This window comes from Rhipicephalus sanguineus, chromosome 7 (assembly GCF_013339695.2).
Source record: "Rhipicephalus sanguineus isolate Rsan-2018 chromosome 7, BIME_Rsan_1.4, whole genome shotgun sequence".
Taxonomy (NCBI): Eukaryota; Metazoa; Arthropoda; class Arachnida; order Ixodida; family Ixodidae; genus Rhipicephalus; species Rhipicephalus sanguineus.
Window position 1 is genome coordinate 123331314 of NC_051182.1, and position 288358 is coordinate 123619671.

Below are 288358 nucleotides of genomic sequence, written 5' to 3' on the forward strand. Positions count from 1 at the left end.
GTCCTTTTAGTGTCACATCTTGACAGCTATCAATCTAGGCGCGTGAGTTTTGCAAGCGAGTGCGCCTGCTCTTGTAAAGGTCCGTATGAAATGTCTTTGTCGCAGCCGGGGCATACTGTAACTGTCATGCCGACACACTCATTACCAACGATATGAGTAATGCTTTGGATTTCGGACGACCTGCTTTTAAATGCGAAGCATTTCTTAGCGAACCTCTGGCACTTTGAGCGTTTCTATCTACGTATCTATGTATCTATCTATCTATCCTATCTATCTAGCCGCCTACGTCTGGGTGCTCTCATGATCGCCTCCTTAACTTGGTGTAGACCAAAATTTGCATGGAAGGGTAAGAGCATTTGACAAATATGACTGCCGGGTCATGACATGAATAACGTTAAAATCCTTTCGCGTACGTCGTCAAACCCTTTCCACTAGTCACGTGTGGCACATACCCGTTTACCACGGGCCGCGGTCTACGGGTATGCGCCACAGGTGACTGACAGTTTATATCTACCCAGGAACGGCGAGAACAGACATGGGTAACTTAAACCGGCAGCGTTGACTCAACGAATGGAAAGAATGAAAATTAGGATCCCAGCAGGAATCGAACCCAAGAATTCTGCGTGGCAATGAGGTATTCTACCACTGAGCCACGCCAGGTCTATAAACTGGTTTGGAAAAACAGCCTACGCAGGCGTAATATCGGTGCAACGTCAATTGTGGTTGTGGTGCTGGCTATCTAATTTTACAAGAAAGCAATAAACACTACATGATACTCCTACGATGTGTGCTCCTACGATACAGGCGTCATATCAGATTAACGTCTGTAGTTTCAGTGTTAGCTCCGCTTTTATAGCAGTCTAATAAACATTACGTTTGTATTCCTATGATTCAGCAAGCTATATTGAAGCATTGCTCGACCCCGGAAGAATACATTAACGAAAGTTACACATGATGTCCACATCACCGCACCGTAAAGTGCACTTCGTCCACCAGAACGACGCAGGGTCCTCTTCATTTCTTACGAGGCTGAGCGATGGACTTATGCTGATCAAGGACGATGACAGATTGATTGACAGCCGCTTTGTAGACTAGGCTACGTAGGCCACATACGCCCAGGTAATCTACGAATACGACAAACATCGTCCACTGATGTTGGTCTACGTAGCACTATCCAGGCCTACCAGCCTCGACGGCCTATACCTCACCAACGCGAAGGGTGGCTTCAGGTTCCGACATGTCGCCGGCTCTGTCGTCAGACAATTTGTCTACGAAATGACCGAGGCTTCCACGAATTCCAACAGCTCTACTATACCACATACTTCACTACACATGGACCCCTCGTCACCACGATCACGACCAGGTCCTTTAACAAGTCATGACCAGCTGCTGGTTCTCACAGATCACGGTGATGATGCCCTTGTTCAAGAACTGCCAAGAACTTCTTGCACACATGCACACGGGTTTGTGAAACGTGCGTGCGTTCTCGGGACACATATAAGCATATCAGCTTACCGCTTCCGGTGTTGGTAATACCCACGTTGCTATTGGCAGCGTTACCCAACCGTAAACAACTGGTTATATAACACGTATGCGGCTCTTCAACATATATATGGATTCTCTCGGTGGATTTCATGCGCGGTGGTCGCGTCGTCCGCGATGCCGAGTTTTCTCGGCCTCTCGCCGATCGTCGTGCCGCTGCGAACGGTTGCGTCGTCCGCTACGCCCAGCACCTCTCTCGGATTGAGTTTCGACTCTCTGTGATGTCCGTGCCTCTGGCCGATCGTCGTGCCGTGACGGTTCCCACGTCAGCCAAGCCGAGCACCTCTCACCGAGTAAGGCTCGCCTTTCCGTGATGTCCTCGTGCTCCTGCTCATCGTGCCCCGTCCATGAACTTCACTGACAGGATCCCCCCACTCCTACTCTTTCCTTCACTCTTTTAATCCCTCCTTATCCCATCCCCCTGAGAGCTACTGCTGAGGTGTCATCCCCTGAGATAGACGATTGCGGGGCTTTCAATTTTCTTCACTTCCTGTTTTTTTATTACTTCAAGAATCGCTCCCCCCAACATATATATGTGGGCGTATAAAATTTATACAAATCTTTAGCGTCATTTTGTAACGTGTAGCTCAGTTAAAAAAGGTTACGCCACAGTCACCTTCCCACCGCATGCTTCGCATAACATCGACTCCCATGGTACGCGGGATCTGCCGAATTTTTTTTTTTTTTTTTGGATTTCAAGCATTTCGTGTCAGATGTGTGAAATCTGCTTCACTAAGTATACATACCAGGTTTGAAAGAGACCGAAAAAGGAAAAGTAGCCTACACACACAAACACACACACACACACACACACACACACACACACACACACACACACACACACACACACACACACACACACACATATATATATATATATATATATATATATATATATATATATATATATATATATATATAGTGTATTGAAGAGTGATCTCGCTGTAAATCTCACGACGAGTGACATTTGCTTGTTGGCACTGATCTCCCGTATGTGCTTCTTAGAAGGTAGGGTTTTAGAGCCGCGATACAATGCGCCCTTTCAAAGGCGTGAACTTTAAATTCATTCACGAAAGCGAAATAATGAAAATTAAGCCATTCTCAGGAGGTCTTTCGTCACTAAAGGACGGAATCGCATTCAGTGAGACCTAGCATAACGTGGCCAATGATTAGGACAAATGCAAGACACGTGATACCCGGCCGCGTCCTCCATTTCGCAATTGTTTTCGTGCCAGGCACCCTCATCCGCGTACGCGCACCTTTTTCTCCTGTGTTCCTTCTCAGCGTTTCTTCTTGTTTTATCTTCTTTCGTGCCTACATTATCGCTCTTGGAGTGTGCGGCGAGCAAGAGACAGCTTTCATAAGGGCGCATCCGAGAGCCACCATTAATGACTTTTCCGGTGAAACGGCTGCATGTTGTTGCTCCGAAAAAAAAAAAAGCGTTTCAAGGCGTCGCAGCATCGACTAAGCACATACGATACCACACCGAGGGGAAACAGCTATCATGTCGATGCTTAGGGCCTTAAACTTCTTTTTTATCTTATTGCGGCACCGGTTGTATGTATTTATGTTTTAGGTTACTGTGTGCGCTTACCAATCAGAAATCGGCTCCCACGTCGCCAGGAAGCCGCAGCAGAGAAATAAATGTTTTCTTCGTGGAAAAGTCCCCTTGGTTCAATAAGGTTTTTGCGAAACAGCCCATTCATACTTAATTACTGTCCAATCCGTGCAAGAATTGAAACCGTTACAAATATAAAAAAGCAAGACATCCGAGGGAACCTGACTGTTTGTGCACAGAATTTTAGTAAAACAAACAAACACAAACACGTATATGATGCGCAAGCAGTATTTCATATTTTTTGTCCTGGCGCCAACCGAGGGGCGTTTAATGGCTTAAAACCGATAGCGACCGCGTGAAATAGGTTTGAAGAATAACCTTTTATTCAGTAATTCATGGACACTCTCTTTTCTTTTATGTGTGTTTTTTATGCGTTACACTCCGCATGTACTGGTACCATTCGCTTGTTTTGATCCACCGAAGGGTTATTTTTTCTTCATTTATTCTGGAATATCGAAATGAGAGAATGGTAGCAGAGAACACACCAGAGAAAAAAAAAGACCATAAAAAACGCGCATTTTAGATGTGCTGAATCTTGCGCCAACATCCAAACCCAATTTCCATCACGGCTATCTGTTTCAAATAACATGCAATTTTTCCTGTGTACCGTTGCGTCGTGAATATTTATCCTTTCTTTTAGCTCAAATCAAGCTTGCCTTAAAGAGCTAATAAGCCGTGGCATACTAGCACATGTGGCATTGGGAAGACATGTAGGAGGTCGAGCGTTTATATTCCGTGGTCACACACGTGGCATCACGGTGAGGACAAAGCGCAAAAAAAGCATCCCGGCATTTATATTCTGTGTGTGCGTTGTGGATCTAGACGAGTACGACGGAAGGCGAGATGTTCACGATAAATGGACATGTATAAGCATATCCTGTCTCGGTAACACTGTCGCTCCGCAAGCTCTGGTACTCGGCAAAATAGTCATGAACTTCTCCTTGCACGTCCACCCATCAGTGAACTTAGGCTTAACATCTACTGGACTGGAGAAGTAACCACAGAAGAAAAGCACCGTAGCCTCAACGCTTCTTCGACTTCGTATTAGAGGAACTATGGAAGGCACGGCCAGGTGAAGTTGAGGGTGTTCGCAATAAGGAAGATGGCACCACAGCCTAGCCCAACTGTGTATTATTACACGCGTTAGCTAGCCCAAGGAGGTAAACTTAATTCGAAGTCGAACACGGCTCCGTGACCCATTACCATGCCGTGATTTTGGCACATCTGATCCTTTGATTACACAGCTCTACTTCGCTTAAAAGGACACTAAAGTGAAACAAGGAATCGGCTTATATTGTTAAGTTGTACTGAGAATTCTAATACAGTTAATTTCGCCATCATAGGTTTAATAAAAAAGGATAAAATCAAGGTGAATGTTCCATTTTTAAATCTTGCGCCTAAACCTCCCCTCTTGACGTCATGGATTTCAACGTGTATTTTTAGTATTTTGGCGACGTTGGCTCAACGAATTTTCCTGAAAACTCGTTATGTTAAGTCTATGGAGCCCTCAGAGGACAATACACTTCATTTTTGCCGACTAGAAACGACGTAGAACCTAATGGATGCCGTCAAAATCTATGACCTCACGGCGTTTGGTGTGGTAACTTCAAGGTGGCGTCGCCACACGCATTTTATTTTTGCGCGTTTTTCATTTAACAAGCGCCTTCTCGCGGCAAGCGTGGTGATCTTGGAATTGTGAAAGACGAACTTACTAGTATAAAAAAAAAATCGTTTTTCTTCCTCTTTAGTGTCCCTTTAAGACCTCTCGTACCGAAATGCAGCGTGAGTGAAATTTTCCATGAGAGAAAAATATAAGAGAAAAATAAAAGAAAGCAGAAGCACGAAGCAAAGACAGAGGTAACATCTTCATTGACAGCTTCGATGACGCCGTCAATGAAGGCGTCATCGAAGCCATCACTGACGGACATCATTGATTGACCATCAACTGGTGGATGAACTGCTACATCATCGAAATGTCATTTTATTGTCGGTGTTAGGAACCTGCGGGGGTGTGTGGCACGAACGTAGTCGGGGCAGTGACTTCATCAGCTATTGGGCGCTCTATGAGAGAAAAATACGAGAGGAAATTAAAAAGCAAGCACAAACACGAAGCAAAAGCACAGGTAACGTATTCATTGTCAGCTTCAATGACGCCCTCAATAAAGGAGTAAGCGAGCTGGTGAATCAACTGCTACGTCATGGAAACATCATTTTATTGACGTTGTTAGGACTCTGCGGGGGTGTGTGGTACGAACGAAGTCGGGGCAGTGACTTTATCAGCTATTGGGCGTACGATGAATGCCGTAGAAATCTTTTGTTTTGTACTCCACTGCGCATGGTGGCCCTACTCACCTGACTGTCGCAAGCGAACGGTGCTAAGTTTCATGACGCGCAGTACAGAATAAAATACTCCCATCCCAGTTTCATATATTTTAGAAACTATAAATTGTGCGCCATGTTTTTATATACGCGCGTCCACGCACTGACGTCATGACTAGGCTTTGGGAATTTTCGGCCCTTGCTTGATTCGTTCGTGTATTTCATCTTAGCACGATCGAGAAATAAGTTCTCCATTGACGCCGTCGGTAAGGGGCAATGATCTAAGGCTTACGAAAATAGCGGGAAACTAATTTCCGTGGGTGTTTCTTGTTTTTTTTTTTTTAATATCGTGTACTAGCGCGGTACTCGCGTGTGTTCGCTCCCCGAATTATCTGTACATTCGTCCCAATATAGACGAAACCCGAAAAGGCATATCGCCCTTTTTCCCCTTTGACAGAGAAAACATTTTATTAAAAAATATATAAACCAAGCATGTGGGAGGGAGCCCAAGTCCAGGGTCGCTATGATGACCTCGGCGACGAGAACCCCCTCGGAATTGTACTTCCGCTCTGTTATCAATGTCGGGTGAAAAATATGAAATAATGCAGAGCCATTAAAGCGCCGTTGGCTCATAAAACAGGAGATTGTTTTATTTCATATGCTCTCCGATGGAAAGGGACCAATGTCTATGCCTCCGTTGTACTTTAACTGTAAATGTATAGTGGATGCTATTGGTGCTAACTGCGGAGCATGCAGGAAGGAATCAGGAAAAGAAAATTGGCCGCGTATCTGCGTGCTTCGCTGCAAATGTCGTCTAAAGACGATAGAAGAGGCGCTGCGTGAGATATGAACGCCATCTCGCAATACGTCGGGAAACGTGAATGCTGTGTTGCGGGCTGGTAGTCCCGGCGCAGCAGCAGGCGATGACCGGCGGTGACCAACGCGACCGGCGGGGACGCCAGCCAGCCCGAACACGCGGTTTGGCGCGAAGCGCCGAAGCAGAAGAAACGTCCGCACTCGACGAGTACTCTCCACACACTCTTTTATATTCACGTCGCCTGGGTAAAGCAGGAATGCCAGAGCGGCGCACCATGGCATTCGTACAGTGCAATACTGAACCGAAACCGAAACACAACAATGAGCTCGTGCAGAGGGCACGGAGGAAGCCAAGTTTCGGCGCTGTCGCATTTTCAGCGTAGCTTAAGAAACTAGGGTCTCTAGAATTACGTACTTATGTATTTTCTATTAAAGGAACACACCACCTAATATTTATTTAGTGATGTTGCGTCTCAGATATGCGTAATGTTTGCTTTTTGATCAACAATGTACACAAGTATGAACCTAGTCAGCCGTTCACGATGGCTGGCCCTTGGGCAAGTGGTTCAACTTTGGCCGAGTGGCTGAATCGAGGGACGTGCCGACATACAGAAAGATAGACCAAAATTTCTGCGTTTAAGTTCCCCAAGAAAGACTATCGTCTTTAAAATGAAGCGTCCATGAACGATTATCGGAATACAACTAATATGACGGATATACTAAGGCGAAAGTCTGAATCTTCTCACGAGATGGGTCCCTCCGCGAAAAGCCGGCGTCTTGTATCCAGGTCACATAGGGGAGTGTTAGCTGCGATTTCACTTCGTCTTCCCCTCGCCCAGCGCCTTTGCACGGCCTAAAATCGCATGAACACCCGCGCGCCCTGTGGCTCCAGGCGCGCGAGCTGTGCGTTGGCGTCGTCTTTGCGGCGTTCGCGTTACGAAAGGAAACAAAAAAAAAAAGGAAAGTTGCGTTCGCGGGGTATGAAGTCCACGGTAAAACGGCACACCAGATGTCATTCGCCTTCGTGTCGTCTTAGGCAAACGAATGATGGAGCCCTGTGAGTTTTTGGCGTCCTTCGATGGAAGTGACAAGAGTTTCACGCAAGTTGAGTGCGGAGAACGCGTGACGTATAAGAACGCAGCGTCCCGAAAGTTGCGTTCCAGAAAGACACCTTTCAGAAGGTACTGTAATAGATGTTGAAGAAGATCGAACAGACCGTTTCTATTCCACGAAAGGCTTTCAATGTTATACAAGAAACAATTTCTTTGATTATAAGTTACGCGAGCGTCGGGGCAGGGGGAAATTCGTTCATTGCAGCGTATGCGTAATGTAATGTAATGTAATGTAATGTAATGTAATGTAAAGGAACACTGGCAGATTATGTAGGCGTATGACTCCAAGTTGTACCAAATTTGCGGATGTAGCACCCTGAATAAAAATCTCATATCCCATAGTCATCGATAGCGGTTAAAAGCTGTGATAAAAAAAAAGAACATATATGGGCTTCTTCTTCAACGTAACTCATGCCCGCGGCTTCTTGAAAAGTCGCAACAACTAGTACACAATGTCGCAGTGTTCCTTAAAGGAATTTTCTCCTTCATTCCCTCTTTCTCACAAAGCCAGCTCGTTACACAAAACACCAAACGTAGGCGAGTATTGAATTAGCGCTCGCCTACTAATAAAGAATAGTTCAAAAAGATCCTTCAAGGAGCTTCATGAGTAGTGTACATGCGGAGATAGATTCAACATGCCCAGACTGCTGTGACGTTAGCTCGTTGAAACACATGCCCTGGCGATGCCCTGCGTTGCAGGACTACAGTCAAGAAGCCTGGTGGACCGCTGCTATTAACGACCCTAGCTACGACGTCCAGCGCATGGCTGTCCGGAAGGCCCGTGAGAGGGCGGAGAGGCTCGGCCTCCCCGTCCCGACATGGGACTAGCCATGAGTTGGATGTGTAAACATGTCACGCTCTTCCCTCCGGACCAAATAAATGTCTTTTCTCTCTCTCTCTCTCTCTCTCAAAAGAGCAAATGTACCATTTCACTCAACGATTTGATTCTAAATGAAGATATAACATGTCAACCTTTTCGGAGTCACAAGCTATCGTTCTTTGATTGTGCTACTTTAAAATCTCAAATGGATTCGACCTAACATTTATGAATGTATACTGAAATCCTCTTATACAGAAGTCAGCGCCGCGTTCGTAGAACAAGAGAAGCAAATGTCACAAATTAATGCGACGCTCTCACCTCTGGCTCCCAGCTGCAGCGACACTATTTCGAGGATTCTTTAGGCTTCCCGCCAAGCTTAAATCCAGCATTACATCAGCATCCTTTTGCTCACTTCAATATTTCGCGCGAGTCGACATTTCAACACTTCGTCTATACTGGAAACACTTCAACGAATGTTCACCATTCAGTCATCATTCCTAACTATAATAATGAAATCATGATATATTTATATGCCATGGAAATTAGAAAGTTAGCCAACTTAATGCAAAGTAGTAACTCCGAGTGTACCATGACCACTAATTCGTGAAAGTTGTTCCGATGAAGGTTTTTTTTTTACTTGCGTCTCCACCGCGTCAGCTCATGCTGCCGAAAGGCCCAAACATTTCCTAGTATAACCAGGCCACCTAATGTTGATGCAATCATCAAGCCCGCTTCCTATCTCCGGGCATCCATTTTTGAAACACTCTAGGGTCGTCGATTATGCGGATCTGCGAAGTAGCTTCTCGTAAGGGGAATCCATTGCCGACGACGCATTTCAGAGTTATTGCAGCCGCCGACGCGACGCTTAATCCGAGCCATTTCCCGCGTGCCTTCGCTGCGTTGCTACTGTTGCGTCAAAGAAACCGAAGCCTTTCATCCCCGAAACGTTACGCGCGATATTCCAACGGCGCGTTTTCAGGCAGTTTGCAGTGAGCATTACGGGACGTGGCTCATTATTAAAGTATGGCCGACGACCTTGCTTCCCTCAGAGGTGTTGCTGGGTGCCCACAAGCAAAGCCCAAAAACTAGCCCATCAGTCTGTCCCTTTGATTACGAGTATTTGCCGAAGAAGTTCCACAAAAGGGGACGAAAAGAAGTGCATTAACGCGAACTAACGCAACACCTTCGCATTCGCATTCTCATTCACAGGCCGGCTGTGATGCGACCATTGCGCAACCCGACTTTCCTGTTATCTCGCGCTGGCCGTTGATTGGGGGCCGCTGTTCAAGGTCAAGAACTCCAGCGCGACCGGTTGTCGGAAGAGAAGACAGGGAGGGCAAAATAAGATGGCGGCGGATAACACACGGTCCCTTACGCATTTGCCTAAGACGACTGTAACGGCAAAAGCCACCTTCTTTTTCTCAGCACCCAACGTGGTTTTGCACTGGCTCAGGGATCGGAGGCATTTGCAAGCTTCCTGCACCTCACGGGGGGTCTTGCAGTGCCTCCTTGATCGGCCCGCCTTTTGACCAAACGACGACGTCACGTGATGACGTCGTCATGTGACGTGACGTCGTAGTAACGTCACAAATTTTGGGGGAGACTTGCCGTTATGCATATGGAGACTCATCACATGATGATGACTTATTGGGTGATTCGGGCTGACGCCACCGTTGACGACGGTCACTTTTCGCGTTTGGTGAGGCATCTAAGGCTATCGCCTTAATATGATGCCGGTGGATAACGGTAATCGATGCTGTTTTCATGAAAGGCTTGCTGTTTTCCGTTCCTCACGCAACCGACCCCGTAGCCTCACGGTCACATGCAAATAGAGCGACCACCTGCGGAGACTGGACCAAATCAGCAGGGGCCTCTTCGGTTTATGAGCACGGACCTCTTCGCCCAAGAGAAGGATCACCTCCTTTCTGGACTGTTGCACGGGTGTACAAAAGCTGACGTCACAGCCTCGGCAGCGCATTTCTGGAAGGGTGACGCGTATTAACAACAGCCCAGAGACGATCATAGCGGCGCCCAGGGAGCCTCCGTTGACAAGGTGTACAGGGCGCATGTAAGAGTCACGAGATGTTTGCAAGCGGACACCAAGCACGCGTGCGACCCAGTGAAGACGACTGAGTGTTACGAATGTTGGGAGGTAGAAAAACACGTGTTAGGGAAGCGCGCCTCCGAGGGAGAAAGAGCGAGAGAGAATGGAGAGGAGGTTAAGGGAGAAGTGGGAAACGGCGGAGACGAACGGGGAGGGACCGCGGGTCTTCGTTAAGCAACAGGTCGGCTCACGAGGACGGACACGCGAGCGCTCCTGTGTGCCCCGTCGGGAGAGAGTGATGACGTCGGAAAGGCAGAGCCAAAAGGAAGGAGAGGAGGGGAGAATGATGGATAGAGAGAGATGAAAACGGCGGGAAAGAGATCACGCGGGCGCGTGCTTCGATCCCGGCCGCGTCGTATATAAACGGCGCGCTCCGGCTCGCTCCGACCGTCGATTGTTCGGAACGGCGAAGAAACCACATCGTGAGCCGTTGCGGAGCACCGAGCTTGACAGGGATCGCACCTAGTTTCGATTTTCACTCAGCTGTTCGTATATCGCCGGACAGTGTTAACCGTTTCTGAGTCGACAGTAAGGAACATTGGTGCAAGTCTCCGTGGACAAGGGATACGTCTGACTAGAAGGAAGAAAACAAGCCCTGCAAAAAAGCGGCCCTCAACGAGGACCGGACGCTAGATCAACTGGACCAGGTGATCTGATCTCGGCACGGAGTACAAGTGGACGTCATAGAGCCGAATGCGTTACGACAAAAAGAATTGGTAAGTCGTCACTAAGAGCCGTTTCACAATGAAAGATTGGGCTGAAGTTCGCGGGATCGAATCTCGTCTGCATTTGGATGGAGGGAGAAGGCTAGATGCCAGCGTGCTCAGAATTAGGCTCACCTCGAAGAATCCTAGGTGGTCGGAATTAGCAGACCCCTCCAATACTGCGTCTCTCATAATGACGTAGTTGTTTTGGGTCGCAAAACCCCAACAATATTAGATAATGATTGAATGTCACGCTGACACAATGAAAAAATATTGTAATGACGTAAAACACTGTCTCGAAATTTGGGAACTTTGACGGCAATGGCATGGTTGATTGTGAAGTTAGCACTTTCCTAGCTACAGATTGCTAGCAATGTGATACTCGTATGTTGGTGAAAACGACGCGCTTCGAAGCGATTGAAAAGCGACGCGATTCAAAGAGCTGTGCTAGAGGGCATGTAGCTTAGAACACAGTGCGTTCGGTATGGTGCTGCTTACTATGCCGAAAAACGTCACCAAGATTAATATTCCCGGACGGCAGAAAATGTTCGCAATTTAGCAGGCGCCAGACGCACTCCGAAGATATGTACGTATTTGTACGTCGAATATTTCGACCTGTTTATTTGCACGGGCATTCCAAGAAAGCGCCTATGACGCTCTTTCAATGCGACTAAGCCAAAGAAACAGATGCATGTGTTGAACATTAGGCGCACACGTGGGCATTGTTGTTTTGCTTCACGCGTTCTTTGTCTCTGCGTAAGAGAGCATATCTGCGCGCTATTTGCCAATGAGCGACTTCTAAACCGAAATGCGTCGTCGTATCTATGTCACATCCTCGTTCTCATAAATATGATATATCATTGCTGTCTTTCCAGCTGAAAAGAAACAATCAATAGAGCCGGCGCTATTTCCAAACGTGTGAAATACGCAAACGTTGTGTGCACGCTAAAAAATAAGATGTAAAAATTGGCCGCGTTTCTTCGTGCTTCGCTGCAAATGTCGTCGAAAGACGATGGTCTTCTTCCGGCCATTTTTTTTTTTCTGTCGGCCGTTTCTGCGCCGTTTCAGCGCAGCCTAAGAAACACTGCCATGTTTGGCGCAGCCTAAGAGACACTAGGGTCTTTAGAACTACGTATCTATGCATTTTATAGTAAAGGAACACACCACCTAATACCTATGTATTGATGTAGCGCCTCAAATAGGCGTAATATTTGCTTTTTGATCGACAGTGTTCACAAGTACGAACGCGGCTACCAGTTCAAGATGGCTTGGCGTTCAGCGGGTGCTTAAATCTTGGCCTGGTGGCTCAATCGCGTGATAGACCGAGAGAAGGACCGACAGACAGAGAGACAGACCAAGATTTCTGCGTTTAAGTTCCCCAAGAAAGACTATCGTCTTTAAAAGAAATGCGACGTCATATGTTATGTCCTTTCAAGCGAAGCTTGTTGTGAGTTAGATTTCGGTGGCGGCAGAGGCGTCCTACGCGATAACGCCGGCGCCGGCGAGCGTACAGAAATGCGGCTCTTCACGGTGCGCCGTTCACATGTGTATTTGTATGCGCCGTTTTTTCAATAGCCGATGCTCTCTCGATCCTGAGTTCGTTGGCGATCAGCGGTTTCTGATGCGGCAATCTGAACTTTTATCGATGTCACTAGACACTTCGCGTCAGGACATTTCATTGTTGCCTGGATATGACCGCATGACCGTCGTTGCTGCCTGTAGCAACTGAAGCGCTGTGCACGGGGAGGAAGGTCCAATGCCCGGCATGAAGGAAGTAAGAAGTTAGGAGGGAGCATTGCGCGATGCGATAGACAGAAAAAAAAGTAGTAGGTCGGGTTCGCACATGCCAAGCTTCGCTTTTCACCATTGTGCCGATAGGGGAAGGGCCACTGAAGTTTTTTTTTAATGTGAAAATACTTAACACTGAAATACATTACAGTGTATGTGGTCTCTGAAGTCTCGTTAAGCCTTGTTCTCCTACCAACTAGGCACGCTGAAAAGCACGACAAGTTAGCGAACAGTTCTGGTCTTCGGAAGAGGCGCCCTCTTTGTTTTACAGAAAGCTTAAAAAAATGTCATCATAATTTTTCAATGCAGGATAGTGTTACAGAAACGCTGAAATTGAGGTCGCTTACCCACCTGTCACTTGGGAAAAACGGCCGTTGAGCTGGCGGGGATAATAAAACGCCGCAGACGTCATCATCAAATTCCTGCATTCGTTTTTTTTTTGTGTATTGGAGTGTTTCGTGACTCATCCAACTCGTTAATAGGCCACTGGCACATGAGTGCCTGCAACAGGTTGCCGTATCGCGTGTGTCACGTCTGGGCGTACAGTTACGATACATTCGCGGAAGTCGTAGACAAGTTGTACGTTTTGAGTGACGCCGAAAAAACCGAACGCGTCATGCGACACCGATTTCGCGTCGGTTGTCATTTTGTCGCTCGTTATGCTCGTATATCTGAGCTGCCCCAAAAAACTGAATTTAGCATACGCCGTCATTCATTGCTAGAAACTTAATCGGTACAAAACCGATATGCCACTGACGTTGCATCGTCTTTATTAAAATAGGAATAGCCTCTATATATGTTAGGACATACAGTCGTGGACATTTAAAATAAGAACAAGTTAGGGTTAACTAAAAAAGGATGTCTTTGTTCTTTTTTCAGCCAACATGCGCAATGTCTGCGAAGTTTTGTCTTTCAACTTTATTTCGTGCTTAAACGACCGCTGGCAACCACGTAATTAGTGGTCCGAAGTATGTCCCTTGCAAAAATATATTCTACTTTGAAATTTTTCGTTCCCGACAAATGTGTCTAGGACTCAACTTGTGTATCAAAAGTAAGCCTATATGCTAGATTGCATTGATGATCTATGTCACTATACTGGGTGCATTTAATTTTTACAACAGTATCATGGTCTGCATTAAAACTAATATATAATGGTATCGCTGTATACTCAATTGATAAATCATGACATGCATTTTTAAGCGCACCCTTTTCAGTACAAACCATCACCGTTCCCAATGCTATGCACTCAGTTGCCAGTATTCATATCATTCCTCAGAGTTGGTTCTTCAGTACTGGTCAGAAACTGGTTAAGCGTTAGACTCGTAATAGCAGTATGCACAGTTAAGCGTGACGCTTTCGCGTGTCTGAGTTCACTGAGGGGCGCGTGAATGCCATGAATGCACGAATTTGCGTTAGCTTGTGTTTACCGTGCTTTAACTTGAAAAATGGCCGTAGCTGCGCAATTAAAGCTTTGTTTGGACTTGTTTATCGCAGCAAGTCCTACTTCGTCATTTAAAATGTGAATATTCATCTATTGGTCGCCCACCTGAGCGGTAGAGAACAAACGCAGGGGTCAGGAACGAATATTACTGAATTATACGTAACATCGGGTCGTATATTCTCGTATTCCGCGCACACGATAACACGCACAGTCGAACGTAGAAGAAACGAGAACATTCTTAGCGGAAGAGTTTTGAAGATGTTATACCTAGACGAGTCGTTAGTCAAAACAAAAACTACATGTGCAGAAAAGAAAGAAAGAAAGAATAAAGTACACATTGCGGCGTGAAATGCGATCGCGCACTAAGCATTCAAGATGCTAATAACCCACGTGTCTTTAGCAACAACAAACGCCTCGCACGCGCCAGAAACAACAAACAGCCCGCCACTGAGACGAGAGCGAAGCACGTTGCGCAGTCAAAGCACCTGGTTTCACCGGAAAACATTTTAGAGTTTCTATTTTAAATGTGTGTCGACACAAGAAACACCGTGTGGTTGAACAGTCCCCGGCATTTGCGTGACCGCGCTTTTCGTCGATAAAGGAAGAAACGGCGCCGAGCAAACCGAGGACTTCGAGTAAAGAGGAGAGAAGAGGAGAGAAGGCGAGTGAAATGGAGCGGAGGAGAGACACTCAAGAGGGCACCACGGCAGGCGCTCGATCCCGTAGCTTAATACGCAGCAAGCTACACGGAACGGCTAAAACGAAGAGGCCAGATACAGATAGAGAGAGAGAGAGAATGGGAAAAAGAAAGAAGAAAGAAAGAAAGAAAGAAAGAAAGAAAGAGAAGAAAGAAAGAAAGAAAGAAGAAAGAAAGAAAGAAAGAAAGAAAGAAAGAAAGAAAGAAAGAAAGAAAGAAAGAAAGACAAAGAAAACGGCGCCCGATGTTGACGCTCGTGCTCCAGAAAACACAGGTGCGACGGAAGAAAGGGCGCTCCGTGCGATGTCTCACCGACTGTAGAATTAGTCATGCCGCCTGCCGTGTGACGTACGCACAGTACTTGTGTCGGTGATGCTATCAAGAACACGCGCGTGACGGCATCGCATCTTGGAAGCATTAGGTCTCAACAGTGACCGATAGAAAAGTGGCTCTGTTCCCTGGGACAAAGACCAAGAAGGACGTGGCTTTTTTAGGAGAGCAAACGTTGTCGAAGAGCTGGGCGTCACGGATCCTCTGTTCTTCCTCACCACGAATGAGGCCTGCGGGGTGTTCATGGAGCCGACGAATTTCCGGAGATGGTCAGTCTTCGGGTAGGTTTCATAGCAGATGCGAATTACTTCTTTTTGGTTTTTATTTGTTCACTTGTACGCTTGCGTTGCGTGTCTCGCAGCTCGACGCGTGGAACGCCAGCAACGTTAGCATATGTTACCGTAGCTTCTCGCTTTGCTTCACTGCGTAGAAGGACCGAGGTGGGCGTGGTGTAGTATAATGTAAACCAAACCGGATGTGTGCTGTATAAACCCTAATTCGCGTGTTGCTAGAAAGTTCCGCGCGCTCAAGGTGTATTAAAACCCTACTAACACGTTCTTTGCCTTAATTTAGTGACATAAATCGTGACACAGTTAACAAAATGGTCGTTGGTGTGTTTAAAGTGAGTTCGATGAAATCTTGTAGACCAACGTATGACAAAAAGAATCTCTCCACAATCACTTGGAATATGATTACGTCCCAACTACGATAACACTCCTTCCCTACCAGCAGAACAAAGCTCAATGTTACTGTATGCAGAACAATGACGGTCTATTCGTTTCGTCGGAGAAAAAAAAAATGTGTGTGTGTGTGTGTGTGTGTGTGTGTGTGTGTGTGTGTGTGTGTGTGTGTGTGTGTGTGTGTGCGTGTGTGTGTGTAAACAATTAGTGCAGACAAGATAGGCTGCGCAGTTCTCAGTAACTGCAGCACGTGTCTACCAGATATACCAGCGTGAATACCAAGCAGGGACACCTGTCATTTCTAAAGATCCTGAGGCAAAACAGTTCGACGCTTATTGATCTCTCAGCATCGGCATGCACATCGTTAAGGCGTGTCATTAAACGAAGTGTGAGTGAATCATCGCTGTCGATGAGAAGCATTGCTCAGAATCTCAGACATCTGACATTTCATTCTGTGCCCGCGTAGCTATCTCTAGGATAACTTCTAATTATACCACTGTAACGTATGCTGTGACTCATCGCGTCGGTGGGGAGAATCAAGCGTGACTAATCCCTCACAGATGGCACGCGCCTAGTGTCTCGTTGTGCCGCCAGACGGCGACGCTTGTAGAGCTCTGGGCGATTTAGACGCGATGCTCGGAGCGCGTGGCTGTTGGCGGTGAGTGTGATGATGAGGGTGACAGCGTCCGTAGCACATGGTGACTGCATCCGGTAGACGGCCGTTCAGTCTGTGGTTCTCGGTGGCGCCGGCACGAGCGCTGCGATCCTTCGTAACCTAGAGTTACTGTATATGCTACCTTTAGGTAGCAGAGTGGCGCATCTGTTTTCCAAACGCCGCTAGCAACCATGCATTGCTGAGAAGCTGACGCTCGGGCCAATTTTTGTATCTCTCGACGCCGCCGCTGCAGCTCACTCAATTAACACTAGTCATCGACAGCCAATGTTTATCGCCGGCCTTCGACACGCCAAACATGTTTATCGGCGACGCGGTAGGCATGTCGCCTGCAAAAATGGAGTGCGACTTCACCGCATAGCTGTGGTTGCTAGCCGGACCTATGCGCTACTCTGCTACCTAAAGGTAGCATATACAGTGACTCTATCGTAACCCACGGTCACCAGCTCCAGCCGATTCGCGCTGTGCGGCACGCGAGCGCAGCGTTGTGAATAAATGGGATGCAGCGCTCCGCCGGAGCCACCAAGAACCACAGACTGAACGGTTCTCCACGGATGCATTCACCACGTGTCACGAACGCTGTCGCCCTCGCCGTCATCTTCAGTGCCAGAAGCCACGCGCTCTGAGTAGCGCGTTTCAGCAGCCGAGCACTGTATTGCCCGCTTCTAAATGCGTCGCCAGTTGTCTGAAAACTGCTGTGAGTGTGTCCATCATAAGACACCTGTGCAGGATCGTACAGCGTTGTCCAGCGATGAGTCCTACGTATGGTATTGCACGAAATTTCATCGTTTACCTCTTTAACGTATAAGCATTGAATTCTCCTGAAACTGTCGTCTGAAAATAGCGAAATATATATATATAGCAACAACATTTCGGCCGTATTTCTTAGAATTGACTTACTTAACTTAAACCCGCGTCAAAAGACGGATGGTTGGAATGAACTTTCAGCTCCTATTATTCTTCCAAGATTGCACAAAAAGGTAGGTATCCAGTTCTACGGCATTCGCATTCTTACACGGATTATTGCGAACAGTTGTTGGCTGGGCATGCGCAATACTGCGCGCTTCCAGTGGTGTGTTACTCCCGCTCTTGAACACGCAAACAATGGTTTATTTGTCTTTTATTCTTTGTGCGTACAAAAAGGCGTGGTCTCCGTAGTTCTTGTCGATTTTACTGACAATGTAAAACATGCAATAGCTTTCTTGCGCATTCTGATACTCACGTTCTGCTTAAAAACACCCAGTGCCTCTTTAAAGAGGTTGGCATTGTGGCACGTTGTTCTGCTTGATAATACTTTGGTTTGGGAACAAAATACAAAAATTTCAACCTACGCGCAAGTGTAGCCGTTTCGATAAAGCTGTTACTCACGGTACACGCAAAGAAAGCAAAACACAAAAAACCAATTCTTATCTAGATGACAGAGACGCCTGGATGCACGTAGCGGAAGTTAAAATAGAAAACACTTTTGTAGCCACATGACCGTCTATTCTACAGAACCAAGATATACAGCTATAGATAACGTCACAATAAACAGTACTACCGCGGCGACGGATGATGACATAACGTTTGTTTTGTTTCCGCATGATTGCACTGTAACAAAGCCAGCTAAACATGGTCAACCAGATTTCAGTCCCCTGTTCATCGCGTTTGACTCCGGTATCAGTTCGGCTGCTACTCGCGAATTCCCACTTGTTGGCATGATCTCTATAAAGAAAAATCGATATATGATCGCACTGTGTGTGCAGGAGGGCACTCCGAGGGTGAACCGACGAAGATAGCGGCTTGACGGGGGAGGGGGGGATGATTCTTAAAAGGAAGCAGGAAATGGAAATGAAAATTGGGTGTGGAGTGCACGATAACTGTCTCTCAAATGAGGACACCTCAACCGATACACTCAGGCCATCATCCCGCGTGCAGTGGAAGAGAAAGGGATTAGAGAGCGTGCGAGAGGGGAAAAAGTGTCATGTGACCACCCGCCTCCTCCAACCTGTAGTCGATCCTGCCGCGGACACTGCGCCGCTCTCCGGCAGCGTTCACACTATAAAAGCAGCGGGAGCTCGTTCAAGGTATTCGCGTGTTCCTTCTTAAGAAGTAGCAGCTCAAGGAACGCACGGACAAAGCAACAGTAGTCGCTACGTGCACTGAACAAGCCATGCCCGCAGCGTCTACTATGCTTCTTTGAACGAGTGTTCCTTGCGCTGCCACTTCCTAACAAGTTAGACAATGAACCAACTAGCCCACGCCAAGGTACTGGCCGTAGTTATTCCGCCGCCGTGGTCGCACCTACCTACTCTTCGTTGGCAAATAAAGTGAATGCATGATACTTCTCCGCATTTCTGAGCTTTTCATTTCAAACGAAATTCTTGCTGAGGACCTAGAACACGGGGGAGAAATATTTTTTATATCTTGAAGCACTTGCTTTCAGAAGGCGCACCAGCAGGAGCTACGTAAGCGGACAATTCTGTAGCGGCGGTCCTAGTTTCTCTCAGCTGTGCAAAAGTGAGACACTTGCGGCACGCCAACGCACTGCTGCCAGCCCTTCGCCTATTCCCGTCCTCTCGGCACTCTTGATCTAAATCAAGTCCTTGAAGAACGCGTCCTTGTAGAGGCAGCAACGAATAGTTCGTGAGTGGGCCCATGAAAATCACCGCCGAAGCCTTGGCCGCCAATAAGCATTTGCGGTCAGACGTTTACATCACGTGGTGCATATGCTGGTGCAGGCATAGTACAGTTTCCGGTGAAGGGGAAAGGCTTTCCGCTTTCCGTGGCGAAAAAGCAAACCGGTCGTACACCGATCGTGCTCTCCGCCTCGTTTTCCGCTTAGGCGACAAAGCGAGCGGATTTTTAGTCCGTTTTGCCGCTTTCGCCTGCTTCGAGCTCAAGTGTGAACGGGGCCTCAGCGATGATGAGCGCATAAAGCGGCCCACGCTACTCACCTTGTCGATAATTTAAGGCAGGTGCAACGGGCTGCACGATCCAGGATGGCTGGTTGCTTCGCGTGTCTCGCCGCGTTAGTGGTGAGAAACTGAAGAGGAGGACGAGGTAAATGGAAGGACAGGGAGGGAACTGGAATTCGTTCGCAGTGTATACGACCACTACAACTACTAAGACTGTTGCGTCTGGATGTAAGATATGTACCTATCCCTACTATTGTTTCACATATCTGCGGGATCTAGAATTCTTTCCCAGAAAACAAGACGTTAGAAGTGTAATTCACGTGACGTAAAATGCTTAAAACAGCGTAAGACCGGGTAAAATAGAACACACACGTTCAACTGTGAAAGAATTAGGAACTACGCGCAATACCTGTAATAGCTATCACTAGCTTCTACAAACCACTAGAGTCTAACTAATGCTGGTCGTTGCTTTGTTCGCGATAACACTACCCCACGCGTAGTACGTTCTGGGTGCGAGTGAAAGCGTGGAAGGGAAGCCCACAATCGCTCCTCAAGCGGAGAGGAAGCGCGCCGTCGTTCTCCCGAAGCGCGAAATGCGCTTGGAGGATCATGGAGGGATGGGGCTGCCTGGATCCGGCAGGAACTGCGTACACTAACCGAGCGGGCGCGGTCGCGTACGCGCGATCTCGACAAGGATCAGCAAACGGCTCATACCTTTGTACGTGATAGTTCTCCCCACTGAGTTTTACTTAAAGCGATAGACAGCACGTACATCGCTTCGCTCGACTGAGCGGCGCTGTTTCGTTACGTCGACGTTTTGTTGAGTTGCGCCAGGTCGCACGCTGAAGAAGTTAGCTCCTAGCCTTAGTGAGTGTAACATTCTAGCTTTTTGCTATCGCATTCATTGCGTCGCCCTTGAGGGGAAACGTTTAGGATTGAGAACTTGGCGAGCTCGTATTGATACATGGGAAATATAAGCAAACAGCGCAAGAAAAGGAGGAGTTGGGTGAGCAAGGCTGGGCACAAGACGGCGCTCATGTTGTGTCCAGTCCTTCTTAGTCTTCTTTAGACCTCGTGTTTTGGCGCTGTTTGCTTATATTCGCCATGAAGTGGCTACATTTATTATTGCTTTTTGTTGTTCAGAAGAGAATCAATCCAGATAATCTTCAGCACATGAGGACCTGTGACTTTTGGTATATACGTTATCTTGGGTGTGGTAGCGTAAGACGTTGTCAGTGGCTGGCTGCTCAGCCGCAAGGACTATTCTGGGTCCAAATTCAGAAAGCTCTTCCTGCGTAACTGCAAGCTACTTGCTGTTGACCGGCCTGCATTACTAATATTTCTACCAGCGTCAGAACTCTCTTACGCACATCTTGAACGTAAATCGTGTGCGTGAATACGGGCCATTGCTATTAGCTCGGCGAACTTCGCGAAATCTTTCATTGACGCAGTACCAGTTCGTCATTTTCACTAATTTCGGCTATTCACTGCAAAGCTAGTTCGGAGAACTTCGAACGTCATGCATCTGTTGACATTCTGTCATTCACCCTCTCCCCTCCTGCGACCAATAACATGAGACGGATGTTTATTATACGGTGGCCCACGGCCAGAACTGGCCCCGGAGCTCATGACGTCAGCAGACTTTAACGTCGTTGCGCGCAGGAACCTTAGAGGGCAAATTTACACGATAAACTTTCCAGCAAGATTTAGCAGTCGAGTCATCGCATATAAATCTCTTGGTGGCCTGGCCGTAATGAGGAGAGGATCCCTTGTTCTGCGTCAATGAGTTTCGGTGGTAATCACGTTAAGGCACGGCCTTCGTCAGAGGAGCCTGGGCATCGCCCTGCATGAAGTTCACGGGCCGAGAACGTCGTGGTAGATTTCGATGAACATAGTTGATTTGACTACAGTTAATTTTTGATGGACATTGAATTCACCTTCGCGTTGAGGAGTTGATTGACGTTAACGAGGGAGACGCATAGGCAGTACACAAAGGAGGTCGCAATGAAGAACATTGGATTAGTCATGTCCACCTGTGGTCCGCCACGAGCACGGACAGATTAACTGAAGGAAATGTGCAAGGCCAAAGCTGCTGTACCTCGGTGTGACCGCAGGGACACGTAGCCCACAGAGATTACCTCAGAACTGACCAGAGGATGCGTTGGCGCTACGGTCGTTCTGCTATACCAGGAATTATGGGAATAGCAAATGACTCAAGCGCTTCAAACGCTCCTTCAATCGCTTCACACAACGCTAAGCTTACTCTCTTTCTCATTCTTTCTTCCTTACTTTTACGTTTCCTCCTTAGCCCTTGCGCAGTACAGGGTAGCAAACCGGATATTCATCTTCCGGTTAACCTCCATGTCATCCTGCATTACTTTTCTGTCTCTCTACATACGATAGTTAGCCTCCTCCGAATTGTATATCGGGCCAGTGTCATAGGCGCGCTGATTATTTCTTTATTTCTATTCTGGCGGAGCTAGATAGCCTGTTTGTACCGTCTTGAGTAGTCAGACATCATTGTATGCTGTCTTCTAGAAACCGTATGGTTAATCAAAAAACATGCTAGGCTACGTATCTTTCCAGTTAACGTGTTGTCCAATAATAAGGTCGCATAAAAGAAAACGTAATCTCGGCTCTGTTCCAATAGTTACTCACTAAATGCTCCTGAAGGACTTAAGCTGCTTTGGTTTCCTAGCGGCAGAGCACATTATTGCAGGCCCCACACGGCGTAAGTTCATTACTTCACGAGTAGTTGAAGTGTGGAGTTAGTGTTGTCGTTTACTCATACTGCGATGGCAAAACGTTTCTTCTTGTTGTTCATTTATTTATTGTGCAAATTGAACGTTTTTCCTTCGTATGAAAGCCTGCGCAAAACGGCAATCAACACAACCGAAGGAAATCTTGATTACTTCATCTCATAAATTTGGAGTGTCAACATTACAACGCTTTTTTTACGATATCTTTCCCATGATGTCAATATTTTAAAACTTTCCTTCAATGTTTATCCACGATTACCCTAAAAGTCGAATTCGCCTGCCGCAAAAGAAAGAGAGCCGCAAGGTCCCTCCTTGTGATATGTTTTGATGACTTTAGACATTTGGAATTAATTAGCGGAGTGACATCAACAGCTTCTGCTTCCCGAAGGGCGAGTCATCTAACCTTGGCTTTTCTTATAATGTCACTTGATAAAGGTCATGCGTTTTTACGTCTATCCCTGGTGACTCACGCGTGCCAGCGCGTGCATTCTCGAAGGCTATGCTCTGGACGATTCATATTTTGTACATGGGCGAACTAGTCGAAACACGCTCGTGCGGTGCTTCGGGCGTAAACATTATTTTGTTGAAAGGATATTGCCCATCATGTTTGTTATCTCCTTGCTCCCTCTTTATTCTACGAACAAACACCCGCTATTAGATTTGCATCCCACTTCCCATCAGCCGTTTCTTTTTTCTGTTTTGTTTACTTCCGATAAGCCGATGTGTGGTATTTCCTGCTCAAATGCGGAAGCGCGGAAGGCTGCGCCAATGGACACGCTATCCAGACTGACGTCATGAGACGTCAGTCTGGATAGCGTCCGAAGGCAGGTCACTCCGCCTTCGGAGAACATTACCGAGTGCATGAGCGGGACTATTACTTTAGTCACCGAGGCGAGCGGCTGTAGCGCTTTGGCGTATGGGCGGGACATTTCCGAACATCTTAAGTTGCATCTGACTATAAGTCATTCCACAATAATATTCTCGATGCGATCACTCATGCGGCCTATCTCTTCGTTACGCCTATCTCCATTATTAAGGGGCCGCACAACATTTTCGATGCGATCACCCTTCCCGCCTGTCTCCGTTACGCCTCTCTCCATCGTTAAGGGGCCACATGACATTCTCCATGCCATCAACCATCCAGCTTAGCTCACCTTACGCCCTTCTCCATCTTTAAGGGGCCGCATAACATTCTCGATGTGATCGGCCATCCCACCTACCTCTTCGTTACGCATACCCCTATTGTTAAGGGGCCGCATAACATTCTCGATGCGACCGGCCATCCCGCCTATCTCTTCGTTGCGCCTATCTCTATTATCAAGGGGCCACACAACATTCTCGATGTGGTCAGCCATCCCACCTACCTCTTCGTTACGCCTATCTCCATCGTTAAGGGACCGCATAACATTCTCGATGCGATCGGCCCTCCCGCCTATTTCTTTGTTACGACTATCTGCATCGTTAATGGGCCGCATAACATTCTCGATGTGATCACCTATCATTCCTATCACTACGTCAGGCCATTCTCCATCGCTAAGGGGCCGTTCACGAAGCTGACGAACGCTAGAAGGATGACGCATTGTCGATGACTCCGGAAAACAGCATTCGAGCGAAGCGCGCACTTTACAATAAAACTCTACGCCTTTCGGAGTTGTCACTTAGACAACTCCGAAAGGGCATTCGCACCGGTCATATCACCCGTCATACCGCTGGGAATTCGCACCCGTCATACCGCTGGTCAAGCAACCTCATCCAGTGGATGGTGCCGAGGTTTTTTTTTCCCTCTTTTTTATTTTCTAGCCACCAATATGTATTTATTTCCACTGAACAACTTCAAATGGTAATATACTTGATTGTACCTTGTGATAAAAATTATTTGAAAAATAACAAACTATGCAGCAATTAAGAAGCAGATAAATGCTATTTCAACAGATGCTTTCATCAGCGAAAAATGCTCGTGACTCACTTCGAAGCAAATGACTAGAAAAGGTCTCGGTCTTTTCTGAGCCATATAAACCGTCTTTAACGACTTCACTTCAATGTGAACTAGAGAAGTAATTTTCCGAAGTAAAATATAACTTTGGTGCCTTTATTTTTCATTTCCATGAAGTTTTCAATCCATCCATCCATCTGCGTAGAAGAGTGCAGGTGTTGCGTTTGTTCCCCCGCAGCGCTTAAGACTAACTTATATTTTTCTGTAATTTCTCCACCATTTTTTACGAGCAGCACTTGCTAGAAGGGTAAAACTCACAGAGTAAAAATCGTAGTTGAAGTACAACTCTGGTTAAGAGTCTAGCCGGAACCAGAATATACGTCCAACTTTATATCGGTTACCTCATTGCCATGAGCTTGACGAATGTGTCTCAGGTAGGCAGTAAGCAACCTTCGTCTCGGTAGCTGATTGTAGGCTTGTAATGCATCGGCTCACATGTTCCACGTCGATAACAACCGCATTTTGTTTCTTTCTTGTTATAACTTAAATCCCTTTCCCCCAGTGCAGTGTAGCAAACCGGCCGCGCGTCTCGTCGACCTTTTTACCCCACCGACACGCCCGTATGCCATACCAGTAATTCCGTATCTTTTACTATGGAATTCACGCGATAGCGGTAAATAGCTCGTTTCACGTGAATTCCGGTGTCTGCGTCGATGGTTGTCAGCGAGAAGTAAGCGTCGTCCTTAAGCGAAAGTTGGAGATGGAGGAAAATAAACATGGCTGGTCCCTCTGTCATAGGAATCGGTATAACACGAAAGTTAAACCTATCTTATTGAGAGCTTAATGAGAGTAGTAATATATGAGAGCTTGTACAATTTCTATGGGTGTTTTACAGCTATAGTGCCGTTTGACGTGGATGCAGCCACGTTTACGCCTAGTGGCACATCTCCATCGCTACGACTAATGCTCACGATCATGATTTAACGGTTGTGGTAGTTTTAGTCGTTAACATATACCTGGACACAGCCTATCGTGAATCGCGCACAAAGATGACATCAACAAGCACATGATAAACACTGGTACTCGAAATGCACTTCTTCAAATTGTTGTCAATTAAGGTGAGAAAGGGCACGGTGTGCGCTCCCGAGTATTAGGGTAACCTACGCCTCTGCTCATGCGTACACTGCAACACGGGAGGCACAGGTTCGTAGCTTGAGCCGCGGACACCCGCAGGCGTTCCACGTCTCGCTGGCTTCTGTCTCGCTTCACCAAGGCGCTGCATTCGCCAACCGACACTGTTGCCTTTCTGCAGCGCTTATTGCAGCAGGTTTATTTGTTGGTGCTATCGCACTCGAAGCAGTCGGCGACTGAGAAGCACCATTGGCACATGTGGAAGCTGCACTACTTCGACAACGAGCCGTCACACGCTCACACGAACCGAAAGGCAAAGAACGTCACTGCGTCCAGGGCGACTCCCCGATAACAGCGCGGCCAGTGTTCTTCGCTGGTATCGAGACGCTTGAACCATGACCTCAGAGATTGCGAGCAATCTCGGAGGAGATGCTCTAGCTGCATCGTCACCGAATCGTTCCCAGCGGCGCTAGTGTCATGACGCATTACTCCACTTCGCTCACAGACGGCGGCACCACCCCGCCCTGCCCCACCTAGCCCCGCCAACAGAAAGCAGCGAGCGAGAGAGAGAGAGAATATGTGCGAGATACGAGAGGCGTGAGATATATAAGGCGCGTTTGTGGAGTGTCGTGCATGTGCCTCTGCGGCAAGTCGGTAAAGCGCCGGGCGCTTACCGTCGCGCGCCGCAAGGTCGTAAGTTTAATTCCCGGCGCCGGAACTTTTTCTTCTAGTTTTTATCAACTTCATATCCGTGACGGAAATACGTCATTGAATTCTTGACGGGCGCGGCATAAGATACTTTCGTGTTAGTAAAAAAATATCACAGGGTTCCTTGTGCATTCACCTAAGACGACTCGAAGGCGAAAGCCACCTTCTTTTTCTTCTCAGTCGATGTGTTAGGGAGCCTCCATGAACGGCTGGTCATGTAGGTTCGCTATATGTATTTATCCTGCCCCGCCACCCTCCGAAAGCTTTCTGCACCTGCGTGGTTTCGCACTGCCTCCGGGATAGGAGGCATCTCACCTGGTTTTGCACGGCCTCTGTGATCAGAATACCTTTGACCAAGCTACGATGTTATGCGATGGCGGCGTAGGCTTATGCCACAGGAGCAAAGGAACCAGGCGGCTGAACCAGAATCGACGCCAGCAGGGAACACGAGCCGTGGCTTCACGTGCCACTGCACAGCTCCTTCTTTATTTTTCTTTCTTGAATTCGCGCCCACTCCGGTTCTGTTCGCCTCCCGAAGGAGGGCGCTTCAACGGCATTATGTGGCGTTACGTCGCATGATGTCATGCCAGAATTTCTGACGTCATCATGACTTCACAAATTTTTGCTATCCGTTAGGTCATGATGACGTCATTTGGTGACATTATCACGTGATGATGATCTTCTGTACCACCCGTCCCCGACGTCTCCGACGACGTGGGACGCCGACGGTCAAATTTCGTGTTTACTGGGGCATATAAGGTTTTCGCCTTCAAAATAATAAAGATCTTCGGCCCGAGTGAGAACCGAACCGAGGCCTTCTGTGTGGCAAGCAGGTGTTCTACTACCACAGAGCCATTCCAGTACTTGAAATGGCTTCACACACAAAAAAAAGCTCTACGAATGTCATATAATGGGTGGAGTCTCTTGACGCATGTAATGTTGCGTGGTAGAATCCTAGAATCGCACCAGGTGTAAAAACAACTGAATTGCGCAACGTGAGGGTGGTTTGAAACTGCCCACCCATTACAAAGTGTGCAGCTGCGCAGGCGCTCGTGGCACCGTAGGGACGAGTAGTGAGTAGGTCGCCAGTTTCCACAAGGAAGAATAATGGCTTAGTGGGCACTTAGCAACCGTAAGTACATCTAGTAGATATTCTTGGATAGTTTGAAACGGCCAATGTTACGCACGCAAACGTTACTTTCTTGCGACAACGTTCAAGACGATGCACACTTGGCCCGATTACGCTATTGCGTTCTACTCTTGAAGGCGAGGCTCAAGCGTCATCCAAATTTTCCACATACTTCTCTAAGAACCTTACGGAAACGTATGCAATTACTGGAATGGCAGACGGAACGGATCATTAGGGTTGTCTTTTCTTCCTTTCTTCCTGCTTTTTCTCGTAGCCAATTTGTTATTGTGATGATACACGCTGCACATGAATCATGGACTGTAGTATCGCCTGTGAGTCAGGAACTATGAAGATTGATAAGTAGTGATGTCGTTAAAGTTCTCATGCATACTAGATGGTTTGATTTTGTATGTCCTGCGTTTTCAATTTTATTTCACTGCACGTTGCAGATAATATGGATATGATTGACGGTTATGCCAACATAGGGACGCAGAGCGTTGTTCTTTTCTGCCAGTTGACAATAGTTGGATTACGTGCCTCTAAATATGAACAATCTTGTTCTGTTGGCTAATTTACTTTATTGCGAGCCTGTCTACGCTCTTTTTCATGGATAAAATAAGAATAATAATTGCCAACATGAAACATACTGGCATGACACGTTTTGGACAATACGCTATGATGACACAGTTTCATCTAGCAGGTTGACCGTCTGGAGGAGTTATTTATGGTTAAGCAAGTGTTTTATGCCGCGGTCTACCAAGACTTCACTGACATATTTCCGTCACGGATATGACGTTGTAAGATGTACCCTAACAGATGAGAACGAGAAACAAAAGTAGACGAAAAAGCTCCGTCGCTGGGAATCAAACCACGATCCACCGCTCCACAGCGCGCGGCGCTGAGCGACTAGGTCGCAGAACGTACGTTCTTCAACACACTAACGGCGAGCTATTTATACACACCATTTACCGCTGGCGGTACTCAGAGCTCGGTGGCACTTCAGCGTGTTCTCCTTATCACCAGCGAGATGGCTCGAAGTGCGCGAAGAGCGCGCTTTAAAAGTCGTGGTCACCCCGCTCGTTGTGATGCGCGCGCACCTGCTACCTGTATATAAGCACCGGTACTTTGCCCTACAGGTCGTGGTCACCCGTGCGCGCGCGCTTTGCTCGTGATGGGGGCGGTTCGTACATCTTGCACGTTAACCGCCAAGGTTGCGTAAGTTACAGAACACACCTAGATCACTTCACCCGCTGCAGCGGCCGCGTTTGCGAATGGAGCGTGCTGCTTAGACACAAAAATGTATCAACTGTGACAGGTGTTAGTTCGCGCTCGTCCTGAGTATACTTTTGCGTTCGTTTCGTGCGTCCTTGCTTGTGTTTACCGGTGCTATTAGCGAAACACCAATAGACACTGTGCAAGCTCTCATATATCAATGCACAAAAACGGTCAACTACAATTATGAAGGCACGTTTCACTTTTGTGTTATACCTATTCCTATGACCGAGGGGTCGGCCATTTTTTTTTTCTGGCAGTTTATGCATCGTGTAGCCCCGCACAATGCTTAGCTCATGGGATTAACAAGTCAAAATGCCATAGACAAGGTTTGAGATTTAGAGTGAATGACTATAGATACCACGCAAGAAAAATACCACACACTGTGTTATCGAAGCTTTCATCAGAATACACGGGAATACAGCATATAAAAGAGAGCGACAAAAAGAAACGCACGAGAAAATGCTGGGACATCAACCCAAGTACGTGCTCGCTTGGCTACCCTACACGTGGGGAGAAAAAAAAAGAATATTATACCAGATAAAAAAAGAAGTCCAGGAAGAATAACAAATAGCCTGTTGGTGTAAACACACAAAACACGAACACGTGCTCGTATTTCCAAAAGGTTCATGAAGTCCTTTCAACTTCAGGAAGCATAACTTGGCGTTTGTGGCCTTGTGAATGTACGACAGCCTAGGTCAAGGTTCCAGGATGTTTTCTTTCGAAAGTGGTCTCCCATCACGGCGACGGAGTTTAGCTTCCAGAACGCGTCGTTCTCTTTTGAAGGATGGGCGCTGGCACAACTGCGAGCAGTGGTTTAAGGCGAGGAACGCATTCCGTAACTCGCCGATAGCAGTCATAAAGCTGTGACTGCGTACAAAGAGCATAATGTAAGTTGTATCCGACAGCGGTGTGGTTGAGCGATTGCTTTCTGCGATACACGACCTTCCAGATATAATTCAGACACATCAAAGTAGTGACAAAAGCGTTTGTGACTGACGCTGTCATCCAGAGCCCCGTGCCACGTTTCGCCGCACACGATAACGCCACGTATCGGTGACACTGAAAAATGCTGTGGAAAGAGACCTACGTGCTGGTAATCAGATTTCTTACGCCTACCGTGCTCAACCCTGGTTAACCTCCCCGCCTTTCTTTTATTCTTATTCTCTGTCTCTTACGAAGAGGGAATGTGGGGACGCCGACGTGTACGGGCCCTTAGGTGTTCGTTTGGGTTGCGTAGGGCCTGTTTATGATATCGGTAATAATGAAGATGGTGACGACTATGTTTATTGGCACCACCTTCTTACGTGGGGACGTCGACGAGCAGCCCCCTAGCCGTTTATTGCGTAACAATTATATGGACACTCGAGGCGCACTTTTGCCGTCGCCGTCATGTTCTGTATAAAGTCGAAATCGATACCATCACTCCGCGAGTCGTATGTTCTACGTGCGAGTGAAAGCTTGCGAAGGCTGTAGACGGACGCGGCTTAAGCAGAGATGAAATCCGCGGTCGGGTGAAGAAGGCTCTGTCGGGCGAAGGAGCATGAAGGGGTGTCGGTAAGGGGACTGCGTCGCCAGGTTCACAACAGCGAATTTTGATCAAAAGGGCGCGCTCGGGCGCGCTTTCTCGGCAGACACGAGTAGACAGCTGCTACCTTCACACGCGATGTGATCTCGCCGCTTACTTTGCATTGAGACGACAGCAAGAAAAGCGCTTCGCGCAGGAACGGTCGTGTTCTCTTAGGCCAGCGTTTTGAGCAGGTACGCGAGTATGGATCCTGATTCCGTTCGCTGCTAGCCTCACTTCGTATAGCATTCGAGTTTGCTGCTATCGCATTCATTGCTTCGCTTTTGTGGCGAAACTCTGACTTTTTTGACAAAACCGGATGTTATTTTATCCTCTGCTCACTACTACACTGGCTATCTCATTCTGATACTTTGATTTCTTTATACAATGCACTATTTCTCTAACATTTTGTTACTTACGTCGGCAGCGTGTCCGATTCTTTCGAAGTACTATCAACGCACCTATTTTGTCTGGATTGCTGACCATTTGTTTCTACCATGCGCTGAAATGTTTTTGACAGGTCGACGCCTTCTATAGTTCTTGCTGGACAAATATGCTGCCCTTCTGTGTCCTCGGCCATTTTCGGGCTTCGGTACAAGCAGACACACACTTGATGAACTTGCGAAAATGTGCTCCACCCTGGTCTTTTCCTCAATCAGGAAGCCCTAACTTCAGCTAAACTTTCCTGGCGTTACCTAAGTATGCCTAACCATTGTGACACTTGCTATTCGACGTCGTCTTTGATGCCCTACGTAACTCTAAGATTCCGAGCTCGAGTTAGACAAAACTTCGGGGTCGATGGTTCGATAAGCCACTGCAGCTGTGAACCTATGCGAACCAGAGAAATTATGGAAGCGTACCGTTTCACAAAGAAAGGAAGTGATTGTGTCAGTGGCCCTTCCGTGACATTGGGTAACAAAGTAAAGCAATTTTCTACAGGAAAGTTGTTTAGCAAATCGTTCCTTGTGAGTCGATCTAGAAAACTATCATAATCATAAACGGGTATGTGCCACACAAGTTGGGTAAATCCCACTACTCACCACTGGTCCACTAAAAATGAAGAAGGCAACAGTTAGCCCGTGTTGCCCAATGGTGCCCGTAGATCGATGACAGGTGCGAACGCTTCGTTTCAGCACGAGTTTCTGTCTCTGGAGTTTCAACTACCGTGTCGAGCCTCTGGTTTAAGTCGGACCTCGCTGCGCTGAGAATCAACGTAGAAAAAACCTAGCATCACCTAGCTCAAGCCTAGCAACAACCTGGAAGCAACCTAGAACCTGCATCACCTAGTTAAGTCCTAGAAACAACCTAGAAGCAACCAGATTAGTCTTCAGAATCGTCCAGTTTCGCTGTTCAAAGCCTTGCGAGGCTTAGTGGAAGCTTCGCCTTTTTACATTTGATGTTGATAGCTGTATTCGGAGCACATGTCCGCTTTGTGGCTATGATGGGCAGTGCGCTTGCGCATGCTGGCTGTAGAATGTGCATATATAGGAAAGTTTTTCACAATAAAGACAGTTGCAAGTTGGCACTTGTGCAGTGCTCTACGTCTTCTGCTCTGTCCCGTGCAGTCCGTACTTTATTTGCGCTCTGCAGTTTAGAGTTGCGAACCAACTAGCCCAGCAATGACTTTCTTAACATAAAGACGCGCTGCGTGTGAGTCTACTTGCTGCAATCACTTGCTTATAATGACAAAATGGCATTCGCTGGAAAGGCAGTGAGGCGCCGAGGGTGAGATCACGCTCATTGTTGACAAATAAGAACCTCTCTCCGATAAATTCTTGATGTACGCAGCTTACACTGTAAAATCTGGCTTTAGTGAACTTGCCGGAATAGTTCAACCACGGCGAACTCGTCTCCCGTCTAGACTCTCTGGAGCTTGTTTTTGCATGCGTGCGAAAGGTTTCAGTTGAATGAACTGGGGAGTGAGTCAGCATTCGTTTTTTTTTTTTTTTTTTGCGAACGTTTTCAAGACACGACGGTAGCTGCGCCAATCAAGCCAGCGTTATTTATGAAAGTGCCCCGCAGGGCTTTTCGGAAACATCACTTTTAGATGTTTCATATACGCAAGCGTCGAAATGTGTAAATGCAAACATAGGTAGGTAAACACAGCAAAGTAGTAATAATACCTGCGGTTCCGCGTGACAAGACCACGATGTGGTTTATGAGCCACCCCACAGGGGAGGGCCCCGGAAATTTCAGCCATCTGGTGTCCCTTAACGTGCACTGACATCGCACAGTACAGTCGTCAGCACGCTTAACACTAACGCTCCGCAACGAGGCATGGACTAGTTTGACTGATGCCAGCTGCGAAGTGCTGGGCGCAGTCGCCCAGATAATATTTCGGTATGCTTGGATTGTATGTGGGCATGTATTGGTAACATCCTTGGCAACAGAACCCAAAGCTACGTCAAGCTTCGTCAAAGCTACGTCAAGCAAACCTTTTCGGGACATGCTGCGGAGCGTTCGTGTTAAGCGTGCTGACGGCTGTACACGGGCCTATAGCATTTCGCATCTGTCAAAGTTCGACCGCCGCGGCAGGGATCGAAGCAGCGACCTTCGGCTCAGCAGCCCGAGCAGCGTACCCACTGTACCACAGCGGCAGACGGGAGACACAGCAGTGTTCATATTAAAGTTAATTCTGTGAATATTGTGACGTTGTTGGAGCCTACAATTTCGTTCAATTTCTGTGTACACGCTGCTGAAGAACCAAAATTCGTTGAAGAGTCCGCTTAAATTACGACTGAAAAATTGGGCGAAAAAAACTAGTGCGCTCATGCTCCTGTTAACTGATACTTTAACGAATCTTTTTTGTTTCTCAGATTAGAATGGCTTAGGTAAAACTTTACTCTGTTTTGATCTATCAGTTCTAGAAAAACATAATTTCCCGAGACCAATAACAAATCTCTCCGTAATTTGTTCTTTCTTCGCAGTTGAGGAATGAGTCAGTCACATGGACGTGAATCGGGTGATTTTCCACGGTGGCAGCTGCAACTATTTTTGTTGGACTCAACCTTAATTTTCATAAGTACCACGGCAAGGCGCCGACGTAACTAACAAAACAAACTGCTTCAATGATTAGTAAAAAATGCTCGTGAATACGGCGTCATCAGATATTCAAAACCACGTGCTTGCTTCTAACGCGAGATGAAGCGAACCCAGAACCATTCTAACGCTTGTTTTCGTCTAGTGGTGATAGACAAAAATAAAGAGAGAGAGATAGAGAGAGACAATGATATCAGCGAACGAAGGAAGACGCACGATGTGCCTGCGTCATCATGTACCAGCGAGCGTCAATACAAAAAAGAGCTTTCCGATGGACGCAATTACTGTTTCCAGCATTAGCCGGGAGAAATCCTTACAGCGCTTGTTTACAATTTTACATCAATTAGGACGCCTGCGCGTGAGCTTAGAATTGCAAAGCGCTCTTGGTGCGCGCTCTCAATCAAAACGTGCGTCGTGTCTCAAGTGCGTCTTCCCCCTATTGACGTGACAATGGTAGTGCGTCACTTTCTTTTTTTTTTCCCACAGCTTCGACATTTCGTAAACACGGGTAGAAGGCAGCGGATAGATATATAAGCGTGTGCTTGCCGCCACACTTCTAACGTGGAAGTTTTAGGGTGAAGATAAGTTCGGAAGCGAAGCCGCTCATTCTGGATTGTCCCGACTTTAAAGCCTACCAGGCGTCCATCATCACTATGCCCTCCATTGCCAGCTTCTTCCGCTACAGGAGTCTCCTGTGAGTCGTGCTTTCCGCCATCTTAACACTTCTGCTTTTAATTGTCGCCGTAATCATCATCATCTTCTACTTCCTCAATGCCATCTACGTAGATCACATCCGGCGCCCCACGAGAGCCCCGCCCCGCGAACCAGCGATTCTATAATTAACCATGTTTTGTTGCAGTATTCGATCAGATCATATTCCTATTATCATCATCATCAATTAATTACATAAGTTACATCAATTTTCCTACTGTAAGTAGTAGTTTTGAAGCGGGAATAAAGAATCTGAGTAACGATACGGACATGGACAGGACGTCTGTGCTAATTAACATGATCAGCTACTTTAGTAACATATAGGTAGCAAATTGAACGATCTTGTTAGTTCCTCACAATCTTCGAAGTAGGCAATTACTGCATTAATTATAGAACATAGATGGATTCTACCACCCGTATTTTTCCGGGACTCTTGAATATTATGTAATACCTTGCCACGCATCATGTGACTCTTGCTCTTGTGAATAATGAATCTTAGTGCCTACGTGGCATCATTCGGGCTATATGTTGTCTGTACTACTCTTCGTTGTTTAATGTTGCTTTTTTTTTGTTACAGCTCCTACAGCTCTGCGTTTATGCGCAGGTTATACTTATTGCTCAGGCGAAACAGATGCGGGTTATAGTAGGCCTCGATAAATCGCGAATGCGCAATGGGAACTTCCAAACACGTCACTAATTAAGAGAACAAACTGGCATATTCTTTTCAGTGTTGCTTAAAAATATGTCTGTCCTGGCGACGTCATTCAAAAGGATGGTTCTGTACACTTCAACACTGCGCTGTTGAGACTCGCTGCTTGCGCCACCTGGTAGCCACGTCTCATATTTAGCGAACGAACAATCGGTGTTCCCGAGCAATTCTTCGGATCCGTATAGGCGAGAGCATTAACTGCCTCTGAGTGCGGTACGTGAAACGCCTTGTATTGCCGACAACACGAAATGGCAAAGCGAGCGGATGAGGAGACCGTACGCCGATTTGCAGCGACCGCAGCGCCATCTAGTGAATCGGCCACCATGCAAAGCGCAGCCACGTGTACAATCCTTCATCCATGGAGGAAGGAAAAACACTGAGGGGGCGTCACATGACATTTTTTAATACTAGTCAAATATGAACCTTAAGGGAGAAATAGGCCCCAGTCACGTGACGGGCAAGCGCTTCTTTTGGTTGGCTCCCCGTGCTTGGGTCTGCTACGGGGGCCTAATCCTATACCCAAGAGGCACCGCGCACTGGGGTCCTGCAGGGCAGGAGGGGCGGCGTCAGAGCAGATTGTCTTGCCGAGGCCAGTATAGTCACGTGGACTTTTTATTCCTCGGTAATGATATGGTTGAACAATGAGTCAATACACATGAACCAGAGATCTTGATCGTCATAAGCAACTTCGTTTAACGATGCTCTTGATATGCTGCGTTGGATGTAAATGACCCTTTTACAAGCTCTTGACTAGCGTAAACCAGCGTAGCATCGTGTTGGACACACTACAGGGCAATCAACATCAGTGAAGGTACGATTACGTGGATAGCTTCGTTTATTTAAATTCCGCACAAGTATGGCGTAATAATGAGCAATGCTGACGAACTACAGTAAGTGTTCAATAAATTCGACTTACAAAGGGGAAAAAATGCAAGTCATAGCAGTGATCGGTCGAACGTTTAAACGAGAGCATGCAGGCCGAAATAGGTAGCGCTTAGCATTAATGCTTCTTAGCATTAATGTTACTTATCATTATTGCTCCTTATGGGTTGAAGAACTGCTTTTACAAAGATTCACTCTTGCTTGGAAGTTAAAGGTTCGTGTGCAAAATAGGGTCGCATTACTTTGAAGGGACCACGGGTAGAAGATATGCATTTTAGTGCAGAGGTTATTCTGAGAACTGGTTCTCCGTAAAGCCTTTGGCCGAGAGAGCTATAAATCTAGACGCGTATACGGCGTTGTACGCATTAAGCCGGGAACAGTGTAACAGCAACGAGGAATTGAGGAATCTCATATGAGTGCTTATGCTACCTTTGAAATGACATGTTACGTTATTGCTGAAGGCCCTCATTTCTACTAACTCCCACTTTCACAATAGAAAGGGCTTTATTAAAATTTCAGGGTATGTCAGTGAATCGGGAACATTTGCATTAGAGACATCAAATCATTCTTCGTCGCCTATGTATTCAACTATGGCCTGGGGTCCTGTTTGTAAAAAAAAGCGTCTGTTTTATGGCGGTGAGGGTAACGTATGTCATGGATGTGACGTGACTCCATGAAAACCGGACGCTGATTATATCATGATCAAGAGATTTGAGATATCAAGAGAGCAAGATTTGGGGTATCAAGAGATTTGAGAAATGAGAACCTCTCGTGTTTTGTCAGCTCTTCGGCAGCTGGTGTCCGGTAGGCACGTCAATTCCACTCCATATTTCAGTGCTGCAAAACCGGCGCTTTCTGTTTATTACACATCGCCTTGACAGCAACACATTTTGTTCCCAACTGGCTGGACATTCTTCTCTGTAATGGTGCGACGCTTTTTTCGTTGTGATGACAGGACCAGCTGTTTCGGGATAGTAGAGAAGACAGTGACCTCTGGCTTGCGCAAGATACTTCTACCATTCCTCTCTTCTGAGACAATGCCTTTCGGCATCCACAGAGAGGCTTACGCAATCCGGCGGGATTCCGTGAGCGGTGTACAAAAAGCGACTCGATCGCTTCCAACAAAAGATTCTTATATTCCTTTCTGTGTTTTGCGGCAACGTGGACACTTCTCGGAGGAGTTTTCGTACGCGTTCTAAAAAGCCAGTCAAACTGCCTTGCAGTCTTAGAAGAGCTCGCAACGGGGCAACAGCGCGCAGGTGTTGGGCTCCCGAATGAAAGGACCCTCGCAAGACGAGTGCTGTCACATATATTCACCGTTTGACGGCAACAGCTTCCCTCCTTCCAGACCAGCTGCGCGCCGGCGCCCGCCCGTGTCACGACTGTGGCGTCACCCTCACCGAACAGCTTCACGCAGCCCCGGGCGCACGAACGGTATTGAGCAGCGCACAGGCTTAACTTGAAGCGATAGCCGAGATTCTGGCTCGCCTATAACGCGGTTGAAGTCGGGAATACTGACGAGAGATGGAAGGAGATTTCGAAAAGTGGTGAGTCAATTGAAAAGTTATCTGCAGTGCGAGAGAAAGAGAGACGCCAGCTTTCTCGTTCGGTTGCCATAGGCGAATAGGCGAACAGCTGTAATTGATGACCTAGTAGACGTTGGAAAGAACAAAGATAGTCGCACTTTCCTTCTCTATAGCAGACCACAGGTTAGCCACCGTACACGGACTGCGTGATAATCGCAAATCTTGCTTCATAACCTTCATTCCAAGTATTTTATTAACGCGGCTGTTGGCTATCTTACTGGCTAATTCACCTTTCCGTCTCCTCACACAACATATATTTTTTCCCTGGCCACTGCTACGCAGTTCATAGTTGTGCTTGCCGTGTATTCTTCGAGTTTTACCGCCAGAGTTTATTATCGGTCACGAGATATTGTTGCACTGCTCTCGTCGCAGTGTTATTGCAGCAACATCGCTAAGCTGCGCCTCGTGACCTCGCAGAACCTTCCATACGGGCCCTAATTACGACTGTTCGAGAGCCGCAAAGCGGATACTCATCCAAGTCATCTCCCTCCATAAGTTTTCTATACTTTCGTTCGCATTGCCTAAGTTAACCTACGGCAACGTTTCTAACCATGCATCTTTTCTTGGCTGTGCAGGTACTCTCAGCTATCGGGGGAGTCCCTCGAGGATAGAAGAGATTCCGCCGCGCATCTCTCCAAGAGCGAGCGCCCAAAGCGGGGTGGAAAGAAGAAGCACCAGCAGCCCGACAGCGAACACACGCACGAGATGCCGACCCTGAGCGGACTGCACCTGCCTTCGTCGAGCCCCACTGGTAACGGTGGAGTCGCTGCCCCCGGAACGTGCCACCCGTCGACGACAGTCCGCATCACCGTGATGGGAGCGGCCCGCGTCGGCAAGTCCTCGCTCATCCAACAATTCTTCTACGGCCGGGTGCCGAAGCAGCACAACGCCACCGTGGAGGAGCTGCACAGGCGAGACTACGGCGCCGCCAATGGAGGGCGCCATAGGCTCACCCTGGAGCTTCTGGATACCAGCGGGAGTTACCAGTTCCCGGCCATGAGGCAGCTGGCCATCACGACGGCGCAAGCTTTCATACTGGTCTACGCCATCGACGACATGGAGTCCTTCGAAGAGGTGTGTGATCAACTTGCATCGGATTAATTACAAAAGTACAGACTGATAGGCTAGTTGGTATTACTAATAGGTAGGTCTTTAGTAGCGCAAAGATTCACATGGGCCGGACGCACCGCTGTGTCCGGTCTTGCTTTTTCGCCGTCCAACGGATCCTGCAATGCGTTACCATGGCATCCAAACAAAATTCCTACAATGTTGGTTTAATCCGATGGTAACATGCTACAAATAAGCCGTAATGAGATACCGTGGGTTTCACGCAGAGTATGTGCTATACCGGGAGCTTCCCTATTAGATAGGCGCTGTATACATTTGCTAAACTCAACAGTTGTTTAGCCTATTGATAAGCAACATATAGCGAAGTAACCTCAGTCGCTTCACAGCAAGGAAGTTCGTTAAATAACCAGCTCTTTTTGAGAGACTCCTTCGTGAACATTTGTATAATCTGAATTGGTAACTATGTGCATTAAGCTGAATTCCGCAAGATCCGCGATATGCTCTCAGTAAATGCAATTTAGCGTACTGCAAATTCCAGTGTATTTTCGTGTATATGTATATAATTATACAGCAACCATCACGAGTGACTTTGTGCGTTCGTATTTGACCGTAAGAAATATTTCATCGAACTCTAACAGAAGACAGCTCAATAGGCAAATTACTTCCACGCACGAGAGTTCACTGCCCATATGTCGCGAGCGTCATACGAGGCGCGATTGTAATACAAGCACTTGTGTGCGTCACCGTTCCGCTAACGTTCAGCTTCTTAATTATTCCTTTCACGAACTGCACCGATAAAACGCCACACCGCGACGCAACGGCTTCTGAGGTTTATTTCGGACTCGCGTTATTAAATTACCTAAATTTCTAGAGTATTCATTCTTTTTTGCATTTTGTGCTAAACGGCAGCAGCACCGAACTAAGACGCCGTTGTTATTTTGCTACACGCAGGTTCGTCGCCTTCGAAGCGAAATCCAAGAGGCCCGTGCCGAACTCGGCAAGGGGATGCCCCCGGTGGTCATCGTGGGCAACAAGGCAGATCTGGCGCACAGACGCACCGTGGGCTACGAAGTGGCCGAGACCGTCGCCACGATCGACTGGGAGCACGGCTACGTGGAGTGCTCGGCCCTCGAGGGTCTCAACGTGACGGAAGTCTTTCACGAAGTGCTCATGCAAAGCAAGCTTCCCGAGGTCCTATCGAACTCGAACCGGCGGCGACAGTCGTGCCCGGCGCAGGTACACTCGCACAAGAGGTTGTACAGCAACGGAACCAAGAGGCACAGCTGCATCATCTCGTGAACTACCTCGTGGACTTGTGCGTTAAGCGATTCTCACAAAAAAATGTTTCGTGTGTGTCCTAGCAGTGTCACGGTGTCCAAAGCAAATCTTCGTAATACGTTGACCAAACGCCTTCAGTGGGAAAGCGAAAGCTTCGCTTTTGCGAGGGATAAGCCCAAACATGGTCCCGCTCTCTCGTCATATCTAGGAGCTGGCGCCTGGTCAGACTGGGTGTCTTAGTATATTTTTCCTCCTCCGTGTAAAAGTGTGGTACTCTGACTTGTTGATGAAAGTGTTGGCTAAGCCATTTTGCAGGCCGAGAAACGTAACCCTTGCTTCTGTTTGAGCACGCAAACTTTACGATCTTCGCCAGGCTACGATAGATCGAGGGATCGAAACTTTCACCAAGATGGCGTGTTGACAAATAAACTAATCCAGCCAAAACTGTCCGGCATGTTCGAGTGAACCTTTTACTCCTCGCAACGCTGAGGAAGAGGAAAGTACAAAAATAGTCAGTCCGAACGCCCCCAACGACACCTTAGTGGGCCCCACATTACAGGGTACCCTGAGTTAAAGTACAGGCACTTGAGAGACGCACGGTCAGCGCTGTTTCACACCCTACACTTTTAACGCACAGCATTGTAGCTCTACCTGAATGTCATGCACCTGGACATACATGTATGGCATGATGATGAAGGCGGTAGATGTGAACAGTGGGGTGATATGTACAAAAAGAGCGAGATGCCTTATTTATTTAGAAGACACGTTACGTGAGCGACCAACGCGCCTAGTGTTTTCGTTGCGCAGAAATAGAAACATCTGGATGCCAGCAGTGAATCTGTTGATAAGGTGACTGTGACCTTCAGGATACGTTGGCAACGTTTGCGAATGTACTGATGCAGAACAATCAATGTCAGTTTGTCTTTGTACAGCGTGAAATGCACTGTCAGTTGTTTCTCACTCTTTCTCCTAGAGTCTATTTGAGGAACTCCGTCTGACGATGCTTTCGGATTCATTGTCGGTGAACATCAACTGCGTCGTTTCGCTTCGCATCTATGTATATGCACGCTCGAGGAATCACAATGATATTCAAGGGATCGCTGTACAGTAGGTATCACGCGGAAGGTTCCTTCGACAATGTATCGGTACAAATGCATGCCTCTGCTAAATGTCCCCGCCGACATTTCCAGTTTGATAGGCAGCGAGAGAATGCGTATACGCTGGTTTTTCATTGACGTATTTGCTTTTCAATCACAGTTCTGCGACAAAATGTCACAGTAAATGCCATTGGACGCGAGCATGTTACCGTTCTCCGTAGATCAAACACAAATAGCAAGCACGTACCTACCTTTCGTAAGACAAAAAGAAGTTCAGGGGGAAGATCCGCGCTTGGAGAGATGAAGCATCCTTCTATAGGGGGACGTCTCTGGAGCCGACGTTTCGGCAAGCGGTCTCGTCTTGGAGGCAGCAACTGTTGCTACCTTGAAGAATATCGGACCACTTATCGAAACGCTTACTCCACCTACACCCCCTGTTCAAGAATTTTTCATCCTATTTTGCGTAAAAGGTTGTCGCGCCAACGTCAGACTAGCAATTAGAACCAAACCGGAAATGTTATCTTAAGAGACAGAAGAAATTCGGTTGTGAATTAGCACGAAGTTAGTATGCTGCGCCAGCTTCCGTCTGTGAAACTTTGTGTCAGCATAATTACAGGAGCTTAAGCGACAGACACGTTTTCAATCTCGCCACGTAAGCGTAGATGTTTGTGTCCTTGTGTTTTTTTCTTGTCGTGATTGTACTGCATTTGTTGCACTGTGTTTGTGCGAGCATGGCTTCTCGCATCTGCATACGAGATCAAAACGTTTCTGTTGTGCACATCAAAGTAAGACACACATGTAAATACACAGGGTCACTCCATAACACTGAAGCTGCATTTACATGCCTGTGTGTACATACACCCTGGAAGCCGCCCTTCTACTATTTAAACCACGTGTATTTTTGTATAATGTTACACTTGTCCTGTCATTGTAATATACGGTCCAGTCCAGTATTTATTCCGCAAAAAGTAATATCTGCTTTCGATCTGTATTTTCTTTGTGCGCACTCAACGAGTCTTCTAATAAAGAAATTCTGAAAAAGATATCCGCTTACATTGTCTACATTTTTTTCGAAGGTGTAAGAAGACACTACGATAAGTAAGGTTAGAGTCAAGGTAGTTACAGCTGACGCCATTGTTTCGTAATGGATTCGAAAGAATGTTTTTATATTGCTCTCACATGGACGCAAACCTGAGCGTCTCAGGATGCCCAAAAGTTTTAGATTTGCAATACTGTCGAAGTATGTGGTCAGTTTCTGAGAAATAAAGTCAATTCAATTCAACAGTACGGTTCGATAATAATAGAAATTACCCAGGGGAAATAAAATTTGTCCGTACATATAAAACAAAGTTTTTCAAGGTTAAGGAGAAAAGTTTTGTATAAGAATGTCTCACAACCATGCGGCTTCTTCTAGGACTTCAAGTAATGTCGATTCAATAGTTTCAAAAATATTCATGTCATATGCCGCTTTTGTAATTTCGTTTTAGCAGAGAATTCTTCGTGAAAAAAATAATTGTTGCAGTTGCAATGCGGCACTTAAGAGAAAATTCTCAAATTAATTATGATCGGCTATGACAACATTTCAGCGAACACTTATGTTCCGTGTGGCCATTTCAATTGCCTGGATATTTGTGTATTTCCAACTTTTGTGTTGCGTGGACAAAATTTTATATTGAAGAACTTGGACTGAATGCGCGAGTGTTGTACTGTGTGCCTTTGTACAGCGTTGCGGAGTAGCTGGCGCCATGCATTGGCCCCAGCTCTCCTTATATGCAATAAAAAAAATAGAGAAGTCAATTTGAAATTTTATTTCATAAGCCTGACTGATTTGGTACGTGCACTTCCCGGTTAAATAATCTACAAAAACAAATGCCGCAGCCGAACGCGGTTAAACCAAGCCTGCCGAGCGATGGCAGCCACTACCGCGGAAAGTATTTCCCGTAGGTAGGCGCCCCCGCGCGGCAAGCAGTGGCGCGCTGCTCACATTTAACTACGTAGGCAAGCGTGAGAGTCACGTGACAGGAACTGAGGTCTCAAGGTGCGCGCACACGCAGCTCGCGGCTCTCGCCGACCTACGGAGAGAGGTGCGCGGGAGAGGAGACCAAACCGACACTGCGCATGTCCGTTGCTATGGCTACGCAAGTGCGAGGAAGAGGAGGAAAACGGCATTGGCTCAGCTTCAAGGTCAAGCGCCTGCACAAGATCGTTTTCTTGGTTTGTACCGGGAGGAGTAGAGGTGTCGCTCTAAAATATCTTTGGGGCCTGAGATTTCAAGATGACGTCGTCTTGTTCAGTTGGAGTGGATTTACTCGAAACAATTGATTCAAACCCTAGCTCTCTAAATGCTAAGCTCCCCTTAGATGAGGGCGGAAGGCTAAAAGACGCGTGCTCTTGGATTTCAGTGCACGCGTTGAAGGACCCCAGGTGGTCAAAATCAATCCGTAGTGCTCCGCTACGCCGTGCCTCAGGGTACGCGTTGTCGTTGTGGCACCTAAATCTACTGACTTTTTTGTCACCGCGAACAAGCAAAAAACAAAGAAAAAATAACATTCGTATTATAACCTCAAACTTATCTTTCGGAAATAGATGCCGCTAATAGCATGGCAACCAAAATAGTTGTAAATGAAGGGCAGTTGTTTTGACGAGCAGCCCTTTCGCACAGTCTGGATATCTAAGCGCTAAGGATATAACGTGAGCAGCTGGCTGTGATAATGCTGACAAAGGATCACTTCGAAAAAAAAAGAAATCGAAAGAATCGCAGGATGCCAACTGAAAAGTTTTATTCACGCAAGGTAGCTTTTGTACTTGCAAATGAAAAAAGGAAAACTAAGAAACGTAAGCAAACACAAAGATCATCTAAATTAGTTTTCACCGCTGCCACTTATGTATAAACAAGCTAGGTGCCAACATGGCACCAACTGAGTGTCATATACCAATCAACGCACCTTGTCAGACAATGCATTCTGGTATCAGAAAAGGTAATATGCCGTTTCGGAGCGGGTAGTACAGCGTTCGCATAGCTGAACATACCTGTTGCCAACGATGGCGTGACAGTGAACGCATATAGAAATGTGAGTGGTCTGCGATATGGGCCAGTCAGATACGGGCACAAGGCCGCTTTGGATGTAGACACAGCCCGCGGTGGCGAAGCCATTCAATAACAGCAAGGCATTACTGTTGCGATAGCCGTAGTGGGGAACTCTGAATAATCTAGACCACCTAGGGTTCTTTTTTTTTATTTCAAAAGCCTGCCCTTAGACATAGTAACTCGCGGTATCAAACATACACATGCGAATATGTTTCGTGTACGAAGTCTCAGAGTGAATGGTGGTCCATGAATCCAGCGGTCGAGGTTGCCCCTGAGGCCTGTCGCGTGGAGGTGGTGAAGACGGCTTAGTTTTAGGCCACAAGAAGCGTGCCGCAGTGACATCGCGGATTGGGGTGTCACAAAGCGGGCATGACGCACAATATCGGCCGCAGTAACGTTGCGTCTAGAGAGTGGGCGCAGATGGGGTAAGTGTAACTCCGACACGAAGACTCCGCAACGTGACCTCCTCTCGGCGTGTTTAGCCGCTAGAGAGGCCTGACTCACACGAAGGCATAATAGCTCGTGTGGTACCTAGGAGGCTTTCTTTTACCCGGAGCATCTGACGAGCGTCTTCAGGAAGATGGGATGTAGGAGGTGCGGTGTAACTTGTGGGTAGGTTGTCCAATCCGCTTTGACAAGGTCCGGCAAAGCGACCCGAGGCACCCGCTGAAGACGTGTCCGTACAGTTGCGGAGGCAGCAAGATGGTCAACGCTATGCAAGAGTGATGTAGAGCGATACACTGCGTATATCATGCATAGCTAGCGTCGAGTAAGTGCGAATGATCAGCTGGGATTATCTATCGGCTTGACGACAAGGAAGCAGCGTGGCCAATCCGTCCCGTTCGGCAGCATGCTCGGCAAGATGTGCCGGGTATGCGTGCTCCACAACATACGAGCAGGTCTGACCAACCTCTGGTATTAATGGGCTCATAAGAGCGGTATGAATTGTGGTGCCACTAATACTGGGACCAGTATACGCTACGACAGTGGCATCGTCTTGGTCATCGGGCTTCAATAACAAGAACTTAAATGCAACTACTTGCTGCTGCTTGCATTTTGCTTCGATCCGCTATTAGTCGAAGAACTTTTTACATAAGGATGGATGTATGAATAAACTTTATTGCGGCTCATTAGGTCGTGCTATTTTCCTGGCCCTAAGTGCGCCGCTCCCACATTAGTTCCGAAAGGCCTAGCACTTAGGCCACTTCGCGGGCCCATAGGACTGCCCATAGCTGTTCTTCTAATATGAGACTGCGTATATCTGCGTCCCACCGCTCTTTAGTGTTGTCCTTGTCGCTGCGTAAGGCTGAGCAACGCTAGAGCATATCATTAAGATCTATGGTGCCATTAAATCAATCAAATTTCATAGAAGAACATAATTCCAGATAGATCATGTTGATTAACAGTGGGTTCGGATAGGTTCTTGTTGGTAAGAACTTTGGCGTAATGGCCTCAGCTTAGGGCAAGACTCTGCCAATGCTTGGTTAGCTCGTAGTACGAGAGAAAGTGGTCCCTGCAATCTGGAGCCTCAGCATCATTTTGCCGTATAGATTTACAGCTGGCGAGTCCTCGTGCAGCATTGCGGGCAGATTGGTTGCCGACGAAGCGCATAAGGTCCCCACGATTCATTTCATCAGCTTCTCAAAATTATTTCCCTCTCTCTCTTTCTCACGTTAACATATGTTATATAGCGTGGTGGGAGAGTGAAATAAAGACCGGATGTCTCACAATGCCAATTGCGCAACTAGTGGGTCGCTTAAAGCTTCAAACTCATTACAAAGGGCTCAGCCATAATTTTTCATCGTCATCAGCCGCCGCATCAAAAAAGTGCACATAATGCCTAACAGATGTGTAACGGGTACGTCGCACCTCCGCAAAATGAAGAATAGTGGCGTACTCGATGCTTCCCAACTTCACAAAAAATTATGATTTATAGCGCGGCAGGTACCTTGCTTGTGTACTTGTGTTGGTATCCCCAAGAGAGCTTACAACGGGCTCTAGAAATGTCACTCTTCCAGCTTTCGCTGTGACTGTGCTACGTTTTCCGCGCATGCCTGGCGTTTTTTTTTTAAACACCGGATGGGTTATTTACGCTTGTAATTCGATTTCATCATAGCCTACAGAAGGAAAGAAACGCGGTTGTCCATGATCAAGTCACGTCAGACAAGAGCGCAAGTATTTATGCTGCTTGGTGTAGCCGACATTCAATTGAGAAATGACATGACATTTGATTCTTTGAGCAAGCTTTTGGCAATGCATTCGAAGAGGGAAGTTGCTGACGCACAGCGAAAACACATCTGAGGGCCGTGTCGCATATGAAGAATTCGTCAGCGTTCCATGGAAGAGGTGGGAAGAATGATAGCCTTAATAGCTATGATAAAGAGATGCCTCGCACTGGATTAGCTGACGGCAATGACATGATAGCGCTCTTCTCGGGAATCGCTGTACTAAGACAGTCTTAAAATTGATACAGGCTCCTGAGGGCACCATGACGGCTTGGATAATTAAATACTCACAGGCTGAATGCACTTATGCTGAATACACTTATGCAATAGCTGAATGCACTTATGCATTCAGCTAAGACGACTCGAAGGCGAAAGCCATCTTCGGGTTCTTCTAGCTCAATGTACTAATGCTCCCTCCCTCCTCCCTCCGAAAGCCTTGCGCACCTAGCATAGTTTCGCGCTTCCTCCGGGATCTGCCCACCGTTGACTAAGCGACAACGTCATGTGATGACGTCATTATGACGTCATAGTGACATCGCAAGTGTTGGTGGTCTGTGGCGGCCTGATGACGAGATGTGGTGATGCCATCGTGCGGTGAATTTTTTTCCATCACTCGAGTGGACGCCGCCGCCGACGGTCAATTTTCGCGTTTGATGTGACATCTGAGGCTTTCGCCCTAATATTAATAATAATACCCTGTTTCTTTGAATCAACGATGAAGTAGCCATGCCGCGTGATTTCTGCTCTTCATACATAATCTAGACAGCAAGAGAAAAACAGTGGAAAACACGTGCGAGGTGTACATGTACACAATGCACGTGTTCAACTTCAAACGCGCACACATTGCTAAACATAACTTAGTGTCTACTCTAAACTTGCCATTACTTACAATCTGCTCTGAATAAGTGTGTCAAAGCCAGATTATTTTTAAGGCTGGGTAATGCAGACTCTTGAACAAAAGCAAATATGGCACGAATGTATCGCAGTCTCTACTGAGCCATTGCAGTGAAATTACATTTGCACGAATGCTACGGTTTCTAATGTCATAAATTATCATACCGAAATAAGCAGCCGTTGGCCCAGACCACACCCGCAAGCTAACTTTTTTCTCCAGACCCCCAGAAGGGAAAAGAGAAATAGAAACGGACGTTTGCGCTGCTGATGGGAGGCTGTACACAGAAAGAATGTTTCAGGGGCAGTATTTCTTAAAGTTACCACGAGCGTGAAACTCGCAAGTATGAAGTGAACTGAACTGCTGAACTGAACCGCTGAACCAACTAAACAATGCTGTCAAAATTACTGTGTCCACAAACGTAGGCACTATGAGTTAAGGTGCTATACGTTGGGCGAGGCTGCAAGTTCGATTGTTTTCATTTTCTTAGGAGACTTGGTCTCACACCCTCGGTATCCGTCAACATTTGCTTCTTCGAAGTCACAACTAAGACAGCTGTATCCGATGATGAATATTTTTTTTTGCGACATCCCATTGTCAGTTTTCTCGCTTCACTGCATGTGCTGCAGTTCACAACGCAGCAGTTTGTTGCGCGAAAATCGGCCCAGACTCCGCAACGCATGGCATATGACCGTAGGTCGGTCTGCACAGCCTAGCCCACATTCATTTGCGTTTTAGGGTGAATAGCTCTCTAATCTTCTCATTGAATCGAAGGTTGTTACAACTCACAGACATCGCTGGCGGCGTAGTTCGCGGGAAACCCGGCGCCGGCGAGCGCACAGAAATGCGGCCCTTGGCTGGGCGCCGGTCGCACGCGTATTTGTGCGCGTCGTTTTGCACCAACTGATCATCTCTGGATCTGGCTTGTCGGCGATCAACCGTTACCTGATGTGGCAGTTTGGTATTTTGCAGAGGTGACTTGTGATTTCACGCTGAAACGTTTCATTGTTGCCGGGATACGAACGCGTGACGGGCGTTGTTGCTAGTAGGAACTGAAATTCCGCGCTGCAAAGCCCGCGGTTGCAGTTCCGTTTCCCAGCACGGAGGAATGAAGCAGGTAAAAGGAAGCATTGCGTATTGCGATGGAAAGAGGCAAATGTTTTATGTCAAGCACGCAAGCGATGAGGTTCGCTTGCCCCCATTTTTTTAGATAAGGCAAAGGCTCATTATTATATATTTTTCCTCATGCGGTGAAGTGCGAGCGTTTTTCGTTGCTTTCAAACCCGCAATAAGATGAGGGGAACGAGCATTTGGCGCCTAAATCTCCTTTCACCACGTTTGAACGAGGTCGTCGAAGATGGCATGCCGACCGCTAAGTGACGAAGACAGAGAAATACGTACAAAATGACGCAGCTCTTTACCCGAGTTCGTCACTTAGCGATGAAAATGTCATGCAGTAAACACCAACCAAGCCCAATAACCCCAGCGCGCTTCCGCGAACAGATAAATGTCGCAACTCCTAGACGAACCAAAATAAGCAACAGTGATCGGTGAGCAAAGGGGCGATCGTATTATGTTTGCGTGGCAACAGCATTAGCGGCTTTGTCAGAGGCAACCTTCAATGCAAATGCGTTCCGTTTCCCTGTATGGTATAGCGTTGCTATTTTCTGTTCCTGCGGCACTACTGCATTTATTATCCCGCCCGATTACTTGTTCGCCATGTTGTTGTTTCCTGTCTTTCGAGCCAGGATTTCCTTATAATTAACCTTTACAGCGAAGCTATATTTGGCTAGCTTCTAACGGATCGTGTCCGCGGACAAAAGGACGCGCAGAAAAACAACTTTCGGCGCCCCTCTCACATCGCCCCTCGCCTCCTCGCCACAGGCGCCTCTCACCACCGCCGATCCCGCTTTCGCAAGTGTCCCGATACTAGGCGGCGGCACTTCACACCGATCGTTGTGCCACTTCGTCTTGTGACGTAGAGATCGCGCTAGCTCTGTCATCAGCCTTTGCCCTTCGGACTCGCTATGGGATGGACGCGTGTCGTTGGGTCGGATGAAGAGGAGCGAGAAATAAAGGAGCTCGAATACGCACAGAAGCGCGAATGTGCGCGAAAACGACGCGAGGCCGCTGCCGCAGAACGTGCAGCCGCTGGCTTCGCTGGCTTGCCTCTGCACATTAGTAGAAGGGCCCCCTCTAAATGTTCCTGCTGGAAATCCTTCTTCAAAAGAAAAGAAGAGGCCCGAGTTCGACTTCTTTTGTTAACAGTCGTCGGCCTGTTTACTCCCTTATATTTTCATTCTGAATTGTATATCAATTATGAGAGCAAATATGCAAGTTGATAATGTATGCAGCAACACTATTTGCAAGCATGACTGAGGTGTTGCGCTGCTAAGTTGGAGGTCGCGGGTTTCAGTCCCGGCCATGGCGGCGGCAATTTGATGGGTGCGGAGGGCGAGGACACCCGGGTACTTAGATGTAGGTGTATATTTTTAAAGGACACTTCGTGGTCAAATTAGTACGGAGCCCCCCACTATAACATTGCCTGGCAATCAGTTTTGGCACGTAAAAATTTTGAAATTCTTATTCCCTTGCCTGTATCATTGTTCACAATCGAAAATCTTTGGGGCATACGCGGGGCTTTTGAATGTATGCCTTAAAAAAACCTCTATTGCTGTGAATATACGGCACGAAAGTGGGATATAAAAAAAAGTATATATGCGAATATATTGTTCAACACCACAGCTGCATCAAAAGTGCATTGTATCGTATTTAACGAGGCCGCTATGTTTCTTAGGCTCGAAATAGGCACAGTATACTGAATCTTGAATTGAGAGATTACATTGTGGAGCAATTCAAACGAGGTATTTCTGCAGCAAAACTTCACCATTATGAGAAAAAAAAATGTTCTTACATTCTAAAATTTTGGTCTACACGTCTTTTACACTGTTATCATCGAAAGAACGTGTACTTACGCAATTGTAGGCGCACTTACAATTATCATTGTTGGTGTTTTACGTCCAAAAAACACTACATGAGGGACGCCGTAGTGGAAGGGTCCGGAAATTTCGACCATCTGGTGTTCTGTAACGTGCACCTTAATCTAAGCACACTGGCTCCAAGCAGACCAGCCCCATCGAAATGCGACCGCCACGGCCGGAATTCGATCCCGTGACCTTCGGGTCAGCAGTCCCGTACTGTAACTACTAAACCATCCTGGCTGGTTGTTGGCGCACTTGGTAGTCGTATACATAGGCGTGCGCAGGGTTCCCCTTCAGAAGGGGCGAAGGTTCGTCGCAGCGGCCCCCTTCCCAATTATGTCAATGTATGGCGCTGGCACTGCGCCCCCCCCCACCCGAATCGCAGCGCCCCCTTCCCTATTATGTCAATGTGTGGGGCTGATATTGCGCCCCCCCCCCTCTTAGGTCCCCCCGTGCGCACGCCTATGATCATATATGCATTATGCAGGTGCAGGTATTGATCACATTTGCAGCAGCCACTGGTACGCCCACGTCTATGTCAACATAAATCGGCCACAATTCAACAATTTAAAAGTTTGTTCAATATCAAACACGTTCAGAACAGAGGGTTAAACATTGCTGTGTTTGCGTAATAGGGCGTTAACGCGTGCCGTCTTATGAGCAGACGAAATAAGCAAGCGTCAGTATGAGAAATCGCAACACACGTGAAAGAATTTGCGTGGCAGAGCTTGCAAATGGAAAATAGATATGTGAGAAAAGCAACTCCCTCCACCCCCTCTGCAAAAAAATAAAAATTAAATAGGGGCCCATCCTCTATCGGGAAAATGTGGGCAAGCGAACCTTGGCGTGAGAGTGCCTAGTCAACTATTTTTCTTTCTTTCTATCGCATTCTTTCTAGCGCTGAAGACAACCAAGGGCGAAACATGGCAAAAAAGACGAACGCTGAGCTTCCAACAACAATAATTTGGAATTTGCAAATATACGTATGCTCTCCGGTACAGCCCGTCATCCAATGTGCTTGCGCAAAAAAATCCAGCTCTTTGCCGCAAAAGATTACAGAGGCATTTGTCACGTTGCCTAACAATGTGAACAATGCACCCGAAGGAAAAGACTTTGAAGGGTTTCTATCTAGCCATTGTCTAAAGTGTCAGGATTGCTAGCTCAGCCTGGAATGTATTTCCGTAATGAACAAAAACTGAATGCGCGTGACGCGAGAAATACTTGAAGCTGAGTGCATTTCCAATTTCGTAGAGGGTTGCGTAAGCGTTGCTTTCGTAACGCTTTCCGATAGACAGCTGGCGTTTTTATTCGTGCGCAGAGGATGACGTACTGTACCGGTCAGCATAGGTATGAGTGGAAATTAGAAATAAGTGCTCGTCCTCGTCGTCTTGTGTTGTCCTTCTCTCTTTTTAGATCCTGCCGTAATTTGAAAAGTTGACTTCCAACAAGAGCCGTTTTACAATACTATTGGTTGCTATTTTGCGAGAGTAATCCGAATGGCTTTAAAATTCCTCCTCGCACTCTCAACAATACAGTGATCCGACTCACCTATAAATAAGTTAAAACATTCCACATCAGACCCGTGTAATCGACGCTATGGTGGCTCAGTGATTGTGGTACTCTGCTGCTGACCACGAAAGACGCGGGTTCGATTCCACTCGCAGTGGTCGCTTTCCGACGAAGGCGAAATGCTAGAGTCCCGAGTACTGTGCGATGTCAGTGCACGTTAAAGAACTCCAGGTGACCGAAATCCGTCTTTTTCACGACGCCCCGGCACGTGCGCTCTCCCCTAGCGGAAGAATCGTGAAACGTCTATTCACCTCGGAGGCTTTGCTTCTGGCAATACCGGTTGTCCCGGCCCCTACCAAACCCCACCAAAACGGCAGAAGGCAGGACAGCGAGATCAAAGAGGCGGGTTGTCTACGGTGTCTCTGAGAGTCGATTTGGGACGTTAATCACCATAGGCCAAACTAAACCACACTTGCGTATTGAGGCAAGTGAACAGCGTTTATGGACCGTCTCTAGCCAGTACGCCCGGCCGAAAGAGTGTCCTTCTTGATTAACATTCCTTAGGCGTCCACTTACAGCGCGTTATGTACTGGGTTCGATTACCAGTGCCACCAGGCATCGAGTGGTTTTCCCAATGAACTGGTGAGTGCCCCCCCGCACACAGTTTAAATGTAGATCCTTTTAGTGCCCCAACGAACGCTGGTTGTGGTCCGAAGACCCAGATAGAGCCAAGAGTTGATAACAGAAACAAAATGTATTTTCAGTTGAGGCTGTACACGCATCACACAAACTTGCACACTCGGCAGGTATCAATTACAACTCACGACATCACTTAGGTGGTATTTAAAACAACGGGCACAAACTTACCGTGCTACAAATGCACTCTCATCCATTAGAAACTATCCAAGAACAGTTAAAGGCCTTGGATATTCACCAAACGTGTGCAGCCCACAACTCTTCGAACGTTTCTCGTATATTTCTCATCCAGGAAACACTCAAACGACCTACAGCTCTGATCACCGTCGTTCGGCGACACTCTTCAAAACAGTGCTCCCACGGCGTCGTCACTCGATTCTCCAAGATCGACTGACCGCACTACACGACTCACTCGAACAATAAAACTCTTCGCCGACTGCGTACCCTCTTCACCATCTCTTCACCATCCTCTTAAAACTCTTCACCATCCTGCATACCCTCCGTCGTCTCTCGTTTGGACCATTCCCGTTTTCGCGAACATTCCAAGTGATTGTTCGGCACGTAGCACGTAGCACAGTGACAGCTATGGGAAAGGGATTCGTCTCGCCGGTTCGTCTGCGGAAGCGGTCGGTTCCACTTTGATTTCTTGAATTCTCCCGATCTGCGCGGGCGTTAGGCTGTCGCGACGGCGTCTTCGGTGGAGAGGGTGAGGGCACGCCCTGGGCACCTTTTGATGCTTGTTTTTTTTTCCCCATTGCGCGCCCTTTGGAGGGAACAATCGGGCGGTGACTTGATGCTGTCGTCAGGATGCGGAAGCGCGCGCCTGTTTTAGCGCTCGTTTGTGACAAAAAGAAGTGCTCTGTTACGAAGATTACGCTTCCCGACACTGTAGATCGCATGGGAATACGTGGTACTTCACAGTAGCGTCTTTTCACGCGTTCGAGTTGCACAGCGGCATACAACAGCTTCGCGGCGTCACAGCTAGAAAAAACCGTCTCCCACACACGCGCGCACCAAAAAACCGTACTCAGGCGCAGGAAACATGAAGCAAGCTGCCCACACGCACGGTCACACACAAAAAATACACCAAAAAGCACACGAAAAAGCACACGGACTCGCATAAATCCTGAGGCGACCACATAGCAACACGAACCGGCATCTGCCTTCAGTACCGTACTAGTGGCGCCCTCAACCAAAACAGCTGCCGCAACTGTCAACTCAGCTGGTCCGCGCTCGCCCGTTGACGGCGACGCGACGCAGCAGGCCGCATCTGTCTTTTTATGTAGCGGCCGTGCCTGTACTTTCTTAAGAGGAACGCAAGTAACTATACCACAAATCCAATGTTTTTTTATGATTACATTAACTTCAAATTTTTGCATACAAATAAAAACAGTCACGAATCGTTACCAAACGTTTTTTTTTTTTTTTCGTTCAAGAGAAGAAGAGAAACAGAGCAGAACTTTTTGCGGTGAAACGAAACTAAAACCGAAACGAAGAACATTTCCTTGCGACACCCTTCTTTGTGTTGCTCGTTTCTACAGAAAAGCTTCACGTCGTGAAAACATTTTCAACGCAAATCACGCCATCAATCCTGGTTGAATGCATTATTTCCATTTGCAGCAGCCATGTTTTACTTCATAATCACCTTCGCGGTTTACATTAAGATAGCAAACTCATTTCCTCTGCTAGCCATCACCTAACCAGGCTCTATTCCCGAGGTAATGGAGGGGGCAAGTATTGGCTACACCAGGGTTCTCAAACACGCGGCCCTCGGCTTCACAATTATCTTCTCGCCAACAGCGATTATTAACGTTTCTTTTCGTTTCGGGTAAGCTACAGAAATGGGATCGCTATCAAGCAATTTTCTTTTTGCTGAAGCACCGCATGCGGTCACTGTATGTGTTTAAACATAAACGTTGAACGGATATGCTATTTCAGAATGGTAGTCATTTTGGAAATCAGTATCGACACCCTCCCGACTTTCTTCGCTGTTCCCGCCTTAGTTGGACTAAATTACGTGACTGCGGCCCGCTAGCTGAGATGAGTTTGAGACCCCTGGGCTACACAGTGGTTGTTAAAAGAGGGCGCGCGAACTTCAGCAGCAGCGAAATTCCTGCGTGCAATATTCATCATGACTTCTCAGCAGTTCCTGTCTGCAGTCATCATGCCATGATGACCAGAAACGTACGGCGAACAGCAAGGAGACGAACACAATTCTAAGCCAAGCTCTCAGCCCTGGCTCACTGCATCCTGCACTAAGGACACCGCCCACCTCGAATGACCATGCCGTCGGCTTTTTCCCTTCAGTAAGTCTTTTCTTTTTTTAATCTGCTGTGCAGTACAAGGGACCGTCCTGCCGTCACCTCATGTCTCGCGCTGTTGTCACGCAGTCACATGTCTCGAGTTGGCGTCACGCAGGCCCCACGTTTGGAACGCCAGCGTTTTCTTGCCTGTGGACGGCGGCGTCGCCGAAGGGATAATTTGTCTGTGCGAGTCAGGAAAACGACAGAAAAATGCCAGCGCCGGGAGTTAAACGCAGCGCGTTCGGAAGAGCAAAGAGTGCAAAAACAGTAGAAATGCTACCATAGAACAGAAAATAAATAATCGCAAAACTGGTCAGATAATTGTGAGAACAACACAGAAAATGATATGAACTACCACATAATCCCAAGAAAAGAACGGAAAAGCGTAGATAAACAGACGCGAAACAAAGGCGAATCAATGTTTCGTAGTTCGGACAGCTTGTACTTGGGGTTGAACTGTCTTTGATTTTTTTTTTCTTTTTCAATAAGTTTGTATTTCTTCCTTGAAAAAGTTTTTTCTTTCTCTCTTTTTTTCTTTCTTTCTTCCTCTTTTTTTCCATCATGGCTTCCTTGGGTGAAACCGACTGCGCCTTTCTAAATGATCACCCTACGCCATCCCTTTCACCCCCACACCCCCACCAATATTACCAGAAGAAGCGGACACGAGCACACCCATGAACAGCAGCAGCGTCGATCGTGCCTATTAAGGCACGATCCTTATATGCCTCGTGAGTAAAAAAATCCTGTGTTGACAACACGAACGGTACCACATTACTTCACACAATGTCACCAATCCCCTCTTGTCATGACGTCATCTTATGGCGCGTAATGATATCATGACTTGGTCTAAGGTAGGACGATCCTAAAGAGAGTGCAACACTGGGCGAAATGCAGAAAGCTTTAGAATGGGGAGGACAATGCAGTCTACTGCGAACTCGTGGGAGCATAACTTCAGGGGCCAGCTGAGGCTTGAGAGAGATGAAAGAAAAAAACATAATGAAGCTTGCACTAAGTCGCGCAGGGCTGGATCACAGCAGTGCTGCTGGTCACCTAGCTGGTCCTGGCTTGCACTGGCTTTTACCCCTCACCTGTCTCTAACCCACCCCTTGTCATACTATACTTTAGCAATGTGCCACAGCATTTGGGCAAATCCCAGTACTCACCACACTGGTCCACTGAAAATTATGGGAACTCACGGGCGGCAAACACCGATTAGGGGCAGAACGCTTCAGCTTCTTTTGTTAACTATCTGCGCCTAGTGCTTGAGCGGGGAATGAGCTAGTGCCAGTTCATGATGATGATATTTTCAATATACGACACACGGCAGACCACGACCATGACAGCTCTGCTGTAAGATCTTTGAAAAGGGGTTGTCGCTGGAGCCAACATTTCGATGAGTGCCCTCGTCTTCTTCATAGGAGCAACATGAAGACAATACCAATTGTCGAAACGTTCGCTCCGGCGACAACATCGCGTCAAGGATTTTTCATCTTGTGTGAGTAGGGAGCAGAGGGATATTTTAATATTACTTTAGAGTAATGGTAGTAATAATCGCTTTGTGGTGTCTCTGGTACACCGTGATTGGTTCCGCGACCATTTTTAGCAAGATGAATTTGTTCCTATTGTCGAGCATTGTATTCACGCTGTTCTTCTGTTGTCTTTAATTCCGTGGTCTACCCATGGCAGTCTTAGAAAGAACTGAATGAGTTGCTAGACGGGTATTCCTTTTATATATGAATGCGGGAAACACAGGCGGGGAAAAGGAAGGGCCGTTTGACGTCCTTCAAAGCCCTCATGTGAAGTGTAAAGCAGCTGCAACCTAATCTTCACCGGGAACGCGTAGGTGGGTGTTCCCATTTTTCACAGGTGCTTTATCATTCACCCTGGGGTTTTGATGCTTCTTTTGTGGTTTTAATTATTGAAACCCATGCTGAGCTCTATGCTGTTTGCCTGATTACAGAGAGAGATATGCCATTTGAATTCAATTGTTAAAAGGCGCTTAAACCACCCAGAGGTTGAAATTTATTAGCGGCGTTGTAATTGTGCACGAGTCTACAGCGAACGCTAGCGGAATTACATGCGTTTGCTCGTTTCGTTTTTTCCTTCGCTACACTTCGTTCGTCGGCTCGTCTGTCCACCTCTCCGGATAGCCTTCCTCAGCGTCCGAGATGAAAACGCAAGGAGCGCGTGCATCAGGTAGCAGAGGTGCACGCGAGCGTATGTGATCAGTAGTGGGATTGCCCAATTTCGTTGGCACATACGGTCATAGGAGTTTTGTGATCACGCCCATAAATTTTCACCCGAATGATAGGTATACAGCCTTGCTGTAAAAGTGACACAACATATGAGTGTAATCAGTAATAGGAATGTCGCAACGATGTCACTAGCAGTCTTACTGGTATACTGGTCATTACGCAAATGTCGCTAATGCATGCATTTTTGTCACGACTGACGCAAGAGCCGCTTTCAGCAGGGAACATTCAGGTGGCGTTGTTTGAGAATAAAAGGTTAGCGCTGTACAATGCAGTTATGTATTTCAGGCAACAGCATCCTTTGGTCACAATGTCTACATGTTGCAATTGTTGAATATATATAGTATAGCATTGCTACATTGCCTTCGAGTCTTGTTCAAAACTTTTGAACTTTGACTGGTAGTCAAGTACGTGGTTATGTGTTTAAATACTATCCTCTCTGGCGACAAAGTGTTATGAAGTCTTTCGAATTATTCATTTGCACAATGGATAACTGTCGCGTTAGGACGTTTTGCAGTATTTCCGTTTTTACATCTTACTAATTACCATAGTTTGCAATATTTGTTTAAAGTAATGCTAACACGATGCTTTAGTTATTGCGATGTTTAAAGTTCAAAATCAACGACATCAAAACCCCTTCGACTGAGCGATATGCCAGACATTCGCATGTTCAACTTGGAACATGGCGCTGAAGGAGTTCTTAATGCCGTTAAAAGCTTTCTTAACATACACACCACGTTTACAGGTAACAAAAAGTAACCACCATTCCCGCATTGCGTATACGATGATGACTATTAAACTGCAGCTTCCATCTGGTTAGAAAAATTTTAAATTTGCAGTTTCAAGATGACAGAGCTTATAGTGAAGATACCCATGTAGTAAATGATCTTTAATAAATACGTTCAATCAAGGAATATTATTGCATCCTAGAGACAAGTGTAACTAAACAACAACAAGAAAAGTAAGTATGCTATTTTTGTGTGGTTTTGTCTGGTCTGCACGTTGACACGAGAATAGGCGCTTCAACTTATCTGTCAACTTACGTGAAATAGATGGTTTCCACAGTAAACTCCGCCGTTTCTGCATCGCGAATGCACGTATTCATACTTTTGCGAGAAACAGAAATATATTCATGACGCGGTACTCGTATGAACACCGAAAACTTGCGAGCCCACAGCTCAACATTAGCGGCCTCCAGCGTCAGATGCGTGCATTTTAGAAGCAGTAGCTGTAACGCACATAGGCGCCAGGTGGCGCGACATGCTCACAGAAGAAGCTCTCGAATGGAAGAGCGTAGCAATCAATGGCAACTCCAGTTCTTTCGTTGGCTCACGAGATGGCGCCAGGTTTCTCAAGCTTAGCAACAAAAGACTCTATCCATACCACATAGAACCGCCATTAAATTAGTGAGTGTAGGGACAAAGGTACAATACGAACATTTCTGTGTGCTCAGTTCACTATAGTTTTCCCATGTCTTGGTGAAAGGGGGGGGGGGGGAATTGGCGAGATGAGATTTTGAGTGCTGCTTAAGTTAGAATATACGTTTTGCTAACTCCCGCAAGTGGTGACTGTAACCCATAGCAAAACCTTTCACATTATCCTTGGTTTTGTACATTTGAGAAATACATTCTAGAAACATAACTTCGTCAAAGGCGCTCTCGGTGAGGGACATACGAATACGACACAACACAAACAACAAACACAGTCATTATGTTTTGAAGTTCTTTAATGTTTTCGCATTCGCGCGACTCGTTTGGGATTTTTTTTTGCATTTTATCCGCAATACAGCTTCAAAGAGTCACTTGCATTGTTGAAGTTTTTGAGTTGAAGCTGGAAAGAAATTCACGATAACAGGGGTAATATTCGTGAGATATTTGAATATGTAAACTGAGTTCAAGCATCGGAAGGAAAATTATGGTGAACAATGTAAGGTCTATTATGCGTTCATTATCTACAGTGTAATACCGAATTTCCGATATCGAAGGTGTACTCTTAAAAGACGCAGCGAATTTACTTTCTATGCGATAAGCACCCTCATGGACATTGTGCGCTCAAGCGAAAAGGATGAAAGGTTTGGGCGACTTTCGCGCTAAGCAATCTTCGTAACTATGTGAGTTCCGAGACAGCTGTCGTTTTTGCTCATGCTAATTCGGGACGCCTATAAGACGTCGTCTACATGCGGCGGCATGGTTCCGAGAATCGAACCCAGCAACTCGAATTGAGTGGCAAAGCACCACAGCAACTGTGCCAATGATGCGAGCTAGATAGCAATCACAGGAACATTATATTGTGCCTTTAATTTTGTATTGTTCTCAAATCACAAAACGCTGGCGATATGTTATGTTTTGCAGAAGGAAAATGAGACAAATGCCGTAAAAACTCTATGGGATGAATATTAATTAAATACATCATGCGGAACGTTATGGTACCTCAAGGCTACTGCATCTTTTCACAAGGTGGCATCCCAGTCACTAAACAAACATTGTATGTAGAATATTTATTTTACAGGAACGGCCCTGGCAATATGAACACGAACTTCAACTTAGAGCGTTTGAGAAGACATGGTGATGATTACCAGCCGATAAATTAGCGTAAACTCCGTGACATTGCCACTTAACAAATTGATCGTTTAAACGCCATTCAGCGCTATAAATACAGAAATTGGCAATGATATTCAGTGAGATTAGAGACCTGCTCTCTCCCTTTGTTTAAAACAAAACTATGATGGAGTGGAATTTTGTATGAAAAAGAAAATCAAAACGGAAGTGGCAAAAGAAAGGTCGGAATCCACAATGCTGAGCAATGGACACATCAATGTACATTAAACCCGTCGTTGCTGCCACTGTAGATCGTTGATCGCTCTGCAAAAATATTTATGTAACTTTAATGTAGAACATCGGTAACCGCAAGGCTACTATTGAAAATTTGAGGCGCTTGGTCAAACCAACTGTGCATAAACCTGAGGTGTTGCCTGGAGCCCCGTTAAATCGTCGACTTCACAAACAGTTCTTTAGAAGCGCATCAACTTTTTCACGATAGATAGATAGATAGATAGATAGATAGATAGATAGATAGATAGATAGATAGATAGATAGATAGATAGATAGATAGATAGATAGATAGATAGATAGATAGATAGATAGATAGATAGATAGATAGATAGATAGATAGATAGATAGATAGATAGATAGATAGATAGATAGATAGATAGATAGATAGATAGATAGATAGATAGATAGATAGATAGATAGATAGATAGATAGATAGATAGATAGATAGATAGATAGATAGATAGATAGGATAGATCACAATGTGCCCGACCTCCGAAACGAGCCATCATTGCCGACGCGCGCTAGGCTGCGGAGAGCACGGCAGTTTGCGCGGCCGATCGTTTCCTTACCTGTTGCCCGCGGGTAAGGGCTGCGTGACGGTGCTCTCACGCTGACCGCTGCGTGCGTATCGATCTTGGCGCGTCGCAACCCTTTATTTTCTTCGTTTGCTCTCTCTCTTTTAGAGCAGTCGCTAGGTTCTAAAGCACGCAAGCAGTAATGAATAGGTTGAGTGGCGTGCAGCGGGCCCGCTTAAAGGCGTCGTTGTCCTTAATTATTTTTCGGCTTATAGGCAGAGTGATTATCCGGCAAATTCGGTAGTTGATGTCTCATATGGATTGGGCAACAACTCTATAGACTGTCAATGACGAAATACGATACTTTCCTTTAGCGATCCGCGCACAGAACTCTTGCGACAATCCGTACAACATTTACAGTGGGCTCGCAAATTTAACGTGCTATACAAGTGCCGCCTTCCTATACATACTGTCATTCCTCGCTCTGCGGTAAAGGAGGAGCCACATTTCTCTATTTCTTCATTCAAGTTCCTTTCTCCGAAGCCAGCAATCAAAAGCCAGGCTTGGCGCAAGTATTTCTTTTGTTTGCTTTCAATTCTGATCCCTTGGCCTCCCCTTCTACATACAGTTCTTATATATTTTATCGCTCATACTAATCTCAACCATTCCTGTCTCTCTCTCTCTCTCTCTCTCGCTATATATATATATATATATATGTGTGTGTGTGTGTGTGTGTGTGTGTGTGTGTGTGTGTGTGTGTGTGTGTGTGTGTGTGTGTGTGTGTGTGTGTGTGTGTGTGTGTGTGTGTGCGTGTGTGTGTGTGTGTGCGTGTGTGTGTCCGGACCTTATATGCTGTCGCTCGACCTCCTGCAATACCTGCCCCTTGAAAGTGCTCGGTTCATTAGGCTTAAGTATGCAAACAAAATTAGAAGAATCGAGGAGGAAGCTAAAATCACAAGAAAATTATCCGTCGAGAAGCCCTCTTTTCAAAGACCCGTCAGGTCAACGATAAGAGCGCAGTAGCGTGCGTTGTTTCGGCTCAGATATCAGGATGAAAAAAAAAAAAACCAGTGTACCCGTTGGACCACTCTTCGTAATAACCTCCACGATCTGGTCGTGCATATGCGAAGATCAAGTCTTTCCCCTGCTCGCTGAACGCTACAACAGGACGCACCAAATTATAATTACGATCATTATTCATGCGGATGAGTGACTCTGAAGTGAGGATCAGGCGGGCGGTCGGAAAAAAAATGTGGGTGCGAGTTTTTTTTTTTCTCCCTTTCTTGTAGTGCAGCGCATTATTCATTACGCAATCGATGGTCCGCGGGTCATAATACCGAATTTCAGCAACGCAATATTGGTATCTAGCATTGCGTCATGAGCAGGATAATTTGTGGTGCTCGTAAATGTGCAAATCGTAACACTGTCAAGAAGCTGTGCGAGTGAGAGAATAAGATTTCTAACAGAACGAGAAATTTCGTCTTTATCATTATCACCATTATCATTATTCATTAACCGCGAAGCTCCTTAGCAAATCGTTCCTTGTCCGACGAACCAAAAAGCTCTCATCATCATAAATGGGTATGTGCCACAGAAAATCGGTAAATCCCACTACTCACCACTGGCCCACTAAATATGAAGAAGGCAGCCCAACAAGAAATGGCTGCGAGGCGACATCGGCGAGCCGAAGACCCCGAGTACGTACAACGAGAGAATACTAGTGAACAGGAAAGTCAACGGCGGCTGCGAGTAGACCCCGAAGCGATGGAAGCCCTGCGCCAACGACGACGTGCCCGGAGATCCATGAGAGGTGCGAATGCTTGGCTTCAGCGCGAGTTTCTGTCTCTGGAGTGTGGACATCTGTGTTGTGTCTGTGACTGTCTGCGGTTTGACTCGAACCTCTCTGCACTGAGAATCAACGTAGGAACAACCTAGCATCACCTAGCTAAAGCCTAGCAACGACCTAGAAGCAACCTAAAACCAAGTTGCACCAACAAGCTAAGGCCTAGAAACAACCTAGAAGCAACCACATTACTCTTCAGAATCGTCCAGTTTCGCACTCTCAAGCCTTGCGCGGCTTAGTGCAAGATTAGTTAATTTTTAATTCATGTGCTGTAAAATGCAATTAGTGGTACGTTACATAAGAAAGAAAGTCATATAAGCAGTGAATAAAAATGTTTTATTGCGATAGCAATTATATGGACAGTCTCGGCTGATTTTTGCCGTCGCCGTCGCCATGCTGCGTATATGTATAAGCACGACCTACTATACTCCTGACCTGCCCAGATGTGCCCTCTCCAGCGCCCACGTTCTAGTTCATACCTACTGCCGCTAGGGATGTAACCTACGAGCGTTGTGGCGCTAGTCAGCACCTGTCCGCTGACGTCAATTTACCGCTCGTGATGATGTTTCTCCGGCGCAGAGCGCTCATATCATGTAATTATTATTCACAAATGCAAAATACTTTGGAAATAAAAAACGGAAAGTGAATTAGAACTTTTTTTGCGTTTAAAAGGACACAGCTGTTCTACACTATGCAAGTCTACGGCTTCTCACGTTAGTCAACCAGTGCGCAGTAAATACTTAGCCGCACAGAATAGCTTACTTGACCCTCGGTCTAAGTTTGCAGAAACAGTCACATAACGCCGGCAGTTCGTCACGTAATACAGGCGTTCTTACTCCAGCGCCGTCCAAACGGTCGCAGAGTAGCAGACGAACAGGTTATAGGGAACCCAAGCTCAAGTTTGCGGCACGACGACAGCGCCGCGCCAGCCGCGCTGCGGCTCTGTCGGAAAACTCTGAACCGTCGCGCGGCCGACTCAGCCCCTTTCACGGTAGCGGTAGCGCACGTGCGCTCGCGTTCTTCTCTCGGTGCGGGTAACTCTGGGGCCGTCAGCTCGGCACGTTAAACCGAGAGGCTTGCTGTGCGAAGCTGCGCATTTCCACGATGGCAGAAGCGACCCCGCGGAAGCGCAAGCGTTGTCCGAAGTATTGCGGTTTAGTGGCCAGCCACAACAGTGCAGACAAGGCACACGATTCACGTGTTAAACTGTATCGGTTCCCGGGCGTGTCGCACGAGAAATAAAGGCGGCAAGCGTGGATAGCTGACAGCGCTGTCTCGCCTTCTATTTTGGCTGTCTGAGTTCATCGCTTTCGTTCGTTCCGACTACCTGAATCGGCAAGTAACGGGGCGCATGCACGCAGCGACTACAGTAATGATTACTCGCGGTCTTCTCGCATTGTTAAAGTCAAGTTACGGTTGTAGGTGAAGCAACTTTGTGTTTTGATTCCCCGTGCTCGTGAGACCTACCCGTCGTTGTTGAACGTTCACATTCGCGTTATACCGTTAGCGTTGCGCGATTGGTTGAATTCAACTGAACTCCGCACATTGTCAGAAGTTCGGCGCCTGCATTTCACGCGTCGGGAAGGCTGCTTTATCACGCCGGAACGGACGTCTGTGCATTTTCAGCAAGCTTTGACATCGTTCTGCAGGTTTGCTACGTTTTTGTCACTTTATTGGGGTGATATATATTTAAGCCGCTAAATATAACTGGCACTTCATACATGCTTTGCAATTGCAACCTTGAATTAACCACCTTCTGACTTTGTGCGATTTTCTAGCCGCGTTAACGCAACAGGTTTTATACGCCTGTCAAGTCGGTATCATAAAAAGAGACTGCAAGCATGACGCGAGAGCCGAAAAAACGAGGCGAGCAGTTCATCTTGCTTCACAGTGGTTGAAGCTCAGCTAGCTGCCTCGCGTCTTAATCGGCGGGTGATTCTCCAGCGGCACGGAGGACTTGACTGTAACATTCTCAGGAAGCAGTGCCATGGCCGTATAAAATCTTTTTTTTTCGCACGCCGCAAACGTTTGTTCACGAAAGTACATGGCTGCTACTGTAAGCATGCCATATCAAAACAACAATCATATGATTCGTAGTCCACGCCGCAGAACATCGATAGCGTGTACGGCTTCATTTCGGAGTGCATGTGGACCATTATTCATCTTTAACGTGACAGAATGAGACTTACCTCCGCGCGACTTGGGAAATGCATTTCGCTTTGAGTCGGGCGTGGTTGTCGTCGATCGTCTGCTCTTCACCGTTAACGTGATTGACGAGCCTTCCTCATTTTATCAAGTTCGCTTTGCGGAAGTGCCAGTCAAGCTTGAAGATCCTTTTGAAGCCGCACTGCACGCGGTACATTGTGAGACGCCGCAAGTGCACCGCGAGAGCTCTGCACGTGCACGGAAGCGAGCGGCAACGTGGTGGCGAGAAGGGAAAGCGCTCGCTGATCACGCCCCAGTTTCTCTTTTTCTGCCAGAGATGGCGCTGCCTGTCAAGAGCAGCAGCGCCGCTAAGCGTTGCTTGGGAAGCCTATAGGAAGCGCCACCTACGGCAAGCGGTTGAACGAGAGCGGGGACACGCGCTTCCATAGGACCCCCGATATCTGGGCAGGTCAGGAGTATAGTAGGTCGTGTGTATAAGTATGTATATATACATCAATATCCCAAAGAAAAATAAGTCAGAAAAATGCTTCCGAAGCGCGGAATCGAACCAGCGACCTCTCAATTCGCAGCGCGGTGCGCTAAGCACTACTCCACAAAGCGTACATCCCTCAGGTAGATAACGGCGAGCGTTATATACACACCCTTTACCGTTTGCAGTCCTCCGAGACGGAGGCGCTTATAAGCGTTTCTTCATTACCAGCGAGATGGCGCTAGGAGCGCGACGGGCGCACTTAAAGACGTCGGCCAGCTCTCGCTTCTTCGGGAAAACCTTGCCCTTCCGCTGTCTGCTCGCGAGGGCGCTCGAACAAGCTACCGCAGTGTTCATGATTCTCAGCAGATGGAGCTACGTGGTAGCTCTCACCGCGCGTCGCGTACGTCTAGCTAAAAGCGTTTCAGATGTCGTGCACGTAACGTATGTCTACTTTTCACGTTTCTACGTACGTCAAATTAAAACTTTCTAGTAGCTGCCGGGTAGCGATGGACGCACGGTAGTCGCACCGCGTCCATCACGGGCCGCTTTTCTTGCTATCGCATTCATTGCTTCGCCCTTGCGGCGAAACTGTGACTTTTTATACAAATAAAATATACCGTCAAGGCAAAAATTCGAGACGATCCCACTACTTGAGTGGGTGTCTGGTAGTCGCACTCGCACGTCGGCGTTCGTGTGTATTCTTGTATTCCTTGGATTAACATAGTCTTTCGCGCGCTGCCGAAGTGAATCTCAGAGGCCACGTACAAAGAAGCGTCTGGTTGAGACCTGCTCCGCCAAGTACAGCGTTTTCGGCTACAAGCTTTCAATGAACTCAATCAATTAGTTTTCATTAATTGTCATGGCAGTCAATCGGTCCCTATATCAAGTCAAGTAATGCTCCGATATCATATATATCCAATATTAACTTTTAACTTGAGCCAGGACTATTGACTTCTATTTCTTAAAAGGTTTTTATGAATACATATTCGAACAACCGGAAGTGAGTGCTCCACCGGAAATGCTTGGAAAAGAAACAAGAGAGTCAGGAGGTGCTCGTTCCGCTAAAATATATTAGAAGGAGTAACATGTGAAATAAAAAGAATGAAGGAATGCATATCACTACCGTATGGAGCAATAAAATATGGAAAAGAATTCAGGGGTGGGGCCCTCACTTGAAGGCCCCTTTGGCCTGGGCTACTCCGTCCTTTAACTGATACTATCAGCCAATTATACTTCCCGGGACAATTTAAGGGCTGTAACAAATGGCCCTACCACATAGTTATCGAAGGAGACGCCACAGAACACTTATACTACCATTTACAGAGGGGAAGCTGTACCTTTGACAGTGCAACGGAAATAAGGGTAGCGGTGGCGTTGTGAACTAAAGTATCCGACCAAGAGATGGCGCTGCGAAAACTATCATCATCATTGCGCCGGGGCAATATGGCTGCCGCATTGCTGGCGGGTGCGGGCGGTCGCGGTGCGCGCCCGCTGGTTCTGGGCGTTTATTCACTGCTGTCCGGGGGTTGTATTCGCGCGCGCGGCAGCCTATCGTTACTACAAATATTTTCGTTACGTCGCCAGGTGACCGAACGGCCTCAACTGGCAGAAAACACGCCAAGCAAGTAAGCTTACATTGTTTATTGGCAATCGTGAATGTAGCAGTATACATGTAAACAAGCAGCACTGTCAGTTAGAGTTGAACAATACATACAAGAAACAGAAATATCCATTTGCTTAATAAAATTGACAGCTGAAACTGAGCAGCACTATGTCTCTTGGCTCGTTCAGCATAACTCTTATAGTACGCAGAACGAAGCGTCAGACGATACTATTTACGATGGGCGACCCTTGCACAGTACTTGCGTACAGTGCTGCCCGTCCTCTTTCGCACTTACACATGTGCGTTTGACGATTTGAGCGGTAATAAAAAAACAGCATCAAAGCTCGCAAAAGATGCAGTGTCAGTAAGATTAGCTTCAGCCCGACGTACTATTTTGACAACACATAGGCGAGAGCCACTCGGCGCTGAAAAAAAAAGTGAAACCACACTGTTGTGCTAGCTATTCCTGTACATAACGTGTTCTCGTTATTGTGCTCAATATCCTTGTGTTCGTGCCTGCGCGCCAATCTTTTTACGATGAATTCCGACCATTTAGCTCAACTTTCAGTTCAGCTAAGCTCGTGTGTTCTGGGAAAACACCATTTACGGTATCACGTTGAAAAGGAAACTTGGTTCATGTTTCAAAAGAGGTTGCAGTGACAAACACTTCAGTTGAGTAACTGTTGGCGAATAAGGAAAGCCTTAGCCTGAATCCAACATTTCAGCAAGTGAACATTCCTGTAAAGGTTGTCACGGAAGACAAGTTTCGAGAAGTGAGCTACCCTTGCTCGCCCACTGTTTATCAACTGACGTATGTGATAGCGGATGCCTGCGCGTGTTTCTGAAAGCACTCATTTATAAATAAAAAAGAATGTTGTACCAGTGGACAGCACCGACAATAGACTGCGCATGATGTGTGCGCGCACAATAGACATTTGGAACAGTAGTATACTATACAGCTAGGAGGTGCTGGAAGTAATAGTAGCAATGTTGGGAAAATAGGCAGTGAGTAATCATTTCTGTCAAATGTATATAATTAGCTTTTTTGTTTAATTGCTATGTTTCGCACTGAAAAATAAATAAATTAGTCCATTTTTTCTGGTGCCAATGGTGCATAGTCGTGAAAGACACTGCTTAAACGATGGACGATTGCAGAAGCTGAATTTACATTTTCATTCTTCACTACCTCCTAATTGTCTGCCTCACTCTTAACACGGGTGTCACACAAAACTAATAAGGCGGCAATAGGGGCTAGATGGCACGTCTTCATGCTTGTGATGCACTGCAGGTAGACACGGACCAGAAAAAACGAGAACAGCACAAGGTGTTGTGCATCACCCTGGGTTGTTCTCATTTTTTCTAGTCCGTGTCTACCTGCAGCGCATCACAAGCATGAACACAAAACTAGCCTTTTTTGGATATATAGCTCACGCCAATATCAAAGAAATAGCAGTTATTACACATTCAAATCTTTAACATGCAGAAACACTCGCCAACTCTATTGAACTCTGATTGTATCTATTGAGTGCACTCATTTATTTTTCTGTTAAAAATAAACATACTTTTAAAAACTCCGTGTCATGTGTCAGGTCTGTTATCTAGAACAAATATTATTTGCTACTTGTCTGTGGTTCCACTTCACATACAAAACAAATTGCTTGCACAAATGCAAAGGTGCTGTACCCTCTTTTCTGGATGTGTCTGTTTACATATCATCCCATTAATGTATTGGCGAAGTTCACTGAATAAAACTAAAGACTAAATTTTCAAATGCTTTACAAATTCAACAGCCTGTTTCATAGAACACTGCCCAAAATGTCCTTATGCACATGCTTCTATTCTACTCCTATCATCAAACGTTATTTATTCCAGAGTAGCGACCCGGAAACTATTCTCCAGGTGACCACTTCACGAAATGCCTTGTTTAATGAAGGCATGAGTGTTTGCACACAGTTTTCTATTTTAGAACCTTCACAATGTCCCTCCCTACAAGCAATCGGTACACATAACTCTTTTCAGCACTACTGTAGCTTTCCCTGCCATTGCTTTGCAACAGCCTCCACAATTGCAGCAAACTATATACACTGGGAAAAACAAGTGCTGCTAAATATGCACTACTACTGGCCCACTTGCTACCAAGTTACATGTGATACTCTGTGCAAAGTTTCACACGTAGATTAAAGTACAGTATGTGCACCCCATCACATACACTATCCAAGAAATTTGAAGCCAGCACATTTCCTCTAAACTGAGTAATTCATGAAGCAAGAAGCAATAATTAGTGGACCCAATTTTGTACTGCTTCAACATACCGTACACTATCACTGCTTTTCAGTATAAGGCTTCCATTTGTCCGCCTCGTAAACTTTGGTGGTGGATAGGCGACTCTTGAGCTTCTTACGACTTGGTGTCGGTAGCTTGGAAACCAATGATCTCTCTTTTGTCCAGTTTTCTGAGAAGAAAAAAAATTGAGTCATGAGAAAAAGCAAGAAATGATGAAAGAAAAAAAATTGGTTCAATAAGTATAGTGTCCACAACCATACCTTGTGAGGATTTGGGACGACGAATTTTTTTTCAGTATTGGAAAATCCTCTGCTGACTTGAGGTAGGTTCAGAGATAAAGCATCCGAGCGTGTGCTGATATGAGCAGTTTCTTGGACGCTGTGGTTGGGTTGGAAGAGGAAAAAATAATGATTACTATGGTAGAAGCGTGAGTGGATTGCGATTCATATCTGAGAAGAATGTATATGAGAGCACTGCATGAGAAAAATAGTGTGCACATAACATTGCTTTGTTTGTGAATTTGTTTTAGTGGTGACCTTCAGGGGCGTAGCCAGAAATTTTTTTCGGGGGGGGGGGGGTTCAACCATACTTTATGTATGTTCATGCGTGCGTTTGTATGTGTGCATGCCTATATACGCAAGCAAAACTGAAAAATTTCGGGGGGGGTTTGAACCCCCCCAACCCTCCCCTTGGCTACGCCCCTAGTGACCTTCAGTGGACCGTGTCTGACCAAGCCTCAATTAGAGGATACTAAGTTAGTTAATTTCCCAACTCTATAAACTACGTGGTATGTGCAAATGTAATATGTATGATTGCAAACTTACGAAAATGTATAAATGCATATACATACTATAAGTTCACTTGGCTCTACCATGCATTGGACTTATGAGCATTTATCTCAGAAGACTAATTTGTGCAGAAATAGGTAAAACTTACGCTGCGATCTGTGTTACAAAGTTTAGCAGTAAAGATATTTTTTTGCAAAAGTGAGAGCGAAGTAAATAATCTTAGAAAATGTCATTGTAATCCACAAGCGGTGCATCCGATCAGCTGGACGAGTCGTAAAACCTTTTGCAATGACAAAAACCGTAGCGCATGCAAAAAAAAAGCTATGTTCAAATGCAAAGCAGTGCGTTTTCACTCACCGGTGCGCACACCCACATCGTGCATGGTTATTCCGTTTTCGTAGGTAGTCTCCGAGCTCCTTGCTGGCATTGAATTTTCACGCTGGCAGCCGGTGAAGCGCCGCAGCTGACGTGATTCACAGGCTTTAGACACGTTCGCTTTGTGGCAGCGGCATGTAAAATTTGGTGCACAAACTCGCATTGCTATATCAAAACTTATTTAAAACGGAGCTGCGTAACGCCGATCAAAGCAAACGACCGCGGTACAATTTGAATGAAATAACCGGCCGAAGCGCAATCGATACCAATGGGCTGCTGCTTTTCGAGCGTCAATGTAATCTCAATACTTGTCCTCAAACAATCGAGCTCTTGTATTAACTCTAGAAGTAACATAAAAACTAGTCCCTACTAGCTATATGCAAAATGACACGGTAACTAAGCTTTCAACAATCTTCTGATACATTCTGAAATAAATTTTTTGGCCGCGTTGAGCGCCCCTAACACGAAAAATGCGAACTAACTTATCCGACCGCTAAAAGAGGAGTCAGTAGCTCCACTCTCCGCGCATATCGATGGAACTCGCCGCGGTTGATTTTTTCGCCCTCTGCGGCGATCGCTGGAACTTGAGACTTTCCGGGGCCTGGAGACGCCTAGTTGTGAACGCTTCTAGATGTCTCACTGATGTTATTGCAACGTTTGCATTGAAGGTAATGTTTACATGGTCAAGCGTGTTTCGTTTGAGACGTGCTCAGCAACACTCGGATATAACCGTAAGTGTATATTTGTTCCTGATATTAATTTCCGTACATTCACGTACCAAAAGCACGAGATGATTATGAGGCGCGACATCGTTCGGTACTTCGGAGTAGTTTTGCTCACCACACACTCTTACACGTACACCCTAATCTGAATGTAAGGGCGGTATTGCATTTCGACCGCAACGAAATGAGCCCGTTGTTGACGGGAATCAAACCCACGACCTCGACCTTAGGAGACCAACACTTCTGCCTGCTAAGCTAGCAAAAAAAATGGTATCTATCTTGTATTAATCTCCATCTTTTGTGATGCACTGCAAGAATGGCTGGCCCGGGAAAATATTTAGTACAATAATGATAATTAATTTGACGGCACTCTACAGAAAGAAAGTGAGATCTGTTTGGGTATACCTTTTAGTGGTACTTCGATGTTGGTTCGAGATAGCATTATATGAACAAAAAAAAACATTATCACATGCCCATTTAAGTACTAAACAATCTGATCATGTCAACTTTCGTATTTTTATCTGCCCAACTAAGAATGCCGCAAGCACCATACCATGTTTTCACTAATCAACGCTATACCACTTATTATATTGTTTATTCTGGCATGTGTGACTAAGAAAGAATGCTACACACCACCGAGCAAAAGGAAATAGGGCAAACAGTTTCCTGACTACGCCTACATCCCAATTCGTGAAAAACGGGATACCAGTGAGGTAAGCAAGAAAATCAGTCAAAAACAGCTCAGTTGAAATGCATATCTGTAAATTAATCATGAAGGACATGTACCACTTCCATACAAACTTTCGCAGTAAAGTTTAGGTTTCTTAACGTGACACGCATCCTTTTCTTTTTCCTTTTTTTTTATGTGACGCGAGACGCATTCGCGAGCTTTGCCCGACTGTAAACTTCCCAGAGCGACGAGTTCGCAAGAGAAAGATTTTAAATAACCAATTTCGCGTTCGAACCGGAGCAAACCAGTTGCTACCTCCACGAGACTACGAGGTTCGAAGGAGGAAACGACTGGTCTGCGGTGCTAAATATAGCCTCAATTTTTATGCCACATCGTGAAAACGAAATCCAGCGTGGGCGGCGGCTGTAGAGCAGTGATTGCTTTCTCCTTGGGTCGCGAGTTCGCCTACGCAAGACATCGTGGTCGGTGTCAGTTTTAGTTTGCAGCACATTTGGAGCACAGGAATCAACGTTCGCGTAGTCAGTGCGACTGAACGTTTGTGGAATTTAATGCCTACTTATTGAGCCTAATATGTCAGGCTGTTCGTGCAACTGCGTAGTACTTTTCCTTCCACCGCCAAAATCCTTTGTTTCGGGGACAGCTGCGCTCAGCTCGCCCATAGTAGTGTAGGACAGAGTAGTCTACATAGTTTACATTTTGTTCTAAACTAACGGCGACGGAAAACAATGAACACCAGAACAAGAAATGCGTATGAGAGTGGGAGCATAAGTTGTATACATGTGTGTAACACCAGCTGTAGCCGTTATATCGTGCTTACGCTCCGCAATGGTACACATACGACGCTGCGCTATTCTCAACCTACAATAAGAACATTCCTACATATAACTCATTACTTTGTACTGTAGGAATATTTGGCAGCTACTGCACTGTATAATGCGATGTAAGTATATATAAAGCAAAGGTTGTGATCCTGTCGGCGCCAGACTTACTTAGTCAGTGTACTTCAGACTCGCTTAGCGAGTGGGTTACCACATTACTGCTAGTAAATGTAGGAGTAAAGCAGTCTCTTCGTACTTTAATTCTGATTAATGTTTCGCTCATAGAGTTGACGGCATATTAGTATTACAAGAGTATGAACTTTTATTAAGTATCTTGGTGTGCGGAGAAAATATACGACCTGTAATGAGACGCCCAAGAGAACTTCGTCATTAGCCAAATGTTGAATGCTGCCGACTGTCGCTAAATGCTTAAAAACCTCAGCTTGCTATTGTGTAGGCTATACAGAACCCTTCCCTATAGGCAACATCCTCGATGTCATCGAGTGAATTTGTTGTATAATAGCTCCCTTTAAAATTCCGCTCTACATATCTACATATATGAATATGTGTGTTAGTTTTTCTTACCTGAATTCACGCACAAAGCTTGGTGATTCAAGTAGTGTTCGATAGTGCTCTGTTATACATGTGATGTAACACTACGTGCCATTTTTTTAACATATGCCTTTTTTTATCTTTTGTTTGCTAGGCTACAAAAGGTAGCTGGTGCCGCCTTAAAGGAGCTGACATTTCTCATACATTACTTCAATTGGGGACATGGTTCGCTCAAGTGATGCGCACCAGTATTCATCGCCGTCTCGCTTTAAACAAGCTGGCCCATTAGACACATCTACATCATATAACCTGTCAATGATATCCATCGTAGCCGTGTGTTTGGTAAACTTTGATATCTTTGAGGACAGTCTGAAGTGCTATATTAGTAACATGCAATAGGACTCGATGATTTAGTTTCCCCCTCTACTGCATCTTAGCTCGCCCCTGTTCCATCACTCGGAAGAAAAAAAAAAAGAAGTATTACAAAAAGGTTCCATAGTTACAATGAAAGTAATCACAGTGTCTGCGTTACATCGCTCAACTGGTGTTCTTGGCTCTTAGAGACAAGCGCAGCCAGCGTGTGTCGACACGTCAGCACAGCAGAATGACTCGAGACTGCATGCCTGTGCCACGACGATAACGCACCGTTCCAGGAATATTTCATTCCCTTGTCACGCAGGTTATTAAGTACCACTAACGCTGAACACGTCGAAACGTGACTTCGTCGTGAATCATCAGAATGTTGCAGGCGGCTGTCTGACAACGTAAGCGACGGGAGCGTTCTGGGCATAAGAGATGCCGTGCGCTTTGCCTTGAATTGCGTGCCATTGGTCAGTATACGTCAGACGGCGTTGGTTCTGGCCTTCGATGATAGTCGCGGGCGTAAACGATAAACAAGTGGCTCACAACGACAGTGACAGCAAGGAAAGTCGATAGAACATGCGTAGCTTTTTCTCCCTGGATACCAAATTAACAAAAAACAAAAATAAACAGTAAGAAAGAACATCCCGAATTGCATCCGGTGGGAGATTGCTTCCTGTTTGAGGCACTCGGAGCACACCGAGCCGAATAGAAATCACTAAACGGGAATTTAGAATGAACGGGGCGCTTGGCTAACTAAACGAAAATGAACAACCGCATATCAAGCGCATCCTGTTGGGGTGTACAAGCACAGAAGATGGATTCACCTTTTATTCAACGCACCAACGCGCACGACGCGACGTGTTTCCCTGCAGGCCGCTTCTATCCACTTCCGTTCACGCGGATGCCCATGATGTAGACATTGTTGTAATTCTGCGCTTGTGTGTCCCATATATGCTTCTGTGTTCATTATTTCTTGCGCTAAAATGTTCGGCGTTGGGCTTAACTACGCCCACCACGTAACTCTCACAGCTGAGCATCGTCTTTCGTAAAAGTCTGCTCACTTTAACTTACTCGCACATGAACATCGCGGATCTTCTAGAGCTTCAGTATAGCAGTGCTTGAGGTATAGGCCGGGCGGTATTCGTGGTGAGTTCATACGTATATCCCTGCGTTGTTCTTCCTCATGACTCCCTCATTTAATGACGATACCGGTGGTGCATGGTGTACGAGAGCTTGCAGTAGGACAAAGTGAGCGCGACAAAGACAAGCGCCTCATCACCTGCGTATCGCAGTAAGTATAGCTCATCAGTTGAAATAATAATAATAATAGTAATAATAATAATAATAATAATAATAATAATAATAATATAATAATAATAATAATAATAATAATAATAATATCTGGGGTTTAACTCCCCAAAACCACGATATGATTATGAGGGACGCCGTAGTGGAGGGCTCCGGAAATTTGAACTACCTGGGGTTCTTTAACGTGCGCATAAATCTAAGTACATGGGCCTCAGACACTTTCGCCTTCATCGAAAATGCAGCCGCCGCGGCCGGGATCATCAGTCAAAAAGGGCAACTGAAGGCTTGGTAAGGGCCCCTTTCTATTCACTTGCCCCAGCCCTCCGAAGGCTAGTCTGTCCATTTGGGTACGTAGCGATGACTGAAGTTCCATAGAAAAGAGGGGGCTACACTCGCATTATCGACAAGGCAGCGCCAAGAAGCCATCTCTACTCTTATGAGTTCTTTTACGGCACTCTTGAGGACGTTCGCTGGGATGCGTTTCTGTTTCCCCAAGCATGCATGACCTCATGAAAGAGGAATGCTATTCACTACGTTCCCAATCCACTCAACGAATGGGTTCCTATGCTTAGTATTGTAGCCTCCTTCATTGCAGGCCAGAAGTTCAGGAGAATAGTGAGGTTTTAAGAGATTGAAAATTCTTGAAAAAGGGTGTCGCTGGAAACAAGAGCGCTTGTAGAAACGACTCCAGCGATACCCCCTGTTCAAGTATTTCACATTTATTCAAGCGTTTTTATTTGTTATTTACCCGACATGTCAGCTTTCATGCTAGAACCCCTATCATTGGGATCAGCAGTGTGTAAACTAATAAAATTATAACAATAATAACCTACTGAGCTCATGGGACTCGGGTTAGACAACATTGAGCTTTGGTATCGGGCCAATCTTCATTAAACGATGCGAAACACAGGCGAACATAAGTGATCACCGCTTCTTTTCGCATTGGTGATTCCCGTACACCTGACGGGTCTCGACGCGCATCCTGAACCACCTTCATTTTAGTAAGCAGGTCTTAAAATGCAACAACTTGAAGCTTTTTTTTAACTTGAAACTTATATTTTAATTCCAACATTCGGGATGCTAAGGGCCATGGTCAAAAAGTCTCTAATGGGCTTGACTGGGATGATGATGATCAAAACTTTATTTCTCCCAAAAGAGGGGATCGACCCAGAGATCGGTTACGCTGCTTGGAGGAGGTCAGCGGGAATGCCTTGGGACGCCGCGGCCTCTAATGCGCGTGAGATTACCCGGCGTTGCTGGACCACGGCCCCTTACAAATGGGCGGCGTAGGCAACATGTTTATTACGATGAAAATGTACAAACTGAGCGAACAATCTTAGTGGCAGTTTCTACAAAAGTAATAAATAAAGCATAAAGAATGAAAATATTAAATTCAAGATATCACACTGAAAAAAAATGAAAATGATCTTAATTAATCCCTTATACGAAATCATTGAGAGTATGTAACGATGCGAGAAATACAAGATTAGCACCAAAGTCAGATTGGGCATTTGACCATACGCTTACTACACTTGCAACCAAAATACGCGCAGCCAAATGCGAAAGGAAAGAAAATGCTTGGGAAACAAAGAAAAGAACAAGGATTCTTGCTCGCCGTTATCTTGAAAAAGCTGCGAGGCCAAAACACTGTCCTTTAAGCAATGACGAGAGAGGTCAGACTGAGAAAATGTACGTGGCAGACTTGGCGTCTCCATTACGTGATTAGGGAGAGCTGCCGTCCCCTTCTCCTCCCTGCACCCCTTGGCGCCGCACACATCTACGCCATATCTAACATTTAGGGGAGTTTTATAGCACCGTCAAGCCATTTATGCAGGTTCCGACATCGCTCCGCGAACTCTGCTGAACATTGCATTTCTGAACGCCTTGCTCCAAGCTGCCACGACCCTTGCAAGACACCGCGCGACAAGCGGTGGAAAGCTAACCAATCGGAAAAGTAGGCGCAACACTTATGCCGAGCTTTACGATCTCACGTTTACAGCGCAGTGGAAAACAAGGAGCACAAAAAAAATCACAAAGACAACTGAATGTTCACCACTGAGCCGAATCGACCTCGCGGTTTAGTTCGGGAAAGCTCAGCCTAACATAAACCTCCTCTTCTGCGCGCTTATCGAAGTTATCTCTTTCAGCCGAGTAGATAATAAATCGTGCCAGAGCAGGCAATGCCCTTTGCTATCCGGCAAATAAAAAGGGCTTTCCAAATAAACAGGAAGAAGATTTCATTGGGCTCGTCAGAAACTGCTTCGTCTTCCAACTTGTGCTTGCGCTCTAGTGCACGTAATCCTGGTTTCATTCAGAACGGACCAGAGTCAGGACGGGAATGTTGCACGGACACGTTATTAAAAGTGAAAGCCTTGGACGCTTGATGAGACGCGAAAAGTGACCGTCGGTGGCGTCAACGCGAACGGTCCAAAAAGTCGCGTGTTCACATATGACATCATCTGTGACGTAGTCATGACGTCACACATCTCCAAAATTAGTGACTTCGTCATGATGACACTCTGACGTCCCACAACGTGTCGCCATACGATGACGTCATTACACGGCATCTTCGCTTGGCCAAAGGTGGCCCGATTCCGGAAGCACTGCAACACCACGTGACTGCAGAGGGTTTCAGGGGTGAAGATGATCAATACAAAAGACTGAGAAGCACAAGAAGAAGATGGATATGACTTCTAGTCGCCTTAGGCGAATGCACAAAGGATCGTGTGAATTATTCCGCTCCGGGTTGACAAGTGCGCCCGCCGGGTGCCATGTTGTGGATGTATTAATTCGCTAATGTGACCAGGGACAGGATTCGAACCTCCCGTGTCCGAGCATGCCGACCACGAGGCAGTGGCGTAGGCAGAAATTTTTTTTATGGAGGGGGGTGTGGGGCACCTGCATGTTCCGATATGAGGTCTCGGCAGATAAATGTGGTCGAGTGTCATTTTGTACTCCGTATTCTACCAAACAAAACATTTCGGGGGGGGGGGGGGGCACGGGCCCGGTGTGCCGCCCCCTGGCTACGCCACTGCCACGACATGTCTCCTGCGCTCAGTTGCGATTTTCAGTATTGTTTTTGTTAGTAGGTTTGTTTCTTTTTTCAGGAGAAAATGCCAACAATTCGGGCAAGGAAGGAGTTAGGCACAACTGAATATGGGCAAACGCTGGATCACATGTCACTCACCCGTTCTAAACGGTATACGCTCACAGCACATCGTCTGGCGATGATATGGCACGCGACGGAACCCGGCATCTCGAAATAGGCGACAGCTGCCGGAACCAGCCAGCAGCCCCCTCCAGGCACTCCCGTTGCCCTTTCGCGCGACGGAGACGGTCGGCACGTTTCCTCTGCGCTTGAGCCGCGAGCATCGGCGGCCCTCGCATGCATTCACTCGCCATTAGAACATACGACGCGCAGGGCTATGTTATCGCTCTTGGACTTTACGCGGAAACTCACGGCAACCCCGACGACTACAGCAATGACAAAAATTCGTTTGGAGTGTCCATGCAACTGCTATCGCAATAATAGATATAAGGCGAAATATTCATAGCTGAGTCATTAATACAACGCGAAGCACGAAACTGGGGTGTACTAGAACAGCTGAGTGCTGGGAACGAGCATCGAAAAGTGAAGCCCAAACAGGGTCAATCCGCTTGCAGCGCTGCGATCGGTAGTCTGCAATGTGTCGTCGTTTAAGAGTTGCGCGCGGCTCCGCCGAAGTGGTGCAGAGGTAGAATGCCGGCTTCCCACTCAAAAGGCCCAGGTTCGAATCGCAGCTGTAAATGGTGGGTTTTTATTCTTAGTGTCACCTTTTATAGCTATATTGGTTTTCATTTGTTTCTTAAAACTAGCTTCAGTTGCTACGTGTTGGTTCAAAAAGTAACGCAAAATGTGAACTAAAAATAGAAGAAATTTGACAGTAAGCGCAGTTATTTGTAGCGCCACCGCCCGGGATTGTAAAAAAAAACGTAAAGTATGGCCTCCGAGATTTCCGCGAATACGAGACTCGAAACGAGATTTCACATTTTACGTTACTTTCTGTAGCAATACGTAGCAACGGAAGCTAGTTTTAAGAAACAAAGGACAAACCAACACAGCTATAAAGCGACACTAAAAACCCACAATTTACAGCTGCGATTCGAACCCGGACCTTTTGAGAGGAAAGCGGGCATTCTACCCCTGCTCCACTTTGGTGGAGCCACGCGCAACTCCTAAATGACGACACATTGCAGACTAGTGATCGCAGCGCCGCACGTGGATTGACCCTGTCTGGGCTTCACTTTCTGTACATTAGTGCTGCGGCCGTTCCGAGCACTCCCCTGCTCTAGAACACTCCAACAAAAGTAAACGGCTTGTGTCCTTGAAAAAACAATGCCTGGGAGCTTCGTGAACAGCACGACGCATTGAATTTCCATTGACACTGTGTACACGTCAGCTGTATGTAACGAATGTGACATCATCAGTTCAGGCTTAAGTACAGCCGTTGTGTGCTGGCCAGCAATAAACTTTGCCACATGATCGAATCTACCAGCGATCCGGTTTGGCTGCGTCCTGCGATGTCAAAATATAAGTAGGAGCATGTGCAGTATCCTACAACAGAGGGGTCTTTTAAAGCGTCTAGAATTTCACTATCACTACCGCTGGAGTGCTTCGAACTATCATTTAGTTTCTGTTTTCGATTATTGCTACAATTTATCACTGAAACCCAAATGAAAAACTGATCAGCAATGTTCTGTCTGTGTTGTCGCCTTGTGCACGCGAATGACAAAGCAATGTGTACACTCTTAATCATTTCCTGCCTAAAGGGGCAGTCTATAGCCCGGAAACGAGACGAAAAATCTAACGCCTATAGACTGTCTGTTTAGTCGGCACAACCTGTAGGCGGTGCCACCCGTAGCCGTCCCTCAGCGTAGTAGCTTTCTCAGCGGCTCATCTCATAGGCGGGACTCAATATAGGCCGGAGATTTTTCGTCTCGAATCCCGGCTAGTTGAAGGCCGGCTATAGACATCTCCTCGTTCCACGTGACCAGCTGTCCTGGCTACGGAGAGTCCTACCCACGGTGCGTCCCAGCTGCGGCGCGTCCTAGCTATAGGCCGTGTACGAAGCGGCGAAAAAAAAATTTGATTTTAGGTCACCTTTTAAGCTCTATTCTGGGATTTGGAGGCTTAGACACACATTTTATGACATACATAATCCATATACACATATTACATTCAGAAGTAAAATACAGAAAAATTCACAGTAAACACACGCGGATTCGAACTCGCGAACACTCGATCATCAAGCGCGTACGCTAACCACTACACCACATCACGTCGCGGTCTCTGGGGTAAAAGAACGGGGGTCTATATGCACCAATGAGTCGCTACGTGCTCTGGCGTATTAGTGCAATGGAGGTCGTATTAAAATGTAGCGTTCACTGATACGTAAAGAGGCATTTTTTAAATGACATTCGTGAAAATATATACGGGGTCATTCAAGCTATTGCTGGGAGCATGCTTGAAGCGAATTTGCGGCCTTTCGTGGATTGAACGAGTTTTCAACGTCAAGATTCGCTTGCCGTGGAACGTGTGCTCGGAATCCATCCGCGCCAACCGCACAGTGGCGTAGCCGATTACCGACGGAGAATCGCCGCGTTCTCAGTAACGTCGCTGGCCGTTTCACCGCCGACGGTTACCGGGCCGGTAGCCGATATCGTCACTAAGCCTATTCAGTTTATTTCGAAGCCGTAGTCGACCGTGCTTCAGAACAAACCGCTCAAGCTCATATGCCAGGATGTTTTACCTGTTACCGTCGTTGGCTCGACCCTATCCCCGTAATAATTACACACTGAGATGAACATGCACTGATAATCGTGGTATTGTCAGCCGTATATACAATATGCGAACACGCCCGAGCAGGTGCGGTACGCCGTGCACGCACTGCAGATGAACTTCACTTGTAAAGGAACTCATCTTGGCTCTAAACGTTGGATATTGCACGTCGCTACCCCTCAAATGAATGACACTATTCCAGTAGACATTATTTTAGCTTCAATAAAAAATGTTGGCGACGTTTGCGTCGACCATGGAAGCGAGGAGCTGGCGCTGATTGCATGCAGCTTCGCAGTCGCTCGGCGGACTGCGCCCCGGAAGAAATGCCGTTTATGTTGGACGCCACTCGCGCGACATACGTGACTCGTGAATTGGGCTGTGCACGCTGGAGACGCGGCTCGCGGTTCACCGTTCTCAGGCACGCAGTGCGCAGGCAGGAATTTGATGCTAACATGGACTGGATCTTATATCCGGCAGCACTTATCGCAGAAATATTAGTGGCGTTCTGTTAGGACTATCAGTGGCCATATTTTTTAGAACGTCTGGGTTCACGCTGGTATAGCGGTCCCGCCGCGCTATTTAAATCAATTCACACTCATCTCAAAGTTGCTATATTTTTCACATAAGTTTACTGAAACATTTTCTGGAAGCGCGAGTCCATGCAATGTACTAAGTATACTATTGGTGCGAAAGGCACTTTCATGGGTATGCAGTGCCTTGTACAAGCTTCACCTTTTGAGAAATTTTTGACAAATCTCGTCGTGATCAATACGGCGGAACACGCAAACATTTACGAGCTACATCCACACAGCTGGATTTGCATGCACACGCGACTGGGCAATGTTTGTTGTGATAGAGTGCATGGGAGAGCCTTCTGGAGTTTTTTGCGTATACACGCACCTAATTTTTTATGCGCGGATTACTGAGGCGCGTTGCGTACAGCAGAAGTCCGGAACGTAGTATAGTGCTGCATTAACACAAAATTAATTTGCCACCATCGAGTAATAGGTTCTAGTGTTGCAGAGCTATGCGCAGATACTAAAAGACAAGGTATGGTCTACGAAGGATGCAACTTTTGGTGCAAGCTGGATTTTTTTTTTATTATTGCGCGCATGCAAAGCGGTTGCGCCTCAGTGTGGCAGTCGTCAGGAGGAACTTAAAATGCTAAATTATGACATATCGCAAGAAAGTTAACGTAGACTGGCCATTTGTCGAACATGGAGTGTTTAACGATTTCTGAACCTTTTAAGCGAATGCAGCGATGTTATACGAGGTACACCCACCGGCGTGCGCGCTTCGCGCTGGCACATATGTACGTTCCAGAGGACGGTCATTTAATTATGCAAATATTGTTTGCCGGACTTAGGCATTGCTTACCGCGGATTTAGGAGAAAATGGTGAACGGTTTTGCGAAATCTAGAACACCTCGTGGAAGCTCTACTGCCTGCACTTGATTTCGACAGCATGCCGTTACTAATAGTAGAACGTTAAATTAGATATGTACATTTCACGGCAAACGATTCGGGCATTTGTCCAAGGAAGCATTTTGTTTTTTATCACTACCAACCAACTTATGTCCACATGAGGACGAAGGTCTCTTCCCTAATCCTCCATTGATCCTATCCAGCGTCTTCATTACTATTTTTGTGTGTTTGTGGCATGCACAAGAAGGAAGAAAGCAGTCAGGTTGCGGTATCCCTAATGCGGACTCCCTTGACGTCAAGTGGCAGGCCGTGTAGTGGTTGATTGTTGGCTAACAGAGTTTTAGAATTGCGTACGCACACGTTGCTTGGCTGGGCACGTACGCTATATTGTATTCGGAAAGTAACGTGCGTATACCAATGTTTAGTCTTTGACGGATGCGCAGTGGCAACAAACACAAGAAATTGTGCACACGAAGCTCTGGTTACCGTATGCTAATACTACCTCATTTTAACCACGTGGGATTATTTAACGTGAACCGATTACATCACATAGGAGCGTTCTCGCGCTCAGTTCCCGCTTGATGGGTACCTAGATTAATCATTAACAGTGAGCTTGTAAACTGTAAGCATGCTGTGTGTTTAGAGATGCGTATAAAAATTCGCATCGTTTTATTTAGTAGCGGCGTTTAAAGCATGGACGCACCACGTTCCCCATAAATGTACCGTTCAGCGGAATCATTTCGGTTGAGAATGACTTCACGGACCATACCAACTTCACAGTTCAAGAGTACCCGCTGTGTCTAGCGTGTATAATAAGCATGCGAGAAACAGGTACTGCTCAGGTGTAAAAATAATTATTTATTGTAAAAAAATGCAAACAGCGCTAAAAGCAATGCTCAGCGCTGAAGGAAACAAACGTGCCAACCGATGTCTTTTTTTTTTTTGGACAAATATATTCTGGTGCTTAACGAATACCTTTGATCTTTTCAATGGGTCTTCAGCAGCTTCCCGCCGGCAAAACACCTGGGAAACAACTGGGTTTATAATACTCGGCACAAGACGAAGTATTGAGCATACCCAATTGGGTATGTGAGGTCCTTAATATAGTGCATCGTCAAGCACCAAATAAGGGCTTTCTCTATAAGTGTGCCAACCGAAGGTTTCACTTTCTCTTGCACTTGATCGCAGTAGAACGCCTTGTTGTCGTACTCCCTCCAAATTCAGCGGTCAGGTGATGGGCGGGCTGCTGGCATGTCATCCTAACAGAAAAAAAAAGAAAAACAGAGCACACATGCGACGTTATGTTCTTAGACCACCTGGTGTTCTCGCCCATCACACAAAAACTTCTACCTGGTAACAGATTGGACGTTTCCAATCTGTTATGCACCTTGTCGAATTTTGTGTAGACAGCGTCACAGAAGTTACAAATATGAAAGTGTTTTCAGAAGTTGCCAATGAAGCTTTCTAATAGCGTTTTAACCATAAACTTACTACAGTTATGAAAGAAAGCGTAGCATGATTTCCTCAGATATACTCATCGATCTCCACGAAATACATGCGGGCATTGCACATCTGACCGAGTATTACTCTGACCTTGTCGAACTTCTCCATGAAACTTCCAGTTTTTCTTAAAAGTGAAGCTCTGTTTCGAATGTCGGCTGCAAGTCAAAACCACAGCACAGCCTCAATTTGATGAGAATCACGTACAAGGAAAGCAGTTTAACAATAGACCCACGATTCATTCGTTAAGTAAATAAAGTGGCAGGTAAACTTGGCTTGAAATTTGGTTGCACACTATTGCACAATATTGCAAACGAATTTTCTTAATACCAGGGGAATGCCAGTAACGGCGAATATTTGAATGGTGGGAGCCAATGCATGATTAAAAATTAATTCGCTGCGGCGGGTCACTGCTCGGCTGCGATATTTAGATGGGAGTTAAACACACACACAAAAAAAGAAAATGAATAAAAAACACAAAGAAAGATCGTATGCTCAGTTACGGCATTGTAAACAACACCACGGCCGGTGTTGCTGCTGTCGCTGCTGCTGGAGACCCTGCAAGGTGCACATGTGAGCTCCTGGCCAGTTGCTCGATAAAATTGCGCCTGGCTCTTGTGCCAGAAGGTTTTGTCACCTGGAAACGTATTCAAATTCTGTGTATACTAACACGATGATGAACGAGAATTATATCCCTTATTACGACTGCTGTACGCACTTCACTTCTCTGTAATAACATTTAGAATGAGCAATCCAACATAAATAATAAGCTGCCAACGAGAACAACAGTACTTTTATACAACCACGGTTATATATCGCTGTTGCATCGCATGAAATGATAGATGAGAGAACAAAAATGCCATCAACTAGCTAACGCCTAAATTACATATGACGCATTACTTTACCTTCATCGAGATCTGCAGTTTGCACAGGCACCACAGCCGGTGCATGATGCACTGATGTACTTGCCCACACTTGACTTGGCACTGCATAAGACCAATGGGAAAATGTGATCGAAAACCACGGAAATAACTGAAGGGGCACAGTAAATGCACATGTATTCATGAACATGAATGAGGCTGGCTATAAAACATGTTATAAATTGGGCAGCAAAACGCGTTTTAAAGACTGTCGCTATTCAGAAAGTCAAATTGCCGATTTTGCCTCCTAAAAACAAGACATGCCGCGAGTCTTATCTATGAGCGCCTGATCCCATGAAACGGTACTAACGTCTTCGGCACTCGTAAGTGCAGTTTTATTTTTGATTGTGGAAAAGTTTTTCCGCTTCCCAAAGGTAAAAAAAAAAGAAATATAAATGCGAAGTATAACGACCTACCATGAAAGCAGATCCTAAGATCATTCAACTGCTAGCAAAAATATGCTTGCTTTTATTGCCGTGTTGTATCATTGACTATAAATGCAGAGAACAGTTGCTAGCCGAGGGATAAGAAGCCACGCGAGAGCTAAAATTACACAGCTTGTCAAGCAAGACGAAGTGATTATCTCAGTGACACCTGTCAAGATCGACGAAAGCGTCTGAACGGTATGAGAGTTCACAATAAATGCGACCAGCACGACAACACGTGCGCGACTATAGAGACGGATGACGATTACAACAAAGATAAGTACTTGTATACTCGTATAGTTACTCGTGCGCGTACTCGTATAGTTATTTCAAAAGCAGTCGAAAGAATATTCTGGCAGTTCAATGCCGTCATTCGTATACATAAGCGCAAGCATGCAACAATGTGAACGCTAACAGCACGAACATATATGTGAAGAAAGAACAGCACTCACCCAGGCAGGTATGATGCGCCGGGCTGTGTCCGCAGTGTGCGCACCAGCTAGACAGAAATGGCGCGAAAGCGTCGGGTAATACTGCGTCAACAGCTTGCGTGCAGCCATTGCACGCGCAAGGGGATATCGCTATGTCCTCGCAACACCCCCTTAATATTGAGATAAGAGAACTTTTCCATGGTGGCCGGGTACCGGCTCACGCGGCACGCTCAACAAACCACACCAACCTATCAAACATTCGCCGCTGTCGTGGAATCCGCTAGAACTAACCCATATCGCGCCAAAAACGCAACCCCCTTCCCGTCGCACAATGTCTTCGAACTCTCGTTTTTACCTCCTTCCTTCTTTTCTCTGCGCAAAAACAGCAGAAGCGGAGTGCAACGGAGAGCGTAGCAGCCCCTATTCTCTCTCACGCACGCAAGAGAGAGCGCGTATAGTTAGCTCCATGCGTATACCTCCTCGCAGCATAGCTCGCCTTTGCGGCTGACGCTGTCGGCGCATGCGTATACACCGACGCTTGCGCCGACAAGTTATAACACGCGGAAGCATACGCTGAGCTGTAGCCAGGATTCCCACTTACGCGGCCCACACCGACGCGCCACTAATACTGCAGGCCGTCTATAAGGCGGCGGTGAAGGGTGCACGTTTTTTATATACACTTGTCACGGCTAAATCCTTTCCGAAGGCCTACTATAGCCGGGAGTTTTCCTGAGTTTTGAAGCGTCCCGCCTACAGGGCATGCGTTAGCCAGGATTTGATTAAGAGTGTAATAAACGCATTATACAAGGGGCGTGCGAAAAACGTATCGTATTCCATGTTACATTCAATTTTCTAGTAGGTTTTCATGCTATATATAGAAAAAGTCACAGTTTCGCCTCAAGCGCGACGCAATGAATGCGATAGCAAGAAATTGGAATGTCACAGGAAGTACGGCAAGCAGCCAGAAACTTGGCTCTAGTTGGTACATATTCCTTAGCCTGAAATTACAGCGCGAACGCACTTCTTTGTCCGTCTCACTTCTTGTTTACTTCTTTGTCCCTGCACCCATCTGAATAGAATTTCATGTCTTCGCTTATCTAATACACTATCATCCTTGCTACACGTTTTGGTCTAGAGCGATTGTTGCGCGTGCAAGTGCGGTAAGGTTGCCTTGGGTTTATATATGCATTGGCATATGAGAGAATAAAGCAGTTTTTAGTCAGCGCTTGTGTCGGTGCGTTTGTGTTCTTCGTCTGTGTCTTGTGCATTTGCGCTGTAATTTTAGCCTCAGGATTCTGGTCGTGGTGTAAGACATATACTGCAATTCTGGTTCAGCCGTCTCGTTTTTTCCCCCCCGTGGCATAAGCTTACAAGAGCCAAAGCGTTCCCATAGCTCGCGCCACCACGAGCCACGGGAGGCTCTTCTTTTTCCATGGGTGAGTGGCGCGGTGCTACAACCCCCAATATGGAAAACTAGCGTGGGTCGCCAGCAAAACGAGGCGAACGCAGCGCGGGCCACGATGCAGCATGGCCCGCGTCTCGCATACTTTTAATTTCGCCACGTGTGGCGTCCCGCGTGTTACACCCAACGCCGCCTGCCTTTGTATTCTGCCGTTAGTATCCTGGAGAACGAATGAGGAATGGCGCAATTGTCTAAGGGAGCGAGCTGCGGAGCGTGGGGTCGCAGGCTCGAAACCCCGGTCGAGCGCTTCGGAATTTCTATCTTCTTAACTATTTTTCTTTGTGGCTTTATTTATTTATTAACTATTTTTATTTATTTTATCCAAGACATGACGGCGACGGTGACGTCAAAAACACGCTGAGAGTGCCCATAAAATTTCTCATCGCAAAAAAGGAACGGTTACTCGTTCGTGAGATAAGGCTTGTATTGCTGCTGCTGCTGCTGCTGAAACTGTTTCGCCAACTACTATACATTAGTTGTAATTAGCAGTGAATTCAGTGATAGTTTTAAACGTCTAGTTTTGCGCAGCTAGATGCTGCTACAATCGCATAAACGATTAACATGCATACCACGCCCGACGCGTCACACGATGCAACTACGACAAACGCGTCAACCCATTCATCCAACTGCGTAAAAAGTCCTGGTTAGAATTATTCTATAAGCGCTTTGCTGCAACAAAAGTCGCCGAAGAGTTTGTGGGTAGAGACATCGGATTTTTAAATAGCTGCAGCGTGGACGGAATACCTTGGCAACATCTCCCCGTACAAGCGATGTGCTGCGCTGTCGCAAGCGAAAGACCTTCAATGGCGTAAACAACCTATGGCCTAAGCCTACTCCTAATTTACCGGCAACATCAACGCGCCTGCTTGGGATATTCAGTAACGATGCCACGATAGTTCGTCGACCCGAACGACGAGCAATTACGTTGCGAGGAGGTTTGTGGAGTTCTACTAAGCCCGTGTTGTGGCGTTGTTTACGAATAACTTGTTGGCTTGCAGCATTTCAGCTAACGGCCGAAAGGTGCTTGTCCCCTGTTCTTTCACTCACCATGTTTACTCGCTGGGAAGTTGGCGATAGGAAAATATTGTCGCGAGAGGAAACGATAAGCAGGGAACTCGAAGCGAACGACTGTTTACTTTTTGGCCCTGGCAGCCGCACTAAATTCTTCGCTCTCTTCTTCCGCCACCACTAGAGCGCGTCGTTACCCCACTCCCCACAAAAGAGAGGCATCGTATTGATGCCGACGCTCTGAATAACACTGAAAGCTTAGCCAAAACAATGTTTGTTTCTGTCGAACAGCAGAAGGGCGAGATAAAAGAAAGGAAAAAGAAATGTTATTCGACAATGTGTTATTACGCTCATAGGGCCCCGTGCGTAATTCCACGGATGTTGGATTCAGACTGAAGCCCGTTTACGCTAGAACAGAATTGGAAGCGCAAGTCTTAAGCACTTTGTCAAATTTTTTATTGCTGGCTCTAGCTGGAAGTCGAACTTTGATTTAGAGTTGCTTTAACGAAAGACCTATACAGGTTTTTTTTTACTCGTGTTACAAACCTCAACCTGGTACAGCTTAGTTCTTAGCGACCTGTGGGGCGTCCGGGTGAAGGAACAAAGAAAATTTCATTTAATGTTTTGTTAGCGTGTGTGTATGTTTACTTCCGCGTGTGTGTGGGGGGGGGGGGGCAAAAAAGAAGAAAGAAAGAAGGAAATAGAACACGAGTGCTCATTGCCAGAAACCCTCTCGTAGGAATGAGGTCCTGGAAGCGTACGCACTGAAGCCCAGTGCTAGCGACTCGATAAACCGCCAGAAGGCTTAAGCGGTGACGGGTTCTTCGCAAAGTGAGGCAAATGCGAAGCATGGGCAGCATATGTTCACTGCGAAGGAATACCTGAATGAAATGAAGAAAATACTGGACGAGCAGAGCATTCTGCACATGGAAGCAAGCCAAACATAAAACAAGAGAAAAGGCGTTGAATGTTACAAATAAAGCCCGATCTCAAAGGCACAAGAAAGCGCCTTAAACTTGCGCTTAAAAAAGAAGTTTTACTTTCGGCGTTCTCCTGCGGCAGAGGTCTGTACGTGATCTTTATTTCAAGGTATGCGTTTAACAATGATGAATGGCGTATCAAGGCCCTGCCACGGTGGTCTAGCGGTTGTGGCGCTCGACTGCTGACCCGAAGGTCGCGGGATCGAATCCCCGGTCGCGGCGGCTGCATTTTCGATGGAGGCGAAAATGCTTGAGGCCCATGTACTTAGATTTATGTGCACGTTAAAAAACCCCAGGTGGTCGCAATTTCCGGAACCCTCCACTACGGTGTCCCTCATAATTATATCGTGGTTTTGGGACGTAAGACCCCAGAAGAAAAAAAAAATTCGTATCAAGCTTCACCGCATTGCAGAAATTTATTACGAAAAAAAAAAAAACAACAACAACGTTTTCCACTATCTAAGTGGTGCAGAGAAGAGTCACTTGATCAAAATACACCTCTCCTTGAAGAACGCCGCAAGCAACATTGAAGGAACATTGGTTCATGAGTCTACTTTGTGTATACGTATTTTCTGGATCCGTAAGAACTTTAACACTCCTTTTTTCTTGCGACTGATACAACTTGTCGGCATAACCACAGTGTTGTGGGCTCAGCATGCAATCAACACCATCAGATAGCGATGCCAAAACTACAGCTAATGTTTACATTTTCAATTTTTAATATTGATGTAGTCCTAGCGATACGCGCATACGTGACACCTATTATGATTTCTTGTCGTTTTTTTATACACTGCAGACAATGCGGATTTTTAAACTATTTCGATATTGGTCATAATTGTAATTTTTTGTGAATCTTGATATAAGAATATTACTACTACTACTACTACTACTACTACTAATAATAATAATAATAATAATAACAATAATAATAATAATAATAATAATAATAATAATATAATAATAACATTAAAATTAATATTAACTCCTTCATTTTCAGCAAGGATAGACTATACTGCGTGTAAAAGTCGCTTGAGATGCGAGCGACTTGACAGAGGCCAGCAGCTACCTCTACACTGCAGGCAGTGATAGCACATATGCATATTCAGAAAAAAAAAGAGACATAATGCACGTTCAGAATGCAAAATATTAAAACCAATGCACATTAATACTACACAGTCACACAAGCAAGAAAAATTGAAAAAGAGCAAGTAATACCCTTATTTTTCATTTAGTATGGGTTGATGAAATGTTCGCGCAGTGCTCATGCGGAAGTTATATATCCTTCTATATTAGATGTGAAGCATCTTATAGCGGAGTTCAATCCGGTGGTGGTGGTGGTGGTGGTGGCGTGCGGCGTGACCACTTTTACTGCGCATGCGCAAGCCCTCTCCCCACATCTCCTCTCCCTCTCCACTCCCCCTTCTCCTCCCCCTCTCTGCTTCCCATTTCCCCTCCCCTTTCCCCTCACCCTCTCCACCTCTCCAATTTTCCTCTCTCCCATCCTCTCTCCCCTTTGCCTCTCTCCCCTCTCTCTCTACTCCCCCTCTGAAACGCGGGCTCTACATGCCGAAACGCTGCTTCGCATCGCCTCGTGGTCCCCTTTAGCGGGAGATGGTGTGATTTTTTGTAGACAGCTGAATTTTTATTTCCATCTCTTCATCTGTGTTGAATCTCATCTGTATCAATATACCAAGCCTACGCCTTAGTAAATATATCCGTTCTCTAAAAGTCATTATATTTCTTCTTCCTTCCATAAAACTATGCTTAACTACATCAATCTGGTCAACTAACTGTTTTATGTGTATGAGAAGGGCCAATAAGAAGCACTGTTTACAATATTTCATCGCGACCTATGCAGGAAGGTTCCTTCGCTTTCCCCACGTTTAGGGTAACCAACGGAACACGTTCTAAGTTAACCTCCCTGGCATTCCCCTTCGTTTCTGTCTCTCTCATTCACTTAGCAGTCGCTTTGACGCGCGTTCCTCGCTCACCCGCTGTCTATCGCGGATGATGCCACTTAATCAAAACTCTTAACATCACACTTTCGTTATCACCGAAACGTTTCACTTCCTGCACCCATTTCAGACTCTTTCACATTCGTTCTCTTCTCGCACTCTTTGTCGGAGCCAATCCCTCGCGCTGTCACTCACCCAGTCCTTTAATTGCCGACTACGCACAGGAGAGCAGCGTATTTACCCCGGTGTACCCACGACTCGAAAACGCCCCATCACTTCCGTCTGTCGTATATTTTTTTTTGCTCTTTCCACTCAACGTGGACATTGATCCGAATAACAATAACAAAAGTCCCACCTCATTCCTTATTAAGTTTGCCGAATAACAATAACAAAAGTCCCACCTCATTCCTTATTAAGTTTGCTTCCCCGCACCGCTGAGCGTCAACAGTTCCGGCCATCTCCGCCGGACAGCCACTTCGCCGCTTCCATTCCATAACCAAAGCCACGCGACGATCGGCGCCGCATTTACACAGCGCGCCCACAAATTGGCCGCCATCCCACTTCAGGGGGCCACCGTCCACTCGCTCACTTCACCGCGTGGGTCGTTCATGTCTGATGACCCCTATCAACCCACGTGCTCGTGCAGTTAGTAAAAAAAAATAATAAAGCGTAACCAAAGAACACAAACGAACGACAGTAATTATAGAAGGGATAACACGCCCACAGGTTCGGGAGCGGCCGCACTTGGCCGCCAGCGCCGGTCTCCTTTGAAGCGGCACCTGAGCGTACTCCTCTTCGTTCAGGAAAAAGGCCCATACCCTCCCCATCCTCCCCTCCACTATTCTCTCTCTCATTTTCCTGGAAGCTCATTCCCGAAATAGCATCCACTCAATGAGGTCGCGCTCCTCTCCCCCTCGCCCTCTTTAAGAGAGCGGTGGTCACAACAGCTTCGTCGTCGCGGCGATCGTGGATGAAGCAAACTTACCGGGGCCGTTAATTAAAGGAAGCGATACAAGCTGACAGACGCAAGCCGAAAAGTGAGAAAGAGAGAAGCGAATAGCGATAGAGAATAGAGTTCAGTGGGAGAAGGAGGGGGGCGACGTCGCGATGCTTTTTCTTTTTCCGGATTGAATGCGTTGTTGAGGAGACATCGTTCCGGTGGCTGCGAACCGTGGGTGATTAAAGCGCCGTGTATGAGGAAGCGAAGAGTTGAAAAAAAAAGAATAAAAAGAAGGTAGATCAGCGGGGATGCGGGGACTGGCTTTGCCGAGATGGGACGCGCTTTATTCAGAACCGGTCTAGTACACTTCTATCTCGTCTAAGGCTACAGCGTGACCAACTCGCTTCAAGTAGGCTTCGTACATGGCGCGTGGGAGCTGCCTGTGTACACAATGGCACTCGGTTGCTTCTTACGGAGAAACCTGTTTGGCTTCGCTCGCTCGAGGAACTTTATAAGGTCGAAGTCGGTAGCCTAAGAAAGGTAATAACGTTACCCGCTTGCTTAGAAGTCACGTCAGGCTGCCTGTGTTCGGTTTGTTTTGTGCTTAGAAAAATTGTTTGAGCTCAGCGCGAAGTGTGCGTCTGTTTCGTGTTTCCACATGCGCTGTGTTTGGTGTAGTACAGAATCCTACACATATTTGTTGGGGTTTAACCTCCTAAAACCACGACATGATTATGAGACAGGCCGTAGCGGAAGGGTCCGGAAATTTCGACCGCGTGTGGTTTCTTAGCCCACACCTAAATTTAAGTACATGACGAAATCCTACAGAATCCATTCAATATCATTCCGTTTTACCACATTCATCCCACCACATTCACTACCATCCTATTCCATTCATCTTTTACCATTCCCCTGCATTCAACCCACCCTATCTATCTATCTATCTATCTATCTATCTATCTATCTATCTATCTATCTATCTATCTATCTATCTATCTATCTATCTATCTATCTATCTATCTATCTATCTATCTATCTATCTATCTATCTATCTATCTATCTATCTATCTATCTATCTATCTATCTATCTATCTATCTATCTATCTATCTAACGAATTCTTGAACGAAGTAGAGCACTTCCCTGAAGAAATCTTTGTACGACTCGATGACACTTAAGTTATGCATTTTGGCTGAAAGGAGACTGACCCTAGGTCGACCCAATTTCGCTTAATATTTTAACGTATACGTTAAGGTTTAGGTGCGGAGCACTCTTGGGGCCTGGGCTGTCGTATGCTGTCGTCGTCTCATACAGCTTGGCGTAATGCAGGCAAAGCCACGTATAGCATAGCCAACTGTAGCATGTTGAGCGTGCGCTCGCGCCAAGAAGTCTTGTTCCTCTTGTTCTTCGAGCGCCTTGATGATGATATCCAGTGCGGAGCACTTCAAGGGCCCGGGCTGTCGTACGCTGTCGTCGCTTGCCGCGACGCAGGCGAAACCGCGTATAAAAATAGCAAGAAAGAGGAAGCAAGCCAGAAGTAGAAAGAGAGAGAAAGAAAGAAAATAGAAATAAATAGAAATAAATGGAGAAAAAAACGAAAAAAGAAAGAAAGAAAGGACAAAAAGAAAGAGAAAACCAAAGAGAATTAAACAAAGAAGGCTGCCCATCTCCGCACTTTCTTCAGGCTTGGCACCACGGGTGCGAAGCTGCCTTGAATTTTTTTTTACTGAACTTCGTTTTTAACACGAAAGTGTTTTATGCCGGGATCCACCAAGACTTCAGTGACGTATTTCCGTCACGGAAATGACGTGAAAAAAATATACACGATCAGATGGCAAAGAAGAACGTTCCGTCAACGGGGAACGAACCCACGGCCGCTCGGTCCGCAACAACAGATGCCGGGCACGCTATCCACTGCGCCACGGCCACATACTCTGGAGGCTTTACAAACGCGCCTTTTATATCTACCACTCTCCCGGTCGGTGGGGTGGTGTCGCCCTCTGGGAGCGGTAAAGTAATGTAATTCGTCATTAGTGTGGCTTCCGTGATTAACACCTGCAACGCGTTAAGGGCGAGACAGACGGTGCGATTTTCCATGCGATGCGACGTCCGACACGGCGGTGGGGCAACCGGAACGGTGACCTTTCATAGCATCGGACCGCCACCATTCCCTCTTCCCCACCGCCGCGTCGGCCGGCACATCGCATGGAAAATCGCACCGTCTGTCTCGCCCTTTACACGTCCGTCCCGTTCGACGCGTTTTCAATAGAAGTTCAATTTTGTCAATGCCTTAACACACCGCGAGGTGGCGATCTTAGCCCAAGCGTCGTAAAAGCGTCGGCCTCGCTCATAGCATCACGCTAATCCAAACCAAAAGTAGCTCTGCGACGCGCGCCTGCCTCACCTGGCTGTTAAACCGCGTTCCCCGCTCACGCGCTCGTCCCGAGAAAGATCGCGGCCGGGGAAGGTGGGGCTTTGCGACGCGCTTTCCGTTTCTCTGTAGTCCTGCCGTGGTGTTCAATCACATTTTAACATGCCGCGGGATAGCGACCAAGTTCTGCGTCCAATATGCGACGCTCTTCTCGCTATCACACCTCGTTCTCTGATTGTGTGGAGCGCACCAAGAATTCACTGTAGTTGCTGTTGCTGTTACTCGTCTCGAACTCTTGCTGGAGCACGCCACGCGGGTTCATTGCGCGTCTGCAGAATCTCGTTCCCCGACGCCATCACATGATTGCCGAGAGAGTGTAAGGGGGAGAGGCCACAGCGTCTTACCCAGCCCCTTACAGAGGCCCGAACGCGCTAGCGCGTGCCAGCATACATGGTTTTGTCTGCGTTACGCCAAGCTAGGACAGCATACGGCAGCCCGGGCCCCTAAAGTGCTCTGCACGTATCATCATCAAGGCAGTCGAAGAACATGAGGAAGAAGACTTCTCCTTGGCGCGAGCGCGCGCTCAGATGGCTATGCTAGGTGGGACGGTCGCCAATGGAACTACTGACACAGCCCAGCGCAAAAGCTGCTTAGTATCTAAAAATTGGCCGCGTATCTGCGTGCTTGGCTGCAAATGTCGTCCAAAGACGATAGTTTTCTGCCGGCCGTTTCTGCGCCGTTACAGCGCAGCCTAAGAAACACTAGCATTTTCGGCGCAGCCTAAGAAACTTTAGGTTCTTTAGAATTACATATCTATGTATTTTCTAGTAAAGGAACACACCACCTAATACTTATGCATTGATGATGCGCGTCAGATATGCGCAATATTTGCTTTTTGATCGACAGTGTTCACAAATATGAACGCCGCTACCTATTCAGGATGGCTGGGCGCTCAACAAGTGCTTAAAAACTTTGGCCGGCTGGCTGAAATTGAATCGTGTGATAGACAGACAAACACAAAGGCAGACCAAAATTTCTGCGTTTAAGTTCCCCAAGAAAGACTATCGTCTTTAAAATTCAGCATCTACTACAGTGAGGGAATAAACACCCTAAGCTCCGCGAGGTTTAGTACATCGGGATGCTACAGTACTGAAGCCAATGAATGACCCCTTACGAACGCTCTTCGCCACAGCCAGAGTCATTATGCAATAAAGAAGGCTTTACAGGGGCAAAATAACGCCATGGGGTACGATTTCGAGCGGGCCGCGAAAACAAAGAAAAATTGTTGGGATTACGACTTCGTTTTCGTGAAGTGACAAATTTTTAATTTTTGTAGTTCACAAAACACAGGTAATGTGGTATGATTTGCGAAGCGGTCAATCTGACTGAAGGGCGCGTTTAACAATGAAAATTTATGTGGGAGGTACTGAGGCATTCTTGTTTATAAGGGTTATTTTCCCCAGTAAGAATCATTGAATATTACGTTGTTTTGTGTGTGTGTGTGTTTAACGCCCCTAATTTAGTGTGGCTTTTACCACCAGGAATCGAAGCCTCAGGTTTAAGCTCTGTAGAAGTGTGCCACAAACAACGAACCAACGCTGGAGGAGTAATGCAAAATTTTTAACTTTGTTACAAATTTTTTAACAGTGCCGTCATTATTTTCATTCTTTAGTGCTACAAATTTAGGAGAAAGAAAGCAGCGAAACGCCCTCAGTGATTGCTTATTATCGCATTGCATAGAAGAGAATATTCACGCATTACATGTGCTATTTATTTTAACCGTATATGTGTTCGTTTTTTCCCCCAGTTTTTTTTTAGGGCAAAGGCGAGGCATTCAATCAGGAGCACGTGCAATGATGCGCTCAGTTTCAATAAGAAAGTCTTGAAGCGTTCAAGAAATATAAACAAGAGAAACATCAATTTCATGTTCAAGAGTGGTCATTCTCATCCCCGGCGAATATGACATGGAACTTTTTTTTTGCAAAAAAAAAAAATTATCGGCCAGGCATTGCATACAGAGGAACTAAAACATGCAGCCCCTGTGCTTATCACTGGGTTAACGCTGACGGTTCATTGGTCTTTCTCAATTATTGATTACGTATGTGCGGAACTCTCAGTTTGCTTTTACCGCCCATGAGTTGTCTCTTCCATTTTTAGTGGACCAGTGGTCAGTGATGGGACTTGCCCGATTTCATGTGGCATATATGCGCGAACAGATTTCGCATACATAGGACGGAAGGATTTTGCTTCGCCTTGCGAGATACAGCTCTGTTGCAAAAAAAAAAAATGATGGAGTGATAAAAAAAATGATGAAACAACTCGAAGTACCTTGCTAGACTCCGCCGTTTATATATCAAGGTTAGCCTGCGAAATAGTAAGACAGTATATATAAGTGTTTTCACAAGCTCTTGCAACCAGATTTACGCAATTACGGTTTTGTTTCTACACGCGGTGTTTTTTGAAACACCGGGTCTAGAGCGAGGAAAATCACCTTTTTTAAACGTCTAGTTTGTTTTTTTTTTTTCGGTGAAGTACAGTTAATTTAAGGCCGCGTTGCCAAAACGCAAACAAACATGCAGACATTGCAAGTGTCACTACGTGCGAAGGAAAGCTGCCACAAATAGGACAATTTTTTCCATATTTTAAGTTTTTTTATATTTTAGACAAAAATCAATTTTGAAAAGTGCGCAGAAAAATGTGCTTTGCGCTGCTGAATTCTCGACATACCAGCAGGCCTCAAAACATGAATGCACCGCAAAATAAAATACTCACCAACAAAAATTGTCGCTTACTCAACGATAATCTGCTTCTCGAAAACATAATAAAAAAAAGTTCTAAGCTAGTATGTAAAAGACACGGTGTTCAAGGAATTTCGCAAACACTAAAAGTGCGGAGAAGACCCACTCAAGATATATGAGAACATAACACCATGTTTACACCCATGCTAAAAAAAGAAAAAGAAAAAGAAGCTGTCTAAAATCTTTTGCGGTGCACTCTCATTACTTGCCTCCGGCATGTCCAAATAAAAATGAAAGGTTCACGAAAAATCCTCTCAAATTTTTTCTGCGTTTTCCTTTTATCACGGTTTACATTACGACACATTTTCGCAATAAACACCAGAAGGCATTAAACAGGGTAAAACAGCAAGAACTGCCTAAATCACTTTCAACCTCATCTCACGATAGCTGTTTTGAATTTTTTTACAAAGGCGCTGGTGCTTACTTGAAAGGCGACACACGCTACTAAACAAACAAGAATAAAAAATGAAACGCTTACATAAAACGCGGCACGCTACAAGAAACAAGAAAATAATAGAAGAGCGGACAATTTATGGCCGGCTTCGACAAGAGAGATCGGGTTGCGAGCGCCTCACCACGGTGGCGCCCTTAAGCGTGGCCACGATTGCGACGGTAACTCCAGTGACTCCAGCGCCGAGACCGGATCGAAGGCTTCAGTGGCCAACGAGCGGCGCTTTACAAAGAACCGCCCGGGCGCATTTGTACCGAAGAAGAGTGCGTCCGAGAGAAGGAGTGGAGAGGACTGTTGTGCGTCGTTCCCGGGAAAAACTACTAAGGATCTTCGGTTGTGCGTTCGCCGAACAAGACGACAACTTTGTTGCGCCTCTTCCTCTCCTGATTGGTGTGGCCCGTATTAATTTCACGCGTTCTTACGAAACTTTTTGGCGCTTGCATCGACTGACCGCAACTTCCATTCGCCTGCCAAACAAAGCGTAAAAAAAAAGCGCAAATAGGACTGTCTAAACTTCGTCCCCACTGTGTCATTGGTTGCTGCTTCGCTAAGAACGTAATCGTCTTCTTCGACCGTGGGAAAAAAGTCACCTGCTTCTCTGTTTGTTTGTTTGTTTGTTTGTTTGTTTGTTTGTTTGTTTGGCCAAGTAACATCGTGCAAAACACTTGAGTTCTGCTTTGTCCGAGGCGCTTTTGTATTGTACTACGCGAGAGTCCGCAAGTCCGAGAAAGAGCTGCGCCAGCTCTATTTTGTTGGCAAAGCGTTGGGTGTCGATCTCGAAAGTTCACCCGTGTGTGTCTTCTCCAAGAATCAGGAGGAGCTTTCAATTCCACTGCACAGTCAGTTAATCTTCCCCAATATCTTACAGGTCACTGCCTGAATATCTTCGTCCGGGTAGTGGGGTTCTTAGAGTGGAGTGTTTGCTTCTGCGGAACCATCGATTACAACGAGAGCAATATCACCGTTTTTTTTTTTTGTTTGGCGTATCGCGAGGCGAGGCGACTGGGGCCGATTATCCGAAAGACCAATTAGTGACAGGCAGCGTGGACTCGTCGTTAGAGTGATTGCGTGGCTGGAGTTCTTATGAGACAAATCACGCGGAACAGGCCGGTTGCACGTGCCCGGGAGGTTTGCTTGAATATCAAACAATGGTCCTAAGCAGAAGAGGATAGTGTTCAACGATTGCTTCAGGCAAGAGAAGGAAGTCAACCGGGCAAAGTAAGGTGCTGCGTTCCATTTACTAACTAAGTCTACCCTAACAATTCTACCGACCGGCACTTCCCAACGCACTGCAATTCTTCGAGTACATGCTCTGATTACGGCCCCGAATCATACTCTTACGTGCCCGCCAGTGAGTACATTTCCACTTGTGACACAATAAATCTCGTTTTTCTATTGAAGGGTTACTTTCCGAAGGGTTCTGAACTTTGGCCATGTACGCTATTCGCACAATTGTACCGTGTAAAAGGGACAATTCTCACCCGAAAGAAACGGCTGATCGCATCTCTGAAAAGCTTTTGTCGGCTTTCCTCATTCGCGAATCTATTGAAGGTCTCCGCTGAAATGTGAAGCGGCGTAAATTATCTTGTAAGAAAGAGAAGTCCGGAATCTGCTAACCAAACTTAACTGCATTTTCGGACGTCTATTTCATGGCTTCACCTTATTCGACTCGTTCAGTCAAGGTAAGCCATTTCATAGCCCAGGCAAGACACTGTTGAAAGAACTATTGAAAGTGTCGTTGAAAGGGCTGTTGAATGAACAATTCGATTCTTCTGGAAATCACGTTAGCGTCGTTCACTCAAAGGACCACCTGAGACCTATCCAGGGAAGGTCTCAATAAAAGGAGCTACTGGAACGGATATTCGAAGTGTACACTCTTCAGTATAAACAAGGAGTGGTTGCTTACAAAGTACGTGGTGCATTTCATAGGAACTTCGAGTATTTTGCGAATTCATTAAGCTGAACGTTTTCGTGACGTTTCCATGATTGTGGGCGTGACAATGGCGTCCGTGGAACTGCACGGCAGAAGACGTAGCTGCATTGCGTCTCTGACCGCAAATCCGGGGGAGTCTCCGACCGCCAAGGCATCGGCATCGGCACCCGCACGAATCGTACCCGACGTCCGGACCGCGGGCGTACTCTTCAACGACAGCACGCGAAGTAGCCCAGGTCGCCCCAAGATCGAAACCCACGCCCCTACGGGTCTCCCCTACGAAGACCCCCAGCTGGCGACTCTACAAACGACAAATAGCGATTCGCCGTCGCACTATTCGTCGAGTGCCAGTAGCGCGCCGAGCAAGACGGTCGAACCCACGACCTCGACTGCTGGTTCTGGTGCGGAGAGCAGAACGACGACCACGTCGCCTTGGACGACAAACAGAGGACATGCGAGAGCGTCGGCGGCTATGGCTGCCCTGAACCTGGTGACGTGTCCCGTTCAGCCGGTGCTGAACGGCAAAGCAGAAGCGGTGAGTCCACAGAGAAAAGCCTTCTTTCCACGACTAACAATAACATTCTTTCATGTGCATCTCCAAGTACTCCCGTGTCGAAGAAGGTTGAAATTAGAGTAGATAGAATGATTCCTGCGTTAATTTGTGAACTATTTCACTTCGAACTTCCTAATACGCGTCGGGTTAGGTGCTTTTTTGTTGCAGAAAAAATTTTGTTGCAGAGAAAATTTCAAGTTATATGAACGGGTTTCGCGTGAATTTGATGATCTGGTGATCTACCTGTTCAAATCATAAACCGTCAGAAGATCCCACTGGTGATCAGTTCACTATTTCATGTGCCTTAACCTATATACTTATAGGCTAGGCTATAGTTTGATGTTACAAGGACAATGTTTTATTAATAAACCTCCTGCTGGTAATTCCCGCGCTTGCTTAAAAGCCACCCTTGTTACCTATGAAGATAATAATGCTACAGCTGCCTATACTAGATTTATGTAGAAGAAAAGTGCATGACCTTTTTTTTTGTTACGTAACGCCCTGACAACTACCTTCTGTTCAGGTATGCACGCAGTGTTTTGACAGCTCTACCCACGAGATTCAAACAATGCCTACATTTCCAGCAATACTGCTTCACGTGCAATCGAACTAAAAACATCTCACGGAAAATTTAATTTTTTTTTTTTGCTTTCTTGTACGAAACACAACAAAAAAAAAAAACCGCGGCACCGTTCTTTCATAAAATTGGGCCGCTAAAACCTGAATGAGACGGCACAATTAAACTTGCATTGTCCATTTCTTTGCACAAAGTTTCTGATGAACAGTATTCCGCTAACCTAAGTTATCTGCCATCCATTTGTTTGCTATTGTGTCTATGAAGTACCTCTACAAATTCACTCTTTACGCGACACTTGCCAGTTGCGCTTATAGTAGGCGGATTTGGGCTTCTTTTTGTTTTTTCGTCGAGTCGCTCGTAGAATTTTCAGCCGCTCTTCGCGTTTTCGGAGCTTAATCGCATTTGTCCTGCACATATAGAGATAAAAGCGAAGGAAAGGCAGGGAGGTTAACCAGGTTGCACCCGGTTTGCTACCCTACACGGGGGAGGGGGAAGGGGAGAAAAAAGAATAGATAGAGCAAGGAGGAAAGAAGGAACAAGTAATACGCGCACAGTGTTCACCGCGTACACACAGACAGTCACAACCGAGAAATATTTGACATCGCTTCCTCTGCGGTTGTCTAGAAGTAGGCGTTAACAAAGGCTTGCAAGGACTGGCTCCAAGGAATCCAGAACTTGCAGAGCACATTGAGCTGACGGAGTTGTCATTCCGTTGAGGAGAGTGCGCATCGTGGTCATGAGAGACCTCAACACAGCGAGGACTTGTAGGTTTTTGTCGTGGCAATCATCTGTGGACGATGATGTACATTGCGGGCCATTCTGCATCGGCTCTTTATGACTGCGCAGGGGTGGCAGTGAGGGCCACGCGACATCCGCCGCCGCTTTCAAAGCCTCTGCGTCTTTTCGGCTCTCCGACTGTGATGCAGTGGGCGGTGGTGGTGGCGGCAGTGGTGGTAGCTGTCGCTTCGGAGAAGTGTGACGGTCTGTCGGAGTAGGAGATCGCGTTGTCCGTCCAGATCGCACCGCAGTAGCCTTAGACGGTCGTCGCCGACGCGAGCGTCGTTGTCTATTTCTCACCACATCAGCGGCCTCTTTGTGCGTTGAGCCGTCCCGCACCATCTGTCTCATGACGCTCCATTCTTTTTTCACCAATGGACAGTCCCTTGATGAGGCTTCGTGTGATCCATGGCAGTTGGTACATTTCAGGACAGTTGCTCGGCAGGATTCCGCATTGTGTGGCTCTGCACAGCGGGGGCAAATCGCCACGTTCCTGCAAACTCCGCTCACATGACCCATTTTTTGACATTTACGGCACTGGAGTGGTCGTGGTGTAAATGGACGGACCACGTGACGAAAGTGTCCGACCTTCACGTGGGATGGCAATATGTCGCCTTTGAAGACAATCTTTACGCAACGCGAGTTGCCCAGACGTGAGACTAGGACTATGTTGCTATGATCACTAACTTCCTTGATGAGCATTGGAAGGTCGCCACAAGGAATGGAGATGTCGACATCGTATATGACGCCTACCACCATGTCCTTGTTAAGTGGAAGGTGAGCTCGAACCTTTATACCGTCGAACTCTGTGACCCTGGTCAGAGCAAGCAGAGATGCCTGGTGTATAACATCGATGGCCAAGACATTCTTGCGGGGGTTGACTCGAACATCCTTGATTTCGTTTGGAGCCAGAGACTCGAGTTTCCTCGAGATGGTCTGCCGATTCAGGTGTCTCAGATTGTCCGATGGCGTAACAGGCACAAATAAGACGGTGTAGTTCGTTGAAGCCACCTTCGGCTTCACAGTAGATGCGGTTGAAGCTGATGAAGCACCCATAGATCTTCGTTTTGGTTTACGACTGTAAACAGGCGTGAATCCATCGTCGGAATCGTCACTGCTCGCCGAATACAGTTCGGTGGACTCACTGTCGGCGTCGCTGAGTTCGCTGTTCCGTTTCCTCGAGGGGCCCGCCGACGGCGGAGGCATGCCTGGAGGGTGTGGAAGCCAGTCTACTTCCAGTGTAGCCAAGTAAAATAGCGATGACTACGCGAGGAACATGAAAAATCACCAAAAACTGTCACCCGGTAAACAAAGCGCTGTGCAAGAGGCACACTTCGTCGTCGTCGTCGTCGTCGTCAGGTTCCCTAATAGAGCATTTGTCATTGAATTTGTGTAGTTGTAAGTCGATATCATGTATATGTTGGGGCACTCAACAGATCAGGTTATTTGTACACTGGAAAATGTTCATTGCACAGAGTGGAAACTATTCTGGAGAATATGTTTAAGAGTAATTATATGTTTTCTCACATACTGCCGCCACCTTCCAATGTATTTTCGCTGTACAATATAATTAAGGACATTTTTTACGTTCCCTTCATACGATTTGAGCGAATATTTCTTTGTCAAAATTGAAAAAAGACATTTTCAAGAGTAAGAAAATGTGTCAAACTGCCGTTTTTTGGGCTCCTTCGCGAAAGTTGTGCCGCTTTTTTATGGGCTTCTTTTGGGTTGATTATTTGCTTGTTATCTCAGCAGCACTTGGCAACTCTGTAAACAGCATAAATCAGATCCCTTCAACATGTGTTCGTGTTCGAATGCAGTTAAAACCTTCAGAACATAATATCAAAGACGTTTGTTTGTTTCTTTCATTTGCGTAATAATTCTGTTGCATTATTTAAAGTATGAAACAGCAATCAAAGCTATTTCTGTAAAAAAAAGTGGTTGCAGCTTTTTGACTTGCCATCACCCGTAAAAAACACGCTGCGCACTGTGTAAAGGAGCAAATATAATTTGGGGACCTTCCATTGGTTCATAGCCGAATGACGGTTATAACACATCCCCGCAGAGATAATGACGCAATCAACATTGTCCCCATTTATGTGGCAAACCATTAGGATGAATAGCCATTTTCACAAAAAGTATCAATATTTATCAGCTTAGATAGATATACAAATAGCAAGTTCTCTTTAACTCCAATTAGCAACGTCCACCTGACTTCAGTCGAAAAGGTCGTCGAATTTCATGACATAATTCAACACGAAACTCGCTATTGTAAATACAATATAGCGTATACCAACCTGATCCATTCACGACTCCCTTCCTTTTTCATTCCTTGCAATGAATTTCAAAGCGCGGACGGCAAAACGGCCATGAAAGTGGTGCGTAAAAATTCGCTTCCTTTGAAATCTGAACAATATTTACGGCGCCAAAGGCTGCGCGCTGGTCAGTTTTGCAACGCCAGAAGGTCGTTAAACACAGTAGCTTTCGGTGATACAGAGAGTCACTTGCGAAACAAGATGCCGCCTGGGAATGTGCGTCCTCCAATAGAGGAAAAAAGAAATATACTGCAGCCGCGAAGGTTCCAATACACTTAGTAAACATAGAAGGCAGGAAAAGCGCTGTATACATATTAAATGTATAGGCAAACTCTTGTCTCCGCATGTTTTACGACGTCAGTCGTTTTTGTACACCTATACGCGTTCGTTCTGGGCAAGGCATAACGACGCAATCAATGACAGAATGGCAGGACGAGGGATGACACACATAGTAGATTTACTGCGCTATATACTAAGCTCGCGTTTGTATTACTACAGATTTAAGCATAGGTTAGATACGAATGACTATCCTGCTAAATGTTGACATAACCGTACTCCTAAATTAATCAAGTATTCCACTTATTTTTCTCCATAATAAATGAGCACTATTCATCTTAAATAATGCGAATTATGTCATGCGCTCTTCTATGCCGAAAGTACCAGCCAATGAATGCGCAATGTAATTAATGGCAGAATGTCACGGAGCATCACGGCAACAATAAGAAAAAGTAACCATAAGAAAACCCATAAGAATGCGTGCCAACACACATATTTTTTTTCATATTTGTCACGGAGCTAAACCAACACAAACCGCACAGTGGTGCGACACCAGCATATTGCGTTACCGATAATAGCACCGGTTCCGTATGGCACCGCGCTGTGGCACGGTATTCGGAGGAGTATATCGCAGCGGTACGTACGTACTGTTCGGACAAGTAGTACGGTACCATTGTGTGGCGTTCGCCATGACACCGGTGGTTGCATGTTGTACCACCCTGTGGAGTGGCGACAAGTGAGGTATGCTGTGATATCTACCCAATTAGGTCTCGGCGCTTTTTGTAACACATTGCGCCTTTGGTCGACGAACGAAAGGATTTAATTTGAAACTCTAAACCTGAAGCCACAGACGCTGCCCAGCGTTCCAAGCTTGGCCTCATAGTCAGCCTCGTACCGGCAGACTTCGGGATACGTGTAAGGCACCGTTAATAGGCTACCTTCGTAAATCACCCATAGTTGAGCGTATTCTCGCGGGCTTCATACATGCGCTCCCCTTCCTTTCGGTTGAAGGGCTTCAGGCGGACAAATACATATACGATTACCCAATGACACCCCTTCGGAAGCATACGGGATAACTGGACAGAAAACGTTGACGAGTTTAAATAAATTTTTGGAACCTATTTCCTCTTCCTCTGATAAATGCGGGACGATACTATGAGGTAACATTGCATCAAGGAAATATATCCAGCCAAAAACGGGCGAACACAGGAAACGGTGAAGGAAACAGGAAAGCGGATGTACCAACTAGCTCAACAATAAGCTCTGCTAGGTAGCATTAACTTTTTGGTTATGAAAACTGAGGGTCTGTCATGGGGTCATCAAGACGTAACATTATCGGAAAAGGTAGCGCCGCACCCGAATATTGGTGCCGTTGTCAAATTTCCTTTGCGTAATACGTATTGCGAAGCACTACATTTCTTGTTGTGGTGTCAGATGGCGCTGCAAATTGTATGCCACACTGATTAAACATGCAATCCTATAGAAAAAAAAATTATTGGTTTTCAAAGAAACAAGGTGAATGAACAAGTAATCTTTTTTCAGTTGAACATGGTGAATGAGAAATGTGCGATCAGTTTTTTTTTTTGCACAAACATTGAATGTAAGATACACAAAATATTATTTTTATGTGTGCTTGGAAAGATTTCTGGCAACAATACTGAAAGCCGGTACAAGCAAAAAAATTACCGCCGCTCTATGCACGCGAAATGCGTCTTAAGAATTCATCGCTCCGACGAGGTACTTATCCTTTCTTTAACGCCCCATATGTAACTCTAGCTCATCAACTTGGCGCTTTACTTTCACGAACCTCCGAGAGGCCCAGCTCACTAAAATTATGAACTCGCTCGGAAATGCGTAAGGGAATGGCTCAGTTACTCAATACATATATTTTTCAAATGCGCTTCTATATTTCAGGCTTCTTTTTATTATTTTTTTTCTTCATTTAACGCTCCTCTCATTTGCTCAGGGGCTGCAGTAAAGGCTGGAAGAAACAGTCGCTATTTTGTATGAGCTTGCATCACCTCTATTCAACATCATTTACTTCCCAAGGAAAGCAATGAAATTGAAGGTAGTGTCGAAATCACCTTTCATTGCTATCTTCATCTTCTTCCGCCTAGTCTGCTTTCACTTGCGCTGCAACAAGGATGGAGTTGGGGGGACGGGTGTTAGGAAATTCCTATGAGAAAGGCGATGCAAGATGATACACGGTTGAAAAGGTCAAACAAATGAACATTCTATTCACTACGCTTGGCAAATATGTGATTAAAACGAGCGAGCATTTAGTGAACTTTTCTTGTCGACACACTAAAACAATAATGATAATGGTGATGGCGGCGTCTATTTGCGCAAGGGCCTAATGTGGCTGAAGAGCGCGGACACGACGAGCGTTTACGTATAGATGACTAACGAAAAAAAATTACAGCATATCCACGGGTGAATGATGAAGAGCTTGGGCGCAGCTCCTGAAGCAATCCTGGTCTCGGGATTCGCTTCTCGTTGAACCCGTTTCGCAAACGGCGTCCTTGGCGCGCACCGTCACGGGATCCGCCTGGCTGCCGCCAAGCGAGCGCCCGCCGCTGCGCATCGTCCATGTTCCGCCAACGATCCGACACGTACGGCGACGATCCAGGAGAATGAGAGAGGCGCTCGCTCCCCGCGCATCCCCGCGCAGCAGCCAATCGGAGAGCAGCGGCACTTCTAGCGCCATCTAGTGTTGATTCACACAAGCGCCATATTGCCCACAATTCTATTGGACCAACGCCATCTAGGAAATGAGACGAGAAATGGTGATGACGACACAGATTGTGTACAGCGCCATCTAGAATATCGTCCCTGAACTGCAGTTTGTATGTACTTCTATGAGACAGCGCCATCTATTGCATCATACGGGAGATTCGTTTACGCCGGACAACGGAGACGTGACAAGGTTAGACTAAGAGGAGCTACGCCCCTAAAAAAAGTATAATCAAGCGTGTAACACACCTGAAGAAAGCCGTAAAATCAATCAAGTACAAGAGTGTTGAATGTATGACTAAAAGCACACTCTAAAAAAAAAAGAGCACGTGTAACTCTTTTCGATAAACCCTGGCCTGCCACGATGATGACTCTCTTCAAAAGAGACACTTTAACTCCCTTTTCTGTCGCACAACTCTCCAAAGAGAGTATAATGATCGCCAAGGAGAGTTCACGTGTCCCTTTAAAGAGAGTTATATGCGTGTCAAGTCAGTGCTCACAAAAAAGAGTCAAATCACACTTTTTTGTTTAGGGTGTAGCCATAAAATTGCTAGAAGCGGGAAAATTGTTTAATGACTAAAAGTAGCGTTAACATCTAAGTCAAGGGAAAATCTTAACTAATAAACGAAAGAAGCTTCCAGTGAAAAGGGGTTAACATGCATTTCGTGCGTTAAGATGCGCACCTGATAAATGGAATTACTTAACGACAATTTTTTTTCTCCTCTGCAAAGTGTTCAAATGTGCTCGTTAGGATTTCGGAACGTCAGTGGATGCCGAGGAATGTGGACGCACGGGAGTGAGAGAGTGAGGGAATAGCGTGAGAAGGCAGGGGCGAATATGAGACTACAGTCGACGACAGATTAAACGAGAACTAGGAAAATGCAAACCCTAAGAGCATCAGCTAGTGGTGACTCGGGAAAGCGCTGTCTCGTGTCGCTGTAATTACGTGTTGCGAAAGATTTTTCGGTCCTCGCATTATCAGCGCGCAAGCCGAAGTCGGGCTGAAAATTACTAGTACTGGCGAAAACATCAACGAATAACCGCGTTTAAGCTAGTCCTAGCTTGACCGTATTTCAATTGTCCAACAATGTACCAGGGTTATTCCGCTAAGGTTGTGCAAGCTCTGGCTATCTTTTTTTTTTTTTTGGCCGATTCGCTGCAGGGATTGCATTTATTGGTTTAATTTCGTTGGTTCATGGGGTTTGACGTCCCAAGGCGACTGAAGCTATCACAGACGCCTTAATGCGGGGATTTCGGATAATTTCTACCAGCCGGGAGTCTTTGCCATGCACTGCAGTAGACCGTTCACGGTTCCTCTACCATGCGGCCTCCTTCGAAATGCGACCGCCGCGGCCGGGATCGAACCCACGTCTCTCGGGTCAGTAGCCGAGCATCATCACCGCTAGGTAACCGCGGAGGCCCCTTCAGTGATCGTGTGACGTATCCGTTTAGGTAAACAAAGACAACAACGGCAACAATGTGGAGCATTTTGTCCCAGCTCTTCGGTCACTCCCCCTCCCCCCTGGAAAGCATCCTCTCGATGGAGGTTTCCTAAGCGTCCACCACTTCAGTTTATATTATATATATATATATATATATATATATATATATATATATATATATATATATATATATATATATATATATATATATATATATATATATGTGTGTGTGTGTGTGTGTGTGTGTGTGTGTGTGTGTGTGTGTGTGTGTGTGTGTGTGTGTGTTTAATATGTCAAAATAAGCCGTTGTTTTTATGTTGGCGCATCTACGTTTATACACACAACCTCGCCGCAACCCAAGTTACTCTTTCGCATTTGAGCCTCTCTCTCTCTCTATATATATATATATATATATATACACACACAGACGTCGCGAATGGAATTCCAGCGAATAGTTTCTTGGAGATTTCTTCTCGAAAGCACTTTCGGGGCCTTGTTGTCGGAAGCTCCGATTCCCTTTAAGGATAACACGACGAGTCATGTCAAGAAAAGAAGATGTGTCGTGAAAATGTCAGGAAAACGTATCACCACAGTGCACACACGCCGAGAGCACAAAATACTTTATATTTATTATTTGATACGAAAGGCACACTTACTAAAACACAACGAGTGATACAGGATGGACGAAACAGTCTGGCGATTGCCGCCGAGAGGGGTATAGAGCGACTGCCTACTTTTAAGACGAGCTGACGATAGCTAGGAGGTAAAATTGAGGAGGAGAAAAGAATACAGTGACAGGCCGCCAGGGCCTGAAGAAACTATGATAGTAATGCTCGGAAGACGAAAAGCTAAGTCGGTATCTTCTATATAAGTAAGCAAGGCAGGACGAAATAGCAGTCGCGTCGAGCAGCATGAACAGCTCAGATACGACAGGAAACACAGACATTTATAAACACACATACACCGTGCAAACGTGAAATGACACACTTGCGCCAGTATACGTAATATAAGGCCCTATAAGCGTGCGCAGGAATTCTCGTAACATTACGCCGCGCGGTCCCGCTTTCACCGCACGACACGCAATATATTTTGTCCGGAAGAGGGAGTTATGTGACATTGTGCTGACAACTTAATGGCGTCTTACGCAGAGAAAAAAAAAAGAAATGTCTCACTGCTCGTTTTTCAATGCCGCGAAGCATCTCGTACAGCGAGTAAGTATAAATCTGTGCAGCGCGCTAAACTACTAGAACCGGGATTGGCATCCCGAACGCTGAGCATTCATATATACAGTTATATATACAGTCAAATCAAGCGCGGACAAGGAAGTAGAAAGTAGAGGAACTTCCAGTTATGAAAGTCGCGCAGTCCCTAATGCATTCCCCTAAGACGACAGTCATCCTATTCTTTTAACTGCGAAGCTGTTTAGAAAATCGTTCCTTGTGAGTCGATTCAGAAAACTATCATCCTAAAGAAGTATGTGTCACAGAAATTGGGTAAATCTCACTACTCACCACTGGTCCACTAAAAAACAAAAGGGCAAAAGTTAGCCTAACAATTGGCTGCGAAGCGACGCAGGCGTGCCGAAGACCCCGAGTACGTGCAACGAGAGAATACTAGGGAACGTGAAAGGCAACGGTGGCTGCGAGAAGACACTGAAGCGATGAAAAACCTACGCCAACGACGACGTGCCCGTGGATCTATGAGACGAGCGAACGACTGGTTGCATCGCGAGTTTCTCTCTCTGGAGTTTGGACAACCGTGCCGGGGCATGGCACTGTGGCACAACAGCTGACTGCCACGCAGAATGCTAGGGTACGATTACGGCTCGGACTCCTCATTTTAACATGAAAGTGTTTTATGCCGGAGTCCCACCAAGATTTTCATGACGTATTTCCGTCACGTAAATACGTCAGCAAAATGAACGCCATCAAATGGCAAAGAAAAAACTAAGAAAAAGTTCCGTCGACAGGAGTCGAACCTATGACCTCTCGGTCCGCGACGATGTCTGGCGGGCGTTTTGCCCACTGAGCTACCGCCAGACACATGAGGAGGAGGAGGAGGAGGAGGAGGAGGAGGAGAGGTTGAGGAAAGGAAAAGGCGCAACTTCTGCAACCCTAATTGGGAGCACGGCTCAGCGCCAAAGACACATGACAGGTGCTACATGAACGCGCCTTTTATCTTTCACACTTTCCTCTCCCAGTGCTATTGGATGGATGAATGGATTGATGGATGCTATGAGCGTCCCCTTTTTAACGGTGTGGTGACACGTGTGCCACCAGGCTCAAAAACAAAAAAAAAAAAACGCATTCGGCGCGTTTCCAATAGAAGTGTAATTTCGTTTAACACACCGCGAGGTGCTGTCTTCAGCCCAAACCTCGATCATAGCATCCATCCATATAAAAAAATAGCTCTCCGACGCTCGCCTGGCTGTCGCACCGCGCATAGAGTTTCCGGAAATTAACTAGAGGAGACGCTCGCGCTGCGATCGTTCAGCCACCATGGGAATGATGGGTATTACACGGATTTGCCTAATCTTCGTGCTTACGGCTTCGAACGCATTTGTGGCTTTGTTTATTGCTGTGTTTTGGCGTTCGTTTCAGATAAGAATAGACCGTTGTGAACTTCGTGACCACATTTCAATTGGTGAGCCTAAAAATCACAGCATATCCACGGAGTGAATGATGATGAGTGGGCGAAGCTGCGGAGGTTCATTCTAAAAAGACAGGGCGTGCAAACACGGACACAAGAAAGAAGTCAGGACACCACAAACGCCGACTAACAACTGTCGTTGTTAGTCGGCGTTTGTGGTGTCCTGACTTCTTTCTTGTGTCCGTGTTTGCACGCCCTGTCTTTTTACAATGAATACTTACCAACTAGCTCAGCTCTCTGTTATTCTATGCGGAGGTTCATCGGTAAACCGTGAATCTTCCGTGAATTCTGCCCAGCACATCATCACCGACGTGAGATCGGGCGCGTTTATACTAAAGGTTCGATGAGTTATGACGACTTGCAGCGCACTTTAATTTTACATGTACGCTGTGAATTTTCATTGTTTAGAAAACCATTGCTTAAAAACATCTGGCGTCTTTCGTTAAGCAGCTGGCGTCTTTTCGTTTTGCTTTAGAAACATCTGGCGTTCTTTCGTTTTGCTTTTACAAAACATCTGGCGTCTTTTGTTGGTTTATTTCATCAATCAACGGCGTTTTGAACAAAATTTTTATTGTTTAATCACGCACAGGAGAAATCTCACCAAGCACTACCTTGGAGGTAAAGAATGGCTGCTAACGGGAGTGAGAGACAGAAGAAGTCGGCTTTTAGCTAACGCTGCGAATTTTTTATTGTTCAACAACGCACAGGAAAAATCTCCCACCGGCACCACCTTGCAGGTCAAAGCGTAAGACTGGTTACATACTACGCTACGAGGGACGAACGGGTGCCGCTATAAGGAGCTTCGCCCCTAAAAAGTTAAAGTGGTGAAGTGGAACTGCTGGCTTTTGCTGAACTTCGTTTTGCGACAAAGCAGATGCAGCAGACGCGGAGCCAAACGGAGCCGCAAGAACGAAGTTTAGACAAATCCGTGTACTACCCGTCGTTCTCATGCTGGCTGAAGCGCCATGCGTTCCAGCTCCCATAGACACTAGCGCCAGTGTTCCCTCTAGTAAGCATTGTAGGAAACTCTATGGCACCGCGTTCCCCGCTCGCCCTGTGAGAAATAACTGCCAGGCTAGAGGGAAGAAACAACGCGCGTAGCGTTTCTCTTCGCGCTTCACGACGCTTTGGAGGAGTGCATATCGAGTATCTGTGTTGCGCTTGTTGATGCCATATTCGAACCGGATTCACCATATCTGGTGTCCACGATATGTTAAGAACTTCAGCTGCCGCAAGGGTTAAATCATGATCATGGGCGTTAGTCGTAGGTATGGAGATGTGCCACTAGGCGCCAACGTGAGTGCGTCCACGTCAGGCGGTGCTACATCTGTCCAACAACAATAGACATCATACAAGCTCTGATGCACCAATGCACTAAAGAAATCAGCTACTTCTGCGTCGACACGTTTCACTTTCGTGCTATACCGGTTCCTATGACAGCAGGATCAACCACCTTTTTATTCTGCGCATCTATCAGTATTTTTCGCTCACGGACAACGCCACAGACGCCGACCCCGTAATTTCTGCCACAGAGGTTGTTTAAGGCTATTACGTTAAATCTTGAGAGCTCAAGAAATTGATCGGGCGCCATGCCAGTTAGGTGCGCAAGGCGCTATCCTTGCAACATTCAGCGCACCGGAGTAAACAAGAATGAAAGAACGCATTTTACTAACTTTCAACTCGTTCGGATTTCGTTTGTGCATGGTTGCTGCGACCCGCTCTCTAGAAACCACAGCAGGTGTGCGACAAGCACCGCCACAAAGTGGCTGATGTAGTCAATTTCCAGTTAATATCACATCCAAACTATCATCTTCATAAACGACGAAGTGAAGGATTGAAATGATTTGTATGTACCGCTCTTACAGCTTCAGATAACTCTCGAGCCTTCATGGCATTCCGCACAATAGTATCGCCACAGCTGAAGCTCCTAAAATTATTGTGGGTTCCAGGTCACTGTGGATTACAATTGCATAGCGCCCATTGCATAGCGCGAGCATGACTGCATGGCCCAATTATGTCGGTCCTTCCACTATTGGGGTATCCAACAGCGATCAGATACAGAAAATTAGCAATTCGTACGATATAATGGAAACAATACCGAAATGGACGTACTATCAGCATTTAAAATTTCCATGGAAACCTCAGTGGAGTCAGTCTAGACGATCGGAAGGTATGATAACCCAATTTCGATGCCATGTCCCCCTATTAAACTTATATTTACACAGGATTGGTCTGGCGATATTGCCTCTGTGTCATTTCTGTCAAGAAATAGAAACTGTTCAACACTATTTTTTGTTATGTCGCAGGTATTCACTACTCAGAAAACGACTTCTAGTTATTTCATTTTCGAAAATAGATTTAAGTTTATCGGCAGAAATAGTACTAAGCTTCGGTACCTCCGTTTTGGGACATTGCAGCAGGGATGCATTCGATGCGGTGAGTAATTTTGTTCAAGCTACAAAACGTATCCCATATTAATCTCTACTTCAATAAATATTCTTACAGCAATTAAAAATGTGTTGAAATCTAACAGTCTAAAGTGAAATCAATTCCAAATTGTTCGGGTCAGAGGAATACAGCAGTGTGGTCTGCTCGAAATTGCACACTTTCTTTATTACATTAGCTGTCATTTCCATTTTATTTTTAAAATATTTTTCTTTAATTTAGGTTTGAATAAGACAATATTATTATTATTAATACGCATTGTAGATGTTATCAGAGAGAAGTTACGATACGCAGTCTTCGCCAATCCCCCATAGTGGGTAAGTGCCATAATTTTTGAGGAAACAAACAAACAAATGTTTTGTTATCTCAGATATAGCATCTCAATTTTTTTTCTAAACTTTGTGCTGTGCATGAAGAGTTCGAGCGTCAGAGAGGACTGGTTCCACTAATAGTGCATCACCGCCTTAACATGACGCATCCATAGCTGAGCTCGCTTCAGTTCGTCCGAGCCTCTTATCGGTCGCCTAAATCATAATTCGCAGCCAGAATTACGCATGAAGTTCATTACAACTTGATTTCTCGAACGAAGGCCTTTGCCGTAATTAGTCATTCGCTACACGGTGCCACGTTGGTCCGTTCTATATCAACCTAACATTTACATGGTACAGTCGTGAACATTGGAAGCGCACTAACTTTGGGCAACACTCGACTCTCATGGCGTAGTAATTTCCTCGTTAGCCGCCCTCCTTTGCTTGTCTTTGTGCCTCCTTGTGTAGATGCCCGCTTAATCAGAGCCCGCATGGAGCAATACAGGCGAAACAAAAACCATAATACACAGTGTAAGAAATGCGCAACTATGCAGAATCATGTTTGTGTTTTCTTCAGTTCCCGGTTCGATAGGGATCGTGGTTCGCGTTGTATTTTCGTTTTTTTTTTTTTTCTGCTGCAACCGGCGAGTGGAGGGCATTTCCTCAGAAAATGAAGCGTTCTGTGCTTACGCAAGACATGGATCATGGTGTATTACGTTAAGCTCGGCCTGATATTTCGAGAAGTGTCGCGTTGTCAACGACGACTGTTTTGCAGCATGTGGCCTACATCTTCCCGTAGTATGCGGTTACGTTCGCTGTCCTCGGTATCTCCTGTAAAAATAAAAAAGCCCAGCAAACTGTATCACGAATATATGGGACTAAGGAATATGCAGGAAATCTAGCAAGCTTTGACGAGTGTAGAACACACGTTTTCGCCAGCTGGCAATAAAACAGTGTGCAACACTCGCCGTCATGGCTAGGAGCGGCGCTGGCTGGCTAACACTCCCAGTTATGCGTGCACATAAATAGCCAATAAAGTGGACGGCAGGATGACCGCCGCCACAGCTCGATTGGTAGAGCATCGGACGCGTTATCACCACTAGTACGAAGCTGCCTTAATTTTTTACGTTTATATCGAATTACTACAGTATAGTTAAAGATGGCGAACAATGTCCCCTATACCTTTCTTGGCTTCCTCATCTGTTGGGGAGGAACGACGTCGAAATGTGCCTCTTGCACAGCGCTTTGTTTAGCGGGTGACAGTTCTCGCTGATTTTTCATGGTCCTCGCGTAGCCATCGGTATTTTATTTGGCTACACTGGAAGTAGACTCGCTTGCGTGCCTTCCAGGCATGCCACCGCCGTCGCCGGGCCCCTCGAGGAAATGAAACAGCGAACTCAGCGACGCCGACATTGAGTCCATCGAACCGTATTCGGCGAGCAGTGACGATTCCGACGATGACTTCACGCCTGTTTACAGTGGTAAACCAAAACGAAGACCTATGGCTCCTTTACAACCGTCAACTGCACCTACTGTGAAATCCAAGGTGGTTTCAACGAACTACACCGTCTTACTTTTGCTTGTTACGCCATCGGAAAATCTGAGACACCTGAATCGGCAGACCATCTCGAGAAAACTCGAGTCTCTGACGCCAAACGAAATCACGGATGATCGAGTCAACCCCAGCAAGAATGTCTTGGCAATCGACGTTATACACCAGGTGTCTCTGCTTGCTTTGACCAGGGTCACAGACTTCGACGGTATCAGGGTCCAAGCTCACATTCCACTTAACAAGGACATGGTGGTAGGTTTAATATATGATGTCGACATGTCCATTCCCTGTGGTGACCTTCTAAAGTCCATCAAGGAAATTAGTGACCATAACAACATCGTCCAAGTCTGACGTCTGGGCAGCTCGCGTAGCCTAAGGACTGTCTTCAAAGGCGACGTATTGCTATCCCACGTGAACGTGGGACACTTCCGTCACGTGGTCCGTTCATTTACACCAAGACCACTCCAGTGCCATAAATGTCAATTAATGGGTCATGTGAGCGGCGTTTGAAGTAACGTGGTGATTTGCCCTCGCTGTGTTGAGCCACAGAATGCGGAACCCTGCCGAGCAACTGCCCTGAAATGTACCAAGGGCCATGGATCACACGAAGCCTCATCAAGGGACTGTACATTAGTAAAAAAAAAAGAATACAGTGTCATGAAATAGATGGTACGGGACGGCTGAACGCACAAAGAGGCTGCTGATATATATGAAGGCCGGTCCCCGGCTGAAACGTCGGATTAATAAAAAGTTTTCGTGTTGCACGTCCTCTACTTCGCAAAGCATATATATATTATCGAATGATATGAGGTTTCTTTTGGAGAATTCGAAGTCGCTTAGCGAAAAAGGCCCAGCGTTGTGTAATACATGCAGAGTTTACTTCGCGAACTGCAAACTGGACTTTCCATTTAAACTTTATTCTGATAGAAATTCACCATTCTTTCTGGAATAGCATTCACGTCTATTTATACATAATTGCCGCGCCCATATAACAAACGAGACTAAAGCAAACATGTAAATGTCGTCTAAATTATAAAAAAAAAAAAAACGAACAAAGATAGCTCGGCTCGTGAATCCGGTAGGTGAATATGCACCGATCGTGTTTCCAAGCTGCGGAGGTTATGCCTTTCCTCTTTTCTGTCAGCTACCTGATGCCATCTCTCGCAAGAGGCCTCGCATCCGCGCATCAGTGAAGCGATGTCTCAACCTCTACTTTCTAAGCGAGTCTGGCTTTTCAAGCGCATATGCATAACTGTCTCAGCTCGTGCAGAAAAGCTTGCAGCTACGCGTTCCCTATGTAATGGCGAGGACTGCCTCGTTGAAAGCAGTCACGTGCGTCGGATTACATCGCAGCGATGTGTGGCGAAACGGACTAGAAAAAAACCTGAGACGTTCTTGCGACAGGCAAGAGAGAAAGGAAATACGTGTATCCTTAGACACTTATCGTAGCGCAGAGTGATGCTCGCGTTGTTATTCGTCCGCTTCGTCGGCGTTATCAGCACACGTGCTGAGAGCAGCGTTAGTCAAGAATAAGGGTGCTTTTTCGAAGGAGAAACGTTAGCGTGCCATGCAGTGGAGACGAATGGTAGAAATCGAGAATTCAGTGTAAAAAAAAAAAATAATTTTATCTTAATTCGATGATCTTGCTTATTGCGTCAGACACTGGGCGCCAAGTGAAGTGTGTTGTAGTCAAAGGTAAAGCGGACGCTGACAAAGTAAATTAAAAAATAAAATAAAAAATGCGAGTTTTCTGATGTTCTAAGTCAGCATCCGTTTTACCGTTCCTTATGAGCAATGGCATCGAGACGAAGTTCCGTCGAAGTCTTGATTAGATGAAGCACGCAATAAACGGAGAAATGTGTGGTGGGACTTGCGGGAATTAACTAGCCAAATTTTCTAATTCAGATCGTAGCAAAGACTGATCTACTGCTCCCTTTGGACCACCTATGACCAAGCGGCGATGACTTCACGTGATGACGTCAGGTCATGGCTCAATAATGACGTCGCCATGACGTCATATGATGACGGCATCATATGATGATTTTTTTTTTTGCATCACTCATGTTGACACCGACGCGTCCACTTTTAAAACATCCTTGGGTGCCCAAACTACCTGCGCTGTTTCGAAGTGTGTGCAAGTGTTTCGTATTTTACTTTCAAAGATTGAGCGCAGCAAGATGCCGGGCCTGTAATGGGAAAGTGCAGTTAAACGTAATCGCAAACACGCGTCTACAAGAGATTCATATAGGGCACATATCTTGTTTTGGTTGCATCGTAAATTTCGTATCGACCTATGCTCCATGTACGTAGACTGCATACTTCAGCTACGTTTATAGATTCTCGGGGAAAAGAATTTGAAGCTCTAAGTCATATGCTAATGCGACGAAAGGGGCTAGTTGGTTCATGTTGGTTTCGTTCATTTGTTCTTTGTAGTGTTACCCTACCATAAGCGCATCGCCACGCCAAGTCATATGGATTGCAGTGATAACGCAGAAACGGCGCCCGAGATGCAGGAGTGAATTGAACGCCCAAAAGATGAAGCCCGGCCCCCGGTATTTCGGCATTCTATTTGGAAAGTGCGAACGATATTCACAAGAAAGTAATAGAATAAACTAAAAAAAAAAGACAGAAGCATAAACAGCGCCAGACATTTTTCCCGGGTTATATAAGAGGGAGCTGCAGCTTTGCACCTCTCATAATTCCGCACAAAAGGGCGTGAACGCACCGAACGGTTTCGACCGGTTCAACAAACGCGGTAGACAGACGCGCACCTGCTACAGCCAACACCCAGCGCACCCGATTTGGCACAACGCGCGGCGTTCGCCAAATGCCCGCCTCTATATGCTATCGCATTTCGCGTGACCAATATACTGCATCGTCCGCCCCAGTTCAATTTATAGCGGAACGAATAAAACCGCCCAGGAGAATAAAACACTCAGAATCAGAAATATCGGACACTGGATCTTCTTTTATTGTTTAACTTACCTTTTTTTATTTTACTGCGAAGGTGTACATGGCTAGGAAGTCCGCGAGTGCGCAGAAACTATAATACAGAAGAAGTGCCAGCATGTGCTATCTCCAAGGGACCCTGCGCTTGCATTACTAGTGTCCCTTTAGATTTTGTCAGCATATATAACTAGGGATGATACCCGCCGCAGGATGAATCGCTACCCACAAAATACTTCAGGTGTTCTCACTATCCTAACGTCGCGTAACGCGAGAGTTTGTAGCACGCATCTCTCAAACGTGGTGATAAATAAACCAAAAGTCACAGCAGAAAACACTTCCGTAAGTACCAGCTCGTGATAAACCGAGGGAGCGCACGTTTAAGCCTCGCCGGTTAACCATACGTACGAAGCGCTTGGACGATCAATTCTTTTCGCTTTATTTAGTTTTATGCGGTTTGATCTTTTACTGAGTGTCCCTGTCTCTCCCTTTTTCTAGCTAGGTGTGACTTTCTCCCTCCCTGATTTTAATCTCGGTCCTCGTATTTTTCTCTCAATCTTCTTTACTCTACATTTTGCTCCCTCATCTATCTCTCATTCTCATAATATGTGTAACTCCCTCTTTATCTTCGTACGTTTTTTATCTTCCGACCAATGTTTGAAGACCTCGATTATTTCCGTTATCTCTAGCGTTATCTGTCATTGTAGCACTCTTCCTTTTTCTCCGATCTTATCATTCTCTCTTCGGACCTTACCCCGTTTTCTCTTTCGTATCTTCTTCTTTAATTTACCTGTCTCCAACTCTGTCTATCTTCATCAAATTTCTCCCTATCCCTATCAGGCTTCTCATCACTCTTTTTTAGCACTCTCTCTCTCTCTCTCGCTCTACTTTATCCGCTTATTCTCTTTCGTGGCTACATCTTGAATAAGTGTACGCCTTTAGCGAAATATGTTCCCCGTCTTTCTGGCTTTATTGCCCGTAACAAATATTCGGGATATAGGCACAGAAGATCGTTGCGTCAATCTCGTTCGACGATTTAGAGCACGGTGATTGCCCATAGGCTGCGCCTTTAAGCGCAGTTCCGAGCACACCCGTTTGCAGAACAGTGAAAAGCCGTCCCACATTTCTTCTTGTTCTTTCGAGGCACTAAGGCAAGCGAGAAAGCGAGAAAGCGAGAAAGTGGCAAGCAGGCTTATAGGGGAAGCTGAGCGGCACCAGATCAGTCTTGCTAAATTCTTATAGCGTTGCGAAATGTTTTAGGCGCAAAAAAAAACGGCGCAAAAAAAAAAGACAGAAAGAACCACAGATACAGGGCTGTATATGCGCGTATTTTTTCTACTCTGTTTTTATCTGTGCGTATTTCTCTCTACTTTGTTTTTATCTGTGCGTGTTTCTCTCTACTCAGTTTTTATTTGTACGTCTTTCTCTCTACTCAGTTTTTATCTGTGTGTCTTTCTGTGCGTTCGGTCTTTTATGCGCTGTTTTATCTTTCCTAAGTATAAACCTACTCACCCAAGCATCCGTTTTAGCTAAGTTTATTTGTCAGAAGTGGCTAGTAGGGGAAAGAAGTATCGTATGGCCTGTCGACGATGTCCCTGTGTATATAAGGCTTGATTTCGAAAGTGAGGTCCTTTAAAAAAAAAGAAAAGATGGCGCCATTGGGGTTCGTATTGTTGGCATATTTTACGACGAAGGCGCACTTTATTGGGCTTATGTGTTTGTGTCAGTGAATGCTTCGGACAGGGGCATTGTGTTCACAACAACGTAGCTTCGAAATCGCATTTGAAAACGCGTTTTTAAAGGAATATGCTTTATACACTCCACTTTCGCGGCGTATTTTCGTAAACAAGAGAACATAGAGAAGCCTTCGGCTTCTTATTGCACAGGGAACTCCTAGCAACGTCACACTAGTTGACGAAGAAAGCTCGCCTATGTTTGAACGCTCGCCCACAAGTGTGGGCATGGTTACCCATTAAGGGGAGCCAAGTTTCGCCGCAGCGCCTCCCCCCCCCCCTTGCCCCTGTTTTGGTCTAGTCCGAAAGCCGCTGAGTTTTGCAATAGATTCAAAAATGAAAATTATGGGCTGCCATGCTTATAAAGGTCGGCCTTTGGTCAGCGGCATTCCGGGGGTAACGGGTATGATGTAAACAGTTTTTTGTATGCATAATGAGGCGTCATCGGCTGTCATTATCGTCAAAAATAAAACTGTGTGGAAATAACCAAGCACTTTAAAGAATGTCTGGATATGTCTGACTGAGTAAAGGCGCTGGGCAGATTTGGTGCCCCCCTTAGATGGTTAGGGGGGCGAGGGGGGTAGCTTAGCTCAGATAGGCTATATGGTAACCAGCCCCCCTAACGGCGAGTCTTCAGAAAAGAGCGCTTGCTGCCTTCAAGAAGTTTCTTGAAGAATCTAATATTTTATGGAAATATTGACCTACTGTACACGATGTCGACTTCCCCTTCATACTAAAGGGAATGTGTAATGTTGTAATTTTATGTGTAATCATTTGTGTCAGTGTGTTTTTCCGTGTATATCAAGCAATACAGAATATTTGAGTTTAAACGTCTACATGTAAACTGACTTTTCCTATTTGAACTTGTAATACAACACTTAATATTGTGTACATATGAACCCATTAGACGTATCTGAACTGCCATGTGATGTTTGGCCGTGCATATTTTTCCATCGTGTGTTCTACTATAATGCATTTTGTGCCCTTGTTATTTTTCTTACTGTATATTTTGTCGGCTAAGCGAGAAGGATTAGCCGGTGCCACCATACCGGCACCAAGCTTTCCTATTTCATCATTTCAATAGAAAAAAAAGTAACCTACTCGAAAAATGAAAAATGGAAGAGAAGCGGTCTTCAGTTATTCAACGTGTTGGTTTTGTTTTGTTAAAGGGGCCCTGCAACATTTTTTCAGCATGGTCTGAAAACGCTGCCGATCGGTAGTCGACGCGTCCGAGAACACGCGAGCCATACATTATAGCGCGGCATGCCGCCTGGAATTCACAATTATTTGTTAAATTCAGCCAGAAATCGTTGCCCCTTCTCTCTACAAACGGTGCCGTATGTCCCCTATGATTGCGCCATATACCCAAACTTCACGCCATTGGCTGAATTGAGCATCGTGAGCTGCAGAGTTACCGAGGCCGCCGCGGGACGCCGCCACATGCCCGCGCGCGCGCTCGCGATCACACTGAAAGTAAGCCACACGTTCGAAGCAAAAAAAAAAAAAAAGAAGAAAAAGTGCTCAAGGTTACGATGCGTGCGTGACGTAACTCCTTTCCTTGCCACCACTCGCTGCTTAGTTTGCAGCGTGGTCGCCCGGATGGAAGGAGAGCGAAAGCAGTTACAGCGTGCGACAAATCTCTGTAACTTCGCTCGTACTTGACGGATTCTAAACATTTTTTGCGGCGGTCGATTCTTGAGGCAATAACTTCTTTAATGGAGCCATTAGATGGTTACTTGGAAAAGTGTTGCAGCGCCGCGTTAAAGTTAGTGTAGTTTCCAACAAATTTCAATAGAATGTCGCAACGGAAACGAAGTGGAAAAAATACGTGCGACTCCGGCATGTAGTAGAAATCTCTTTTTATTGAAATAAAAATGAATGAAGAAGCTCTCGCCATTTCTGTGCGACGGCTACCCATTTTCACTTGGTTGTGAAGATAAAAATAAGAAATAAATAAATGAATAAAATTAAGAAAGAAAGTTGGAATCAGAAGCTCGTTTAAAGAAACCGGTCAGCGCTGTTCAGAATAATAATGCAGAGTGACAAGCTAAACTGAAACAGAGCGAGGACTTGGGCTAGCCGGTACAAATGCTTAACAAGGCAAGCTAAACTTTTGTATTGCTCCGAGAGTCAGTGTTCCTACGGCAAAATATTTTTTTCACCAAGCTTCAACCAAACTGCTAACTGATTCATGACGGCAGTGTTCATCCAACGGTAGCAAAGCAGTACAATGACACATGGGAGAAAATCCCAAACGCACAAAAAGCCATTCGCTTCGACTTCCTAGATAAGACGATAAGTCGCTCTAATGAAGTTATGAGTGAACGCACCTTTGATCAACCGTGGCAACTACGGCTTCGACTTGCATAATGAATGCTAACGACTTCGCAATTTCGCTATCGACTTCCAAAATCGTTTAGCAAGCTGGGGATTGCCGCCGCAAGCTACCCCGTCTACTTCCAGTAATACAGGCCTGCGTTGCTTGTGTAGGTCACGCTACAGTGCTGCGCGGTAGGCTACCGTAGTGCGGAGCGGAGGCGCTGGCGCCCTGTCGTGATATGCGGAGAAGTGTATGCAACGAAAAAAAAAAAAAGAAAAAAGCAGCGCCACCTTGAGGCGTACTCTGGAAATCGGTGTCAAAGAAGGGTAACCTAGCTTAGGTGGGGTAATACATTCATTAGCATTTTGAGACTTCATTACCAAGCGAACCTGGTTCAATCGCTGTGAATGGTGCTCGCTGGATTGACTGTCGCAGGAGCGGTAACTTCAACTACTGAAAAATAAAGACAGCTTATTAAACTCGAAATAAGAAGTCTTTACGTTGTACTTGGCATCACGAGCGCTGTGCAACTTAAGTTCATTTTCATGTGTGGGAGAATGCGGGTAATCAATTTATTTCGCTTGTCTACGAAAATTCCTAACTTCTGTAGTGATTTTATCCCTGCGAAATACGTCATTTTTCGCATTTTTTGTGTAATTTGTTCGTACATTGACCTCATAGTAAAAAACATGCCCGTGTTTACATTCTGCATCCCTTAAAACAAGACTACAATATGAACATGACACCCAGTACATCTGTTCCTGTGGAACAGAAGGTAAAATGAATAATGTAAAGGATAGTAAAAGAAAGAAAGCACATTTTAAGGGCTCGTTTTTCATTGCTAGTCGCAATATTAATGAGAAATAACAGACAAGAAAGCCAAGGAAAGTATAGGGGGTGTTATTTGTAGCAATTATGATGTAAATGTGAAGAAGGTAAAGTGGGCGTAAAGATAACTTACCGCCGGCAGGGACCGAACCTGCAACCTTCGAATAACGCTTTCGATGCTCTACGACTGAGCTACGGCGGCGGTCATCCTCCAGTCCACTTTATGGGGTATATATGCGCATATAAACCTAGGAGTGTTAGTCAGCGCCGCTAGTAAACGTGATGGCGAATGTGGAACGCTCTTTTTCTGTCTGCTGGCGTGACGTGCTTCGTGACGTCTTTCCGTTGGCAGACAGTGCCCGTCCTCGTGTCATCTTCCTTCGTGCTGTCTTCGCAATGTTTTTTTCAACTCCTGATATCGAATACGGATATAACGAATTATCAATTTGAAAAAAGTATACAAAGAATACCCCTGCTATTAACACACTGTCGCAAGCGTTCGTTTAGAACAAATTTTCGCATATAACGAGACCATTTTCTGTCAAATGCGACTTCGTTATAGTGAAACTTGACTGAAGTAGAAATCTTATGGATTAATGCTGGTCATATGTGGTGATTTTGCTTGCACATAAATAGCTAAACAAACTCTTTTTTTTTTAGTTTCCACTAAATCTGACCGTGACTTCAGCTGCTGGGACTCTGACCGATAACACCTTATGCGCCTACAGAACATACGGGTGCGCGTAGGCTGTAGCCCACCGAAGGACCAGACATTACGGACAAGATTCTAGCTCCTGCCTGTAAATAGGGCATGGGTATGGTGAAAACCATTGCGTGAATTATATGTTAGCAAGATGAAGACTTGAATTGATTAGGATGGTCCTCGCGGTAGCTGGAAGTAGCATCATCGTTACTGAGATTTGTAGATTTAATACAGACTTTCCTTCAACCCACCCGGTTCAATCGCTCATATCTATTCACTGGACACCTAGGGCTTAACATGGAAAAATTAACTTTTACTCCTGCGAATTCTGCAGCCAGTGACGTCAAGTATAGGGCGGCGCAAATACTCACAACCCTGCAGTCTTTGTAGATAACTTTCAACGTAAGTAGCGGCAGGAATTTTTTTTCATATATCATAAATTGTGCGTACTAAGCAGTTACCGTATTTACAGCTTTCTAGATGCGGGGACAAATAGCAAAGCGCCGATTTTACTATGCAGCAGACATAAATGTCGCATACAAAAACCACACAAATTATGTAGGAAAAAAGGTGTTCTAACTATACCAAAAAGAGGCGCGACTGCAAAGGTCGTATTTTACGAGGACAGAGTCGCCGTGCATCGCGAGTTGGGAGATAAGAGCCTGATCGACCCTAACCGGGACAGCCAAAAAAAAAAAGAGAACTATTGTTCTTGAAAGTTTTTGAAATAGTGACAGAAATAAAAGAAAAAACACTTAACTTTCTCAGACGTCGTCACCGTGATTACTTCGAGGCGTATACGACATCCTTCCTGTCTGCCACGACGGGACTGCGTCCTTGAAACGAGCTTTGACCTGTAAAAAAAGCGTTCTACCGCCTAGGTCGCCTTCGGCACGAAGACGCCATACTACGCCTCAAGTTTGAAACCGTTTACGTTATCTGCCTTATGCGTCGTCCCGTGCACTTCCGTATATAATTCTACGGCAAGTGTTCAGAGCGTCTAATATCTAGCAAAGGAAGGCATTACGCTGCCGCGTTGATGCAGACAGATTTGACAATAGCCGATGACGTTTTTTGTATGATGTTATTGTTCTAGCACATTCCTGTCGCTTTTTCTTTTTGCAAACCGTAATATTGTAAATATTTCAATTTTCCTTGATTACGCAAGTCGGTGAAAAAAAAAACAGTTGGGACTAATCCTTTATTATATGTTTTGCCTCTACTTGCTTTCCTTTAATTTTGACAATGATGAACAAGTTCAATGGCTGACCTTTATCGGAGGAAAGAATTCTACCCGATCGACAAGACTCAACGTCGCAGAAGAAGGCCGAGAAAGCGCTACTGCGCTTCTTGCGATCGACTGGCCTTTCTGAACGACTCTAACCAGAACGCCCTTCCAGTATGTGTTGTTTTTCTTATCCTGCGTGTGTGTATGTGAGTTTCTTTTTTTTTTTTCTCTCTCCATCTACACCCCCTTTCTTGACCATATTTCCTCACCCTAGTGCTGGGTAGCAAACCAGATGCTAATATCTGGTTAACCTCCCGGCCTTCCCTTTTTCATCTCTCTCTCTCTCTCTCTTAACAATGCTGCATGCACTAATTAGATTTTTAGGTCCTACAGTTTACCTTATGTGACACGGCGTATACTGCTGGTGTTTATGTGTATGGTCTCTTCAAAGTAGAACGGATAGTCACGTTTTGTGTTGCCCCCCCCCCCCCCAAACACAATGCCTCATGCGAGGTCATCAAGGTATTTAAAAGAACAAATAAATAATGAGGATAAGCATATTCCTCAAAAGCTTATAAATGTGAGAGTATGACCGTTTGTTGAAGAACAGTACTTGTCTGTACAGCACTGTACAATACTGCATTGCGATTTAATTAGCGTTTGCACCAGTACAGCAATACTAAGTGGATTCGTGTATTTGGACTAGATGGGCCTCTTGCGACGCATTAGTTGTCTGAATACAAGTGGATTATTAGGTGTTCTAATTAAGCAGGGTTCTCGAAATCTTCAACGCGATAATCAATGCCTAATTGATATGATAGTCGTTGCTTCGTTGAACTGTGATAGGGGGTTTCGTTTATTAAACAAAGGCGAAAAAAAGCGACGTGGGAGCAACAGCGCACACCTATCAAATCATGCTCTCAATATTAGTACAGACGGAAATCAGCCTCATCCTACAAAAACCGAATGCACACACACACACACACACACACACACACATTATATATATATATATATATATATATATATATATATATATATATATATATATATATATATATATATATTCCAGAATCATTCTTCCAGAATCTTGGAAGAATGCCAACATTATCTTGATCCATAAGAAAGGGGACGTCAAGGACCTGAAAAATTACAGGCCCATAAGCTTACTGTCCGTTGCCTACAAGCTATTTACAAAAGTAATTGCTAACAGAATTAATACGACATTAGAGTTCAATCAACCAAGGGACCAGGCAGGATTTCGTACAGGCTTCTCAACAATAGACCATATTCATACTATCAATCAGGTGATAGAGAAATGCGCGGAATACAACCAACCCCTATACATAGCCTTCATAGATTACGAGTAGGCATTTGACTCGGTGGAGACATCAGCAGTCATGCAGGCACTGCGGAATCAGGGCATCGACGAAGCCTACACAAAAATAATGGAAGAAATCTACAGCGGCTCCACGGCCACTATAGTCCTTCATAAAGAAAGCGAGAGAATCCCAATAAAGAAGGGCGTACGGCAGGGAGACACGATCTCTGCAATGTTATTCACCGCGTGTTTACAGGAGGTTTTCAGGGCCCTAGATTGGGAAGAATTAGGGATAAGAGTTAATGGAGAGTATCTCAGTAACCTGCGATTCGCTGATGACATTGCATTGATGAGTAACGCGGGAGACGAATTACAGCTCATGATTACTGAACTGGATACGGAAAGTAGAAGAGTAGGTCTGAAAATTAATATGCATAAAACTAAAGTAATGTGGAACAATCTTGGCAGAGAACAGCGCTTTGCGATAGGTGGCGAGACACCGGAAGTTGTAAAGGAGTACGTCTACTTAGGACAGGTAGTAACCGCGGAGCCGAACCATGAGAGTGAAATAACTAGAAGAATAAGGATGGGATGGGGCTCATTCGGCAAGCATTCTCAAATCATGAATGGTAATCTACCACTATCCCTCAAGAGAAAGGTATATAACAGCTGCATCTTACCGGTGCTTACCTACGGAGCAGAAACCTGGAGACTTACAAAGAGGGTTCAACTTAAATTGAGGACGACGCAGCGAGCGATGGAAAGGAAAATGATAGGTGTAACCTTAAGAGACAGGAAGAGAGCAGAGTGGGTCAGGGAACAAACGGTGGTTAAGGACATCATAGTTGAAATCAAGAAGAAGAAATGAATATGGGCCGGGCACGTAGCACGTCGGCAGGATAACCGGTGGTCGTTAAGGGTAACTGACTGGATTCCAAGAGATGGTAAACGCGTGAGGGGGAGACAGAAAATTAGGTGGGTAGATGAGGTTAAGAAGTTTGCAGGTATAACGTGGCAGCAGAAAGCACAGGACCGGGTTGATTGGCGGAACATGGGAGAGGCCTTTGACCTGCAGTGGGCGTAGACAGGCTGATGAATATATATATATATATATATATATATATATATGTTGGCGGTCGGAAATGCGATTTTATCAGGCTCGCTCTTACATAGGACTTTTAAGGTGAAAACCTCGGATGCCTCATCAAACGCGAAATTTGTCAGTCGGTATCGGCGGCGTCAGCACAAGTGATGCGAAAAATCATCATCACGTGATGACGTCCCCATACGACGTCATCGCGACGTCACAGATCACTAAAATATGTGAGCTCATCATGACACAACTATGACGTCAGGTAACGTGACGTCACACGATGCGTCATTACATTACATTGTCGCTTGGTTAGAGGTGGCTTAATCACGGAGGCAGCGCAAAAACAGGTATTCACAGATATTTTTTTTTATCAGCACCTTTTGTCTCGGTATGTCAAGCTTAGTCTAGACCACCAGTGACGTCTGGGGACAGGATGTATTCAACAGACATTTGGTATGAACACCTTTTGCCCCAGTATACTACATAGCCTATTCTTGACCAACAAGAACATCTAGTCTTAGGAGTTCTTTCATAGGCATTTCATATGAACACATTTAGGCACGGTATATCGTTTGTTCTCGGCAACAACTTATATGACGGCGCCGGAGCTTCTTCATAGACATTTCTTTATCAGTACATTTTATCATGATAAATGAGGTTCATTCTCGACCTGCGACGACACGTGGCCACCGGAGCTATTTTATAGATATTTCGTGTAAACCTCCTTTTCCATGCTACATGAAATTCATTCTGAACCACAAAGAACCTCTGATTACAGGAGGTACAGCATAGCCGTGATATATCAACGCATCTTGCCATGGTATATCACATTCTTGATCACCAACAACACCTGGCCGCAGGAGTCATTCCGTAGAAATTCACATGAACACATTTTGCCACGGTATATCAAATGTATTCTCGAAAGCCACAAGCATGAATACTTGGTAGTTGCGTCTAAACCATATAGAAACAGGAACGAAAAGCGAATATTTGCTTTTCTTGTTGGAGCACTTTTACGACACCCAGAAGATCGGCTACCACCAGGCCAAACCGCTGTTCCATTACACCGTCTCATTTCTCGAACTAGTCGCATCTATACCAATTCTCCCGGCTTTTCGCGTGCAGTTTTGATGAAGCAAGGTAACGCGTTCACCATCTCCACTCCTACCGCGAAATATTCTCGAATATTCGGGACACCGATGGACACATTCACAGTGCACGCCTTGTTTATGATCTCGCGTTGTTTACGGCTCGTCGTAGACGAATATTACTGGAGGTATCTGACTCTAGTTATTCTAACTAGGCTAAACTAATCCTGGCGTTCTATGTCTCTCCTAGACCAGTGTGAAACTCTACCACAACAACCATATTTTCTATTATTTTTTCTTCCTTGCCAACGACGTAACCATTAACATCTCTTATGCTCTGGAAGCACTTCCAAATGTCTGCCATCTCCTGAATAATTTAGCTTGGGCTGTGCCAGCAAAAATGCAGGCCACTCCCTACTAAATTCAGAGGATGCCATGTTGGGGCTGTCGCCACGCCGATAAGGTCACGTGCAGCGCACATTTTCTTTTTCTCTGCCTCCGGTAATTGACACTATTACGGTGAGATGAGTTCACTTTTCGGGGCGGAATGTAAAAACGCAATGCTCACCTTGCATACACTATTTCTCATCCGTACAGCTGCTCAAGCTGCACATAAGTTCTGATGCTTTTCGTTGATGTGTCTGAAACTCCTCTGAAAATGGCTTTACTGTTGCTACTGCTACTCCTTTGCTAAATAAGCTCAGGCTGCCACCGGCCAAGCCTCCAATGGCTATAGGGATTGTGAGACATCACAAAGAGTCATTATGTCGCTTCCAGTCACACAAGTGACTTCCTACTGTGCACTCCTAGTGTTGCGCTCAGTTCCGCCTTCCATTTCCGGTTGCATCGAGTGGTCAAACTGAATCCAATGTCTCCCCCACTATTGTGTGTCTCATATTCATATCAGAGTTCTGGCACATAACCATAATCTAATTTATAATTCATTTCCGGTTTCGTAATTGACTTCCGGGATGTGCTTCCGGTCTCGTAGTTCACTTACGGGAATACACTAAATGAGCAATAACTCTGACAGCTTTTCAGTCAGAAAAAAATTGGAGGCGAACTTAACAGGGGATGACGCGCTAAAAACACGCTTTTAAAAAAAAACATGCATTTTCCAATTTCAGTTGGTTTGAATGGATAGTTCATTAAACAACATGCTCACCAAGTTTGGTTGTCATCTGTACAGCAGAAAAGATTTTTAAAAAATCTTTTTACAAGAGGGTAGCGCGAATTTGCTGGGGAGAGCGTCTGTGAAACTCTTTTCAAGATGCGGTTGCAAAGTTGGCAAGAAGCCAAACGCGAAGTGAATGACCGTGTTAGATTGTTTGTTTTTCGCGCTTTTCTGTCACAGAAGGCCTTCTTTCGACAATACATCAGAGGACAAAGAAATAGATTAAAAAGGCACATTTTGTGCCGCGCGCCGACAGCAGAGTCGTTAGAAAACGGGAACTGAAGCTCAAATTGGCGGAAACGTGTCACGTGACCGTCCACCGATGATTTCGCGCCATTTCTGAGTTCTTGCTGTGTTCGTGTGCCAGTCAGTTTACATGTTCATTTTCCTCGGATTTCATTTTGATCAGCGCGTGACCCCTTTTGTGACCAACACATGTTGTGAGCAATATTCACAGCTCGAAAGCTCCAAAAACTTGAAGACGAACGCAATAAATTGTCACAGAACAGTGTCATATGCTGATGAGGAAGGCCGCATATATGCAGGAGGTCACTTTGATAAATTTTCTTGCCCATCGAAATAAACAGCATGTTGTGAAATCTATAAACTCAGTTTTCTCAGTTCGCATACTTGGGGGGAACGAGCCTCTTAGGAAAACTATCATTTGCAAACTGATTCGCTAGAAGCTGCTTACAAGGTTCTTTCTAGACTGAAATTTTGTCAGCAGCAAGATAAAGTACTTTACTGATACCCAAGTAGTTTTTAACACACACAAAAAAATGGCTAGTCTGACATGCAGTGACAAGGAAAAAAAAATAATTTTCACTTTTAGAGTGATGGCATTTTTACACAAATGTCATAAAAAATACGCGACGGGCCTTGTCCTGCACTAAGAACCTTCCAGAGGGCTTAAAATGATAAATAACTCGTACATTTTCATTATTTTTTCAAATAGCAGTTTTCCTAAGTTAGCCTACATGATTGATCATTATAAGAGCTGTAGGTTTTTTTTGCGTTCATGCTATGGTGCTGAAAAATAGAATATATCTTAATATGAAGAGGATGAGCCATCGCTGAAAATTTCATCAAAATTAGTGTGGCGGTTCGAAAGTACACATTTAGCCCCGCATCCCCCTTTAATACTAAGGTGTGTGGTAGCGGCACTCGCACGTCGACGTTTGTGTGTCCTGGAGTATTCCTTGGGTTAACTCCGTGCTTCGCATCCCAGAGGCCACGTATCCGAATCGCATCTCAGAGGCCAGGCCGAAGCAAGTGCGAGGCTGGGACCTGCTTCGCCAGGTGCCGCAACGATCCCCGCTCCTCAAAAGAAAACCGCCTGCTATTTCAATGAACTCATTCAATTGATTTTCGTTAACTATCGTTACAGTTGGTTCGTGCTTATCTTAAGTAAATTGATGCTCCGACGTCATATGTATCCAGTATAACCTTTAACTTGATCCAGAATCACCGATTTTGTACCATATCTTATCTTTTAAAACGCATTGTCTGAAGATTCAGAAAACCGGTAGAGAGTGCTCTACCGGAAGTGCTTGACAGAGAAAGGAGTGTCACTCGGTTCTGGTGGCACTAATAATTGACAGCATTGTGGAAGTCGTACGCAGTTGTGGACATTCGGTGCAACAGGCTCAAGGAAGACACGTCGCGTCGCGCGCATCAGGGTATTGGATGTATTAAGAAAACGAGAAGGAACTTCTCTGTATGTGTCTTCGAACAGGGCGCGTTGAATTTGCTGCACTTTTTTGGTCAACACATCCTTGCAGAAATGGCATTCGTCTTTCCGCACTCCTAGAAACAGAGACGTAAGAGTTATTTCTTTTTTCTTCCGGCAGCCACACCGTTCCACCGTGACCTGTTATTTCGGTTTCATGTTTGACTGCGGAGTCGTTTGCTTCGTTATGCCCCGGCTCCACTCTAATTTTTGATGTCTGTAGCCGACATGGTTCCTCGTTAAGCGCAATGTTGTTTCCCGTTTCGATCTAGCCCTGCACATGTTCCTGTTAGACGGGCTCGGCGTCTCGAACTTGTTTCCCAATTCCAGCTCCGCTTGACACGGCACCGAGCGTTTTCTGCGTTCAAGGCATACGTAGCGGCACGGAATCCCCGTCTCTAGAAGTTGCGTGCAGTATGTGAATAGCTGAATGGTGATGGTTGTGGATCAGAAGTGGCAAATTTACTCCTACGGTGTAGCTGAATTATACCTGTAATTAATTTTCTATATATTTCACAGACTAAATTAGGTTAAATTACCAATTAGACATGGTGAAAATAATGACATTACATTACCATTATTTTTAAAGTCATAAAGTTACTTCGAAATTACTTTAACAAAAGTTCATTAGTTATGCACTAAATCATCTGGACGTTATATACAGCACGTTTACATTGAATCTCCCATATCTTTGTGCAGCTTCCCACATTTGAGGCTTGGCACTCAGATTGCCTTGTCTATGTTGATTTTCTGTCCTTTTTCGGTCATTTTTTTATTTCATAAGGTAAACAGACGTGGTTATGGTTGAGACAAAAGTGATTTGGAAAGTAATGAGTAATTTTGTGCAAATTAATCACTTGAACCATTACATTACTAAGTTACCAGCCCACAAAAGTAATTCATTTCGTCACTCATTACAGCAAAAAGTAAGTTAATTACTGTACTATAATTAATGCAATTACACTACTGCCAAGTCATGTTGCGATGGTGGTGTGTTGATTGATGGGGTGTCAGTGGCGGTGCTGGTGTTGGTGGATGTGATGATGGTAGGGGATGTGGTGGTGGATTTGGTGGAAGTGGTTTCGTTATTAGTGTATGTGGTGGTGGGTAGTTTGTGGTGTTAGTGATGATCCTGCTAATGGCGGGCGTTAGCTTGAGAGGCCTGGCCGGCATTTTCTCTGCATGCTTGAGGCGCGAAAGGAAAGGCAGGGATGTTAAACGGTTTAGAATAACTCGTATGCTACCGTGCACAGGGGAAAGGGATGGGGGAGTTTTAAATGTAGAGAAGGAGAGAAAGAAATAGAGAGGGAGAGCACTTCCGCAAAAAAGTCACAAGAATGCGAGGCATGTACTTTATTTGCAAATTGTCCGTGGTCCGGGCGGCGAAACTATTTGTTGTGACAAGCACACAACTTAGGTTTTGTAAAATTGTTGAAAGCATTTTTTTAACCCTCCGTTTTCCTTACGTGACACCCTCAACTGCGATTCCTTAAGCGTGCTATGAATAAAGAGAAAATTTTACGAAGTGCGTTTCTTTGCTAGGCCCAACCATTTATTTCGATAAGAGCATTTCGCTTTCCCAAGATGTACCAAAAGTCCAATACAATCGACTAAGAAAAAAAAAAGAAGAAAATGAAGAAGAAGAACAACGCTGTCGTCTTTGATTTGCCTTTCGTGAATGCGTAAGGTTGCGTACGCCTTTCGTTGCTATCATCTTATTTTCGCGGTTCAGAGCTTTGACGTACCCTAAGCCATGGCTCAAATCAGTCACTTCCACTTTGGTGCATGCAATTGAGAGGACTGAAGAAGGTCATCACGATTCTCGAAACAAAGCGTGCAGAATCCTCAATTCCCCGATGAGATCCCATTTCACGCACAGCCATGATAGTTGCGTGTCCTCATTTTTAGTTGGTGTCGACAAAAAGAAGAACGAAAGCGGTGAAGCAAGGGCCATAAAGGAATAACAGAACGCTGAGCTAGTTGGCTAGAGAGCTGGCTCGTGTGCTGGCTTGACTTCTTTCTTGTATCGGTTTTCCACGTCCAGTCTCTTAACATTAATCAAGTAAGGACATATAATAAACAGGCCTTAAGCAAAACCGAAAACAAAGCCCCGTGTACTGACTTTTTCTAGCAGATAACTGCGTGGTATTGCGATGAAAAAGGCGGCCTTTTTTCGTAGCCTTTCATGTGCACTACGCTTATATTCGCTTTTGAATGAGATGAACCACGTACGCCGGCCTTTTTGCGATGGTTCACTGTTACCTTCGTTCGTTGTACGCGGCACTACACAGGATTTCCAGCACAAGAGTCTAAGCAAGAGAGCTCATTCATTTAGACATAATTTATTTCCTAAGGCGTAAGCGTTTGCACACACAGTAACGAAAGAAAAAATAAGTGAACATCTCATCTTTCTTTCACGATATGAATCTAGGTGCGGCGTGTGCAGTACCGGCTTTCATTTACCACATGCATATTAATTACTACAGTAGAGATGCTTATTTAAATATTTATTTATTTATTTATTTATTTATTTTTGAACAAACAGACGTACTGTATACACCGTATACCTCAATCTCCTTTCAGCAACCAATGTATGACTTAATTTGTCACCCCTGAAACAACAAAAAAACAAATATAAATAATCTGGGGGTAAGTAACGCCACTCGAAGGTATAACGTGTGCATGAGTGTAAATAACTAATATATGAGATTAGAGAGGAGGTGTAGGAGTACCCAAAAGAACGAAATATATGTTAGAAGTACGCATGCTTAGACTCGTCGATCAGCACTTAGAGACCAGGTAATAATAAAAAAGAAGGAACAATGCTGTCGGCGGTAGCTGTAGCTAAATCGCTATTTGAAAACCGTCGGTGCAGCTTCCACTATTTCCAACAGCCGATGGTGCTGATACAGTCCGCATCATGAGTTGATCCCCAGTCTTGCGCTAACCTCATTGTTCCAGCTTGCGCACTCAGGGCACGTGCGGGCTCTTCCATCGCGTTTAAAACCGAAAAATCGCAACACCGAAAAAAAAGAAAAAAAAAAGATTTATTTTTCTTCAAATGTGAAGCTTTGTTCCGGATAAACCAGACGGCTTTTTCCTCTCGGGTAGCTTCGCGAAACCTAACTGGACGCGACATTTCTTTGCCTTCCTTTTTATCCTCACGTAACACAAAGCGGCTCATGTTTCAGGCTCAATAGGCCAGTGCACTGCTCTACGTAACTCGTTGCAGTGTACAGGAGCCCTCCAAAAGCCCACGTGGGCAGTTTTGTAACCGGAAACCAAATGACCCAGGCAATGGAAGCATTCAAAAGCAACTATAAAGGGAGGCAATACAATGGATTGCACGGACAAGAAGGAAGGATTACTCGCTGTTACCTAGCTTCGGCGAGGCCTGAGCTTACGGTGAGCGCAAAAAAAGAAACAAAAAAAGTGCTTCGTCATCGGCACAGTGTAGTGTCGCTAAGTAGGCAGTGACGCGTGGGCTGCGTCGGCCAATAGAGAACACAACCAGGAAATAATCATCCTTTGAAAGCGCTAGGATTAGGGCGTCGAAAACGAAACACACAAAACAGAAATAAACGTAAAAACAGAGCAAGGTGTGTGGTGCAACGTCGGATGTCCGCAGCTTAGTAAGCTTAGTCTTGTCACGGGAGAAAAAAAAAACATAGGCCGAACCCCCCGATTACGCGCAGCTCATTGCGCTAAACGGGAGAATCGCGCCCTGGCGTCTACTGCGGGAATGGCATGCCCCTCGAGTGAAGAGATTAAGGTGAACGTCGCAACGGACTATCACGTCACTTCATTTTGAACACAAAGGGCCAGAGATGGACTTAAGGAGTTAGCTCACGATAAGAAATGATGAAGCAAACAACGTGCTGCGAGTACAAATTTTGGTGTTTATGCTTCCACGCAGTCTCTCTCTTGCCCATACTATATATATATATATATATATGAAGGAAAGGAGATGATTCTTAAGGGCTCGTTTATCTTTGTTAAACACAATATTAATGAGAACTAACAGACAATAACGACAAGGACAGAGAGAAGCAAAAGGTTCCTGGATGTTCGGTTAAGGATATACATTTATTATAAAGAAGTACACGTGCAATCGGACGAGCAATTCCAAGGTTGTAGGTTCGGGCCAGAGAGGAAAGTTTTCTTGCCTGCTTTAATTAATGCCAATTATTTTATATTTACTACGCTACACAGTGCCCTTCAAACAAAGCTGTATCTGAAATGGTACGTTTAGGTAAGACCGTATCCGTATATGATTGCATTTGCCTAAAAGGCGCTGATAAAACTTCACAAGCCGAATCGTCATACGTCGAAACATCTATGGTGGCGCAGCAGACGAGTATTACCTAAACACGTTGCAGTGTTTGTGTGTTTATATACTAAACAAGTAGGAGCCGTATAAATACTACTCGCCGAAAAAAAACAGGCACGAGGTCAGCGGGTACTTGACCGTACCGTTAATTTTTTATTTGTTTTTTTTTGCTACCACAACATAGATATATGATCGGTTTGTGTTTGTCTCAGCAAGAGTTTTGAAGACCTTCATATAGGGCAACGCCGAATTTCCCCACAGCTAACAGCTGAATATTTGCTCTCCGCTGTTTTGAAAGAGCATTTTTAGCATTGAGTTTGCCAATTCAGCACAAATACAGCCTCTATAGCTTACGCTACGGAAAACAAAGGCGAAAGCTGATGCTATCACAATACACTCACTAAACTGAATTTTATCCACCATACTCATTTTAACAATTCATTCACTGTTAATTTTCCTGCCATATCTAATTCACTTTTAATACACAGTTCATTCACTGTAACTCATTTTAACATTCGATTTACCCTAAATAAAATACCCTCATGTTATTCACCTTAAGCTACCATAACTTACTAATGATTCTTTTTAGCAGCGAAGCAGTTCAAGGCAGCCGTAATTTGTGTGGCCTATCAAGTATGTGCCATAGACATTTGCCACAGAAATTGGATAAATCCCGCTACTCACCACTGGTCTGCTGAAAATGAAGAATACAACAGTTAGCCCAACAAACGGGTATATTCCACAGAAATTTGTGCCGAATATCAGAAAACTATTACCATCATAAACGGGTATGTGCAACAGAAATTGGGTAAATGCCACTACTCACAACTGGTCCAATAAAAAGGAAGAAGACAACATTTAGCCCAACACTAGGAAACGGGAAAGGTAACGGCGGCAGTGAGAATACCCCGAAGCGATGGAAGGCCTACGCCAACGACGACTTGCCCGTAGATCTATGAGAGGTGCGAACGCTACGTTTCAGCGCGAGTTTCTGTCTCTGGAGTTCGAACATCCGTGTCGTGTCTGTGACTCTTTGAAAGGTGCAAACTCTTGGCTTCAGCGCTAATTTCTGTCTCATGAGTTTGGACAATCGTGTCGTGTCTGTGGCTGTCTGTGGTTTAACTCGAACCTCTTTGCGCTTAGAATCAACGTAGAAACAACCTAGCATCACCTAGCTAAAGCTTAGTAACTACCTAAAATCAACCTGCATCACCTAGCTTAGGCCTAGGAATAACCACATTGGTCTTCAGAATCGTTCAGTTTCGCTGTTTGAAGGCGTGCGCGGCTGAGTGCAAGCTCTGCCAATTTTTTTATTCCCCTTATTTCACATTTTATTCACCTAATAAGCGGAAGAGGGTTTAGTACAGCAGGGGCTATAAAGTACAGGCTTACAATGATGATTTACTAACTAGTAACTATTGATTCTAATCCCCTTTATCTACTCTGAATACGTGTTGTACCATACATGAAGATGGTGAAATACACAAGTCTTAAAGTCCAATAAGGGCTCTTTCGGCTACGAAGCCTTTCGATAAGTTTTTATCGCACAAATCTTTCCAGCAAATATGTACCAGCACCTGTTACGTCAAGGCGTAGCGGAGAAGGGGAGTGGGAGTAGCGGAACCAATTGCTCCGCATACAAATACGAAAATGGAAAGGTCGCTTGTATTCAGGGTGTAAGTAGCGAGAGAGGCCCATTGTCCGACTGGACCCCGTTCAAGTCAAGCAGACAAGACTTATTTAGAGCACTCAAGTTTAAAGAACGCCTACCAATGAGATTTTCAGTATTCATGAAAAAAAAATGTTCACGCCTTGCCCAATCGCAGAAAGGTGGACCAAAATAGAATGAAGTCTTCGACTCGTAAAGCTAGCCCGAAACATTTTTGGTCCTCAGGCGACTACGTTAGAGCGTGGGCTTAAAGTTTTATGAAGGAAGAAGATACGACAAAAGGAGGCCAATTCTCCAAACTGATTACCTAACTTAGACCGGGAGATTCGGAGCGATATAACTGGAGCACTCCAACTTACTCAGGTGGGCCGCTTTAACACGTCCGGTACGGACGAATACTTAGATTGTGAAACTGACGTTAAGTAAATCCTACTAGCCGTGCGTAGGATGGTCGCCGAGTTCTAGGAAGCGCAGCTTCCGTGTGTCGTACGTAACTCATAATAATAATAATAATAATAATAATAATAATAATAATAATAATAATAATAATAATAATAATAATAATAATAATAATAATAATAATACCGGGGTCTTACATGCCAAAACCACGATATGATTATGAGGTGCACCGCAGTGGAGGATTGGAAGTTTTGACTGTGTGCTTTTCTTTAACGTGCACTTACATCACACTGTACAAGTCTCGCGTTGACGTACACAGTACACAGTTGGAATTGAGAAAATATTACATGCCTGCCAAATGTGCGGTAATGTGTGTCATTCTTTGTTTTCGTTTTGTCATTTAAATACACTCGCATGCTGTACGATGGTGCTGCGTTTCACCGAGAACTAGCCGACAAAATATTTATTTAGCGAAACACCAGCCACCGAAATTTCACGTTTCTTCGGGCAGACTGAATTGTTCTGATGAGTTTAACATCTTAGAGTTATAAAGAACCTAAAATGCTTTAAAAGGTGGCTAATCACAGTAATGTGCGTATTATTATTATTATTCCTTGCTTCGTTTCATACAGCAGTAATGGTCAACTACACTGAGTATTGTTTATTAATCTAAACAACCGTCTTACGTAAACAGAGGGACCGACAGACACAGGTGAAGTTTTAACAATTGTTGGGGTTTTATGTCTCAAAACACGATTATTAGTGACGCCGTATTCTAGGTCCGGAAATTTTAGACCATCTGGTGCTCTAACATGGACCTAAACGCACGGGCCTCTAGCATCTCACCTGCAGCGAAATTCGGCCACCGAGGCCGGCATTCGATCCCGCGACCTTCGGGTCAGCAGTCGGGCAAATTAACCACTTGACCACCATGGCGGGTAAATTAAATTGCTAGCTTGTCCGTTATGGGAACGGTAATTCTACGCCATTCTGTGACTTGCTTCATAGAAAACCGTAGCTTCCTTTTATTTCTTGGTTGCTTGCAAGTTTAAGATATAATCATGAAATGACAAAATTACCGGCTTGTTTTCGTTTATCCGGACAAGAAGTTACTGACACTCAGAAGGAAACTGTCCGTGTGTACCACGGCGGGTACACGTGGACAGTGCTTTCGCTGTGCTCGCTTCGTTACTTATCCACTACCAAGATTAAGTTATTCATCTAAAAAAAGGGTACAATCAGTGGCAAAAAAATATAGCAACCTAAAGAAGAATATTGCCGTTACCTGACGAGATGGACCATCCCGCTTCATTTAGAAGCAAATGTATTCGTGGCGTTCTTTACGCGTTTATAAATGCCTTCAAGCTGTGCTTTTCGCTCCAGTGAACATGATGAAAAGAAAAAAAGTACACGGCAAGCGGAAAGCTCGATTTATGGTGAATAGGCAGAAAGCAAATAAGAGTATTCACCGCCAAGGGCAACCCTAAGCTTCTCACCGAGGGTAATTGAAATTCACGGATAGAATATTACACCACCCAGCGGGGAGATAGGTTTACCGGTGCCGCAATAGATTTTTTTCATTCCGTTTCCATTAGAACCTACGATGACACAAAGCGTCTCGTTTTTGCATATTCTCCCCCATCCACACACAAAAAAAAGGTCACGAGTTCATCCTCCTCGTCCCGAGATCCCTATCGCTGTGTCCCCCCCGGTGGTTGAGTTTCCCTGGCAGTCGGTTTTTCCATCCTGGCTCATATGCGTGCAGAGCAGGGCTGGGCAGTATCGCGATACAAGAGTATCGCGATAGTATTTCAGAGATACTTTTGAGTATCTGTATTTCTGTATCGAGATACATTTGAAAAATGTATTTGTATCTCAGTAGTGAAATACATTTACGATGTATCGCCTGTATCGCGATACTGTGCTGGACACGGGTATCTCGTTACATTGTTTTTTTGTCAGAAATGATTTGAGGCATGTTTCCAATGGGGGAATGGCGTTTTTTTTTTTCTTTTTTGTGCAAAGACAACAAAGACGCGCCACCGGTCGCCGACAGATAGGGCGGCGATGGTTTCCGCTCATGCACAGAATGGTCCATGTGGTAAAGCACGCGACGCCGCAGACGGCAGAATCGCGGGGGCAGTGTTGTCGGCATCTGCCGACGAAAGTCGCTCTCTCAAGGTCAGTGCAGCACGCCTAATTTTTTTCGGGTGGCAGACCATTACTTCGCGACCCCCCGCGCGGATACCGCCTTGGAACAGGCTTTGCAATGCTTCGCGTGCGTTCAGTTCTCAAAGCGGCGGCACTTCCAAAAGCAGTTCTAGTAGTCGCGGCGGAAGTGACTAGAAGATGGCTATCTTTGACGCGCTTTCAGCCACCTCTCCAATGTCAGGGTGCGTTCCTAATTGATTACATGCGTGAAACGGTCTTTTGTGGTAGCAGGCTCCCCCACCGCCGGAGCCGACTTCGCCTGTTGCGGCTTTCTGAAATAGGTGCTGGTAGCGTCGGTGGTGGTGGTGAAAGCTTCATTGAAGCCGACAGGGACAGACGGCTGAGGATTCCGAAAATAGGGACAGACTTCGGATTCTCAGCGGTCAGAACAACCCAAGTGAGGGCGGAAGTGTTTCGGTATCTAGATGACCCGAGAAGAGATATCGCCACGCTGCAGGGCAATCCGGCTATGAAGGCGATATTTATTCACTGTAACACGAATTTGTGCTCGCCTTCAGAGGTAGACAGACTTTTTTTCTTTCGTGAGTCTTGTGCTGAGGCTGAACCAACGCTGTTAGAAGACAGCCTATTTGAGATGCTCACACAGCAACCTTCTCAGTAAAGCAGATCTTATGTGCGAAGTAAATGCATACTTTTTCTCAATTCACTGGTTTTCATTAGTGATTCGTGTGATTTGCTTAAAGTGTGCTATTTCTAGCAAAGCTTAGTTTGTTCGCTAAGTATGTCGATTTCGGTGTCCAATCCTTGTTACTGTTGCTGTGAAATAGTGTAGTTTTATTGCAATTGATACTTGTAATTATGTCCTTTATTGCTAATTATGTACTTAGTCCACCCCCTCCCCTGCGATGTCTTAATGGCGCTGAGGGTACTGTAACAAATGAATAAATGAACTGAACGTTTCGATGCGCTGTAACTTTAATTACAACATTATGCTGCACTAATAAGTGTCTTTGCGTAGTACAAGCATCCTTCAAATAAAAAAAGTATTCCAGTACCTGTATCGCTGTAACTGTATTCCGGAATACTTTTTTCGTCTTATTGCAAAAGTATCTTTGAAATATCCCGTTACGTTAAAAGCAAATGTATTTCAGTATCTGTATTTTAGGCTTCCAGTTCATGTATTTCGATATCTGTATTCCGGAATACTTTTCTGAGTATCTCTGCCCAGCCCTGGTGCAGAGTCTTGCAGAAGGAGTCATTAGCAATTCGCGTTACACGGGCCAAAGAACAAAGTAAAACAAAAGGGTGATCATTGCTTTAGGAAGGACGCCCCACTTGGGAACAGAAAGAAGTGTTTCCTTCCCCCACGCTCGCTTTTTCCCTACCTACGCTCCCCGGGTCATGCGCAAAGTTTGGCGACACGGCCTTAATGTCGTCATTAGGAAAGACAGCAATCTGTGCCGCTCGCAGAGATAGGGCCCGGTCCCGTTGTTTCCAGAGCGCATTGTTTCATTCGCAAAACAATGGGACAAAGAGAAAACACGCCCTCCGGAGTAGAACGCTGGAACGTGTTTCAAAAGAGCCTGTGCTGTTGAGAAAACACACAAACGCTTTTTGAAGTTACTTTACGGGGAAAATGTTGCCGTGGCGTGGAAAAACGCTTGGCAAGTTCTCTTGAACCGGTCCTACATAGTTTTGTCCCGCAGAGTTATAATAAAACTGTGTTGCGCGTTTGCTAAATGGATAACGGTGTGAGGTAGGAGGCTACAAGCGAGGTTGTTTCGGCAAATGTGCAACTTGGCAGTATGGCTTCACGAAGCTCTGCGTCAATTATGTTTTTTTTTTTGTCTCTGCATATTTGAAGTTTTCTTCGTTGAGAAGTTATAGGAATCAAGGAATAAAGGGAATCAGCAGAAAGACGGGAACGCTAGCCCGTTTTTAGAGCGGTTTGCTACCACGTGCACGGGAATGGGTAAACAAAGATAATGGAAAACATCACGTAGTTTTGCAGAACGTTCGTTTTGCTTGACTTTTGGTTTGGAGTATCTGCTTCCATATCTTCTTATCTTTATGGAAAATATTAGCTTAAGGCATTCGCATAAAACTGTTTAATTTTTATTAGTTTACTGCGAAAGTTTGCACGAAAACTGCATACGTCTTTCACGATTTATTTATAGTAATTTATTTGAATGTACCCCCTTTTTATTGTTTTCGTTGCTTACCTCGCTGCTGTCCTTTTTCCCGAACAGAATGAAGACCTTGTCGGTCGCGAAAAAATTTCGCTCTTTGATTTTGCCTTATCTCGGTTGCATGGAACATTGTTATGTGTAGTAGGATTGATAGGCGGGCGAGTTGGAACTTATCCATCTTTACGCAGCGCACAAAATTGACAAGGCACACAAGAGAAGAGGACGGGACAAGCGCTGATCTTCAACTGAAAGATTTTCTTTGAAAAATAAAATCAGTTGAAAATCAGCGCTTGTCCCGTCCTCTTGTGTTCCTCGTCAATTTTGTGCGCTGCGTAAGGATTGATTGTTATGTGCACATGCCAGAATGAGCAGTATTACATTTAAACAGTATTACAAAACAAAGTCTGGAAGAGCAGCGTTGCGCAATAAGCTCACAAGGCACTCAACGAAATTTGGCATTTTAAAATGAATACGAAAGTAGGATTCAGTGCAAAGACAGCTGAGGCATTGCGAGCTTCAGGCAGCTATTCACAAAGCAAGCAGTGTGTTTCTGTTTAGATCAAGCATAAAAAATTCAGCTCCTGTATACCCGCGCTTAGAGTGCGCGTTAGATCATATTTAGGCACACGGACAGAGCGAGGCGGACAAGGACAGTGTTGTTTTTCTACCTGTACGAATCGTGCATGTGCTTCAATCAATGCCATGACGCAATTTCGACGTGACTTCATGAAAACAACCGCTTGTTTTTGCCGTCTCGGTCGCGGCAGGTCCCTCTGAATATGCATGGCCAACATATTTGCGTCGATCGTGGATCCCGATAACGAAATGACCTTCTTCGAGTCGCGGGAGCAGCAAGATAATTACATACGTACCTACCTACCTATAACTAACTACCTACCTACCTACAACTAACTACCTACCTACATACCTACAACTAACTACCTACCTACCTACCTACATACATACATACATACACACACGTATGTATGTATGTATGTATGTATGTATGTATGTATGTATGTATGTATGTATGTATGTATGTATGTATGTATGTATGTATGTATGTATGTATGTATGTATGTGCGTGTGTGTGGGGGGGTGTGTGTTGTTTTTAGCAACGCCTGTTACAGCATCCCCAGCGTGCCGAACCAACGTGTAGGCCGTTTTGATTGCGGTAGTCTCTACGTCCAAAAAGGGAAAAAAGTTTGCAGAAAAGTTTGGACCACACTTAGTGGACCTCCGTCAGAATCAGCGCGACGGCACGCGCCGCTGGTCCTTTCTCTCCTAGCGTGCTTCTTGTCATCAGCTGCGAACCCAAAATGGAACTGGCAGTGTTGACTGTGTGAGGCAAGACGGATCAAGTAGATCTGACATAAAAGCCAGCGGCGATATGATCTAAGAAGCGTTTGCCGAGTAATGTTCCTGAATGCGCTTAAGGCAAATCATAAATAGACTGCGAGTGACCGTCATTTGGTTTTAAAGGGCCCCTAAACCACCAACAGACGCTCGCCTGCTCGTCCCCGTGCCTTTGCTCTGTCGACAACAGCCACCGTGACGTCACTTGTATGATTGAGTGACGTCGCGAGCAAGAGACGCTGTCAGTGGGCGTACAAGAGCCTGTTTTCTGCTAGCAAATGCGCGTGCTTCTTGCGTTTCCACCTCGGACGCTGAGGAAGGGCACTCGGAGAGGGGAATAAACAAGCCGACGAACTCAGCCTAGCGAAGGAAAGAGCGAAACGAGAAAGCGCGTGCAACTCTGCCAGCGTTCGCTGTAGACTCGTGCACAACTGCAACGCCACAACTAAATTTCGACCTCTGGTTGGTTTAGGGGCCCTTTAATGCACTGTCTGAGACCAGCTGCGTGCTCACCGGAGAAGTGATAGCTGTCCAAGAACGTACAGTGTAACGACAAAGCAGAATCTCGAGTTAGAAACAAAATAGCTCGTCGTCGGAGGTCGTTATAAAGAAGGTAGGTACTTATTTTACAGCAAGATTAGACGCATGCGCGGGAAATGTAGGTTACCTGCGCGTTCATCTAGAACTACCACGGCAGTTGTAGGAAAACGAACAAACACCTTCCTTAACAACACGAGTGATGCGGCAGGAAGCACACTTGTTTCTCCTAGAATTGATTGATTGATTGATTGATTGATTGATTGATTGATTGATTGATTGATTGATTGATTGATTGATTGATTGATTGATTGATTGATTGATTGATTGATTGATTGATTGATTGATCGCCCTTGTCACTTTCGCTTCTGCAAATTGCGAATCGTCCAGTTGACTATGTCTCATGGCATCGCATTAACTTTCTGCACAACCATTTAACGGACAAGCATTGGCGTTACCGCGTTGTTTCTCTTGCGGTCGCAAAGCCCTGCTAAGTCAACAATTCACATATTCTGAATAGTCACTAGCCACTCTAGCGCAGCTGGCGCAGCTTGGTTATTCAAGGCTTAACCTGAAATCACGAAGAATCTGTTGATGCCGAACAAGTAACATTTGTACCTCCTTTAAAGCGTGCTTTTCTGTAAGGCAGAAATGCACAGCAAAGGAGCATCTGCAACACTGTTTGAATCACATCACTGCTGTGCGTTTACTATAACTGCAGTCCTCAGTAAATTGTTTCTCTATAAGCATCAACTCAATTTGCTGTACAAACGAATTGTTATTTCGTGTGGATGCAACCGCCTTGACCAGATTGTAAGAAACATGGCAGGATACAAATGTGGCGAGGGTAGACAAGCGCAGAATGCGCTTCTTTCCGTCTGTTTCTTCATTCATTTTTGTCTTCTGCGCAGTGTACAAAACCTTTACCTCCGGTAAAAGATACTTTGCTGTTAGGCAGCGCTTCATGTAAAAAAAGCACCACCAACTTTGTATGCGTCCCAACGCGAGGGCGTGTTAATTCTAAGAGAGAGAAGGGTAAAGACCGAGAAATCTTTTTGTCTTTTTACGTATTCAGGAGCATTATTTCTCCATATTTTTTCTTGCTCATTCTTTCTATTGCTTTTATTTTCTTTCTCTGTATCTCTGTGAGTGTGTGTTTTTCTCTCTTTTTATATTCTTATCCTTTATTACCTTTATTTCTCTTGATTTTTCTCTTTCTCTTTCTATCGCTCTCTTTCTCTCTCCCTCCTTCTCTCTTTCTATCTCTATTTTCTATCTCTTGCTATCTACCTCTTTCTCTCTCTCTCTCTCTCTCTCTCTCTATTTCGCGTGTTCGTTTTCGTTTGACACTCGCACTCCGTGCGCACGGCATTGGGGTTCGCCCAATTCCTGTGGTGCATACCCATTGTCGAGTTTTGCTCGACGGAGTACAGGTTACCGATATCTTAAAGGGGTCATGATTGAAAAAACACATCCTGCGGAAAGCTGACACGGCTATGAACTGCTCTGCCAAATATTACAGTCGTGCGCGCCGCGTAATGGCCACAAGCGGAGCGCGAAGTTGCCGTTTCCCCAGGCACCCTCTTTTCAAACAGAGGCCGGTTCTCACTCTCGTCGGTGGGCGGGGCGTCTGTCCGCTGTACGTCGCAAGAGACATAGCATGCTTATTGGCCGATAGCCGACGTAAATCGAGAGCGGCGTTCGGATCAGATGCGCTTCTTGCCGCGGGGTGCCGCCACTTGCCGGCGCCGCACTCCTCAGTACACGGTAGCCGCACTCGCGCAAGCGAATCACAGCGGGAGAGCGATCGCGTTTCATGACGCGCGCTGGCGTAACTTCTTTCCCCCATGCCATCCCTCCCTGTCTAGCTTCCAGTGCGCTCGCCGGCACGAGAAAAGAGAGAAAGCGCTGGGAGCGTGCGCCAAACCCCCGTAACTCCGCTCATTCTTGACGGATTCGAGAAATTTTTGCGGCAATCGATTCGGGAGGCAGTACACTCCGATACTGAGGCCATTAGATCATTACTTGGAAAAGTGGTTCATGACCCCTTTAAACAGGCGCACCGTAAACAGAATGAAGGGAGAAGATGCCGGTTCATGACGATGATAAAATTTTACGACGGAGCACAAGTTACAAAGAGCTGAAATAGACAGAGGGAGAGAAAGCTGTTTAGTAAAAAACAGAGAATTCTGGCGGCGTATATAAAGGCGGCTACATGCAACTCTGTATAGGGGAGGAGGTTGAGGACAGAAATGCCCTAGGAGGAGGAGGGCAGGAAAGCAGAAGGAAAAAAAAGAAGATAATATGATCGTAGTATGTACATGTCGCAACGTAATGATGCTGATGTAAGTTAAGCTACAGTTTATCAATTCGGTGAATGTCCTCGAGGAATCTGAACAGAAATTTTAAAATCTGACGTTGCTGTGAAGGAGAAGACAGATTCGCTGTTAAAAATGAAGAAGGGTACACACGGTCGGCAAACACCAAATTAGGATTTCTGGACAGACGGGGCCAATAATTGAGAAAGCCTCTAATGAACCGTCGCCATTAACCGAGGAATAAACAACGGGTCCGCATATTTTAGTTTCGCTGGTTAAATATCGGTAACGAGCGCTTTTTTACAAGCTGTACTGAAAACAACATTGTCCAAATATTACATTGCGACACGCTGAGGTTGTATTTCAGGATGTTCACGGACGAAGGTTAAATTGATTCTTTTCATACATGACTTCCGTAACCTATTCCAAGGTCATAGTATGTGTGTGCAGAAGGTTACACTGGTAAACGTGGTCTTCATTGCATATTCCAGATGACGAGGAACAGCATATAGCAATCCTCTACAAAAAACAAAATTGTAGTAACGAAGAAACGGCACAAAAAATGCCAGCTCCGCCCACAGCCACCGCTGTCCCTCCCACAGAGAATTCGCCTAAATGTTTCATCCAATAGCCCTTACTCATTTTCGTGACGTCAGTCACTTCTCGAGTGCTTGAGCTAGTTGTCTTTTCCGTAGAGACACAAGTTTGCGTCTCTGGTTTTATGTCGGAATCTTGAACGTTCTGTTAAATGTTGTCCGGGACTCTAACATAGTTGCTCATGGAAACGTAATGCATTAGGTAATAACGACGAACCTTTAACTCTTATTATGGGTAGCATTTACATTACCCGAGAAAAAGTACTTACGGTGTGAGCGGAAACCAGCCAGCGTGACCGCCCTTCACAGGCAAAGAGCAGGCGCGCCGCGGTTTTTCGGGCGGAGCTAACATTGTTTCATAGCTTGTAATCGAGTATAGATATTTGCCTCTAGTAAGAACCTCGGACAGGGCAACTGCGTTTCGTTACTGCTACTAGCGAGAGCAGACCGTGCATGACGCACAGCGTTAATAAATGTTACAGGCTTTATAGAAGATAGCCAACAGAACAAATACCGATGTTCTCGGTGACACTACGCGGGTGCCTTATACTTGTCACACGCTTCAGCGTACAAAACGAAAAGCAGCAGACTATTCTGACGACTAGTTGCGAAAGTGTCCTCGCAAAGGTCAGTGCAGGGTTGTCGTCTGCGTGCGAGGTGCGCTAGTGACAGCTAAAAGCGCGCAGTGCGATGACCAGGACGGGGGTAGAAGAAAAATGATTGCAGCGTACTGCTCCGTACTCGTCAAATTATGTTCGCTGATTTGTTTTACCTGTTATTGCGGATTTGATTAACGCGCGCTGACGTATATCGCGCGGCGAAATGGAGGATCAGAAAATCTAGGAAGACGGGGTTTCAGAGAGTCAGGCAACAAAAAATTCTTCAGCCTGCTACCGGCGTTTTGACAATGGTGACCGTCCGGATTTCTTATGTAGTTAGGGGTCATCGATTACAATTCTTAAGGAGGAATGACTGACACGTGGGCAATAGCACAGTGAAAATAGCCGCACTTATGTCAAGTAAATAATTGCCTCTATAATGAAGAATGTTAACCAGAGGCGGCCCCGAGGGGAGGGGGGGGGGGCAGGCTGCACGGCTAGGCTCTTACCTGCCTACCCCCCTTTCCTCCCCCCAAGAATGCCTTAGGTTCTTGCCTGCCCATCCCCCTTTCCTCCCCCCTTTCCGGGAGTAATCATTTGTAATGGGTGCTCCAGCAGCAAAGCAATCCTGGCGTCACATTTGATGTTAGTGTTAGTGGACAGCATCGTCCAGAGTTAAAGGGAACGGATGAATGTAGAGAACGATTTTAAAAACCTGGCAAATGCGTTCAACCACCTAAACTCACAGCAGGTGACGAGGTTTCTGGCACTGGCAACTTTTTACCGTACGAAACTTGCTACGACACGCCTAAGGATGCGTGACAACAATTCGATAACAAAAGTCAACCTAATGGAGAGACTTTGAACACAACGGCAGTGGATGGTAAGTGAAATGTGCAGTACTGCAGAAGATGTCCAGCTTACTGAATTATGCAGCATTTAAGAACATTATTTCATCGTCACCACTAGTGTCCAATAAATCCTTTCCGGTATGCTTGCCCCAATGGCTGCAAAGCTTATGTCTAGTGCAACCAAAACAAACACGCCTCCCTCTTGAAAATATACAACAGAATACAACGATTGAAAATTCTCATGTCTTGTATTTTGCGACATGGCATGCTGTTGTTGCCCTACCGTATGACGCGAGGCTCGGCTGGTGGTCGGCTGTGTCAGCAGGTTTCTGCAGTGCAACAACATATATTTATGGCTATCTCAGAAACACTTCCGTTACGACAATTTGGTCCAAGTTGCGACAACACATGTTGCTGCTGTACTACGTATTTTTGCTGTAGTACTTCAGCTTTGTGTCGTAACATTACACGCGCGACAGAATTCTCTTCCGTTGTCACGATAGGGAGCGTTCGTTACACAACAGAAGTGTCTTGCGCCGCATTACGATTCTGTAGTAACTACAGAGAAACCTTGTTGCGAAAACGACAATGTCTGTTGTCCAGATGGCAAGTGTTGTTGTCATATTCAACTGGGCTAAGCTGCAAAGCAATTTCGATTCCTAAGCTTCGTCAGACGAAGAGCTTTGCCAAATGTACGGCGTTCATTTCGTTCCTTGGTGTTCTAGACAACAACGAACAGCGTTCTCGCCAGCGTTGTTCGTACTTCATTGGATGGCATGAGGAATGAAAATGAAAGAAAGCGCTGGCCGTTTTATCACCCACTCAGCACAGTGGGCGTCTATTTATTATTTCATTACGTTCGAACCCTTCTCTGTGACATCCACATTTCTTCGACGCCTCGATGGCTTCACTTGTCAAGTGATTCAATTTTAGTTTTGAGAAATGGAAAACCGAAGAAAACAGTATTGATTCCTCGAGACCTAGCGCCCTGCTTTTTAGCGAAAAAGGTTACGGCCGAGTGATTTTCCGGAAATGTCGGGGTGTATTTTCATCTTCGGCAACGCCAACCACGCTTTCTATTTTTCACGGTCAGATGAACACATACCTTCATCGAGGAAAATCGAAGCTTCTCGAGTACAAAGCTGAAATGAAGCGGAACATTTTATGAAATGCCTCGGCTTCGAGTGTTCCACGTGACTCCTTCAAGTGAAGATAAATTCGATGTGGAACGTGACTGCCTCAACTTGGGATGCATCAGTGTAGAACAAAATTTAAAACCAAAGTAACGGTAGAAAAACGAAGGTGAACGCTGCCAGTTCTCCTTCCATTCAGCTGAACACAATATATTGGAACGTTTCAATGTTCTTAGAAAATCGGTACCTCCATTCACTTAGGAGAAGATGTATTGCGCTGAATGGCACTGCATAGCCCGGGAATTTCTAAAACACCTGCATTGCTTGTCATGGGATCAGCCAAGCGCGCGCACGCACACATCTACACACACACACACACATTATATATATATATATATATATATATATATATATATATATATATATATATATATATATATATATATATATATATATATATATATATATATACATATATATATATACACACATAAAATTAAACAATAGACATGCGTGCGAAGGAATGTATTGACGTTTCGCTTGAGGTCCGAGCTTCATCAGAATGTCGAACGTGTGTGTGTGTGTGTGTGTGTGTGTTTTATCACTGCACAGTGTCTTGGTTTTAGCAAAGCCGGTTGCAGCATCTCCAGCGTGCCGAGCCCAAGTGTAGGCTGTTTTGACTGTGGTATTCTCGACGTCCACAAAGGGAAAAATTTGCTTCTTATTCACACGTGTACCTGCTTGTTTTCATATATATATATATATATATATATATATATATATATATATATATATATATATATATATATATATATATATACCGGGTGTCCCAGCTATCTTTAGGCAACGATTTAAAAATATAATATTATAGGCAGGCGAGTGAAATCACTTGCAAATTACTGACAGTCACCTTGAGCATTACAGACAATTTTTGTTTGGTAATTAACTAACTTGTTAATTATGATTACTTAATTAAATCGCTACATATTGACTGTTGGCAAAAAAATGCGCCTTCCAAAGTTCGCGAGCGTCTTCAGAAGCCCCAATTCCATTATTTGCGATAAAGAAAGTTTGACGTATACCATTTTTTCCAAGCTGCAGAGAAAGCCCGCGAAATACAAAAAGAACCACGTGACTAGCGCGTTCGCGCGCCGCGAGAATGCTGCCCTCAGCCGTGGTTCGAGCGAACGAAATCAGCTGCGGCCACGACTCGGCGGCTTCGTTGCAGCGATAGGCCGATAAGTTGACGGTGGTTTCTTGGTCCGCGCTCGCTACAACTTGCACCGTCACGCGCGCCAACTGTCTGTCACGGGCCAAAAAAAAACCACCGTCGACACCGTCGAGTTTGAAGTTGGCGCTTGTCCTGTGCACTTATTATTCTTCGCTTGTGTCCGTGTCTCTTTGCGCTACCTGCCTTAACATGAGTTCCCACAAACTAGCCCAGTTATCCGTTCTCGGATGGTAGGGGGTCGCAAACGGGATCCACACAAGCGAAGTAGCTCCTCTACGACATCCGCTGTGAATTGTCGTCCACGGTCGCTGACGATCACGCGAGGTGAGCCATGTAGGAGGATGACGTGTTGTAGCAGGAACAATGAGACGTCACTGGCAGTTGCGGAGGCCACGGCCGCCGTGTCGCAGTAGCGTGTGAGGTAGTCGACGCAAACAATTATCCATCGGTTACTCTTAGCTGATTTTAAAAAGGGGCCCAGGAAGTCAATACCCACTTGTTGGAAAGGTATGCTTGCAGTTGGCATCGGCTGCAGAAGGCCACCTGGAGCAGTAGATGGACGCTTGCGGCGCTGACACTGCATTCAGCTGGACACATACATCTCAACGTACTTTTGCATACCAGGCCAACAAAAGCGTCCCTTAGCCCGGTGAAGTGTCCGCGCAGAACCTAAATGTCCAGAAGTAGGGTCTTCCTGCATAGCACTCATAATAGCTGTGCGAAGGCTCCCTGGCACCACCAGAAGAAAACGTGCGCCACTGCTTGAAAAGGTTCATCTTGTACAAGAGTCCATCATGCACACAGAAACAGCGTGCAGCAGTAGAGGCGGATGCATAGGTGAAGAGCGGTGCTAGTTTGGCGTCATTTCGCTGTTCTACTACGAAGCTGTGGAATTCTGGAAAATTAGCTGACACAGAAGCTCAAGGGGGTCAATGTCGTCAGCGTCACAGTCGGTTGTGCTGAGTGGCACACGTGAAAGGCAGTCCACATCGACATATCGTCGACCACTCTTATAAGAGACGGTAAAGCTGTATTCCTGCAGCCGAAGCGCCCAGCGTGCAAGGCGGCAACAAGGGTCACGAAGGTTGACAAGCCAACGCAATGAGTGGTGGTCAGTGACACTTGTAAAGGCGCGTCCATACAGGTAAGAACGGATCCGCTGAATCGCAAACATCACCGCCAGGCATTCGTGTTCCGTGACAGTGCAACTCTGTTCAGGAGTTCTTAGTCGGCGGCTTGCGTATGCAATGACGTGTTCGCGGTCACCGTAGCGTTGGACTAGGATGGCACAAATATGTATGACACTGGCATCCGTGTGAAGTTATGTCGGAGCAGTAGTGCTGAAGGACAGGTCGTGACGTCAGTAGAAACTTAAATTAACGAAACAAAAACTCCCACTCCAATGTTCACACAAAGAGAATGCCCTTCCGTAGCAGGCATATGAGCGGATACGCGACGTCGGCAAATTTCGAAATAAAACGGCGGAAGTACGAGCAAAGACCCAGAAAACTGCCGAGCTCCTGGACAGAGCGCGAGGCACTGAACGCCTCAACGACTGCAGTCTTCTGTGGATCAGGGCGGATGCCATCCTTATCGACGAGGTGCCCAAGCACAATGGTTTGGCAGTCTCGTGGAGGCTACGGTAGGTCGTGGGTTCGTTTGCCACCGCCGCCTTGCAGCCACCGGTTCCTAAATTGGGCACAAGCGTACCCACGGCCCGGTGCTCGGCTTTCATTCCCGAGTATTCCGTTTGGGAAAGGAGGTTGCGTCTTCAAAATTCCCGTCGACAAAATCTTCGTGAGCCACCGTGCCCGGAGTGGCAAGTACGTTCACTGGTATTCGTTGTCCTCGTCCTCCCATATATATATATATATATATATATATATATATATATATATATATATATATATATATATATATATATATATATATATATATATATATATATATATATATGAAGGAAAGGAGATGACTCTTAAGGGCCCGTTTTCCTTTGTTAGACAGAATATTAATGGGAACTAACAGACAATAACACCAAGGAAAGTATAGGGGGTGTTATCTGTAGTATTTAGAATATAAATGTGAAGAAAGTAAAGTGGACGAAAAGATAACTTGCCGCCGACAGGAACCGAACCTGCGACCTTCGAATAACGCGTCCGATGCTCTACCACTGAGCTACGGCGGCGGTCATCCTCCCGTCCTTGCAGCCATGGCGGCGAGTGTTCCACACTCGCGGCCATGGCTGCGATTGGGGCTGACTAACACTCCTAGGTTTAAATCACATATATACCCCATAAAGTGGACATCATTCATAGCGAGGGTCTCGTTCTGGCAGACTTGATGCCTTCAGGTAGTATGCGAGGGATTATTGGTCAGCTGCCAACTCGTAAAAAGATCACGTGCTACGTGACGCCAACAGGCTGACAAAAGAGTGTTCCACACTCGCCGCCATGGCTGCGATCGGCGCTGACTAACACTCCTAGGTTTAAATACACATATGTACTCCATAAAGGGGACGGGAGGATGACCGCCGCTGTAGCTCATTGGTAGAGCACCGGAGGCGTTATTCAAAGGTCGCAGGTTCGTTCCCTGACGGCGGCAAGTTATCTTTTCGTCGATTTTTCTTTCTTCACATTTATATTCTAAATACTACAGATAACACCCCTATGCTTTCCTTGGTGTTATTGTCTGTACATTCCCATTATATATATATATATATATATATATATATATATATATATATATATATATATATATATATATTTAAAAACGCAGAACGCCGTTAATTATTAGGGGCGAAGACCATGATGTGTTTACGAGGTAATTCCGAAATAAATTTGACCAACTCGGGCACTGGCGTTCTTTGACGTTCGCCTGAATCTAAATACACGGGCGTTCTTTTCGTTTTTTTTTCTTTCGTTTCCATCAAAATGCGAAGCCGTGGCCCCCTGAAATTAAGCTCGTGCCTTTGTGCTTAGAGCGCAACAACGCACCTAAGTTATCAGAAGTAAGCGTGTGAAGTGCGAGTACAATTTCCTCGGTTCAAGTCTTCCTTCCTTGCTTTTTTACACATGGCCACAGAATGGTTGAGGATCTTTAAGCGGTAGCGTGTGAGCGAATTTTGACTAGCTGATAATTATACAGCGAACATTTTTCGTCGTACGCAATGGTAGACATGATGGACAAAGCCTGTCTAATGATCCGCTTATGTAATACATTAGCAAATACCTGCCTCAGTATTCTTCCACGAAGATTCGCATAATGGTTGTTGAAATAATCCAGTACGAAGATGTCACCAGCTTTACCTGAAATATTGGAAAATTATAATTGTGAGGAGCTACTGGTGTCCCAAGACATGGCTGCGAAGCGACGGCGGCGTGCCGAAGACCCCGAGTACGTACAACGAGAGGGAACAGGAAAGGCAACGGCGGCTACGAGAAGACCCAGAAGCGATGGAAGGCCTACGCCAACCACGACGTAACCGTAGATCTATGAGAGGTGCGAACGCTTGGTTTCAGCGCGAGTTTCTGTCTATGAGGTGTGGACAACCGTGGCGTGGCTGTGACTGTCTGTGTTTTAGCTCGAACCTCTCTGTGCTGGGAATCAACGTAAAAACAACCTAGCATCACTTAGCTAAAGCCTAGTAACAACATAGAAGCAACCTAAAGCCTGCATCCCCTAGCTGAGGCCCAGATACAACCTAGAAGCAGCCAGGTTAGTCTTCAGAATCATCCAGTTTCGCTGTTTCAAGCCATGCGCGGCTTAGTGCAAGTTCACCTTTTTTTGTTTTGTTACCAATGGCAATATCTGATTGCGTCAAGAGAAGGCATGTCTACACGGTGTTCGTAGCGCCAACTACCTTGTCTCTACTCTATTACAAAGTGACCAAACAAAATACCTGTGAATAGATCACGTACTACTGAAATGGTTTAGCCTTACATATAAACAGCAAGCAGTCGTACGAGTGGCTGCGAAAATTAACACCATCATTATATAATTACAGCCCCTCTTACATTTTTTGATTATCTGATTGACTGAATAATTGGGCCCCATGCACAGGAGCAACGAAGGGCTCATATGATGTAACGCTTAGTTGAAAACTCTGGGATCAGGTATAATCTTTTGCACTTGACAAAAAAAAAAAATCTTACTCTAAAAATTTCTTAATCGTGGTGGTTCAGTGGTTACGGTACTTGGCTGACCGCGGCAGTCGCATTTCAGTGGAGGCGGAATTCCAAAGGCCCGTGTTCTGTGCGATGTCAATGCATATTAATGGACTTCAGGTGGTCGAAATAATGCGGAGCCCCGCAGTGCGGCCCTTCTAACTGTTTGAGTCGCTTTGAGACGTTAAACCCTATAAAACAACCAAACTTTCATGATATGCACCCAAAATATGGCAAGTGGTCTTTTATTTTATGTGTTGTGATCTCTATCGGAATAGATCGAAACGTCGCAGCTGGCATTCGAGCACGCGATTTTGTGCACGGCCTCGAAATAGCTTAGCCACTGAGCCACCGTAAATGGTTGAAGAGACCGATTACAAAGCAACGACGAGATTGGTCAGGCGGGAAGTCCATTTATCAGCCGCTGTGAGGGAGAAAGAAGCGCAGTGAAAAAAAAATGAATGTAGGAAAATGGAAAAGGGGGTGGGGGACGTCATAAAGTATGAGCCGAAGCAACTAGTCCATGCTTCGAAGCAGAGAATTCTGGTAACAAGAAAGCAAAAAATTGAATAGTACGCACACACACCCATACAGAACTGAAATTACCGTGTTTTCGACGTTACTCATTCAGGCTAAACGCAGAAATGGTGGCAATTTTTGAACTTGGAACAGAAAAAAGAACAGGCCGAAAACGAAAGGAGAAAAGAGATTTGAGAATTAGATTAGTCTGAACAGAATTGGAGCGGCCGTAAAGAGCGAAGACATACAGGAGGAAAACAAAAAATCGTCTCCGGTTTCTAAATATAGCCATCTCTCCACGCTGCCGGATGTGAGTGAACCGACAGGCGCAAAATTGGGGCACGTACGACGCTGCCCCCTTTGGCGCGCTTCTCCAACTTTTGGCGCGAGAGGCCATCAAGTGCGCGCTCATTTTTTTATGCTCCTGTTTCTTGTTTCTTGCTTTTCGTTTTGCTTTTGCTTTGTTTTGCGCTTTTCGTTTTCAGAGATTTCGACTGACCTTCGATTCGCGCGGACCTGAACGAGCAAAAAAAAAAAGTAGACAGAACAATAAAAATAAATGGAAACAACTGTGAATGGAACTCTACAAAGGCCTGCAAGGCATACGGGTTGAAGTATAGCGCGCGCGCGCGCACACACACACACACACACACACACACACACACACACACACACACACACACACACACACACACACACACACACACACACACACACACACACACACACACACACACACACACACACACACACACACACACACACACACACACACACACACACACACACACACACACACACTGCAGAACTGAAATTCCCGTGTTTTCGACATTACTCATTCAGGCTATACACAGAAATGGATGCAATTTGCGCACTTGGAGCAGAAAAAAAAGAACAGGCCGAAATCGAAAGGAGAAAAGAGATTTGAGAATGAGGGTTAGCATTCACAAAACATTCTTACGCCGAAATCTTTCGTAAGAGAACATTTTTATTTATTTATGATGTTGTGCATATCATCAGCAAAGCTGAGGGCCAATACGAAAGAACACATTCGAAGGAACAGCTTTGTGAATACGACCACAGGGTTTGCGCTCTCAGAGTGTTCTTCGGCTAAATCACATAGCAGGAGCCGATAGTACTCATTTAGAGCATGCAACTAATGAATATGGCATGCCAACAGCAAACATAACTGATCACTGATAATAAAATATAACATTGATTCGGTGGCAGGGCTCGTTTTCAGAAGTAAATTTTTCACGCTGAGACCGCTTATGTAAAGTCGATGCCAGCCAGTTGCAGCTCTACACTTGGGATTGGCGAAGTTGACAGGCCAACTTCCAATATACTCTTGAACGAACGCGTACTTTGAACACGGGACTAGTCATTCGGCTGCATTTCAATACGTGGGCTACTAGTCAGCTTACCTTCGTAATGATGTGGTAGGTCGACGAAGATTTCGGGTTTTCTTTTTTTTTTTTTGCTAGGGCTTTTTGCCTTTCGCTGTTGCGAAACTTAGACGTGTTGGCACTTCGCATAACTGAATAAATAAGATAAACCAATTAGTACAACCCCCATTAACAAGCACACAACCACACTGATATCCACAAATTGCCGGAATGACTTATGAGATACTCGCGTCTACAAAGATAGGAATGCTTCGTAATCACGAATCGAACCCACAACCTTCGACAGACGACGAGTTTTCTCTCACCCCCGTATCGGCTACGCTACGACAGCGTCTGATCCTGGCCCTAGGTAAGCGGTGTCCGCACCGCTTTCGATCTGTTTCCCAGGTGCCCGGAGGAGCTAGGCGTTGAGATGTAGATCGATCAATGAGCAAGAGTGTTCGAACAAGGGGAGGGGGGCAGAGAAAAGGTAGGAACAAGGTGAGAAAGGAACGGAGAACAGCAGTCAGGAAGACCAATCAAGGAACATGAGTCAGCCTTTCGGAAAGATTAGAGAACAAAGTACTCTATAGAAAAGAGTGGGAAAGGCATGACAAAGAAAATGTCGTTTTTGTTCCTCTTAACTACTGATCCTCCTTTTTTTTTTCTCGCGAACACACACACGATAGGAACGTTTAGTAATTGTGGACAGGATTGAAAAAGAAAGAGAGAAGCGAGAGAGAAAGAGGGAGAGTTTTATGGCAAGGAAGGAATGGCATTTATCTATATAGGCATTAGGAGAGGGAGAGGACACTGCCGTAGAATGGAGTCACAGTTGGTTGATCTTGCGCCTGCGCCGTTCGCCACACCCGCACCATGTCTCTCGGCGAGGCGGGAAAGGTGAAAAGAAAGGGAGATAGATATAAAGAAAGAGAACGAGGGAGGGAGTGGCGTTAGAACACCGTGTTACTTATGGGGCTGCGACATCGAGTACCGTGTTCTGCAAGTACTTTCACTGCACGTTCTGTCTCAGGAATGCAGCGAATGCTTTGTGCGTAAAGTTCGGAATGGTGCCTACGGCACATAAGCAGCCCTTTGACCAGGAATACGCCAGTAGAGTTTTTTTCTCGTTTAGAAACATTAGGATAGTGTTCGCCGAGTTAGGTCTCGGTGCGCATGAGCCGATTCGGCGGAGGGAACATTTTATTTATTGTATATCTATGATACAAGTCGTCATATACTATAGGTGCTTATATCGTAAGGCTATGGCACTTTTCACATCTCACTGTTCTTTTTTTCTCCGTTCTTAAAAGTGAAAACTCAGTATAACACCAGAACCACGTGCATTTTATGCCGATTTATGCACGAATAAATGATAGAACCCTAGAAGGTGGCTGTAACGAGGGTGCCTCTTGATTATGCGAGAACAAAGAAAAAGTCACAGCTTCGCCGCAAGGGCGAAGCAATGAATGCGATAGCAAGAAACTAATGCTATACGAAGTGAGGCTCGCCAATGGATACTCTCAGTTTGAACAGCGCTCCTGTTGCAAAGGCGGCCAAAGCAGCGAAGGAAACTAGAGTGCTTCAAGTGTCGAGCTGTGACACCTGATAGTTCGCGCTCATCTTCTGTTTGTTCATTTAGCGGCGTCCCTTGAGCTCGAGTGACTTTCGTACGCTCCGTAACATGAGCGCGGACATCACGGTGAAAGTGTGAAACATCCCTCTTCCCTTCAGCACGAGAAAACCGCGCGAGCAGACAGCGGAAGGGCAAGGTTCTCCCTGCGCAAATATAAGAAGAAGCGAGCGAGCTCGCCGACGACTTTTAAATCCGCCCGTCGCGATCTGCTAGCGCCATCTCGCTGGTAATGAAGAAACGCTTATAAGCGCCTAGCGTCTCTGAGTCCGTCCAGCGGTAAAGGGTGTGTATATAACGCTCGTCGTTGGCTACGTGGAGGCTCTGCGTTTTGTGGCGTAGTGGCAGCAAGTCCCTGGTTCGATTCCGCACTTCGGAAGCATTTTTCTGAATTATTTTTCTTTGGGGCTTTTCTTTATATATATACATACTTCTACATATACGGTGCATGACGGCGGCGACGGCGAAATTCAGCTGGGACTGTCCATATAATCGCTATCGCAATAAAAAACAAAAAAAACCACCTGCGGTTCCCGTGGATGGTACTTCGGTATATCGGACTCGGATTCATAAGCATGCTTCGTCTAATAACTGAATGAAATCAAGACAGACAGATAGATAGATAGTATTCAAAACTTTTTCCATCCGTATTTACCAAAATTTTGCATTGAAGTACTTCAAGAAATTATGTTTAAAGGCAACAATAACGCACTTCTGTCTTTGAGAACGTCTTTCCCATCGCCCCATCATCGGTTACAATTCATCTTCACGCCTACATTCCGAAACCTAGCTACCAAAAAGCGTGTTGGAATTTTGATGGAGGTGTGATTAACGACGACAGCTATCACAAAGGGAAGATGATTGATATAGAGCTGTTATCAGCTTTCTGACTCTTCTAAATCAACAGTGAGTAAGTACCTTCTTTTAACTATAACTACCCGCGAAACGGAGCCAGGCAAAGAATGAATGAAACCAGGTAAAACAATTTTAGAACCGCTGTTCGGAGAAGAAAAAGGAAAAGGGGATGAAATCTCGGATTATTTTCACTTTAAGAAAGAAAGAAAGAAACGAAAGTTAGAGAGCTCCAATTTTTGAAAAAAGAAAGAAGCTTCCGTTTCCGAACACTTTTATTTTTACTCAAAACTCGCGAAGATGATGGAGTGGTTATAGTTGGCAGGCAGCTCTCAAGCTGATGATAAAAGATCCCAGGGGGTTATTCCCATTAACTTTTTACGGAGCAATGGCTCTTCTTCAGAAACCTGTGCAACGTACAGCGTAGACCCTTGAAGCCACCGCTGCTTCCGAAACAATTCATCACTCAACAATGAAGGGCCACGAAGTCTTGTGAGCCCCTTTTGGGAGAGCGGTAATTTTGAAACGTTTATTTTGAAGATGTTTTTTTTTTTTGTCGCAAGAACAACCTGCGGGAGACGGTCTGTTCGTCCCACGGACTAATTTGCTGGCGTTTAACCTTTGACAAGCGACGTTAATTAGATGTTAACTATATCTTAATTATCACAAAATCATCTATCTATGCATTTCATGTATTGGGCCTGTAGTTATGTGTATTATTTTTGCTAAGCATACCGTATTAAACCAGTCCATGTGTAAGTGTGGTACTTACCTACGGAGCAGAAACTTGGAGACTTACAAAGAGGGTTCAACTTAAATTGAGGACGACGCAGCGAGCGATGGAAAGGAAAATGATAGGTGTAACCTTAAGAGACAGGAAGAGAGCAGAGTGGGTCAGGGAACAAACGGCGGTTAAGGACATCATAGTTGAAATCAAGAAGAAGAAATGGATATGGGCCGGGCACGTAGCTCGTCGGCAGGATAACCGGTGGTCATTAAGGGTAACTGACTGGATTCCAAGAGATGGCAAACGCGTGAGGGGGAGACAAAAAATTAGGTGGGTAGATGAGATTAAGAAGTTTGTAGGTATAACGTGGCAGCAGAAAGCACAGGACCGGGTTGATTGGCGGAACATGGGAGAGGCCTTTGCCCTGCAGTGGGCGTAGACAGGCTGATGATGATGATGATGATGATGATGTGTAAGTGTGATATCCGTGTAGATGTACATGTATATGTAAATATGTGTATTTTATGCAGTTGTCTACTGTACTCGTGGTGCGAGGAGCCCATTCAGGCGTGTATAGACACGCCTTTTGCTCCGTAACCCTGGCAATCGTGACTGTAGTAGACTTCAAACTGTAAATAGGCTTCAAACTCCGATTCATGTTATCATCCTGTGGCATTCGATTTAAGTCACGATGGCTCTGTCAACCACCTGTTGACGGAGTCGCTTTCTTGTAGCTTTCAACAAAGAATTCCATATTCTTTGAACGAGCCTTGCCACTTAACGTTGTAACTTGGTGCTGCACGTTACCTGAAGCGCGAAATACATGCTCCTATTTTACAGAGACACCATTCCCATCAGTGTTGGCGGAGCTCGCAGCTATAAGGGACGGCTTAGCGTTCATGATACCTAAGGTGGATTGCTGGTCCCTCAATATGTTGTTTGCCTATACGGACTCCACGCAGGCAGTTAGGGAGTTGCGAAAAGTGACCAGCTCCCTCGATATCGCTTCCGATGTGCACCGACTAATTCACTCGTGCGCCTGCCCTGTCCGGGTATTGTGGACTCGTCGGTCTAGACCGGCTCAAATGGTCGCAGATGCCGCTTGCCATCCAGCGGAAGTTCAACACCCGCTGCCTGTACTTCGTTTGTCCCCATAGGACTGCTTGCTCCTGTAAAAAAAAAAAAAAACATTTCGGCGCTCCACGCGTGCACTCACTCCTCCGCGGGGATCGGACCTCCTCGGCGGCTTGGCTCGCCGAGAGTAGGTTGCGCTCAGGAGGATTCGCGTGGGCACCGCGTTGACTCATGCCATCCGGGCTGCATGGACATCCGGTTCCCAGCCTCCCCCAACCATAGAGTTTCCTACAATACTTACTAGGGGGAGCTCTGGCACTAGAGTCTACGGGAGCTGCAACGCATGACGCTTCAGCCAGCATGGGAATGATGGGTAGTACACAAATTTGTCTAAACTTCGTTCTTTCGGCTCCGTTTGGCTGCGCGTCGCCTGCATTCGCTTTTTTGCAATATGAAGTTCAGCAAAAGTCAGCAGTTCCACTTCACCACTTTAACTTTTTTAGGCTCGCCAAATCAAACCTGGTCACGAAGTTCACAAAAGTCTATTCTTTTATCCGAAACGAACGCTAAAACACAGCAATAAAGCCACAAGTAGGTTTGAAGCCGCAAGCACGAAGACTAGGCAAATTTGTGTACTACCCATCATTGCCATGGTAGCTGAATGATCGCAGCGCCAGAGTCCCCTCTAGTTAATATTAGGAAACTCTATGCCGCCAACGACATGCCCCTTCTGCGTTGCCCCAGCCACAGAGGCAACGATCGATCACCTCCTTGGGGCCTGTCCGGGCCTTCACAAGGCTCGCACCCGCCACCTACGAGGCCTTGACTACCGCCCCGGTCGACCACCCGACTTAACGCGCTGGACGCACGGGCCCTTGCATCGACCACTCCTGGCCTTTATCCGCGATGCTGAACTCTTTCTTTTTATTTAACTTATACCGTAGAGAATACTGGCGCCAATAAAAAAAATAAAACTTGGTTAAATCATAGTGATGAGCATTCACGACTTTCCTGACTGCTTCCTGGCTGCGTTATTCAGTGGCCGTTTCTGATTGCATGTTGTAGTTGAGACTGTTGTTTTACGTGGTGTACTTGATTGATTTAACACGGAATTTTATTGCCTGTCCATCAATGTTGGCTTGCTTTTTGGTAAATAATCTAGCAACGTAATCTTGGGTCCCATCAGTGGATATTAGCATATATTTGTATGAAAAGATAGGCTAATCGATTCTGTATGCTATATCTATGAAAACTGAAGCATTACACGACAGAAAAGAGACAGTAAGAAAGCAAAGGGCGTGCGGCCTTGACATCAAAGAGAAATCTTTCGCGAATTTCGGTAAATATAATAAATCGAAGGACTAAATCTAGTTTGGAGCATACGATGATCAAGGGGGATAATATGTTATCAATTGTTATTAGAGCTGAGCATGCCAAAATCAATGCTTGTTACAACCACAAGTAGGCGCATCGACTCTTTCCACGCCTACTTGCGGATGCATGCTCCGATGCCCCCACGCTCTCTCCCATTATACTCCCTCCCTTATTACCATTTCCATACCTTAAATATTAAATAAAGTTTTTTTTTTCACTTTTCGGTGGACACACTCTGCAAATTCGCTCTGCAAACGTTCCTCAGAGTGCCAAAAACAAACAAACAAGCACGAGAACATTTAAATCGCAACTTTTCTTTGTCGGAAAATAAAATAAAAAAAGCCTCACTTGGCAATTATGTAATGAATTGAGCGCAAAAAAAAATGATCATTTTTGTTCGCGTGTGTGTTTTTTTGTATGTATGAGAAACTCCATAAGATAATTCGATAGCATCCAAAGGAAAACGTCGCATCATAGTCTCATTTCCATATCGGCTACGCGTTCGGAGCAAGGTGTCATCGGTCGTTGCTATGGTTACCCTCTTCCATCCCAGCGGCAACGTACAGCTATGGGTATGTGTCCTCGCGATTTAGCTTGCGCGCCCAACCGTCGCTTTCATATATCTATCATTCTAGGACCTCCCCCTTCTCCCCCCTCTCACCCCGTTTCATCCCCACCATTCTCTTCTTTTTTCGCTTGAGCTGCTGTTGGTTGACGGAACGCGACGCCGCCATCCCTGCTTTTTTTTGTCGTTTTGTTGGTAATGTTTTGCACTTTTAAAACTGCACAGATACGCTGAATGCGCAGGGATCAACGAACGGTTAATAGATCGGTGACGCAACCGGACGCGAGGTGCTGCTGGCACTTTCCCATTTTCCACACCTTACGTGGTGTCATCACTAGTTGGTATTAAGCGCAGCGGTTTTCGTTTTCTTTAATTCCTTCCCTATTTGTGCAACAATAGGCGATTACACGAATTCGACCTTAGAAGCTCAGTATAGGCCATTGCAAGGCTGAGCACAAAGTCGGGGGTTTGGCTTCCCTCGACGTTAGGCGCCCATTTCGGAAGGCCAATAAGATCGGAGTGCTTCGCACGCTTGATTTAAGGAGCGTCCTTAAATAAAAACTAAAGAAACTTTGCGCTAGTGGTGACAAGCCTGAAGGAAGTGCGGAGCTAGACAGCCTTGCTTGTTTCTCTTCGATTTTCTCTTTCTTTCCTCCTCCCTTTCTTTATTTCTTTTTGTCTTTCTTTCTGTCTTCATTTTTATGTATTTCTATTTTACTTCCTATTTTTCACCCTTTTCCTTCTAGTTCTCTTTCTCACTTGCTTCCTCATTTTTTTTTTTATTATTTTTGTACGTGGCTTTGCCTCCGTTACGACAAACAACGACAGCATACGACAGCCCGGGCCCCTAAAGTGCTCGCACTTGAAAGTCAGGCGGTAATACAGCATGAAGAGCTCCTCACAAAGAAAAAGATCGCCAGGACTGCGCGGAAAGCGCAGCACATGTCACAGCGAAAGCTCGAAGAGCGACATTTGTAGAGCCATTTTTAAACCCTCTTGGGGCCAATAATACAAATACACTAGCAAGGTATCCACCACGCCATAAATGATAGTTTTTGCGAAGCTGGGAAGCCATTCATCGCCATTATTCACAACAAGACGAATGCAGTTCATTCATTAACTATAGTGACAGTTAACTGGTCCTTATCTTAAGTAAAATTATGCTCCCGTATCACGTGTATCCAATATAAATTTTAACTTCAACCAGAACGATCGATTTCGTACCAGTTTTATATTTTACGAGATTTATTTATTCATATTACCCACAGTGCCTAGTGGCGTTACGGTGGGGGTTACATACACATAATTACAAACATGGAAGCAGGATACAAGAAATGTTTGAGCATGGCATGTAAGGGGGCAGTATTAGTTTTCAATTAATTTTTTCTGAATATTCGGAAAATTGGAAGCAACTGCTCGACCGTGACTGCTTGGAAGAAAGAGAAGAGCGCCACTCTGTGCACGGGCCAGTAATAACTGAGACGGAGCTACTGCTGCATGTCAAGTGTTTGCATGCTGATACACAAACAAGGGCGGTTGCTTTATTGATACAGCATTGCGCAACATTTAGTCATTAGATAACGAGCATTACGGCAAGATGTCTCACGTTTATGCCTAATCGGTAACTTGGATTATGCACATTCGAATTCCCGCAGCAAAGAATGTTCTTTGTCCTTTTATTTCTCATTGCTCGAGTGCTTTGTAAGTTTAGTCTATAAGAAGATGTCCTTTTTGGTGCTTGTCTCAGAGTCCCTTCGTTTATCCTCGGTGCACCCCAACGACCGCTACAAGCTTAAGACGAGATCACAGAAGTACCGCGACGTTCGACGTGGGAAGATGGCGTGGGCTCCTTATATCGCCTTATACACGCCTCACCAGATTTTCGCTTGCAACAAAAAAAAAAAAAAAATCACACGCCGTTTGCCTAGCCACAAAGCCTGCTGAGTCCGTGTGTACAGCGGATTCTTCCGCGGAGTCGCACTCCTTTCTTTCTGTCCTGTTATCTTTTCTTCACCCTTTACTTCCTGCGAGTATTTCTTCCTTCGTTCGCCTGTTTTGATTTGTCTGTATTTCTTCTTTCCATTCTTCCTATTTTTCATCTCTTAGTGCATTTCTTTTCCTTTACTTCTCGACTTATTCCTCACCGTACATATGTTTCTTCATTGTGTTTATACAATATTTGTGTCTCTCTTTTTCCAATCCTCATTTTTCTCCCTGTTCTTCCTTTATTCCCTCTTGTTTCCTTCATTCTTTTCTTCTTCCCTGCCTCTCTTCTTTTATTACGGGTCATTTGTGTTTCGTTATTTTATCCTATGTTTTTGTACGTGGACGGAGAGCAGCGCAGCAAGCTGCGGTCTTCTAGTCGCTCCTTCTTTACAACCCAGAGCTCTCGCTATGTGTTATCTCACCGGGAACTTCCGGTTCGAAGTATCCCGGAATTACCGGAGTTAGGTTAACCACGCAAAAAAGTAAGCTGTTGTCAGGAAGCACAGTCAAAAAGAGGAACTGTAAAAAACAAATGCGGTCTAATAAAGCGCCTATACTAAGCGCATCTTCCTGTATAGACGTCGAGCACTGGTTGAACAACTCGTGCGACGTTCTTAACGCGTCCTTTCTTCCGGCGGGAATTTCTGCACACTCTCCCATTTACTTTCTTTTTAACATCCTCCCGCTTCCTACCGGAAGTGCGGAGAGCGTTATAGAAGAAGAGGGGTAGCTCTTTAACGCGTGCGTCGTGCCACCAGCTAAGTGAGTGTTCGCTAATGGTTACGCGTGGGATGTACTTACGGAGAGATGATGAGTGATTCGTCATCTCGCGTTATTATAAGTCCTACGGTGCTTTTACTGTTCCCTTTGTTCCCGCGGTAATAGCTGAACAAAGGCGGATGCACTGGTAATTGATTGCATATTAACTCCAAGTGAGGTGACTCCTGAAGCCAAGCCAAAGTAACCCTTTTTCCTGATTGGTTTCTTTCGGGAACGGATTTTTCGTCTTCATGTCAACTGCGCCATTCATTCGAAGTGAAATTGTCTTTTCACTTCCTTTTTCCTTGTGGTTATATTAAGTGGGTAATAAGATGACGCAATAGTAGCATGCCCTCTTCCTGACGCTTCATTTAGACGTACATACATTAAAGCGCTGTCACATTCGCTGCCTTCATCATGATCATAGAGTTTCCTAAAATTAACTAGAGGGGACTCTGGCGCTGCGATCGTTCAGCTACCATGGGAATGATGGGTAGTACACAAATTTGCCTAGTCTTCGTGCTTGCGGCTTCAAACGTACTTGTGGCTTTGTTTATTGCTGTGTTTTGGCTTTCTTTCGGATAAAAGAATGGATCGTTGTGAACTTCGTGACCAGATTTGAGTCGTTTAGCCTAAAGAAGTTAAAGTGGCGAAGTGAAACTGCTGACTTTTGCTGAACTTTGTTTTGCAACAAAGCGGACGCAGCCGACGCGGAGCCAAACGGAGCCGAAAGTACGAAGTTTAGACAAATTTGTGTACTACCCATCATTCCCATGCTGGCTGAAGCGTCATGCGTTGCAGCTCCCATAGACACTATCGCCAGAGTTCCCTCTAGTAAGTATTGTAGGAGACTCTATGATCATGATTACCAGATACGCCTAATATAGAGGAATGCAGCACATTTACGGAGCGGTTAACCAAATTTTATGTTTTAGAGGTTGTTAACTCCAGTATACCATATACGTGTGTGACGTCGCAAGCTTTTTTATGCTATGTTCGAATAATTAAACTGCGCACACCTGTATTTTTTTTTAATCTCGAAGCAGCTTCGCCAATGGAAAAGAACACGCTGTCATAGAGCCATAAGTGGTCATATTTGATAAATTAAAGCGCTTTCAGCGACGCTATGAATCGATTTTCACTATTTACCTGACCCTCATGAACACTAAAAATGACACGGATGGTTTCTTGCAGGATTACTGATTTAAGATTGATTATCTGGCGTTTTCATTTGACCATCTTGATAAACTATTTATGGTTAATCTACGGCTACCTTTTGTTTCTTAGTCAGCCATTTACAAAAAAAAAAGGGTCCTTTGACTCTTTTTCGAGAGTTCTGGCTTCCCACGTATATGACCCCCTTTAAATAGTCACGTTAACTCTCTTTGGAGATCATTATACTCTCTTCGGAGAGTCGTGTGACCCACAAGAGAGTTAACGTGTGTCTTTAAAGAGAGTCATATGCATGGCAAGTCAGGACTCGCACATACACCTTTTTTTTTTCTTTCTTAGAGTGTAGTCATCTACTTGCGCTACCCTTACCTCCGTGGAATAGCTCAAACAACCCCGCCTTGTGCTATATTCTTGACGCCCTACCTAAAACAAAACTTTTAAATTCCGTTTGCTTTCATATCAACCGCGTATGTGACACTTCTTTAACTTTAATATAACATCTCACGTTGTGATTGATGGCAATTTTTACTGTGGAGCTTCAAAGGGCACACATCCTTGATTTTTTGGCGTCCGTCCTCATACAAAAACTACAAGTTGAACCTCTGGCGCCCTCTGCGAAGTGGCGAGAGAAACTAACGCATTAGCGTAAAAAAAATCCCGTCGTTACGCTAGTAATACGTTCTGGCAGACTAGTTGGTTCATCGCGATAAACTTTCTTAAGCTGCTCGAGAAGACAAAGACACAAGTGGTGTTCTGAATGTTCTTCTTACGTGTGCCTTTGTCTTCTCGCGCAGTTTAAGAACGTTTATCGTCGTTACGCGTTTAGTACGTCCATTTCGCCTTTGCGGCATTCGCGCGAGTAAAAAAAGAAACAAAAAAAAAAAGAGCACGCGTGAGTGTGCCAGCTGCGCATCTACTTCGTCCACTTCCGTCTTTGCGGCGTCGTGTTTCAATACGTCAGTCTCGTCTAAACGCAGCGTGGGCAGGGTCCTCTGACACAGGTATGGGGCTTCCGCGCATTGTGAGAACGCCCGAGGAGCAGCTCGTTTATGATGAACGGCGACGACAGCAGAGACGGGAGTGTGGCCGTCAGCTACGTTGGTCAGCAACCTTGACAGAGTGGAATGATTTCAGTCTCTTTTTTTTTTTAGCTTGAAACTTCGAAACTCAAGAAGCATCTCCGCCACATCAATTTCTTATCACGCTTCCGGCGTCCTTTTCTTATCTTTAAAGTCCCCGTGCCTACCTATTCATTATAGCGGCACTCCAAAGGAAATAGGAAACTCCTCCTGGGCACCGATGGACTTGAGATTCACGCGCTAACCCCACGCTTTTCAAAATAGCGATTCCCGTAGTAAAGAAAGATAAAGCTGCATCTGTAAAAACAGCAGCCCTTTTTTACCTGGCAACCTAAGGGTGGCGCCAATCCATTAGGGTGCCTTTTCTTTTCAAATCTCCGCGCTGCTGGATCAGAGACCGTACTCATCTATCAATCCCACGCACTTCTTTCCAAAGGAATCTGCACCGGGAACGCAGCGGTTGTCTGGGATGAAATATTATCGCAGCGAGCGGTGGCGCTCCCTTTTACCCTTCAGGTGAGGAATAATGGCGTCGTATTCTTCCTGCTCCCTTCCGCCCGTGTCGTCTGCTAGCGCGAAACCCGAGTTTGTGGATATAGTTAGGATGACAGCGTGTCGGTAACGCCTTACGAGACGCTTCTGAAAGCGTGGCCCCTTGAAGAAAATCACAAGAAATTGGGGGAATGCGGTGTGTCTCTCCTTACAGCGGCCGCTTCCTCCGTTATCCGGTTTCAGGGATTCCTGGTTTTGTTGTTTGGTTGGTCAGGGCCTCCGTTACTGGATGCCTGCGGCATCGCTAGTTTTTCTCAAAATGAGGCGGAGGTTACTCGTAAATTAGCGTAGTATCCGTGAGACTGCGTTCGCTGCCAACGTGGTCGTGACGATGACGAAAGCAAGCCGGTAGTGATGAAACTCTTTACCGGGCGAACTTGTGCCCAGAAAAAGAATGACACTCAGATGGCAACGCAACGCTATCGGCGGAAACAGTCGTCGGCCGTTAATAAAATTGATCGTCGACGGAACGCGCCATCTTTTATGCACGAATGACCGAAAATTCTAGGTTATCGCTGGGGCTCGCATTTTAGCTTCAGAATAAACCCGAACACTCGTGTCGTGCGGGTTACCTTATCCTGATAGTCTAAAAGAATCGAGAAGTTTCCCAAATATGGCGGCGTGGCCTACGCCGAGTGGTGGTAAAAGTTTCCGTAGGTAAAACCCGATAAAATAAAAATGAAGAAGTAAGCTCGCGTGGCACCATTCTAACTTATATTTGCTTTAAGGAGCAAGCGATCAAAACCACGAGAAAGAAGACGGCACAAAGTGCAGATGAGACGCTTAAGGCACTTTTCTGAGCTCACGATTAGGAATGTTTAGTCCATTCTGATTACTTTCCGTGATGTAAGTTTTGGCTAGACAACTGATGCAACTGATGGACATTTTCTTGCTTGGCCGTTACGGCGATCGGTGCCTCCGAGGCAGTAAGAAACACGCCTTTAATCTCGGAGGCTAGGGCTAGCGATTTAGGCCGCGTCTCCTGCGCGCGGGTGGCAGGAGACGGTAGGTGGGGTAAAGCGTTCGGTTCACCCATATAGCCGCTTAAAACCGGCTTGACTTGGCTTGAAGTGTATAAGTAGGTGGCGGCAGAGTAGCGTTCAGGCCGCCGTTTATTTTTGCGTGGTGTGGTGGGTGTTGGCAGAGACGGCACTACTGGTGTTGGTTTTGAGCGTGAACTGTGTGCGCGAGAACCGCCTCTGGCCGTGGTGTAACCGTGGGGACGTGGTCCCGTTGTGTAGAGTGTTGTAGAAGGTTATTCATGTGCAAGTCGTTGCCGCTTTTGTTTCTGCGATGTCCCCGTGTTCAGTGGACCGCCGCCAAATCTATAAGCAACGATAACGAGCGTGAGATAAAGGCCATGTGTTATGTGATTTGTGAATGTCTGTAATAATTGGTTCTTGATGGAAAGGAAGAACGGAGTGTCTAGCGTTACGTCTAGACGTAACTATAGGAGCCGTTGCAGTTACGTCTGGAAGTAAGAATAACAAGTCTTAAAGTTACGTCCAGCGTGAGATTAGACGCACTGAACCGATCGGCTCTAGTGGCGCAGCGGGCTAGTACGTGTCGTGCTCGGATCTGCGAGGACGTTGGTTCGAACCTCGCTGTTGTCCTTCTCTCTCTTTTTTTATTAAGTGCTCCACGGACACCGTAATATTTTTTGTTTAAGGAAATCGCCTTGGTGGCAGCGGTGGACGCCCCAGTCCACGTCGCGCTCCGTACTCTTGCTGTAGTGACACCAGCCACTCGAGCAAAATAGTGGAGCGACGACGGCGCACCGCGAAGCGGCAGCGTCCCAGTGACACGAGCCAACCACTGAGACTGGCAAGATAATTATTAAACTTTAGTGCGCATTGCGAATCACACGGTGGACGTAACTTTATCAGCTGATTATGGCTCCCTGCGTCGTCTGCTAGCCACACCGTGTTCGCTAGTGTGCGAACGTCCTGCGCGCGTCCTCAGAGGGCAGCCGTTGTGTTAGCACAGCATCAAATGCTTGTACGTATGTCTGCACGATATAAACAAGCATTTCAATTTCCAAGGCTTGTATGCAGACTAATAAGTGAGCAAGACACGCAAATTGGGCGAGTTGGTGAGGTTCTATGGTAAAAATATAAAGCCGCGCTTTTTTAAACACAAGACGAAGGAATGGAGGGACACATGCGTCTCTTCTTTTCTTCGTCTTGTTTTTCGTCTTCGTCTTGTGTTTAAAAAAGCGCTGTTTTATATTTTTAATAAGTGAGTGCATGCACGTGTCGGTATGGAGGTGTGAATGCAGAATTTTTGAGACACAATTATTATTTGATTTTATTTATTTAGTACTCATAGCGCCCATACAGGCATTACAGTGGGGGGGGGGGGGGGTTGTACAGAAGAAGAACAAGCATGAAAGTTGCAGGTGCAAATGAAAATGTAGATTATTCTACGCCGACACAAACGTACACAGCTGCGTCGAACAGCTACATCAAAAATGTCGTATACATTGGGAAAACAATCTAAAATAAACAGAAAGCACAGTGATAATAGTTAACGGCAATGCGAACAGTAATTACAACAAAGCGCGGCAGTGGTAAATATATAGTACAGCACAAGATGCAAAGGAAGCACTAAAAGAAAGCAACACAGTTTACAAATGGGATACAGTATAGATTATGGTGATTACCAGGCGTACGCATGATTTCTTTTAAGGCTCAGTGGTCAAAAGATTCAATAATTTTTATTGCAGAAAAGAATGCGTCATTAGACGAAATTCCTACAATTGTGGAAGGAAGTCGATTCCACTGACTGATAGTTCTGGGAAAAAAAGAGTTGCTGAAGGACGATGTATTGCATTTATATTCTCTTATCTTAATTGTGTTCGTGATCTTTGCGTGTTGATGTGTAGTGAGGCCGGTTAATGTATACGTCACGGGGAATTCGAGTACGAAAATAATATATGCTGTGTAATAGCTTCAGTCGAAATGACGCTCTTCGCATGCTGCAGAGACTTCCATTTTAATATCGCCTTAGATTCCGTTGCACTAAACTGTCTGTCATACATGGGTATATTAAGCACATATCTTGCCGCCATGGACTGAACTTTTTCTAATCTTTCTTTGTTTGATGCTGTTGAAGGGTCCCACACGCAGCACGCGTATTCACTGATCTTACGTATGTTTTATATAATAACTCCCGGGTTTACTGTGGAAATGCACGTGTATTTCGTCGCCAAAATCCCAAACTCCGACAAGCTTTGCCTACGGTATAATCCACATGCCGACTCCATGATAAAGGGGGGCAAAAGTAAACGCCTAGGTATTTGTATTCGCACACCATTTTTACCGGTGAGCAGTTTATTGTGTATTCGAATTCACCTGGACTTTTTTTTTTCTGGTGAACCTCATGCACGCCGTTTTCTTAAGCTTCAGTTTCATTTCCCATCGCTCACACCATGCGTGTATCGCACATAAGTCGTTTTGGATCACAGATCAGTCAGTTTCAGAGGTAATTTTGCGGTATAATATGCAGTCATCTGCAAATAGCCTAATATGATATTGTACGTTTTCGTTAATCTCATTGATATAAAGTAAGAAAAGAAGGGGTCCCAGTACTGATCCCTGAGGCACCCCTGACGTTACATCAGTTATTGCAGACTGTTCGCCGTTTACAACTACGCATTGTCGCCTCTCACGTAAATATTCAGCAACCCATGCAATAACTTGGGGATTAATGTCAAAGCTGGACAGTTGTTTTCAGTAATAAGTAGTGCGAAACGGTGTCGAACGCTTTCTGAAAGTCGAGGAAAATACAATCAACCGAAGAGTTATCGTCCAGTGCTGCTGCTAAAACATGTGTGAACTCTACCAGTTGAGTGACGCACGATAGTTCATGTCTAAATCCGTGCTGGTTTGAGTTCAGTAAAGAATTACTATCTATATGCTTAACAATGGCGATATATAAAACGTGTTCAAGAATTTTGCAGCACACAGAAGTGAGTGAAATGGGGCGGTAGTTATTGATAACGTTGCGCGGGCCAGATTGAGCAATTTATTTATTTATTTGATTTGTATACATACAAGCACAAGGACACAGAGAAAAGAGGGAGAGAGCAAGCTGGCAACTGCCACCAGAAGGGGCACAACGCCTGCCTGCTCTTTCGGGAGGAGGGAAGAGACAGAGGAAAGCAACCGATGCCATTTTCCAATCAGTCGGGAGAGAACTGTGTTTTAAGGACTTTTCGTAAATGACTGTTCGCAATCTCGTGAAGTGTTGGCGATTTAGAAATCCTTGTGATACCAAGCATGAACTATAGTCTGCAAAGGCCAGTTAGCAGTAAAAAAGACCTCAAGTCACGCACTTCTAGAGAGGTACACGGATTCATGCAAACAGAAAAGCAGAGTGCACGGAGTTCCACTTCCACTATAATTACACAGAAATACAGGCTTTTTTTTTGTAGCCGCTACAGCAAGAAGTATATTGGTTCAGTCGCACAACACCATTTATATTGTAGTATGGGCAGAACACAACCTATAGCACGTACAAATAAAGCAAGAAAAAAAAAAACATCGAGCACAGTCGAAAACACGACTGTCGCCGAAGGCCAGTACCCCATTGATTGGCGGATTGCACTTCTCATACACGTAATAGGAACGTTAGGACAGCTTCGTGCATTAATGTGGCAACGGAGGGCGTATATACCACCATTGGGCTGTAGTCAACGCGCTTTCTTGGATATGTGCAACACTTAATTGGATATGTGCCGCCGACCGCCCATCCATACTACACTGCTAACGCCGCGACGGTGAGCCCAATCTCGCAACAATGTGTTGCGAGTAGGCCAAGTAGGCTGCACCAACATAACCGGGCGGAAGGAGGCTTTCTAAAGACGACATTTATGTGTACACACGCGGGGCAGCTGTACCGATTGTTATTGTATGGACGTAACCCTAGTGGACGTGTGATACAACAACACGGGCACGCAAACCGTACTTACATCAAGTTCGATGGAGACCTGCAGTTATTTCACTAACCGTGATTGCCCCAAACTGAGGTTGACAGCCTCAACGAACCTAAGGAAAAGGCAGCACCCGAGACGATGGCTGAAGGCAGCGTGGCTCCGGCGGAGGCCGAAATTGACGTCTTCCTAAAGTGCGTCAGCTGGCCTGTCTCGACAACAGAGCTGCTGATACACGTAACAGTCCGGCAAAACAAACCACGCACGCCTCAATACATAAGTGATGCTGGTAAATCGGTGATACGACAGTGATACTGAATGTATGGCCGCTTAATTCAGCGAGCGGCCGTGCTGAATGTTACATTTACAGTGGATAGGTGTAAACGTCTAACCTTTCACACCGACCACAAGGTGACCACCCCTAACTTAAGGCCCGAACACACGTACGCGTTGCAGCACGTCAACGCGTGACTTTTTGACGCGGCGTCGCGCCCTCCCCCTATGGGGAGAGAGGGCGCGCGGCTACGCGAAGCTGCGCGCCCTCCCTCTCCATAGGGAGAGGCGCGACGCCGCGTCAAAAAGTCACGCGTTGACGCGCTGCAACGCGTACGTGTGTTCGGGCCTTTACGTCAAATATTCTCAGGGACAGTAGATTGCAAACAGCAAGAAGTTGTTTTAGTCTGCGCATAGGACGCGTAACCACGGAGGAAGAATTGCACCGTGGACCCCGTGGACGTAACGCTAGCGGTGGCTATAGTTACGTCTGGGCGTAACGATAGCGACGGCTACAGTTACGCCTGGACGTAACCCTAGCCGCACCGTTAAATAAAAGTGATGGTTCAAGTACACTTCGCCCAAATGACTTTTCAACTGTAAGCGATCGATCCACGCAAAGCACGCACTTACCACACATACACGTCCGCCACAGTACAAGCTGTGCGTCAGACAGACATTCACAAATCACGTAATTCATGGCCTTTATCTCATGCTCGTACAGCTCGTTATCATATCTTATAGATTTGGCAATGGTCCACTGAACAAGGGGACATCGCAGGAACGAAAGCGGCAACGACTTGCTACGACTTCTACAACATACACAACGCGATCACGTCCCTACGGTCAGAGGCGGTTCTCGTTAATGCGCACAGTTCACGCTCAATATCAACACCAGTACAGTAGTGCGTAGTGCCGTGCCTCCCCTGCCAGCACCCACCACGCAAGCCACACAAACGGGCCACGCAGAGCACGCACTTACCACATACACGTACGCCACAGTACAAGCTGTGCGTCAAACAGACACATTTCACAAATCACGTAACACACGGCCTTTATCTCATGCTCGTAGAGCTCGTTATCATTGCTTATAGATTTGGCAGTGGTTCACTGAACAGGGGGACATCGCAGGAACGAAAGCGGCAACGACTTGCTACGACTTCTACCACATACACAACGCGATCACGTCCCTACGGTCAGAGGCGGTTCTCGTTAATGCACACAGTTCACGCTCAATATCAACACCAGTACAGTAGTGCGTAGTGCCGTGCCTCCCCTGCCAGCACCCACCACGCAAGCCACACAAACGGGCCACGCAGAGCACGCACTTACCACACATACACGTACGCCACAGTACAAGCTGTGCGTCAAACAGACACATTTCACAAATCACGTAACACATGGCCTTTATCTCATGCTCGTAGAGCTCGTTATCATTGCTTATAGATTTGGCAGTGGTCCACTGAACCGGAGGACATCGCAACAAAAGCGGCAACGATTCGCTACGACTTCTACAATAATGCGCACAGTTCACGCTCATTATCAACATCAGTACAGTAGTATGCCTCCTCTGCCAACACTCACCACGCAAGCCACACAAACGGGCCTGAACGCTACTCTGCCGCCACCTACTTATACACTTCAAGCCAAGTCAAGCCGGTTTTAAGCGGCTATATGGGTGAACCGAACGCTTTGCCCACCTAACGTCTCCTGCCACCCGGTGGAAGGAGACACTGCCAGCGATTTATTATTATTATTATTTTATTAGTATTATATTTTACAATCAGGGCTTTACAGCATTGTAGAGGGGAGGGACAAAAAGCAGAACACAGGTGTAAAAAAAGATGATTGATCCCTCCGTCATAGGAATCGGAATAACGCGAAAGTAAAGCGTGCCCTTACAAAAGTAACTTAATGTTTACTGTACATTGATATAAGAGAGTTTGCACAATGTATATTGATGTCTGGCAGTTATAGCGCTGTTTAACGTGGATGCACCCACTTTGGTGATTGGTGGTACATCTCCATCCCGACGACTAACGTCCATGTTAAATGATTAAACAAACCTTTGTGGTAGCTGTAGTAGTTAACGGTGAAAGCGTAATCAGGGAACGAGGTGTGATAGCCAGAACAGCTTCGCATATTGGACGCAAAACTTGGTCGCCATCCCACGGCATGTTAAAATGTGACTGAACACCACCGCCGGACTAGAAGGAAACGCAAAGCGCGTCGTGCCGCCCACTGACCTCCATTAAAAAGGCTGGAGGGCGCATCCCCGCTCTGCGAGGCGGGCGCTTGTGAAGCCACCGGAAGGCCCCCTGTTTGTCCCGGAAGCTGGCGTCTTCTGTCCGTCTCAGTCTTGCAATTTAAATATTCCCGGGTGGCAGCTGTTATTATGATCGTTTATCTTTTTTATTTTTTCAAACTCTGCGATTACACCTCACTTTAGACGCCGACGAACGCTACACGAAAGATGACAGACGCTGTGCCGACACCATCCGAATACGGCGGAGTGCTGCAACGTACAAAATTCGTAAAGAAGTAATGAAACTTTGAGGTACTTACGCGTGAAATGTCTTCCCTGACGACTTTTCCCATCGATTCGTACAGTTTACTGCGCTAAAGGCGGGTATTTCTTTAAAAAAAGTAGAGAAAAGTTCTCTTCCGGGACAAAAACGGCGGCTTCCGATGGCTTCACGCCCGCGTTCTCGATGCGGCATCCAGCTCCTCCTAGTGGAGATCAGTGGTGCCGCCTTGGTAGCCCGGCCGCAACTATTCTCGGGGCGAGCGCGTGAGCGGGGAACGCGGTGTTACAGCCAGGTGGGGCAGGCGCGCGTCGCAGAGCTATTTTGGTTTGCATTAGAGTGATGCTATGAGAGAGGCCGACGCTTTTACGTCGCTTGGGCTAAGATCGCCACCTCGCGGTGTGTTAAGGGACTGACAAAATTGAACTTCTATTGAAAACGCGCCGAATGGGACGGACGGGTAACGCGTTGCAGCTGCTAATCGCGGAGGCCGCAGTAATGAAGAATTACTTTATTTTACCGCTCCCAGAGGGCAACAACCCGCCGACCGGGAGAGTGGTAGATATAAAAGGTGCTCTTGTAATGGCGCCAGAGTCTGTGACCGTGGCGCAGTAGATTGCGTGCCCGGCATCTGTTGTTGCGGACCGAGCGGTCGTGGGTTCGATGCCCGTTGACGGAACTTTTTTTCTTTGCCATCTGATCGAGTAACTTTTCTACGTCATTTCCGTAACGGAAATACGTCAATGAAGTCTTGGTGGACCCCGGCATAAAACACTTTCGTGTTAAAAAACTAGCCAAAGTACAGAAAGAACGAAAGATTCAATAATAAAAACGAGAGAAAAACGCGTTATGAAGTACAAGTCATGAAAACAATGAAGCGCTATCGCATGAGCGGCGTTCAATGCATAATATATGGAAGATGTTAATGCCTGAGGGAACGCATCCGGCTTAGTTATACTGGCGATTGATGCTGATAGAAGATTCCAGCCACGACATGTGTTCGGAAGAAAAGATTGGGAAAAGGTGAATGTGTTACTTCGAGGGATATGCACTTTGTTGGGGTGATCTATGCGGAGGGATATGATATTTACGTTTGGAGCGGCCGCCGCAACGAACATTCGAAGCCGACACTACACTGTTGGAGCGGAGCAGGAGAGAATAGCAGAAGGCGTTGAACCAGACCCTTGGCTCACGCTTCAGGCATATAGTATATAGGATGCTTCACTAGGGTAGTAATTCGGGCCAGTCGTTCGTTAACGACCGTCAAAACAAAGCGTAAACAACGGACAAACACAAAATAGCGTACGAGCGCTAAATGAAACTTCTGAAAAATAGAAGTGAGCGCTTGTTTGCAATTTTGTGTTTTCCCGTAGTTTACGAGCTGTTTAGACGATTATACAGGAAGCCTTTATTTAATGTGAAAAAAGAGTACTCGCTATCCAGCAAGCCAGCGAGGCGGCGAGGAGGCAAGACCTCGACATCCCCACGTGGGAGGCCTATAGGCCCAGCCAGCTTAAGTGCTGGTTTCAATAGAAGTCTATATCACCTCCTTCTCCTCCTCGAACTCTTTTTTCACATAACAAAACATGACAATGGGCTAGTTGATTAAACATGATCAACTTTCTTTGCGCAAGCAACAAGAGGCACTAGACATTGCGAAGAAAGACACATAGAAAACAATGCGCTGATGCGTTCTTTATGTGACCTTCTTCACAGGGTGCAGTACTTTTTGTATTTTGCGCAGAGAAACTTTGATCGTTTTCCGCCATTTTCTACTTTCGCGTTTCTGTGACAGTGTCATAAGCCTGTACAAGTGGCGAAAAAAGCCTAAGGGAATGACTTGTTGTTCTCGAACGAATTGCAACGAAATGCAACGCTTCAACAGCGACAGCCATCGCATTCGGTTGAATTTCATTACTTCGTAATTATTACTAGAGGCCGCTTTTTCGAAATCTCAATGTTCGGATGGGTTTCTGGCACGAAGAACTTCAATTCCCCAATTTGACACAGTCACCTAACTCCACTAATTTAAAAGTTAATTCAACTTTCTTAATTACTGTCTCAAGTCATGTCTCTAACCATCTTAAGATGCCTAGCGCTACAGAAAAAGTCATTCACTCATTTTGGACGTCTCAAAAGAATATGGCACTTGCGTTCTTCCATGTTTCTGTTTAGGTTTCGTCTTTGAATTTGGTTGAATTTCATTGCTTCGTAAATATTACTAGATGCCACTTTTTCGAAATCTTAAAGTTGGGTTGGGTTTATTGCATGAAGAACTTCAATTCTCCCATTTGACACAACCACCTAACTCCACTAATTAAAAGGTTAATTAATTTAACTTTTTTAATTACAGTGCCAAAGAATTTCTCTAACAATGTCAGACTCCCTGCCACAACAGAAAAACCAATTCTGAAGGCAGCAATCAGATATCGTATTTTCCTGATTTCTTGAGAAGGTTGGGCACATTTCTTGAAACACCCTGCATATAGCGCACTATATAGAGCCTCATATGCGCGGCTGGCGGACCTCTCGCTAGCGGCCCTCCAACCGCACATGACTGTTTTCATCCCATTTTTTTTCTTTATAAGTATGTTCTTGAGATGCAGAGGCATGACAGATCGAAAGCATATTTTTCGTGAGGTACCCTCTGCGGTTACCGTGTGTTGATACATAACCGTGAAACAAAAGCTATATTTCAGAATCGGCGTCCAGATTTTAGTCATTATGGGTGATACGAAATGACTGGTTCCCCAGACGTGAAAGAGAGACGTCCGTTTAATCGCAATACTAAAGGCGAACTGCTGCGCCGGTCACGTGCACGTGCCCTCGGTGCCCCTCGGTTTCCTCTTCTTCGATAGAGTCTGGGGCACTCCGAGTTGCTCCGTTCCGCACTATTTTGCAACAATTTGTATCGATATGTTGTTGGAATCCCCTTCAGAAATGATCCCGTACATGAGATATGGGAAAGGTCTCCTGCGAAATGACGGTAGTTTTTAAACCTGTTCCCCCCTGCCACGCTCCTATACCTTCGTCATTGCCCTAGCCCTTGTGGGAGTAAATTTTCGTGAATGCGCCCCGTTAGCTGAGGTGAGTTTGAGACTACTGATATGGCAGAACAAGACGAAAGCTCAGACGTTAACAATGTGGGCACACAAAGCAGGCTGTGCATGTCCATCTCGCGCCACATGACCACTGGGAGCCGTCACATAGTCACAGAAAAAGAATGTGCCTTTATAGGGATTCTATGTATCAAGACTCCGTGCAGTTTTCGTTTCAGAGGGGGGCTCTAACTTTCATCAACGTTTCCCCGCGTTGGAGCTCTGTGATCGCTCTTGCGATGACATCTCATAGGTATAATTTTATTATATTACATTTATTACTGCGATTACAGAGCAACGTTTGGGATATAAAATAATAACGAAAGCAAACAAAGCACGGAATAGCGAGATGTCACATATAAGCACCTGGTCTATTTACGTCTAGCTCACCCGTTTAAGATAAATCAAGTAGCTCGTATGCAAGAAGCAAAAGAAGTTCACTACCTATCCCTCATAAAACTTCTCCAAATACCTTGCCCCACATAAAAAAGGCGTTTTTTCAAGATAAAATGCGGAACAAGGCACATTAAAGAGAAAGCGTATGCGGAACAAGGCACATTAAAGAGAAAAATGATTTCTCTATTATCAGTAAATTACTCTTTTACCATTCCAAAAGCACGGCGCTCGCCGCGACAAGACTCTTGGTAAGACAGAAAACTCGCAGGGAAATGCAGGTAACGACGCCAACTTGAAATTTACGCAGAAAACACCGTGACGTCATAGATTCTGACGGTATCTACTGGGCCCTACGTGGTTTCTAGTGGGTAAAAATGAAGTACATTGACCTCTCATAGACTTCACATACCAAGGTTCTGGAAATTTCGTTGAGCCAATGTCCCGAAAATACGACTAATACAGTTTGAAATCAGTGACGTCACGTGCGGAGATTTCAGCGCGAAATTTCAAAATGGAACTTTGACCTTGATTTTCTCCTTTAATAATAAACTCATTCATGGTGCAATTATTAACTTTCGGGTTCTCAGAGTACACTTTATCGGTCTAAACCGATTCAGTGTTTCACTTTAGTGACCCCTTAAGAACGGAGCAAAGTCCAAGCCCGGCCCGACCCCGGCCCGCCACCTCAAACCCGGACCCGGCCCTAAGCCCGGAGCTTCAGGCCCGAGCCCGGCCCGGGCCCGCCGTGAAAACTACTTTACCCGGCCCGGCTCGGCCCGTGGGCCGGGCCGGGCCGTGTAAAGTAGTTTTCGGGTAGGGGTTTCGGGTTTTCGGCCCTAGCCCGTGCAGTGCTCTAACCTGCGGTTCTTTAACGTGCACCTCAATCTAAGTACACAGGCCTCAAATATTTTCGCCTCCATCAAAAATGCACCCGCCGCGGCCTTGATTCGATCCAGCGACCTCCGGGGCAGCAGTCGAGCGCCATAACCACTAGACCACCGTGGCGGGGCAAGCGATGAATCGTTCTGAAGTTCTAATGCATCACAGTTGATCTGTGAGGAACAAAATGCAATCGATTCAGAATCACAAGGCAGATTAATGCGTGTCTAATTTGCTGCCTAACTTTCTGTTTTTGCTCCACCAACACAGTAAACGACTCTCGCCCGCCTCACCCTCCTATTACTCAGTTATTCCATTCACTTCGACCTTGACTCTTACACGGGATAAACAGAACGACACCTGGTAACCGAAAACCACAAGCGGAGCACCGCGAAACAAGAACCCCATGCGAGCGGAAAATAAATTAGCGTAATGCCGACAGTGCCTAGCAGAATGTACAGGGCCAATCATAAAGAGCATCACTTTATACCATGCCTCCATAACGACACCAGCAGGAGTCAAATGACCGCATCTCAGAAACGTAAGCCGAGAGAATTAATAGCCACCACCAACCGCAGTGGGAGAGGGGCAGCACTGACGTGTTGCCTGCACCTCCATCATACTTTACGCCGCAGACTGGCCTTGCCTACGTATAGGATCGCAACGAAGGCAAGAGGCAAATGGGATGATGCCCTGCCGTGGCATCGGAGATAACGCGGTGGAAGCCGTTGAGTTATGGCATAGGGTGGTGACCGTGTGCAGCGTTCGCCGGAGGCCCGAAAAGGCGTCTTACCTCACTTAACCCTCCCCCATCAGCCTTCCTTCTCTCCTGTTGCGTAACAGCGGTGACCTGAAGGAACGTAGCAGCAACTATAGGAAAGAAGAAAGATGAGAGGGTCAGGCAGTCCGTGACAAGAGATGAATTGCCCGTGCGAGATAAATGAGAGTACGAGTAATTGAGACGCATTCGCATGTATTTACACGTCTAGCTGGCTCACCCCGAGAACGCCGGGTTGTTTATGGTGATGCACCTTCGGAAAGGGTAAGAATCGGGTGACGGCGCCAAGGTCAGTCAATTTTCACGGCAAACTTACCGCAGGGGCAGTGCCATGCTCTCTAGGTTACCCGCAATTGTAAGTAAATTTTACCCTAATTCACCGGAGGAGCGCCTTTCTGTTGAAGTGCGCAAATTTTGACGTCAGCCCCCTCCACTCCTTGAAAACCCTTTCCGCTGAGTCCCTTATGATCACTATGCAGGGCAAATATGCGGTAATAAAGGGGGGAAGGGGGTGACAACCTCACCCGCTGTGCCCATGCACGCCTATGTTATAAGCCGCTATGCGCGAGTCTTGCTCGTGGTAAGTGTACGGCTGTTTGGCCTACTTGGTTAGATACGTTGGAAGAGGTCACAGCGCTCTAAGAGATGGACAAGAGAGACCAACAGTACGAGTGCTATGGGAGCAACAAGGTTGAGAGTGACTTCTCCCTCAAGCAAACAGGAGAGGAGTAGGGTGAAGTCAACAACCACCCCCAGAACGATACCGCTACCGCTCGACGACGTCCAACGCGCAGCCCAGTTGCCGAATAAATACAAGCAGGGTTTCAACCGTGGATCGGCGACGGCCTTTCGGGTCAACCTATGATCGAGCACTGGCGCAGGCTGCTTAGGGATGAAGGAAAAGATCAATATATGCGGCGTCGGCTGGGTCGATCATGCAGGCCGCAAAGCGACATCGACGACGTTTTGCCGACGGTGTCTGTCTGTCACGGTGACCCGAGGCGGAGACGGTTGCCGGCGATCGATGAGGAAGGCGTAGTAGTCGCTCACACAATGGGATGATCACAATCGTCCTGGTGGTCGACTTGAAAAGGACGTTAGAAGACGAAGTGGTTTTGGAAGCACGCGAGGTCACTGTTCTGGTTGAAACAACTCGGGACGAATGGCCTCCACTGAGTGGGGTAAAGAGATAGATGGCTGGCGCGGCAGTAGGAAACGAAAAAGAACAACAAAAGAAAAACACAGCCATGGCAGTAAGAGTCATAGGAAACTAAAGCGACCCCAGTGCAAGACATAAAGGTAATAGAGTGGCACTCGCTCTGACTGGGTTGGTCAACTTGTGATTAACTGTGAGCCACCTTTCCCTTCACATTCCATGCAATGACTGACTCACCCACAGCCACACACCACGGCAATGTTTGTGCTTACGTTTGTGCCTGCGCGTGCGGGGTGTTCCACTCCCGTATAGCCCATGCTACAAAAACCACAGCACAATCACATACCCGTTTTCATCATCATCATCATCATTGGCAGTAGCAACATCATCATCCTCACAGACGCGTCGCAGATTCAGACCAAGTATAGAAGCAACAATATTTAGGCCACGAATGCCGTACTCGCGTATCATGAACCAGACCAGAGGGCCCAACATAGAGCTTGCAGATGACGTATACTTCACCAGAGAGTGTGTGAAGCCTTGAAATGAAAGCTGAGGTGTTAGAATTACAAGCTCCCCACTTCGCAATAACCGCCGGAGGCTAAACCGAAATGCGCCTGACCTTGTGAGGAACACAGTTCATGTCGCGACTGAGAAGAGAGCAGGAATATAATGATCTCGTAATTCGTCTTCACCGCACGAAATAGACTTTGCTATGAATCGATATCAACAACTTCAGAGCATCGCATATTGACATAGAACTATTGTGAGAAAAAGAACGAAAGCAAAAAAAAAATTGGGGGAGGGGCGAAGCACCTAGGAAACGGTGTTTCAGCTCAGCTAAGGTGAAACCTCTGGAGGGGCGAAGCATGCAGTGTGCGCTGGTGCATCCCACAGCAATACCACTCATAATGGGCAATGAGAGACAGAAGATTAGACAGAGAGACCCGCAGTCCGCTTTTAGTTAACGTGCACGCTGCGAATCTTTATTGTTCAACTACGCACAACAGAAATATTTCAGCCGCACTAAATTGCAGGTCAAGATCCGGTGCCTATATATACGGTGTGGCCGGTGAACGGTTGTGCAGCGCGAGCGGTCGGTTTTTTCAATCAAGAAACTCGCTAGCAGACGCTACCTGCGTCGGCGTTGTCTCTCGCGGGCAAGGGCGCGTTGTCGTTCCTTGCGAGCTGGTAGTTCAGCGTTCATCACAGAAAGAACGTTTCCATAGTCAACGCGCGCCGTTCGCTCTCTCTCGCCACACGGCGAGCGCCGCGGCGGTGGCGCCCTCTCTTGCGCTCAAGCAAATGAACCGTCCCGACAGCAGACGACGATGCACGATGCACGCCGACACGCCGAGACCCTCAGGTACTTCGCCCCTAAAACAAAGTGCGTAGACGAACGTGACAATCAAAAACGTCTGTTGCATCAGCGGCTCCTCGAAAGCCTTGAAGCACCGCCGCGTCTTTAGGACACGCACTTCCAAGAAAGTGACGCAAACTTAACTCAGTGTAAATGCTAGGCCAGTTATGTCACCTCGCGGGGCCACTGCAGAAAAACCCCGAGGGGGGTTGAAAGCTAGGGGTGTGGCGAAGGCTTTCAGTTTTAGTTTTTTGCGTAACCGTGGTCCGCCGCTGCTGACCCCGCGTCCGAGAAACAGTCATACGAGATTTCGCCATCCGTCGTTTAAAGCTCCCCGAAGAGAAAGGACATTTCCCAATAAATATGAGACGGGAAAGACGGTCGGGTGCTTGCGTGTGTTTGTGAATTTACTCATGGACGCGTAAACGTCTGTATTCGCTTCACGTTCTCGCCCTGTCAGACACACACCTGTCAGACACAGACCTGTCAGACACAGCCTGTCAGACACACGCGACTCATACAGTGAGACAAGTGCTTTCTGTAAAACTTCTTCGCGGGCTTGTGGGTGTTGTATCCCAGACGTAATTTTTTTAGCGCGAACAAGAAGAAAAAGAACGAACTGGCTGAGAAGATAATAATAATGTCTGGGGTTTAACGTCCCAAAACCACGATATGATTATGAGAGACGCCGTAGTGGAGGGCTCCGGAAATTTCGACCAGCTGGGGTTCTTTAACGTGCACCTAAATCTAAGTACACGGGCCTCAAACATTTTCGCCTCCATCGAAAATGCAGCCGCCGCGGCCGGGATTCGATCCCGCGACCTTCGGGTCAGCAGTCGAGCGCCATAACCACTAGACCACCGTGGCGGGGCGAACTGGCTGAGAAGAGGAGAGGCAGAGAAGAAGGCAGTGCACAGGGCAAGCGCTAATTAGCGCTTGCCCTGTGCACTGTCTCCTTCTCTGCCTCTCCTCTTCTCAGCCAGTTCGTTCTTTTTCTTCCTGTTTGCGCTGAAAATATGCCGTCTGAGAAGTGCTTTCTGTTCGGGAATTCCTGTCAGCCGCAGACAGGGGAGGCTGAGTCGAGGATCGGGACGGGTCGGTAGAAGGAATCGAGCAAGATTTGAAGGCAGAAGGGAGTGGCATTTCATCGCCAACAGGGCGATTGCGCGCGAGAACCTTCCGCGTTGGGCACGCCGGTATTGAGTACCAGCTTTAAAAAAATTTTAATAAAAAAATACACCGTTTCTTTCGAAGAATACGTAACCCGAAATAGCAAGTTGGAACTGCATATAGTGTATTTGGTTTCTCTCAATAGGGAGCTTTAGTATAGCGGTAAACAGCAAACGCAAGGATTTAGTGTTAGCGTCAGCGTTGCGTGCTCCAGACTGCGCATGTGCAGTCAGCGTATGGGTATAGAAACTCATTAGGAATGCCATCGGGCCCAGGGCTTTTCTTTATGTTCAAATTGAGCAAGAGGTTGAGGACGCCCTTAAGAGTATACGTTGTTGGGCTAGTTGGTTCATAATCTTCAAAATTGGCTAGCGCGAAAATGGACAAGGACTGAGAAGGAACACAGATGTACAGGACAGGCGCTACTCGCAACTAAACTTTAGTTGCGAGTAGCGCCTGTCCTGTACATTTGTGTTCCTTCTCAGTCCTTGTCCATTTTCGCGCTAGCCAATTTTGAAGATTGAGGACGCCCTGTTCAGAAATTTCGACGTCGGCCACAGGTGGCCTGTCTAATGGTGATTCAATGATTGGCAAAATTCCGTTGTCATCTGTAAACACTTATACAAAGTATTCATTAAAACTCCCAGCGGTAGGACCCTCCGTTGACTGAGTCAATGAGCGAGATTTCATTGATGGATTAACATATCTCCAAAACTTATCCGGGGCCTCCCTTAAAAATTTTGGGACTGTGAACGGTGAAGGTTCAATTGTCAGCATGGAGAAAGGAAAAAGTTAGGAGGAAGCATTGTGCAATGCGATAGAAAGAAAGAAGGAATGAAAGGAATAATCAAAGAAAAGAAGAAAAAAAAAAGAAACAAAGGAAGAAGGAAACAAAGAAAGAAGGAATGAAAGGAAGAAGGAAAGGAAGAAAGAAAAAAAAGATAGAAGGCAAGAAGGAAAGGTAGAAAGAAGGCAGGAAAAAAAAGAAAGAAAGAAAGAAAGAAAGAAAGAAAGAAAGAAAGAAAGAAAGAAAGAAAGAAAGAAAGAAAGAAAGAAAGAAAGAAAGAAAGAAAGAAAGAAAGAAAGAAAGAAAGAAAGAAAGAAAGGTAGTACGTCAGGCACGCACACAACAAGCTTCGTTTGCCCAAATTTCACGGAAAGGGGAAGTGCTCCTGAATTTCTTTTATCGTGGCGAAAGCGTTATGTGGCTTTGTCCGCGCTCCCATTCGCGCGACTTGCGCGACACTGTGCGAGACTTTGCGAGATACTGCGTTTTATTTATTTATTTAAAATACATCGCAGAGCTTCCGAAGAACCTTTGAGTGAGGGGGTATAGAGCAATGAGTAACAAAAGAAAACTAAGCAAAGGCAATCTATACAAAACGACAATACAGGTCAAAAGCAGTAAGGCAGTGTCCAAATGAAAATCGTTACACAATATTAAAATGTCTAGCTAGCCCACCAGTAAATTTCAAGCAAGTGTATTAAGGTGCCTGTTTAGTTGCTCACGAAAATGATTACGGTCACTGATTATAACAATTGCTTCGGGAAGATCATTCCATAGTGCAATGCGTAGCTTCGCGAGACCTTTGCGAGCCCCGCCTAAAAACCCACGTAACCTTCTCCGAGCGACCGGTGACGTCACATGATAACGTCCTTACATACAGTCACATGATGGCGTTAATTGACGTCGTTGACCGGTCAAAAGTGGGGCGATCCCGGAGGCAATACAATACCACGCGAGGCACTGGAAGCTCCAGTGGAAGTGTGACGAATGTTTGAATCGACTGACAACGTCAGAGTAATTTAATGCGTGTCTCTCACACTGCGACTCGCTCTGTCTTCCAGGAAATCATGCCCCCGATTGCAAAACTTAAGGCATTACCAAGTGTCAAGTGGGCCAGTTTCTTCAAGTGTTACGGAAAATATAACCTGCTGTCAATTATTTCCTTCTGTTTATCGTTAAACCTTAAGGCGAGCGGTAGCGCAGTTGCTCTCAAATCACAAGGTGATACATTTCACCGAAAAAAAAGACGTTCTTTTCGAGGAAATTCAAATAATGGCTAACACTCATCAACAAAGCGTGAATTAAAGAAAAACTATCACTTTCGAACGGCCTAGCGCATTCATCTTCGTCAAGCGGAGAGTGATAGGACGAGCGGAAAGAAGCTACCCTTCAGACGACTCAGTCGCGATACAGCGTTTAAAGTACGAAAAAACAATACGCAGATGTCCTCTATTTTCCTCAAGGTTATTCCTGACGAGGTAATCTTCCTATTTTCCATGTCTGAGCGACGTTGCATCTGCATAGACGTAGGTGCACTCCTAAGAATTTCCGCCTACATAAGGCAATTTTGAAGGAAAATGAAGGAAAATGAAGGATACTCTGACGAGGAACGGAGCGGAAAGTTCGGCACTTTGCTCGGAAAGGAAACTTTAACTGCGCAGTTCATACTCGTTATGCGCTTGGATTTACGACAGTGGAGGTTCGCTCTAAGGAAAAAAAAAATAGCATTTCTTACTCTTTTCAGTCAGTCTTGACTTGCCCCGTATATCACTCTCTTTAAGGAGAGACGCTAACTCCCTTTTCGGTCCCACGAATCTCCTAAGCGGGTATAATTACATCCAAAGAAAGTTCACGTGTCTCTTTAAAAAGGATCGTATACGCGGCATGCGAGGGCTCCCAAATGAGAGTCAAAAGACTCCTTTTCTTTCTTAGTGATGGAGGTGTATTACAGAAATCGTCCTCTAAGGCTCCATAGACACACGATAAAACAATAAAATATAACTCGTCACCCGCCACTGCTCGTTTTCTCCTCATGTATAACGATCTCGCGTATATTGTTAAAAAATTGAGAAAAAGAAGTTCTCAGCTAACGGAACTTTTCTTTAAGTCTTTCTTCTCACGCCCACTTAGCCCATCGTGCGCCCGTGTGGCTGGAAAGGACCGCTTTAACGAGCGCACCGAGTATTTTGAGACAAACGCCCCCTCAAAACAATGAAAGCAGCGCATACCGTTAGTCTAAATTGCGTCTGTTTCGTAAACGAGCAACGACTGTAGCTCGCGCCAAGATTAAAAAGAATAAGTTATAAAGTAAGGAATAAGAATAAGGTCAGGAATATGGCTCTACGTTTTCTTGGCACGTGCGGTACTAAGCATTAGGAAAAGTAATTTCGTGTTCCTGATTCCTTATACGGCGCAGTTTACTTAGAGAGTACAGACACCGAAGTGTATGTAGGTTCGGATCGGATCTTCTCGGCACACTTTCATGAAGTGCTGTCCAAGTCGTCCGTAAAGATAAAAAAGAAGAAAAAAAAAAGATGAAATAAACATGTCTGAAAAAGCACAGAGATAGCTGAAGCAATGCATAACTTAAGTAAATGCATTGGCGTCGTTACCGAGGGAAGAAGCAACTTTCGCGCACGGCATACGATATTTTGTGATTCGCGTGACGTCGTTAAATAAAAAAAGAATCTCTCAATTTACGTCGAGGCTCGTCGTCTGTTAGCCCGGATGACGCTTCTGATTATAGAAACCGCTTATTCGTAGTCCTGGTCTGTTTTTGCGGGCAACGTACGTGAAAAAGAGCGGGCGAGAGAAGATGAAAGAAGGAAATCAAGAAGCCATTAGATGAGATAAACGGAAAGATAAATAAAAAAACTGAGAAGAGGTGGCGAAAAAATAAAGGGGAGACGTGGGCCACGGCCGCTGGATAAAAAGCGCACGGTACGGCCTGCCGCGTCGGGCGCCTTTCTATGGGAGAGCGCGTGTTGGCCCTAGTTGCAGTTGCGGCCGCTGCGGCGCGACGGGGCGGGGAAGGGGAAACGGGTGCCGGCGGCTCCGTTGGGGCAGCAGCCGCAGCAAATTAGTTGGTGATGGTCGCAACAGCGATCTCACTCAGCTATTCCAAGCGGTTTTTCTCCATCTCATCTATCGCAGTCACGACATATCATGCATTCAGTTGAGTCCGTTCGCGTAATCTGGGTAAATAGCCACTTAAGTTTCCGTGTACGTGCCGAGCTCCTGGCACGTTTTTTTTTCAGGACTAACTTTTTGCTTTGTGTCTGAAAGAATATTCCACAATGCACGTAGCAACATTATATGGCGCTGAATGTGTGAAAAAGTGGTTGTTATATTTATGTGCGTGTAATGAATGCATCGTTTGTTATTTTAACGTATTGATTTCCGTGACATTTCTTCAGCACCTTTCTGAAAATGCTTGACAGGTATTTATTTGAAACATCTGGTAATACACGTTCATGTTCTTTATACACAGGAAGTGCATGTAAAAACATACTTTGAGTCTGTTTCATGATGTCTGATACATGGTACTGTGCCGAAAAGTAATTCAGCTTCGGATGCTTGATACTAACGGATTCTACAAATATAGTGACGCACTCCTCGTAACTTTGTTGAAAAGGCTGCGGAATTATATATTCATTAGAAGTGACGACCACATGACGGAGACTGCCAGAAGACAATCACGTTCGTGTGCAACGAAGATTCGCCAGTGCCTGTACAGCGGCTAACGTCAAAGGACCAAGACGAAAGGTTTTATGGTCTGCACAGACTGGAAGTAGACATGGGAAGCCAAAATTTGGGCTCACAAGCAGGCGGCATAACAAAACAATAATAAAAAATAAGAAGAAAACAGAGACGAGTATAAGGAAAGCGTTTACCTCCGCCCCCCCCCCCCCCATTTTTTTTGTTTTTTTACTGTATAGCTGTCAAAAGCGACCTACCTTAACTTTGTCCCTGTGAGTCGCTCGCAATGTGTGTGTTGGCTGCCACGTATATTTCTTTGAAATTAAATCTTGTCGTCGCCCACCAGCCGCTTTTATGCACTATTTTGTCTCCGCATGTTTTGCTGAGGTAAGTTTGAGTCTGTGGCCCGTACCGCTAATGACCACAGATAACCCAACTCTCTGAATAAAAGGAGTACACGTGCTTTTCACGGCAACCAACATCAGTGCCACATGGCATTGCGGGGCAACGCACGCCACCGCAACGCGACAGCGTTCGGAAACAACCGGAACCGATGACAAAGGTGCTGCGGGCTGAAAGGTGGGAACTAAAAAAAAAAAAAAAAAGAGAGAGATAAGAGAAAACGGGAAGGTGGTGTCACGGCCGCTGGATTTCAACGACGTTTGCAAAGCCGCCGTTTGCAGCTGGCAGGGATGAGCCCTGAATTCATAATCAATAAAATAACTTCTCACATTTTGTCCAGATTTTATGTTCCTACGAAAAAACTGCGCGAAATAAACAGGGACAAGTGAGACACACGCACAAGCGCAGACTAGCAACTGGAAGTTTATTGAAGGAAACACAAAAATATAAGTAACAAGAAAAACCACGTGAACGATTAGAGGTTGGCGGTTAGATAATCTATCTCTAGTTTATGTAACGTAAGCGAAGGCCTTGCAACACACATGCTGCCATACTTGTGGATGTAGAATGCCTCAGCCACTTCTCGCGCTGTCCTATCTTTATGCCTTGACAACACCTTTGTTTCATGCAACAACGGGTGACATTTGCAAACTTTGCAATGCAAGCACAGATTTGATGAAGGCTGCGCTTTCAGCGAAGCCCTGTGATCCATTAGACGATTGTTCACACACCTCCCGGTCTGCCCGATGTAGCATTTTCCGCAAGACAAGGGGATGTGATAGACAACACCCTTGCCGCATGCAACTAACGCCTCCCGATGTTTAACTTCACATTCATTCCACTTTTTTCCTTTGCCTTCGACTTTCCTATCCACTGCTGCGCAGACTCGGCCCAACTTGTTCCTAGAAGAAAAAACCACCTTAACACCATACCGGCTTCCCACCTTTTTCATACGGTGGGAGAAAGCATGAAGATACGGAATGCAGGCGATGGGCATATCTTTATCAGTGGCCACCCTGTCGCCACCACCCTTTCCTTCCTGTTTGAATTTATTCAATAATCTTTCACTTATACAGGCTAAGTTTCCTTCAGGAAAGTTTGATAACTTAAGTCTTTTTATCTGGTTATCGAAAGCCACCGACATTTGATGCGGGCACGACTTGCGCAATGCAGATTCTAAGCACGAAGCGGCTATACCGTTCTTTACTAACTTGGAGTGGGAAGAACGGAAATCGAGAATGCGCTTAACCGACCGAGGCGAATACAACCAACATGTGTGCTCCTGCCCAATCTTGATTTTCAAGTCCAAAAATTGAATACAATCGTCTTTTGGGACCTCAAAAGTAAATTTCAAACCCCGCCCCTTCTCCTTGAACATTTTGAGCACATTGATTCTAGCATTCACGCAGTTGTTCTTTTCAACAAAAACAAGAAAATCATCGACGTAACGCATAGTCTTAAGTGCTACACATCCCAAGGCCACTTCGAGGTCACAATCAATCCTACCTAGGTACACTTCACTCAGTACCAACTCGCCCAACACTCAGTCCTTTTAAATTTTATGTTCACTGTTGAATTCGTTACACGATCATGAAAACGGCGTAACGGGAAGAAACAGAACTACTGAAAAGCGCAGGAATGCAAGCAGTTGTGTTCGTGTGTTTTTCAGTCTTTTCATCACTCTTTCCGTCTGACCGTTTTGATATTATTTAACCGTATTAGCTCGCCCAACTGTCAGTATTGAAGATGTAGTCACTGAAATTTCAAAGTGACTCGAATCTCCTTCTATGAGAAGGTCGCACATATGATAAGCATTATTTCAAGGCAGTTGCATGCGATACCGTACCGCATGTGTACTATAAACATGTTTGGAAGAAGGAAGAAGTTTATCTTATTTCGTGTCAAATAAACAGTGGCCGCTGCAGTTTCTGAGATCACTTTTTCGAAGTAAAATGATTAATTCTGAATCAACATACTCAGAGCCAAAATAAAGAATTTCGATGCATTAGGAAAGGTGCAGCGCCTCCAGGTTGGTTAGTTGTGGTCTTCTAGGATACCAGAAAAATATGCCCACGCGATTACTTCCGCAAAAAGCGATCGGTGCGCGATGTTGCTTCTTTGGCAAGGCAAGAACAAAAATTCCCAAGCGCTGCAAGAATGAACAAGAAATATCGGTAATTAACTGATTCGTACACGCTAGATAAATTTTAGAAGAGGATTTCGGGCGTCACATGAAGACGCACGCGCCCAAGCATAACTGCCGCAAGCGCGCCGCGCATGTGATCCCGCGGGCGTCCGCGAAACCCGTCCCCGCCCGGTGGCGCCGCGGCGGTGCTCCGGGAAACTAGGCCCGTCACGCCGGTTTCGGAGCACGCGGCAGGCCGTACCCGTGCGCTTTTTATCCAGCGGCCGTGCGTGGGCTTACAGCCGGGCCATCCGTATTGTGTGCTGCTGACAATGGAAAGAAAAGACAATACATGACAAAACAAAACGGCAGAGAAGCCACCGGACAGCAGAGATAGTAAAGATAAGAAAGGGGAAGCGGAACCAAAGAAAAGGTGGTACATTGGTGGCAAATCGTGAGCCAACCTTCAAGAAGGCGGCGCTGGAAGTATTAAGCGAGACGAAGTTTTTCTAGCGCACACGAATTTATATTCGGATAAAGAAATCTATAAGAACTTGCGTGTTCGACTTCCTTGAAGTCGTCACTAATAGCTTTGCGTGTTCGCTAACAGTCCAGTCCTGTTGTTCTCGATATCAATACGAAAACAACCCATCACGGTCTGTGGCTTAGGCAGAAATTTATTGTATGGGGGAGGCACGCCCTTAATCCGACGTCGAGTCCGGGCAAGTAAGTGTGTTCGAGTGCCAGTTAGCGCTTTTCATCCCATGGCAGCAAAAAAATTTCGGTGGGCCACCCCCTAGCTACGCAGCTCGCCACGGTGGTCTAGGGGTTATGGGGCTCGACTGCTGACCCGAAGGTCGCGGGATCGAATCCCGGCCGCGCCGGCCACATTTCCGATGGAGGCGAAAATGCCTGCGACCCGTGTACTTAGATTTGGGTGCACGTTAAAGAACCCCAGGTAGTCGAAATTTCCGGAGCCCTCCACTAAGGCGTCCCTCATAATTATATCGTGGTTTCGGGACGCTGAACCCCGAAAATTATTATTATGAATATGAAAACAAGCTCACAGTTGAGCCGCAAGGGCGACGCATAGAATGCGATTACAAAAAGTAGAAATGTTATACGAAGTAAGGCTAGCAGCTCACTCCTTTAATAGGGGCTTTTAGCTTGCACGCATATTTTTTCACGTTACCGTGTTAGCGGAATACCGGATTACGTTCACCGTGTTACCGGAGCGAATGTTCTATAAAAGTTTTAGCTTCTCATGCGTAAACGTTTACGTACGTACGTAAATGTACAGCTTTACGTTAGCGCCAACCACTAAATGAGGATAATAACTGCGTTCAAGCTATATTTAATTAAGATCACATTCAATCACCGCTGCGGCAAAATCGCAATATAGGTTTTTAGCATGTATGGCATCCCGGTATACGCAACGTGATATAGGAATACCGGGTTACCGAACGACGGTGCCGACACCTTATGACACTTCGTGCAACCACAATCATGGACACGTTTGTTTTCACCTGGTGTTCTTGGGGGAAAGACTGATTAAAGAGGCAACTCCTTCGTAATTACACCGCTACAAGGCATTTACACCAGAGTAGAATGCACCTTGTTTATACAAGAACAATTTTTTGCTTGCCTGGTACATCTCGGCCCCGCTAGATGGCACCAGCTCTGCGCCCTCTCAGCGGCTTTAGGCCTCTCGCGTTTACGCCTTCGGTATACTCTATATCATTCTAGCTTCGGTAATCCGGATCAAACAACAGGGTTGTAATTGGCGCTCCCACGTCGGCCTACGCTGACTCGGCATCTGGAGTCTCCGAAAAGCGGATATTGCGAGCATCCACGAACGGATGTGAATTCGCGAGCTATGGCCACAAAAGTAAAACGTGAAAGCATGTCTACGTACTGTAAAGGCCCGCGCATGCGCAGATTCCATCCGGTATCCGGTAACACGATAACGTAAAAATGTATACGTACAAGCTATAAGCCCCTAGTGTCCAATCTCGCGTAGCTCTAAAAAACACTGGCGTAAGGGGATACGGCCACTCCAGGGAGTGGAGCTGTTCTGTTCTGTTCTGTTCTAACTGTTTTGCTGTGGAGAGGTTGAGGTCCATATTGCCTCGGCTACTCCATATCACGAAGTTATGCAGCGAAAAAAAAAAGAATAATACTGAACGGTACCTAAACATGAACAATCCGCACACTGAAACCACATCAAATATCCTACCAATACACAATTTGCTTGCAGCAGTTCACACTGTCATAAACTGTTCACCCGCACACCTTCCTCTTCTACTATCAGTATATGCACTAACACCTTTCATATAAATCAATCCCTGGCTGTCTATCACAGGCGCTTATCCAGTCCGGTCTCCACTAAAAAATCTGTCAGGAAGATGTTCGCCTTTTTCTGAAGATGCATCTCAGGCCATGGTCCAAGTAATTTCTTTAATGTGAGGGGCCGTCTGCTGTTTTCATGCTATCTGTCGCCTCAACGTGAAGTAAGCGCTGAGAGCACAGCACGTAGATGAATTGGAGCAGTCTACTGACATCTGTCCAGATAGCGTGTGTGTCAACTCACACGCGCTATCTCGACCGAGGTTCGCAGTTGCTGCCTAAGCGACGCAACCCACCACCTTCCACCCAACGGAGCCGGCGCCGCGCCTGGCTGCATCTTCCGCAAGCTTTCGTTCGCACATAGAAGATATGACGCACGGCGCGATGTTATCGATTTGGATTTTGTACAGAACATGACGGCGACGGCGATGGTAAGAATGCGCCTCGAGTGTCCACAAAGTTGCTGTCACAAAAACAGTGAATAATTAAGGAAATAAAGAAAACTCACAGGGTCCCTCCGCACACACCTAAGACGACTGGAAGGCGAAAGCCATCTTTTTCTTGTCAGTCGATGTATCGTCTCTGCACCACCACCCTTCCAATACTTTCTGCACTTAATGTCGTTGTGCACTATGTTCAAGATCAGAGGCACCTCACCTCGTTTTGCACTGCCTCCATGAACGGCCCACTGTTGGCCAATCTAAGATGCATGCATTGGCGTCATCGTGTTACGGCGGTCTGTGACGCCATCACGTGATATTTTTTTTTGCATCACTGGTGTGGAATCCGACGGGAGACGCCGACGCGGGACGCCTGTCAATTTTCGTGTTTGATTTTTTACCAGAATGTATCCTTCTATTTTCTATTTTCCTCTTTGCCATTTTGATATTTGCTATTTTTGTATTTTTTTGCCTATCATAATCTGTTGTTTAATCAGGAACATTGTATTGCCTCTTTGTACTTACAAACTTGTTCGTTATTATTTTTACCACTCCCCTCTGTAATGTCTGTTGACCCTGAGGGTAAAATAAATTAAATAAATAAATAAAAAATAGGCTCTTCGTGTTAAAAAATAAACGAAAAAATCACAGCACATCCACAAAATGAATGATGATAAAGGAGGAGCTTGCTCCTGAGGTTAAATCCAGTAAACCGTGAATCCACTGTACATCTTCTCAATCATCATAAGTGTGACGAGAGTTGTTGTGGTGTGATTGTATATACACGTTATATACACAATGTTTATCATTCATATATCGATGCACTATATACGCAAATTTACATATTGATGCAATTTATACATTTTGTTCAAGAGCTTATTTACGGATCACATAAGCTCGGGGGAACGTTTTCTTTTCAGTATAATGTCTTCATCTGCTCGCGGGCTCTCACCTCGGAGTTCGCTTGTGTTTGCGCCCGCTTCGCTGCGGCCTCGCGGGCCCGTGCTGCCTCCGGGTCCGCTTGTCGACGAGCCCGTTTAGCTTCGGCATCGCGAGCCCTCACTGCCGCCGCTGCCTCGGTGCTGGTAGTAGCTTGTGCTTGCTGTCGGCGTTGGCGTCTCTCTTCGGCCTCGCGAGCTCTCACCGCATGGTCTTGGCGGCGAGCCCGCGCTGCTGCTGCATTGCGAGCCCTCCGCGCTGCTGCCTTGGCTTTTCTTTTTTTTTTTTCAAGTTTTTTCTCAAGTGCACGATTCAAGGGGGCGTGCTCTGCTCTCGGAGGAGCAATGAGAACTAGCGTACACGGCAGGAGGGACAAGAGACAACCCCCAGCCAAAGGACCAAGGTCCTAAAAGTAAGCGTACTGCACTTCTCGCGCAAACAAATTTGGGTGGAAGTGCTTCAAGGGAGCCTACGCTGAATTTCATCCAAATTATGTGCTTTTCGGCATCATTCATCAAAATTTATGTGTCGCCTCTGTGCAGTGTACTGCACAGCTTCTCCGATCATCCACGTATACAGAGTGCAATGGCCCACGAATTCCTTCATTTACAAAGTCACAGTTTCGCCGCAAGGGCGAAGCAATGAATGCGATAGCAAGAAACCGAAATGTCACACGAAGAACGAGAAGAAGCTCCATACTTGCAGCGCCTGTCACAGTTGTTACGTCTTTGTGCTTCAGCAACGAGCTGCAAGTGTCGACAATGGAAAATCAGATGCTCTTAGATATTTCCTTTTCTTTTAAACTGCGGCGCGTGGAGTGACCCCCTGCGTCTCTTGCCACACGGAGCCGTCTGATGCAAGGTGTGCCCGGTGTTCTTTGTTTTTTTTTTCTTCTTCCACATTAGGAGTGGGTACAGAAGAGAGCCACTTTGTCGCGCGCGTCTAAAGGGCATTTTTCAAATTGGAAGAAAATTAGGAGCGTTTCGTGACAGAAAACACGCTCAAGCTCCTCCGAGATTTGCTTACCACCAGCGGTAAATGGTGTATATAAATAACTCACCGTTATTTCGCCGGCGCATGCATTGGGCATGGTTGAGTTGTCTAATGCAGCGCAACGGCGACGGCAAAAATCAGCCGAGAGTGTCCATATAATTGCTGTCGCAATAAAACAAAGATACACAACAAACACATCCATACATCCATCCATTATATAATTGCATGCAATACAACGCGATATCGACCAACCGACATTGACATCGAAGACAACCGTAACATGGGAAGGTTAGACAAACAGAGCATTGCTTTCTGGGAAATCCTGTAGTTCTTGTTCTATTTTCTATTTATATGGAATATATATATATATATATATATATATATATATATATATATATATATATATATATATATATATATATATATATATATATATATATAGTAGTGGGAAAAGAATCACGCGGACCCCGATAGAATAAGGAATGAAGAAAGAAACTACGACTTTCGTTGGTTTGGCACTGTATATTTTCACTAACGTTTCGTCTGGTGAACCAGACTTTGTCAAAGTCTGGTCCACCAGACGAAACGTTAGTGAAAATATACAGTGCCAAACCAACGAAAGTCGTAGTTTCTTTCTTCATTCCCTATATATATATATATATATATATATATATATATATATATATATATGTGTGTGTGTGTGTGTGTGTGTGTGTGTGTGTGTGTGTGTGTGTGTGTGTGTGTGTGTGTGTGTGTTCAGCAAGAAATATACGAACAGCGCGCGAAAACTACGTGGAAATGTTGAATTCTCGAGGCAGCCTACATTAAGTGTCGCGGTATACTAAGCAGCATATTTATGACTCTATTTTGTTAATGCAATATACAGCATTCGCACTCTGCTTTGTGTAAAGCAGTATTATGCAACAACAAACGAAAAGCGCTGCGGCTGACAGATAGAATCTCCACCTCGCGCTGACAATTGTAACATACCAAGAGCAAACAGCCTCCATTGCAGAGTCGATGAAGTTGACCTTTACAACTGTTTCTATATATACGCGACCCTTCAGAGAGCTTGTGCAAGCGACACATGCCGCATCAAACAGGCGACGCGGTGAGGCGAAAAAAGAGTCAATATTTGCTTCTCACGTTCTGGAAAAGCATTGAAAAGAATGCACGGGAGGTCGGTCGGTGTCACTCTCTAGTATGCCACGAAAACCGAGAAAGAAGAAAAAAAAACACAGCTTGAACTTAACTGAGAGCTTTATGGCAATATGTATAAATGTTTCCGAAGCAATATCTTCCTTTGCGAACTTCGTGTTTTTCTCTTTTAATGCAAGGTGTTGGCGACGTCTTGTTTTTCGAAGCGGGCTCAACAACCTCTCAACGCACGACCTCACGACTCGGTCTGCAATGCAAAAAAAAGAGAGACGAAAAAACTGCTAGGCGCTGCATATTGGTTCACGTCGTAACTCGCGCATGGCAAAGCCACGCCTATGGAACGTCGGTACGACCCTCTGAAACTTGCGTTGTTGGAATTGTGAACTATAGGCACTTCTTCACAGAAAAGGAGCCAGTGGGCATATCTGAGATTTTGAACAAGGCGTGCGTTTGCCTGCGTCCGCTTTTCAGCAAGTTACACAGACTGATGCTATGACGTCAGCGATATTGCCTGACGCTTGCCGTAAGTATGACTGTGACGTGAGAAGGTCAGTCAACTCGGGTCCGCGCTTTGTCTATTGAGTGGCAACGCTACGTATTTTGAAATTCTGACAGTCGGTACTCTGACTGACGTCACGCGCCATCAAATCCGTCAACGCCTTGTCGAGTTTGTAAATGTAGAAGCTGGTAAAAACTGAAGGGTTTCAAACTTCAGCTTGTTGCGCGCGCAAACCAAAGCCGTCACTTAGGATATCAAGTTTGCCCTTTTAACGGCCTTTAACGTACGCTCAGTTTATGCCGAAAAGTCAATACCATTTCACGCCGAAGCGTACTCAATTTCAGTGATGCAGCACGCCTGCCTAAGTATGCAGGACTTTCAATCAGTGTTTTCCTGCTTTCCTTGCAAATCGTGCTTGCACGTATAGACAGACTTTACGCAACGTGTAACTTTTGTTGAAGCTTTCCAGGCTAATATAGAAGGTAGTACGGTAGAAGCAGTTGATATTACACGGCATGCCTTTTCGAATAAGAAATAGAGAAAGGCGAAGGTGAGAACAAAGGTTTCAGAAAAAAGTAAACGGTACCTTGGGCTGGGATTAAAAATGGTTGTCAATGTATGTCTTAAAGGCAGGGGCTGTGTATGAAGTCACACAGAGCATAAAAACAGGGACGCAAAAAAGATTAGACGTGAACATGACACTGTACTTCAGTTTCTTTCTATAACTATCGCTACGTTTTTAATAAAAAAAGCATTCTTTGACCAGAGTAACATTTCACTGTGTCACACAATGTATGCGTGTAAATGATAGAGAAATGACAGCCCAGGTCATACAGAGTGTGAACACCATCCACTTGCTGGAGGCGGGTGACCAGCGGAGCGGAAAGGCGCAAATTCTGCTTGGGCAGTTTTCTAAAACTTGCGCAAGCATAAAGTTTTATTGTAAACTGCGGCCTTCCATAGCGCGATGTATTCGGGTGGCATCGGCATTGCGTCTTCTTTATAGCGTTCGTCATTATCGTGGGCGGACTCTTAAAAGGTCCGTATGGCGAAATGCATGTGTTTGGCACGAAATGCCTACTTCGAAGGTATTTCGTGCATGAAACCACTTCGAAGGCTTCACGCAGCACAATCACTCGTGCGTGAGGAGCTTGGGCTGTGTAAAACATTCGCCGCGTATCATGTTTTGTGCACTCTAGGTTCTTGAATGAGGAGACAGTTTTTCTTTAAAGAAGAATACGTTTTAGTTTCTCTTTTTTTAGAGAAGTATCGCTTAACAACAGCGTTACCAAGAAGGTTTCAATATACTTTCAATGGGACTGCCCCCACTGTCTTTGAGTATAGTACTGACGACAAGGGTGGCGACATAGAGGATGTTGGTCAACCCTCGTCTGACCCAAAGGTAGTGCCTCGCTAGCTCTGCACATTATATTCAACCGTTGTGCTCACGCGAGCTATAGTTGAGTGTCAGGTCACCGCTCTGACGTAACGCGATAGACCCCTATCTTCTTACGTCACCGCTCATGCCGTAACGATCATCCATTATGAAAGGTCCCGCGCTATTTACTTAAACAATAACGACTTCGTGGCCTCGTACTAAGTGACAGGTCGCACGCTAACGCATCATTTCGTGAATGCCGACACCGAAAATGTCGGCACGCCGTAGCGTAGCGGGACCGAAGTGACAGGCTAAGGAAGCATATACCGTCGAGTGTTGGTAAAAATACACGAGTTACTCAACCTATATAGCGGCTCATCGTCAGAGGTCTTTTTTTTCTGTGATTAATGACTGGGTCGCATCGAGTAGCTTACAAAGCTTGTTGCGCAGGGCTGCCGTATCGATTGTCTGCTTCAGGACTTTGCGAATACAGCATTTCCAGTACACTGCATGTAACTTAATTATGGCATAGTGAAGAGAAACAATGCCGGAGGTTACAACAAAATTGAGTGACGCGCGAGAATACACGAGTGGTTATTAGAGATTGTCTGGAGGGAGGCCCTTGTCGCGTAGGGGAGTTATAGAAAGAATATCATGGGGATAGTGATAACTGTTAGATATATTTCGCCGTTGTGTGATGTTAAATGTCATTAACTTTCAGGCACTACAAGTCATGAAATACATCGACAGCGTTTCGCAAATACCGTATATCTCGCAAAGTGCCTGCACCTTTAAAAAAAAATCCCAGCCAAATATTTCACATCGCACGAATGTGGCGAACGAATATTACCGCACATATTATGCGTTCAGAGATTTCACGGCTGTTTAGCGCAGAGACCGACCAAATAGCGAAGAAAACACTGGAACAACGGTGCCAGCTGGATGTTCAGGTACTATACAATAATTGAAGGAAAATAGAGCCCGCATATCAAAAATCTTACGCTCATCCATAACTTCGTTTTTGCGCCAAAGTCGGCAAGGACACAGGAGGGTGAAACGTTCGCAAGCGCGAACTTCCAACTGAGCTTTATTCGAACCGATGTGAATGATGAATGCAAATGGACAATTATATAAAAAAAGGAAACAAATACGAGCACAGTACACACAATACAAGATACAATTTTTTTTAATATAGATATATGAATCTCCGTCCGCATTTATTAGTCACGCGCATTCGACTAAATCTCAGTTCAAAGTTTTCGCTTGGGCAATTTTCACCTTTCTGTGTACTAGTCCACTATGGCGCAAAAACGAGGTTATCGATCACCGACACAAACTAGCCCAAACCTATATCCTACTTCAAGCGCTAGAGTTCTAGTTAGGAGAGGGTTTCAGCCAATCCTGATGCTGGACGTAAATATTAGCGAGGCAACCTGGTCAATGTTAAAAATCGCTTACAAGCAAAATGTTCCGCGAATTTTGGCACAGATGCATTGAACATCGGCGCTGTAACCTAACGCGTGTAGCCGAAGGAAAAAAAAAAGATCATGTTTGATCCCTCCGTCATAGGAATCTGTATAACACGAAAGCGAAACGTGTCTTCACAAACGTAATTCAATGTTAATTGTACATTGATAAATGACAGCTTGCACAATGTCTACTGGTGTTTGGCGGCTATAGCACTGTTTGATGTGGACGCCTCTGTGTGGACGCTCGATGCCTGGTGACATATCTCCATCCCGACGAATAACGTCGATGATCAAGATTAAACTTTTGTTGTAGCTGAAGTAGTTAACATAAACCCGGACACATCATACGTGAATTCCGCTCAAAGATGGCATCAACAAGCACATCATCACCATAGTGCTCGATATGCGCTCATGGAAAGCTTCGTCATTTAAGGAAAGAAACGGCAAGCTAGGTGTGCGCTCTCCAGCAATCAGGTAACCTACACTGCTGTTCATGCACACACTACCATAGAGTTTCCTACAATACTTACTAGAGGGAACTCTGGCGCTAGTGTCTATGGGAGCTGCAACGCATGACGCTTCAGCCAGCATGGGAATGATGGGTAGTACACAAATTTGTCTAAACTTCGTTCTTTCGGCTCCGTTTGGCTGCGCGTCGGCTGCATTTGCTTTGTCGCAAAACAAAGTTCAGCAAGAGTCAGCAGTTCCACTTCACCACTTTAACTTTTTTTAGGCTCACCGAATCAAACCTGGTCACGAAGTTCACAACGGTCTATTCTTTTATCCGAAACGAACGCCAAAACACAGCAATAAACAAAGCCACAAGTACGTTTGAAGCCGCAAGCACGAAGACTAGGCAAATTTGTGTACTACGCATCATTCCCATGGTAGCTGAACGATCGCAGCGCCAGACTTCCCTCTAGTTAATTTTAGGAAATTCTATGCACTTTACCACACAGCGCTTCAGGAACGCAAGGGGTAGAGCTCGTAGCTTGAGCCGTGAACGCGCTAAGGCGTCCCGCTGCCCGCGGGCATGTCTCACTGCAAAAAGCACTCGCTAAAACCGTATGGAACGAAATGGAGTGGAAATCCGGGAGTCGGCCTCCGTTGCGCTGAGACCACCGAAACGCGTCCCGTCGGCGCTCGTTAGTGTCACGATACAGTACTTCACTTCACTTCTCCAAAATGGCGACGCGGCCCGACGCCAACCAGGGTCACCGTGAAAGGAAAATGTGAAAGATTTTTTTAACGTATCATGCATGAGCGTCGGTGGCGCATTGGTTAAGGCGCCTGACTCCTATCGTCGTGGACCGAGAGGTCGTGGGTTCGACTCTCACGTCATCCGAATCGACTAAATGTTTCCTGCTCATTTTTGTTTTTCATCTGTTCGTGTGCATTTTACCGACGTCAGATCCATCAGGGAAATGATGGCAGTGAAGTCTTGGTGGAACCCAGCATAAAACACTTTCGTGTTAAAGTTATTTGTGTCGCATATCCCACGAAATAAGTGGCAAGGCTGCCAGTATGTTTCGAAAAACAAACAACCCTTATTTATTTTTCAACGTCCTGCGGGCTATAGGTCCCCTTAGAGCCCAGAGCTTTGGGAGCTCCTTTATACTTATTCTAAGGCGAAAGCCTCACGTACCTCTGTCTAACGCGAGCTTGAGGAAAGGTCGGCGTTGACTCGAAATCGTACAAAAAAGTCACATGACCAACCGCGTGCCTCGAGCCACGCAAGCTGCCGATTTACTTCATCGTTGCGATGTTCGCGCGACAAAACACAAAAGAAGCGGCATTCGCGGGGTATAAAGTGCATGGTAAAAAAGCTACACAATGTCTTTCGCCTTCGAGTCGTCTTAGGCGATTCATAATTTCACAAGGCTGAGCAGTGAATCCTCGCGTCCCTCCATTTAGACTTCTCCTTTCGCAGAATCATGTAATATACATAACAACCAGTACTGACGCTATTAGACAAAAAATTCGTGACGACCGGAAACAGCCCACGAATGCAAACAGAAAAGAGTGGGACGGAATGTACGTCGAAACTTCTCATGCAAATACCTGCAACCACATCCCAGTCTACATATCTCATGCAAATGCCAACTCAATTCCGCATTCCTGTCTACTTACACAAGGCTGATATTTACACGAGTGTGAACATAATTACTAGGACAGAAATGCATGAATATCATAGCGCGTGCAGTCACCTGCTTCGCGCCCAAAAGTCAGGATTCCGGGTCACCGTCTTTCCATTTCGTATCCGCATTTTCATGCTTTCCACTATTCCACATGATCGCGTGGTTCCCGACGTGCCTGAGAGCTTGACTCGGAAAGAAGCAACACGAAGGAGCCAGAATATAGAATAAAAGTTAAAAGGAAACAGCTACAGTGCAACAACAACAAACAAAAAAAAAGAACGACGACGATAGAATTACCAAAGAAACGCATCCCTCCCCGTGCGCCGCATTTATCAATGTGGCACGGGCTTGATGATGTACGTCTCGCTTCGCTCGCATTTTCCCGTATTCTGTTTCTTCTTCGGTTTCTTTATTATGTCATTTAGGGAAAGCAAAACACACGTGAGGGGCCTCTATATATAGAGGAAGTCGAATCATAAATGAAAGAAGCGTGTATCGAGTGAGTGGGCGCCAGGCAAAAAGAAAAAAAAAAGATGACGTATTTGAGGTAAGACAGTCCGCCACTCGGAATGTAAACAGAGAAAATATTTTTGGAAACTGCGGAACGAGACGAGCATAACGTAGTGAGACGCAAGAGATACACTTCCGAGTCGACGTACGTCCAGCTCATTCATCAGATGTCTGGTGATAATATTTCTTTTTTCTTCCTTCTTCCTTTGCATTCCAAGCTTGCTTAGCGTATTTGAAGGTGACACCGTTAGGACACGAGAACATCTTTGTATACATTTCACTAGAATAATTGTGGTTTTTTCAAAAAAAACAGCCAATTAGAGACCGTGAAAACAGTACAATGTGCGTAGCTGAGCTGAAGATTCGCCTGCCTCTGTTGACGCTTGGCTTATGCTTGCGTCGAATAGACCATCTGGTATTCTTTAAAGTGGACTGGTGCGTTCAATGTAACGTCCTAGAAGACCTGAAACACGTTCTCTGTGAATGCAGGCGATACGCAACAGAAAGACAACCTCTGACGGCTGCCTTGCACCTTCAACGGGACTCTTGTTTAGAACTGCGGTACATTCTGGGCCCATGCCAAAGCAGCACCTGTGCGCTACGCGCCACGAAAGCACTGCTGACTTTCTTGCGGGCCACAAGCCTGACCGAAACTTTGTAAACGGTGTAGTCTATGTATGTGTGCGTGGTTATCAGTGTACATATCATAATCATCACCCACCACCTGGAGTAGCATGTCAGGCGAGTAGCCAGCCAAACATCTCCAGCTTTTCACTTTTCATTACAACATTTCTCTCTCTTCTCTCTCTGACATCGCACAGTACCAGGGCCTCTGGTACATAGTATCCTGAACGTCTATGTGGGCCTATGTGTGTGCATATATATATATATATATATATATATATATATATATATATTATTATTAGAGAGAGAGAGGTTTATTGGGCGAGTCAAACAACAGGAAAAGTACGCAGGCAGAACAAAGTAAAGTGGTAGTGTTCGGACGCCGATCTTGTGCCTTGCTCTCGTCATTGTGATCGTCGAGCGCATGATGTCAATGTTTTTCTTTCTGCATTATAATAAGTACAATATTTGTCCTTGCCCCTGAGGTTGCCCTTATTGCTATATTTGCCAAATATGTGCGGTTTGCCATATTTACCACTGAATGTCACGCCCTTTTCAGCAAACAAGCGTGAAAAAAAAAAAACAGAGGAAACGCGGATGGCAGTGAAGACTGCCGTATCGTGAGATACCGCCGTGTTCCTACAAGCAAGTTGAAGTATGCGCAGCTTACATCAAGAGATAAATATTATATCTGCTTAGAGCTTAGAACGCTCGGTATTCGGAACATTACACGAGCTGCCGGGCGATGAATATCACCTCCAGTTATGTTCTAATACACATACAAAAATAAAGAGGTCGACGCTTTTAGACATAAATATTGGAGGTTACCAGCGTACTTTCTAAATTAATATGGAACGATCGCCCCATCTCCTTTCTAGAGGTATGTTTCCCGGCGCTGAATATGTCACCGATAACAACGTTCTAGGTTCGAGGTAGACGACGTTTGATGCGCGCCGGCGGTAATGCGATTACCCAGAAGAGCGTTGCACCTGTATCTCACAGTGCGCGACAATTTTTCTGTTTTTTTACGCATACTTCACAGAAATAACGACGCGTCAAACAAAGCGGCGCGCTTTCGGCGTTGTCGACGTGTTTGCCTCGGGGTTTTAACAACTATGCTCCCTACGCGGCAGTCTTCATACAGCGAATGGAAAACGGTTTGCTTCTTGCGACGCAGAGGTCAACCCCTGAGACGTTCCGAAAAAAAAAGATGTCCTCACCAATACTTGAGGAATAGACTCAGTCAGAGGATGACTCTTGGGCATGTCATCGCAAATGAAGATATAGATTAAGCGGGAATAAAAGATTCGGGATCTCTTCCCCTACCTCGCGAATGAGGGCAAGCGAAGCTGGACGTGTGCGTGCCCGACTTATGCTACTTTTCTTGATTTCTTTCTATCGCGTCGCGCAATGCTCCCTCCTAACTGCTCCCTTCCTCCATGCCGGTAACGGGACCTTCACCAACGCGCTTAGCATCGCGACACTTCAGTTTTTACAGAAAACAACGACGGTCGTGCGTTCATGTCCAGGCAACAATGAAAAGGGGCAACGCGGAATGACAAGTGGTCTCCATAAAAGATCAGATTGTCACATCAGGAACTGCTAACCGCCTACAAGCCCGTGATCGAGACAGCATCAGTTATTTCAAAAAGACGCATACAAACACGCATGTCACCGGCGAACCTTCGAGGGCCTCATTTCTGTATACTCGCCGGGGCCGGGTTCCTCGCGTACGACGCCGCCACCACCGCCGTCACCGATATCTAGTTCACAACAAGCCTCGCTTGAAGAACAGCGACGTCACTGCAGTCACTCGCTGTTAGTCCAACCTTCCGTGATTGAAAATTCAGAACTCATCGCTCGACGGTGACATGTATTGACAACGAACTCCCCATGACGCCTAACAGGGATAATAAAATCGCAGGATGAGCTCACGTTTATTTGCCGATTGATCGTCAGGCCTGACGTTCAGGCGGATTAACATCTTGATTTGATGAGGAGTAGGTGCGTACAAGTTGGAGCTAGAAGGGTGCCGACTATTGCTAATATCTGCAAACTGAAAGCATTAGCACAAACGCCACCAAGAAGGCACCACCGCATAATGCTATCGACCCTTTGGATAATCCGCAAGTGCGCTTCCCTGCGCTGCATGTTCTCCAAACTAATGGCAGCACCTGTCGTGCTTCATGTGGAGACGAGGTCATGGTGGGGTTTGTCTATTAAGCGTGTTTATATCAAGAGTTATAATATAAGACGGTGGCGCAAAAAGGGACAAGGACGAAACAGGAACAAGAGATGCATACAAAAAGTTCCTGTTTCGTCCTTGTCCCTTTTACAGCGAAAGCTGTTATGAGATCATTTCACCGGCCGTTTTTGGCGCCGTAGTTGTCCGCCGCCGCCGCCGCCGCCGCCGCCGCCGGTGTCCGTAACCAGTATCGCTCGAAATAAGAAAAAAAAACGAAATAAGGAAAAATTCCAGGATGGAACGAGGTTCGAACCTGGGCCCTCTGCGTGGGAGCCCAGTATTCAACCTCTGAGCCATTACGGTGCTTGAAACTGCTATGCAAAAAGGTCCTATACAGGCTTCATGTCGGGAAGGAACCACATTAGCAAATGCAATATAGCGTGGTAGAAGAGTAAAATAAGCACCAAGCGTCGCACAACGCGAATTCTGTAACCAGGCGTCACACAATGCGAATTGCGCAACGAGTAGGTTGTTGAATGCTTCCAACCCGTTACAAAGGGCTCTGCCATAATTCTTCATCGTCATCAGGCACAGCATCAATAAAGTGCGCATAATGCCTTACATGCGTTTAGCAGGTACCAACGCTCTCCGTAGAATGACGAAAAATGGCACAGTGCCTGCTGCCCTACTTCTCAAAAATTACAATGATTTATAGCGTAGTGGGTTCCTCGCAAGTGCACTTGTATTGGTTGCTAAGGCAGCCCATAAGCGCATGATCCATTTCCTCGGGGTCTCAGTAAAGTTCTTCACCCCCTCCCCGTCTCTCTCCCACGTCAACGTATGTTATACAGCATGACGGGAGAGGGAAATAGCGATTGGGCGTCACCCAATGCAAATTACATAACTGGTGGGCCGTTTAAAGCTTCCAACCCATTACAAAGAGCTGAGCCATAATTCTTCATCGTCATTAGTCGTCGCGTCAACAAAGTTCACATAATGCCTTATAGACGTGTAGCTGGTGCCTCGCTTCTCCGCAGAATGACAAATAATGGCTTAGAAGGTGCTTCCCACTTTCACAAAAATTGTGATTTATGGCGTAGTGGGTACCTTTCTAGTGTACTTGTATGGTAGCCCCAAGAGAGCTTACAACGGGCTCTAGAAACGCCGCTCTTCCAGCTTTCGCTGTGACTGTGCTGCGGTTTCAGCGCAGGCCTGGCGTTTTTTTTTGCGCCACCGTCTTATATTTTAACTATGCACCAACTAGCCCAGTAACAAATTTTATTGTTATATCAAGATACCTGTGTCTACATTTCCCGCATTATAGCGCATGCAAACTGCGCTTGAACGCGCTGTTTGCGGAAGTTACAATCTCCCATCCCATTGGTTGGGCTAATTGCATCGCAGGAAAGCTAGCTTTGCAATTAGGGAAGAGGTAAATTCTTGCATCAAAATGCGTCCTATGGTAACGAGGTACATATTCCTATAGGCATGGGGCACGAAATCGATATCGCTGTTGTCGACACAAATACGGCGTGTCGGCGAGTACATCATTTTAAAATGTTTGGGTTAAATTTTGTCCCTTTTACAGAATGGATGCGTGAAAATTTAAATGTACACAAGAATTAAGGCAATCATTATAGAAAGTTCCCAAATAACGTCGAATTTTGACTTCAATAAATACTAAAAATACAAAATTGGAATTTCAATAAAACACTGTTTCTTTTAATGCTGTCTTGATATAGCTTAACAATATAGCTTAATCGGTACGGAGTTATTTCATACGTTCTCGTATAAGTTTATACGTGTGATGAGGGCATCCATGGTCACTGGATAACTGGAGCATTCTTAGCAGGCAAGAAGACTGTGCCAGTTATAAAACTTACGACGTTAATGTGTCAGTGCTTGCGTGATTTTCATCACTGATTGTGATAACATCCAATCAAACGAAATACCATTGAAACATTGGGAAGGCACTAAAAAGATAGATTTATTTATTTGTTTATGTATTTATTTACTTATTAGAATACCTACATCGCCCAAAGGCACTGTTGAAAGGGCGATATAAAGTGAAAAAAAAATTAAAAAACATACGAACATCGGGCATCACAATCAACTGCACTCTGGAAGCGTTTTCGTAATACGAAATAATCAGGACAGATTGCAGTCAAAAATAGACATGTATCTTGACAGAGAAAAGTTGCAATGACGAGGCAAGGCATCAAAAATATCTCCGCAGGATATTCATTTATTGTTCGCTTATTGTTTTCTTGAAGGATCCTTTCGGAGTTTTCAGGCATTTTTCAGTTACTTTTTTTGAATATTCTTAAAAAGAACTGCGCGCAAGGCTGAGTCAGAGCAGAGCTGCAGACTCTCTGACCTGTCTCTTTCCCACCCATTGCTATATATACTATACTACACTACACTACACTACACTACACTACACTACACTACACTACACTATACTATACTATACTATACTATACTATACTATACTATACTATACTATACATGAATATGCTTGCTCTCTCATACAACCTGTATGTGCCACAAATATTGAGCACATCCCACAACGCACACCACTGGCCCACTAAAAATTAAAAAAATCGCCAGGTCTGCGCGCAACACGCAGCACAGTCACAGCGAAAGCTGGAAGAGCGGCCTTTCTAGAGCTCGTTGTTGACTCTCTCGAGAAAACTAATACAAGTGCACTTGCAAGGTACCCACTATGTCATAAATCATCATTTTTTTGTGTGAATTAGGGAAGCACCCACTATGAGATTTTTCGTCATTCTGTGGAGAGCGAGGTAGCAGCTGCACATCTGCAAGGTATTTTGTGCATTTGGTTGAGCTGTGGCTGATGACGATCAAAAATTATGGCTGAGCACTTTGTAGTGGGTGGGAAACTTTTAAACCAGACACTCCTTGCACAATTCACATTGTGCGACGCCTGGTCATCTATTTCACACTTCTACAACGCTATTTTACATTTGTTAACGTGATTCCTTGCCCGACACAACGCCTGTGTATCGTTTTTCCCCAAAAGAGTTGCAAGCACCGGCGTGGCTTTTTTCAGCCGCTCTTGTGATCTCATAACAGCTGTCGCTATAACAAAGATGGTAGCGACTGCGTACCGAAACGCCTCCAGAAAAAACCCAGCGAGCACCGGGTGCTTTCGTTATGTATCCGGCAAATATAACGATGGCCACCTCATCATGCTTGTCCTCTGAAGAAATCGCGATTCAGCAAGAGCTTCGAATAAAACAAAGCCCGTGCTTCCATGGAGCCAATACAACGTGAAAGTGGATCACGGGAGAAATCGAGCGAGCTGGCGTAATGGCGCATTAGGCAGGCGTTTTTTTTCCTTATATCCATAAGCTGCAAGTAAAGAAAAAATGACTACCAGAACGCTATTCGTTAGGGACAGCTTATGGCCAGTATTGGATACCATATAGTTTTCTTTTTCCCATAGCGCACAGCATCGTGAAAGGGAAAAGGGCACTTCCAGTGAGGGCACTCGTATTGCGGCGCACTGGAAGAACAAAATACGAATACGACGGTGAAGGGCTTCAGAAGCCATTTCGCGGCTTGTCGAATGCTCGAAGCTTATTATGCGAGGAAATGAATCGTAATCAGCGAAACCCTACGACCCTGGACAGGCCTGGATGGCTTGTGCCCTCAAGAACACGATAAAGTACCGGTAGGACAGGCCGTAAGGAAAAGAAGCAGGGAATAGGTGCGGGCTGTTAGGTATAGTAATACGGGTAAATCCATAAAGAGAAAGAAGGAAACTGAATACGTGTAGCTAATATAATGTCTGCGGATTTGTACGGGGAAAGGAAAGGCTTCGAAATAACAGGATTCTTTTGGTCCCATAAAGAGGTTTAGTAGCGTAGATGTGTCGAATCGGCTCCCCCCCCCCCCTGAGAAGATTAACGGTGAGCAAGAGAACGCTGACGCTGTGTAGCTGCTTCAGGAAAGATTGAACACGTTAGCGATACGGTTAACGCTAAGCGACAAGGATTTGGGCATTAGACGAATAGTCAGATATGTGGGGCAGGTTCAACAGTTGCAACCTGTGAACGTTGGCGGGTACCTTGCCAGTGCACTCGTATTGCTTACCCCAAGAGAGTTTACAAAGGACTCTAGCAAGGCCTTTCTTCCCGCTTTCGCTCTGACTGTGCGGCGTGTTCCTCGCAGGTATGGCGTTTTAAGAGCCAAGCTGTTTAAAGGGGCCATCAAAACTATGCAGCGTACAGTGTGTACAAATGCTGTCATCATCATGAACGTCATCATCGTGTCATCATCATGAAGAAATTCGGCAAATCGCACTACTCACCACTGGACCACTCAACATAGAGAAGGCAACAGACGGGCGGCAAACACAGATTAAGGTTTCTTGACAGACGTAACCAGTAATTGAGAAGAGCTGTAATAAACACTCGGGGTTAACCCCGTGATAAACACCGTTGCCACACGTTTCAGCTTCGCTGAATCGTCTGTACGGAGTACTTCAGCAGTACGTACGACGAGAGAGTATTAGGGAATGGGAAAGGCAATGGGGGCTGCGAGAAGACCCCGAGGCGATGGAAGCCCCACACGAATGACGACGTACCCGTAGATTTATTGAAGGTGCGATCGCTCGGTTTCAACGCGGGTTCCTGTCTCCGGAGTTTGGACATCTGTGTCGTGTCTTTGATGGTCTGGGGTTTCACTCGAATCACTCTGCCCTGAGAAGCCACCTAGGAACAACCTAGCATCACCTAACTAAAGCCTAGCAACAACCTAGAAGCCACCAGATTACTCTTCAGAATCGTCCACCTTCGCTGTTTAAGCCTTGTTTAAGCATTTAAGCCTTGCGCGACTTAGTGCAAGCTTCGTCATTTTTTTTTTACTTGACCACTCTTCTGCTGAGTGCGTTGCTTTAGAAAGGTAGAACTACTTACGACGCCAGAAAAATGAAATACAACTACAAGACAAAGCGAGACGCCCCGTTAGCTTTGGTTCCTTCTCAATGCAAACGCGACGGCGCCTTGACTATACGCCGTCCGAAGCCGAAATTTCCAAGAGCGTGACGAGCCATCCGACGCGCTTCTTGAATAAATCATTCATAGATTCACGGCTGCTGACGCGCTATTCAGACAATAATTTGCATATTCTGAAGTCTCCGCACGTGCGCTCCTCGTCGCTATGTGTAATTTTCTTTTTGTCGTGTTCCCTATTTTCTTTTCCAGAGCAGCAGACAAGGGACATTTACTTCGGCCCGTCCTTCAGTGTTTTTCCCAATTAAAAAAAATCACCACCCAAGCACACCATAGAAACGGCTACACCAGCGAAGCTGAGAACATGTACCCCCGTTGCTTATCACTGAGTTAAGCATTATCATTATCAAGTTATCATTAAGGTATTTCCCAATTATTGCTTACGTCTGTCCAGAAATCTTAATTGGTGTTTGCCGCCCGTGTGTTCTCTTCTTCATTTTTAGCAGACCAGTGGTAAGTAGCGGGGCTTGCCGAGCTTCTGCGGCGCATAAGCTCTAGGAGTTTTCGGGTGCATAGGACGGACGAAATTTAGTTTCGCCTAGTCAAATACAGCTTCGCTAATATATTGCTGGGACTGTGGCCCCATATTTCTGAGCCTGAGGTGGTATAGTGCGGAAGCTGTAAAAGTTAATGACTTTTGGAAGATGCACCAACGCGCAGCGGTCCCACGCGATATGCTTTACAGTCCGGAACTTAGATTTGGATATCTCTATCCCTCGAGCTGCCTTGCCGGCTTAGCGGCTAAGTAGCTGCGCTCCTAACCTCGAAGACGCGGGTTCGGTAACCTGCCACCGCGACAGCGTTTCGATCGGGGCGAAATGTAACCCTACTCGTGTGCCTCGATCTTCGATCACGTTACAGAACACCAGGTGGCACAAAATTAATTCTGACTACTGAACTTAATTTTTGGGTTTACCGATCTTTGTTTTCTTGTTTTTGCACAGCTAGAAGGTCATATGGTTTAGAGAACATAGAGGTTGAAAGACAAATTCTAACATTGCTTTTCAAGGAGCCTACACGCCACCACAAGAATAAACGTGCTTTGCAGCAGAACAAAAAGCCAAGTGCCTACAGATTAAACCTACCACGAAAGAAATAAAACAATCAGAGCGTAAAAGAAAAGTCCCTTGACGCGACGAAAAGCACCTGAAATCCCGCAATTCAGGAGCGAGTTTCGGGAACACAAGTTGATCCGCAGGCAAGACGGAAACGGTAGTGGGTACTTAACGAAGGGGCTAAGGAAATCTGCGAGACTTACCGGTACGTGCTCGAGGACGTACTGAGAAAAAAAATGAGAATGACTTTTCAACGTCGAGCGAAACTTCGCAGTTTAACTCCAAAACAAAAAGGAAAGCAAACGGGGAAGGTAACGCGTTGAAAGGATCTACCGCTTCAACTTTGCCACTTCACGAGTTTCGGGGAAAAAATGCATAAGCTACAGTCAATGCGGAACAGGAAGACAAACCTTAAGGCAGATAAAAATCTACACTTCAAGCACCGCGGAACGGGAACGTAACACTCAAGGCAGGCACATAACTAACCTGAAGGATTACGGCCCGTGGAGATAACACTTAACGCAAATGAGAATTCGCACTAAGCTCTAGCGCGTTTTTCTGACTCCTGGAAGAGATGACAATATAGCAGCAATAGGATAGAAAAAGGAGCATGCTGGTATCTTGAAACTGAAGTCCAGGAGAGCGTGGATTAAGTGAGGGCTGTTCTTTCCCCCTTAATTTGCATGAACGCTCAAAACGAACGGTAATATTCCATGCTTTTATTGCGACGGCAATTATGTATGCACACTCTTGGCGGGTTCTTGCCGTCGCCGTCGCCGTAATGCTTCGTGTAAAGTAAAAAAGTCACAGTTTCGCCGCAACGGCGAAGCAATTAATGCGATAGCAACAAATTGGAATGTAACGAGAAGAACGGAAAGCAGCTCGAAATTGTCAGCGCGTCGCTCGAGCCCAAAGGACGCACAAAAAGAACGCACACAGGACGAGCGCGAACTATCATGCGTCACAGCTCGATACTTGAAGCGCACTGCTGAAACATAAAGCAGGACGCACGAAACGAACGAACATGTAACACAGGACGAGCGCGAACTTAACGTCGCAGTTACTTATTTCTGTTTGAACAGCGCGCTGCTTTCGCAAACGCGGCCGCTGTTGCGAGTGAAGTGACGGTCGTACGCTCTGTGACTTCAGCGCGGACATCACGGGGAAAGCACAAGACATACAACCCCCCGCTCCACCCGGCGCCCGCCCCCCTTCTTTCCTTGAGATAAGCGCACGAAGGCGACCACGCCCTGTAGGGCAACGAGCATCGGTGTGCTCCTCGCCCAGCGCGCTCCTCACGCCATCTCGCTGGTAATGAAGAAACGCTTATAGGCGCCTGCCGTCTCTGAGTCCGGCCAGCGGTAAAGGGTGTGTATATAACACTCGCCGTTAGCTACGTGGACGATCTGCGTTCCGTGGTGTAGTGGCGAGCGCTACGCGCTGCCGAGCGGGAGGTCCCTGGTTCGATTCCGCGCTTCGGAAGCATTCTTCTGAATTATTTTTCTTTGGGGCGTTTATATATATATATATATATATATATATATATATATATATATATATACTGTACATGACGGCGGGGACGGACAAAAACCAGCCGAGACTGTCCATATAATTGCTATCGCAATAAAATCGATAACATCACCCCGCGTATCTTATGTTCTACGTGTGAGTACAAGCATGCAAGCGCTGGGGAAGAACGCGGCTGAAGCAGAGTTGAAACGAGCCGGCCATCTCCGTCGCACGAAAGGTGCATGCGACAACACGTGTTGCTTCTCTTGTGAGTCCCCGTGTAGAATATCGCACCGTTACTATTTCACAATGCATCAGCAACTAGCCCAAAGCCTCACTTTACTAAGAAAATTGTAAGTCATTCCGCTCTGTGAAGGTGGACGACCAGCGAAGTTGTTTAGCACATGAGACAAAGGTGAAATGGGCGCATCCAGTTCTGCACCAAAGGCCTCGCTGTGAACCTGTATATCAACGTTCAATCCCCTGTGCAGGGTGTAACGAGACACTTCGCTGACAACATCGTCAACTAGGTGCGCAATAAGCCACGTTGACTAGCCGAGCCCACCTAGAAGACCGCACTTTTCCTTTCGCGAAATGCATCAGCCTGTCTGGCTTGCAGCATGCGCTTGGCGTTTCTTGATATAAGTAGGCTTCACTTCAGTACAGTCTGTGGGAAAACCAGCTTACAAAAACCACGCTTACACCAAACTTCCTAATGTCTGCTTCACATCTAAACGCAAATGCATCGCTCAGAAGACATTTTCCCAGGGGCAATATCAGCCATCTTTAATCGGAATATGAAAGCCCTAGTACCTTATATCTCCTTATTTAATAAATTGTTGGTTGTTGCTCTCAGGCGTTCTCTCGTGTCTGTCACGTTCGCGGTAAATACGCTGAGAAATAGGCGTTACATTACGCTGGGGAAGGCTCAACACAATCGATTTAGAAGAAAAAGAAGGCAGCTGTCGCCATCGAGTCACCTTAGGCGAATGCAGAAGGGGCCATGTGACATTTCTGCGGGCGAGGCATTATTGAAGGTGTTTCATTCCGCCTTGCAAGGCATACCCCTATGCTGTAGTCAAACCAACACGGTTTGGTATGACGGAGGTCCTGGGTTCAAATCCCACCATCGGTACGTTTAATTTACGTTCATGTATTGAATTAGTAAAAAAAAACACCACGGCGCCATCACCACCCCCTCCGCCAAGCCCTAATTCGGGGCCGCACGCTAGCTGCTCATTAGAGCTTGTGCGCAGCCGATTTTCACGAGCTCACGGTCTTGTTGCTCACGCAACAAATACCACTTCAAGAAAAACTCAGCCGCGTAAGCCCCTCGAAGTTATGTACCAAGCAGCCTAGAAACAAGTTCTCTTAAGCAACAAATACACTCGGCAGCTTTAGTGCAGACGAGGTGGAGAAAAAGAAAACATTCCTGCAAAAGCATCTTTCCTGTCTCCATTTCGCCGCATGCCACCACTACATGGCGCCTCGTAATAAGATTCCGGTTCTATTTACGAACAAAGAACCCCTAGATATGTTCCGTTTTATTTACGCAGTAACTATGAACAGAGATAACAAGATTTCATGCTCGTACCGAAGAGCGTTGAATACTGCCGTCCTTCCTGTCCCTAATTCACTGTAATCATCGTTTATAGCATAGAGTACCACGCCAAAGAGGTAGAAGAGGTAGCTGGCTGGCCGATCGTCGCTTTCCTTGCTACTATCGATTTCTGCCACCCACTATGAGCAATTCGTGAAGCTAACACCGTTCACAGAAATTACTGGGTCTGTCGGCACAGAGCTTGGAAAAGCCGCCGTAAAAGGAAGAAAAAACAAGAAAAAGAAGCAGGACTTGAAGAAGACGGTATTGCTTTTATCTTGAGCGATTCCCCTTGGCTGGGGAACAGTTTATATTGAAGCGTTCTCGTTGAACTCCTGCAAGAGGGAGTTGATAAAAAGGCTAGGAATGGAGACAGGTGCTTTGAGAAGTCAGAAAAATGGGAAAGCGCGAGTGGAAACTCGATGCACGAAACAAAAGCGCGAAAAAAAAAAAATAGGGATATGAAGTGTGCAGAGCGCTCCCTGCGCTCGATCGAACGAGAAGTCATGCAAACAAACAAAGAAACACACGCACACAAGACAAACAGAACAATCAAACAAACAAGCAATCAAACGAGATAGTAAGCTGGGCGAGTTAGTTGTATCTAGCCGCGACTCAGATTGTGATTGCCGGCAACATACATCTTTTAATTTTATTTGATTCTTTTTTACCACGTATCACCTACCACGTGTTACTATGGTGCATATAACTGTTCCTCCAAAAATTGGCCGCGTATCTGCGTGCTTCGCTGCAAATGTCGTGTAAAGACGATAGAAGAGGCGCTGTGTGAGATATGGACGCCATCTGGCAATACGTCGGGAAACATGAGTGCTGTGTTGCGTGCTGGTAGTCCCGGCGCAGCAGCAGGCGAAGACCTTTGCAGAGAAACGTCCGCACTCAACGAGTACTCTACACACACTCTTTTATTTACACGTCGCCTGGGTAAAACAGGAACGCCAGAGCGGCGCCCACAACCGGCAGCCTGAAGGCCGCCCACAACGCTGCTTTTTCATTTTTTAAATATTTTTTTCACCTTCTTGGCCTTCTCAAAACTAAAGTTTTTCAACACCAACCCAAGGCATTCGTACACTGCAATACAGAACCGAAACCGAAACACAACAATGAGCTCGTGCGAAGGGCACGGAGGAAGGCAAATTTCAGCGCAGTCGCATTTTCATCTTTGTTGAAACAGCGCTCACTAGACGACGAAGTAAAAGAAGGCACAGGACAGGCAGCGCCTGTCCTGTGCCTTCTTTTACTTCGTCGTCGTCTAGTGAGCGCTGTTTTAACAAAGATGAACGCATACCAACTCGCTCAAGCTTCCATTCTTATGCATTTTCAGCGCAGCTTAAGAAACTAGGGTCCTTAAAATTACGTATGTATGCATTTTCTATTAAAGGAACACGCCACCTAATACTTACCTAGTGATGTTGCACCTCAGATATGCATGATATTTACTTTTTGATCGACAACGTTCACAAATATGAACAGCCGTACCAGTTCAAGACGGCTGGCCCTTGGGCAAGTGGTTCAACTTTGGCCGAGTGGCTGAATCGAGGGACGTGCCGACAAACAGAAAGACAGACAGAAAGACAGACCAAAATTTCTGCGTTTAAGTTCCCCAAGAAAGACTATCGTCATTAATAAACTTCAGGTGTGAGTTCAGCGTATGTCCTGCGCACTCCTCTCCTTCTCTTGCAACGCTCAGTTTCAAAGAAATGATCAACCAAACAAGTAAAGCAAGACAATAAAAAAAAAGTCAGTTTTGCCGCGAGCGCGAAACACTGAATGATATAGCAACAAATTAGAATATCGTACGAAGTAAGGCTAGCAGTTAACTCTTCTGGATCCGATTTCGCCTAACTTTACAAAACGCTGCTGTAAGCGAATTCGGCCGCTCCAGGGAGCGAGTTGGTTTTCATGCTGTCTATGGTCTCAACACGAAGAAAGCGTTGAGAGCACGGCACGTACAAGGGTATACGAGCCTTTACTGATGTCTCTCTAGATAGCGCTCGCGAGCGCCCCCTTTTGATGAAAGTAGCTGCTTACCGAAATAAGTAAAAGAAAGAAGCGCCACAACAAAAAGTAATAGAGACATAATATGCTTAATCCGGTCAGCATGCTTGATCGCTCAGTTCAGCAAGAAAGGAGCGCGAACGATATAAACAAAACAGGTTTGTTCATGGAGAACGGATGGCTGCGCGTCTCGCTCAAGAGGCTCGGTAATGAGGACGCATTCTCAGCGTCTTTGTAGCTCTTGCTTGCAAACGTTTGCCAATGGAGAGATATACAGAGAGGCACTGTCTCTTTTTAGCGTTAGCCTTAGTAAAAAAGCCGCCAGATCCCACGCATTGTGGGAATCGATGTAATGCGAAGCAGCCAGCAATGAGCTGCATACATCGTCTTGTCTGTCATTGAGCAAAATACGTGCCACTCATGTTATTTATGTTCGTTACACAGTAAAGTCGCGCAATACCAATTTCGGAGTTGACCAAGCTAGCGAAACGGCCGCCAGCGCACCATGAGCGTGGCACGTAAGTCATGCTGTACATGACCTGCGTGTCATGATTTTCATATTAGCTAGTGTTATTTATGTTCGTTACGCAGTGACGTCGCAAAATACCAATTTTGGTGTATATCAAGCTAGCGAAACGGCCGCCAGCGCACCATGACCGCGGCACGTAAGTCATGCTGTACATGACATGCTCCACATGATTATCATGTTAAGTCGTGTTATTTATGTTCGTCATACAGTCACGTCGCGCAATACCAATTCCGGGGTAGATCAAGCTAGCGAAACGGCCGCCAGCGCACCATGAGCGTGGCACGTAAGTCGCGCTGTATATGACATGCATGTCATGATTATCATGTTAAGTCGTGTTATTTATGTTCGTCACACAGTAACGTCACGCAATACCAATTTCGGGGTAGATTAAGCCAGCAAAACGGCCGCCAGCACACCATGAGCGTGGCACATAAGCCATGCTGTACATGACATGCGTGTCATGGTTTTCATGTTAACTCGCGCTATTTATGTTGGTCATACAGTCATGTCGCAAGATACCAATTTTGGTATATATCAAGCTAGCGAAACAGCCGCCAGCTCACCATAAGCGTGGCACGTAAGTCATGTTTTACATGACATGCGTGTCATGATTTCCATGTTAACTCATGTTATTTATGTTCGTTACACATTAACGTCGCGCAGTACCAATGTTGGTATATATCAAGCTAGCGAAACGGCCGCGAGCGCACCATGAGCGTGGCATGTGTATCATGCTGTACATGACACGCGTGTCATGATTTGTATGTTAGGACCTGTCAGTTATGTTCGTCATACACTCTTGTCACGCCGTATCAACTTTGGTATATATCAAGTTAACGAAACGGCTGTAAGAGCACCAAGATGATTTTCATGTTATGACTCGTCATTCCAGTTTTTTGTCATACAGTCATGTTACGCCATGCCAATTTTGGTGTACATTCGATTAACAAAACGAGCAGGAGAGCACAAAGTCGTAGGCGGATAGATAGATAGATAGATAGATAGATAGATAGATAGATAGATAGATAGATAGATAGATAGATAGATAGATAGATAGATAGATAGATAGATAGATAGATAGATAGATAGATAGATAGATACGCTCAAAGACGCAGAAGTTCGCTAAGAAATGCGTCGCATTTAATATAATAATATCTGGGGTTTAACGTCCCAAAACCAAGATATGATTATGAGAGACGCCATAGTGGAGGGCTCCGGAAATTTCGACCACCTGGGGTTCTTTAACGTGCACCTAAATCTCTTTACACGGGCCTCAGACATTTTCGCCTCCATCGAAAATGCAGCCGCCGCGATTCGATCCCGCGACCTTCGGATCAGCAGTCGAGTGCCATAACCACTAGACCACCGTGGCGAGGCAATGCGTCGCATTTAATAGCCGCACAACGTACATTTATTACTCGCGGCCATGGCGCCTGCAAGTAGTACTCCCGCGTTCGCGCAGATAGTGGAATCCAGAGGACAGAAAGAAAAGCTGGACGTCCGTTCGACAAGTAGTTCTCCACATAACGATGTAGCCCCCTGTGTTGCCCAGCGTACTACAGAAAGAAAACGCTGTGTTACCTTTGAGTCGTGTGTAGACTTTCGTCGTATTACAAGACAAAATCTTTTTGCCGGAATTTAAACTAGCTGTGACACATATAGTCGGATGGAACTTTACAAGTCCGCGACATTTCCTCCTCAAAGGAGGATGCACACAAGCCCGCCCCGAAGGGCGCACACTGTACACTGACGTCATGAGCCGGACGGCTGGTAACCACACCTTCCCAGAACGTGGCCGAGCGCATGAGAGCGGCACTATTTCTTTAGTTTTCGAGGCACTCGGGACCGCTTCGGACAGGGCGGGACCGCCCACTCCGCCCGAATCTGGGCGGGACTGCACCGGACTTCTTAAGCTGTATCCAACTACTTTATCGCTGTTGATCTAGTGCAAATGTCTCCCAATGCTTTGTGATCTGTTGCGACTTACCGATATCCCGAGTGTCATAGGAAAGTGTTCCTTTCCTTTTCTTCAGTCTTCATCACACGGAACATGGTTGCAGTAGTGTTTAATATAAACAAGTGAAATGTGCTTGCAACGAGCAACTGCCTTCATTAGCCCCGTGCTATGCAAGGCAGTGGAAGCCTTGAATACAAGACCACTTGTCGAGACGTTCCTTCCTGTGACATTTCCTGTTTAGGAATCTTTCATCAATTGAATATTATATCAGGACACTTTGACGCTAACATGTATGTAAAGTCCCTCGGTCTCGACATCAATACGTCAAGTGTGCTCCATTTCATGTGTGGTCAACTTCACTCTCATAGTTGCTAATCAGAACAATACTGCATCCAAGCAGCATTGTATCAAACCAATACTAAGAATGAATCACTTACCTTCCACCGTGTACCAGGAGACTCCTGCATCTCCTTAGTGCTGTGGTGCAAAAGTTGTCATTCATTCATTCATTCATTCATTCATTCATTCATTCATTCATTCATTCATTCATTCATTCATTCATTCATTCTGTCGTTTTCTTCTGCCCTCCTGCATCTAGGTCCCTTATCCCTCCTTATCATACAGATAAGGACGCAGGCAAATACAGTACACCGGCAAACTTCCTTGCTAACCGAAATACAAAAAAGACGCGTACCATGAAGGAAAGACTAAGACAAAACAGAAAAGAGAACAGAACAGAACAGAAAAGCTCTGTCTGTACTTTCTTGATGGTACGCGTCTTTTTTGTATTTCAGTAAGCATGTACCGACTAGCCAAAATAGAAGTATTACTATACTTCCTTGTATTTATTAACGGCTCTTCCTTTCTAAATCTCAATCTTTACTTAGATAATCATGACAATGCCATGATATTTATTCAGATAAATGCCGTGGCTCTCGAATACTTAGTGGTTGCAAGATACTTCGACTCAGGTCTCAATAGGTAAAGCATTCGAAGGAACGTATGCATGCGCCTATTTGTTATTCATTGGAAAACGTAGACTCCTCGAATGAGGGCCCGGAAGCCGGCTTTGTGATCTAAGGAGGTTCCGGAATCAAGCTCTCGAGCTCTTTGTCCGGCAGGCTCGCGGATCAGCCGCCAGCACCTCATCCCGGAAAACAGGGCTGCCAATCCGCCACCGTTAATTACAGGTGAGCGGGCCAGTAGCCGATGTCGGCGCTCGCCCGTTCTCCGATTGAGTGCGCAGTACAAACAAGTTTGCGAAAGACGACGGAGGTTGCAGCGTTCAAAAGCATGTTCGTTAAATATTCTTCCCGCATTCCGGCGGTGACGACAGGTGTGTGTTCTGGCTGTGCAGCCGGCTTTACTGTGGAGATTGAGGCACGCATTTTGGAAGTTCGCATCCACCGGTTTTGTGGAAGTGGGGAAACTTTATTTCCCAAAAAGGGGTCCTGAAGGACACCCGGCTAAAAGCTCGGGGTAGAGGGCACCTCCCACGTTGAAGCAGAGAGCCCTAAGCTCTCTTCCTTGTCGCGTTCATCAAATAAATGTATTTTCGTCTTGCCATTCATAATCTTGAAAGGATCTCAGATCTGTTAGCGAAATCACACAATGAAAGCTTTGCAACCAGACCTCAGAGATGAACAGCGTGTGCAGTCCGTGATTTCGAACCGGCCGAAACAATCTCGGAGTCTCTTGCAAAAGCGGTGCTTTGGTCCACTCGATAGACGGCAAGTCCCTCCTGCCTGGGTCGAATCGTCAGTGGTCAATTACTAGGTATTACAGATGAAAGAAGAGAAACAAAATGTAGCCCTTCTTTTTCTAGTGACAAAATGCTTCCTTCTTTAATGTGGTTGGCCATCTAGCAGAATGTGAAAGAGCTAAAGGCCGAGTGCCGTTGTTTAACCGCGCGAAACGTTACACTTCTCGAAGATCCGTTAGGCTTGAGAAACCTGCATTGAGAAACTATGCCATTAAGGTCTTGGTAACTCACAGAGATGTGCCTCTATAATCTCGCGGGCCATCTACATCTTCATTCGGGCTCACAAGGCTTTAGCATGTGGACAATGTTAAGGCATTGTTTTTTTTTTCGCTCGCTTCGTTCGACGAGAAGGACGCTACACGAAGCTGTCTTTATATACATCAATGCACAGCGCCATCTTGAAAGATATTCCACGGCAGTAGCGCCTCATACGAGACAAGTCTGCGTAAACTTGTGGAACAGTGAAGATAAAGAGACCAATAGCAGACTGAATTTCTCTTTCCTGGTGAACATTGCATCTGAATCAGGAAGGATGGTGATAAATATTGTGGGGTTTTACGTGCGAAAACCACAATATCATTATGGGGCACGCCGTGGCGGAGGGCTCCGAAGTTTTGACCATGTGGTGTTCATTAACGCGCACTCTAGCAGTTCGCATCCATCGAGATGGGAGCACCGCGGCTGGGATTGAACCCTCGACTTTCACGTCAGAAGCCGAGCAGCAAGGATGCTAAACATTGGCGAGATGCGAGAAGTGAAAAAAAAACGGCAAACTGCAATTTTCTTTTATCGTCAGGAATCTTTTGTTGTTGAGTGGTGTTGTTGAGTGGCTTGCTTACTCCAAGTTCGCAGTGCGTATCTTTATAGGTTTTTCGTCGCATCGTTCTAAAACTATATTCTTAACACATTTTAGAAGTTCACCATATCTTTTTCTTTTTGTTGTGTATAGCCCGAAAGCTACCTTAAACTCAGGAAACATTGAACGCCAAAAATTACGTCACCGAGGCTTCTATTTCAACATAGATTAGTTATCTGTTTTGTTCACCTTTGCCCAATTTCGTCTGACACTTTGTAGAGAGCATCGAAATGTAATTTTGTTTCTCCAGCTCCAATTATTGTCATATACTACTCCATTCAGCTCCTACCAAAATCGTACCAATGTTCTACAATATAACGGACCCGCTTTATTGCACTTATAGCCTAATTTACGCGTGACTTTAAACGTAACTTGCAAAGCGCTTCATTTTCTCGATGCATTTTAAAGCTTTTTTTGCTTATTTACTTTGCCGACTGCACTTTAAATTGGGAAAGCACTTTGCGTTAGTAAAAAAAGAAAACAACGTGGAAAAATTGCAGCGGAAAAAGAATGAAATCATTCCAGCGTTCTATTACAATAATTTCGCTCAACGAACAATAGGAGAGACATACTTAACAGCATATCAAGCTTTCACGACTATAAATACTAGTGATTTCCCTAATGAAAGCCGCGAATTTCATCTACACGGAACCCCGCAGGCTCTGCGTTTGTTTCACTTCCAGATGTTAATTAACCAGCCTTCGCCTGACGTGTTACCGTTGAAAGAACTAGAAACAATGAAATCCCAAGAGGAGTATTCTATGTGGCCGCGCTCGCCGTTCCTTCTTTTTATCTTTTGCGAGGCAATAAATCTGTAACCGAATATTACATCGTAGTAACGCGAGGCCAATCCAAATTGCCGGCTAGTATAACTGTCGGAACGCCCACGGTGTTGTCTTTATGTTCGATTACAACAGGTCAAGGTTTCAATCTTGGAAAAGACTGCGCGCTTTTTACTCATTACTTCTCTGTCTGTAAATTACCATTTACACAGACTTCTTTACCTATGTTCTTGTTTTTAATGAGCATGTCTTTTCGCTTGCTGTTAGAACTGAATCGTCCAGCCGTTATAATTGCAAGAGCCTTCATGTCGTCTACGTAGAAGACGAATTTTGAAATCACAAGAAAGATATAAACAACAGTTTTTTTCTTTCGGCACTATAGCGGTTCCCTCTGGACATGCAATGCGGTGAAAAATTTTTGTCGTAGTCGTATTTAGCTAATTACAACAGGCAGTAATTGTATGCGCGGAGAGCAAGTTATATTTTTTATGTTCCCGTGGCTGATTGTGGTCAAGAAAATGGAGGCATGCCCTATGAATATTCACAAGTACAAAATAAAGCTCGAACGCTCAAAGATATGATATTAAGAAGATGAAAGAAGCAATGTGCGCGACGAGAGCTTCACACGTCAGTTCTTCAAGTAAACTCCAGGGACGTTCCGAAAAGAAACGTCATTGCAATTCGGCAATAATTACACACCGGGTTGGGCACAAATGATTCGGGACGAACGTTTCTTGTCACTGAATTTGCTTAGCGGACCATAGTCGTCATTCTGCAGTGGGGATGCTGTAGAGAGGAATTGCAGTAGAGCTTTTATTGTTATAGAAGTTATATGTACCCTCGAAGCTTATATTTTGTGTCGCCGACGCCGTCATGTTCCATATAAAGTCCAAATCGATAACATCACCCCGCGCGTAGTTCGCCCTATGTGCGAGCGAAAGCTTGCGAATGCTGCAGACGGGCGCGGTCCAAGCAGAAATCAAATGGCTAGTTCGCTCTGCATATTTGTTAAACTGCACTTGAGTTACAAGGTACACAAAGTTACATAGGACACACGGTAAGAAGAAAACAACGTGTGTCCTCCCTAACATTGTGTACCCTGCAACTTAAGCTCAGTTTAACAACTACGCTTATCCAAAAGAATTCTCGCCAAATACGGTCAATGATATTCTGTCGGCAAAGAACAATAACCCGTTACCCTTTTCTTTCGAGAGATGAAAGTGGCGTATGTTTGCTTCCTGAAGGTGAATGGCGAGCACCCGTGAAGAAGCTCCGTGGTTGAACGAAGGAGAGCCGAAGGCAATGTAAACAAACAGGAACGCAAGCCTTGTTAGGCTTATATCAGCGCGTGTGCGTGCATTCCTGCGCGCTCGTGTGGACCCACGCGCGTGTTTGCGTGTTGTGCTTAGGGGCTTATTCACGTACGAGCTTTGTGTAGGCGAGAATACAGGCCTACGTAGGCTGGTCCTTTGAGTGTTATCTTGTCGTTTGCGTTCACATGCATTCGCGCCTGTCTGAAGTACTCGGAAGGGTTTTCAGGGCTTTGCTCGTTCCACCATACACTTATCCCTCGCTTGGAATATGAGGCCGACTTTCGGGCATGACGGTTGCCCTACAATATGCATTTAGACATCAAGGAATATCACTATCTATCTATCTATCTATCTATCTATCTATCTATCTATCTATCTATCTATCTATCTATCTATCTATCTATCTATCTATCTATCTATCTATCTATCTATCTATCTATCTATCTATCTATCTATCTATCTATCTATCTATCTATCTATCTATCTATCTATCTGTCTGTCTGTCTGTCTGTCTGTCTGTCTGTCTGTCTGTCTGTCTGTCTGTCTGTGTCTGTCTGTCTGTCTGTCTGTGTCTGTCTAACTGTCTATCTATCTATCTATCTATCTATCTATCTGTCTGTCTGTCTGTCTGTCTGTCTGTCTGTCTGTCTGTCTGTCTGTCTGTCTGTCTGTCTGTCTGTCTGTCTGTCTGTCTGTCTGTCTGTCTGTCTGTGTCTGTGTCTGTGTCTGTGTGTCTGTCTGTCTGTCTGTCTGTGTCTGTGTCTGTGTCTGTCTGTCTGTCTGTCTGTACGAGAATGATGTCTGATCCTTCGACAGTCCACACCTAAGCGCTCGAACAGCGGACAAGAAATGGGCACATCATACACAAAAGAGGAGAGGCGTTGCCATATGCTTAGAGTAAGTGTTCGACACAAAACGACAAAGGGTATTTATATGCTCTCTCAAATCACGTCAGTGTTAGAGTTAAGCGGTGTTTGTTGGGGTACCATTATTCTACGCAGATTTGAATAGTAGACCCCGTAAAGAAAGTAGCATAACATTTGGCGGCTCCTTTTAAAACATCTCGGCTATACGTTGCGATTCAGGTGGCCTATGCAACTCCCACTGGGTTGACATCATACGAAGGATTGAATCAGAAACTGAGATGGTAAATGTTGCACCAGTTCCATAATGCACAGGGGAAACAGAAAGGTGATCTGCACACCTAAGCTAAATCTCGTACCTGCGTGCGCTGTCCTTTATATAGAAACGATGTGTGCAAGATAATAATAATAAACACCGTGGCAAACTTTCCCAATTTAGCGAGCAAACAATTAAAACTAAATTTATGCGACTTGGGCAACACGTTCCATGGTTCGCGTATGAGGAGGGACCCCTTGGCATTGCAAAATCTAATTTAACGGAGGCCCTACGTTAATGCAACTATACGAAAGGTGCAGCCAATATATAACAGCGCAATGGGAGCCGCTGGAAAGCCGTTTGCGCTGTAATGCACTTGGAGCCCCGGCGAAGCATGCTTCACTGTTAGACACGTTCGTGTAGCGGTATAATGTGACGACGTAGCGCGAAGCCGTAGCCAACAACGTGGGTATGTTCGTGCTCGTTTTTTTTTTTTTGACAGTTTTCGCCCACGAAATGACTCGCTTACTATTACAGGAACCGGAGTCGTTCGAAGAGTAAGCACTGCCAAAGTTCCAACGCGTCTCATGACGTAGCTACGAAGATTTACGATTACAAAGCTATTTGTTCGTAAGGGTTGTAAGAGGCAGAGAGAGAGAGAGATGAAAACATTATGCGCCGCTTCAATTGACCTAACGACGCGAAGGCTGAATAAACTCCGCAGCTGGTGGCAGCAGTTTTAGCTTGGCCATTGCCGAACATTCGAGAGCGAATGCGACGCGATGCGAGGCGAACATTTCAGAACGAATGCGAGATCCCCAGCTATTCAACAATGGTTATCGGCTGGTCCTCTTCTCCACACCACCCGCTTCTCTCCCGGCATAGCCTCTGCTTTGCTCTCTTTTTCTCTACCCAGCTTGGCCCTCAACCATCGCTACCCCTTCTCTACCGGGCTGAACTCGCTAGACTAAGATTCCCTCACCCACTCACAGCTGGGATAGAAAGTGCGGACGACAGATCCCTGAGGATTTACATCGGCCTGAAACAGCTCTGCTATTACAAACAGGAAGGAGCTTAACGGGAAAAAGGAACTGCTGGTTTGTTACCCTACGTAAATTAGAAGGAAAAGGGGGGAAGCACAGACGATTAGAAGAACAGGTAGAAAACGCAGGCGCGCGAAGAAAAATACAGAAGCTGAGAAACAGGAAAATTATAGCACCTCTAATAAGCAACTGCCAGGTAAACCCATCAATAATGCATTGGCCGATGGTATAAGTCGGCATTGCGACCGAATGGTTAGGTCGACTGTTTAGGTGGGCATTCCGGACCTGTGTGCTCCGTAAGAAGCCTGTCGTCAAAGTGGTCTAGCGCGAACGCTAGCGACAGCGTGCACACGCTTCCGCGAGGACAAATACCTTATAAGCGGACATAATTCCAGTTCTGGCCAACGTCCATTGCGCCAGGTCCTCTTATACAAAATGAAATACTAACAATTTGGTGTTTGAACTGTCCGAACCGGAGTATGTTTGTGAGGGACACTGCAATGGAAGATTGCCGAGTGATGTTGAGCACCAGGCATTCTTTGGCATGCACCTACATGTAAGTGCACTGGCTTTCTGGGAATTCGTCGAAATCCGTCCGCCAGGGCCGGGAATCATACCCGCAACCCCATGTTTCGCCGCGCATCACATTGCTGCTAATAAACCACCATAGGTTTGCTGGTATACAGTTCACTCCGGATCCAATACTATCTAATTCAAATAAACAGGTTAAGATATCAAGCTGAAATCTGTACTCATCCAGACAAATTCGATTTACCTCCAGACAATTAAACATTGTTACCAAGTTCTAGTGTAACACATAAAAATCCTATCCTTGGAAGAATGATTGGCGTGCGATAAGGCACGTTGATGACACGCGTAAGCGGAATGGCGAATCGCGTTATGCCAAGCGTTACCTAAAACACATTCGTTCCGCTTAACGGCGGTACTGCGGTTGACGCTAAATACGCCATCAATCACCAGGGATGCAAAGGCGGCCGAGCTTTCACCTTGACACTGTAGTAGCAGCGGATTTCTATTGTTGTGGCATCAATCATTTTCGTTCGCAAGCCAATCGATGCTGGTCAAAACACAAGTATTAATATGAGTCACTATGTGGTGATGTATCCCAAGAGATAGCATAGGAATCGACTGAGTCGACGAATTCTCTCTTTCACAGACATGGTTAATCTGTGCTCACCCGTTCAGCTCATGCTGCTGCTGATAACGCGAGTTACTTCAGGTTACCCACTTGCGATCTCACTTACCGTCACCTAATTAACTACCGGTATTTACTTCCCGTTTCTTTACATCGCAAATTCTATTTCCGTTCTCTTCATTGATATCCGATTTCAACTTCACATCTGAAATTACACTTCACATCTCGACGAATATTCCCCTTCTTTCGTTCACTAACAGCGAGAGCCTCACCACGGCAGACTTACTGCCTTATGTTAGCATGCGAAGTCTTATGTTAGCATGCGTGGCGCCCTCTAGTTAAGAGAATGTTCCACACTCGCCGCCTTGGCTACACTCTTAATCAGGTCCTGCTTAAAGAGCTAGATATAGCCAGTAAACCATAGATTTTTCGCCTGGTTTCCTGGATATAGCCAGCATTTAAACAGGATCTCATTAAGAGTGTGCGACTGGCGCTGGCGAACACTTTCAGTGATTACACGCACAGAGAGAGAGAGAGAGAAATGTTTTAATGAAAAGCTGGAGATGTTTGCCTGGCTATTCGCCTGACATGCTACTCCAGGTGCTCCAGGGTGATGATTATGATATATCACACGCACAGAAATATCCAATGAAGCCTACGGGGAATAAGGACCTTCCGTTGTAGCATACTTGGTAGAGTATCGGACGCGTAATACGAAGGTTTTGGGTTCGCATCCCACTGTAGGAAAGGGTGATTATTCATGCACTTTCATTCAGTTCAATTCGCTTCATAATTACCGCACTACAGATAAAAAACAACAAATTATGCCTTAATGCTTTTCGTGGCTTAATTTTCTGTTGTATTCTTTTGCATGTGTCAACAAAGAAAATAATTTTTATCGTTTCTCTATAGAGACAGTTACATATAGTAGTGAGAGAAAATAAATGAATGTATAAATAATAGGACAGAGCAGGAGAAGGATGCAAAGAAAGAAGACAAACTGGTACAAAGAAAGAGAAGGAAGATTCGTGCACTAATCGTGACTCTTTAATTTTTTTGTTTTAATGCGGCCGACGGCTCGTAGTTCTTCAACCGTACACCGCTTATAATGCGTGTAACGCGAAAGACTTCAGACGAAGAGACGGAGAAGGCGTCTGGCTTGACTATACCGCGCTGCTCGGAAAAATAAAAAAAAAAGAGCACGCGTCCACCATTAGTGGGCCCAGCAAGTGGTCGTCGACTGCGGCGCGGCCCCTCCGGGATATGTTCTGTTGTATTATGAAGAGATGTCAAAGCGCACGGAAAACATGAAGGAAAAATGATGCACACATATACATATACACAGGCACCTGTGTGTGTGTGTGTGTGTGTGTGTGTGTGTGTGTGTGTGTGTGTGTGTGTGTGTGTGTGTGTGTGTGTGTGTGTGTGTGTGTGTGTGTGTGTGTGTGTTTGTGTGTGTGTGTGTGTGTGTGTGTGTGTGTGTGTGTGTGTGTGTGTGTGTGTGTGTGTGTGTGTGTGTGTGTGTGTGTGTGTGTGTGTGTGTGTGTGTGTGTGTGTGTGTGTGTGTGTGTGTGTGTGTGTGTCTTTCTTCCTTTATGTTTTTCGTGCGCTTTTAGTTATCTTCATATTGCATTACTAACGTGCCAAAGTGAATATTGGTGAACTGTTGTATTACTTATAGCTGCCTGCGTCGTAGTAGTAACGACACTTGTTAACTGCTTCTTCTACTGCTACGACCAATGTAAAGGCTTTAGTCTGGAATATCGCGCACTACTTTTTCCCTTACCTCACGAGAAACACTTGTGTTTGTTTTTCCCAACAATTTATTCTGAGAAGTTAGTAAATAAAACAACAATATGACAAACCCGACTACGTAGTTCGTTCAGTCTTTTTAGATGAAGATCTAGGTGTCCCTAGCATGAATGAAAAGATATTGAAAGGGAACAAGAGTAGGAATAATAATATTATCTCGGGTTTCACGTGAAAAAAAAAAACAATATCAATATGAGGCTCACTCTAGTGGAGGACTCCATAAATTTCGATCATCTGGTGTTCTTGAACGTGCACTGACATCGCACAGTACACAGGCCGCCCCCCAACTTTACACCACCATAGAAATTCGACCGCGGCGGCTGGGATCGAACCCCCTCCTTCGGGTTAGCAGCCGAGCACCGTAATCTGTACCACTGAGCCTCAAGGGAAAAAAATGGGGGGAAGAAAAGGAAAACTAGATTAGTCTGAACGAAACTGGAAGGGATAGGGAAGAAGCCTTAGGGAATAAAGCAGAGATAAAGGACGGGAGAAGCCAAGAACACCTTTCGAGCGAGCTCGGGTTTCTAAATATAACCGCCTCTCGTCGCCGCCAGCGTCACTGAGGGGAAGCGCTGAACGGAAACAGGGGCACGATGTCGTCGTGGCTTAGAGAGCACGTCTCTGCGCGACGGTGCGTACTGAGCGCGATTTCCGAAGAGAAAAAGATGCTGAAAGCAAGAAGTTCTTTGTACCGGATGCACTCCGGCAATTTTGTTTTCAAAGGAGACTCGGCGGATTCTGAAAGACGGGTGCTTGAATAACAACACCGGTAACCTTTAGAATAAATGAAGGAAGGAAGGGGAAAATAAGGGTGTGGACGTAGCAGCGATAAGATTGTTGAATGTCACAACGAATGCTACTAAAAGGCAAATTTCAATTGGATTAGCATCTAAGAAGGTTTAGACTCTGTAGATATTGCCACACACCCTTGTGTACTTCAATGTGACCGGGGTTCACTCGCGACCGCTTTTATACTTGTCATCAATAAACGCAAGTCACGTTTGAAGTTTATCGGAACGTTCTCCAATGTTCACGGCGATTCTTACCTACTGCCTGCACTGCATGAAAAGCGTGTGCATTCTGGAACTTGCGCAAGCGCAAGAACTAACGCCGGAACGTACTAAGATATATATATAGATATATATATATATATATATATATATATATATATATATATATATATATATATATATATATATATATATATATATATATATAAGATGTATATATGAATACATAACCATGAAGCCGGTCACCAGTCTTTTTCCTTTGTTTAAATTTGAGCGTGTATTGTTGTATTTTGATGTTATCTGTACCCTGAACAACTAGGCTGACCTCAATCTCTTCTCAACTTTCTTTTTTGTTCTTTTTTCTAGCCAACTGGCCCTGTGGCCTTATGGTGGTTTTTCTCGCCACTGTACTTCAAAACGGGTGGTCCAGGACGGCGAATGTTTTCTACAGACCACGGCGCGCTGCATTCCATTGCATTGTGGCCAGTCATTTCTAGACCTCTGCTGTAGCAGTGAGGCAAGCCATCCAGTACGCCTTGTTCTGCGCGATAGTTTTGGTGGAAACGAAGACCGCGTCAAAACTTTCAGCTTACGACGTTGAACTGCAGGAGTGCTGCTTCTTGGCCTAGATGGAATAGCGTACTGTATTTTTTGGACCCGCATGCTCTTCAAGCGCGTCCAAGAATACAGTATATGCTGAACTGCACAACGGGGAAAGAATCATGACGAAAAAGCAAAGCCGCTGTCATAAACAACGATGATGACGCATCCATCTCGTAAAGGAAGCTCCTAGGCGTTGTACATTTCTCATTTTTAGTATGCGGATAATCAGATGACAAGAATCACACCGAGCAACAGCAATCCGTCGAGGAGGCGTGCTTTGACGTTACAGGCCAGAACTACCGGGTCTTTTCTTCGAAACCCCCACGAAGTCTCCGCCGTTGCGTCGTTGGCCATCTAGCCACAGCTACCGCCCGTCAAGCGCTTCTGGTTCATCGGGTCCATCGCCGGCTTAATGTTATTAAGCGTCACTCTGCCGCGCGGTGCGCCTAAATGTAGAGTTGCCTGTTTCCAGACGCACTGGAGTGGCCATTTGGAGCAGGCCCGTAATTTCATTTAAAGCGTCTCAGTGGAATTGCTGGAGAACAGAAGGTGGATGAAGGGGAAGCCTGGTATGTTTGCGGCGGGCACTGCGCCTGGGGGTTTTCCGAACGTTCCGTCTGGTGGCAAAGTCAACACGGTTGCGCAAACGGAGACACCAGGTAGAAGGCGTGCGCGCGCTCAACGCTGTGCTACAACGCTGCGCGTTCGAGCTGTGGCAAAAGTTAATAAGCCAGATAGATTAAGCCTTACGCCCCGTAATGCGGCCGTGGGTAAATTCCAAACAAGAAAGAAAGAAGTTCAGGAGAAGACGGTGGCTTGATGAACGATGCTTGAACAGGTGGTGTCGCTGGAGCCAACGTTTTGAATAATGGCCTTGTCTTCTTCACAAGAAGACAAGACCGCTTGTCGAGCCAGCACGTTCCGAGCCTCAAGTCCCAAAAAGTGGACATGTATAACGTGCAAACAAGGCAGATGTTTAAGAGATGATGGAGGCTTGAAGAGATGAAAAATGCTTGAGCAGGGGGCTGTCTCTGGGGCGAACATTTCAAGAAATGGTCCTTTCATCTTCACAAGACTTGTCGATACGTTGGCTCAAGTGACACCCACTGTTGAAGGAATTTTGTATGGGTAACGTGTTGTATGCAAAATCTGTAACGTAAGGGTTTGTTTTTGTTCGTTTTTTTCCTGACCCCCTCATATTTGGTTTGTTGTTTGCGTACCGTCCTAACGGTTAGATTAGACATGTCGGGCTACTTGGTTCACTGCGAAATAGGCAAGCGGTACAGGACCCCGGAGGCTGAGAAACACTTGAGAACACAGGCTCAATGGGAAATGAGAGGCAGATGAGTCGAAGGAGGAGGAGATGGAAGATGAGGATAGGGAGAAAAGGCAGGCAGGTCAACCAGATGCGTGTGCAGTTTTCTAGTCTGCACTGGGATGAAAGGATCAAGAAGCGTTTAAAAGTGAGGAAGAAGAAGGGAGGAGCTATTATCATGGAACATGTGCGCCTGTCTTACACGCCAACAGGCGGGCACTTAACCGGGCCATGAGGCAGCTGTCCATCACGACGGCGCCGGCGTTTATGCAGGTCTACGCCATCGACGACATGGAGTATTTCGAAGAGGTGCGTGATCAACTTGCATCGTCTTAATAGCAAAATGACAGATTGACGGGCTAGTTTGTAGTACAATAACTCACACAGTAGCGAAAAGAACCACATGGACGGCGAAGAAGATAGACGGGACACTGCGCTGAACACCGTCTTGCCCTTCCGCCATCAACGTGGTGCTTCGTACTACTGCGTGAACTATGAAAGCTTAATTACAGTAATGTGTGTTCTTAGAACGTTGTTTGAATCCGATGGTAACGCGCTATAAAGCCGCCGTAGTCAGATACAGTGGGACCCACGCGGAATATGTGCTGTAGCGAGAGGTTTCCTATGATATACTCTTTCCATGTACTTGTTAAAGACAACAGTATTCACGTTCAACAATTGTTTAGCCTATCGATGAGCGAAAGATAGCGAAGGAACATCAGTTTCTTGGCAGCAAAAAAGTTGTTTAAATCCCTAGCTCTCTCTAAGAGTGCAACTCCAGTGCAAGTGCACTAGTCTAATTTGGTAACTATGCGCAAGCTGGACTGTGCGAAATCTGAGTATTTTCTGAGTAAAGGGAGTTTAGTGTCTATAGATTTCAGTGTTTTTCCGTGCGTACGCATATATTCATAGAACAACAGCCGCGAGACGCGTGCGGAAGGCGCATTGGCTTTCTTAATTTTCTCTGAACGTAATATATATTTTATCGAGCATTAAAAAAACTTGCTCAATAGGCACATCGTTTTCACGCACGTGAGGTCACTGACCATGTGACATGATCTTCACACGAGAAGCGATCAATATTGTATTACAAGAGCTTCTAGAGCGTCACCGTTTCGTCAGCGCCCATCTTCTCAATTATTCATTTCGTAAAGTGCGCAGCTAAAACACATCACACCTCGGCGAAACAGCTTCTGGGCCTTCTTTTCGACTCGCTTTATTCAATTACGAAAATTTCTAGAGTTCTCATTATCTTTGTTTTTGCTATAGAGCAACAGTATCAAACTAACACGCCTTTGTAATTTTGTTTACGCAGGCTCGTCGCCTTAGAAGCGAAATTCAAGAGGCTTGCGCCGAACTCGGCAGGGGCATGCCCCTGGTGGTGATCGTGGGCAACAAGGCGCACCTGGTGTTCAGATGCACCGTGGGCTACAAAGTGGCTCAGGTGGCTCTGACAGTGGCCATGATCGACTGGGAACACGGCTACGTCGAGTGCTCGGCCCTCGAAGGCCTGGACGTGACTCAAGTCTTTCAAGAAGTGCTCATGCCGAGCAAGCTTCCCGAGGTCCTCTCGAACTCGAACCGGCGGCAACAGTCGTGCCCAGCGCAGGTCCACTCGCAGAAGAGGTTGTACAGCAACGGAGCCAAGAGGCACAGCTGCATCATCTCGTGAACTATCTGATGTATTTGTACGTTAAGCGATTGGGAAAATTGCTACTGTGCGTGTTTTATTCGTGCTAGAGTCACTGGAAAATCAGAGTACCGCAAAGGTAGGCTGCACGCGGGCGACATTGGGTGGCGGCGGCCATGTCCCTTCCAGACCGTCCGGCGCGTTGCTAGCGTGTGTTGAGAAGTGACCGATCTTTTAGCCTCAGTGCCGTGTTACGCTCGGCAGAACGGCATTATGTGTGTGTGTTTCTTCAAGAGGATATTAGAAGTGATTTCGAGTCATCGACAGGTATGGATCGACTACGCGGTTAGCGGTGTAACTAATGAAACGAACACGCCCGGGCGTGTTCGCTAGGTCCGGATCTTTAAACACAGTTGCATTAGCGCAGTGACATCGTGCGAGATGCCATTTACTTCGACATTTGGTGAATCTTGACTGTTTGCGCTAGCTTTGCAGTCGGTGTTCAGGTTCACTGCACTCGAGCACATTATCGAACAACATCGAGAACATTCAACATTGCGTCCTGTGACTGATCGCTGACGCATAGCTTGCTTGCTCACCGCACGTGCTTGCTGTTCAACTAGTTGATATGTGTAATAGAAGTTGTGTGTACGGTAATTGGAAGTTGTGCGCGACGTGTTGATTCGGAACGCCAGCAGCCGAACGCACGGGCGAATCGGCGTGCGGTAGGTAAGGTACATCTTATCTTACGATACGTAGAAAATAGGCCATCAAAAATGATTGACATCACTACTTAATTGTTTCATTTCCTATTTCTTGTCTCCTTAATATTCCCAACGTTGCAATGAATTTGCAAATATTTTGCTGTGTTCCGACAAACAGTTTTTTTTTTGCGTTGCCAGCGCGTAAACAGCTGGGGTTCGGTTTCTGCACTGCTGCACTTTTTTTTTTTCATAATGCACTCTTATTAAAACTTCCTCGGCACGGTGCCTTATGTTCTTTTGATCAGAAATAGCACATCCCGGAATTTTTAAAGCGCATCCTACTGCAACACAGTATGTATATAGACCTAGGGCTCGCATAAAATTGACTCCCTCAATGCGTGGGATCTGCTTTTTTCTTCTTTTTTTTGCTACCATCTCTCACCAACTATACAGTATTTTAAGGGTACGCTCGGCGCAATGCAGCATTAGCAGCATTTTTTGCAACAAATTTAAAGATACGCTTGATAACATTGCCTTATACCAAGTTTATCAACAGAGTTCCACGCTTCTGTTTTGTGCAATGCCAAAGATCATGCCACAATTGCCTTCAAGGTATACCAGTATACAGTTATTATTTTAATAAATCTTCGATTTCGCCCTCGTGCGTGACACGCTCATAACTCGGATAGCATGCGTAATCTGTTCAACAGATCGAGATCTAAACAGCCGAGCAAATAGAAAGGTATGTAGTTTTCAATATCGCTGACCATAGCGAACCGAAAAGGTGAAGTATCCTGTCGCATAAGATCTTTTCCAGCAAAGTTAGTGTAGTTCACTGCAGGAAGGAGGGAGGCGAATTTCGAGGGAGGCGAATTTGCTCAGGCCAGCTATGCAGCCACATAGAACGGCGCTCTTTGACATTAATTTTTCCCACACGGCAAGCGAGATTCCCAGAGTAGCTCACCAGTAACGTTCCATTGGTGGTGAGCTACTCTCTTCTGGCATCTGCATGCAGTGGCGTAGCCGGGGGGGGTGGGGGGGCACACCAGGTCCGTGCCCCCCCCCCCCCGAAAAAAATGTCTGCTTACGCCCCAGTCTGCATGACGCGTTTAAAAAAAGCGACGAAGTACTTCTGGGGACCATGGTACTGCTAAATGTCCGGCCACGCTCTGCATTGAACGCGCCTGCACCCAAAGCGCTTGGAAGGGATATGGCGGCGAGAGGCCACGTGATGCGAGTAAGCCAATCGCGTCGGCGGCGGCGCGCGGAAAACAGATGCGATACTCTGAAATTTTTCCAGTGACTCTAATTCGTGCCACAGAGTTAAAAAACAAAACCTCGTTATACGGAGACCAAATACCTTGAGTGGGAAAGCAAACGCCTCAATTTTGAGAGTGATAAGCTCAAATACGGCCCACACTATGTCGTAATATGTTCGAGCTGGCGCCTGAATAGATTGGGTGTCACAGTGTCCTTACCCGCGTCTATGAATAAATGCGGTAAAATGACTTCTTTATGAAAGTTTTGGCTGTGCCTTTCTGCAGGGCTGCGCATGTAACGCTTGCTTCGGTTTAAGCACGCCAATTTCGCGATCTTCGTCAGGTTGTGAGAGATCGAAGGATAGGAATTTTCACCAAGATATTGTGTGCGCAAGCAATTTGATCCAGTCAAACCTGTCCTAGTTGTTCGAGTGAACCTCTTAGCCCTCGTGAACTTGAGTAAGTGCAAAGAACAAATAATCAATCCGAACGCCCACAGCGATGCCTTAGTGGATCTACAGGGTACCCTGAGTACAGGCACTTGATAGATGCGCGGCCATAACTGTTACACACCCACACCTTTACGCACCGCAGTGTGGCTCTATCTGAATTTTAAGCATCTGAACATTAGTCTATGGCGTGATGATTAAGGCGGTAGATGTGCACAGCAGGGTGACATGTACAAAAAAAAAGCGAGATGCCTTATTTATCCTAAAGGATGCGTTACTGGAACGTGCAAGGCCTAGTGTTTCCGTTAGGCAGAAATAGAAAGATCTCACTGCCAGCAGTGAATTTGTTGATAATAATAGTATCTGGGGTTTAACGTCCAAAAACCACGATATGATTATGAGGGAAGCCGTAGTAGAGGGCTCCAGAAATTGCGACCAACTGGGGTTCTTTAACGTGCACGTGAATCTCAGTACACGGGTCTGAAACATTTTCGCCTCCACCGAAATTGCAGCCGCCGCGGCAGGGATTCGATCCCGCGACCTTGGGGTCAGCAGTTGACTGCCATAACCACTAGAACACCGTGGCGAGGCGAACTTGTTGATAGGGCTGTTGATTTGTTGAAATTTGCTGATTTGTTGATAATGTCGCGAGTGACTGTGAAGTTTAGGTTACGTGGGCAACGGTTACAAAGATACTGATGCAGAACATTCAATATCATTTTGTCTTAGCACAGCGTGACATGCACTGTCTGTTGATTCCCGCACTTTCTCTCAGAGCATTTTTGAGAAACTCTGTATGGCGTTGCATTCGGAGTCATTGTCGGTGAATATCAGCTGTGTCGTGTCACTTATCATCTATGTATATGTACGCTTGAGACATCACAATGAGTTCAGCGGATCGTTGTACACTACGTGTTAGGCGAGAGACTCATTGGACAATGTATCGGTACAAATGCGTGACTCTGCTGAATGCCCCCGTCCACATTTCCAGTTTGATAGATGGGAAAGAACGCGCATGCGCAGTTTACTCCGTGACGTATTTATTTCCTTATAATAGTGCTCCGACATGACGTCACAGTGAATGCCATTTGATGTGAGCATCTTCCTGCCTTCCGGAGATCAACGTCAAACAACAAGCGCGTTGTTTCGCCCGAAACGCGGAAATTTAGAGCTAAGCAATGCACGTACTTTCATTTGAAGCGTCTACAGTTCGTGTCATGTGGTCGTACATTTGATGCAGATATTTACATCACAGCCAACATCACATTTATAGACCAGATTTTTCCAGTGACCTAACGCGTTTATCGCAAGGCTCGTTGCAGTCGTTATACTATAAAAAACAACGATGTCGCGTTTCAGCCCACTAGTACTGTCCGTCTTCTTTCATAAGAAGTTGTCCTACTGATTTCGGAAGCACGATTATAACGAAACCAGTAGCGTGATTTTTAAGAGACGTGAGAAATTGCGGTGTGAAATACAGCGAATTCAGTAGGCTTCCGCTTATGAAACTTCGTGACAGCTGAACTACAGATGCTTGCACATCAGATGCGTTTTAAATCTCGCCACGTAAGCGTAAATGTCTGTGTTATTGCGTTTTTTTTTTCTTGTCGTGATTGTACTGCACTTGTTGCATTGTTCTTGTTCGAGCATGGACGCTCGCACCTGCATACAAGATCAAAACGTTTATGTTGTGCACATCAAAGTAAGATACACATGTAAATACACATGGTCACTCCATAACACTGAAGCTGCATTTACATTCCTGTATGTACATACACCCTGGAAGCCGCCCTTCTACTATTTAAACCACGTGTATTTTTGTATAACGTTACACTTGTCCTGTCATTGTAATATACGCTCCAGTATCCGCAGTATTTATTCCGCAAAAAGTAATATCTGCTTTTGCTCGGTATTTTTTTCGCGCGCATTCAACGAGTCTTCCAATGAAGAAATTCTGCAAAAAGATATCTGTTGACTTTGTCTTCATTATTATCCGAAGGCATGATACAACACTACGTTCAAGTGGGAATGTTGTAAACATACGGCTGCCGGAATTATTTGAAAATGCATTTGAACGAACATTTTTTTTTTTAAATATTGCTCTCACACAGACGCGAACCTGAACATCTCAGGGCGTTGAAAAGATTTAGCTTCACGAAGCTGTTGAAGCATGCAGTAAACTTCTGAAAAAAAATACTTTAGGAGCTCGGGCTGTCATACGCTGTCGTATGCTGTCATCGTATGCTGTCGTCGTGGTCGTCGTCTCATGTCACTGGGCGTAACGCAAACGTATAGCCATCTAAGGCATAGTCGTGTATAGCGAGAGGGCGGGAAAGGCAGTGAGGATGAGAAGTGGCGTGAGGGTGAGAAGGAGGAATAGCAGAAAGGGAGAGGAGAGGAGGAAGGGAAGGGGTAAAGCATAGCATAGCTATGTACGGAGTCACACAGGCAAAACCATGTATACATAGCCATGTATAGCATAGCCATGTGTAGTATAGTGTAATAGCTAGCGGTGGAAAAGTGGGGATGAGGTGGAGAGATGTGAGGGTGAGGGTGAAGGAAAGGAGGCGGGGGAGGGTTAAGCATATCATAGCCGTGATAGCATAATATATAGCAAGGAGGTGGAAAAGAGAAACGAATGTGAGGAGGAGATGTGAGGATGAGGAGAAAGAAAAGGAGGAGGTGAGCGGGCGCCGCTGCACAACGCCACCTAGACTAGTTGCGAGACCTGCGCGTCCCCCCCCCCCCCATTACCTCACAAACCTTGTCCGAAGGACATACACGGATGCAACCGTCCGTGGCTGAGTTTGCGTGTTCATGCAGTGGCATCATCCGACGCATCGGACAAGGACTGTGACGACACGTAGGGAGCGCTCAGGTGTCGAAAGTGGACTAGGTGGCGTTGCACTGCATCGCAAACAAAGGTTTCCTTTCCAGCCATGAACGACAAGCAGACTGCACGCTTGGAACGCCAGCGCTCGCTTGCCCGTGAACGCGAGCGTACCTGAAGGACGGGCGAATCACTACTCCACACTTCCTACAGTTTTCACGTTGAGTGCAACTGCATATATTTGGCATGAAATTTTCTCGATGTCGCAATTTTCCTGATGTGCATAAACCTCCAAGTCAGCTTTACATCTTGTCCTAGAGGGGGCTTTAATTCAACCAACGCGAACATTACGACGGAGGCCTCATAGAAAGTTTCCTTCTTTTACATTAGTTCTGTAAGGCCGGCAGAACGCATTCATAGCGTTCAGATGTATTCACAGGCCACAAGCGTGGTTGTTTAGCACAGTGTGTAAGACACTGGGCTTCTGAGCATGTTGCCTTAGGCTCTATACCAAGGAGAGCTAAGAACATTTAAATTAATTTATACGTTTGTTTTCTTATAGCGATTCTTGTTATGTGACGGACAGACGAACGGACGGATTTAGTTGCCTCACATATATCGAAGAGAAGGAATACGCATTTAAAGCTGGGACGATTTACCGTCACTACGCAATCCACAACAGGGTACAGCTCAGCTATTCTAGACTACCTGCTCAGGCAGCTTCACGTCGACCACGAACTAAACGATTTCTTTACACTCACAAAGACTTTAAGATGTCCGGACAAGTACTGCTCGACGTGTGTCACTGTGTTGCTGGTTTTCACAGAAAACGTCAATGTTGTGAAAGCATTTTCAGTGCAAATGGTGACGTCACTCACGGCTGACTTCATTACTTTAGTTCGCAGCAAATATCTTTTACTTCAAAAGTTACCTTCGTGGTTTACATCAAGGAAGGGAAATCAGTTCATCTGCTAGTCGTCACCCGACAAGGTTGTATTTAAGGTAATAATGTAGCAGTGGTTTACTCTCGAAATGCGCTTATTTCTGCAGCCCAGTAGGGAGCCTGGCGCAGCGTCAGGGGAAGGATAGCCGCAGGATTGCAGGATAAATAGGATAGCAGAAGAAGAGAAGCAAAAACGGACAGGGTTTCGTCCGTTCATGAGGTAGGCCGATGGTGAAGTGAGCCCAGCAAGTTGCGGGCGCTCAACAGTAGGCGGAGATCCCGGTCGTCTCCGCAAACTCCAAGAGGCTGTGAAGAGCCCAGACCTTGGGAGGTGGGAGGGGAAGCAGAAGAAGAGAAGCAAAAACGGACAGGGTTTCGTCCGTTCATGAGGTAGGCCGATGGTGAAGTGAGCCCAGCAAGTTGCGGGCGCTCAACAGTAGGCGGAGATCCCGGTCGTCTCCGCAAACTCCAAGAGGCTGTGAAGAGCCCAGACCTTGGGAGGTGAAGGAAACAGCGGTGCATTTATGGTCGTAGCAGTCCCTGTTGCCTATAGGCGATAGTGAGCCTTCAGCGTTCCTGCGCCAACGTTGGAACGTAATGGAGGTTGGCAAGTATTGGTTGCATGTTTGCTGGTAAAATACGGTACTTCTACACCAGTGCAATACCATCATGCATTTTCTGCAGTCTCTGTCTGCAGTTACTTTCACTTCACCACAAGTAACACCCGGTAAACAGGTCGCTGCAGCTCGAGCTTCGACAAGTGGTCTTGTTTTCTTCATGGGATCAACTTGGAGAAGATTGACTGCCTTGAAGATGACAAGATCACTTGAAGCGTTTGCTTCAGCAACAAATCCCCACTTCCCCACCGCTTGTTCAAGCATATTAAGTGCGGAGCACTTTAAGGGCCCTGGCTGTCGTATGCCATTGTATGCTGTCGTATGCTGCCATCGCTTGGCGTAACGCAGGCAAAACCACGCAAAGCATAGCCCTCTGTAGCATATTGAGCGCGCGCTCGTGCCAAGGAGGTCTTCTTCCTCTTGTTCTTCGAGCGCCTTGATGATGATATTAGCCACGTATAGCGTAGCCATCTGTAGCATATTGAGCGCGCTCGCGCCAGGGAGAAGTCTTCTTCGTCTTGTTTTTCTAGCGCATTTATGATGCTGTTATGGGTGGAGCACTTCAGGTGCCCGGGCTCTCGTATGGTGTCGTAAGCTGTCGTTGCTTAGCGTAACGCAGGCAAAACCACGTGTAAAAGTATAAAAAAGGAAGCAAGCGAGAAATAGAAAGGGAGAGAAAGAAAAAAATAGGAAGAAAAATACAAATAAATAACAATAAAGGGAGCGAAAAAGACAGAAAAAAACTGGAAAAGGGACAAAGAAAGAAAGAAAGGAGGAAAGAAAAAGAAAACAGAAGAGAAGCAATGAAGGCTGCCCAGCTCCGCACTTCCTTCAGGCTTGGCACCAATAGTGAAAAGCGGCCTTAATTTTTCATCTCGTGAGAGCAAAGACTTTTGCCTCAACTCTGCTTATGGACTTCGACCTTTCTACTTCACAAGTGATTCAACTGAGAGAGTGAAGTAAACTCTCGTTCTGCTTCTCAATATTTTCTCCCCTGCAACAATGAAGAAGAGTATCTAAAAAAAGTCACAGTTTCGCCGCAAGGGCGAAGCAATGAATGCGATAGCAAGAAGTGCAGCCCGTGATGCACGCGCTGCTACACTGCATAAACATCTACCCCCCGGCAACAACTACCGCGCGAGCGGACGGCGGAAGGGCAAGGTTCTCCCTGCGCAAATATTAGAAGAAGCGAGCGAGCTGGCCGACGACTTTTAAATGCGCCCGTCGCGCTCCTCGCGCCATCTCACTGGTAATTAAGAAACGCTTATAAGCACCCGCCCTCTCAGAGCCCTGCCAGTGGTAAAGGGTGTGTATATAAGGCTCGCCGTCAGCTACCTGAAGAATCTGCGCTTTGTAGCCTAGTGTTTAGCGCCACGCGCTGCCGAGCGAGGGGTCGCTGGTTCGATTCTGCGCTTCGGAAGCATTTTTCTGCATTATTTATCTTTGGGATTCAATGTATATATATATATATATGTGTGTATATATATATATATATATATATATATATATATATATATATATATATATATATATAAATGGTGCATGACGGCGGAGACGGCGACGGCAAAAACCAGCCGAGACTGTCCATATAATTGCTATCGCAATAAAATGTGACACAGCAGATAATCAAAGCAACAAAAAATTGTGCAGCTTTCCCTAAGTCGCGCAAGGCTGGGTCACAGTAGAGCTGGTGGGGGCACCTAGCTGGTCCTGGCTTGGCTAGGCTTTTACTCTCTAAACTCTCTCTTTCCCACACCTCTCTATATAATACATGGGTTTCTATTTCTTTCTATCTGTCTATTTCTTTGTCTGTCCGCCGCGGTGGAGCAGTGGTTATGGTACTCGGCTGCTGAGGGGAAGGTCGCGACTTCGATCCCGGCCGTGGCGGTCGCATTTTCGATGGAGGCGAAATGCGAGAGGCCCGTGTACGGTGCGATGTCAGCGCAAGTGAAAGAACACCCAAGTGTAGAAATTTCCGGAACAGGAAAGTAATGCAATCAGCCGAGATTGACGTCGTGATTTGCGCTGAAATATTTTTCACGAAGTTGAAGTCTTCTGTGAAAACCAACAACACGATGACACACGTCGAACATAATCAAATCTCGGTTTTCGGACGTTAAACCTCACATATTCATATTTCTTTCTGTGTCTTCTTGTCATTTTCTGTCTTTTTTCCCGTTGTTGTTCTCTATTTTTCTCTCTTTTTTTGTCTTTATTTCTCTATCTCTGTAATCGTTTTCTCGTCTTCTGTCTTCTTCTCCTTTTCTTCCCTTTCTTTCTATTTCTCTCATTTCCTTTTTATTTATTTCTTTCTACCTCGTTCTCTTTGTACTCGTTCCCCCCTCCTCCTTTCTTTCCTTCCCACCCTGACTTCCCTTCACCGCCCCCTATTTATACAATACACTACAAGGATATGGTATGCTCTGCAAGCGTGCCTGGATAGCCGAGTGGTTAAGACACTTTCGTTCAGATTGTGTGTGTGCGCGGGTTCGAATCTCTTCAAAAATATTTTTCGCCACGAATTTCTCTTTTCTATTTTTCTAACTCTCTTTTTTCTCTGTCTTTCTGTCTTTCTTTTCTCTCTCGCTGCATTCGTTCTCTCGGCCATCGGACTTACTGCATTCAACACCCGACAAATCGGCACACGTGTTCTGGGAGCAAAGCAGAAGAGGGAGAAGTGGGTGCTTGCATGATCATGATAATGACAGCTTTCGATCTACGACACACGGCAAACTTCAAGCATAACAGCTCTCCCGTCAAATAGGAATATCGCGACGACCACAATTAGTCTTGTAGAAATGTTGCCAATGTATGAATTTTTATTGTGCGTCACCCAAGAGCTGCTTTCAGCAGTAATCATGCAGGTTGCATTGTTTGACAATACAAGGTTAGCGCTATATACGGTGCAGTCGTGTATTTGAGCTACAGCGTCCTTCAGTCGGAGTGTCTACATGCTGCAATTGCTGAAAACATATAGAATAGTATTTGCATGTTGCCTACGTTACATGTTGAATGCTCTTTATCCGTGACTGGTTGTCAAGTCTGACTGGTTGTGTCTGGTTATGGATATAACTAATTTTCTGTGAGGGGAGGAAGTCTTATTAAGTCTATAGAATTATACATTAATTATTTGCGCGATTAAAAACATTCACAGTCGGCGTTTTCAGGTATTCGCGCTTTTACACCTTAATAAATGCCATAACTTACAGTATTCGCTGCAAATAATGCTAAGACGACTACTAATTTATTGCAAAGTCTAAGATACAAAATAAATGACATCAGTGCTCCTTGGACTGAGTGAAATGGGGTCGAAAGTGTCAGATTGTCACATGTTCAACTTGCAACATAGCGCTGAAGGAGTTCTTAATGCAGTTAAAAGCTTTAATGACATCCATGCCAGTTTTATAGGTAACAAAAGATAACCAACATACCTGCATTACGTATACGACGATCACCATTAAGCAGCAGCTTCCGTTTACCTAGAAAAAAAATTAAAGGTGCACAATTTTAAGGCGACACAGCTTACAGAGAAGATGTCACTGCAGTAACTGATCGTTAAGAAATACGTGGCATCAGGGAGTACTATAGCATCCTAGAGGCATCTGTAAACGGGCAACAACAACAAAAATTAAGTGTGCTTTTTTTGTGTGCAATTTATGTAGATCATGCTTGGTTTTCTTCACGCTGCCACCAGAATAGACGCTTTAACTTAAATGTATGACGTACCTTGTTTCCACAGTAAACTTCGCTGGTATTTGCGTGGCAATACGCCCGTTCATATTTTTGTTAGAAACAAAAACATACGAATGACGCGGTAGTCTTATAACGAAACACCGGAAACTTGCGAGCCCATAGTTTAGCCTTAGAGGCCTCCGGCGTTAGCTGCTGCATTTTACAAGCTGCGGCTCTAATGCCATGGCCAGGTGGCGCGACATGCTCACAGCACAAGCTTTTGAATGGAAGAGCATCGTAATGGATGGGAACTTCACAGACAGACAGACAGACAGACAGACAGACAGACAGACAGACAGACAGACAGACAGACAGACAGACAGACAGACAGACAGACAGACAGACAGACAGACAGACAGACAGACAGACAGACAGACAGACAGACAGCAAGACAGACAGACAGACAGACAGACAGACAGACAGACAGACAGACAGACAGACAGACAGACAGACAGACAGACAGACAGACAGACAGACAGACAGACAGACAGACAGACAGACAGACAGACAGACAGACAGACAGACAGACAGACAGACAGACAGACAGACAGACAGACAGACAGACAGACAGACAGACAGACAGACAGACAGACAGACAGACAGACAGACAGATAGATAGATAGATAGATAGATAGATAGATAGATAGATAGATAGATAGATAGATAGATAGATAGATAGATAGATAGATAGATAGATAGATAGATAGATAGATAGATAGATAGATAGATAGATAGATAGATAGATAGATAGATAGATATATCTGAACCACAATGTGCGTGAACTCGGAAACGAGGCATATATTTGCCGACGCGTGCTAAGTTGCGAAGAGCACGCAGTTCACGCGGCCAGTCGTTTTCTTACCTGTTGCGCGCGTGGAAGGACTGCATGAGGGCTGCTGTCCCGCTGACCGCTGCGTAAGTATCGATCCTGACGCGTCGGAAGCATTTATTTTGTGCTCTCTCTCTTTCTTTTTTTCGAGAAGTCGCCCGGTTCTACAACACGCAAGCAGTGATAAAAAGGTCACGCTTAGCGAGGCTTGCGTGCAGCGCGTACGCGTAAACGCGTCGCTGTCATTAAAAATTGTTCCATTTATGGACATAGTCACTATCTGGCCAGTACTTTGTTTAATAGGCTATGTGAATTGTGAAATATATCTGTACACTGTCAGTGATGACGTGGGTTACTTCCGCTTAGTGCTCCGTGCACGAAACTATGGGGGCCCTCTCTTCATGATTTACACATGGCTCTCAAACATAACGTGCCATCCAAACGCCGCCTTCATATAAACTGTAATTCCCCGCTTGGAGGTACTGAACGAACTATGTTTCTTTATTAAAGTGCTTTTTTGTAATGTCAGCAATCACAACGCAGGCTTAGCGCAAGCATTTCCTTTCTTTGCTTTGAATTCACTTCCCTTGGCGCTTGCATACAATTCTAGATTCCGTATTTATGCGAAGCGAAGCATATTTTTTCAGAAAAGCTAATCCCACCCCCTTAATACCTATCTCTCTCTCTTTATATATATATATATATATATATATATATATATATATATATATATATATATATATATATATATCGGCGCCAGGTTGTTATGGGCACTCACTGCCTCTGGTGTTCGACTGCCCCTAGAAAGTGTTCAGTTCATTAGGCTTAAGTGTTAGAGCAAAATTAGAAGGAGCGAGTAGGAAGAAAAAAAATTACATAAATATTCTCTGGCGACAAGCCTTTTTCTTCAACGACTCAGCTGGTGAACGATAAAGAACGCAGTAGTGGGCGTTATTTCGGCTCAGATATCACAATGAAAAAAAAAAATAAAGGGAAAAAACCCAAGTGAGCCCATTAGACGTCTCTTCGTGATAACCTCCGCTATTCAGTCGCGTATGTTGAAAGATCAAGTCCTTCCACTGCCCGCTGAAGGTCCAAGAGAGTGCTCCGAAAATAATTATTACTCACGCGGATGAGTGATTCGGAAGCACGGATTAAGTCTGCGGTCGACGAAAAGGTCAATGCGGGATTTTATTTTTCTTTTTTGTTTGAGCAGCGTTTTAATCATTACGCAATTGATGGTCCTCGGGTCACAGGGCTGAGTTTCAGCAGAGTCGTATCGCGTCTATGGTTACGTCATGAGCAGGATAATTTGTAGTGCTCGTATGTTTGCAAATTATAACACTATCAAGAAGCTGCGCGAGTGCGATAGATATTTCCAGATAACGGAACGACGAATTTTGCATTCATAATTACCACTATCATCATTTCTTATTTATTTATTTATTTATTTATTTATTTATTTATTTACTTATTTATTTATTTATTTATTTAGGCTTAAACGCCGCTAGTGGTACATTACATTAAAAAGACAATAATCAGTAGTGAATAAAATATGTTTTTATGCAAAGAGAAATATATGGCCACCCCAAAAAAACAAAGTCCTGAAGGCGAGCCTAATGAGCGGCCAAGCAAAAAAAACCCCGTTGTTGAAATCTGCTCCGCCAAGCAACGCAAGAGAGTCAGCGCGTCTCAGTCTTTCAATGACCTCAATCAGTTAATTGTAATTAAATATCTCGATAATTAACTGACCCTTGTCTTAAGTAAAGCTACGCTCTCGTATTATATATGTCCAGTATAACTGTTTACTTCAACCAAGACCATTTAATTCTACTTTTTTATTACTTTTCATACGTATTCTTAAAAGCGGAAGTAAATGCTCGACCGGCTATGATTGGAAGAGAAACGAGAGGGTCACTAGGTGCCTGTGCCACTAAAATGAAATTACAAGGAGCACCATACGTAATTGAAAGAATGGAAGAAAGAATTACGTTGTAGTATCAAGCGATAAAATATGGCGAATAACTCAGAGGGTGGGGAGTGGGGAATGGGAATCCCACACTTGAGGGCCCCATTGGCTCGGGCTGCTCCGTGTGTCATTTGGGTCACCAGTGGCCTTTACCGTTTCTCTGAGCCAGTCAGCTGAGCCCACGGCCTTCTTCGATGGACATTTTCGCAAACCAGCGAGCTCGCACGATGGCGTTTTGAACTAAACAAACTTGCGATCGAGGCCAAGTAAACCTGTTGCTATCCCTACGAGACTATACACAGTGCGATCGAGGGAACGCCTGGTCTCTGATGCTAAATATAGCCTCCATTACATGCCACATCATGAAAATGAAAAGCAGTGTGGGCGTTGGCCGTAAAGCAGTGATTGCTTTCTTGTCGAGTCGAGAGTTTGCCCACGCGAGGCATCGTAGTATAAGTGTCGGTTTTACATAGCAGCACGTTCGGCGCAAGAATAAACGTTCGCGCAGTCAGCGCTAGCGAATGCTTGTTCAATTTAAAGTCCACTAAGCCCAACCTGTAAGGCTGTTCGTGCAACTACATAATATTTTTTTTCCATCGCCTAAATCATTTGTTCCGGGGAAAGCTGCGCAAAAATATTCCATATTAGGTAGAACACAGTACATTACATCGTTCAACTTTTGCTATAAATAAGCACAGCATGCAGCAGAAGACGACGGTGAACTGCGAAATGCGTCGGGGAAAGCATGAACAAATAAATGGTATTCAACTGATAGCACGAATTATAGAATCGTGTAACCTCGGGTGCAGATATTACCTGTGAGTTTCAGCTGCTTAAACATTCCGTTCCCTGAGATTTCATTTAGAGCGTTGTGCTATTCTTAAGGACATTTCTACATCAAAAGAAAAAACAGCGCAAAATTTAGACTGAGTACAAGACGAAAAAGGAACGACAACACCGCCGTTGTCCCTTCGTCAAGATTTCAGTCTAAATTTTACGCTGTTTTTTACCTTGTTGCAATCATGAACCAATTAGCCCAAGCCTTGAACCTAGCATTCCTACATATAACTCATTAGGTTGTTTGATGAAGACGTAGCATTATTTGACAGCTACTGAATTGTCTAACGCGAAGTAACTACGTATAACGAGAATCGAACCCAGGCCGTCTGCGTATCAGGCAGGTGTTCTACCACAGAGCGACGGTATTGCTTGAAACTGCTTCAAAAAAAAAAAAAAAACACTGTATGAATGTTGTGTAGTAAAAAGAGTCTCCTTAACGCATTCGATATTGCGTGGCAGAAGTGTAGAATCGCGACAGGCGTCAAAACATGTGAACTGCGCAACGAATGGGTATTTTAAAGGCCCGCTCATTACAAAGCGCTCAGACATACTTAATGATCATCAGCTGCAAAAGCATCAACAAAGGGGACAGCTGCGTAGGTTCGCGTGTTGCCTTACGGACACGTAGTGGGCCCTTCACTGATTCGCAATATGAAGAATTGTGGCGTATGGCCTTACGGACACGTAGTGGGCCCTTCACTGATTCGCAATATGAAGAATTGTGGCGTAGTGGGCACATAACAACTGTACTTGCGATAGGCATTCTAGGATACCTTGAAACTGCAATTTTTAGGCGCACAGTCGTTCGTTTCCTTACGGCACGGTTGAGGCATGCACCGAGAACCGAGGCTAGGCTGGCAATTGAGCAGGCGACGCGCACTGGGCCCGATTACTATATCGTGTTTTACTCCTGAAGCCGCCGTCCTCCCAGTTATTTGTTACTTGTGTTCATGCACAAAACTTTGCGATTCACGTACTGTTCGATAGTGATGTATTACACAGGTGGTGTCATACTGCGTTCTGTTTTCCTATACTCATATTCTGCAGCACATTAGGTTCAGCAGATGCACTCTACCTCTACATGTTCCTAAATATGATAAGGAAACGCTGGTCGCGCGGCGATGATTACAATAATTATGCTTTCCAATTCCTTACGTCTTGTCCAAGATATATCCTTCGGCGTACAATCTGCAATGTAAACTCTGTCTCCAAACGGCCCCTTTATTTCACATGGTTTGGGAGTGCCAAGACAATCTCAATATATCGGCCAAGCATAATCCTACAATAGTAGAATAGGAGGCGACCTTGTCCAGCTCTGACCCACTGCAGCAACAAGCCCTGGTCGACTGAGCCCGGACGGCGGCAAGAGCCAATGGTCTTCCGGAATAGGAGCCCATGCCACTAGCGACTGAATTTGTTCGAAATAAACTCCCTCTCTCTGAAATCTCTCTCTGAAGCGCTGTGTTACATATGTGGTGTTACACTACGTTCCATATTTCGGGAAACTTTTCACTTTTTCCACATTTTTGGTTTGCTAACCCAAAAAGAGTGGGTGGTGCCGCCCCAAAAGACGCCGACGCTTTCTGTCCATCGCTTCAATTAAAAAAAAACATAGTTCGCTCAAGCGATGCACGCAGTGTCTGTCGCCATCTAATTTAAAACGGGCTGCCCATGAGACATCAGCATCATTGTCATAACCTGTTTATAATATCTGCTGTAGCCGTGTACTTCGTAGAGTGTGATACCGCTGAGAACAGTCTGATGTCCTACATTAGTAACAAGTAATAGGACTCGATGATTTAGTATTGGCCTCTACTGCCTCTCAGCTCGCTAAAAGATCTCATTACTATTGTGTCTAACAAGGAAAAACGAGCCCTTAAAAATCATCTCCTTTCCCTTGCTAAAAGAAGGTGTTACAAAAAGATCCCTTAGTTACGTTGAAAGTAATCACGATGTCTGCGTTATGTCACTCAACTGGTATTCTTGGCCCCTATAGACAAGCTGTCTCGCCACAGTGTTCTTGTGTTTACGGCGCTCGACTGCTGATCCGTAGGTCGCGGGATCGAATCCCGGCCGGGGCGGCTGCATTTTCGATGGAGGCGAAAGTGTTTGAAGGATGTGTACTTAGATTTCGGTGCACGTTAAAAAACCCCTAGTGGTCGAAATTTCCGGAGCCTTCCACTACGGCGTCCCTCATAATCATATCGTGGTTTTGGGCGTCAAACCCCATATATTATTATTATTATTATTATTATTATTATTATTATTATTATTATTATTATTATTATTATTATTATTATTATTATTATTATTATAGACAAGCTGGGACAATGTTTGTAGACACGCCAGCACAGCAGAATAACTCGAGACTGCCTGCCTGTGTGAAGGCGATTACGCACTGTTCCAGGAATATTTCATTCCTTTGTCACGCAGGTTATCAGGTGCCGCTAACGCGGAACGCGTCGAAACGTGACTTTGTCCTACATCATCAGGATGTAGCCGTAGGCCTTCTGAGAACGTAAGCGACGGGTAACCTTCTGGGCTGAAGAGATGACTTGCGGTTTGCCCAGAATTGCGTGCGATTGGTCAGTGTAGTTTGGGCACCGTTGGCTCCTGGTCCTTGAATGATAGTCGCAGGCGTAAACGGCAAACAAACGGCAGTGACGATGACAGCAAGGCAGACCGAAAGAACATGGTCCCCTTCTTTTACTTGGATTTTCAAAAAAAAAAAGCGAGAGAGAGAACTATTCAAAACAACATTTCGATGTACAGTCGGGCGCAATATGACTTGCAAAACGGGAGCGCGTGGCCTAATAAGATGAAAGGTTGCGCATGACTTCACCTTGTTCTCATTTCCACAACTAAATGAGATTTTCTTATTTGGGATCATCCGCAAGTGAGAGAACTGCGCTTAGTTATGGAAAGAAGAGCTGGTGGAAGCAATGCGCAGTCTTTCAACTTATGAGGCCGCGAGCTCTCGCACTGCAAGTCATATTGAGCGCGACTACACATGCATTGGGAGATTGCTTCTTGCATGGGGCGCTAGGAGCACACCGGGCAGAATAGAAATGGATAGACGTGCGTTAAGCGGGACAATGTGCTTGGCTAACTGAACAAAAGCAAATTGTCACAGATCCAACGCGTCCTGGTGGAATGTAGGAGTGTACACGCAAATAAGCTCCTTCACATCCTCGCCTTTTATTCAACGCTCCGACGCGTACGCTGCGACCTGTTTACCCTATAAGTGCATTTTATCCCATTCCGTGGACGGTGATGTCTACGACGTCGACAATCACTACTTACTGAACTTGTCTAGGAGGCCCTTCATGTAGATAAGCTATCACCGAAAGAGGAAGCGCCGACATGAAAGTAGCATAGACCGAACGTGGAAACCGGGAATGAACTAAGGAGACCGGAAGTACGTACCCGGAACTATATCGTCTGACTAAAAAACGCCAGGCCTGCGTGAAAGACGCAGCGCAGTCACATCTCTTTCTCTGCAATTGCCGCAGCCTATATTGTAAGCCTAATCTTTTCATTTGGGTACACACCAATACCTGGCGGTCCATGAAACGGGGGGGGGGGGGGCAGAGCACCCGCACGATGATCAATGCTGTGCCAAGAAGCCATCTCTACCCTTCTGAGATTTTACGGCGCTTTTGAAACGGAACATTGAGGTTTCGTCCTTCTTGAGCCGTTTGGCCCTAGTAAGCCTGGCCCCGTGAAAGGGGAATGTTATAGACTAAGTTCTTAGTGTGCGAAACTAACTTGTTCTAATGCTTAATATTGCATTATTCGGTATTATTTACACGACAGGCCTGCTGGCATGACTCACGCAGCTTATAGCGTGCGGGAAAAACCGCTGGGACATTCGGCCTCTGGCGAATCTTCCTTGGGCGATGCGAAACACAAGCGAACTTGCGCTATGACCGCAGCTTTTCGTCTTGGTGATTCCAGTACACCACGTGGTTTGCAACGCTACCCCTGAACCAGCTTAATATTCATACGCATCACTTCGATACAGATATCAACAATTCAGTTGGATACACCACGGCCCGAAGTAGAAACTGCCCGTTTATGTGCGAAAATAAAACCCCCACTTTTTTAACAAAATAGCCGAACAGTGTCCCTGTCCAAACGTAACAGAAGACGGCTGACTGCAAATCTGTCTTTTCGTCCACTTTACTTCATATTTGTATCGTAATCTCTACAATATAGTTAAAATAGTCCAATTAACGTCACCTATACTTTCCTGGGCTTGATTATCTGTTGGTTTTCATTAAGCTCGCCAAAATTAGTGACGTCATCACGACGGCTTTCAGACGTCACGCAAGATGACGTGACGAATACGGTGGCAAGATGAAGTGGTGACGTCATCACCTGGCATTGAGGCTTGGCCAAAAGTGACTCGATTCACGAAGCACTGCAGCACCACGTGGTGGCGGAAAGCCTCAGGAGGGACAAAATCAATACAGTCGACTGAGGAGAAAAGAAAATGAAGATGCCTTTCGCCTTTGAGTCGCCTTAGGCGAACGTCCCAAGGAACCGTGCGAGCTATTCCGCTCCAGGAAGTAACATGAGAGAAAGGAATGGCAGGGGCGTTAACCAGTTTATACAAGAACCGGTATGCTAACTTACACTGGAGAAAAGATAAGAGAGCTTTAAAGTTAGAGAGAGAGACGAGAGAAGGAGCACGCACGCACAAAGTCACACACCTCAGAGTCATGATAACGCCGTTAGTCTATAACCGCCGGTGCAAGTCTGATATCTTCAAGAAGTTGCAGCACTGCCTTCGTCGCCTTCATCCGCGATGACCTCTCAGGACGACATTCCGGAATGGCTTCTTCCATAATCGGTCTGGGATGTATGCGAGCGAGAGCGACTGCGAGTGATTTTCGCTGCGCATTCTAGCGAGGACAGTCGCAGAAGAGCTGCTGTACGGGTATCCTCGCTACCACAGGTTCCACTCCGGGTTGACAAATGTGCCTGCCGGTTGCCTTTTATTAGGGTGTATTATTTCGCCAGTGTGACCAGCGGTGAAATAGAACCTCCCGCGTTCAAGTATGCCAGCCACGACTTGTCGTCTTCACTTAGTTGCAATTTAAAGGACTCCTTTTCTTCGTTTTCATGAGAAAAAATAATTAATTCAAGCAGGCAAGGAATTAGGCAGAATTCAATGTAGAGCGGGCTGGCTCGTATGTCACTGGCAGTTTTTAATGGGCGCGCTCACGGCATCCATACATCGCGTAGAGTGGCGTATCGGTAATTCTGGACGTTTTATCCTTTCCCGGATCTCCGCTCTAGCCTGTTTATTCGTCGAAATACGGTGCATGTAGTAAGACCTCATTATAATGAATTGGCTAGGGTGCTATTTGCCGCCCCCCGGTTTCAGAAGAGAAGCTAGTAAAGGTCTTCAACACCTTCATCCTCATTATCACCTAATGTGCTATGTGTCCTATGTTTCCTAAATAGTAGTGCCGTGGTTGTATAGTGGTTATGGTGCTCAGCTTCTGACCCGAAACAAGGGGGAGGGGGGGGGCGGGGACCGTCTCCCAATCATCGAACGGGGGCGGCAAGGCTGACCCATACACTTACTCAGACGACGGACCTGCCTCATCATTTTTCAAGCTACCGAGTTATGGCCATGCAGATTTTTGACGATAATGGCGGCCGAGCACCCTTGATGTTGCCTTCTAAGAACTGTTTGCTGCACACCTCTACCGCCGCCAAGGCGGGAGCCCACGCCAGGCCGTTTTGAGAAGCACGTTATCAATTCGCTGCCATTTCTTTTTTCATCCAGTGCATAGTTTGTTTTCTTTCAGACTAAACCAGTTGGGGGGGGGGGGGGCGAAGTGAAACTTTACTCCCCCAAAATGGAAAACCCTGCGCACGCCTATGAAAGAATGGTTACCTCGTCCAATGCCTTACGCGTCGTTTACCCTTCCCTCTGTTAAATCGTTTTGTATTCACCATTTTTACCTGATGTTACATCAGCGTTTTTTTTATTTCAGTTTTTCCATTAAAGCGCTTGTTTGATCGCCCCTTATTTTCCGTAACATTATTACGATGTATTATTGCGTGTTATTACTTGTCTTTGTTAACTACCTACGTTTTTCTTTTTTTCGTGTAATCTAATTTTCTCTATTTGTACTGTTATGCTGTCATAAGTGAACACGCCCTTCCTGCAATGGTCGCTGATGGGATCTACAGTATCTATAAATACTAAAGAAGAATAATAACAATAATAAAATACGACAAACCTGTCAGGTCAATCATCCCTCTGCATAACGCATCCTCGTTAAAATTAAGGGTTATTTACTAGGCAAACAGCAAAATAGTTCGTTGGCCGGCACATTGGGCGTTTCAAATAACTGCAGCGTAGACGATACACCTTCACAATATCTTACCGCACAACAGATGTGCCGTGCTGTGCCAAGCGAAAGGCAGTCGATGTAGTAAACAACCTATAACTTTAAGCCTACTCCTTGTTTACCGGCAACACCAACGCGCTTGCTTGGGAGATATAGGAGCGTCGCTGAGAAGTTCGTCGACCCAAACGACGAGCAATTACGTTCCGAGGCGTCTGGTAGAGTTCTGTTAAGCCCGTGTTGTGACGGTGTTTACCAATCACTAGGAGGTACGCAGTTTTCAGCTCGCGGCCGATCGTCCGTTCACCTCTGTTGTTTCGCGCACCCACTTTTACTCAATGCGAAGCTCGTGGAAGCACTGAGGTCGGAAATGTTTTCTCATTTACGCCCGTCGAATAGCGTCTTCCTAATCACTCTCCTTAAGTTGTGATTACAGGTTGGTTTAAAGGTTGATTTAGTGTAGCTTTCACAGAGATTCGCAGGTTTTGTTGCTCATTTTACAAAGGTCAACCTAGGAGCGCTTAATTCTTAGCAACTTGCGGGGTGGTAATGAGGATAAAAATGACCCCCAATGTTTCGTGTAGGGCTGCCGACAGAACACGTGTTTAGTTAACCTCTTTGACTCTCCACTTCTTTCTCTCTCTCTCTTCATTCGCTTAGGAGTCGCTGGTACAGGCGTTCCCCCTCACTCGATCGATCGCGGATGCGCCCACTCAATCAAGAATCTGAACGTCACACGTTCTGAAACCTTTTTCAGCGCGAACGGGAAAGAAGAGGACACAAGACGTGGAAGCGTACTTCATTAAAGATGCAGGAGATGATTGCATATGCGAGCCGCCCGTTTGCCTTTTAGATTGTGAACTACGTAAGCTTAATGAGTTCTTTGACTACAGGTAACTTATGCGCACGCGTTGTTGGTTGTCAGGTGGTTGAATTTTTTCTTTCAATAAACTTCAGTTGTTAGGCAGCGCTCGTCTTGTGTCCTCTTCTTTGTGCTCCATCCCGTTCGCGCTGAAAAGTTTTCAAAATGCGTCACACTTTCATTATCATCGAAACGACTCATTTCCGGCACCCATCACAGACTCCACCCACAGTCGTCACTCTTCTCCCACTCTTTGTCTGAGCCAATCACTGGCGCCCTCAATCATCCAGCCACTCGATGCAGCGTTACGCAAAGGAGCCCAGCGTAGCTTACCCCGGCGTACCCGCGACTCGAAAACGTACCACTACTTCCGTCCGTTTTATTTTTGTTTTCTCTTTCTAAGTCGACTTGGAAAATAACAAAAGTCCCGCCTCGTTCCTTATTAAGTTTGCTTCCCCGCACCGCACAGCGTCAACAGTTCCGGCCACCTCCGCAGGACTGCCAATTCGCCGCTTCCATCCAATAACCAAAGCCACGCGATGATCGGCGCCGCATTCAGCGGGCCGCCGTCCACTCGTTCACTTCACTGCGCGGGTCCTTCACGGCTGATGACCCATATCAACCCACGTGCTCCTCCAGTCCGCAAAAAATAACGCCTAACAAAAGAACACAAACAAACGAGTGACAGTAATTATAGAAGGGATAACAACGGCCGCATGCTCGGGAGCGGCCGCACTTGGCCGTCAGCGTCGGTCTCCTTTGAAGCGGCACCTGAGCGTACTCCTCTTCGTTCAGGGAAAAGGCCCATGCCCTCTCCCTCCGCCCTCTCTACTACCCTCTCCATATTGGTGGAAGCACATTCCTGAAATAGAAACCACTCAATGAGCTAGCGCTTCTCCCCCCCTCGCCCTCTTATAAGCGAGCGGTGGTCACAACAGCTTTGTCGTCGCTGCGATCGTGAATAAAGCAAGTTTAGCGGGACCGTTAATTAAAGGAATCTATGCAAGCTGAAAGACGCAAGCGGGAAAGTGAGAAAGAGAGAAATGAGTAGCGATAGAGAATAGAGTTCAGTGGAAGAGGCAGGCAGCACCGTGCTGCTTTCGTTTTTCTTTTTATTTTTTTGCTCTCTTCCCTGATTGGAACGCGTCGTTGGGGAGACGTCGTTCGGGTGGCTGCACGAGCGTGGGCGATTAAAGCGACGTCTATGGGGAACCGGGGACTTAAAGAATAAAAGAAGGTAGATCACTGCGGATGCGCGGACTGGCTTTGCCGTGGTGCGACGGGCTTTATTCGGAACCACTCTTGTTCTCTCCTGTCTCGTCTAAGGCTCCAACGTGACCGACTCGCTCGAAGCGGGCTTCCGACATGGCGCGCGGGAAGCCACCTGTTTATACAATGGCAGTCGCTCGCTTCATACGGAGAAACCTCTTTGGCATCGCTCCCTCGAGGAGCTTCGACGAGTAGACCACTGTTTTCAAAGGTCGAAGTCGCTAGCCCGTATGAAAGATAATGACATTACCTACTTGTTTTGAAGTCACGTAAATTCACCCGTCTTCTTTTTTGGCGGCAAGTGTGCGTCTGTTTCGTATTTCACCGTGCGCTGTGTAGGGCGTGGTACATCTTTATCCTACGCAATTCATTCAATCCCATCTCATTACGTTTCATCTCATTAATTCCATCTCATTCCGTCCCATTCGTTCAATTTGTTCATTCCATTTTTTCTATCTATCTATCTATCTATCTATCTATCTATCTATCTATCTATCTATCTATCTATCTATCTATCTATCTATCTATCTATCTATCTATCTATCTATCTATCTATCTATCTATCTATCTATCTATCTATCTATCTATCTATCTATCTATCTATCTATCTATCTATCTATCTATCTATCTATCTATCTATCTATCTATCTATCTATCTATCTATCTATCTATCTATCTATCTATCTATCTATCTATCAAATTTCGTCGAGCTCTTGCAAATGAAAAGAAAGTACACGAGTACCAAACCCAAAGGGCGTACCCTTACAAGTGCTCTTCGCCACAGCAAGAGCCGTCATAAAAGAAAGAAAGCTTTACAGGGAAAATACAGCGAGGTGATATTTTGGGCGTGGCACGAAATGAAACAGAATTGTCTAGATGCCGGCCCCGTTCCCCTAAAGCGATAGACTTTCATACACCGTGATAACACCGCTACATTTGTGTGCCGATTGATTATGTGATTATTCTGACTGATGGGCGTGTTTAGCAATCAAAAACTGAACGAGAGGTACGAAGGTGGTGTTGTTCACAAGGAGAATTTTCCCGAGTAAACAAAATTTAATATGACGTTCTTTTTATTTTAATACGAAAGTATTTTATGCCGGGGTCCACCAAGACTTCGGTGACGTATTTTCGTCATGGAAACGACGTCGAAAAAATGTGCACGATCAGATGGCAAATAAAAACTTAAACGTTCCATCACCTGGAGTCGAACCCACGACCTCTCCGGCCCGCGACAACAGATGCGGGGCATGCTATCCACTTCGACACCGTCACACACTCTGGAGTCCTTACAATCGTGCCTTTTACATCTCATACTTTCCTCTCACAGTGATCATGGTCGGCGGGATGGTGTCGCCTTCTGGAAGCGGTAAAGTAAAGTAATCCATCATGACTGTGGCCTTCGCGATTAGCTCCTGCAACGCGTCGTTGCTACGCATTCGTCCCATTAGGTGCGTTTCCAATATAAGTGCAATTTTCTTCATCCCTAAACACACCGCGAGGTGGCGACCTTAGCCCAAGCCTCGGCCTCGCTCATAGCATCCACCCGTATTCGAAATAGCTCTGTGAGGCGCGCCTGATCGCGTTCAGTGTTTACGCTCGCCAAGAGAAGGATCGCGCCAGGGCTAGAGGGGAGACCCGACGCGCGTTGCATCTCCCCTCTAGACCGGCAGTGGTGTTCCGTTTACTCTTTACCATGCCGCGGTATGGCGACCTTAGCCGACGTTCTTGTGGCTGTCAGACCATTTTCTCTCATTACGCTGTCACCGTTAACTACTACAGCTACAACAAAGGTTGTCTAATCGTTGGCTATAGACGTTAGTAGTCGGGATGGAGATTTACCACCAAGAGTCAACTTGGTTGCATCTACATTAAACGGTGCCATAGCTGCCAGACATCAATATACATTGTACAAGCTCTCATATCATTGTACAGTAAACATTCAACTACTTCTGTAAGGACACGTTTCACTTTCGTGTTATACCGGTTCCTATGATTGAGGGATCCACCTTGGCTTTTCTTTTGTATGACACTCCTACTTTAGTGCGGTTTTTGCAACTAGGAATCGCAGCGACAGCAACAAACCCTGAAAAAGTACATCATACACAACGAACCAACGCAGAAGGTGCAAAGTGAAATTTCTAACTGGGCTATAAATATTGTAACGACGCTGTTATTATTTTCAATATTTAGTGCTATAAATTCAGCGGAAGAAAATACACAAAGCACACTAATTTATGGCTTGTTTTGCAATATGAGAGCAGAAGCTTCACGGGGTGCACGTACGATGTATTTCACCTGTATCTGCTCGTTTTCGTCGTGTTCTTTAGGGCAAGGGCGAGGAATTCAATTGAGCTTATATCCAAGGATGTCTTCGGTTTCAAGAGCGAAGTCTTCAAGCGTCCAAGAAACATAAATGAAAGGAACATTCATTTCAAGGTCAAGAACGGTCACTGTAATCCCGCCGAATATGACCTCAAAAGTAATAAGCAAAAAGTCACCGCCGAAGCAGTCAGTGCAGATGGGTAACCAGCGAAGTTGAAACGTATGGCCCCGGTGTTTATCGCTGGGTGAATTCCGGCAGTTCATTAAAGTCCTTCTCAATTATTGGTTACGTCTGTCCAGAAACCTTAATTGGGTGTTTGCCGCCCGTGTGTTCCCTTCATTTTCAGTGGACCAGCGGTGAGCAGTAGGAGTTGCTCAATTTCTGTGGCATATATGGGCTAAGAGTTTTTGCGTACATCGGACGGAATAATTGTGCCGTCGCCTAGCCGTACAGAGGCTCACCGTAAAAAAAAAATGCAGCGACATGGCTTACGGCATGAAAAAAAGTCGAAGTAAGTTGCTTGTCTCCGCCGTTCATGTATCAAACTGAGTCCGCGAAATAGCAAGAGAGTATACAGTAAAGGCTCGTTAATTCGGATTTCACGGGACCGGAAAAACTGCCCTAATTAACCGAATGCCGAAATATCGCAAGTACCAAGGAAACAATTAACAAATGCCTGCTTCAGCAACACGCTTTACTTTTCTTGAGAAATACGCGAATCCCGTAATTATTTTGCATAAGAGCAGTGCAGAACCACAATTGTAGTCATTTGCGACTTCGTTCACAATGTGAACGCGGCTAAAACCCGCATGTATTTAGCCCAAACGTTCCCTGAACCCATCCCTTTTTACGTACCAACAAATTGTAGATGGCGACCACGTCTTTCTGAAATCCCACCGCCGTTTCGGCTGTCCGCGAATGCCATTTTCGCTGCATTGCGTCGCATATTTGCGGCGCTACGTGCATGGCACGCTTCGAAGATTGTGGCCAAATATGACCGAATTAACGAGAGTTTGATGCCATGGAACAATGCATCTCCTGTCCGTGACCACAGAACACGTTCGAATTATCCTATTTTCCGGACTAACGATTATCAATGTAGCGAGCTTTTACTGCATATATATGTATAGTTTCAAAACTTTTGCAACCAGATTTACGCACAGTAAACTACGCGTTTTGTGAAACGCGGTATCTTGAGCTCGGAAAATCTCTCTTTTTTTCAAACTGCAAAGTTTTTTATGTCTGCGAAGTATTGTTCGCGTAAGGCCGCATTCTCAAAACACACGTAGGCATGCGCATGTTTCCAGTGTCACAAAGTGCAAAAGGAAAGCCTCCATAAAATGACAATAGCGGGTTTCTTCCCTACATTTTGTGCAACAATAAATTTGGAAAGGGCGCAGGAGAATGTGCTTTGCGCTGCCGAATTCTCGACATACCAACAAGAATGCAACGTAAAATAAAACACGAACCAAAAGTTGCCGTTTACTCAGCGATACACTCATTCTCTGAGAAAAAAGAAGGTTGTAAAGTTTGACGTAAAGGAAAACTCTCCTCGAGGAATTTCGCAAACACTGCAAGCGCAGAGAAGACCCACGCAAGATGTATCAACACAGCCCCACGTTTGCGCACATCCTGCGAAATGAAAAAAAAAATCTGTGTTCAAAAATGTTTGTGGTTTCCTTTTCATTATTTGCCTCCGGCATGTCCAAACTAAAAGGTTTACAGAAAATCCTCTCAAACTTTTTCCTGTCTTTTTCCGTTATCAGGCTTTAGATTACGCCACCTTTTTTTTTCGGTAAATACCAGAAAGCATTAAACAGGTTAAGGCAGCAACAACTCCCTAAATCACTTACGCCCTCATCTTACGGCGGCGGTTTTTAATTTTTTTACAAAGGCGCTGATGCTTACTCCAAAGACAACACACACAAAAAAAACGAGAAAAAAAAAACGAAAACCGAACTTCAAAGGCGACTCGCTACACGGAGCTAAAAAATAATAAAAGAGCGAGCAATTTCTGGCCGGCTTTGACGAGAGAGAGATCGGGTTGCGAGCGCCTCACCGCGGTGGCGCCCCTAAGCGTGGCCGCGATTGCGACGGTAACTCCAGTGCCGAGACCGGATCGAAGGCTTCAGTCGCCAACGAGCGGCGCTTTACAAAGCACCGCCCGGGCGCAGCTTGTATCGCCTTCAGGGAAGAAGAGCGCGTCCGAGAGAAGGAGTGGAGAGGACTGTCGTGCGTCGATCCCGGGAAAAACTACCGACGCTCTTCGGTTGTGCGTTCGCCTAGGAAGAGGAAAACTTTGTTGCTCGTCCTGCTCTACTTATTGGTGTTACCCTATTAATTTCGCGCGTTCTTGCGAGAAGTTTTGACGCTTGCACCGAGTGACCGAGATTTCCTGTCGCCTGCCAGAACTTCGCCTGCGGAAGCAAAAAAAAAAAGGATTGTCTGAAGATCGTTCTTACAGTATCGGTTGTGGTTGCTGCTGTGCTAAGACAAAATTGTCTGCTTCACTGTTTGTTCATATGACAAAGTGACATCGAGCAAAAAACGTGTTCTGCTTTGTCCGAGGCAACACGAAGCGTGAGAGTCCGAAAGAGAGGTGCGCAAGTTCTTTCCTGTTGGGAAAGTTTTGGGAGTTGTTCCGGAGAGTTCACCCGTGTCGTTCTCATCGAAGAATCAGGTGGCATTTTCAAGACCATTTAGTGACAGCCAGCGTGGGATCATCGTTAGAGTGATTTCGTGACTGGTGTTCTCGTGAGAGGCAGATCACTCGGAGGACTTCCAACACTGGTTGCACGTGCTCAAGTGATGCGCTTGAATTTCAGACAACGGTCCTAAGCAGAAGCGTATAGTGTCTTCGGCGTCTTGAACGACTACTTCAAGAGAGATAAGGAAATCGACAGGACAAAGTAAGGCGCGGCGTTCTTCTTACTAACCAAACCTACCATAACGATTAGAACGGCTGGCACTTACCAACTGAGAGCTGTTCTTCGAGTACGTGCTCTGATTACAGCCCCGTACCGGACATTCACGCGCCTGCAAGTCATTAAATATCACCTTCTGAGGCGATAAGCGTCGTTTTTCTAAGGAAGGGCTACTTTCCTAAGAGTTCTGAACTTGGGACAACTTGGGACATGTACGTTATTCGCACGAGCGCCCCATGTTGCGGGGACATTCTTCGCCAAAAAGAAATGGCTGATCGCATATAGCATTATCTCGGCGGCTATTTTCGACTTTTCTATTTAGCGAAGCTATTGAATATCGCTACTGAAATGTGAGACCACGTAAATAAAATTATACAAGAAAGTGTGGCATCTACTAGCCAAACTTGTTAACTGCATTTCGGTAAGTGTTTTTCATGGCTTCACCAAACTCAACGCTTTAAATCAAGTTAACGCACATCGAAGCACAGGCAAGCCACTGTTAAAATTGTTGAAGACAAAAACCGGATACTTTTGGAAATCACGGCCGCCGTTCACTGAAAGGACCACCTGAGACCTGTCCAGGAAAGGTGTGTGTAAAAGGAGCTACTGGAACGGATATTCTTAGTGTACACTCTTCAGGCCAAGCAAGGAGTAGTTACTGCGGAACTTCATCGTAAGAAACTTCGAGCCTTTCGCAACTTCGTTAACGTGAACGTTCTCGGGACGTTTGCTGGTGCTGAAAGTGAGTATGGCGTCAGCGGAGCTTCACGCCAGAAGGCGGAGCTGCATCGCGTCTCTGACAGCAAAACCGGGCGAGTCTCCGACCGCCAAGGCCTCGGCGTCCGCACCAGCGGGAATCGCACCCGACGTCCGGGCCACTGGCGTTCTCTTCCACGGCAGCAGGCGAAGCAGCCTGACTCGGCCCAAGAACGAAACCCACGCCTGGTCCGAGGGCTCGCCGACTAAGACGCCCAGCTGGAGACTTCACTTGCAACCGACAAACAGCGGTTCCCCGTCGCACGCCTCGTCGAGCGCCGGTAGCACACCGAGCAAAGTGACCGAACCCGCGACCTCCACTGCCGGGTCTGGTGCGGACAGCAAGACCACAACCTCGTCACCTTGGACGACAAACAGGGGACACGCGACCGCGTCGGCGGCTACGGCTGCCCTGAACCTGGTGACGTGTCCCGTTCAGCCGGTACAGAACGGCAAAGCAGAAACGGTGAGTATACGAAAGAAAGCATTCTTTTACGAGTGATGATACCGTCGTTGCATGCGCACGTCCTAGTGCGCCGGTCTTATCCCCACTGAGGTAATGCAATCAACGTTTGCATTTATGTGGCAATCTACTCGAATATCACCATTCGTTTTCAGAAAAAGCATGAATATTTTGCGTCAGAGGTGTAAAAATATGAAGTTCTCTCTGACTCAATTTACAAGTGTACTGCTGACTTCAATCGAGACGGTCCTCGAATTTTATGACTTCAGCACAAACTCGCCATTGTATAAATACCAAATAGCGTAAAACGACCCGAACAGCCACTCACGACCCATTTTTCTTTCCATTCGTTGCAATGAATTTTTAAAGCGCGGACGGAAAAGTGGCCATGAAACATGTTTGTAAAAATTCGATTCTTGTGAATTTTGAACGCGATTTTATGGCGCTCGCTGACCAGTTTGGCAACGCCAGAAGGTCGTTAAACACGGTAGCCGTCGGTGATACAGCGAACCACTTGCGAAACAAGATGCCGCCTGTGGATGTTTGTCCTACTAGATGAAAATAATAAAGATACGAATGCCACGAAGGTCCCAATACACTTAGTAAACATAGACGCTAGAGATGGCGCTGTATATCTCAAACGTATAGACAAAATCTTGGTTCCACATGTTTTACGACGTTAACCGTTTTTGTACACCTATGCGCGTTCGTTGAGGGCCGGGCATAACGCCGCAATAAATTATGGGATGGGTAGGGGACACATAACCTCTAAATAACAGATGGGTTGAGGTATACTAAACGCTGCACTTGTATTGCTACAGCCTGAAGCGTAGGTTACCCATGATTGGCTTTACAGAAATGACTTAGAGAAAATTAAATAACGAACCTCGCAAACTTTCCCTCAAGAATTACTTCACTATCCTGCTGAAAATTTAAGAAAGAGCCTAAATCAATGAAGTATACAGCTAATTTTTCTCCTTAATCAATACAACCTATTCATCTGAAATAATGCGAAATATATCGTGCGTTATTCGGTGCCGAAAGAACCAGCTTAAATGCGCAGTGCCGTAAGTAATGGCAAAATGTCACCGAGCAGCATGGCAGTAATAGCACAAAGTAAACATAAAACACCAGAAAAACATTGCGCCGGACATATTTCAGAATTTGTCACTCAGCTGAAGTGACACAAACCGCTCTGTGATGCGATACCAGCACATTGCGTTGCCGATAACACCACCGGTTCCGTGTAGCACCGCGCTGTGGCACGGTATTCGGAGGAGCACATCGCAGCGGTATGAATTGTACAGACGTACCGCTGTATATATATACCGGCTTTCTAAGCGGTACCGCACTATTTCGTGGCGTTCGCAATGACACAGGTGGTAGCACGTTGTACCGCCCTATGGAACAGTGACAACTGAGGCATGCTGCAGTTTCTTGCTGGTGATATGTTTCGGAGCTTTGTGTAATGCACTGAGCCTTTGGTCGATGAACGAAACGACGTCATTTGAAACTTTAAACCTAGTCACAGACGCTGCTCATCAATCCAAGCGCGGCCTCATAGTCTGCCTCGTAGCGGCAGACTTGAGGATACGTGTAAGGCACCGTTAATAGGCTACCTTCGTAAATCACGCATAGTTGAGCATATTCTTGCGGGCTTAGAATATGCGCTCCCCGCTTTTTTTTTTTTTTTTCGTTGAAGGGCTTCAGGTGCTTAAAGACATATACGATTCGGAATCATACCGGCTGATATACCAGAGAACAAACGTAGATGGTTCAGAATAATTTTTTATTCTGTGTCATCTTCCTCTCCTAATTGCCAGATGGAACTAACGGGTAACATTAGCTATTTGGTTACGAAAACTGGGGATCTGCCAAGGGGCTATCAAGGCGTAACATTATCGAAAAATGTCACGGAGCACGCGATTATTGGTACCGTTGTCAGATTTCCTTTACGTAATACGTATCACGAAGCAATACACGTTTTGTGGTAGTGTGAGATCGCGTTGCCAATTGTATGCCACACTGATTCAACATACAAGCCTGTAGAAAAAAGAAGTATTGGTTTTCAAAGAAAAGAACGTGAATGAACAAGTATATTTTTTTTCGTGTAACAAAGGGAATGAAAATGTGAAATCTCCTTTTTTTTTCGAGAACATCGAATGTAAGAAACATGAAACAATTGTCTTTTTTTTTGTTACGTGTGCTTCGAAAGATTGCTGGTAACCGTACCGAAAGCCGGCACAAGAAAAAGAAAGTTACCACCACTCTACGCACGCGAAACGCGTTTTAAGAATTCATCGCTCCGACGAGGTACTTATCCTTTCTTTAACGCCCCATATGTCATTCTAGCTCATCAACTTGGCGCTCACGAACCTCTGAGAGGCCCAGCTCGTTAAAATTATGAACTCGCTCGGAAATGCGTAAGGGAATGGCTTAGTCACTCAATACATATACTTTTCAAGTGCGCTTCTATGTTTCATGCTTCTTTTATTTATTTTTTCTTCACTTCACGCTCCTCTCACTTGCTCAAGAGCTGTACAAAAGGCTGGAAGGAACAGTCGCTATTGTGTATGAGCTTGCATCAGCTCTATTCGCCATCATTTACTTCACTTCACATAGAAAGGTAAGAAATTGAAGGTTGTGTCGAAATCACCTTTCGGCTGTCGTAAATAGCTTGCTTCCTTCATCTTCGTCCGCGTAGTCTGCTTTCTCTTGCGCTGCAACAAAGATGGGGCCCGGGGGGGGGGATGGGTGTTAGGACATTCCTATGAGAAAAGCGATGCAAGATGATACACGGTTGCAAAAGTCAAACAAACGAACACTCACTTCACTGCGCTTCGCAAATGTGTGAAGGACACGAGCGAGCATTTATTGAAGTTTTCTTGTCGACACGCTAATACAATAATGATAATAATTATGGCGGTGTCTAATTCAACAAGGGCCTAATGTGGCTAAATAATGCCAAGACAGCCTTCTGCTGTAGGACCTCCTTTGGTGTATTCTACCCCCATGTGTTTATATATATGCTATGAATAAAATTTTATTTTTTTTAATTTTGAAAGCGACTCAAGCTCTCAGAGACGCGATAGTGAAGGGGGGAGGGGGCTCCGGGCAATTTCTACCAATCGGGATTATTTAACGTGCACTGAGATCGCGCAGTACACGGTTCCTCTGGCATATCGCCTTCATCAGAATGCGACTGCCACGGCCGGAATCGAACCCGCATCTTTAGAGTCAACAGCCGAGCCCCGTAACCACTAGGCCACCATGGCGGCCCCCTTCGGTGATTGCATGACCCTTCAGGTAAACAACTATAACGGCAACAACAATAAACATTTATAGCAGTTTGTCGTAGGTCTTCATTCGCTCCCATCCCTGGAACAACTCTTCCTTCTTGATAGAAGGTTCCTAGTCGTCCGCGGCCTCTTAGTATATATATATATATATATATATATATATATATATATATATATATATATATATATATATATATATAGCTCAGAGCACGTCGCGACTTTTCGTGAAATCGGATACCAGCGAAGCGTTTCTTGAAGATTCCTTCTCGAAAGCACTTTCGGGGCCTTGTTGTCGGAAGCTCCAATTCCCTCCCTCCAAGAATAACACGACGAGTCATGTCAACAAAAGAAAATCTGTCGCGAAAATGCCAGAAAAACGTGTCGGCACAATACACAGAAGCCGAGAGCAGAAATGCGTTATTTTTTTTATCACTTGATACGAAAGGCACATTTACGAGGGAAAAGAAAGGGATATAGGAAAGACGAATTGCAGACAAAGGCCCACACTCAAGGATGGAGGGAAGAGAAAGAGAGGCTGATGATAGCTAGGAGGTAAAATGGGAGATGAGGAAAGAGTACGATGACGGGCCGCTAGGGCTAGAGAAACGAGGACAGTAATTCTCGGAAGACGAAAAGCTAAGTCGGTATCTGCTATATACATAAGCAAGGCATGAGCGGATGGCGGTAGCGCCGAGCAGCGCACCCGCACAAACACAAAGTTATGCACACACACACACACACACACACACACACACACACACACACACACACACACACACACACACACACACACACACACACACACACACACACACACACACACACACACACACACACACACACACACACACACACACACACATACATACAACGGCCAAACGGAAAACTGACACACTTCCACCAGTATACGTAATATAAGCCCCTATACGCGTGCCCAGGAATTCTCGTAACATTACCCTCGCGCGGTCCAGGTTTCACCGCACGAAACGCAATATGTTTTGTCCGGAAGAGGGAGATACGCGACATTATGCTGACAACTTGACGGCGGCGTAGGCCGAAGGAAAAAAAATGTGTGACTGCTCGTTTTTCAAGGCCGCGAAGCATATCGCAGAGCGAGTAAATGTACGTACAAGCAAATTCGTGCTGCGTACGAAAGAACTAGAACACGGGTTGGCATCTCGAACGCCACGCATCCGCATCTACAGTCATGGAGAAACCAAATACGAACAATAAAGTTGAGCGTAGAAGAGCTTCCACAAAAAAATTAAAAATTCAAAATGTAAACCGCAGTTTCGCCGCAAGGGCGAATCAATGAATGTGATAGCAACAACTTGTAATGCTATAAGAAGTAAGGCTCCTTTGGATTCGATCTCGCGTACCTCGACAAAACACTGGCGTAAGGGAGCGAAGCGGTCTTCGTACTATCTGTCGTCTCAAAAGGAAGTAAGCGCTGATAGTAGAGCTCGTACTATAAGGGTATACGAGCCGTTTGCTTATGCCTGCCGAGATAGCGCGCATGCCAGCGCTAGCGACCGCGCTCTTGTGATCAAAGTGCGCAGCTGCTGCTCGAGCCACGCAGCCCCCCCCCTCCCCCGGCTTCCCTTCATGCTCCTTCAGCCGACGAATGACGGGCGGGGCATTTCCTCTCTGCTTGAGGAGCAATCAACGGCAGGCCCCGCACGCGGGCGTTTGCTATCGCATGCGCCCTTCGTGCGACAGAGATGGCAGGCTCGTTTCACACCGGCTTCAGCGCCTTCGTTGCCAGTGCTCACACGATTTTACTCGAGGGTAGAACATACGATGGGCGGGGCGATGTTATCCATTCGTACTTTATTCGAAACATGTCGGTGACAGCATGAACCCGTCGGGTGTCCATTTAATTGCTTTCGCAGTAAAATTCATACGGTCAATATGCATTCGCCTGAGACGACTCGAAGGCAGCAGCCAGGTTATACTTTATCTACTCTATTGATGGATTTTGTTGATAATTATATAAGGTCTGTCTGAGAAGAGTTCGAACGTCAGGGAGCCCTGCTTCCACTAACAAAGGATCCCCTTTTTCACTCTACGCATCCACGCAGGGCTCTGTTCAACTCGATCGAGTTGCAGCCCTCTATCGATCGCTTAAGTCATAATCCGCAACCAGAATTACGCAAGAAGTTCATTACGACTCGATTTCTCGAACGACTGCTTTTGCCGTAATTAGTTATCTGCTGCACGACGTCACGTTGGTCCGTTGCGTATCAACCCAGCGCTTTCAGGGACCAGTCGCGACGATTGGAGGCGCAGAAACTTGGGCAACACGCGACTCTCATGGCATAGTAATCTCCTCGTTAGCCGCCCTTCTTTTTGTTAGTTCCTCCGTGTAGTGACACGCTTAATCAGAGGCACAGTGGAGCAATACACGCGCAACATAAACCCCAATACACAGTGCAAGAAATGCACAACCACGCAGAATTATGTTTGCTTTTTCTTTTATTCACGATGCGATAGATATCGTGGTTTGTAATTGTCTTTTTTTTTTCTTTCTGGCGAAACCGGTGAATGGGTGACACTCCTGAGTAAATGAATCGTTCTGCGCAACCTTCCTACGTAAGACACCGATCATGATGTATTACGCAAAACTCGGTGCGATATTCCGAGAAGTGCTGCGTGGTCAGCAACGGCTCTTTTGCTGCGGGTGGGCTACATTTTCCCGTAGTATTTTGTTACATTCGCCGTCCCCGATATATAGTGAAAAAAAAAACTGGTTATACGAATCCTCGTAGCCGAGAAAAAACTGTATCGCGAATATGCAGGAAATGTAGCAAACTTTGGTGAGTGTGGAACACTTTTTCGCCAGGTGGCCAAAAAAAAAAAAGAAAGGTTCATACACTCGCCGTCATGAATACGAGTGGCGCTGGCTAACACTCCCACGTTCGTATGCACCTAAATACCCAATAAAGTCGACGGCAAGACGACCGCCGATGTAGCTCAATTAGTAGAGCACCGGACGCGTCATACGAAGGTTCTAGGTTCGGTCTCTACCAGCGGCTAGCTTTTTTTTTGTCCCCTCTACTTTATTTACACTAATAATTACTACACTACAGTTAAAAGACTACAAACAATATCATCTACACGTTCCTTCGCCTCATTGTGTGTTGGCTGCATGAGGTTGTGTCCAATAAAGAAAACGAACCCCTGATCAATTCCACTCCTTCCGTTCTTTCCTTATTACTGCCATCTCGGGGAAAGGAGAGCTGCTTTCTATAAAAGAAGAAAGATGTCCTTGTTTTTCTAATCTGCGCTGAGTCTACTCACGTTTACATTTCGGTCATGATCGCACGTATGTATACAATTACGGTCAGCAAAAAGTAGAACAAAAAAACCCCGAAATTTCCGATGATTTCAACGTGTCATAATATGTTCTTTCAGATAATGATATGAGGTCTTTTTTCGGGGAATACGAAGACGCTTGGTGACATAAGTGCAGCGTTGCGTAATGCGTGCAAAGTTTACTTCGCGACTTGCAAACTGAAATTTCCACTTGAAGTTCATTCTGATAGAACTTCGGCATTCTTTCTAGAACAGCATACACGGTCCATTTCGACATGACTGGCGGGTCCACATAACAAGCGAGAAAAAAAAAAACACATAAATTATGTCTAAGTTATCAAGACCAAACAAAAAAAAAACATCTCGGCACCTGAATCCAGTAGGGGGATATGCACCGATCGTGTTTCTAACCTGCGGAGGAGTATTTCATTTTTCGGTTTTCCCTCAGCTATCTGATACCATCTCTCGCAACAGGCCTCGCATTCGCGCATCAATGAAGCGATGTCTCAACCTGCATTTTCTAAACGACTCCAGCTTGTCAAGCTTATACGCGTCGCTATCTCAGCTTGTGCAGAAAAGCTCACCGATATGCGTTCCCTTATGCGATGGCGACGACAGTCGCGTTGGAAGCAGTCGCCTGCGTCGGATTACATCGCAGCGACGTGTGGCGAAACGCGCTGTAAAGAATACCTTAGACTTTCTTGCGACAGGCAAGGCAGAAGGGAAAGACGCGCATCCTTAAGTATACAGCAGCGCAAGCGATACTCGCACTGGTATTCGCCCGCTTCTACGGCGTTATCCGTACACGTGCTGAGAGCAGCGTTAGCTGAGAAGATAAGCGCTTTCTCAGAAGGAGAAAGGTTGCAGTGCCATCCAGTGGAGACGAACGGTAGAAAATGTGGGTTCACTTCACCGAAATAATTCAATCTTGTGTAAGGAAGACAGAGCGGCGCTCGGGCACCGGCGCGAGGTCTGCTGGCGCGAAGAGGACGACGACGATGCTAGAGAATAGAATAGCCAGCAAGCGATCAGGAGTTGTGTCTGTTTCTCGCATTAAACTCGATACAATGGTTTTGGTTGTCTTGCCAGGGACAGCGTGCCAAATGAAGCACGTGGCAAAACAGACGCTGACCAAGATCATTGAAATAATAAACCTAAGATATTTTATGTTTTTTGTTTAGCGCCCGTTTTACCTCTATGAGCAATCCCGAATGTAAGTAATGCTGGAGAAATTCTCTGGTGGGACAGCGGGAATAATGCTGGCCAAATTTACTCAAAAGGGTCGTAGCCAAGAGGGACTTACTGCCAGCGTTTCAACGTGTAAACATTCGGCGTCAGACGACTCCCCCCTTTGTCCCCAGAAGTATCCTGTTCGCCTCTGCCTGGCTTGCAGGTTAGTATCATGGCTGGGCAGAGGTGACCGCTAGGTAGCAAGGTCTCCTGCAGTTGGGGCCTCCTCGTGTTGACATCGCTTCTCCCATCCCCCTTTATCTTAATAAATGTTTTCTTCTTCTTCGCACCGCCCACCGTAGAAAATTGTACGCGTTACCTTCGTTCGTAGCGTATGACAGCAAGTAGGTCGATTTCTCCGTTAGTGGAATGCTCAATTCGCGACATGGCAATAGAAGTACCACCAAGCATTTCACTGCACCAGATCGCCAGGCCTGCACAAGTTGATCTGTGGTCCGCACCGCCGGTTTCTCTGAGACATTTTGTCCGAAACATAACAGCGCAATCGTGTGTAACGGGTTTTGATGTCGTTGAGCAAACTCGCGCAATAATAAAAAAAGCAATCTTCACCCCAAGAATCCTTTAAAAACGTCATTGGGTCCCATATATCCCTCGTGTTACTCGAAGTGTGCACAAAAGCTTCGTATTTTAGCCTCCAAAATTGCGAGCAGCAACATGCCGTGCTTTTAAACAGCAGCGAAACGAATAACAAACACGCGTCTACGTGAGATTAATGTAGGATACGTTACTTTTGTCACTTGCACCGCAAATTTTATATCATAATAACATCTGAAATTTTAGGAACCAAAACCACGATATGATTATGAGGCACGCCTTCGTACAGCGCTCCGGAAATTTCGGCCATCTGGTGTTCTCTAACCTGCACAGACATCGTACACTACACGGGCGTCTAGCATTTTGCCTCTGTCGAAAGGTTACCGCTGTGGCCGGGATCTAAACCCACGACCTATGGGTCTGCTACACAGCGCCGTAACTGAGGCGTACTCAAAAAGCCCACTTCGAACTACGCTCCACCGACATACATCGAATACTTCACGTATACGTTTATAGATTCTCCGGGAAAAGAAACTCAAGTTATAAGTCATACGGATTTCCGTGATAGCACGGAAATGGCGCCGAATATGCAGGGTGAACCGAACGCTCAATGATCCAAACCGGCATAAAAAATTTCGGCAATCTATTTGTAAAGTGCGAACGATATTGAGAAATAAATTTTAAAGTAAAGCAAAAGAAGAGAAGCATAAACAGCCCCACACCTCATTCTGGAAACGAATAGCGCGAAAAAACGTAGGACTAGTAGAATAAAGCAACAGGACAAGCGCATACTAACAACTGTCCGGTTGTCCTGTTGCTTGTCCTGTTGCTTTCTTCTACTAGTCTCACGTTTTTTCGCGCTATTTGTTTCCAGAATGAATTACGAACTCGCCCAACAGTCTATCCTACTGAGTCACACCTCATTTTCGGTTTATATAAGAGGCAGCTGGAGCTTCTCACCTCTTTCGTGATTCCGCACAAGAGCGCCTGAACGCCCCGAACGGTTTGGATCGGTTCAACAAACGTGGTAGATAGACGCGCACCTGCTACAGCACACACACAGAGCGGCCGATTTTGCACCATGCGGACGCTCGCCAAGTGCTCGCAGCTACGCCGATCGCTTTTGGAGTGACCAATACACTGCGGAGCCTGCCACCGTTGAATTTATAGCGTAAACAAGAAAATGGCGCAGAAAAGTGAAGCACTGAACAGAGAAGTATCTTAAGGTCGAGCTCAATCCGGTGGTGGTGTGCGGCGTGACCACACTTACTGCGCATGCGCATACACTCTCCACACACCGCCTCTCCACTCCCCCTCACCATTCCCCCTGTCATCTACCCCTCTCCTCATTGCCCTCTCCCCGCCCCTCACCCCTCCCCCTCTCCACTTACCCTCTCCCCTCCCCCTTTCCATTCTTTCTCTGAAACGCGGGCTAGACATGCCGAAATTCTCTCCTGCACAACGCCGCGATGAGCTCGAGCGCATGCGCGTCCCCTCCACTTCTCTCTCCTCTCCTACGCTGCCCCCCTCTCGCCCGCCTGTCGACCGCGTTCCCCGCTCGCCCTGTGAGAATTAACGGCCAGGCTAGATGGAAGATACGACGCGCGTAGCTTCCCTCTTCGCGTTCCACGACGCGAGGTCGGTAGCAATGCCCAACGAACGCCAACGGAACGCGATCGTGCAAGTGCTCCGGCAACCCATCGCCTCATGGTCCCCTTTAGCGGGAGATGGTGTAATTTTTTCACCAAGCTTCACACGAACTGCTAACTGATTCGCGTCCGCAGCGTTTCCGGAACGGTAGCAAAGCAGCGCATCGCAACGTGGGCGCAAACCACGAGCTCGCAAAAAGCCATTCTTTTCGACCTCCTCGATAAGACGACAAGTCTCTGTAACGAAGTTCTAAGTGAACGCACCGTTGATCAGCCGCTACAGCCACGATTTCGTCTCGTAAACGCCGGTCGACTTGCATAATGAATGCTAACGACTTCTCAATTTTGTTATCGACTTCCAAAGTCGTTAAGCAAGCTGGGAATTGCCGCCGCAAGCTACCCTGTCTAGTTCCAGTAATGCAGGCCTGGGTTTCTTGTGTAGGTCATGGGAAGTGCTGCGCGGAAGGTTACCGCAGTGCGGAGCGGCGGCGCTGGCGCCTTGTCTGGGTATGCTCAGAAGTCTACGCAAGAAGCAAAAAATAAAACAAAAAAAAACAAAAAAAAAGGAGTGTCACCTAAGGCATACTTTGGTAATCGGTGTCCAAGAAGGGTAAGCTAGCTTAGGTTATGTAATAGATTCATTAGCATTTAGAGACTTCATTACAAAGCGAACGTGCGTCTATCGCTGTGATTGGTGCACGCTGGAATTACTGTCGTAGTAGCTATAACCTGAAGCTCTGAGAAAAAAAAAAAGAGACGATTTATTGAACCCAAAATAGGCAGCCTTCACGTTGTACTTGACATCCCGAGCGCTTTGTAACTTTCCTTCATTTTCACGTGTGGGAAAATGTCTCGGCGTCGGGGAAATAGATTTCTTTTCACTTGTCTACGATACTTTGCGAACTTCATTGATGACATTATTGCTCCGGAATGTGTTTCTTGCAACATCGTGTGATTCGTTTGTACAGCGACCTTACAGTAAAAGATGCTGGTGTTCACAAAATCAGTCCCTTAAAGCTAGCTGCAACGTGAACTTAACGCGGGGACACTTGAGACACTGGGCAGTGAATAGTGTACATCTCTTCCTATGGAGCACAATGTGTCAAATGAATACCGCTATATTATATATATATATATATATATATATATATATATATATATATATATATATACACACACACACACACACAGTCATTGTATTGTACATCACTCACGTACAGACAAAATGCGGGAGCAAGAAATTGGAATGTCACGAGAAGAAGGACAAACGGCTAGATACTTGCAGCCCGACACTGAAGCACAAAGAAGGACGCCTAAAAAGAACGCACATGTATACACAGGACAAGCAGGAACTAACAACTGTCACAGTGGTTACGTCTTTGTGCTTGAGCAACGAGCTGCAAGAATCCACAATAGAGAATCAGACGCTCTTATATATTCTTTTTCGTTTAAACTGCGGCGCGTGGAGTGACTTTTTTTTGTTGCTTTATTGCCTGTTTAGCGCGTGGAGTGACCTGTCTGCGTCTCCTGCCACACGGGGGCGTCTGACGCAAGATCAGGGCAGTGACGCACAGGCAATTTTCAAATTGAAAGAAAAAGTAGGCGCGTTGCGTGATAGAAAACATGCTCAAGCTCCTCCGAGATCTGCGTACAATTAGCGGTCAATGGTGTATATAAATAACTGGCCGTTAATTTGCCGGCGCATGCATGGCGTGGTTGCGTTGTCTAACGAAGCGCGCTGGGGAGCGAGGGGTCGCTGGTTCGAATCCTCGGTCGGGTGCTTCGGAATTGTTTTCTTCTGCTTTATTTTTTGTGCCTATTATATATATATATATATATATATATATATATATATATATATATATATATATATATATATATAGATATCCGGGACATGACGGCAACGGCAACGGCGACGGCAAAACTCCGCCGAGAGTGTCGATGTTATTGCTATCGCAATAAAAACATGCTTGCGTAAGCCCGGTGTTCGAATTCTTAAACAGGCAAAATGCTTCCGATAAACACGAAAAATCACATAACTAATCATCATGATTTTACACAGAGGGTAAATGAGTTTATGGTAACAAATTTCTTGCCCGAAACACGATTGATTGGTTTAGGCTTCGTGATATCTGCAAGCTAGCGTTATCGATATTAAAATCTGTAGATTTAGTACGCACTTGCCTTCAGCACACCAGGTGTCATTGCATACGTCCAATCATGTGACATCCTACGCTCGACATGTATAAGGGACTTGTGCTTCGCTCGTGCGAATTCTGCGCCCAGTGACGTCAAGGTTAGGGCAACATAAGTACCCACAGCCTTGGAAGCTTTACACATAACGTTCAACGTGAATAGCGGGAGGAATATTTTCTTTTGCATATCTCATAAATTTTGTGTACTAATCATTTAGCGTATTTATAGCTTTCAAGAGTCAGGGACAAGAGGCGAAGCGCCGAGATTGCTATGCAGTGGGCGTAAATATCTCAGGCAAAAACGACATATAAATTCTGCGGGGAAAAATATTCTAACGAGCGCAAGAATCGGCGCGGCTGTAAGGGTCATATTTTACGAGGACAGAGTGGCCGTCCATTGCGAGTTGGGAGATAAGGGCCTGACCATCATCCGGAGAGCCAAAAAGAAAATGAAAAGTGCTGCTCTTGAAAGTTTGCGCGCAACGCACCCACACACACAAAAAAAAGACTTAGATTTTACGAAAGGTCGTGGGCGTGATTACTTCAAGGCGTGGACGACGTTCTTCCTGTCTGCCTGGACGGCACTGCGTCCTTGAAACGAGATTTGAGCACGCAAAAAGAAAAACAAAAACTGCGTTCTACCGCCTACGTCGCCTTCAGCGGGAAAACTGCATACTACGCCTCAAGTTTCAAAACATTTACGTTATCATCTTGACGTGTCCTCCCGCGCACTTACGTGTATAATTCTACAACAAACGTTCAGAGAGGCTAATATGTAGCGAAGACAGGCATGTCTCGATATAGGCAGGTTCTACAATAGTGGCTCACGATATTGCACAATGTTATTGTTCCGGCACTGTATTGCCGTTTCTTTTTTCTTTTTTTTTTGCGATTCATAATATTGCACAACTGTTCAATTTTGCTTGATAGAGCGAGCCGATAGCAAATAACTCGTGTAATTTATCTCTTACTATACGCTTTAAGTTTACTAGTGTTGTTCTTTATCAAAGCTGCATGAACTCAATAATCGTTTTAGTAATCGAGTTTTCAATATTATGTGAAGCTTGCACGCTGCTGCTGTTCATGTATATCAACGTATTCAACGTATAACGGATGCTCGCTTTTTGTACTGCCCCCCTTACACAATGCTTCATCTAAGGCCTGTAAGGCAGTATAACGTCAATAAATAAATAAATAAATAAATAAATAAATAAATAATAAATAAATAAATAAATAAATAAATAAATAAGGAGGATGGGCGCATTCGTCAAAGCTTAGGAATATGAGAGTATCACCTTTGCTGAGAAACACTGCTGGTCTCTACCGCAGTGGCAAACACTAGATCGCGCTGTAATTAGCGTTTGCGGCAGTACAGCAATACTAAGCGATTTCGACCAATCAGAGCAGACGGGCCTCTCGAGACGTATAAGTTGCCTCAATGCAAGTGGATAAATAGGCTTTATAATTACCCGGGGCCCTAGAAGAGTACAACGAGAGACTGCAAAAAGGCGTTGTAGAAGACTACAACGCCTTGTCGTTGAACTGTGGCAAGGCGTTTTGTTTATTTAAGAAAGACACACACACACACCATACTGAAAATTCCTATATATACAGGACCCATACATATGATGTTATTGGATACAGGTCGTATAGGGGATAAGGCTTTATAGGTGATACAGGTTTATAGGTGATACAGGTTTATAGGTGATATAGGTTGTATAGGTGATATAGGTCGTATAGGTGATACCGGTAGGTTGATTATATGGGTGTTACAGGTGATATGGGTAACATAGGCCGAATCAGCGATTTGGGTCACAAATGACGTGCAGCGAAGGAACATATTGATAAAGACATGCCAGTTTATGAAGCGCGTAATAAAAGCAAATATATACAGCAATTCAAGCTGTAATGATATCTCGCAGCAGTCTAATTACAAGAATGTAAGAATTCACTGTTGCACTTACATATATACTTGAAGAGAAACGATCAGGCAAGAATATTTGGTAACTGATTATTTATTTAAATCTTTAAGCATCTCCGCAATAAAACGGTTCATCTTTTTCAAACGTTCAGCTCCCGGCACTTCGTTGGGCTTCTCGGCCACATACTTGTTGAAGGCATCTGTGGAATAATGAGCAGGAATGTGAAGGAATTTTAAGCACTCATAAGTTCACATGTATGGTAAAAATGAATGTCATTACATTAAGCGAAATTAATGAAGCATGAAGTACTCACTTGCATGAAATACTCCTTCTTAGCCCCTAGTTGACACAGTTAGCAAAAACAGGTGGTGTACACAATTGTGTACATAGCTTGTCAAAGGGTTAAGAACACTTCAGAACTGCAAAACTTTGGTGTCTGGGTGTCAAGATGTTTGGTTGGGCCGTGTACGTGCGCGTGCAAAAAGATGTTGTAAGAGGTGTAGATGAAAGCGGATTATTATGTGCTGCACTGCCACAATTGTCAAGATAAAAAAGCCAGCTGGTTCGAGAGCTAGATTGAGATGAAAGGGAATTTGAAAGATAACATTGAGAATTAGGTGCTGTCCTGCCACTTATAAAGATAAAAAGGCGAACTATTGATAAGGAAGAGATTGTGAGAGGTTTGAATGAGAGCGGATGAAAGAAAACAACTCCTGTGTTGATCCTATATGCCGCCATATAGGTCCTGGGAGGCCCTATTTGTATCCTATAACCGCCATATGGGTCCTCTGGAGGTCCTATTTGAGTCCTATATACCGCCATATGGGTCCTCTGTAGGTCCTACTTGCGTCCTATATACCGCCATATGGGTCCTGTATAGGTCCCATTTGGATCCTGTTTGGATCCTATATACCCCCACACGGTCCTATACAATTCCTATATTTAGTCCTGTAAGTCCTGTATAAAACCATACGGATCCTGTATGAAACCATATAGGTTTTTTCAGTAGGGATACACACAAAGAGAAGTTCGAACAACAGCGCACAGCAGTCACATCATGCTAGGACCTTGGCCCACGGTTTCGTGCATGGTCAAGACCCCGAATGCACCATCATGCTACTTGAAGACGACCGGACTTCACGAGTGTCTGTGAACTGCCAGCCGAAGTTCGTGTTGTGTGCGTCAACACTAGCTGTTCATTTCTTCCTTTCGTTACTCTTTTTTCTTTCTTGTCTATCTTATCTATTATTTCCCCACCACACGTGTAGGGTAGCAAACCGTACCTTCCCCCTTCGTTTCTCTCTCTCCCTCCCTAAATATTAATAAACAACAAAGGCAGCTTGACCCTACAAAGAACAAAACAACACAATTATTCGAAGTTGTCTAAGAAGCCGTGAAGTAAGAGGTTAAATGACATTCTGTCACAACGAGATAGAAGTTTATTGGACAAATAAATCTAAAAAAAAAGAAGAGGCGCAAGGATAACAAAGAGACGCACTGGCATGTTGCGCCACTCACGAACAGCCGATAAACGATCCGATAGCGGACATACCATGAAGATGAAATCTCGGTGCGGACTATTGGTAACGTAGTGGAGATCGGAGACTGGACCGAGATGTGATGTAATGTATTGCTGCAGTCAATGGCCCGGCAAAACACTTCATTGCTATCCTCAAACCACCTTGCTTTTGCTGAACGGGCCGTTCTTATTCGATTTCCACACGGTATCTCCTTACCTCAAAGTGCTTTCGAAAAACAAAAACAAAAAAATGAAGTCGTACATCGATACTGTGTTGATAAAGTACGGGCGAATGATCCAACTATCCCGTTCCTCATGAGACGACCTGCTCCATATTTCGACAGTTGTCCCCATCTCTGTCAATGGAGCCTTCTCATACTTGGCGTGTTAGATTTGAAAGGGTTCGTTCGCTGGCTGCAGCCTTTACGTTGGACTTCCTTTTATTGCGAACTTTGTTTTGTTTTGCAACTCTTGTTAGCAACGTGAATCGCGACGATTTGCCTTCATGATACCATCCTATACTATAAAGCATAGCCCTCTCTTCTATCAAATCATCTCTGCCTTTATTAGGCCAGCACCAGGCCATATTATCTTGCGTTCTACTGCAGTACTTGGCGAATGATATTGAGACGATTGCGTGGGCGCTGAAAGGTAAGCACACGAAACGAATATGAAATGCGCCTTCACATTTTTTTAGCGTAGTCACGTGACTAAAATCGCAACATAACCTAACAGCTAGTCACGTGACATGTTCCCGTCAAAACCACGTGACACTTGCGCCGCGTGGGCAACCGACCGAAACCGGAGGACAGCCAAAACTGACCGTAATTAGTACTACTAGCAAGAACTCAGCATATCTAACAAAAGCTTGGCATCACTAGCAAAAAACTTAGAAAAAGCTATAGGTCGAACACTAGATCCGCTGTCGGTTCCAGCCTTACGCCACTAGAGCAAGCTGTAAATTGTTTAGCGAAGAAGAAAACGTCCTTGAATTCACCACTGATGTAGGAAATCATTATCCCCACCATAAACCACAGCTTAAGCTCACTGTTGTCCCACACGTCAACAAGCTCTGCAGAAATCGATCAGTTACCTTCGTGAGCGCTATTAGTTCGGCCAAGTTGGCAATGATTCACGATTTAAGGTTATGGGCGCACGATATCATAAACGAAGACCAGGAGAAAAGAGACGCAAGCGCCAGCATTCAAACAAATTTAGCAGGATTGAAGTAAAGTGGCTTTATACGTAGGCATATATCATCGCATGTGATGTAGGTTGAAGGAAAAAGATCTTGAAATTATTAAAAGATTTTTTGCCATATGTCTGGCTTTGGTTTTTTGCTTTGTTATTGTTTGTGACTTAACGCGTATAACGCTTTTTGTCATTGACATGACGCGAACACATTGGCACCTGCCCATTGTTGTCGTTGTTGTTGTTACTGCCATCAATGTTATTGACGGTGTTGGTGTTGTTGCCGACGAGGAAAGTGTAAGAGGAGGACAATGGCATCATGCGCAGATTGCTCGGCCAGGCTCCGGCCTATGCTTCGATCTAATAGACAGAAGTATATATGCTTGAAAGTAAAAGGTTGCGCGAAAAGAATATATATATATATATATATGGAATAACTTCACGCACATCGTGTCCCCTTCGGCAATTCGTCGCAATATTTTTCGGGACTTCCACTTCCGACAATACTGCGTACAAAATGCGCTGGATCGACGCATATCTATCCACCTCCTTCGTTCGTCGCGTGCCTTCCACAAACGACGCCGTTGCCAAAACGTTACCTTCGTCCTCGCAACAGCGCCTATCGATCGCCCTATCCAACGAACCGCATTCCACCAACCCCACGCACTACCTGTTTGTCGTGATCGTCCGGCGTTGGCAGAAATGATGCACGACTCCGAATAGACGTATGCATACAGTGGTCTCCTCGCGTTATTCTTGATTGTAGGGGGCTCTGACTGTAGCGGACTTCTGGGCAAGTGTCATCGACCTTTCTTGCTTCGGTAGTGGACTGACCATTGAGGACCGACTCTAGCGGGCACCCTCAATTGCGTTCCGTTTCGTCGGCTGTACTGTCAGTGATCGGGGTAATATAATATGCACCTCACCAGAGCACGACACCTCTCTGTTTCAGCGCAGTCTTCATTGTGTGGTTTTTGCGCACCTTGCTTGTTTTAGAAATGCTCCTTTCTTTGTGTGGCTAAGCGTTCTGTGTTGTAGCTGTCCGTGCTGCTGTTTTTTTTTTAAATTAACAACACCAAGGAGGTTGGCACGTTTACCTGGAGGTGTCATTCTGTTTTGCTGTTGGTCGTCGCAAATGTGATTATGTCGGGCTCGCTCGCACATTTACATTTTATATCAATGCATCTCGCAATAGTATGTCACGTTTCTCGTCGACCACAAATAATATGTGGGCACAGGAGCTCTTTCATAGATATATTTTTTATCAACACAATCTGTCTCGATATATCAAGCTTAGTCTAGACCACCAGTGACACCGGGGCACAGGCAATATTTCTGACTTCGTATGACCACCTTTTGTCACAGTATATGTAGCTTATTCTTGACCATCAGTGACATGTGGTCATAGGAGTTATTTCATAAACGTTTTATATGAACACCAAATGGCACGGTGTATCAAGGTTATTCTCGGCAACAAATGACATGAGAGCACGGCAGCTCTTTAATAGACACATCTTTTTCGGCACGTTTCATCTCGGTATATCAAGCGTATTTTCGATCACCCATGACACCTGGGCACAGCAGCTATTTTCATAGGTATGTTGTGTAAACACCTTTGGCCATGTTATGTGAAATTTATTCTGGACCACAAATAACATCCGGTCATATGAGTTCCTTCATAGCCATCCCATATCAACACCTCTTGCCAAGGTATATCGCTTCAATGCATTGATTCCATGTCGCCCACCTTTCTACCTTACTTATATTTATACTCGACCACCAATAACACCTGGACACAGGAGTTCTTCCATGGAAATTTCATGTAAATACATTTTGCCGTGGCATATAAACTTATTTTGCGCAGCCACTAGTATCAGAACGCGCCAGTTTCTCTCGAACCACGCAGAAACCGGAATAACTGAAAAAGAAGTAGAGATTTATTTTCCATTGAGCATGTTTACGACACCCAGAAGATCACGTACCGCCACGCTAAGCCGCTGTTCCATTATGGCGTCTCAGTTCACGAACTGATCGCATCTATATCAATTCTCCCTGCCTTTCGCGTGCAGTTTTGATGAGGCAAGGCAACGCGTTCGCCATCTCCACTCCTACCGCGAAATGTTCTTGAGTATTCATCCGGGACACCGATGGACACATTTGCAGTGCACGCCTTGTTTATGATCTCGCGTTGTTTACGGCCCGTCGTCGACATCATCTCCAGGCGGACATTAGGGGAAACATCTGGTTCTGGTTACTCTAACAAGGTACAACTAACCCGGACGTTTTACGTCTCCTTGAGGCCAGCGTGAAGCTGCACCACAACGACCGTATTTTCGATTATTTTTTCTTCCTTCCCAACGGCGTGACCATTAACATCTCACACACTGGAAGCACTTCCAAATGCCTGCCATCTCCTGAATAATTTAGCTTCGGCTGCGCCACCAAAAATGCGGGCCACTCCCTACTGAATTCAGAGGATGCCATATTGGGGCTGTCGTCTCGCTAAAGCGGTGACGTGCAGCGCATGTTTTCTTTTTCTCTGCCTCTGGTAATTGACAATATTGCAGTGGCAAGAGCTCACCTTACGGGGCCGAACGTAAACACGCAATGCTCATCTTGCATATACCGTTACTCATCCGTACAGCTACTCAAGCTGCAGGTTAAGTTCTGATGCTTTTTCGTTGAAGTGTCCGAAACTTATCTGACAGTGGCATTGCTGCTCCTACTGCTAATCCCTTGCCAAATAATCTGACGCTCCCGCCAGCATAACCTCCGATGGCTATAAGGGTTGTGGGGCATAATCAAATTTCGTATGCCGCTTCCAGTCGCCCAAGCGAGTTCCTGGATTGCACTTCCGGTGTTACGCTGACTTCCGGCTTCCAGTTCCGATTTCCCCAAGATTTGTAAATTAAACGGGCTCCCCCACTAGTGTGTGTCATATTCATATCGTATCCCGGCTGCGGTGGCCGCATTTCGATGGACGCCAAATGCTAGATGCCCGTCTACTTAGATTTAGGTGCGCGTTAAGGAACACCAGGTGGTCAAAATGTCCGGAGCCCTCCAGTACGTAGTCCCTCGTAACCATATCGCGGTTTTTAGACGTGAAACCCAAACCATTATTATTACCATGATCATATCGGCGTTCCGACTCGTAAAACACTATAATTTAATCAATTTGTAATGCACCTATGATTTTTATATGCACTTCCGATATGTGCTTGCGGTCTCCAGTTAAATTCTGGGTATAAACTTGCTAATCAAGGGTACTGAATTCCGTTCGGTCAGCAATAAAAGAAAATCATTGAGTTAACTTCGTCTTGCATCACGCTGCCGAAGCATCGCGCTGCCGTAGGAAACGCATGGTTGAGATCGGCTCCGCCAGGTGCCACAACAATCCCTGCTGCTCACGAGAAAACAGTCTTCCCTTTCAATGAACTCATTCAATTAATCTTCATTAATTATCCTGATAGTCATTCGGCTCTTACCTGAAGTAAACTGGTGCTCCAATATCATGTGCGTCCAACATTGCTCTTGGCTTCAACCAGAAATAACGTATTTACTCGAATCTATGCCGGCCCCGATTCTAAGCCAACCCCCGAAATTCGCAAGGCCAGAAAAAAAAAGAACTTAATCATTGTACTCAAGTAAAGTCTAATCATTCGAATCTAAGCCGACCTCCCCACTTTCGCACATCGTTTTTTCGAAAAACACATCGGCTTAGATTCGAATAAGTACGGTACCGATATCGTACCAGATTGATTTTTTTAGAAGACTTTTTCTGGTTATCCTGAAAATCGGAAGTGAGTGCTAGACCGGAAGTGCTTGGACGTGAACGAAGAGTGTCACTCGGTGTTCGTGCCACTAATAATCGTGGGCATCGTGAAAATCTGGCGCCATTGCAGACATTTAGTGCCGGAACCTTGAGAAAGACGCGTTGCGTCGTGCGCATCGAAGCATTGAATGAAAGGCGAAGATGCGAAGGAACTTCTCTGTATGCAGATTCTCAAGAGGACACGTTGAACCTGCGGCAGTCTTATGGCGAACACATTCTTACAGAGCTCGCCCCTTCGTCTTGCCGCACTCTTGGAAGCAAGCACGTGACCATTATTCCTTTCTCCCTCCAACAGCTACGCCGTCCCATGTTGGACTGCGGAGCCCCCCGTTTCATTTTGCACCGGAACCATTCCCGTCTTTGATGTCTGTAGCCGACATGGTTCCTCGTCAAGCGCAATGTTGTTTCCCGTTTCGATCGAGCACTGTGCATGTTCTTGTCAGACGGGCACGGGGTCTCCAACGTGTTTTTCGATTCCAGCTCCGCTTGACACGGCACGGAGCGTTTATTTTTTTTCCGTTCAAGGTATACCCAGTGGCACAGAATTGTCTTCTGTCGAAGTTACGTGTGTTGAGGCGTTTATTGGACGGTAGTCGGCGACGATATGCAATGGCGACAGTCAAGGCAAAAACACGGACTCAGAGCGCGAGCACGAAGAGCCAAAGGCGACGACCCACTAGAAGGCTATAGAGAGCGCAACCCATTACTCATTAAAGGCTTCGCTACACGAGCAATAAGCGAGGAACAACGTGGTGGTGGACGTGGATAAGAGATGGTAAAATTACTCCTAGAAACTGGTTCTTCTTTTTTTTTATTGAATACTGCAAAACTAAGCAGCTTGGAGAGTTGGGCGAGTTTGTACGAGTTCATTCTGGTCGAACTGCGCAGAGACGGGACACGAAGAAAGGCAAGACAAACGAGCGCTCGTTGTTCTTGCCTTTCTTCGTGTCCCGTCTCTGCGCAGTTCGACCAGAATGAACTGCAAACCTAATACAGGTCCAAGCAGGGTGAGTAAAAATATTAACGACGCAAATATAGTCGAGGTAAATAATGTTTTAAATATCAAAATATCAAAAGCTATCATCATCATCATCATCATCAGCCTGTCTACGCCCACTGCAGGGCAAAGGCCTCTCCCATGTTCCGCCAATCAACCCGGTCCTGTGCTTTCTGCTGCCACGTAATACCTGCAAACTTCTTAATCTCATCTACCCACCTAATTTTCTGTCTCCCCCTCACGCGTTTGCCATCTCTTGGAATCCAGTCAGTTACCCTTAATGACCACCGGTTATCCTGCCGACGTGCTACGTGCCCGGCCCATATCCATTTCTTCTTCTTGATTTCAACTATGATGTCCTTAACCCCCGTTTGTTCCCTGACCCACTCTGCTCTCTTCCTGTCTCTTAAGGTTACACCTATCATTTTCCTTTCCATCGCTCGCTGCGTCGTCCTCAATTTAAGTTGAACCCTCTTTGTAAGTCTCCAGGTTTCTGCTCCGTAGGTAAGTACCGGTAAGATGCAGCTGTTATATACCTTCCTCTTGAGGGATAGTGGTAGATTACCATTCATGATTTGATAATGCTTGCCGAATGAGCCCCAACCCATCCTTATTCTTCTAGTTATTTCACTCTCATGGTTCGGCTCCGCGGTTACTACCTGTCCTAAGTAGACGTACTCCTTTACAACTTCCAGTGTCTCGCCACCTATCGCAAAGCGCTGTTCTCTACCAAGATTGTTCCACATTACTTTAGTTTTATGCATATTAATTTTCAGACCTACTCTTCTACTTTCCGTATCCAGTTCAGTAATCATGAGCTGCAATTCGTCTCCCGCGTTACTCATCAATGCAATGTCATCAGCGAATCGTAGGTTACTGAGATACTCTCCATTAACTCTTATCCCTAGCTCTTCCCAATCTAGGGCCCTGAAAACCTCCTGTAAACACGCGGTGAATAACATTGGAGAGATCGTGTCTCCCTGCCGTACGCCCTTCTTTATTGGGATTCTGTCGCTTTCTTTATGGAGGACTATAGTGGCTGTGGATCCGCTGTAGATTTCTTCCATTATGTTTATATAGGCTTCGTCGATGCCTTGATTCCGCAGTGCCTGCATGACTGCTGATGTCTCCACCGAATCAAATGCCTTCTCGTAATCTATGAAGGCTATGTATAGGGGTTGGTTGTATTCCGCGCATTTCTCTATCACCTGATTGACAGTATGAATATGGTCTATTGTTGAGAATCCTGTACGAAATCCTGCCTGGTCCCTCGGTTGATTGAACTCCAATGTCGTATTAATTCTGTTAGCAATTACTTTTGTAAATAGCTTGTAGACAACCGACAGTAAGCTTATGGGCCTGTAATTTTTCAGGTCTTTGACGTCCCCTTTCTTATGGATCAAGATGATGTTGGCATTCTTCCAAGATTCTGGTATCCTCCCCGTCGAGAGGCACTTCGTATACAGGGTGGCCAGTTTCTCTAACATAATCTCTCCACCGTCTTTCAACAGGTCTGATGTTACCTGATCCTCACCAGCTGCTTTGCCTCTTTGCATTCCCTTTAGGGCTTTCTTTACTTCTCCTGTCAATACTGGTGGGATGTCAGATTCCTCTGCGCTATTACTCCTTCTTACGTTATCATCCTGAATGGCTCGGCTGCTGTACAGATCTCTGTAGAATTCTTCCGCTACCTCAACTATTCTATCCATATTGTTTGTGACCTTGCCTTCCTTATCCCTTAATGCATACATCTGATTTTTGCCTATGCACAGTTTTGTCTTCATAGCTTTGAGGCTTCTTCCATTCTTTAGAGCATGCTCAATTATCTCCATATTATACTTTCTTATGTCGGCTACTTTACGCCTATTGATTAACTTCGAAAGCTCCGCCAGCTCTATTTTGTCTGTTGCATTTGAGGCTTTCATAGCTTGACGTTTCTTAATGAGGTTTTTCGTCTCTTGGGATAGCTTACCAGTGTCCTGTCTAACAACTGTACCCCCGACTTCCACTGCACACTCCTTGATGATACTAGTCAGATTATCATTCATTGCGTCAACGCTAAGGTCGGTTTCCTCGGTTAAAGCCGCGTACCTATTCTGAAGTGAGACTCTGAATTCCTCAACTTTCCCTCTCAGAGCTGGTTCATTAATCGGCTTCCTGCGTATCAGTTTCTGCCGTTCCTTCCTCACGTCAAGTTGAATTCTAGATCTTATCATTCTATGGTCACTGCATCGGATCTTGTTAACTACTTCCACATCCTGTACAATGCCCGGGTGGCCGCACATTATGAAGTCTATTTCATAAGCTATATTAGAATACAAATTACTTTTTTATATTTTTCAGAAACGTAATTAAGTTACATTACAAATAGCAGCTGTCACAAAGTAATGACATTACGTTACTACCACTTTTGAAAAGTAATGAACTCAGATTGAAACTATTTCAGCAAACATTCATCGTTGAAGCAGTAACTCGTGCACATGTTATTTACAGCACATACATAATACATTCCGGATTATACAAGACAGACAAGTGGAGACACCGCGACTCTCGAGCCACCCTAGAGCACATCCTGTGTAAAATACACAATAACAGTGATGCATACTCAAAAAACGACAACGTCAGTGCACTGTGAGTCTGCGTTGTTCAGCTCGGACCTGGTGCACTAACTATGGGCCGTCCAGCGAGCCGATGATGCCGCCAATGGTCAGCAGCCCTTGGCCGCTTCCTAGGCGGGGTCCTGGCCCATCGCACTAATTCGCGGGGCATTTAATAAAGTTCTTTGATCTGATCTGAGATCTTTGTTCAACTCCCCACGCTTGAGGTTTGGCACTCACGTTAACATGTCTGTCTTATTTTTTTCTTTCCTTTATCGGTTAAATTTTTTCATGTCGTAAGGGAAGCGGATATGATATCGTCCAGTCAAAAGTAATTCAAAAAGTAATCCGCGATTTTCTGGAAATTACTCGCTTAAGCTAATTCATTACATTCCGAAATTACCAGACTACAAAAGTAAATAATTACTTCAATCATTAAATTTAAAACAAAGTAATTTAACTACTCTAATTTCATCACTGCTGAGTGCTGAGGATGTTGCGGTGGTGGATGTGATCGTGGTTGGGACGTGATGTATTGTGTGGCACAGTGGCGTAGCCAGGGGGGGAGGGGCACACCGGACCCGTGCCCCCCCCCCCTTTTTTTTTTGCTACAGCGTAAATAGTCCAAAATCACACTTAACCACATCTACTTGCCCGGTCCCCACTTCAAATCAAGGAGGTGCCCACCCAAAAAAAAAAATGTCTGCCTACGCCCCTGGTGTGGCAGTGGATGTGTTATCAGTGGATGTGGTGGTCGTGATTGTGGGGTTAGCGGTTACCTGGCTTCTGGCGAGGTTATCCTGACAGATCCGGCCGACATTTTCCGTGTCTGAGCGTCTATTTCGGCGCCACATTTTCTGCATTAACACAACACTATAAGCGCCGCCTGGTGCTTAAAAGTCACAAATAATATGAGTCACTTTTTTGCACATAATCAGCGGTCCCGCTGGTAAGACTGTCTAGTTAGATAAAGCACATAACTTTCGTTTTCTAAATTCGATTACTGTTTTTTTGGCGATAACTAGTCCTTAATCTTTCTTACGTCCTCACTGCCCCCCCCCCCCCCCCCCCCCGTGCGTTTTCTTTATGTAGTACCGTCACCTGAGGTTCTTGAAGCGTGCTATGAAAAAAATTGAGAAATCTGCTAGGCGCGCTTCTTTACTAGGACGAAGCATCTATTTCGCCGTGAGCACTTCACTCTCCCAGGAATTTCGAGAAGCTCAATACCATATGCTGAGAAGAAAAAGAAGACGAAAATGAAGAACTTTGCTTTCGCCCTCGATCCATCTTGGTTAAGTGCATGAGGGACCGCCTGTCAACGTTCTGAGTTTTCACGTATCCTAAGCCATGACTCAAATGAGCTACTTGCACCTTGATGAACACGAATGAGATATATAAAGAAGGTCATCACAATTCCAGCAACATTGTGTGCAGAATCCC

At 45.7% G+C, this 288358-nt stretch overlaps 1 protein-coding gene and 1 long non-coding RNA gene across 9 annotated transcripts; one reads left to right on the forward strand and one right to left on the reverse strand.

Annotated features, from left to right (window-relative positions):
• Positions 1-10745: 10745 nt before the first annotated feature.
• Positions 10746-233530, forward strand: LOC119399828 (GTP-binding protein Rhes). Of its 8 annotated transcripts, none has more exons than XM_037666683.2 (4): positions 10746-11047; positions 15383-15572; positions 37543-38041; positions 38987-41453. In XM_037666683.2, exons 2-4 carry the CDS (start codon positions 15535-15537, stop codon positions 39332-39334), a joined length of 885 nt encoding a protein of 294 aa, XP_037522611.1. In that variant the 5' UTR covers positions 10746-11047; positions 15383-15534; the 3' UTR covers positions 39335-41453. The 8 variants fall into 8 exon arrangements, with proteins under 8 accessions (XP_037522611.1, XP_037522612.1, XP_037522610.1 ...); XM_049417854.1 differs by lacking the exons at positions 10746-11047; positions 15383-15572 and adding exons at positions 33629-33773; positions 233474-233530 and having other exon boundaries at positions 38987-39288; XM_049417856.1 differs by lacking the exons at positions 10746-11047; positions 15383-15572 and adding exons at positions 33629-33773; positions 233457-233526 and having other exon boundaries at positions 38987-39271.
• Positions 82066-84286, reverse strand: LOC125759348 (uncharacterized). The gene is made up of 3 exons (XR_007416931.1): positions 84226-84286; positions 83334-83414; positions 82066-82187 (listed from the first exon to the last, which is right to left on the reverse strand). It is a non-coding gene; the product is annotated as an uncharacterized LOC125759348 (long non-coding RNA).
• Positions 233531-288358: the final 54828 nt, after the last annotated feature.

Coding starts and splice junctions, on each gene's coding strand:
- LOC119399828 (XM_049417854.1), top strand. CDS start 33,733: ATGCCCTCCATTGCCAGCTTCTTCCGCTACAGGAGTCTCCT. Junction 38,042..38,986: donor ACATGGAGTCCTTCGAAGAG/GTGTGTGATCAA, acceptor TGCTACACGCAG/GTTCGTCGCCTTCGAAGCGA. Junction 39,289..233,473: donor CAGGTACACTCGCACAAGAG/GTTGTACAGCAA, acceptor CTCGCAGAAGAG/GTTGTACAGCAACGGAGCCA.